The sequence below is a fragment of the Maniola hyperantus genome, chromosome 1 (assembly GCF_902806685.2).
Source record: "Maniola hyperantus chromosome 1, iAphHyp1.2, whole genome shotgun sequence".
NCBI lineage: Eukaryota > Metazoa > Arthropoda > Insecta > Lepidoptera > Nymphalidae > Maniola > Maniola hyperantus.
The window spans coordinates 7,484,017-7,770,227 of record NC_048536.1 but is presented as its reverse complement, the minus strand read 5'-3'; the positions used below and the strand labels follow the sequence as shown (position 1 = coordinate 7,770,227).

Below are 286,211 nucleotides of genomic sequence, written 5' to 3'. Positions count from 1 at the left end.
TTAGGTATCTAACTGTGTAAAAATATAAATTGTTTATATAGTTATTACATTATTATTGTATCAAATTCCAGGTTTTGCACTCGTCTCCCAAGAATGGCCGAAATTAATGAGTTAACGAAAAAACGGAGCAGTTATAAAGGTCGGATTACAATTTTTTCTGGTTATTTGAAGTCATTGGAGAATAGCACCGTGTCACCATCTGCAAAGGATATCAGTGAGTTGGAATTACGCATAAACAAGTTAGATTTATTGTACTCTCAATACGATGAAACTCAAACTCGGTTAGAGTGTATCTCGGATAATGTTGACCTGCAGTTGGCAGAACGTGAAGAGTTTGAATGTAGATATTACAAGGCCTTAAGCCACGGACAGGAGATGCTAGCAAATTATAAAAAGTCACAAGTGCCACTTCCTAGCGATGATGGTTCACGCTGTAGTAGACTGAACCCTGTCAAGTTGCCTACCATCCAACTTCCTAAGTTTAGTGGTGCATATAACAATTGGCTGGAGTTTAGAGATACTTTTACCAGTCTAATTCATAATAATGACGACATAGATGACGTCAATAAATTCCATTATTTAAGAACATCATTGGAGGGGTCTGCCGCTGTGGTAATATCATCCATCGAGTTTTCGTCTAGCAACTATAATGTAGCATGGAAACTCATGTGTGATCGGTTTGATAATAAACGTTTGTTAATACAAAACCATGTTGCTGCTTTATTTAATATCGAACCGGTCACACGGGAATCTGCTTCTAATTTGAAGCACATTCTCGACCAATTTAATAAAAATCTCCGTGCTTTAGAGATCTTAGGTGAACCGATTAAGGAATGGAGCACCCTTCTCATTTACATTATCACTCATAAGTTGGACAGTACAACTTATCGTGAATGGGAGGAGCATAAAGGCCGCTTAGACAGCAAAAAACGCATAGAGCTACAGGACTTCCTAGATTTCGTTAGGATGCGTACTAATATACTTGATACAATAGAATTTTCGCGTCAGACACCCCAAAACAACTCAAATAATAAACAGTCAAAACTAAAGGCTATGGTGACCACACAAACTAATAATAATTTAAGTTCAAAGGACTTTTGTCCCAAATGCAGCGCCGTGCATAAATTAAGTACTTGCCCTCAATTTTTAGCGTTGAGTAATGAAGAGCGCCTGCAGTTATTACCTACCTTTAAGGTATGTTTTAATTGTTTTTCTAAATCCCATTTTTCAAATAATTGTAAAAAAAATGGGTGTAAAATTTGTAAAAGAAAACACTCAGTTTTAGTCCATGTTACAGATAAGCAGAAGCCGGTTGTGCATAGCGAGAGCCCTGAAAGTGTCAGCGCGACTCCCTCCACCACAAATCCAAATAACTTAGCGTTATCAGCGAGCGTGTCGTCCGCGAGTCTTGAAGTAAACAGTCGCCGCGGGGACGTTATATTATCGACTGCGCTAGTTAAGTTATATGATTCAAACAATCGCGAACATATCGGACGCGCTGTTTTGGATTCTGGTAGCACTTCCAGCCTACTGTCAGAAAAAATGTTTCGTCAGTTAAATCTGCCTTATAATCATATCGATCAATCTGTACTGGGTATTAATAATTCGTCTACGCATATTGATAAAATATGTCGCTTGCGTTTGAAGTCATTAAATGATACATTTATGACTAATTTAAATTGTTTTGTTTTGCCGTCGTTAACAGATAACGTGCCGTGTCGTTCACTCGACATTTCAAACCTTAATATACCTACTGACGTTTGTTTAGCGGATCCTCATTTTCACACACCGGCGTCAGTGGATTTAATATTAGGTGCTGATATTTTTTGGGACATTGTAGGATCGCAAAGAATTAATTTAGGTAATAATAAGCCTACCCTTTGCGAGACTAGGTTAGGGTGGATAATTTCTGGCCCGATGAATAACAGATTTTCCACATCACATCTGCCTAACCATATACAATGTAATTACGTTAACACTTACCCTACCACTGATATACTAAATCAAGATATTCAGAGTCAACTCGCACGTTTTTGGAATTTAGAAGAAGTAAATATTTCCAGTTCATCTAGTTATTCACCGGAACAGAAATTATGTGAGGAGCATTTTATTGAAAATACTACTCGCTTAGAGGACGGTCGTTTTTGCGTGAGAATCCCATTAAAGGAAAATCCTAGTGTTTTAGGCGATTCTTTACATCGAGCCAAACAGTGTTTCTTGTCTTTAGAACGCAGGCTTCTTAAACAACCAAAACTCTATGAAATGTACCGCGAGTTTATGTCCGAATATGAGTCTTTAGGTCACATGTCAGAATGTGAACTTAATTCGGATAGTAATGCACATTTTATCCCACATCACGGCGTGTTGCGTGAGAACAGTGTGACTACTAAATTAAGGGCCGTGTTCAATGCAAGTTCCTCTACCACTAGCACTAATATTAGTCTAAACAGTATTCAGATGGTAGGTCCGACAGTGCAGGACGATTTGTTGTCCATTCTTCTGAGGTTTAGGCAACACAAGTACGTTATTTTAGCCGACGTGGAGAAAATGTATCGGCAGATACTTGTGCATCCTGATGATAGGTATTTACAGCGTATAATATGGCGTGACAACCCTAATCAACCACTTAAGGCATTTGAATTAAATACCGTAACGTATGGTACAGCAAGTGCACCTTTCCTTGCTACCAGATGCCTTAAGCAGCTAGGACTTGAATGTAAGGACAATCAGATCGCTGAAATCATCCTTCACGATTTTTACGTTGACGATCTGTTGAGTGGCGGGGATGATTTAAACGTAGTGCGTAACATTCGTAGTGAAGTAACGGCTACCCTCGCCTCTGCTCGCTTGCCACTGAGAAAGTGGAAGTCTAATGAGCCTCAGTTAGTTTCAGAGTCCACTGAGTCCACGCATGATTTAAATGTAGGGGGTAACGAGCCAAGCAAAACTTTAGGTTTAGGATGGCAACCTGAATCTGATGAGTTGCATTTTCCGATCGGTACTTCGATCACAGTAAAGGGAAGCTCAAAACGTGATGTGCTTTCTGTAATTTCACAGATATTCGATCCATTAGGTCTGGTCTCTCCGGTCGTTATTAAATTAAAAATTATATTGCAAAGCTTATGGTTACAAAACTTGTCGTGGGATGACCCATTGACGCCGGAGATTCAAGAAGCTTGGTGGGAAGTAATTAAAAATCTGCATGTTTTGGCAAATCTACAAGTACCACGTCGCGTATTAATAGATTTGTTCGTGCGAGTAGAGATTCATGCATTTTCCGATGCGTCGGAAAGGGCTTACGGGGCGTGTCTCTACGTCCGTAGCATTGATAGTAGTGGCAGAATCTTAGTGCGGTTATTACTTGCTAAGAGTAGGGTGGCACCCATTAAGGCCACAACTATCCCTAGGCTTGAGCTTTGTGGAGCTCAGGTTGCAGCGAAGCTGTATGAAAAAGTTACTAGCTCACTTAGAGTTAATGCAGCGTGTACTGTTTTTTGGACCGACTCCACTATTGTATTAGGTTGGCTTAAGATGTTGCCGAGTAAGCTACATACATTTGTTCGCAATCGCGTCGGCGATATTTTAGAAAAGACCGGTGATTGCGCATGGCGACACGTTCCTACTAAGCAAAACCCAGCGGATTATGTGTCACGTGGAGTCAGTGTTGACACTATTCAGTCTCTCGATATGTGGTGGTCAGGACCAAGTTTTTTGAAGGAACCTAGCAGTAATTGGCCTTCTACGTCAGTACATTCCGATTCGCTACCTGAAACGCGTACTGAGTTGTCGTGTTTAGTTAAAACGGAAAATTCAACTGAATTTATTAATTTTGACCGTTTTTCAAATTTTAACAGGCTTAGACGTGCAATTGCGTATGTGCTACGTTTTGTTGAAGCATGTAAAGGACGACGTGCTACAACCAATTTTCTCACTGAAACTGAATTAAATAATTCATTAAACGTCATTATTCGCACGTCTCAGAAAGAATCCTTTGCCGAGTATGATATTTTATTGCATAAGAAAAACTTGCCTGCGAAGAGTGCTTTATTAAAATTTAACGTGTTTCTAGATGAGAATAATTTAATGCGGGTTGGCGGTCGTATCAGCAACTCAGAATTTTCGTATGATAAAAAACATCCTTTAATTTTACAGTCCACTCATCGATTCACTCAACTATTATTTAAATACGAACATACGAAACTCATGCACGCTGGGCCACAATTATTGTTGGCTTCGATCAGAGAAGTTTACTGGCCAATCGGTGGCCGTAATTTGGCAAAGGCTACTTATCGTCGTTGCATTCGATGCACACGAATGAAAGGAAGTGTTGTCGCTCCTATTATGGGTGATTTGCCGCGGCGGCGACTTACTCCAGGTGGTTCCCCCTTTGAAACCGTTGGCGTTGACTATGCAGGTCCTATATCTTCCGCAAGTCGTCAAGGACGTGGTTGTCGTATTGTGAAAGTGTACATCGCCATTTTTATATGTTTCACTACCAAGGCTATTCATTTGGAATTGGTAGGTGACTTGACAAGTAATAGCTACATTCTAGCTCTACGTAGACTTGTGGCTCGTCGCGGAAAACCACGCCATCTATATTCTGACAACGGAACTTCATTTATTGGGGCGTACAATGATCTAACCAAGTTTTTGCAACAAAATTCTGACTCACTGTCCAGTGAGCTTTCAAATGAAGGAATTAATTTTCACTTTATTCCGGCGTATTCTCCTCATTTCGGCGGTGTTTGGGAGGCGGGGGTAAAATCCACCAAATTTCATTTATTGCGAGTGCTAGGCAACAGTCATTTAACTTACGAAGAATTGTATACGACTTTAACACAAATTGAGGCAATTTTAAATTCGCGACCACTTACTCCTTTATCTTCGCATCCAGACGACTTGACCCCACTGACCCCTGGCCATTTTTTAATTGGGCGTCCGCTCACAGCTATTCCGACTGAAGATTACCAAGGACGCAAAGCGGACACACATGTGACCAGATACAAAAGAGTTGAGCAACTCCGGCAGCATTTCTGGGCGCGATGGAGCAAGGAGTATGTTTCTGAACTCCAGAAACGTACTAAATGGCAGACACCATACCATACATTGGAACTCAACTCGTTGGTCCTTCTAAAGGAGGATAATCTACCTCCCTTAAAGTGGAAACTGGGAAGAATTGTGGCTCTTTTTCCTGGCCCCGATCAAGTTGCACGAGTGGCTGACGTAAAAACTGCAAGCGGAACTGTGAGAAGATCGTTTTCCCGCATTTGCCCGTTACCAATTTGTGAAGTCAATCAAGGTGGTTGAAGGTGCAGCCTTCAACGCCCGGGGGCATGTTCAAGACATTCGCCTGCAATAATAGTGCGAGCAATAGCGCAAGAACTTTATTGGCTATTTTTCTACAACAGGACATTTCTCTTCATATTATTGTTGGTTTGGTGACGTGTCCCGGAATTGTCTCCAGTTTTTAATTAATTAAATAGGTGTTTAAGTTCAGTTCCTGTATTTTACTGACCTCTAACAACCATTAAATACACTATCTCTGTACCAAATTTCGTTAAAATTGGTTGAATGGATGGGCCGTGAAAAGCTAGCATACAGACAGACTGACAGACCTACGCCAGACCGACAGACAAACAGACACACTTTCTTAGTATGGATTAGTATGGGTTACTTATTTAGAATTCTGAGTTTTATACTTACGATTAAATCTAACTCTATCATCAAGTCTTGTCGCATTCTTATCGTATACTAGAAAAATAAGCACATGGATGGCAGGTCGAGTGCGGCGGTGTTTACGCTACAAACAGTTGCCCCGCAGCCCTCGCTCGCCGTCCGCCAAACAATCCCGTCAATCATCCACCGGTAACTTATTAGAAACGATTTTTATGTTCATATAAAAACTTCGTTTCTATTTTTTTTTTTGAAATACTAGCTTACTCCCACGACCTCATCAGTGTAGCAAACCCCCATTTTACCCCTTAAGGGGTTGAATTTTAATAACATAATATAGCTATCTGCATAATAGCTATCTGCATGCCAAATTTCAGCCCGATCCGTCCAGTAGTTTGAGCTGTGCGTTGATAGATCAGTCAAACAGTCAGCCAGTCATTCAGTCAGTCAGTCAGTCATTCAGTCAGCTTTTCCGTTTATATATAGGGTTGCGTTTGACGACTAATAAAAACGCTAATAAAAAGAAATGATGAGATCTAGGTTGGAATTCACTTGCCTATTTATTCTTTCCTTGAATGTTTTTAAGTTATACTTGGCAAAAAACATGGATGCCGGAAGGGTATCCCATACTTTAGCGTTTCATATCAAAAACTTTGAGCGAAAATGTTTGTGTAAATCTAAAAAATGTAATCCTAGATACAAAAACATGGTAATTTCTAAACACTCCACACTCAATCATTACCAAACATAGATCAATGAGATGACCTAAAGTTCAGTCCATTGATATTTAAATGTACCTAAAATTACAAATCCATATTCATTCATCCATATCCACAATTCCATAATATCCACACTAATATTATAAATGCGAAAATGTGCCTGTCTGTCTGTCTGCTACCTTTTCACGGCCCAACAGTTTAACCGATTTTGATTAAATTAGCTACCGAGCTAACTTACATCCCGGGGAAGGACAATAGACTACTTTTTATCCTGGAAAATCAAAGAACTTCTACGGGGTTTTTAAAAAACCTAAATCCACGCGGCCGAAGTCGCGGGCATCATCTAGTAATTCTATAAATGTAAAAGTGTGTCTGTCTGTTACCTTTTCACGGCCTATCGCTTTAACCAATTTAGACGATATTCGCTACAGATATAGCTTGCATACCGGGGACGGACATCGGCTCTTTACTACTATGAAATGTCAGACTTTTATCTGATTCAAATACCTTTAAGATACCATTGAGACAATACGATGACGTAAATAACAATTCAAAATATAAGCTGTGGCAGAAATGTATACGTTCCCGCAATATTTGTAAGCAATATGTGGAAGTATGCAAACGAGCTCAGCACAAAGAGACGACATACCAACACATTTACTCATATCGCAATGCCACGCCATCTCACAAATATTTTATAGGCTTTGCTATATTATTATTTACATTGCCTTCTTTTAGCCGTAGTAGTTTGTAAAGGGATACAGATAACACCGTTAATACCTAGCTCTAGGGGTGACTGTCTATTAGAGATGTAAGAATCAACCATTTCTGTGTACTCGTAGCATACTCGTAGTAGAATAATATCCTCCGGAACAAAATTTTGATTCATAGAGATTCTATGTAGTAGGTAAAAGTATAAGACCACCATATAACTTTGATCTGTTACAGCGCATTATAGCAAATTAAGCTTTTGGTTCCTTGTAGTTACAGCGTTTTTCCAACGCTTACAGTGGGCCTAGCCTGGACGATCTGGATATAACTGGACAAATACAGAATATTAAACTCACCAATCATAAATAGGATCACTGCATTTCATAGCTTAGCTCATTAAACGCTTTTCCGTCACAGTTAAAATGATTTAAGCTATGAAAATGTAGAAATCTTATACCTAAGTCGATTTCATACACCTCCCTTTCTTTACACTCTTGCACATTCATGATATAAAAGCACGAGTTAAGTTTAAGAAAGCCAGGCACATATTATGTATTTTCTATAATAGAGTAAGCAAAACTTGCAATTCATTTTGCGCTCTTCGCGGATAATCGTAAGGAGACCTAAGTCTCAGGAGAAATTCGTAAGAGTACCTACACAGTTATTTTAGCACACTGCATTTCAAGTGTCTGGTTTCTAAAACGTTATTTGAAATGATATTCATAATGTCATTTTTATCGATTCCAAACCGATATTAAAAATAAATAAGTCATAATAAATATATTTAGTAATATAGGTAACGACCTTCGATCTTCTACAAATAAACATACTTATAGAGCTATGCGAGACCAATAATAATAATTATACTATGATACTTATACTGGTGTTGGTTTTAGTTTATCGGAGTTTATTTGCCTTAAGGATTTCAATTCATTTACCTAAAAGACAATGAGAGGAATAATTTATCCATGAATATTAATGAAGTGGGATTCGCACTCATCGCTTTGCCGGTGCTTTTATTGCGTATTAATATAATGGCTCCTGAATACCGGGATTGCTATAAGCCTTCATAATATACTGCATTTCGTTAATAGAAAGTGAAACAACGACTAAAAGCTGGGGAAAATAAATAGCTAGGCAGCGTAAATTGTTGCCCAAATGACCACAGGAGAGACTGACTACAGCATTGCGTCTATGGGGTATCTTAGCTCCTATGATATCTCAAGGCTCTGTTTTTTTGAGCGAAACTTTTAAACATACTTATGTAACGAGAACTTTAATGACAGCAGCGCGTATTAGTGCGGTGTCCCAACTTCCTCGACATCTCAAGGGTTACTTTGTCCAAGCAAATCGATGACGACTTACTTAAATAGCAAAAATTAAAATGAATAAACATGCGGGGCAACTTACTGGGCATAGTATCTGCCGCTGCCCTGGCCCGTGGTGCCATGAGTGGCCAAGACAGATAACAGCTTCCCCTCTCTCGGATGGCCCACACGGCTTTTTATTAACAAAGTATTTTTGTCGTATGAGTTAAAAATATTAAATTATCAGGTTCAAAAATTTATTGCAAATTAAACTAGTATCATAAATTTACAATAGAAAACATTTGGCTGAGTTAAAGTTTTAACTACAGTTATTTCAGAATGAACTCGGTAATACATATAGAAAGTTTGCACGCCAAACGTGTTTCCATAAACCGCAAAGCAAAACGTAATGCAGCGAAATATATTAAATTCAAAGCATAATTATTGTAGAGTTAAGTTTACACTCCTAGCGTGTTACCACTAACAGTTTACATTACATTTAACATCATTAAATTATTTTTAAACGCAACTCGCTATGACCGTGGCCGTAAACCTAGCTTTAAATCTTACCATGAAATAAAGAAATGTACTTGTTGATGTATCTTTATTTCGATTATTGTGGACACATTGCATGCTAATTTTTTAGACTTATTTATAGTTTTATTTAACACAACTATGTTTGAGACTGAGGAGGAGGAGCGGGGACCCTGAGACACAGGTTTATTAAACTTACTTCAGGCTTCCCGACACTAAATTGTAAACCGACATTGTTGTCATAAATAAATTTTCATTTTCATTTCATTTCATTTCAATATCAGTAAAACAATTTTCAGAATCGGTTAAGTAGTTTCGGGGATTACCTTCTACATCCAAACTTAGAAACTTTAACTCGTTCTCTTTTTCTCATAGCAAAATCATAACAGGTAATTCATCTCTTATCTCTTTTAAAGAAATTAGGGCCAGCACATAATTTGGCCACAGTATAAAGGTGATTGGCACTGAATTTTTTCACTTTTTACTCAAGTCCATTTTACTGTGACGTTTTTATGTGACGACACGACGCTCAAATTCTATCAACGTTGGTGTGATTTAAAATCTCATACCAAGCACACAATCCTCAATCTTTTTCGTAATTTAAAAACGGCCCTTAGCCCTTAACTACACGTCAACGATGAGCTTCCCTTTCTGGATCATTTACTTTTATAACGGACTTGCGATTTTTAAAGCTTTAAAGACATTGCTTGATTGATAACCGTAAAATGGAAACCATAAATTTTTTTTAAACATCATAATTAGATATCAAATGATGCTTTTGAAAATACTCGATTTCAATATTTTTAATAATTGAAGTCTTGTTATTTTCAGGTGATTCTCTCCTAGTCCTAGGTCTAAGATTCGATTCCTGACACGCACCTTTAACATTTTGGAGTGGTGTGCTTAAAGCAATTAAGTCTCACTTGCTTTAACAGTAAATGAAAAAAACATTGTGAGGAAACCTGCATGCCGGAGAGTTCTGCATAATGTTCTCAAAGGTGTGTGAAGTCTGCCAACCCGCACTTGGCCAAGCGTGTTAGACTATGGCCCTTCTCATTCTGTGAGCAAACCGGTGCTCAGTATTGAGCCGCGGCGATGGGTTGATGATGATGATGATGATTGGATACAATACATTCACCGATAGGTATATTACCTTATCTAATACCTTGAATACCGGAAAAGTCATGGGTCGAAGACGAAGAACTAAAATGAGAACTTTCAAAGTTATTTTGCATAGAGTTCACTGAAATTGTGCGGATCCTTGTAACATCTGGTTTACCTGCGAAGAGGATTTTATTCAACCACGTTCCTACCCCTCGTACTAAAACAGCAGGGATAGAATATTTCCATACTATTAGCCTTTACACATCAATAAAGTTAATGGAAAGCTACATTACCTTTATACAAGTAGGTATTAGATGAATTTACTGAATGTTTACTGCTATAGTCTTCTAAGAAATACTCGCTTATGTTGCTTGCCTACCTAAGTGTATTGATTCTATCAATGCTGTAGTAGATATAAAACTATACAGCATCATCAAAATCGTAAATTGTTCCTAATAGAAAAAGCGCTGATAGCTTAGTGGTTAAGACGTCCGCCTCCTATCCCGGGCACGCACCTCAACTTATCGGAGTTATGCGCGTTTTAAGTAATTAAATATCATTTCGCTTTAACGGTGAAAGAAAACATCTTGAGGAAACCTGCATGCCTGAGAGTTCTCTATAGTCTATAATGTTCTAAATAGTGTATGAACTCTGCCAATGAGCGTCTGGCAAGCGTGGCAGCCGAAATCCTTTCTATTCTGAGAGAAAACCCGTCCGCAGTAGTGGGCCGGCAATGAGTTGATGATGATAATGATAATGTGAAAAATCTTAAGACCTTTTTACGCAATAAATGTTCTCACTTTATGTAAATTTATACTAATGTTAAAACTTTAAGCAATGAAATTGATTTATTCCGCCCAAATTAGTCTTTTAGACTTTTAGAAAATACTACGAGGTAACTTCCCCCCGATTATGCGATGGCAGCCCAAAAATAACTAAAAGCTCATTATGTAGCAGGTGTTTCCTCAATGGGCAATAAAAACAATTTTTATTGGTTTCCCTTTACTGTTCTTATTGTAATCTTCTCACGGTAAAATAAGTTAATGGGCCTAACAATTTTATGCAGCAACGAGAGATGGTGAAAAATTCATTTATTTTTTGTATAAGTATAATTTTATGAATAAAAAATGGTTCAATTGATTAACTCAATATACATTTTATTGAGTATAAAACACATTCGTGTATATATATTTATTCGTGTAAATGTTATTATATCTACTCGTATAAGAAGAAAAGCAGCCTCGTATACGAAAAAGGATTTATGTGTAGAAATGTGAACGCAGTTGAAACCTGTATGGTATTCACGGGTAAGTGCTTTTGAGAAAATATTTTTCTACTACACGAGAAGGTAACGACATTTGGATTATCGGGGTATGAGGCAGGGGGACGCGGACGCCCCACACACCCGCACAGCGTCCGCGCTCGCCCGCATCGGGTTAGCGCGGGAGCTATTTTGTGAGCCCCCACCCCGATTGCCATGTCGCGTACTATATATGGCACATCGATGATATGTCAGTCACTCATTTTCTCATTTAGAGTTATAGTCAATAAAGTCATTATCGTGTCGTTGTCGTCGACATGCAAATTGAAAATATTTACAAAGTCGAGCGCAGCTCTGTTTCCACGGCATACACTTCAACCCTCGCTCACTACTCGTATGAAAGAATATCTAATATTCTCTCATAAGCATTACCATCAGATAGCTTACCATTACATAATGGAACAATGGTTACCATATACTTAAGTAATGCTAACATTATCAAACTTAATATTATAAAGGCGAAAGTTTGTATGTGTGTTTGTGTGTGTATGTTTGTTACTCTTTCACGCAAAAACTACAAGACAGATTTGGCAGAAATTTGGAATGGAGCTAGCTTAATACTCGTAATAACACAGGCCACTTTTTATCCCGGAAGATAAAAGATTTTCCGCGGATTTTTTTAAAACCCAATGTCCACGCGGACAAAATCACATGCATCATGTAGTCTATACTGACTAAGTCATAAAGCCCTTATGGATGTTATGTACTCACTAAAACATATTGCATAAGATCGTCAATCTTAAAGGAATTATCGGATTTTACGTTTACGAGCTTATTCGCAAACGTACCTACCTATGTTCGAAAGGTGGCGGAAACTAGAATATTTCATAAAAGAGATCGCGTTGTTGACATACGATCTGGCTTATCGTATTCAATCTGGCATTGAATAAAACGAAAAGTGCAAGGTAAGTATTTTGGGGCGCCTCGTTTGATAGAATAATAAAAGAAGTTTTATTGCCACTTCCTACCCTAATAAATCTTCAGTATCCACATGAATTACGGATCTCTGATAGGCCCGTATCATGTCTGCACAATTTGTGTATTATAGAGATGACATTTTTAATAGTTTAGTACTTTTTAAGCTTTTTGAGGTTCCTTACCCGGAGCGTGCCAACGTTCTTAATCCCGCTCCTCCGTCTTCGCTGTCCGTCTGTCGGTCACCGGGCTGTAATCTCATGAGCGTAAGGTATTTCTATTGCATAATAAAATACCAAGACGGCGAATTTCAATATGGCCGCCATGCAAAATGTTAGCAACCACATATCCAGGGCTACCGTTGTATCACGACACATCCAGACCTATAATTTGATTAATGAATATTTATAATTGGCAAGAAAGGACTCACATTTAATTATTAACTATTTAGATCATTATGTATAACAATTACTACCTATATCGTACGCCTACTATAAGTACAATTCCGAAAAGAACTGGTGATAAGCTAACTGATTCTTTTCGATATTAAATCTTGTGATTCGATCTCCATCATTTGTGAAGTCTTAGCTACGTCATAATAGCTATCAGCATGGCAAACAGCCCGATACGACCAGTAGTTTGAGCTGTGCGTTAATAGATCACTCAGTCAGTCAGTCAGTCAGCTTTTCCTTATATATATTTAGTTAGATAAAGGTAAATCATGACTCACTCACTGACTGATTCATCAACGCCCATCAAAAACCCTTGACCTTAAAAGCTAAAAAAAATTAAAGAGTGAACCTTTATAGTGTGAACTAGGAATAAGGCCGAATTTATTGAAATTCCCACGGGAATGAAGCTGCGTGGTTTCGCTAGTTTACATCACCTTGTATTTCGTGTCGATTATGTGTAGCATCAGTACCCGTAGTACAAGATTTTACGTCTCACCAAACGAAACCAAATTAGAGAGTCGAAATATTTTCGCGTTACAGTAAAATGGACCTAAACAGCCTTGAATTGAAGTCAAATATTCAATGCCACTGATTTTAATTTCACAATGTTTCCGCTTGGAGCGCTGGCTGTAGAAGTGTAGACAAACTTGAGCTTTAAAACAAGGCAGTTAAGATCCAGTTTACTGTAACGCGGAAGTATTTCGACTCTCGAATTTGGTTTGGTTTGGTGAGACGTAAAATCTTGTTCTACGGGTACTGACGCAATTGGTATTCGTAGGCGGCTTCGTAGGTTCGTAGGCCTGGAATTCTACGAACATAATATCTTTAAAGCATAATCATACGTTTTATGAAATTTAAACTCTATTTATTAAATTCAAATAATTCAGTATAAATTTACTTTATCCCCTTTATAGAATTCAATTCATTTATCTAAAAGACAATACCTAAATGAAGTAATTAATCTACACTAATCTACACTAATATTATAAAGAGGAAAACTTTGTTTGTTTGTTTGTTTGTTTGTTTGTTTGTTTGTACTGAATAGGCTCAAAAACTACTGGACCGATTTTAAAAATTCTTTCACCATTCGAAAGCTACATTATCCACGAGTAACATAGGCTATATTTTATTTGGAAAAAAATAGGGTTCCGTAAGATATTTGGGTTTTTCGGACACAAGGTGTAAAAAATCAACCAGAAAAGTTACTTATTTTGCGTACGCTGCCTAAACTATAAAAGATAGAACCATAAAATGTTCTAATTAATTGTAGATCTTATAAATATCTACAAAAAAGTCCGCGACACACTATACCCATCTATGTCGAGTGAGGCACAGCAACCATTTTTTTATTTAAAAATCTTGAATTTTTTTTGGACTACATTTAAACGCGTTTATTTTACTCATGCTATTAATCCTTATCAAAATAAATGATTTCATCACTAAGAACAGTTTATGGAGATAATATTTGGTCTTTGAATGATTAAAATTGGACGTTTGGTTTTGAAGTTATGGCGAAATTAAAATATTACGATTTCTGCTGCACGGCCCGTTGTCTACACTAATATTATAAAGAGGAAAACTTTGTTTGTTTGTTTGTTTGTACTGAATAGGCTCAAAAACTACTGGACCGATTTTATATTATATAAAGAGGTAATGTCGTTAAGTTTGTTTGTAGGGGGTAATCTTTAGAACTACTGAACCGATTTTAAAAATTCTTTCACCAGTAGAAAGCTACATTATTCCTGAGTGACATAGGCTATACGGGATCTTTAAAAACCTAAATCTACGCGGGCGAAGCCGCGGGGATCAGCTAGTCAATGAATATTTATGAACTGTGATTCGTATAATCTTCTCGCTTAAGCTTATTGCTATTTTAAGAAGCTTCTAGTTTATACCCGCAATTCCATCAGCTTCAAAAATTATTTATTTGGATGATGACAATCTCTATTTGCATTTTATATATTTTGTCTATTGTTATTGAATATTACACTACGGAACGGATTAATATTCATCATCATCATCATCATGATCAATACATCACCGGCCCACAGCTGGGCTCAGGTTTCCTCTCGGAGTTAGCAGTGTATAAGCCATAGTCCACCATGCTGGTGGATGTGCCACGGGGGCGGAAGTGGGGATTGGTATACTTCACATGCCTTTGAGAACATTAAAGAACTCTCAGGGATGCAGGATTCTAAAACGCCTATACCTAGCTCATACCTAGCTCCGAAAAGTTAGAGATAAGTGTCCGGGATCGAACCTCTGACCTACTGAATGTGAGGCGGACGTCTTAGCCACTAGGCTATCACGGCTCTAGATATAACGGCTAATAATTAGTATTGAGATGGAGAAAAACATTGACACACAGGCTTCGGTGGGAAATCGAAAGAACGACTAGTACCTACTTAAACCTCATTGGTCTGTAAGTATTCTGTTTTACTGGACACCTGTTAAATGATGTGGAATACGGAGTTTTATGTATTTAGTGAATTCAGGCCCAATTCAAATAGGCAGGCAGCCATTTTTGCTTGGTATCGTACAACACTTAATAGGGAACACTGCGAATACGTGATAAACGTATTAAAACGAAAAGTGCAGTGCAAGTATTTCAGCGGAGCCTCGTTGATGGAACAATAAAATAAGTTTTATTGCCTCTCTCTGCCCTAATAAATCGGCTATCGATTCATATATCTCCATTACTTTTTTTACATGTAATCTCAGTATTTACAATCTTCACTCAGAAATACTATGTACGTACCAACTGTATATTACACGATTGGTACCTATTACCTATTAAACCCAAGTCCATACATACCTGTAGGTATTTGAAAGTAGATAATAGGTATTTTACTCACAAATGCTTCGGGCATATAATTAAGCTCTTATTACTTATTGATAATTTATTACTATATATAAATTAATGTGTGTCTATCTGCTCATTACCTATGCTTTCGTATATGGTTCATTCGATTAAGTTATTATGTACAGTTATTGTAGGGACTTGCAGGAAGTTGTCTTACATAGTGGCACTATATGGTCAAAGTACAACAGGTGCCGTCGAGTGGCACTGCAAAGCAATGCTAGTGCACACCTACTACTAATAAATGCGAAAGTGTATTTGATGAAATTTGGTAGAGAGAGTTTACGTCCTGGGGCATAGACATAAACTACATATTTTATATCCTGGAAAATCAATAAACTCCCACGAGATTTAAAAAAAAACCTTAATCCACGCAGACGAAGTTGCGGGAATCACCCAGTATGAAATAAAAACTGACTGATTCCTTTTCGTACCCATACATAATAAAATAGATACACATGTAATGTATATAACGTTCTGTAAATACAATTATTTACGAGCACTCATCCGCTTTTTCAGCATGGAATCCGATTTGCATACCTAATCTTATTTAGAGTTTTTTTTTGTATTTCACAATGTTTTCAACGTAACTTTATGTTAAAATTATATACTTACTTATAAAGCGGGGCCCTGATAAATAGAAATGTTTATTTGTAGGTAGACACGAGTACTTTTCTAAACAAAACGTCAATAATTGCAAACATCGATATACTTAGTTCGTAGAGCTTTGAATTTGAATGGCCATGATAGGGACTCTAATAATGTACATGTATTTTTAGTTCTGAGAGTTCAGTCATTCAGTATTTGCTAGTTTTATATATATTAGAATAGCTGATGCCCGCGACTTCGTCCGCATGCATTTAAGTTTTAAAAAATCCCGTGGGAACTCTTTCATTTTCAGGGATAAAAAGTAGCCTATGTCACTCTCCAAATCACGTCAATCCGTTACTCCGTGGCGATGTGATTGAAGGACAAATCAATAAACCAACATACAAACACGCTTTGGCATTTATAATAAGAGTAGTGAATAATGAGGGTAGTGATGTTATAGTATCAGAACGATAGTAGTCTTATATCTCTTTTACTTGGGAGTGTGGTATAATCCTGGCGAAGCTGACATTTGGCTCGACGCCAATCTATGTACGGCTTTCCCCGTTTTGTTGTAACGTGATAACTGTACAAATAAAGTATTAAGTCGAGATTGTTTTGGACAGGCTCTATATATTAGGTATAAAACTAAATCTATTTTGACTAAACGAAACCATCGAAACACACAAAGTCTGACACATGGACAAAGAATTGCAAAAGCCGCAAGAAAACGTTATCATACTGGTTTAGCTCAGTGTGATTTTGATACTGGTGTGATTTTGATCAATAAAAAATTGAGAATGTCTTCAAATCTTGAGATGATCGCACAACTGTAGAATAAATCTGCAAAAGCCGACTCTTGCTGCTTACGTCATTCCAGTTACGAAAAATCTGTCTGTCGGCTCTCGCGCTTTTTAATGCTTTGGCAGGTCTTGCGGCATTTGGTGTAATATGTAATCAGCTTTAAGAGCCTTTCGTTCCGTATCATTTACTTTCATTAAGGACCTACGACCCTCAAGGCAATGTATTGTGAAAATACATTCGTAAAATATGAAAATGGGATGGGCCGGGATGAAGGGCATCATTAATGACGCAAAGAGAGCCAATTTGTCATGAAACTTTTGTCATAAAAAGTATTTAAATAAATAATATTAAGTCATAATTAAGCAGTTATATCCGAAATGTACCAACTGATTTTGAGATTTTATCGAAGGAAATTATAGTAAAGAACAGTTATTAACTTTCGTCTAAAATCGTTGACTTCCTGAAATCTGAATTTTATCGTAAGTTTGTGACAAATCAGATTCTTTTTTAGTTGCAAACTATATCTAATGTAGTCTATGTGAAAACCTTGCGAGTTAAAATGTTGTCTAAATATAAACATTAATTATGTGTATTTAACATAGAAAAATATCTTTTAACTATATTATTACTGCATTTGGCCGAAAATTAGCCATAGCTAATAAGCAAGATAACAGCGCGTTAATTTGATCTAGATTACTTAAGTGAGTTATGTTAGTAATCAGTAATACCTATTCATGTTATGTTCCTCACAATACGTATTGAGAAGCATAGCTTCACGGTCATTCGAAGACTGCTTTTCTGGTCAATGCAGTTAAAAGTGCGAATGAAAGGGCCCCTATTCTAACGTCCTTTTTTGTTTGTCATGTGATTACGAAGGTCGGAAACAACCCACCTTGTTTCACAACCGCCAAATAAACTTTACTGACGAACAAAGACATTTTGGCAATGAATACGCTGGAAATCTGCTAAATGTCAAAATCGGCTAAAGTTTATTTGGCGAAGAATAGGTGCCTAATACAGAATACCTAATAGTACCTGATAGTAAATCCATCAAACTAACAAACTCAAAAAGGCAGAATCTGTCGTGACTCGTGAATAAGCAGTGCCTAATTAAAGATCACAATTTCATACACACGCCATCATATACCAACCTGCCTTTATCTAATTACTCGGCTTCCTTCCTAAAGGTGCTCTAGAGAATAATGAACACCAAATTAAAATCCAGCAAAGTTCCGCAGCTTAAAGCGAATATACCTACTTTTACTAAATTCTTCATACCTAACGCTAAGCGGAGAGTAAATTTAATATAATTCATAAGAGGTCTCTTAAATAACACTTTTCTTTTTCTAATTTTTCTGCGCTTTTGTACAAAGAAATAAAAATGTATCGTTGCTAAATTTACTCAAGGACCTTCCGCCTCGGTTGTTTTTCTATCTCTTTGATAGTACAATATAATATACACGTTTTTATAAAAGAATATTCTTTATTTTATTATTATTTTTATACTTTTTTAATTAAAAATCCATACATCATACATATTTTATCCATGCGAAAGTGTGTCTATCTATCTGTAAGATTTTCTCAGCCTATCTGTTTAACCGATTTTGACGGATGCAGATATAACTATGCAAGTTATATCTGCATCCGTCAAAATCCCAGGTATGAACATAAGCTGTATAAGAAGTAAAAATTACAAAAATATTCCAAAATTCCATCAGGCCAAGTACATCAGTGTCACAATAGGGCTACTTCTAATAGTTTTTGTTCTGAGTGAAATAGAGATAACGATGATACCTTACTGTTAGAGCGAGATAGCTAAATGCATTTAAGCTCTTGTTAGAACGTGACAAAATGATTATGTTTTGTCCTTATCACCGTGGCCACATTTTTTTGTTTGCCAAAATGTATTTGTACGTGAGTATTTGGCAAACAACGTGAAGTGTAGTAGGAATGAAATTTCACAAGTAAGAAAATCTGCTTGAGCAAAAGGGACTGAGGGGGCCACGCTAGTAGCAAATCTGGACATATCTGTGGATGATACCTATTTATAAAAGATACAATTTTGGGGAATACGAAGATTGGAGAAGAGCCACATGTTTGGGAAGTGAGAAGATCCCATCTACTGAAGCTAGGGCGGGAATTGAATTAGCAACAAATGTGCCGTACAAAGTCAGCCGACGCATATAGATTCAACCACTTTCAATGAAAACCTCTTTGATGTGAAATGCTTAAAAAGAAACTGAATCCACAATAAAATTACAAACAATGTTCTCTATTTGCTACTTGATTGAAGACAATTTTCACAGCAATTTAGCTTTGTTTGAACAAGGCTCTGAGATAGTTGAAAGAATTAATATAATATATTTTATTCGCTTCTTCTTTTTGGCTTTGGCTTATTTAATGTTACAATTATACATTTAAACCTTTCTCGTGATGATGAAACCCTTTTGCTAAAATCGAACCTGTTACTAATAGTGAACATGGGGAATAAGAATAGTTTTGGGGTAAAAACTATCCGATATCATACGAACTATTAACCAAAGATAAGTATGCCAAGTCGCGTTCAGATCCGATCAGTACTCAATGTTTCCATATCTGAAACTTTTAATATTTTCAACGGGAATCATGTACAGACAGACAGGCAAAAAATTATATTAATAATTTTATTGGAGAAAGCATTTTTATCCGATTAAAATTTCAAAATATATGTAATCTACAGGAGTTGTCTAGTCTACTGTTTTATTATAATTAGGTAGTATATTTTTATTAACCTAAAAGGAACTTACAATAGCTTTGTAAGTTTGCAGTATTTGTTTTCATTAGCGGGACGGTCATATCCGGTTTCTGGTATCACGTCGGTTAAGTTTTGGTTTGGAACCCTTACAAACGTTACCATCAGAAATATCGCAACGAAGCACAAAGTTGTATTCAATGAAATAAATCTTATCTCATCATCAGAGTGATCCAGTTTCTGTTTTTCGTTTAAAACTTGATGAAACCATTAAAACAGACACAAACTTTACAAAGTAGTGCAGCAATAACTAAGTAGCACTTAGCGTTTGTCCGGGCCGCCCTATTTTTGTTTAAATAGCAGAGTGCGGTGATAGCTACACAAGAGAAGCATTTAATGAAACTACTCTCATTGCAAATGTAGAACAGAAAATTATTAATTAAGATGGTTTTTCGAACCGATTTGGATAGTTCTTGGTTGGTTGATTACCTTCTCCGATATACTTATCACAAAACACCTTAGTTTTATAGTTTAATTTCGGAAAGAAAACTTATTTAGGTGTGTTGGGCGATTATGGGACAGTTATAAACTTAAAGGTCCCCTCTCACTATCCCAAAAACAAATTACAGTTTAACTTTGTTTTAATTCTACTATGATTCTATGACAATTATATTTTTTTACTAGCATGACTAACCGCACCTTATCTTATTAACCAATTATTTACCAATAATTTTCGTACCGTCCTTTAAAATTATCAATCATGTAAGTTTCATTATAAGAAGTTTGAGTCCTAGAAACATATGTTGATAAAATTCATTTTGCAGGTTACCATTACTTTTATAAAACTCATTTAAATAAATATTGTGTTCGGCATATCATACTGCATGTACACATAATGATTGTTCAGACTGTAGCAGTGAGTGGCTCGAGCTCGATATGACATGAAATATAGTCCCTCTTGAATAACAAATGAGCCGATAAAAACTTGCGGAAAAGCTATATAAGTCAATATCGAAACAACTGGATATCGTTACTTGTAAGTAATTTATTCTCGTTGCAACGTGATAACACTGATAACTCGCGCTCGTTACTCTGTTTTTCAGGCAATTTTTCTGTCTTTTTTAATTACGGTTTTTTTGGAAAAAAAATTAAAAGTACAAAAATTTGAAATGGGTGTAAAGGTCGCAATATATATAATAGCTTACTTGATTAACTTACGACAAAACTAATGTAAACACTCTTATATAATAAGTACATTTACCCTAATAAATTTGTTGTCAATAATTAATTATGTAAGCTACTTACGTGAGTAAGATTTACAAGTGTAACCGCGGCGTAGTAATCTGCAAATAACCACAAAAACATCAATTATATTTATTCGTATACTTATATTGGTTATTTTGGTATGTATTTTAATGTATACATACCTACTTACTCTATACGCCTATACCTATTACAAAAAATCACTATGTTAGCGGCTGTATGGAATCTCTCACAGGGATATAAGATAAGCTGTCCTTTGTGCATACTTTTTACAACTTTTGTGATTATAAAATTGTTAGTAAATACATAAATAATAAAATGTACTCCGCGGGCCTATATAACTAGGAGAGTCCGCAACTTTTAGTCCGCCACTTCGGCTTTGCAACCCGTTGAATTATGTCAGTTACTCTGATTCTCCTATGGATCTACACATTTCTGATTTAATCATGTAGAGAAACTCCAAGCATAGCTCTCTCCAACGCCCGCTGAATGACTCTGAGCACTCTTATGAGGCCCATTGTCAGCGACCAGGTCTCGGATCCATAAAATTATCACTTGTAACACGCACTGTTCAAAGAGTCTTCAAGGACTCAGAAATTTCAACAAGAAGACATCTAAGCTTCCTGAACGCTGCCCAACCGAGTTTAATTCGGTGGGTAAACTCTTTCTCGAAATCGGACCTACCGAGGACTTTGGAGGACACAACGAGGATATTGGATCTGAATCTTATTATTACATTTTCCAAATTGATATCTATCTAAACGAATTTACTAAATTATTCTCTACGTCGAGATAATACAAGTAAATAGGTACCGGAGTGTAGAGTGTAGAGTCGCGGAGTCCGGGGGAGGGAGACAATCAGGTTGATGGCTCATTCGCCGCTGCAACGAGCCGAGCAGAGAATTGAATTGGAAGCAAATGTGCCATACAAATATATCCCTCGAATCTTCCTCGGTTCTCCCTTGTCAAATCTCAATGTTCTAGTGCTTTACGTAAACTAGGTAGATCAAACTGAATTTTTGAGAGATAAAATAAAAGGTATTATGGTAATCTCTGATCGTTTTTCCATTTACTTTAACTTAAGGGCTTGGCATAATCTTTTTGGCGTGGCGCCATACTGTGGCACGGATTTTGCATACTTTATCGTTATAACTGTACAAATAAATATCTTTTAAGCGCACTTTAATTCATACAAGCGTTTAGTGTAAAAAGTATTTTTTAGTTTAATGCTGGTTGTTCTCGTGTACTGCGCTGCGTAGGTACATTTTTTTTTGTTTAACAAGTCACAAGATCTAACTTAGGTACCAACAATAAAGACAATACTTATTTGATTATTCAACTTAGACTATACTTAGTTATCAACAATACAGACAGTGTTTGGCTCTCGTTTGGCTATTCAACTTAGACTATAATAGTTATCAACAATACAGACAGTGTTCGGTTGTTCAACTTAGACTAAGTATAATAGTTAGAGTATAAATATGCAATTAAAACATTATACCTAATATACAAAGTTTACAATAGAGATGCTGCATTATTAAGTTGTTCAAGTTTTCATGCAGGTAAAGGTATGCAACCGCATATTATTTTACTCGTAGTTTACGAAATTATTTGCCTAACTCGCAAGTTCATTAAAGCAGTTTAAGTGCTGCTTCATTAAACTCTGTTGAATACTAGAAGTCGTTAAGCTTTGTGTGAACATGGGGAGAGGACTACAAAGGCAACTTGGAAAGTAACTGGATATGCTTGTTTAAGGTGTTTATCGCCACTCTTTTGTATTAAAAACTTCACTGATAATATTATTATTCGGTTAATTGGCATGGTTCGTTAAGTTTATGTTTTCCAAAAATACACCCAGGTACTTTTAATTTGAATATTGTTTTTTTAACTATCAAAAACAAAAATTTACACAACAAATTGGTTTCTTGGTACTCGTAAGTGCATGAGGACTTTTCTGAGCACTGCACATTGTCATCATCTATTCTGAGTTCGTTATTTACGACGTTATAAGCCCCGAAATCGGAGTACCTAAGTAGGTATACAATACAATAGTACAAAATAAGTAAATATTTACTCTCATGATTAATGAAGCTTCAATTATACTTCGGCAGCATGAGAGATATGCAACCATGGTTATTCGATCATAAATTTACAAACCTAGGTAGCAAAGTAGTCTGACTTTGAACCAAGCTAGAAACAATTTGTTTGAAAGAATATTTTTGCGAGTGTTGAAATCGGTTCACCCATTTCCAAGTTCTAGAGCTTTTATGACGCTTTTGTGGAGATTTCATTTCATACATAGGAAGTTCGAGGTTGTGCTCAATTTTAAAGTTTCATAGTAAGCACAGTTTCAACACACGCAATCTAGAAATTTGATCATGCAAAAGCCCTGGCAAAAGTCATGAGCATCTGTAACAATATAACGACATTTCAAAGTTTATTTTAAACTCTCTACGTTGTTGAGGCTGGGGCTTATTAAATTTTTAATTAATGTTATTACGGCAAACAGTCAAACATACGTGTGCACATAAGTTTGTCAACTCGAATGGAACTTGATACATGTGCAATATCCTCTGTATAATTAGTTTATTAATTACTTCAGAGTTTCAGATTCTGATAGCAGGTAGGGAAGGTGGTTGCTGAACGCAAATGGTGCGTAATTTTATGACATACTGACTTTAATTCTGAAAATTCTGAACTTTATTAATGCGTGACTCCAATTAGTATGGAATCTAAATATATAAAAGGAAAAGGTGACTGACTGACTGACTGACTGACTGACTGACTGACTGATCTATCAACGCACAGCTCAAACTACTAAACGGATCGGGCTGAAATTTAGTATGCAAATAGCTATTATGACGGAGGCATCCCCAAAGAAAGTATTTTTGAAAATTCAACCCCTAAGGGGGGGAAATAGGGGTTTGAAATTTGTGTAGTTCACGCGGACGAAGTCGCGAGGATAAGCTAGTAAATTATAAAGTTCTTAAGCTCTAACTACACCAAGTGCGAGATGTTTTATAGACTTTTCGAGAGGTACTTAAACTAAGAAATATTATTTCAAACATTTAAATAACAGACATCCCTGAAGTGATTTCGCGATCTTTCGACTATGCAACACTATGTAAATATATTGTAATTATTTAAGTTCTTTCTTATTTCAATTATTATTCTAGATGTTTGGCCGATGTATCTACGGACAAGGGGCAAATCGATCATTTTATTCGCAGTAGATTCACAGTCTCCAGGGTGTCTACAAAGGGCGGCGACAGGGATTATTGTCGAGTTAGAATAAATCCTCATAATATAAAGCCTATTTATTATGGAGGCTACAATGCATTATTAATGGAGCCATTAAAGAAATTGGATGAAACAAGTGTTAGACAAGCACAATTTGTAGGTAAACAAAATCAGAGAGGGCACTACAGAGATACATATCTAATGTATTTATTTATAAAAAATGATGATGACTTCGCGTGGATTTAGTTTTTTTTAAATTTCGTGGAAACTCTTTGGTATTCCGTTATATAAAGTAGCTATGTCACTTTCCAGGTGGTAACTTCAACTATAAACACGCAAAAATCACGTCGATTCGTTGCTCCATTGCGACGTGCTTGAAAAACAAACCAACAAACAAACATATTTTAAGAATGGGTATGTGTACTTACAATATGAGTAGTGAATACTTGAAGTAGGGGTATGGGCACTTACAATATGAGTAGTGATTAAGAATTTTATTCGATATTACTTTCTATCTAATCATCCTTTGTAGAATCTATCATTATTAGAAATCTTTCTCTTCCAAACAAAGAATTTTGAGCCGTTTAATTTACTAAACTTCACTATTTTTTGTTTGCTTTTATTTATGTAAATTTTAAAGCGTTCCTTAATTTTATCAAGCGTTCCAGTGATAAAATTTATGTTGTAATCAGAGATATAATCTCGTTTAACATTAATTGGATGAAGCTCGGCAAGGTTTAACGATCACTTGGTACCGTTAAAATATCTATCCATTAAGAACTTGATGCCTGATCAACATCTCAAATTGAAAAGAGTATACAGATAGGTTTACATTTTATTTCTGACTAGTTCACGCCCGCGAGTTCGTCCGCGTGTCCGATTTAGGTTTTTAAAAATCCCTTGGGAACTCTTTGGTTTTCCGAGATGTAAAGTAGTCTATGTCACTCTCCAGGTCTTTGACTATACCCATGTTAAAAATCACGTCATTCTGTTGCTCCGTTCCAGTGTGATTGAAGGACAAACCAACAAACCAATAAACCAATAAACCAACAAACCAACAAACCAATAAACCAACAAACAAACACACTTTTGCATTTATAATAAGGGAGTGATACTACCCCTCTACCTACAGTGTTCCACAGACTTATTTAAATAAATCTCTTCTGTGTAACTATGTAAGTGTATACTTATACCAAAAATATTCCATCCATTCATAAGCTTACTTTCGTCCACAGCTAGAGCCACCATTATCACCACCTAAAATACCAAATTTACTGTTTTATATTATATTTTATAATATTATGTAATTTACTAGATGAGTCCCGTGACTTAGTCCGTGTGGATTTGGGTTTTTAAAAATCTCAAGGAAACTCTTCCATTTTCCGGGATAAAAAGTGGCCTAACTCTATTCCCGGGATGCAGGATACTTCTGTAGGTACTAATATTATCAAAATTTGTTAAACGTATGGGACGTAAAAACATAGCAGGCAGACAGACACACTGTCAAATTCATACAATCTTGACTCTACTTCATACTTGGTAGGTAATACAGATTGAGTGCTATGTAAACAATAATTTTGAATTTTGAACAACTCATTTTAATGTAATGGTTTATGTTTTCAAATTAAGTAATTTTTACACATAGGTAATAGGTATTATTATATTATTATTAGTAATTATTACGTTTACAAATTTTTCAATGTTTCAGTTAATAAAATTGATTTCCTAGACTGCGTTTAAAGTGAGCAGATTTAATAAAGTCTATCGTCGTGGCCTCGAATTTAAGTAAAATAAATTTCAGAGGAGATAACAAAATTATAAAATACTGGTTTTAGATTGACCGGCACTGAGGCGTAACCCATTAAGAGCAGGGGATGACTGTTAGGAGACTTTCTCTTTTTGCTCGAGGTGTTTGTTTATATTAAGATGAACAAAAGGGAAAATCTGAAAGAAAATTGTGACGCCCGCGCTCGTGATAAAACATTGCATAGCAGCCACTTTTCAACGAAGTTAGATATCTAATTAAGTATATTCATCCCTTTCGCTATTTTATATTTACACCTAGCTATTGCCCGCAACATCATGATCTTCAGGAATTTATAACTAACTAGCTGCCCTGGCGAACTTCGTTCCGCCTAACAGTCGATTCAAATTTTTTAAATTTTTCTCTCCGTAAGAACCATCCTCGTACTTAAGGAATATTATAAAAAAAGAATTAGCGAAATCGGTTCAGCTGTTCTCGAGATTTGCGATGACCAACACATTTAATGATTCATTTTTATATTATAGAGAAGACTAGCTGATGCCCACGACTTTATTTAAATTCTGTGGGAATTCTAATTTTCTGGGATACAAAGTAGCTTTAGCTTATGTCTTTTTCTGGGATGTAAACTATCTCTGTACCACATTTCATCAAAAACGGTTTAACACTTATGCGGGTGTTGAATTTTACGTCTTGTCGAGTAGTTTCCATCACTCGTTTTGTGTATTTCAGGCTTTAAGTCGCGCCCAATCGATTTTTTTATATCGTCGTAAATGAGGCTTTCAGGATTATGGATTTATGAGGTTTACCCGACGCGGATTGATTTGAAGTATTGTTTCGAAACAATTGAGTCCCGGTTTGTATTCCCGTGGCGTATACAACCGCTAGCGTTTTATCTCCCTCGTTATAACGCGTAAAAAAAGATTCCTCAAGTGCCATTTTAACTTTTTGTGTCAAATTTCATGTCAAAAGTACGATTTTAATCCTTATTTTAAAGCTGAACCGCTGAGGTGAACCGTACTTTTGACATGACATTTGATCCATAGAGTTAAAATGGCGCGTGAGGAGTCATTGTTCACCTTCACCTTAATGTTGTGTTCACTTGTTATCGATTTACATATCTATCAGTGTGTGTCATAGTGAGTAAATCATGTGGTAAATGTAAGTAGAATATGTATATTGCAAGTGTTCCGTATTAAATAAATGAAAAATCAAATTAAATTATTCTTTCTCGATTTGAAAACAGGGCCGGCTTTCTCAATTTCTCTACTCCAAAAGACTTACTCTATTTTCGACATTGACATTTTCAATATATTCCCTAAAATTGAGGAGATTTTATTCAAGTGCCAAAAGAGCCTTGTCGTACTATATAATAATTAGTGTCCTCTTATGTCGATAGCCTTCTGATTTATTATGAAATTGATGGGTATTAAAAATGACGATATCGCACCGCGGTATGTAGTGTAGTGTCTTTGTGTTCAGCTCGTTTACACATTTCCTCATATTGCTTACAAATATTACTGGAACGTGAACACTGAACATTTCTCTGGCACAGCTTGTTTATTGTTTTATTCTGAAGAGAGCATGCTTGTAATATAAACTAATTTTTTTCAACTCAACAGTTACAACTAAATTAAATGTGAAAAAAACTTACGTAAAATATGTACCTATTTTGTGAAAATAAGCGAAAAATTTCACATTCGAGATTACACTTAACACTCATATTTCCCTATGAATACTTTATTATTTTATGATAATTTATTATTTCTCGTATTCCAATCTCAAATTGTGTGCCACCACAATATTAAATGTAGGTGGGGATTATCCCGTGAAGGTCGTCCCTCGAAAGCTGCCAAGCCCTTTCCCACATTTTATATACTTTTCAGGCAGACGAATGGAACTTTTTTGTTGGTTCAGTGGAATTTTTTCCCACGTCATTGGGAGGGCGCAACGTTCCATCAAATAATTGTACAATATAGTTTGTTTCACGCTTGAACCTTGTGTTTATTTATTTATTTATTTTAAATAGTAATTGTAATACCTAGCTGTAAATTATTAACTTTTCATATTCTATGTTTGGGAAGGCACTGGCCCCTAAGACACGGGATTTCCTAGTTTAGGGGTCAGGATTCCGGGGAGATGAACTGCACTGAGTTTTTTAGATAAATAAATTATTAAATTAAATTAAATATAAAAATTTGTCCTTACAAAATATAATTATTATGATTTTGTTAAAAGAAAATATTTATTTATTTTGCAACTAAAATAATATAAAATTACTTTTCTTCACAAAACGTCAAAAGACTGAAATTGCGTTTACAAAACGTAATCAAAAGAGAGAATAAATTCGAAAGTGACTATTTTCTTTAGCGGCTCCTTGCGACTCATTTGACGTACTCGTACGCCTGTACGTAAGTGATTTTCCAACGCAGCGCTTTATGGTGCAAGTTTCTAACACCTTTGGACCCCAACGTCTATCGTGGTTTCAAACTATGTGTCATTTATAATGCATGCTTCTGTGCAACTACTAAAATACAGGGTGTAACCAGAACGCTAGCAAAAACAGGTGATAGTACTGATGATTACTGTCATGATACCACAAAAACCCGAAAAATATTTAAAAAATCCTATTTTAAACTTTTACAAAATGTAAAAGTTCACGATATATTGCAAATAAAACATATTATGACTGACGCTAGAGGTAAACGAACGTTGCGTAAGTAGGCCATTCGGAGGCAATGCCATGTCGTAGGCGGGGATTAACCCGCGTTTTACACGCTATACAGTTGTTGGTTTGAAAAATACTAAATCACTAAAACTGGTTATGGAGGCAAATGGTTATTGGTACCTATTGGATTTTGTTAAAGTAGTTTAATAAGCTAAGTTTTTGCTAGCGTTTTCTGGTTACATCATGTAGGTATATACCTACCTAAAATCTGCTGTGAACGTAATATGTTCTTCATTAAAAATAAATATCTGAGATTATTGAACACTGGAAACTTTTGTTGGTCTATTTTCAAAAATAATACATCAAACACGAATATAGGTATATTTGCTAACTTTTAGATGTGTAATAGGTAATAGCGGTCACCATTTATCAATGAAGGGGAAACGGGTGTGCGGTTGAAGATTTGTATTTTGTACTCATACGCTCCGCTATATCTTTTGACCACAATTACCAAAAGTGGTCTATGTGTGTTACTATAGTGCATAATATACTGACAATAAAATTATAAGTATTATTTTACAGTAATGATTTTTATCTACTGACATCTTCATCATCAGTTTAACCGATTTTGATGAAAGGTACAGAGCTAGCTTACATCCCGGGGACGGACATAGGCTACATTTTATCCAGTAAATTAAAGAGTTCCTACGAGATTCTTAAAGGTCCATCCATTTAACCGATTTGTATGAAATTTGGTACCGAGGTAGCTCGGAAAATAACATGGACAATTTTTATCCCGGAAAATCAAAGAGTTTCCACAGGATTTTTTAAAACCTAAATCCACGCGGACGAAGTCGCTGGCATCATCTAGTAATATTATAAAAGTGAAATTTTTTGAAAAATTTGGATGTTTGTATCTGTTTTACTCCTTCACGTCCGCGCCACGCCACAATGGCTGAACCGATTTGGGTCAAATTTAGAATAGAGATAGCTAATACCCTGAATTAATACACAGGTAACTTTATCCCAGTATTGTATTACTGTCATTGTATTACTTCGTACTTACCTTTTACAAATTAAAATATTTCTTTTTCATTAAAGATTAGAAAGAAAAGCTTTATAGAGCGAGATAATTCCAAATCTCCACATCGCCCGAGGCAGTGCCTTCGATAAGCCTAAACTCATCGTTGAATAGAATAATAAACAGACCATCCTCAAAAATCGGGAAAATATTACAAGAGCTACTGTTTTAAAGATTCCATCTGCTGTTCCGGTTTCAAACATCACTAGCTGATGCTCGCGACTTCGTCCGCGTGGATTAACATATTATAATTTTCCGGGGTAAATTGTAGGTATATCCTAGGTATGTCCGTCTCCAGAGTCCAGGATAGAAGTTATCTCTGTGTCAAACATTAAGATTGGTTCGAAAGTTCAGGACCGTGAAACGCCAACAGGTTGCAACAACGCACACTTTTCCTTTTCTGGTAGATAAAAGTATCTATGGGTAAACATCGTTCAATAAAATCGATAAATGGATGAGGACTTACTTTGGAGGTTTAGATTTTAGAGGTGAGCGTCCGGAGTTTGATGTTATGGAGTAACACCGACAGAAATCTTCATCGCCTATCCCAGAGAATCCCCTATCCCTTATTGTTGTTCGCGATTAAAGTACCTATAAATTTTCCAAATGTCATTCAAAACCATTCAATAGTTTCAACGTGATGTGCGAAGAGACAGGCAGACGGACGAAGATATTGTTTTGGCTCTATATCGATAGTTCCTCGAATTTAAACTGTCTAAATATATTTAATGTGCAACATTTGTCCAGTAGATTTCTGAATAGAACAAACGAACAGGTAAGACCCCTGATAACTTTCTTCTTATCGCATGTTGTATGTTGCATGTTGTACGACTTACGAGTCACGGCGTGCACCATGTCCGTGTGTTTTTGAGTGACAAAAACGAAATGCACGTTTGCGACATGGTGTGCGATAGTGATATTGATGATCATGCTAGTGACGCATCCATAGACGATCGATGCGCGCTGTGTGTGGTTCGTGTTTGTATGCAGGTACAGAGTGATGAACAGCCTTTAGAATGACATCTCATCTTTGTAGAGCGTTGTCTCTGTCACTCATACCCATATGACATTTTCGTGGTCCCACATCATCGCACTGTTGCTAGATCTATGTCACCTATACCCCGTTCATTAGCATCGTTCAACGCGCTTTTGGACAATAATGTTTAATGGGACCCATTTAATGATGGGTCTATAATACTGGTTCGGGAGTTACTGAAGTACACTGCGAGCATTACATGAATATGTCATTCAATGTTCTCAGCGTACATATTCAAAATCCTTTGATCTTTTATCGTTTTGTATTTTATGTCTATTTTCTTGTACCTTTATTTGTATTTAAATTTATTATTAATCATCTAGTTAGTGTAAGTGGCACTGCCGTTCTAATAAGATATAAAATATGCAGGCTCGTCAGCACCAGAAGTATGTTATTATGATCGGAATTGAAGACTAAACCACTAAAAGTAACCTTACCGAGCCTTCGTGGGCGCACTGACAATATTCTCGCACATTACGATAGACAACACAAACTACACTCGATGATAACTACAGCAACCCTCACTAACTATAAGTCATGTCACCAACGTCTACTATGAGTATAGACAACACTAACTAGGTCCCTACCTACACCGGCTCCTCCATCCCCATACCGGTCCCAGACCGACCAGCTAACATAGCACACCACAACTAGTTCAATTAACATCAACTAAAACAATCACGTTTGTCTAATACAAATTGGAACGATACAAGAAGGACTTACCGATACACAGCTAGTGAACACACACTACACAGTCACAAACACATTCACAGCACCTTTCACAACCTAGTACTATAACTTCAACGTCTTAAACCACATTAGGTCACAACAACAATTATAATAACCTACAGTACGACACACATAGTTTCTACTCAGAAGTGCCCTCGGCAATGCTCACACGAATAATGTCCCGTGACACACTGCGCATCCGCTTTTAAAATCTTACAATGACGGTGGGGCGATGACGTGATGTTCAATGAGCAAAGTGTTTACAATTAAAATGGCGGCGCGCCTGCAAATAAATAAAATAAATAAATATAAATAAATGACGCTTTGTCGGTCTCAACGACCGAGACAGTGCTCTACAAATCTGCTGTCTCCTTCCAAAGATCGATGTTTATCACTTATGGCCGCGTACTGTATGGATCCACCTTCATAATGTGCAGCTCAAACCGCTAGATCTTCAAAGTGCATATAGATTTATCTATGCGATAAGAAAGGAGTTTTAGAAATAACGCCCGAGGGAAGCTGAGTCGGGTCAGCTAGTATTTTATATCTCAGTAAGTATAAGTACAAAATATAAATAGGAGCAAGGTGGAGATCCGCTTCGTTCTGCGGTGCTTTCTCTCTAATGAAGTTAGCGTTGGATGTGGCCTCACAGCGCAGCGCCTTTACCTCGTTTGCTCAGATTTATGTTAACCTACTTAATTGCAACTACGCCATGAACATTTTTAAAGAGTAAAGTTATACAGAACCTCTTTCATTATTCATCCACCTCACATAGCGTATAGTTTATGTTACATTGTTTGATGATTTATTTTCAAACATAAAGGTACTACGCCCATTTTTCCCAGTCCACTTGGATGAATAATTGAATATATACACATTAAAGTCCGTTTGTAGGTAGATTTTTCAGCAAAATAATAGACATAACTAATAAAAAAACCGGCCAAGTGCGAGGCAGGCTCGCGCAATGAGGGTTCCGTACTAGTCGTATTTTTTCGACATTTTGCACTATAATTCAAAAACTATGATGCCTTAAAATAAAAAATAAATCTGTTTTAGAATGTACAGGTGAAGACCTTTCATATGATACCCCGCTTGATACAGTCACTCACTTCGAAAGTAGAAAATACCAATTATTAGTTCATGACCACAATTTTTTTTTTTTGTGTGATCTAGCCCTAAATTCACGGTTTTTAGATTTTTCCCCAAATGTCAGCTATAAGATCTACCTACCTGCCAAATTTCATGATTCTAGGTCAACGGGAAGTACCCTGTAGGTTTCTTGACAGACAGACGGACAGACAGACAGACAGACAGACAACAAAGTGATCCTATAAGGGTTCCGTTTTTCCTTTTGAGGTACGGAACCCTAAAACTAGCAACAGTAATCCCTGGCCTAAAGCCGAATAGTTGCTTACAGAGGCAAACAGGGTAAGAAAAATTGTGCAATATCATTGAAATGAACTTTTAAATGCTTATTACCTAATTACCTATAACATTAAAATAAAAATTACCCCGGGTCCTCGGAAAAACGATTTTTTCTAACTTTGTAACTTTTCTATATTTTCAATAGCCGTTTCAGCAGTCTATACAGATACCTATTTGGGACAAACGTAAGCTTGGTCTAGAGAAGACAAAAGGTAGGTACATAACTTAAGCTTAATTATCTGAAATTAACATTTTAAGATATAAAAGTCAACAGCGGAAAATAGAGCTAGTCTTTATTACCTACTATATGATACCCGCGACTTCGTCCGCGTGGATTTAGGTTTTTAATAATCCCGTGAGAACTATTCGATTTTCCGGGATAAAAGGTAGCCTATATGTCCTTCTCCGGGATCCAAGCTATCTCTGTACCAAATTTCATCAAAATTGATCAAACGAATGGGATTATATACCTAACAATTCAACAGTCATTTGATTTTAATTAGAAGATTAGCTAGATAGTAATATTTATTTATTATTTTTATTTATTTATTTATTTTATATCTAATTAGAACGGCAGTGCCACTTACACTAACTAGATGATTAATAATAAATTTAAATACAAATAAAGGTACAAGAAAAAAGACATAAAATACAAAACGATAAAAGATCAAAGGATTTTGAATATGTACGCTGAGAACATTGAATGACATATTCATGTAATGCTCTCAGCGTACTTTAGTAACTCCCGAACCAGTATTATAGACCCATCATTAAATGGGTCCCATTGAGCATTATTGTCCAAAAGCGCGTTGAACGATGCTAATGAACGGGGTTATAGGTGACATAGATCTAGCAACAGTGCGATGATGTGGGACCACGAAAAGTTTATTTTTTCGTGGACGAAGATTACTATTGGATTCAGGGACACAGTTGGTCATGAAGTTCTGGAGCATTAACATCTCCTCGCAAAATTTGACACATAAATATGATTTAGATATTATTCTAGATAGTGTTTATCTACGCTCGTGAGACGTTTAGCAGTCGTTTGCAAACATGGTCTAAGTAACTAACTAAACTAAACCAATTAAGTATGAAGGGCTGTGTACATTATTAGGCTTTGACAAACAATTATTTTCCCATCTTGATTATTAAACAAAGAATAAAATTCACACTCAGAATTATTGTTGTCCGAAAAGAAGAGTAGGCCTAGTATTTTAAAGATAGGTGCTAATATTATAAATACGACAGTCGCCAGCGTCTGTCTGTCCGACCGCGACTGTCTGTTAACTTTTCGGCCAATCCGCTTAACCGATTTTAACGAAATGAAATTAATTTAATTCTCCAAAAATAAAAGAGTCCCACGGGATTTTAAAAAATCTAAATCCCCAAAAACACGCTAGTCTAGTACGCTAATTAAAAAGTGATAAAAAAAACTACCTACTTACTACTAAAGATATTTTCATCTTACACATGGTTATTACTTGGCGGATTCTCAAGTTACATTAAATTACTTTTATACAGTTTTCTTATATTTTTCTCTATTATTTGGGCCCCGATTTATACATTTATCATAACACATCATAGAAGCCGATAATCATTTTATCAAAACTTTGTCCGTAGGCGGGCAACTACAACAAAAGCCAATTTATTGTTGGAACAATAACTTGATGAAAAAGTTCATTTTCACTGCCATCTAATTTATTAAAGCAGTGATCTGCAATGTCTCATGATTCACACGTGAGGGGAATGAGCACGAATAGTCCATGAAAGTAACCGTGTACAGTTTATTTGATATACAAAGCTAGGGTTGCTATACGGTCATGTTTTTTTATCTTCGGCTGGTATTGTACTTGACTAAGTACATTTTTCAACTGTACTGTGGCTAGGACATCCGCCTCCTTATCGGAAGTCGGGGTTCGATCCTGGGCACGCACCTCTAACATTTTGGAGTTATGTGCGTTTTAAGTAATTAAATATCACGTGCTATAACCGTTCAGGACAACATCGTTAGGAAATCTGCATGCCTGTAAGTTCTCCATAATGTTTTCAAAGGTGTGGTGGTACACGCGTGGTAGTCTATGGCCAAAACCCTTCTCACTCTGAGAGGAGACCCATGCTCTGTAGTGAGCTGGCAATGGGGTGTTCATGAAGTACATTTTACTACAGTGTTAAATAACATTTAATAGTAGGTACCTACTGTGTTGGGTGATGATGATGGTGAAGTAAACTGTAGATTTCTTATTAGAATACGGTACACAAAAACAAAGTATCTGAGGCGTATAGAAGTCAATAGATGAATAAGTAATTTGTACATCTGGTCTTAAATTGGTAAGCTGAAGGCGCAAGAGTTGTTGTCCCTGCGTCCAGTGCCCACGACTAATCAGAACTAATATTCCCATTTTTCCTCCAAATAAGCGTAAAGCTTGCGTAGGTATGACATTAATGGAACGAGTAGAGTTTGAACTACTGTGTAGAAGAAATAAGGGTTGTAAGAAATAGAAAACTCCTACCAATAAGTATAATATGATTAATGGGAAAAAGTCACTCAACAATTCAACGAAAAGAGAGAGGATTTCTATCCACCCCATGACCGTTGAATTACTGAGAATTGGTAACTACGAAAAATCACGTTAAGAGGTGATCAGTCCGTGCGAAGTTTCATAGCTCTACCTCTCCGAATTATTAGTAATTTAATATAAAAGTGCCAACCCTGAGTACAGAATTAAGATTAAACCATGGAGCACTAATGAATGTTCATTCCATCATTCCTCATGTTAAAATAAGGAAATGTTTGTAGTATTGATACAAAAGAATGTGATATGAACATTGTTAATAGCAGTTGAAAAAGCTGCGCTATAATATTATATTTTGATATGAAACTTTTATGGTAGTATACCACCGTCAGAATATTCTTCTCAAGCCGCTAAAGGTATCGTATAAGAAGAGATCACCCAGAAAACCTGTAGAAGGCGCAATTAATAATAAATATAATATGTACAGTCCGCGGCAAAGTTGAGAAGGCAATCGGGTAGGGAAGGCCCCACACACCCGCACAGCCCCCTCGCTAACTCGGTGCGGGCGAGCGCGGGTGTGCGGGGAGTCCCACCGCCTCATGCCCCGATTGCCATCTCAACCTGTCGCGGACTATACATTCAGTGAAATCGATCGCATCGAAGAAATGATGATGACGTCATCACTTTCGTCACTTCCGGCTCTGACTCTCTCTCAATGTATTTTGAATAATGCGATCACCTAAAAAATAACTTTCTTAAATTGTTAGTTTTTTACGTCTTCGTGCGTAAAAGGGTTCGAGGGAAGCCCAATGTTTACTTAGAACAAGCAATTCCCCAAAAATTTTCAACATCTCATTCGTTATTCATGAGCATCTATATTTCATCTCATATCGACTGAGAGTAGATCCGACCCCATAGTTCGTAACAGGCCTGAACAATAGTTCGACATGAAAAATTATTTGTTCAAATCCGTTTCGATAAATAATTAATGGCTGGCATATTTTTTATTTCTAAAATTAAAACACCTAACTTTGGGTACTATTCTACTTATCAAGAAGAGTTTATCTTTTTTGAATCTTTTAATTAGTTTGACTTGTTCGTACCTACTTTGTGTCATTCCATCGTTCGGAACTGATTTTTCTGCCAAGTAAATTGAAATTAGAAGTACTTCTAATTGTTCCATTGAGTTTTTTGCAGATACATGTGATTTAAACGATATTAAGTAGGTACCTACGCGGCGAAAAATAATGTACATGGACCTTTAGAATGATATTTCGGCTTTGTTGAGCGTTGTCTCTTTCACTCATACCTATGTGACGTTTTGTCGGTCTCAACGACAGAATCAATGCTCTACAAAACCTCTATCTCTTTCTAAAGGTCGATGTACATTATTTTCTGCCGCGTACTGCTGTGTAAGTGATTATGGTACCATTGAGCATCTTTGATGATGAAGGTGGGAGGTGAACACTGGAACTTTCTGATAGCATAATAATATTATGTCTGGATAGTTGCTTCTGGACTGATATAATTTGATTTCATGAGGAAGTTGCAATCCTTTTTTTAATGTAGGTACTAAACATTAAAAAAGCCTTGGCACTAAAAAGTTTTTACTTTCAACTTATTTAAAGATGAACTGAAAAAACTTTTCCACATAACGTTCAATATATTAGATTAGACCATGATAAGAGATTAGAATGTGAGTAGAATTACTCAAACTCCATACCTATTGATAAATTGGCCAAAAAGGACCAATCAAGTGCGAGTCGAACTCGCTGACGAGAGATTCCATACCATAATACATGAAATAACACTTTTTATTTACTATTGTGATGTAACCACAAATTCACGATCTTCAGATTTTACCTTTATTTGTGCTATTATAAGAGACACCTACCTGCCAAATTTTATGATTCAACGATTATTGATTTAAGTCAACGGGAAGTACCCTATGGGTTTCGATTCCCTTGATGGGTCTTGACAGACACACATAGAGACAGACCAGCCGACAGATAGACAGACAGACAACGAAGTAATCATATAAGGATTCCTTTTTTCTCTGGAGATACAAAACCCTAAAAATAGAAAATTTTGCAAAACATAATATTAAGCTCCATAATAAACCAAGATCAAGCACCTAATAAACTTTTATGCGAGCCGTAAAAGAAGCTCTGGCAGACCTCAGCGGGTCAGCCTAGATATAATATTGCGCTGCGTCCAAACATTTTACTAAATCACTTTCAATAAAAATAAACTTTGACTATTAAAATACCGCATGGATACTAGTGAGTTTATAAAAACCATTTTTCTATGATTATATTTTGTATATTATTATTTTTTGCGTTTGCGTTCCTTTATCGACACAATGAGTGGGTATGTAAAATTTCTGATGTTAAGTTGTTTAAATACCTACCTGTTAAACAGTCTAAAGTTTGTAACACAAATAATTTTAAGTACCTACCTACATAGTATCAAAACTTTCGGAACTAGCAGGATTCGAACCTGAGTCTCCCCTAGGTGACGCGCCCGGAGCGTTCGACCTTCAAATTGTAATCTTTAAAAAACAATTTAATTAAAAAGAAGAAAAGCCATCACGATAGCTGATATGATCCATTTAAATGAATCCTTCGTTCTTTTGGTTGTATGATGGAGCAGTTCATTTTCCCAGTGTTACGTATTCGTTACATAGTTCGATTAACAAGTTTATTGTTTACGAATGTCTCGTACCTACAATCATAATTCGCTTAGTTACTAGGAAATTTTCCTTCATTATATTTTCAACCATAATTGTATCGTAGCAAGGTTTCAAATTAGTTGAATTTGGAGTTGGTACAAATCTGAAGCCCGCCGTAATCGTATGGTAGATTTGGTTCCAATTCAATTCTGTGTTCGGCTCGTTGCAGCAGTGAATGAGCCGTGGTGTGACTGTCTCTTCCCACTGCGCCTCGCTTCCTGACGTTATCAGTCTAGTTCAGGCCTTTAATAAACTGTAGCTAATCTACGCATATTTCAAATACTTATCCTGACTGACTGATCTATCAACGCACAGCCTTAAGCAGGGTTAGAAACTTGAATTTTAAGCTAGCTTTTGAATACGATTTCACCTGGTGGTAAGTGATGATGCAGTCTAAGATCATCATCACTTACCACCCTTATCGGTTTCTACACGGCATCGATATTATGGTATATTTTACTTTCTTTTTTACGTAAAATATCATCGTCTGAAGAACTGAAGACTGAAGAAAACTAAAACATTTATAAAATAAAATAAAACCCATATTTAGCATTATGTACCTACATATATGTATATTTTGTAGCCGTTATATAACACTGATCGGTATCTTATGCCAGTAGGTAATGAGGTCATACGGCTTTATTAAAAAGTGTATCAGGCGTCAGCTTCGGTGAATATTTTATCAAACATTCTTGGAGCGTTCGAGTCGCACGACGCGTGTGGGGCGGTTATGATTGCACTAATGACGAAAACACATGAATAACGAATATTTCGCTACATAAAGGTGATCGTATACCATTAGAAGGCTCGCAACAGGCGAATAACGTATTTTTAACCCTGAAATTCGTGTGTCATCGCCATTGAAGCACTGCCATTCTTCATCGGCATTTCATCGATTGCATTGAAGAAAGTTGATGTCACAAAACGTCAAAATTAACCCTAACATGATCTCTACTCACGCCAACGCATAATATTTTATAGAGCGCCAGGTGTTATTGATGTCACTTGTATTTTAGGTAGGTACCTACTACAAGTGACTGCTGGTGTTTCCTGGCGCTTCTGCTTGTAGCAAAGTGAACAACAGTGATATTAAGTGACGAAATTTCAAAGAAGCGAAGAAGAAAACGTACCCACACCAACGCGGCTTTAGCGACATAGGCACAGACAAAACTAAAGAGAATAATAATTGGTAGGCGTCGCTCCACGACACGACGCGACAGCGGTTCTCCTTTTATCTCTCCCATTAATTTGCGTCACGTCGTATGAAGCGTGACACATGCGTGACACGTCTGGTTAATACGACAGTATCTAATGCCACCCTTATAATTTTTATTAAATTCTATCCATACTAATATTATAAATTCGAAAGTGTGTCTGTCTGTCTGTCTGTTAGCTTTTCACGGCCCAAGAGTTTAGCCGATTTTAATGAAATTTGGTACAGAGTTAGCTTTTATCCCAGGGAAGGCTACTTTTTATCACGGAAAATTAAAAAGTTCCCACGGGATTTTTGAAAAACCTATATTCACGCGAATGAAGTCGCGGGCATCATTTAGTAAGTAATATAATTGGAAAGTGAAGATGAGTAATGCAAAAATATCTTGTTTTGTATGGGAACACAAGCATCAATAACCTCCGTTTTTTAATATTTCAAAACATATAGATACCTATAAAAGAAAATTGACCTTTATGGTTTACAAAAGAGCACATATTGGTTTGTTTTGTTTTTGTATTAATCTCTATCAGAACTACTCGATGGTAATGTATGTATGTATATTCTTTATTGCACCACAAAACGATAATAATGTAATGATGGCATTTCTAATTGATACAATTAATTAATGAGAAGCGGGTGAAAGAAAATTACAAAATATTAAAATAAGAAACCTTTAAGACATTTCATAAATATACTTTTATTAATATATTAGTAGATATTCCACTAATTACAAGTTTTTCAATTCCACGTAAGTACTAAGTACCTATAATAATTACAACTATTACAACTACTGAGGTATGATTCCGATCCACGCTGCACGCAGCAGCGCTGCCGCAACAGTGCTGTCATCAGCTGTCACAGTCCTGTCGCGGCACTACTGTTCCCCATACAATCTCTATAAGCTTATATGACATTACATTCCGAGCTAGGCAGCAACGTTCCGCTACATTGTTGAAGCGACATTGCTAGCTCGGAATGTAATGTCATATAAGCTTATAGAGATTGTATGGGGACCAGTAGTGCCGTGACAGGACTGAGACAGCTGGTGACAGCACTGTTGCGGCCGGCAGCGCTGCTGCGTGCAGCGTGGTTCGAAATTATCTAGCTTTACTACGACTAAGCGGGACGTCAATTCAAGGTTTAGAGTTTCGGCTGTATGCGATCTCCTATATGCACGCAGTAAAATTGTAAAATATTAAATACGTATTTCACGGATTACAGTTTCCATTTTACGTTCTAGAGCTTAATAAATCTTGCTCATAAATGTTATATTATACCTACAAGTGAAATTATTCGCTACTTTTGGTCCGATAAAATTCTCTGTTTTCTTTGCTCTACATTTTTGTAGTAGTAGGTACTACGTACAAAAACCAAAGTGAGTAAATGACTATACAAAATATGAGATACTATAACAATCAAGTAATGCATTTTTTTGTTGCAAAAATCATACTTTCCTTCCTAGTCCTGAGCAAAATCTTTGTTTCATTTATTTTTTATACTTACAGCGAGAGACCAGCGCGTGCTAAAGCTGAACGTTTCTCTGCGTATTTTCATCAACACAGGGAGGAACGATCAGCGACTAGGAAGTTTGGGTCATGGTGGCTTTGGGAGATAACGGGTAATAAAGGTGTAAAAAATCTTAGGTCAAAGTAGGTATGCTTTTTTATATTTTCTTTGGAATAGTATTAGAAATCACGTCATGCACAAAACTTTCAGCTTTTATAAAATAACGAAAGTCTGGCACGAACTGGTTCTTAGTCCAATATGACTACGATAACTTCCCGTGTCGCGTATATTAGCTACGTGAGGAGCATAAATCTACAATAACCTGTATATTTTCTACTGTGAGTTTTTTTGACACACGTCTCATAATGGGTATTTAATCCACACGTGAGTGAGACAGGCGATTGACATAGGTAACAAAATATATTGGCTTTATTATTATTTGTGGGCCATCATGTGCTTTTTGGTGTTTTTCTGATCTGGAAACACTGAATTATATGTTTAGGTAATTGATTTGATCCACAAAATACGTACCGACTGCCGTGCTGCCAGATTTTCCTCTCAATGACTTACAGCCGTACTCAGAGTCGCTTAATCGTTACTTAAGATTGAGTTAAACGAGACAGAGCTATATCTCTCACATAAATCTGTCTCGTTCTAACTCAATCTTAAGTAACGATTAGCGACTCTGAGTGCGGCGGTAAGACATCAGCCTTCCTATTCGGGGGCTCTGAGGTTCAATCCCGGGCACGCACGAACTATTCGGAGTTAAGTGTATTTTAAGCAATTAAATATCATTTGCTGACCCAAACCCTCCAACCCAAACCATATCTGGGACGAGATCCGTTCTCAATAATGAGCCGGCGATAGGTTAAGATAAAGAAGGTGATATTCGAATTTTACATTTGAGATGATTGATCATCTAGTACTATTCTACAGAGACTATAATATAGTGTATCTACTTAAATAGTAAAACATAGAAACGTTTTGAAATTAATATAAAATCATTACAGCAAGATGGCGGACGATTCCACCTAACGAAGTTACCCCGCCTGGGTCGCAACCATACCTCTTTTGCGGGAATTCATGCTAACATAATTTATGGCAACGTTTTACAAACGTTTGCAATTTTTATTTATTATAAACCAACTTTTGCCCTCACCAACGTTGCCCTCGTGGATTTGAAAATCGTGTAGGAGCCCGGAACACTTTTTAATCTAGTATGAAAAGTAGCTTACACTATTCAATTCATAGTAAGTAGGTATACTTAGTTGTAGAAAGTCCCACCAATAGGTGCATAGCTGTTTCAAAGATTAACCTGGACAAATAGACAAACAAAAAGTTAAAATTGATCTTTGCGTTTTCGTAACCTGCATTTGCAGGTTAATATAATCATGATCAAAATAAAATGAACTTAATAAAACTTAATTATGAACTTTATTCCACGCGGGCATGATTTGAATAGTAATTAGGCAAGGCTAGTTTTATTGTAATATTTTCAATTGTAATATTTTCAATAAAATAAGATATAGTCCGTCGTGCTCTGGCCATTGCCTCCATCCCAGCTCAGCTAGAACCTTCCGGCTTGTTCAGGGATGACGGCAAGAGGCCAGATGGGATGACTATAGTACCATGGTCGATGGGGCGTGCGCTGGTGTGGGATGCGACCTGCGTCGACACGTTTGGCAGCGTCCCATTTATCGGGCACGTGCCAAAAAGCGGCTGCAGCAGCCGAGTCAGCTCAAGAGCTTAAGCGCCGTAAATACTCAGTCATTAGTAAGGACTATGTATTTGCGGCGCTTGCGTTTGAGACTCTGGGCCCATGGTCATCGGACACGAAAGCTTTTATAAACGTCGTGTCCCAAAAGCTGATCCACGCGTCTGGTGACCCAAGAGCTGGTGCTTATTTCGCTCAACGGTTGTGCCTTGCCGTTCAGCGAGGTAATAGCGCCAGTGTTTTGGGCACAATGCCCATAAATGACCATTTGGACGGCGTATATTTTTTGTAAATATAAATTTTTAGTGATAAGTTTTTCTGTATGTTTTATAGACTAGAGATAGACTTTATAACATTACCTTTAATAAATTTTGTAATTATAAAATAAGACCAGTTATTTTAAATTGCATATACCTACCTACTAACACTTGAATTTCATTAGTTTTATCTACATTTAATTTTATATGCATTTGCTTATGCTCATTGGATGAAATAGCACTTTTAAGGATATACTTAAGTACCTATACCTACTTAGTATTACAACACAAATGAATTCACCATTTTTGCTTGACCAAAATGTTGCCAGAATTACGATAATAAATAAATAATAATAAATAAGTAATAATAAATAAAATAAAATAAATAAATAAAATAAATAAATAAAATAAATAGGTAGTTATGTTTTGTATCCTTATCTTAAATGTCTTTAGTAAAAGTAATCGATTAATTTATTTCAGAGTAAATAACAGCAATTAGATCACGACAATCGACTTTTGATCGCTTATTGAATTTGAAATTGGAGGTAAATGAAAAATACCTAAAGGTAGAATTTATGAGCACATTAGGTAAGGTACATTTAAAAATTAATATGTCTAAGGGTAAGGTAGGCAACAAACTACCTTGTCATTGTGTGTGTGGAGATACATATTTCACTTGTTCGCTTAAATAACGAGAACCATTCCGTAAAATGGCATCCTGCCAAATGTCAGTTTCACCAGGATTATACCACACTCCGAGTCAAAGCGATACAATCGGCTGTCTTCTCATCCAGTTCGAATTTATGGCTAACTACATCCCTTCCTCAAACAAAATATATGTTTCCACCACTACCCAAGATATCGACAAAAACTTTACGCCAACACTCTATGCGTTTCAAATAAGATTAGAAAGATGTGATGTGTGGTACAATTTAAGAAATAAACGTTTTTCTTTCTTTCTTCTTTTGTGTCCGTCATTTCACCTGGGTTCTCGGTGTACTTCGACCAGTTCTGCCAGATATTTTCTCCACACACATGAAACTGTTGAATCAGCTACCTTCGGCGATACGCTCAATAGATTTTAACCAAGGGGTGGATCAACAAATTGTCGAAAAGCCGGCAAAGCATAGGCGGTTCCTTCAGTGCTGCAAATGACAATTAATATTCATGGACGACGTCCACCCATCACTTAACATTTAGGTGACCTACATGCTGGTTTGCTCGCTATTTTGTTAAAAAAACTTTACTCACTACTATACCTTTAGGTATTTTTGTTAACGAGTGGGAAATCTCAAAAAATATACGTTACAATAATCTCCAATAACGACTAAAATAAAAATACCCAACTCCATGGACGGAAATCGGATCATGTGGGATTTCTACCCACTTAAACCTTAACGGCAGCCACCCTCAGCACATATTTGGAGGTTCCGGAAAAGTTTAGCAACACTGTCCTCGATTAAAATATACGTACGTACAAAATATTATAACTGATTTCGTAATACGCAAAGCCTAGCCAAATAATTCAACAATACATTTTATCTACCTATTGCTTATACCGCGTAAAGCATTCAAGGCAAGCACATTGCTAAAGCTCTGCCAGTCTCTACCTACCTACTACCTAATTAGTATGGGGCAAAATTCCTAACCGATCCACACATTCTCAATATTTGCTGAACTAACCTGCACATATTAACTTTTAAAAGTTTTATTTAATTTGTATACCGATGAGCTTAAAACTGGGCGGGTATATTACCTATTAAGTATAATATTATATACCGGGTAAAACGAGATATGATTTTAACATAAAATTCAAAAATGTACACAGTTGTTGATCGCCATTTTCTTACAAAGCTGCTTCTATGTAATATTTCTTTATGGTAGAAAGGGGCGTGGTTTGTAGGTCAAGATTATTCATAAAGCAAACATGTCCGCAACCCTCAGGATAATAGTGTAGCGATAAGCATCGGCTCTAATATCTTTCCACTACATAAATGGGTGTCGTATGATCGTAAATCTTTCTACCGCAATTTACACACATTGCACACAACCACCAACATATGTAACATAGTAAAGTAAAGTAAATATCATAGTAAAAAATACGGTAGGTTTATAATATGAACTAAAGCTAAATTTGATAGTTGTAGCTGAATAGTTTATCATCATCATCATGATCAACCTATCGCCGACTCACTACAAAGCACGGGTTTCCTCTCAGAATGAGAATAGGTTTGGCCATAGTCTACCACGCTGATGACCAAGTGCGGATTGGCATACTTCACACACCTTTTTGACATTATGGAGAACTCATAGACCTATGAATACTCGGAAAACTCTCAGGTGTGCCGTTTTCCTTCACTGGTTAATTAAGCAAGTGATATTTAATTAGGCGTACTTAAAACGCACACAACTGCGAAAAGTTAGAGGTGCCTGCCCGGGATCGAACCCCTGACCTCCGATTGGGACGCGGATGTCTTAACCAATATGCTATCATAGCTTAGTTTATTACCAGTTTAAGCTCTTGGCAATATTTTCAAATTCTTTCTGAAAATCCTCTGCGAAATGTCAAATATCCTGATTTGATTGAGTTGAGCTAATATGTCAGTCAGCCAGTTTATCTTTTGTACATACGTTTTATACATAGATATGTTTTATACATATTAATGTTATACTTAGTCCAAAATCGAACGATAGCACATCCCGATTAGCCTGGGTCTAAACCCAGTAAAATTGAATTGCGGGTGGTTTGGACTAAGAATTTAGGCACTCCACAAATGAACCGAAAACTCTCCAGACAGTTTTGGGTTTGGACTAAGCGCTCTCGGCATTCCTGAGGACTGCCTAGTGCCTAGGCCAATTCGGTGTGCCGGCATTTTGGCTTTGAACATATTATGTAGGTTTTATTAGTTTAATAGATATATTAGAGGTAAACTAGCTTATGTCCACGACTTTGTCTGCGTGGACTACACAAATTTCAAACCCCTGTTTTACACCTTTAGGGATTAAATTTTCAAAAATCCTTTCTTAGCGGATGCCTATTGTCTACGTTACAATAGCTATCTGCATGCCAAATTTCAGCCCGATTCGTCCAGTAGTTTGAGCTGCGCATTGATAGATCAGTCAGCCAGTCAGTCAGCTTTCCCTTATATTATATACCTCTCTCGATATCATATCTCTCTCGACAAAACTACTCACATACCTAAGTCAAATAAATAATTATGCAGGACAAAGGAACAATAGAAAGACGGCTCCATGTTGTTCAACTGCGGTAAGCGTGGGTTATATGTTTCCCAAAATAAATTCCCAGATGTAAGTAGGCACTCGGGGGTTTCTCCCTTTAACATTTTCAACGAGTTCACGTTAATGAATTTATTACATCTTTATTATTTTTTGTCCAAAATAAATAACTAAGTAGGTAGTACCTACGTGAGTACTTACTACTTACTCCATTTTTTCTGACATCTATTATATCTACTACCATCTCAAATTAGGTCAAAAATATTTCATATAAAAAATTACGTAAGTATCAGAAGGAAGTGGAAAATCTTCCTATTTGACATAGCTTAGTATATTAGCAAATCGAAATGGCAATGGGCGGGTCATGTTGGTCGTAGTTACGTAGTACCAATATACTGCGTACCGGTAAGCTCAAGTGACGTGGGACAACCTCCAGCCCACTGGACCGAGGACCTTAAAAGGGAAGTGGAAAAATGAGGAAGGCGGAGGATCGTGTACCTATTTTGGAGCACTCTCAAAATGGCATATGTCCAGCAGTAAGCGCTTATGGGCCAATGAATAAGCCATCGAACTGTAACACCTTTGAAGGGTTAACAATTAATCTGCTTACTGCTAATACCTACTGCCGCATCAGCACAATACTTACAGGCTGGCTGCGAATATTATATTTCTACACTAAAAATATATCACACTTAAGTAGATAGGTTCCTACCTAGTACCTACTTAAGAGTACCTTTGGATATCGTGAATAGTAGGATAATGCGAATGTAGGATTTAAAACGAATGGATAAGCGCGTTCCGGGAGTTAAGAGCCGGCATAAAAACTATAAATTAGCGCAATCCCAGCTAAATACTCGCGTTGCACTCTCTGCAGAATTATTACCTACAATAACGTCGACTTAATGCGTGTTGCTTATGTATTTGAAGCTAATAAAAGAAATCATGTCATCTCAACATCTTTGGATCTTACATTTTCTTAGTTAATTGCTTTGTTCAACTTAGCTAAAAGCTACGCCTACGTAGCGTAGGTACATTCATAAAATATGAATGTAGAAAAAGGCAGCTATGAAAAATTACACTTGTCGGCCAATACATACACGCTTCGCTCTACATACAACAAAGGGTTTCATATCAGAAAATTGCACTTACGAACAAAAGAAAACACTTTGTAAAGACTGCCTTTAATAAGCCCCGGATATCACTCGGAAAAGCATGGTATTGGAGAAAAGTCAGAGATATATTGTATAGAATCCTTGGAGATTACTTTCTTATAAAGTGAATATTATGGAATACGTTAGCTAAGATTAGTAGTAGATTAGTTAGTTACTTCTATCTATGAGAATAGGCAAGATAGAAGTAAATTACCTACTGTAGGTACTTAGTATTTTTTATTAGGGTCCTACTCAAGGCTTTAAATTTCAATACAGTATAATTACAGTAGAATAGATTATGGGATTTAGTTTAAACTGCACGTACCTGTAGTACGTAACAGGTTGAGATGGCAATCGGGGTGGGTACACCCCGCACACCCGCACGCTAACTTGGTGCGGGCGAAAGCGGGTGACGTGCTACTGTGCGGGGTGTCCGCAATATACCCCAATTGCCATCTCGTGCTATCGCGGACTATAGTGGTGTTCTTAATAAAATAATACACGAATAACTATATAAATATACTAAATGGATATATAAGTAACTGTTTTTTTTTCAGTACTTTTTCTGCTTTTATTACAGCAATCTGTTTCTTTTAATTGAACTTTTCAGGCGGAGTAACTAATGGCTATTTGTTATTTATTGCGTTACGCAATTCGACCGCAGCAATGGAGCATTGGAGTAAGTAATTTAGTATAAATAAATAGATTTTTCACCTATTTTCCACAAGCCGATTTAATCCGGTAAAGAACGAGTATATAGACTGAATTAAAATTTGTCGTGCATAATTATATCTAAACCTTTCTCGGCAAAGTACCTACTTACTTATGTTCTAAAATCTAAATGATAAGTAGATACCTACTGCATAATTATGGTGAAAATCACAGAACAATAGGGGTGGCTCCGTCATCAGTGGTGAAAACCGTATTGCTACCTACTTAAAAGTTACCAACCTAGGTTAGAATTAACATATTACTTATTATAATACCTCATTCAAATTTCAGAGAGGCAAAAATGCATATTTTAAAGACAAGTGCGCGCATTTTTCGACATTTTCTGCCTTTCCAGTGTTATATCTACTAAGAACAAAATAATAAAGCCTTTATTTGTCTACTTCTTCAATCTATTGTAGTACCTATAATAGCTGCATATTATAATAAGCTTTGTACAAAGCTGAAATGCCGCAGAATGAAATTCGTTCCACATTTCGCACGTAGGCGGAAGGTATGCTCTATGAGCTTTTGTTCAATCGTAAAGCGTCATCGTTTTAACTAATCACTAGTTAAAACTGTAAATAATAAAAAAGTTTTGTTTTATTTAGGTACCTATCTTTTACTATAATAGGTTACAAACTTTTTTGGGAGCCACTACTATCAACAAAGTTATCACTAGGTACTTTCAAGCTTTTTACAGAAAAAATTAAGAAGACTTTTCATTTATTTCACTCAAATTTACAATGATTTTCACTGTAATTACAATCACAGTTTACATTATAGCAATATTAGAACCCTTAGGGCATAGCAATTCTCGGGTTAGTATTCCGGATAGCTTTTCGGATCTTTGATATGATTTCAGTGTGAATAATTAGGCAAGGCAATTGGTCAAAATATACCTTATTAATTATATTATAAGCACTTTTAATGCTATTACATCCTAATAACATTTGTAATTTTACATTTAGAAACTGTAGCAGTTTAACCTGTGAGTCGAAAGAACAAAGTTTTGCTTCAAAACTGACTTGAAAATACCAGCAGTCTTATAACACCGCAACTCAACTGTAAGTCTCACTTCCAAATACCTCGTGTTGAACTGTTGAAACTTTATTCAACTTTATAAGATCTGAAGTCACATCTACTTTGCATAAACGTTGTAACTTTTTAAATCCCACAAAATGTAACTTATTTAAATACTACAAATGAAACAGTTTATTGTAAAGTAAATAATTGCTTATTTTCCAAACTGGTGGTAGAATCCCAGACGTAGCATAAGAGACACTAGTTGTTCTACATGAAATACTTAATTTTTGTTTTTTAACCTGCCATAACCCTAGAATACGGGCTATACCCGTTCATGTTAGCTTAGGTACGTAATCGGTAGGAGTCCGACCTAACTCCTTAGCTCCTCCGTGGCCGGTGGTATCCATGATGGATTTTCGTCACGAAAAAAATGATGAAGCATACCTACGTGACCGTATCACCACTTCAGGCAGCTGGTGACTTGTTATCAACGAATATTTATTGTAAAATTAATATTGGTGTATTTCGTCATTATTTTTCAAGACAGATTCATTCAATTTGCAAATTGCAAACAATTTTTATCCTGTAAACTATACAATTACTGTTTAAAACAGAGAAAGATGCAAATCAGTGCTTGAGTGGTAACACAGAAAAATTAAAGAAATGCACTTCCGCTTTTGTTAGTCGCACTGATCCGGTGAAATATGAAAAATGAGAACTGGCGGGGAGCCAGCTGCTCGCCGTACGTACTACAGAACATTCATCTGAGAATTGTTCAGACAATAAATGAAAATAATATGTAAAACCTGCTGTATAAGCTACAAACCTATGATATTTAAGTATATAAACAACAGAAGATGTTTCTGTGGCAGTCCCATAACAAATTCTGGAACCAACTCCTCAATCCTGATGCTGCAAGGTACTGAACTCCGAAGCCGTGGGAATTCGGGAATTTCTGATGGTGAATTGATATTTTAAGTATCAGGCAACGGCTTTATGATTACACTCCAAGTCCCAACTCCTTAAACCATATAGATTCTGGAACTGTTCCTGGGGAAATGATACTATAAATGCCGAACATAGATTTTGTTATTGAATTCCAAGTCCCAACTCTTCAATCGTGATGCTGCAAGGTACTGAACTCCCAAGCCGAGTGGATTTGGAAAGTTTTACTGGTGAATTGATATTTTAGGTACCAAGCACTACTTACACTAAAAAGCTTAAAATTAAAATATAAAAAACGTACTTTCAAAACCACCACAAAGTAAAAAATAACTTTTGTTTCTACACGTGTGCCGAACCCGCTCCTTTTGGAAGTCAGTTAAATACACAAAAGTCTGGGTAAAATTACCTATTAACCTTTTAAACTCCCATTAAATGCAGAAATTTACCGTCTATAAACTGTTCTCAACTGTATTTCATCATAAAATAATATGTAGGTAGGTTAAATAGTCAATGTAAATCATAAAGTCACTGCACATTGCACAAAGACTAGAACTAGGTAGGTACTTAATTATAATAACAACTCAGGACAATTTATTTTATGCTTATTCTGGCACATAATAAAATTATTGTTTTAATCAAGTTATTTCTTTTTTGCTCTTAATTGAAGTAGTAATTGTACTTGAACAGTTCGGAGCATTTGTCTATAATCTCGTTGGACGCTAAGCATAATATTTTTTTAGAATCGTCAAGGCCCACCGCTCTGGCTTTCGGATAATGCGGAATAATCGAATCTCAAGAGGGACCTGTGTACGAAATCGTTAAGCAATGATGCGAAAAACGAGAGCCTACTTAAATGGAAAGCTGTGTTAGCGAGCTTATTAGAATAAATCTGGTTAATGTTTGTTTACTGATGTAATAGAATTCAGTTATTCATTTTACTTCGTACCGTGATGTAGGTACTAAGTATTAGGTACTCGTAGCACGTAGATAGGCTACGTAATATTTAGCGAAATAAGATATTTGAACACTTTACGTTTAAATGTATCTAGGTTGGTACATGTACTTGTGTTGGTAGATATCACCCAAAACATCAACGAATAATATTTATAGGCGCGCTAGGCACGTACATCAGAAATAGGAAGGAGAATGACCGATAATTATTATTATTAATCCTCAGCCGACATCAGAACGTATCAGAACGTAGTAATTAACTACTAGGTACTTTAATCAATGATCTTTACAATTAGTTCTCAGCACTTAAAACAACCTATTGGATGAGTCGGGATTTACTTTCTTAAAATGAACCAGGCCGCATATGTGAACTAACGATATTCTTGTGTTATCAAATTACATGGACTATCCTCAATTATTATCATGGAAACTCTCACGTATAGCACAGGGAAACTATCAACGCAAGGTAACGAGGTAAACCTAATCTAACCCTACCTAGGTCGCCTCCAACCACCCCTCACAGCGACCCCTCACCTCACTCTAACCTAATCTCAACATCATCATCATCATCATCATAGCATCATCATAGCATCATCGCATCATGTGATTAGGGCACAATTGCTATTGCAACCTCTGAATCAAATCACTAGCCATTTCTTTATCTGATCATCTAAAGACAATCTACCACTGGTTCGGAATGCTACAGCCTACCGCGAGAAGAGCCAGCAAGAAACTCGCGTGGCGACTAGCTCAATCATCAATCTCAACTTCATGAACACTCTTAAAATAATCATTGCATTGACACTCACTATCTAAACCAGATCATATTATTGACTCCTCTTTACTAACTCGCAATATCACAATAGCTCTACCTTATCCACTCTATGCGCGTCTACATACCGAATGCCATAGCATCGTGCGCTACGGCGCCTCGAACACTATTCATCCAGGTATGCAATCGCCACACTATACCTACGCGAATCCCACTCAAGGGATCGCCAGCTTGTGCCCGGTTTCCTCGAAACCACCAGAATGCAAGCTATTCGATCTAATGGGAAACTCATTGTCTGATTACCCTACCTCTTGTGTAGGGTAGTGTCTACCCTACACAAGAGTCATCAATGATTCTTAACCAAACGGGTTATACGTTTCTAAAGCGGGTACTATCAAAGTTAACTGCAAATTACTATCACACTAAACTATCACTTTAAACTAATTATTATCTCAACTGCCGGTATATCTCCAATTACACTCTAAATTACTAGCGTTTGCAGAAATAACCTTAACGGATGTCATTATAATAATCTATCCACTGAGCCAACCGTTAACTCACGAATTACTCTAATATTCACTAATATAATTAATATTCCATATTCGTCTAACAACTACGCGAACATTATTAATAGTGCTTTGCAGACAAAGTCACCGGATAGCATTAAAGAATTACTTTAAGGTTACGATTTAACACAAACATTCTACATTATCACAATCACAGAATTAAATATCACGATCATTATTATTCACGCTAAAAGCTACCTATCTCGAATTACCTAAGCTAATCTGAATTCTAATAAAAAGGCTAGAGTGAATTCTGAATCAGACAACCTACGCGTGTCTGTCAAAATCCAACTCTGCCGGCTAATCCAAGATGGCTTCTTTTCACAGAGTAAGGCTGCCTGTCCACTGGTGCGGAGCGGAGCGGAGATGTGTATTGTTGACCAATCAGAGTTTTGTCAGATAACGGAATGAAATTATCACGTTATTTATCGACAATCTGATTGGTTTGCTCAACACATCTCCGCTCCGCTCCGCACCAGTGGACAGGCAGCCTAAAGCTTCCTTCATGCAACGTTTCTTTTCACGGAATCTATGACAGTAAAACCTATTATAACATTGACACGCCTACATATTTATTAATCATTAAAATCTATCAAATTAAAATTGTTTGTAGTCTCGCTCGTTTACGTTTACAAGACCATATTACTTATCTTTAAAAAATTTAATACGCAACTTGCCTCTGAAAATGTTAGCTTGTAAAATGAAAGTTCATGAAAAAGGCAGCAGGTAGCCCTACCTACTATTTATGTCTTTAGACTTAGGATCAGGATAGTAGGTACTTACCTACACTGAAAGGTGCGAGTACCTAACCGTTATCGCCATAACATTTGCCATCTTTTCTGTCGGAAACACCCAAACAAAGTATTCGAGTGCGCCAGTATTGAATCATTCACATTTCCTCCAGTCTGCGGCCTACGCTGCCTCAGCAATAGGCTGTTTCCTTTCTCGGTTCCGGTCGTATACACTGCATGTAGTAGTTATTGACGAAAAATCGCCGTTTTGAGTAGAATCCAGAAAAAAAGTTAAACCAATCCATTGACTTTGCAAATATAACTCTAGAGAAGCAGAGATAACAACCGATTATCTGAGGAGCCTTCAAATTTTATAAACAGAAATCCCCTTCTCTTATTCAGTAGATATACAAAGAGTCTGGATGCTGCTTTTCTGTTTGTTATCTGTAAAATTAAAGGAAACACTTTATGCTCGCACTCGCACTTGTACCTATCACATAAAAAGATATTTATGTCGTTAAAATTTAGGTAGGTACTCAAAAAAAAAATTATTGCAATAATTTAGATCATTCACAGTAAAAAAATTACTGTAATTTTTGCTTGAGAATGTGATTTATGTTAAAAGGAAACTTTTTTGGTAGATAAGTAGGTCCCTACTCTATAATATTTTTTCATTTCCTTATAACTTGTTTTGAATGGTGCTTTGAAACATTATATTTTTGCTGAAATGGTCATTTTAGTACATTTTTATAGATAGTCAATAGGGGGTCACCAGATCAGGTTGCGATACTGATCCACAAAATCATGATCTGCCACTGAGTTCTCAACAATTTTAACTAGGAAGTAAGTAATTCAATGAATTAAATAGCGAAATCAATCTTTGCTACTTATTAACTGATAGAATCAATCTAATATGCCCTACATTTATTTATGCTTGCATGAAGAAATTCCTAACGTTATTTACTACATAATTCACAATTTAGTGTAATAGCTACATTACACTTTCTATTATCTAATTCAATCAAGTAAATAAATAAATAAATAATTTTTATTTTTCACACATAATTGGCACAATTTTATATAAAAAGATGATGAGAGATCTAAAACTACTAAAACCGCAAATACGAGGACGTCTGGTTCGAAGGACCAATTGTGTGACCGAATATATTTCTATCTACTTTTAATATGAAAACAAATGTCTCACAAGGTTTTATTGAGCTTGGTACCGTGCAAGTGACAGTAGGTAATGAGCGCCGGGTGACGCAGTGAGTCTGTCACTCCAACTTTGCTCCGCAAGTCGGCCCTGACGAAGCAGCACCGGAACATTTTGCAAACTTTAAATATTATATTTAATGGTTGGTTTACTTAAATTGCTTAAAAGTTTCTAAATATAGATTGGTATGCGATTTACTATACTCTGAACTATATACTGACTCTACAGGGTGTTACCAGAACGCTGGCAAAAAAGAAAACAGATGATAATACCTACTGATGATTACTGATAATATGATACCACAAAAATAAACGTGAAAAAAAATATTTTAAAAAATCTTATAATTTTGGAAAAGTTTACGATATATTGCAAATTATACATCTGAAAGAAGGCCACTCGGAGTCAATGCCGCTTCGTAGGTGTGGCATTGACCCGAGTTTTGCACGCTATACATTGCGGGTTTGAAAAATACTAAATCACTAAAACTACAAAATGAGGCGAATGGTTATTGGTATTGGATTGTGTTTAGGTAGTATAACAATAACGCTAAGTTTTTGCTAGCGTTCTGGTTACATCCTGTATACTTATGATCGAAATCAAATCTTGCGAAAAATAACTTATTATATTTATAGGTGCCTAGTCACACTTGTTATTGACAGTCAATGCTAAAACAATTCACAAAGGACTTATTAATTAGGCAGTTTGAAATTAAATTAAACAGTTTCAGTTCATTCATGACTCAACAATAGTGTCGGTCGAGGTCGAAATCCGATAAGGTGAAATATTTGTTTGTGAAAACTAAATTGGAGCGGAATTCGATAAGTAGGTACCTAGTAGTACTTACTTATAGATTTAGTTGGAAACTTTTGTGGTAGTTTAAAGAATCCACTCAAATATACGTAACTAGCTGATGCCCGCGACTTCGTCCGCGTGGATTTACGTTTTTCAATATCCCGTGGGAACTCGTTGATATTCCGGGATAAAAAGTAGCCTGTGTGTTAATCCAGGGTATAATCTATCTCCATTCCAAATTTCAGCCAAATCCGTCCCGTACTTTTTGCGTGATTGAGTAACAAACACCCAAACGTCCACACTTTCATTAGGATTAGGATAATTAGTTATTCCTTACAGCTGATGCCCATGAATTTGTCCGCGTGGATTTAGGTTATTAAAATCCCGTGGGTACCTACTTTTTGATTCTTCGGGATAAAAAGTAGCCTTCACTCTCTTCTCTAGGTCTTTAACTATATCCATGTAAAAAATCAATATAGCGTTGATTTTAAAGGGAATTTTCTCAAAAATCTTAAGTACCTACCTACCAATAAACGAATGAAAAGCCTGTTTTCTTTGAAAATTCTTAAACAAGGGACTGTTTAAGTTATAGCATAATCTTGTATAAGGTGAAATAAATAACTTAACCTTATCTTAACAAATAACTTAAACTTATCTTAACGTACGCAATGGGGGAACACAGATAAAGGCCTGGCCAGAACGGAACGGAATGGAACCACCCGCACACCCGCACAGCCCTTGTGCTAACCCGGTGCGGGCGAGTGCGAATGACGTGCAGGTGTGCGGGACACCTCCCCGCCTCATACCCCGATTGCCATCTCAACCTGTCGCGGACTATACCTACCTACAAGGAACTGTATGAACACTGCGAAGCAAGACAGCAGCAGTCTCCCAACGCACGCGTCGCTATGAGACCGCTTTCTTAAAGTTCGTTGTATCAAAACAAACACTTGTGCAAATCCTTGTAGCAGGATACTTTTTACGAGGCTGCCCAAAAATAGTAGTGTAGTGTACCTAATTTTTTCAGGGTTCATGTGAGTTTCTTTATCTTCTTCTAAATATATAAAAGGAAAAGGTGGCTGACTGACTGACTGACTGACTGATCTATCGACGCACAGCTCAAACTACTGGACGGATCGGGCTGAAATTTGTCATGCAGATAGCTATTATGACTTAGGCATCCGCTAAGTAAGGATTTTTGAAAATTCAACCACTAAGGGGGTGAAATAGAGGTTTGAAATTTGTGTAGTCCACGCGGACGAATCGCGAGCATAAGCTAGTTCTACCATATGTCATTAAAACCCTTACATTATTATCCTGAGTGGCAAAAAGAAAACATGAAATGCCTGCCTGCATGGTGCCATTTTCGAATGTGATTTTTTTTTATTTTTTATTAGTTTTTTGACAGAGCAATTGAGTTTTTAATTTGTTTTAATTACGACTTGTTTGTAGACGTTTTGTCTGTGCAAACCCTAACTCGCTGGTAGCCCACATTTAAGTGTGTGCGTTTGAGCGCAATAAGAGGAAACCAAGTGGACTGGCTCATTTCCGTGCGTGCGACCGCGACCGCACCCCTATTTCTCAGACTCAGACACTCAGTTTACGACTGTAGACCGTTTAACAGCTGTAATATAGTCAAGTAGGTAAAATGGACAAAAACTTTTCATGAAATTACTTATCCCCAACATGAAAAAAGTAGCTCAAAAAAAAATTGGGACCTCGTTGAATAGGTTTTTAAATAATATGAGGTTCTTTCACAGTTTTGCTTGCGATGAAAACAAAAGTTAAATAAACTTCAGTGCTAAAGAGGTGGGGACGTGTTTGACATCATTCACATTATATTTTGTACTTTTGTATGTCCCCAGATGAGATACTTACCTAATTTCGCGACAGGTCGCGATGGCAATCGGGGTGTGACGCAGGGGGACGCCCCACACATCCGCAGACCCGCACGTCACTGGTGTGCTGGTGTTCAGGGCGTCCGCACCCCGATTACTACCTCGACCTGTCGCGTATTATAGGAACCTACTTAATCACTAAAAATAAAACTGCGTAAGCTTCTGCGCGCACTCGGCTTTCTTTTCATTTACTTGATATTATTCAATTCTTTTAAAGAATGCGATTACGTTACTCAAACCTATCTAGGTACTTATAAATTGTAGAAGTTCGCCTCATAAAGTGAGAGCTGAGTGATAACTTGATAAGGAATTCGAATTGAACGCCTAAGATGCTAAACAGAAACTTATTACCCTTAATTATTTATGCCCTACATCTGTAGAGGGTCCTTAATCATTATGTCGACAAACTTTTCCTAAACCAGCCTAACTGAAAAGAATTCGGGAAGGTCAATCTTTAGTGAGACATAAAAAATGATTCATAGAGATGAAAGCCGCTTAGTTCATATATCGACCACAATTAAAGAGGACAAACACGGGAAAGCCCGGAGAGTTGGTAACCCTGTCCGAAGTCAAAGAGATCACTTCGTCATAAGAAAACCTCTTAAATGCGATTGAACAATGAACATCAAGGTTTTTAGCTACATATTATACTTAATTAACTACTAACATCCTGGGTAGGTACCCTTTAAAAAATGGTCCTAATATTTTTTTAAACAAAACCTAATAAACTATACACGAATAACTGTAACTAATTATTATTTAACTCAATCATAATCATTTTATTGTTCTGATAAAGTTACAGCAGATTACGGTATTTTACCCTTGTTTGAAAAGTGTCCTAAATTAATCCTAAAGTGGTTCAGCTAAAAGCAATCTAATAGATAGACGTACTGTACTGACTTTTGGCGTTGACGTTTCTGTGTAGTTAAATTTTACGTCCTCCTCGAGAATCGTGGCTCCTTTCTGATTATACACTCTTATTGATAATTTTTCCAACGTATGATAAGCACGTACCTAGATACTAGAGTCAAGTGACTTCATCTGGTTCGTCCAACGTCTCTAACTACGTCTTCCCTGTAAGCATGAGCTTTTCTCTGCTGGTTGCGTCTTCCCTGTAAGCATGAGCTTTTCTCTGCTGGTTGCCTCTTTCCTGGCTATATGACCGAAGTAATCAAGTGTTTTCGCAGACAGATGGTAGATAGCCGATATTTACCTACGCGCTCCTCTAAGTTTTCACTCTGGCGTAGCTAAGTAATATTTAACCTATAAGACGTCTAGATAAAGCTGTGATAGCCTTGTGGTTGGAACGTTCGCCTTCTAATCGGAGGTCGGAGGCACACACCTCTAACTTTTCGAAGTTATGTGTTTTAAGTAATTAAATACCACTTGCTTTAACGGTGAAGAAAAACATCGTGAGGAAACCTGCATGCCTAATGTTCTCAAAGGTGCAGTGTGAAGTCTACCAATCCGCACATGGCCAGCGTGGTAGACTACGGCCAAAACCCTTATCACTCAGAGAGGAGACCCGTGCTCTGTAGTGAGCCGGCGATGGGTTGATCATGATGATGATGATGACATCTAGATAGATATTAAGTAGGTATGCTTTCTACCTACAGCTAACGTAGCGTGGTCTAAAAATTTAAATGAATTCAAATTCAAGTCCCAAGGGAATAGATTACGAAGTTTTCTTTCATGAAAGTTAAAAAAATGGAAGGCTTTACCTACTTTGATATTTGGACTCGACATCCATTACCCGAACTTTTCGAGGAATGTTTGGCTTCACTCCGGACTTTTCTCATTTTACTCGACATTTTTTATAACTCGAATTCGTGATCCAAATACCTACGCGTCGCTCTCCAAAATGCTTATAAAAAATAGAATACCCACAACGTACGTTGCTAGGTACCTAAATATCAAATTACAAATGCGGTAGGTAATGTTTTCCTTGACCGTTTAAGCCAGCTTAGCTTTTTGGGTTTTTCAAATATTTTACTAAAATAATTTTATCGTAAGCTTGAGAAAAGACAGTTAAATTAAGAAAGCACGGACTAAAACATTTTTTTTATTCAAAAAATGCTAACATTTTAATAAATGAAATAAATATATTTTAATCGAACTTATAACGGGAAGGCATACCCGCGTGGAATGGTGCCAAGACAAGAATACTGGATGCATTTCCGTACTGAACAGCCAGGCTGATCCTTTACGTAAAAAAATGAGCCTGCCTTTATGTATCAATGTGAAGCAATTAACCACGGTCTCGTAAGAATTGTTTTAGCACTAAAGCTCCATGTCAGGATCTCCATGGCAAACGTGACAAAAATGTAACTCTTGATAAGAGAGGCATTACGCATACCTACCTACCGTTCGTTGTAGCTTATATCCTTGAAGAAAGTAACTACGTAGTACCTACTTAATTATTTTTGACTGATAGGTAGGTAAAACCTAGAAAATGAGAACGACGAGGTGGATCGATCACTAACTCAACGCCATGAGGTCAGTCATGTGCCTAGTTTTGGTGCTTGGTCTTCTTTTAAGTCCTGTGTAGGTACTGACTTATGCCTAATCCCGCAATAGGCAGGTACTTGAGGGATGAACATAACCTACTATGTATGTATGTACCAACTTGTTAAAAGCTGTTAAAAGTAATCTATTGAGGTAGGTAATCTCCGTCAACAAAGCAGAATTTTTATGGCAGCACCTACGCCAAACTAGTGCGAACAAAGGCTTTATATATTTTGGCGATAAATTTTCTGCGTACCCTTGCAGTGCGTGTAAATTGCGGTGGAAAGATTTAGCACGCTTGCGATAGGTAGGTACACTTTTTATGTAGTGGAAAGATATTTTAGGCCCATGTTGGTCGGCACTGACCGCACGCATTCCTTTACAAAAACTGGCACCTTAAAATAGAAAAGTTGCATAAACGTAATAGAACGTCACTGGCAGTAAGCGAGACCATGGCCGACCATGGCCGGTCAAGGCATCGGGCGCGAACCCAGAAGATGCAGGTTCGATTCCTGCCGGATACGCAATTTTTGATATACCTACTTTAAAATTATTTAACGTAATAGAAGTTAGCAGACTCGCCCCAGCATCCCTTAAGTGGAATTTCTGAAAATTCTGTCTTACTAGAGGTAGGCAGGTACCTACCTACCTACATGATGCAAAATCTCAAGTTTCTAGAACCAGAGGTTCGAGTCTGTTTTGATTTCAGTTACGTTGATACCACAGTCAGATTGGTCGCAAACTCCTCTAACCTAACCTCTAAGCGTCTAGTCTAACTTCTCTATTGCCTGAATTTTGAAACTACTCGTCAACCGTGAAGTATAGCACTCGTTGGGTTATCAGATGGGTGAAGCAATCGAAAAAACTGTTTCACTACCTAACAAAGGTAGCCTTGATAATATGTTTTCATAGAGCAACCATGAATCTGTCCCTATCCCCTACCCTCACTACCATTAAGTATTATAATGGTGTGGAAATCCGGAGGGTGGCGACGTTCAAGTATCTTGGCCACATCTTGACGGAGAATCTCAGTGACGATAAGGACATCGAGCGCGAGAGGAGGGCGCTTGCCGTAACATGCAACATGATCGCGCGTAGATTTTTCCGCTGCAATGAACAAGTTAAGAACACTCTTTTCAGAGCGTCCTGTCAAAACCTGTACACTTGCCAACTATGGTTTAACTACACAAGACGCTCGTATGGTGCCATCAGGGTGCAGTACAATGATGCCTACCGCATCCTGATGAAACTACCACGATTTTGTAGTGCGTCCATCATGTTCGCATCGGCAAGAATGCCCGACTTCTTCGCGATTATTCGCTCCAGAATAGCTTCCTTTTGGGAGCGACTACGGCACTCTAATAATGAGATTCTCCGGACGATGTGTGAGCACTTGAATGTCGCCATCTACCGGTATTGGTTGACGCAGCATCGCAGTGCGAATCGAAAATAATGATAGAAATACTATACAATAATACATTATTGTACTTATTTTTGTTATTCCTTTTATTGTAGATTTTAATTATTTTTATTTTATTTATAATTTTATTGACTTTTGTAATAATATGGGTACATTTTGCCTGAAATAAAGAACATTATTATTATTATTATATAAATGCGAAAGTGCGTTTGTTTATTGGTTTGTTACAAATGTCCTTCAATCACGTCGCAACGGTGCAACAGATCGACGTGATTTTTTGCATGGGTATAGTTTAAGACCTGGAGTGACATGGGCTACTTTTTATCCCGGAAAAGCAAAGAATTCCCACGGGATTTTTAAAAACTTCAATCCACGCGTACGAAATCTCGGGCATCAGCTAGTAATTAATAAAAACACCTTTCATCTGGTTATTAGATGGGTGAAGGTCGCTGTATAGCAGGTGAAAAAACATTTCTGAGTGGAGTGGATGCAGTCGTCAAAAAGGTGGTAGAAAGTGAATATGTCGCAGCCGTTGTTTGATACAGTATTTTGTGAATGTATTTTTAACCGACTTCAAAAAAAGGAGGAGGTTCTCAATTCGTCGGAATCTTTTTTTTTTTTTTTATGTATGTTCCCCGATTACTCAAAAACGCCTGGACCGATTTTGAAAATTCTTTTTTTGTTTAAAAGGGTATACTTCAAAGTTGGTCCCATTTCAATTTGGTGAAGATCTGATGAACATCTTCGAAGATAGATACTGGAACTCCTCAACGGATAAGAGTAAATTGTTCGCGATCAGTGTAATAGCTTAGTAAACAGTAGATTTTTAACCAGTCATAGCATAATTCCATGGGGCCACTAAAATTTGTGAAATAAAAAATTTTTACAAAAAAAAATAAAAACCGACTTCGTTACATAAACACTAAAAATTGAAAAATAATTTAATTTATTACCGAATATATTATGTATACAAGAGTTAATATAGTTCCATAATAATATTTTTTGGGGTCGGTGCCAATGAGGTGCCATTGTGGAGTCCCATAAAAATATGAAGCGCAGCTAAAGCTAAAATAAATTAAATTATTTTTCAATTTTTAGTGTTTATGTAACGAAGTCGGTTTTTATCACATTATAAACCAAATAATATCCTGCCTTAACGTTCACGAGTAGAATGGAGTTATGGTTTATGGAGACTAAAATGACTTCTTTAATAAAGAATTTTATATTTCCGTCACAAAACGGTTTAGCGGAGTAGGTATCTGAAACGAAGCACAATGACATCGAAGGGCGAGGTCTGCCGGCGTGTCGTCCTTTACTACCACATAAAACTTTATAGGTGCTTGCTGTTGGTTTATTATGTGTTAAATGTATTAATGCCCTAAGATGCCTATGTATTCAATTTGGTAAGTAGTAAATCATCATCACGATATTGATAGGTAAAACAGTAAATACATCATCATTATTAAAACAATTTTTATTTAACCTATTGTGTATAACAAAAATAGTACAGATAGGTATACTTGTTACATAATTACATTTTAAGAGATTTTAGGTTAATTTAGGTTTTACAATAAAACAAATTCGCAACAGTAAAACTCCAAATACTGAAAAGTTTATTTTAAGAGAACTTTAAATTTTCGACATTTTGGTTTGTTTTACAGCAAATAACTAGGTACATATTACAACAAAACAGTATCTTTATATTTAAGGTAGCCTTAACAATAATAATAATTAGTAATAGACGTTTCAGTATCTGGCCATTAAGTTTGCAAATAAAAATAACAATCAAAAAAATTCAGGCGTCAGGTTTCGGGAGGCACCCGACCGAAGCGAAGCTTCGGCGCAGTTTTCGATGAAAGCAGTTTTGACCAGACTGGACTGGTCCGGTCCAGTCTGGTTCTTCAGTGTATACGGGGATTTATTTTTCAGGTGATTGGTCTATTTACCTAACGCTAAATCGCTTGGCGGCTATAATTGAAATCTATTACCGCGCTATACAGAAAACATATTTAAATTTTGAAAAAAAAAAACGATGGCTAAGTAAGTACCAAGAACATAAAGAGCGTGAGTCGAAAGAAAATTGGTTTACCCCCTCAACTGATATCTTGTTTTAAGCTTGTAATATGAGCTTTACAACATATTTATATGTACTTATTTTTAAAACAATATGAGCTTTCTCAGACAGTTTTTGGAAAAACATGTCTGCATGGGGCTAGGCTATGGAATGAACCTTATGCGTGTTCTAAAACGCACTTGACCAGTTTTTCAAATATACAAATTACACACGTATTTTTATAATTAGGTACTTAATACTAAATGGCAAAATATCTAAGTATACGATAATCATCATTGACATATTGTTAACAGTAATATTTTCTATTAAGATAACAAGAATAATCATCTTATATCGTATATACATATGTATTAGTAATCGAGAACATAATATTATTTACAATACAATTAAAACTTACCTATGCTTATAATATTAATATTACTTACTTAATTAACAAGAAAACTAAAACCAATTACTAAATAAATTTTAAGATAAAAAGTTACAAATATACATCATATTATATTCATCATAACAATCTATTTAGAATGCATGTGTCATAGTTATTTTATGAATTACTAGCGGATGCCCGCGACTTCGTCCGCGTGGATTTACATTTTTCAAAATCCTGCGGGAACTCTTATTTTCCGGAATAAAAAGTAGCCTATGTGTTAATCCAGGGTATAATCTATCTCCATTCCAAATTTCATCCAAATCCGTTCAGCCGTTTTCGCGTGATTGAGTAACAAACATCCACCCTTTCACAATTATAATATTAGTAGGATTATAATATAAAATATCAATTTATGATGTATGAGTTGTATGACTTGCATGTTACAAAACCAAATAACGAGAAACACTGACCAGATAGGATCGTTTAGTAGTGAACTATCTAGAATCTAGATGTTAGTTTTATTATAGATACTATTTTAGTCCATCTACCAAACTGCTTGCGTCCACTGCTGGACATAGATCTTCCCAAGAGCGCGCCACCGCACACGGTCTACCGCCTTCCTTATCCACTCACTTCCCACTACCTTTTTAAGAACGTCAGTCCAGGCGGGTTGGTGGTCGGCCCACACTGCCTTTGTTAGTCTCCACTCCAACACGTCTGCGACAGACGGGCATTTTAGTTTATGCATTTCTTGGCATTTCACACAAAATTCAAGTATGAGGTGAACGTCATTTTCGAATACAAAAAAACTACGCAATTCTATATTAATGAAAAAAAAAATCTTTTAGAACTAGCATTCCGGTTTCACCGATTCGCGCGACATCGGGGGGCATACTCTGGAGCGACTTGGTGCAGCCACTGAGGCTGTATCGCTGACATACTGACGAGGTAGAGTCTATACTCTATAGAGTGAACTGTGAAGTATCTCATGTATATTTAAAGTAAAAACAATAACACTTACAGAAATACATTATCGGCAATTGACATTAAATTAAACCTTTAGTACGGGGTGAACGTTATTTTCAAATACAAGTAACACGACGCAATTCTGTATTTATGCAAAAACAATTTTCTTTTTGAAGTAGCATGCAGGTGTCACCGATTGGCGCGGCATCGACGGGCGTACTCTGGAGCGACTTGGTGCAGCCACTGCGGCTGTATCGCGGACACGGTGACGAGGTACGACCGCTTGGTGTGGAGCAATTCTGTGTATAGCACTGCCGGCGGCGCGGGTCGGGCGGAATGCAACACTCCCGATGGATGTAACATGGCGGCCACTCCGGCGCTTGTGACGTACCGCCCTCCGCCGCCCGCGCCCGTTCGAGCCCAGGCGCAGTTGGTGTAAAGTCCGCTTAGGAGACACTTTAACAACTGTAACAAATAAAATTATTTCCTTATAAATACTAACGGCTGAATACTGTCCTCCAAACGTTAGTGACTTTTTTTATCGTTATTGTAAGGACAAAAAGTTGAAAATCAAATGCTTATTAATTGACCTTAAACAGGTTGAATTGTCAATCATATGCGTAGCAGAATTATTAGAGTACTAGATGATTAAAAAACAGTGATAGCCTATTGGTTAAGGTGTCAGTCTACCAGTCGGTAGATTGGGGTTTCAGAAAGATTACCAGTCGGTAGAATGGGGTTTCAAAAAAACTACCAGTCGGTAGATTGGGGTTTCAACAAAAGTTAGTAACTTTTTTTAACTTGAGGGATTTTTCAAAAACCTAAATCCCATCTGCTCCATCGCAGCGCCCTGCGACTCGCTTGATATCGTCTGTGTCACTAGTGCCCACGCTTTCCGGTGTGAGGGCGCCATTCTAGCATTTTGGCACCGCAACGTTGTGTTTCGGTTTTTCGAATTATATATGTGTACTAGCTGATGCCCACGACCTAGTCCGCGTGGAATTACGTTTTTTAAAAATCCCGGGGGAACTCTTTGATTTTCCGGGATTAAAAGTAGCCTATGTCACTCGCAAGGTCTTTATCTATACCCATGCAAAAAATCTCGTCAATACGTTGCACCGTTGCAACGTGATTGAAAGACAAAGCAATAAACCAACAAACAAATGCACTTTCGCATTTATAATAAGGGTAGTGATTGCCACTTCAGTTTCGCAGCCCGCTAAGCTGTCAGTTACTCTGGTTCTCCTATGGATCTCTTCATATCTACATAATTTGATCACGTAGAAAAACTCTAAGCATAGCTTTCCCCATCGCCCGCTAATTATTATTAAAATTAAGTAAAACAGGACTCCGAATCATCATAGTGAAAGTATGTAAGTATAGAACGTTACCTGATCTAAAGCAGTTCCACAGCTGGTAACAGTCATATTCAGTCGTTGGCAAACGCCAAGCAACTGATTTCGTATCTCATACGCGTACGACAAGTTTTTGTGATTCAAATAGTTCTCTCGACACCATTGCTGAAAAACATTCCTCATTAAAATCGGAATAACAAGTCACTGTACTCATTTTTTTCAGACCATCCATTCATCGTCATCATCAACCCATCGCCGGCTAACTAATGAGTACGGGCCTTCTCTAAGAATGAGAAGAGTTTGGCAATAACCTACCACGCTAGACAAGTGCAGATTGGCAGCCTTCACACACATTTGAGCACATAGAGAACTCTCAGGCATGCAGATTTCCTTATGTTTCCTTCGGTAAAGCTAGTGATATTTAATTGTTTAAAACACGCCACTACGAAACCTAGGCTGTCTAATTCCACCAAGCTGGCCAAGCGGATTGCCTTCACACACATTAGAGAATATTATGAAGAACTCTCAGGCATGTCCCTCACGATGTTTTCCTTCACCGATAAAACAACGCACATAACGACGAAAGTTAAGGTTCGTACGCACCTGAGCGGCGCGGCGCGGCGCTTCAGTCCGACTGCAGAACGCTTCACCTCAGGCCGCTCGACGGTGCCTACCGCACTACAACTGCAGTACGCGGCAGCTCGCGTCACTTGCGCGTCACTTCTACACCCGTTCGCGTACGAGCAACAACGTCGCAAGATGAGCGACAGTGAAGAGGATTTGATTATTATTTCTTTGTTGTGCAGAAGAAGAACGAATTATCGAAGAGAAAAAACCGGCCAAGTGCGAGTCAGGCTCGCGCAATGAGGGTTCCGTACTACAGTCGTATGATTTCGATAATTCAAAAACTATGATGCATAAAAATAAATAAAAATCTGTTTTAGAATGTACAGGTGAAGACCTTTCATATGATACCCCACTTGGTATAGTCACTCACTTCGAAAGTTGAAAATACTAATCTAAAATATTAGTTCATGACCACAATTTAATTTTTTTTGTGTGATCTAACCCTAAATTCACGGTTTTCAGATTTTTCCCCAAATGTCAGCTATAAGATCTACCTACCTGCCAAATTTCATGATTCTAGGTCAACGGGAAGTACCTACCCTGTAGGTTTCTTGACAGACAGACGGACAGACAGACAGACAGACAGACAGACAGACAGACAGACAGACAGACAGACAGACAGACAGACAGACAGACAGACAACAAAGTGATCCTATAAGAGTTCCGTTTTTCCTTTTGAGGTACGGAACCCTAAAAAAGAAGAAGAAATGGATTGCTGACATACCAAAGTCACGCTATCAAGAAGGATATCACATTTTGTTTCCTCGCCTTCTTAATGACTCTGTACCATTTCACATTTACTTCAGAATGTCGAAGACAAAATTCTTTATGCGATTGCCTAATAGTTTTTGTGGAAATTACATTAGAAACAATAGGTATACCACACAGGTCGGTAATATAATCCTACAAGAAACCTATGTCCAGCAGTGGACATATCTATCGGTTGATGATGATGATGATGATGATAGTTTTTATGGAAATTATAAAAAAATATTTATGCATATCCATACTTATATTATTATCAACGCAAAAGTGTATTTGTCTGTCTATCTACTAGCTTTTCACGGCTCAACAGCTTAACCGAATTTGATGAAATTTGGTACAAAGTTGAATTACATCCCGGGGAAGGACAGGCTACTTTTTATCCTGGAAAATGAAAGAATTTCCACGGGATTGTTAAAGGCCCATTTATATGAAGTTTGGACCAGAGGTAGCTTGCATTCCGGGAATTGACAGAGGTAGGCAACTTTTTATCCCGGAAAATCAAAGAGTTCACACGGGATTAAAAATCTAAAAAAAATGCAACTAGATGATGCCTGCGACTTCGTCCGCGTGGATTTAGATTTTTCTATAGGTGAGCACATTTCCGGGAATTACCTACTCGTACCTATATACCTGAGATAGATTATACCCTGTAGGATAAAAGTAGCCTATGTGTGCCTACACATAGGCTAGTTTTATCCCGAAAATCAAAAAGGTTCCACGGGATTTTTAAAAAACCTATATCTACGCGAACGAAGTTGCGGGCATCAGCTAGTCCCTTAGGTTCTGTGGAAATTACATTAGAAAAAGCATTTTCGCAAAATGTCTTTGTTTTATGTGCAATAGAATATATAAAATAGGCAGGTAAACACAGGTACATATTATATCTAAATACCTATATAAAAGAAAAAGGTGACTGACTGACTGATCTATCAACGCACAGCTCAAACTACTTGACGGATCGGGCTGAAATTTGGCATGCTGGCTAGCTAACTAGCTAATATGACGTAGACAACCGCTAAAAAGGGATTTATGAAAATTCAACCCCTAAGGGGGTAAAATAGGGGTTAGAGATTTGTGTAGTCCACGCGGACGACGTCGCGGGCATAAGCTAGTATAATATAAACACAAGTACAACAATAGGTAGGCATATTTCCGAAACTATTAATTCTACCTAGATGAAGTAGGTAGGTATAATATGTACATAATATATTATAGTTATTTAATCAGGATTATTTTTACCATTGATGTTTTCTCATAACGCTCGGAGAGACATTTATACATTTAGACACTGGGAAGGGGGGAAGCCGACATCCTAGGGGTTGGGACCTTTGAGGATATACTTCTAAGAGCATGAGGAACACGTCATGTGTCAAAAATTAAACCTACGTTATTTATTTTGAGGTCTATCTTGCCGATTCTTGCCTGTACTTTAAATACCTAACAAGATGCGCGTGTATCTTATTCGAGCGACGTACGCATACTGAAGCGCCGCGCCGCGCCGCTGGGTATGTCGCACTAGCGTCACTGCACTGCGCGTCGCTTCGGTGCGCTTCAAAATATTCTCTCCAGCCGTGCCGCGCGGCAACGCGCGGTGAAGCGCCGCGCCGCGCCGCTCTAGTGCGATATGCGCCATACAAAATGATAGAAATGATATTTTGAAGCTCTGTGCCGCGACGTGAAGCTCACTGAAGCGCCGCGCCGCGCCGCTCAGATGCGTACGAACCTTTAAGGTGCGTGTCCAGGATCGAACCCCCGACCGCCCGAATAGGAAGCCGAAGTCTAATCAGTAGACTATTACTGTTCGAGATTACCGGATATCGCACGTGGATACAATAATAATAAATAATTAGATGATCGTCATCAGATTGCTACTGCGAAACAGGAGTCTATACTGAAGCAATCCTAAGAAACAAATAACGTTAAGTAATAAATAACGTTCGCACAGACTTTGCTGCATGAACCAATGTGCGAATAAAAAAATTGATTTATTTTCATTTTTAGGGTTCCGTACCTCAAAAGGAAAAACGGAACCCTTATAGGATCACTTTGTTGTCTGTCTGTCTGTCAAGAAACCTACAGGGTACGGTACTTCCTGTTGACCTAGAATCATGAAATTTCGCAGATAGGTAGGTCTTATAGCTGACATTCAGGGAAAAATCTGAAAACAGTGAAATTGTGGTTACATCATACAAAAAAAAATTTAATTGTGGTCATGAACAAATATTGCTATGTTAAACTTTTGAAGTAAGATAACTATATCAAGTGGGGTATTATATGAAAGGTCTTCACCTGTGCATTCTAAAACAGATTTCTTTTTATTTTTATGTATCATAGTTTTTGAATTATCCTGCAAAATGTCGAAAAAATACGACTGTAGTACGGGACCCTCATTGCGCGAGCCTGACTCGCACTTGGCCGGTTTTTTTTATATTTTCAACATACCTTTTTTAATGGGGCCTTACAGAACGCTTTATACACGTTCAGAAGTGTGATATGATCACCGAGAGGCGATATAAATTTTTGTTTCACTTTCAAAGCTTCTTCCCTCTTGTGTAATGGTGTGTGAAACACATTTTCACTGGACATTACCGCGACCAAACTCAGTGCCTGGAAAAGTTATATGACTGAACATTCGTATCGAGCCCACAAAGCGCTTATTTTATCTTTATTTCTACTTCTCTACATAGTATAAAATAAAGTTGCTTCCCGCTGTCTGTATGGACATGTACGCTTAGATCTTTTAAACTACGCAACGGATTTTAAAACGGTTTCCACCAATAGATAGACTGTTTCTAGCGGAAGGTTTATATGCATAGTCCACAGGATTTTTAAAAACCTAAATCTACGCGGACGAAGTATCTAATAGAATAATCATTGTTACCTCTTCTAAGCAGTCGTATTCGGGGGCACATAACAGCACTTTGGAGTATTTGGGGTCTATTGGAAAAGCGGTCATTTTCTTCCCAAGTATAGTCAGTTTCGGATTATTTTCATTATCTACGGCACCTGAAAAGTATATTATGTATCGTAAAACTGATATTATTCTTCATATTTCTATATAAAAAAAAGCAAAAATGTTTCAAACTGAGAACGTTATAGACTTTGAAACCATCCAATCGATGTGCGCCAAACCGGTTTCATTAGAAAGGCAATAATGCGATTTTTTTTGGTTCTCTTAGCGTAGTAGCACACGCCGGATATCCGCTAATTTAATATACTCGCATACAAATTAGAAATAAGACATTTTTAAAGTACATATATTGTTTCTTATTAAGATATTCTAGAAGGCTTTAGATACGAAATACTATTACTATGCAAAAATAAAATACATTTAGATCAATAGAACAAAATAAATCTGGCGTAAAGATAGAATGTAAGTAAAGCTCGCGAACTCGCTTACTTTGAAAAGGGTCTGTAACTAATGGTGTGAGATGAAATTGCCTTGAGATGGGTAAAACAACAAACTATGCACAACACCTCGTGATTCAGTTCAGTTACAATCATATAACATTATGTTCAAAGAAATAATAAACAAACATATGTACAGTTATAAATAAATTATATAAATAATAAAATAGAAGAATGGGTAAGAGAGAAAACTTTTATTCGCTCTGAATATGGCATTGTCCGAATCTTAGTTTTTCGAGTTTTCAAATTTAGCGCGAAGGCCCACACTGTAATCGTAACGGCCGCGGCGGTTACGCACTCATTCGATCCGAGTCCGTGAAAATACGTTACTTTTTGTTTTGTATGGGAGCTTATGACATATATCGTAGATAATGGCTGGTATGACGGATAGAACTCGGATGACGGAAGTGCAGTGCGTAATCGCTGTTAGATTTGCCTTTAAATTGTTTGCGCTGAAGATCACGTTTTTTATTGTCCTTTTGGGAATTTGAAATCGCCCTCCCATGCACAGAGCTCCTATCTAAAGCTTTTCAGATAAATTTTCAGTGATCTCTGATCAATCCCTATCCACTATCACTATCACTTTTTCAAAAGTCAAAATTCAAAATTCATTTATTGCATTAGGTAGGTATACATTGCTTCATCGAGCGTGCAATATTATATTATACAGTACAAAAACAAGTGGTTTAGGGTGTAAATCCATACTAATATTATAAATACGAAAGTGTGTCTCTATCTGCAATATTTCCACGGAACAACAGTTTAACCAATTTTGATGAAATTTCGTACAGAATTACTTTGCTTACATTAGCTTACATTCCGGGGAAGGACATAGGCTACTTTTAATCCCGGAAAATCAAACAGCTCCTACGGGATTTTTAGAAACCTAAATCCACGCGGATGAAGTCGCGGGCATCATCTAGTAAGTTATAAAATATGATTAAAAATTGACAATAATAATCGCCCTGAGTATCTTCTGGGCTTTTCTAACCAAATGGACACAACTATACAATTTTTAAGCTTTTAACTCAACTTCTAATCGAACTTTCAATATCTTTAACCGGTTTTAATCAAAATTATATAAAAGTGTTATATTATAAATAGAAATAGTAATTATAATATAACACAATATAAATTACCTATTTCTTTCAACAGAACTAACGCTGCTTGTATTGAATCTCTAGGTGGTGAGTCCAATAAAGGAAAGGTGCCGGGGTCCATTCCTGCGGCAATTAGCATTAACATGGTGGAAGCCAACGGACATCTGAAACAAAATATTATTATTGAAAGATACGCCGGGAGACCGGCATACCATACACGGTCGAAGACCTTCTTTATATCGAGAAAGACCCGAGTGCCCTGTTTCTCTCGCTGGTCATAATATAGTTGAATGCTCTCCCTAGCTGGAGCGTCGTCGAGTGATTGATGCTAAAGCCGAACTGCTCGGTCGGCGGACTAGCTCGGTGCGGGCGAGCTGTCGCAGCAATAGACGCCCCAACAGCTTAGCGATGTGTGGCAAGAAAGTGACGGGCCGGTAACTTCCAGAAAGGCGGCGGCCTTTTTTTAGTTTGGGGATGGTGAAGAACTTTCCCAGCTTTTGTTTCTAAGCATCGTTGATAGATAGCGCGAGCGCCGACGATAGCTTAAAATTATTTTGTAACCTTAGACTTATTGCGCCCCATACGCTGCCAGCCCGCCGCCTGCGAGCACGCGCGCACTACCTACCAGCCGCTCCGCGCGCGTCGATGTGCACCACTTACCTGACGATCTCAGGCGTGTTGTGGTGTTGCCTCGCGGCGAAGTCGGCGGCGGTGTAGAGCCGGTAAGCGGCGCCAGCGGGCGGTGCGGCCGGCGCGGCCCGCGCGCTGCCAGCCCGCCGCCTGCGAGCACGCGCGCTCTACCTACCAGCCGCTCCGCGCGCGTCGATGTGCACCACTTACCTGACGATCTCAGGCGTGTTGTGGTGTTGCCTCGCGGCGAAGTCGGCGGCGGTGTAGAGCCGGTAAGCGGCGCCAGCGGGCGGTGCGGCCGGCGCGGCCCGCGCGCTGCCAGCCCGCCGCCTGCGAGCACGCGCGCACTACCTACCAGCCGCTCCGCGCGCGTCGATGTGCACCACTCACCTGACGATCTCAGGCGTGTTGTGGTGTTGCCTCGCGGCGAAGTCGGCGGCGGTGTAGAGCCGGTAAGCGGCGCCAGCGGGCGGTGCGGCCGGCGCGCTGCCAGCCCGCCGCCTGCGAGCACGCGCGCACTACCTACCAGCCGCTCCGCGCGCGTCGATGTGCACCACTCACCTGACGATCTCAGGCGTGTTGTGGTGTTGCCTCGCGGCGAAGTCGGCGGCGGTGTAGAGCCGGTAAGCGGCGCCAGCGGGCGGTGCGGCCGGCGCGGCCCGCGCGCTGCCAGCCCGCCGCCTGCGAGCACGCGCGCACTACCTACCAGCCGCTCCGCGCGCGTCGATGTGCACCACTTACCTGACGATCTCAGGCGTGTTGTGGTGTTGCCTCGCGGCGAAGTCGGCGGCGGTGTAGAGCCGGTAAGCGGCGCCAGCGGGCGGTGCGGCCGGCGCGGCCCGCGCGCTGCCAGCCCGCCGCCTGCGAGCACGCGCGCTGTACCTACCAGCCGCTCCGCGCGCGTCGATGTGCACCACTTACCTGACGATCTCAGGCGTGTTGTGGTGTTGCCTCGCGGCGAAGTCGGCGGCGGTGTAGAGCCGGTAAGCGGCGCCAGCGGGCGGTGCGGCCGGCGCGGCCCGCGCGCTGCCAGCCCGCCGCCTGCGAGCAAGCGCGCACTACCTACCAGCCGCTCCGCGCGCGTCGATGTGCACCACTCACCTGACGATCTCAGGCGTGTTGTGGTGTTGCCTCGCGGCGAAGTCGGCGGCGGTGTAGAGCCGGTAAGCGGCGCCAGCGGGCGGTGCGGCCGGCGCGGCCCGCGCGCTGCCAGCCCGCCGCCTGCGAGCACGCGCGCACTACCTACCAGCCGCTCCGCGCGCGTCGATGTGCACCACTTACCTGACGATCTCAGGCGTGTTGTGGTGTTGCCTCGCGGCGAAGTCGGCGGCGGTGTAGAGCCGGTAAGCGGCGCCAGCGGCGGTGCGGCCGGCGCGGCCGGCGCGCTGCCAGCCCGCCGCCTGCGAGCACGCGCGGACTACCAGCCGCTCCGCGCCCGTCGATGTGCACCATGTCCTAAGACAATCATTAGAAGTTTAATTAGAATTCGGCCTAATAGGCCTTTCATTTAATATCTCACATGGCAGGTTTAAAAACAATAACAAAAAGTTGATGTCATAAAAATTTTAGGACCACAGAACTTGCCAGCAACATCTAAACTATAAGTACATCTTTGTCAACTTGTTAACACATAACTGAACTGAAACTACAGCCTACATATATTTTAACAAACGAAATTCCTATAGTAGTTTGGTAAATAACACCAATAACATTATAATATTCTCGAATTAGTTTTTGGAGTCACAACCTGTATTACAAATTACCTACTATAAATACTTACATACCTTTCTTTTACAACACCAGTATCAATGACACATTTTATCTGTGGGATAGTGACAGATGCTTCCGCTATATTAGTAGCCAACACAATCTTCCTCATTCCTGGAGGAGTCTTCTTCCAGACCTGGAGTTGTTTTGTTGCTGGCAACCCTGCATATAAGGGGCATACCCTGATTTGTGGGCCTTTAGCTTCCTGAAATTATAAAGCTGTAATACATATAATTTATATAGGATACTTATAAGAGTATAGTTATATTATGGGTAAAATAGTTGTCCATATCACTTACTTTTGCTATTTGTTTTATATTGCTCATGACTGTCTCTATTTCTTCCTGGCCAGTAAGGAATACAAGAAAATCGTGGCTAGAAATAATAGCATTGTATTATTATTTACTAAAAAATAACTTAATTCTTACATCTAAATGTGAAAGTGTGTATGTCTGTTACCTTTAACAAAAACGAATACTTAATTCAAAGAAAGAAAAATTTACATTTCTTGATATTAGTATTTTATTCATTTTATTTGGCAAAAAGTGTTCAATTATTCATTACTAGATGACGCCCGCGACTTCGTCCGCGTGGATTGAAGTTTTTTTAGGTAGCGTAGCGGAAGTGGTTATCATTACAAATATTATAAAGCTTGTTTATGATCAAGATGAAAGGAAAATCTGTGAGTAGTACTATTATAAATTATATCCTCTGCTAGGTAAACTTAAAACTTATTATTTTTTAATACTCTTTGCTTAATGATGACACAATATTATATTTTGTAAAGTTAACTTACTCAGCTGGAGTTGTTGCATGTAATTGAAATATAGTACACACAGCAGCATATTGATAATCCTCATGTTTAGCCTTTGAATGGTAGATGGTCACAGGATACGTCCGTCCTTCCAAATATATAACAGGACAATTGTTGTAATACTGTCTAAATGCATCCACATCCATTGTTGCTGACATTATGATGACCTGAAAATGATACCCTTAGTTACCAATCCACAAATAATGTTCTGAAAAGCACCATCAAGCAAGTCATTACAGGGTTCAAAGTATCACAGAATACTACCTTATAATAGTACTATATAATATACTATATAATAGTACCTTCCAGGTATGGAAGAACCATTCCCCACTCATATAATAGGTAACATATTATAGAATCCAAGTTAGGGAGCAGGAAACTAGATATTGTACTTAACCTACATATTTTTTTGTATCTTAGTAAACATCTGTTACTAAAGATTTTTTTTTAATTTACTGACTAGCGCTAGGCTGCAATCAGACCTGGTGGGTGGTGGCAAGTGATGATACAGTCTAAGATGTTGTAAATATTTTTTTAAATGAAACTATGGCACAAAATCTTTATTTAAAAAATATACCTTTAATGTGTTTATTTTCTGCTCATTCCTTTCTTTCTGTGCCAGTTTAACAATACCAAAAAGAACATCTGTATTTACTGTGCGTTCGTGTGCTTCATCTAATATTATCACAGAGTATTTCTTCAGCAACGGATCATTCATTGCTTCCCTCAATAGCATACCATCGGTCAGGTACTTAATTTTTGTCCGTGGACTTGTTACATCTTCAAATCTGACTGTATATCTGACACACAGAAATCAGAATAAGTATAGAGGTCTTGAAGAAACATAATTGGTTAACATGACTGTGCTGATGGACAGTAACCCATCATTGTACATTATTGTAAAACTAGACTTTTACTGTCTATTAGAACTGTCTGTTAGAACTTTTTGTGTCAAATTTCATAAGTACGATTTTAGCCCTTATTTTAAAGGTGACATAATAGTTGACCCATAGAGTTAAAATGGCGTGAGGAGTGAGGAGGTGAGGAGTCATTTTGTACAGACTATAGATTTCTTATTTCTGAAATTATTTTCTCAAGTGCATAGACCTATCTCAAGTGGTAATAAAAATAAGACCATGCAATTTCTAACATGCAACTTGAAAATAAGAAACTAATGACCTTTTTAGGATTTATTCATTATCTAATAGTTATCATTCATCATTAATGAGTACTTTTATACTGAAGTTGGGTTTGGCTAGTTACAAGAATCAGGTTCAATCCAGTTAAAGTAAAGTGGTAGATGCATTTGATGATTCAAAAGTAGGTACTTGTACAAGTTTAATTGAATAAAAAATATTTTTAATTTATTTGAAACACAAATAAATGAATACCTACCCTACAATTGATCCTATCTCACTATTTGTCTCTGCTGCCACACGTAAAGCCAGGGTGATTGCTGCAACTCTACGAGGCTGTGTCACCGCTATACAGCCCTTACCCTCTATTCTATGTTCATGTATTATCTGTGGAATTTGTGTTGTTTTGCCGCTTCCTGTTTCACCAAGCAATATCATTGTGTTGAGTTTCCTTATCTCCTCTACGAGTCTGTAAGATATCCAAACTAATATAAATAAATGCAACAGTATCTCTCCATTTGTTACCACCACCGCTGAACCTATTTCAATAAATTTGGAATGCTTGCATTCTGGGAAAGGACATAGGATACTTTTATCCCGAAAAATCAAAGAGTTCCCACAAGATTTTAAAAAACCTAAATCTGCCCAGATAAAGTCGCGCCGGGCAACAGTTAAAAGATCGGCTAGCGATACGACGGTCAGCTCAATAAAAATAAGGTAGCCTTCCGTCGGTCGGTCGGCTAGACACTTCCATGAAACAAACGGACAACTGAACCGGACTACGGGTAAAACATCCCTTACAATATACTTGCTAGTCCGTTAAAAAGGTAACAGAGCTACCTATTAAGGAAAACAAAACGAATATGTATACAGAGATTACCTGGCTCTAACTTGATAGACAGGCAATGTTTTTCTTGCTTCTTGCAAATTTTCAGTCTCGGTAACATCGCTCGACAAAATATTATTAGATTTATTGTAAGTGTCTTGACTGACACCATTAAAATGAGAATTCGGCACAGCTTCTGTATTATTTTTCACGTTATTTTCTATGCTTAGTTTTAATCTTTTAACTTTCAAATCATACGAGCTTTTCTGCTCTTTTTCCCTGCCGAATGCAGTGTACTTAGAATCCATTTTGTTATCTATAGAACATTTTAATTCAAATTATTAGGTAGGTATTAAAAATAAAAATGAAAATCACATTTCATTTTAAAAAGATATTATAAATAAAGTTCTAACCTCAAAATCTTGATTTTTTTTTAGCAATTCTTTTCCCGTTTCCGCTCTGGGTTCTAGGTCTGAACAGAAAGCGTTACTTTTTTTTTAATTTGTTTTACGGCTCTAGTCACCGACCAAAAATAAAAGGCTCTAATAACACCGTTCATAGATTATCTACTATATGATACCGTTGCTCAGAATAAATATACCACAGAAATATACCTAGGCATGGAGCAATCATACCAATATTGACAAAATATCATAACCATAACCACTGTCAAATAAATCTTTCATTCATTCTTCATTCCTTGGATTCATTCAATCAAATCAAAAAGATCAAAACTCAAATGTCAAATCAATGTGATTGTCAAAATTATAATATTTTTTATTCTCATCTGTGATTCTCATTGTGATTGTCATCATGTCATAGAAAAACAGCGAAAAGTGGAATGCTCTTGGAATAAAAGTCGTGCATAGATTAATGAAGTCGTGTCTCGCACAGAGTACATTATGTGTCTCGTGTAATATGAATTAAATACAGTAAAGTATTATACCTAGACCTAATATCTTGAGCCCCAAAACGTTAAAAGTCCCAAACAATAAATTGGTATCTAGTCAAAATATGAATTTACCTGCAATGATTTTACCTAGAGTATATTTGAAAAATATAAAAAGAAGTTTCCATTCATCTCAAAAGTACTATGTTAAGCATCGCAACCCTTTCGTTAGAACATGGGAGACATTATTTAAAGATGTTAAAGCTGGTCTCAATATGGACACTAATCCAGTTTATCCCGAACATGCAGATGTTGTTATCGTTGGTGGAGGTTTTATAGGGGCTTCAGCAGCCTACTGGCTCAAAACTAGAGCGGGTAAAGGATTATCTGTAATTGTTTTAGAAAAAGATCCCATGGTAAGTCTAACCAATTTAGTAGGTACCTACTTTTATTTATTTTGTAGTTATACCAAACAAGTTATACCACACAATAGCAGTAGGTACCACCTAGTTTCGAAACTCGATTATTATTTACTAGCTGATGCCCAGACCAAGCTTATGAGGATTTAGATTACTTTAAATTATTGTGGACTCTGTTTTCCCAGTGTAAAAAATATCCTAAATATCTTGTCTGCCTTTAGAGGATTCCTCTGAGTCTCTACAAAACTTCATCAAGATGGGGTCAATGGTTTAGCCATATGAAGCTAACAGACAGATATACACACTTTTGCATTTATAATATTAGTAAAGATGGTAATTTAAGAATAGTATAAGTTGCTTTGTTTAGTCAAACAATATTTATGTCAAGTCTGCTCCTGAACAGATTTAATGACCATGTGTGTATACAACCTTGGGCAATTTTTTACATAGTCGTTAGCCAGACTAGTTTTTTAAGATTTATTTCGCGTTTTTTTTGTGTTATCATACCAGTAATCATCTGTAGTATCACCTGTCTTGCCTTTTGAGTAATAATTTTATTACGATTTTGTTTATAATAAAGAAACAATACTGTATTTAGAGAAAATTTGAGATACAATTGATAACTTCATTTAAAAAGTTACTACTCACAGTTATTTACAAAATTCTTTAACTTTGTTTTACATTTTTCTTTCAGTATACAAATAATCACAAGATGTTATCACATGGTGTGCTGACGCAACATTTTTCATTAGCTGAAAACATATATCTCTCACAATTCAGTGCAGAATTCTTTCGCAACATAAAAGAACATTTAGGTGATAATGTCGATTTACAATACTGCCCAATAGGGCAATTACTGCTGGCAAGCGACAAATATGTTGAAAAGTTAGAACAAAACGTTGATGCACAGAAAGATTATGGTATAAGAAGCAAATTATTAACAATTCAGGAAATACAGGACAGATATCCATGGATTAATGCATCAGATATCAAGTTAGGTAACACATTAGTATTTTAGCTAGACTTACCTTTACTAACCTTTACTAACCAGTTCCACCCAATAATAATCCAATATTTTTAGGCTGTATCGGCACTGAATCAGAAGGTGTTTTCAATGCTACAGAACTCCTTAGAGGCTACATACAGAAATCTCAAGAACTCGGTGCAAATTTTATTAAGTCTGAAGTGATTGGGTTTGAAATGGAAGTACAAAGGGATGTATTAATGGAGGGTATAGAACCGGGTTCATTTCAAAAGATAAACAGATTACTTTACAAAACTGATGATGATGAGATACACAGTTTGAAGTTTGCCGCCTGCGTCATAGCTGCAGGATCAGAGGCGACCAATATTGCTAAGTTAGCAAAAATTGGTACATCAAAAGGCTTACTGAAAGAACACTTGCCAATTGAAAAAAGGTGAAGCATACTCTATTATCTTATCTTTATTAGTTATAGTATTAGTATATTTACAGTATCATCACCACTAGCTGGAAAGTGGAGTAAAATTATATTAGACTGTTTTCAAACAGTGGATTTTTAAAGAAAATCTAATACTGTGCTTTAAATTTACAGAGAATACAACATATATTCTGTAGAAAATGCAAAAAGTGAAATGGCAGTTGGATTGGATTCTCCATTTGTAATGGATACAAGTGGTTTATGGTTGAGAAGGAATGGTCTACAGAACAACCTAGTGTGTGGACAAATACCTTCTATCAAGCAAGACAGTGGCTATTCTGATACTGAAGTTTTTCAAGCATCCTTATTGAATAGATATCCTCATTTGAAAGACTCTGAGGTACGAAAAGCAAACAAAAATAATAGTAATTTCTTTTACCAAGATTCGCATTGGTGTTCTGGCAGCCAGTACATTCAATTCTTCAAATAGTGCTCATAATATCCCAATCTCAATCCTATAAGAGTGGTAATTGAAATGAAATGTATTTGTAGGAAAGACTGAATAGCCTTTCCGTTAGAAGTCAGGACTACAACATTGGATTAACCAAGCCTTCGTGGGCGCACTAACATTATTCTCGCACACTACGAGATATATCACAGCCTACCCTCAATATAACTATAGCAACCCTCACTGAAACCACATAAGGTTACTACAACAATAATAATAGAATCCACAGTACGACACACATAGTGTCCACTGAGAAATGCCCTCGGCAAGAGCCACACGAATAATGTTTCGTGACACACTGCGCATCCGCTTTTATATCCTCACAATGACGGTGGGGCGATTACGTAATGTTAAATGAGCAATCTTTTTAGAATTATTAAAGACGGTGCTACCGACATATTTATTTTATGTCAGGACAAGTGTCAAGACTAACAGTGCTTTGGAACACAAATTCAACTAATAAAGCCAGCACAACCCGATTTTGATGAAATTTGGCATTTTTGGAATATCATTCTCCTTTGTGTAAGAGGAAGTTAATGATAATAAAAACAAAAAAAGAAACAAAACTCAGCAGTTCCTCTTTATAAATATTATGTAGATATGCAATACAGAAGTAATGTAACTATTATAGTACCTTGCAGGCTGCTAAATGCAAGGCTGATTTTCTTTCCTGAAGTCGGTCACCTCACACCTGAGTATCCACTGTACGAGGAAAAGGACTTAAGCTTATTGATTCCTTTTTCCACAAAGACTGTCAATGTAGATATTAATAATAATATAAATGTATTTTTGTGTCTTTTAGATAAAAGTAGTTTCAACCGAGGTAACAGACTGCAACACCTATGATGACACTGGGATTATTGGCCCACATCCGTACCACAGCAATTTAATTTTCGCAACAGGATTTGGTAGACAAGGTAACTGGAATATTGTCAACTATTCTTTATATATAAAATTCAAAGTCCTGACTGACTGACTGACTGACATACATATATATCAACGTACAGCCTAAACTGCTGGTCCTAAAGACATGAAATTTGGAGGGTATATTCTTTGTAAAGAGTAGATAACCACTAAGAAGGAAACGACTATGAGAAAATCCCTTCCTAAAGAGATGAAATGGGGGTTGGAAGGTTATATTATGAAAAAGTCCTATGTTTTTGAAGTTAGGGACGTGAAAATTGATATTTAGATTATTAGCTTTAAATAATAATCTATAGTATATATAAAATTCAAAGTCCTGACTGACTGACTGACATAATATATATCAATGCACAGCCTAAACCGCTGGTCCTAAAAACATGAAATTTAGAGAGTCTATTCTTTGTAAAGAGTAGGTATCTACTAAGAAAGGATTTTTCAAAATTCCACCCCTAAGTGGGTTAAATGGGGGATGGATGTTTGTATGAAAGTCCGTCATTTTTAAAGGTATTTGCATGAAAATTGGTATTTGAGTTCTCGGTCACAAATGAAGAAATACGTGTTTCAGGATTTTTCGGAAATTTCCCCATAAGCGTGGTGAAAAAGGGGATGAAAGTTTGTATGGGAAAGTTTTAATTATTTAATTTGAAATTTTTCTATCCCGGCCATTAGAAATTAATATTTTTTTATAATAATAATTATTATTAGCAACAAAAATTCTGGACAGATCAATACTTATAATAAAACTGTAACAGGTCAAATTCTGTACATTGAAGATATTTTGAAAACTTTTTTTCGTGGGCACTCTATAATCGATACTGAACCCAACCCTGACCTGTCTGTCTGTCTGTATCACGACCGCGCATCACGCTGAAACTACTGAATGGATTCCAATGAAACTTGGTACGATTTGAGGTCATACTATGAGGAAGAATATAGGATACTTTTTATCCCGAAATTCAGCATGGTTCCCGTAGGAGAGGGGATGAAAGTTAAAATGTATACTGAGTTGTAATTCATTAACGCGTAGTCCGATTTCATTAATTCTTATTATTTAATTACGTAAATATTTCAAGGTCATCGGTTTTTAACCGACTGTCAAAAAGGAGGTGGTTCTTTTTTCTACATCGATTTTTTCGAGGTTTCTGGACTGATTTGCAATATTTTTTTTAAAAGCAACAAAAAAAGTTTTCGTGGTGGTCACATAAAAAATTCTGGATTCAACTCCTTAATCCTGATGCTGCAGGGTTACTGCCCGCCTGAGTTATCAAGATTCAGGAAGTGTTCATAGTGAATTCATATTGTAGGTACCAAACAACGACTTTATTCTCAGACTTCAAGTCCCAACTCCTCAACCCTGATGATGTAGGGTACAGCACTTCTAAACTATAATGTTTCAGTAACTGCGGATGATGCAAAATTAATTTAGGTACCATAGCATATATACATAGGCTACATCATTGAACTTCGGATCCTAACTCCTCAATCCTGATGCTGCAAAGTACTAAAGTCCTAAATCGTGGGGATTTTAGAATTTCTGATAGTGAATTGATATTTTAGGTATCAAGCAACGGCTTCACGATGACACTCCCAGTCCGAAATACTCCACCCGAGCGAAGCCGGGGCGGGTTAGCTAGTCAATAATAAAATTAATGTATACGTTTGAAAATGCTGTGTTACATCAAGCTTAAGTTATGATAGTAATCAATTTTTTCAGGTGTTCAACATAGTCCTGGGATAGGGAGAGCTGTTGCGGAACTAGTCATAGACTGTCAATACAATGGTATTGATTTTACTAGATATGGATTTGATAGAATATTAATAAATGAACCATTAATTGAAACAAATGTATATTAATATAATATGATGAAAGTTTAATTAAAATTAAGTTCTGTTATTAAAAAAATTCACAACAGAGTATTTTATTGGAGTCTTAACATAAATGAGCAAGTAGTGTTATTGAAATCTACTGAAGGAAAACACTTGAGAGACTGCTCAGGAGATGGTAGCCAATGGGCAGCCAATTTCACCTAGTAAATAATTATGCTAAAATAATTGTTTACATCCAGAACTCCTGGTAAAACAGATTAAATAGTGAAATTAGCAACTATTTGTTAAGTTTTGAGAGCAACTCTGCTACCTTTGAAACTGACAGTAGGATCATGAACATCTAAAACTATATACATGTCTCCTAAGCACACATCATTGTCACAAAAGGGAACTAATTGATACTTTGTTACCGTCTATAATACCTACTTATTAATTACATGCATGACTACCAGCTGGAGTATTTTTTTTTCAAATTCATTTGAATTGGGCTGGAGGAGCTGCAAATAATGCACCACCTTGCTTTGAGGCAGCCCTGATGGAGCAAGCCTAACAGCTTTTGGATGTTTGCCTGAAAAATAATTCAAATACTTACTTAATATTTAATAACAAAAGTGAAAATTATTATGGCTTTACTCAATTCAATTTTTTTCATTCATCAGTTTTGGGTTTAAATTCCTCTTTAGGATAGAACAAAACTTAGATTCTAACAATTGAACTTATAGTCATACATTTAATTTTTTTTTTTTTGTATGTTATTACGTAATTAATTATCACTACTAATATTATAAAACCAAAAGTGTCTGTCCAAATGTTGTAGATTTTGATGGGTACGGAGATAGCTTGCATCTCAGGGACAGTTATAGGTTTTTTTTTGTCATGGAAAATCAAAGAGTTTCCACAGATTAAAAAACTTAAATCTGATTTAAGTTAAATAATTATTAATTAAAACAATTTGTCGATTGATTAATAAATTACCTTATGCTCATTGTACAAAGAATGTACAGAAAAATAAAGGAACAATCAGTGTAATCATCACCAGGCAAATTCCTGTGGCTCAGCCCTTGAATCCAAGATATAGGATAAAATGGTAATCTAGCCACAACCCTGCCGTCAAATCTGAAACAATGACAAAATTCATATTAACAATATTATAAATAAGAAAATGACTGATGATCTGTCTGTTTCTTATATTTCACACCGCCACTAAACCAATTTTGACAAAATTTGTCAAGGCGGTAGCTTGGAAAAAGACAACACTTTATCTTGTGGCTAATCAAAGACTTCTCACAGGATAATTAAAAAGCCTAAATCCATGTAGATGACATCATTTATTTGTTACGATACTATACATCCTGGAGACAGACAGGCTAATTTGTATGCCACAAAATCAATGAAATCAATGTACATTAAGTAACAGTTATCATCTAATATAAATTCTGGTACTTACATGCTGTTAACATGCTAAGCAATGCTGTAAATGCAAACCAATTGCAAACATTGATTTCATTTTACTAATGAGAGATCCCTGTTGTTATTTTAAGTCTTTCCTCCCTCCGCGTTCAATCTTTTTCTTGTGCTGTTTATCTAAAGAGTCACCATGTGCTTCTTTGCGTTTTTCCACTGTAATGTAAAAACCAATTAAAGATTAAATAAGAAAACCTAAAAAAAGTTTTGGCAGGTTTTAGTAATATTTTTAAGCATTGAACTTAAGTATTTAAGTTTTGAGCCTTTATAGCTCAACAATCAGGAAGCGGAATGAAATCTGAAAGGTTGGTTCAAACTCAAACTGTTTCACTTAGTAGTCATAAGTATTTGACATATACCTACTCCTAGCACAAGCTTAACGTTTAAAGAGGGGAATGGGGGCAATAGCAGTAATGTTAAAACACGGTCTTCAAGTATACCTGTCTCATGGAGTCAACAGACAACTAGAAGATCGTTAGCAACATGTTTGGCCAGCAGATCTTGTCTAACATACTACATTTGGAGCAATGCAACCAGCGTGCTATGCACATTCCTCACACAATTGGAGTGGTTTGGATGATATTTTTTAATATTATGTAACTTTTGGCTATTTAAGTTTTCTGAATTAATTGTATTTATTAAATGATTGTAATAAACAATAAAGTGTTTCATAATATATTGTTTTTAATATAAATAATCTAAATACCTAACGGAAAGCTGACTGACTGGCTGATCTATCACGCACAGCTCAAATTGTGATGAATGACAGCTATTATGACATAGACAGCTGCTAAGAAAGGAATTTTTTGAAAATTCAACCCCTAAGGGGGTAAAATAGGGGTTTGAAGTTTGTGCAGTCCACGCGGACGAAGTCACGAGAATAACCTAGTTAAAAAATAATGTAATTGTAGTTTCGATACATACGTTTCTTACTCTGTCGCTCTACTTCGACTTTCAATTTCTGATACTTCTCCGTTCTGTAAACTAATATCCAAGTGAGACCTGAAAACAAAAATTAAAATTTTAAAGGCAATTTTCATTCTTCACGTTCAGCTCTTCACATCACATGACAAAGGTGCGAGATACCTGATGCTAAACGAAGTTAGCAAGAGGCCAACTACGCCTGTTATCCATAATTTAATGTTATATATTTAATAAATATAGATAATCTTTTTTCTTTACCAACTTCTCCAAGAAAAGCAGTACATACTGAAATAAATACTATCAGTAAAGAATCACCCCACATATTAAAAAACGTTAAGTTATGAGTAGGTATGTAGACACTAACACTATTGTCATCTGATGGCACTGCACTTTATGATATTACTAGGGTCTGTAAGTTAAAAGTTTATTCGTACTTATTCAGGTAAACGTTTCTTCGTCAAATTGTATGATTTTAGGATTTTATTTTTTGCAGATTTTTGTAACCATAGTCCTTACTCCTTGTTTCTGAGTATTTTACGCAAGATCATCCTACTCTATGCGCAAGATCACAGATCAATAACTCACAACATGTTGGCGACATTTGTCCTCATGAACGATTATCATTCATTCAATATCCGGTTCCAGTTATCTGATCATTCATGTCTCATTCTTTTTTTCAGATTGTGCTGCCAGAACGTAAATTCTACCAAAAAAATGGGGATATAATTTTCTCTATAATATTTTTGAATATTATAACTTAAAGCCTAGGTCTTATTAATTTTTTTGTGTATCATGCCTGCGTTGCCAACAATACTGGCTTCATTTCTATTACATTTTATAACAATATTTTAGCCCACTAGGGGACGGACGACTCAGATAAGTCGCAGGGAGCCGCCTGACCGTGGCGTGTAAAAGTCCGTACAAGAGACCTAGGTCCAGCTGTGGACGTCTATTGTTGATGATGATGATGATGACAATATTTTTAGTACTATTAGAATAACAAATTTATATCCAGGAGTTATATTTTATAGTGATTGTTGTTGTGAGTAAATGTATATATATGCAGTGAAAACCTGATAGTAATAAATCATCTAAATGAGTACCCATAAATGTGAAAGTATGTTATTGGGTTGTTGGTTTATCCTTCAATCACGTCGCAATAAAACAACGGATGACGTGATTTTTGCATGGGTATAGTTAAAAACGGAGACTATGTCTTAATCCAATCTCAGAGCTCCAAGACAAATTAGTAAGTAGGTAAATCATTAAAATATAATTATAAATCACTAAAAATGTTTCTACCTTATGGCAGTTAACTAGACTATTTGAAACCATCCAACCGCCAACCCCAAACCGGTTTCACTAGAAAGGCAATAATGCGAAGATGGTTTTAGAGATTAGTTTTTTAGCGTAGTTACTAGCACACGCCAGATATCCACTAGTACCTATTATAATCAAGCGTGCTCCTAGTTTAGAAAATGTAAACTGAAGCGTCTTCTATGTATTTCAACCAAGTATACTGGCAATATTTTTTTCAATAATACCAACATACAGATCATGAAACACCTCCCCCTCCAATCGAATTCCATATCATTTTGCTGTCTTTTTATTTTCCATTCAGCCTTCTCGCTCGCTCGTCGTCTTGTCGTGTGATCGTGCTCGTTGGATCAGCAACTTGCTCTCGGCGGACAAAGGTCTCCCTCTGACCTTAATCCGATCCTTTGTAGTGCATTATTATTATACAAAAATATTTCATTATTTGAAGAAACAATTAATTTTAATCTTATGGATAGGGTGTATAGGTATTGAAAATAAATTAGTCTAATTGAAAGGTTATCGTAGTATTAAAATAACATTGAACATGTTAGTGACGACGACACGTTAGAGGAAATAGTGTATAATAGCCAAAAATGAACTTGAAATATAATACGTGTATGATTTGTGTAAAAGAACTGATTTTATATCGATTTATTGTCTTGGAAGTATGAGCCGCCATTTTGTAATGCTACAAGCTAGGCGTGGCACATGATTGTGCAACACGTCATCCGCACCTTTGTTGAAATTTAACACGCAATATCTAAAGCATGGTAAGTTTTTCATAGCATTTTAATATTATAATATAAATATATAAAAAACTTCGTTTTAGCTTAGGTACGTCTCATTCGGACACTGGTTCTCATAGCAACCTCTGCTAAAGCAAATAATGACCAGAAATATCTCTCATGGATCCGAACTTTATATCGACAAGATAAATATTTAAATAATTGTTTCCTAGACCATACGCTGAAGTTCACACTTCGAAAATGTTACGAAGATCTTAATCTGCATGACAAATAGACTAGGTATTTAGGAAATTCTGGAATGGTACATGATGCATTCTAGCCATTTATGTTAGCAGATGAATGCTTTTAAATACCTACTGTATTTATTATTTCCATACTAGATACAGGTCATAGCCTAAAATAGATTGAAAGCAGCTTCCATGCTATATCTTGCGGAACGAGGTCGCTATCGCAATGGGATTGCGTCATCGCGCAGATTTATAATGTATATCAACACCGTTCAATGCTTTTATCATACTGTTTCCAGTCCATATTGATGTTCGAATCTAGTTAATAACTGAACTATGAAACACATTCACCATCGGTAGATTTTAAATAGGAATGCAAGGTGACTTTTTGGCGTGGACTTTGGACTCATTAAGTCGAGCGTCCATGAACTCCATGATGCGCAACCGTGGGGCCGGCGGGGCGTGACGTATCGTGAAAACCGGCTTTCTCTTTTGTGTTTCATATTGTGTAGTATTGCAGACCATCCCTAGAGCTGATTATAACCAAGCGTTTGCGATTGCAGTATTTTTGTGTTTGCATTTATCCAAGATTGAATCTCAATAGATTCTCAACAATAAGTAGGCATACCTTTATTTCTTAAATGTCTTGCAAAATCAATAAAAAATTCTGTAAAATTAGTTACTAAATAATTGTATTTCCATTCTAGTCTAGTGTTTGTCCTTGACAATCGACATAGTGTTACAACAGTATAGTGTTATTTTTTAATGACCTTTCAAACTTAGTGATGCAATTAAGTACTGGTTTCAGAAGTAAGAATTTCCAGGTTCGATTCCTGGTTAAATTAAATTAGGATATTTGTCTCTAAATTATAGCTTATTATTGGCAGTGTTAGACATTTAAGTGTTACAATATAATTGTTCTTTGTTACAGCCACGCATTGATCCAATCCAGTTGTTGAACTGCCTCAGTGTGCTTATGTCGCCAAATGGTGGCATCAAAAGCAGGGACGAAGTGCATAGACTAGCTGGGTAAGATAGTAAATAATTTGTACTAACTTATAGGAACTATTTAGTATATTTTTATGTACCTGTGATTAGTTTATTTATTATTATATCCTGGTTTCCATAACTGCCTCATTACTGCTATCCTTTGGCTGAAAAGCGACCAACCTCAAAAAATTGATTTTTAAATATCATTGAAAACATGTGATTTTTAAAACATGATGTTTCAAAAAAGCTGTGCTATGTAAGACTAAAATGAATCCTTGGCCCTATGAAGCATACATTTCAGAAGCATCAGTTATTCTAAATTCTTGTTTTTGGGGATAACTCAAAAATTATGTTTTAGTTGGCTGCTTTTTAGCAAAAGGACTGCTGATTAGTTGTTTAACATTCATTTCTTTTTGTTTCCAGCTTAATGACCAAGTATTCCAAGAAGCTAGTATCTAAGTGTATATACATACAAATACTTAAGTGTACAGAAACTGATTTGTTAGGATTATTCATGGGGTCTGGTGGCTGGAGATTAGTACACATGTGGCTAACGGAGAGCATAGTTGCTCAGAACTGGCCACTTGTCCGAGAACTATTAGAGTTATTACTATTATGTCCTGTTGATATTGAACGACTTAAAACTAATAACTGTCCTAAACTTGTCAAGGAGCTGTCTAAGGATGGAAATCATTTTGGTAAGTTGTACTTAGTATTTATGGATCAAAATTTCTACTAGAAAGAGTAATTTATGTATGTAGTTAAAAATACTGAATTATTTTATATTATACTAGATGATGCCTGCAACTTTGTCCAGTAAAATCCTGTGGGAACAGCTGTAAAAACCTAGCAGACAGACAGACACATAGACACACTTTTGCATTTATAATATTAGTACTGATTGATCATTGCATCTCTAGATCTAGGAATTCTATGGTTGAATTTTTAAATGTGTCTATCAATAGGGATGTGTCTACCAATATTATAATTGCTAAAGGATGTTGGTTTGTCTTTGAATCACGCCACAATGGAGCAAAAGAACGAGGTTATTTTTTGCACGTATATAGTTAATGTCCTGAATATCATAGGCTACTTTTTATCCCAGGAAATCAATCTGTTACCACAATCACCTAGTAAGATATAAATTAAACATTTTTAATTTTTATATCTTCAGTCTGTCTTTTATATCAAAACTAGCGACACGCCCTGCCATCGCACGGATAGCTTATTACAATTTTCATAAGGTTTATAGTTTTTTTATAAAATAAAATATAGCCTATGTCACTTAGGAATAATGTAGCCTTTCTACTGGTGAAAGAATTTTCAAAATCGGTTCAGTACTTTCAGTGATTACTTCCGAAAAACAAACTACAAACTTTACCTCTTTATAATCATAGATAAGTCCACAAGATAGAATGCATTCAATCAAATATCAGGGATATTTATCTAACTGAAATATAATGTTAATATTTCTATTTTAGTAATCAGAGCCCTGGCTTCGAAACTTGTTGAACAATGGCTTAAAACAGTCAAAGGAGAACAAGTAGTGACACTACAAATATCAGATATACCACAAATAATATCTGAGGCCCAAGTGGAATTAAAACCAGAGGTTATCAGTATAGATACTTTAGACAATGAGGTGGAAAAGAAATCTGTAGATTTAGACAACTCTGTCATTGTTGAAAATGGTATCAAAGAAGAAAAATCTGAAATTGACTCCATTAATTCAGGAGAAGTTAGTACTGAACCTGCGGAAACGGAGGAAATCATAATTGAACCTGACATTGTGCCTGTATTGAAGATTTCTATGAAAAATGGTAAACAGGTGGTATCACAAGTTGAAGAAGACGATAATAAGGTGCTAGAGGATACACCTGAGAAAGATAAAAGCAAAGAAAAGCATAGGAGTAAGAGTAAAGATAGGTCACATGACAAAAACAGGAGCAGTAGCTCTTCAAGATCATCCAGTTCCTCCAAGCATTCTAGCAAATCATCAAGTGATAAACACAAAAGTAGCAGTAAAGATAGCTCTAGTAAACATAGTAGTAGTAAGGATAAATCAAGAGACAAGGACCGCCATTCATCTCATAGTTCCAAATCCAAAAGCGGCAGCAGCAGCACTAGTAGTAGTAAAAAGAGTTCTAGTAATAGTAGTAGTAGTAAGTCTAAAGATGAAAAGTCTAAAGATGAAAAAAGTGAAAAGGTGGTATCTGATAAAGATAAGGTTAAAGAAAAAGATGCAGATAAAGAAAGGAAATTATCTGTAGATAAAATGGAAGAAAAAAATTCTAGTCCCTCAATACAGAAACTAGGTAAAATACCAAAATTGAGTGATGTCAAAAAAGAAAAACCTTCAATATCTATTGAAGTACGGAAACCTGATGAACCAAAACCTAAAACTGTCAAAACATTTCATTCTAAATTTAGGAATCATGGTCTGGCAGAAGAAATTAAACCACCACCGTCGAGGGCGGCATTGTTAAACAAGAAGCCTCCTCCTCCTGCATTGCCTCCGACAGTCTCAATTCCCAAGAGGCCATCCCCTGTTCACAATGAACCGCCACCAGAGAAAAAGCCCAAGACAGTAGAAATTACTGAAAAACCTGGGGCTATAAAATTAATTCCACCTAAACCTAAACGTAAGTATCATTTTAAATACCTGTTTTCAAATATTTTACTAATATTTCTTATTTTTTCAGGAAACCTTGGTGACCACAAATTCCGGTTACTAGTTATTAAAAGTGTAGTGAAATTTATAGTTAGCACTGTCGTGTGTGGTAAGTCTAAAATGCATAACTTGACGGGTTTCATAATACTTGTTTTGAAGTTACCTGTAAAGAATTTGTTTCCAATAAAGGTTAAAAATTTTATAAAAATCTTTCGTTGAAAATTTACCTGAATCTGTTCAAAGACATCTTAATGAGGTGGCCGGGCCAGCAGTTCAGTAAAGCACACGAAGATCCATTGCAGACCGTTGGGGGACGACGCCGCATCTGTCACACCCGGCAGAGTGCCTATGGAGAAACGAAGTAATCTTACTAGACAAATTTAAAGGAAACTTTGTTGACTATAACTAGCAAAGTAATTGCTGTGTATACAGTAACAATTAAATGAATGTTAATGTGCCCTTCAAAATAGGTTCTACAAATAATAAATTCGTTCCTACTAGAATAATATTATGAAAGATACAATATTACAAAAAGTTTAGGATCTGTCTTTTTGCAAAGTACACTATTGTGGAAATAGCTAATTAAATCTATTGTACCTATCATGGTTATTATACTTATGCAATTGGCTGGAAATCTAAGTAACTCGTTTCTTTATTAGGTATTTATGAATGAATCTTAACAGCCGCCAGAGGAATATTTAAGGAAGTTTTAAGATTCTATAAAGATTACATAATTCACTCTACAAACTTGAAAAAAAAGGTTCAATAAAGGTTTCTTTTGTAAATAGAAGACAGTATAGTAATATAATGCAAGCATGGATGATCATTGATCATAATAGCCTGATCACCACTACCTTGCACGTGAATGTAGCTAAAATTAATTGCTGCAAACTACAACATATTGTTGGTCAAATTAACGAATAATGGAATAATATAAAGAGAGATTGTTATCGATTGTTAAATAAACTAATTTAATAAAAGTAGGCCCTATTCCCATTTTCAAATAAGTACCTACCTAGTATAAAAAATGCATGCCTATAATCCTCAATAGCAAGTGGTTTGAGGCAGAGCAAAATCCAAGTCTTCAAATTCCACTCTATACCTATGTATATTATGGTAGGTGGAGTAACTAGCTCAAGCATTTCATTTATGGGAAAGGAGGAATGTTGGACAATCGAAGGGGCAGGTCAAGTCGCATGGAAAGTTTGTTTATATTGAGAAACTATATACCTATAATAGAACATCGATAAACTTCGACAATAATGAATAAACACATTAGTCGCTATACAGAAGTTACCTACCGGCTTATAGATTCAAACCTATTTGTAAATAATACAAGTGGGTTCCTTGCTTGAGAAAAAACATGGAATCAAAAAATTAGGATAAGTTCAGTTGTCAATTAATTATGTTTCTATTCCATTTTATTGAATTGCTATTGTTCCTACGACAGCTTCGAGAAAACTCAGTATTTTAGAAATGGTGTTACGTATGTTAATTTTAAAAAGCCGTGAGAGCAAGTACCTAAGCTAGATTGATGAAAATCAAAAGAAATCTTTATTCTAAAGAACCTATTATTACAAGATTTACTGAAGAAAAAACGACCTGAGAAGCACGTCGTAATCTGGCAAGTTAACGCTATGGCGGGAATCTAGAAAGTTTCTAGGCGCACAGACCTGAAATAATAGAGAGCCAGCGCGTGTCAGGCCTTCGTATTTTATAAAAGCTGTAAGTTTCTCTGCGTATTATCCCCAACACTGGTAAGGAACATTTGTTTGGACCATGGTGGCTTTGGGAAATAACAGGTAATAATGTTGTAAAAAATCTTACGTCAAAGTAGGTATAAAGTCTAATTTTTATATTTTTTTCCAAAGAAAAAAATTAGACCATACTTTGACGTAATTTTTTTTTTACACCTTCATTGGGGCTAATTCCTTTGCACTCAATCTCTAAACTAAACTAAAATGGCACGTCTAAATCTATTGCTATCCCTTTCATAATGTTCCTTGCGGAAAAGGATGGCACTAGATTTAGACCTGTTAATTTAGTTTAGTTTAGAGATTGTGTACAAGAGAATCGGCCCCATTCCTGTTTTAAAGGCACCATGATCCAAACAAACGTTCCTCCCTGTGTTAGGAACAATACGCACAGCAACTTTTATAACATAACGTACACGCTGGCTCTTAGTCCATAAAGCCTGAAACAGATTTTTAAAAAATGACTGGCTGGCAATACCTACTTAGTTTTTTTGTATCCACCTGCCCGTCATGGTAATCAGTTAGTCTTTTTTTAAAATTAGGATTCCGTACCAAAAAGTTTAATAAAAAGCGGCCAAGCGCGAGTCAGACTTGCGCACCGAGGGTTCCGTATTAGTCGTATTTTTTAGACATTTTGCATACGATAATTCAAAAACTGATGAAAAAATATAAAAAAAATCTGTTTTAGAATGTACAGGTAAAGACCTTTCATATGATACCCGACTTGATTAGTTATCTTCGAAAATTGACAATCCTAATTATTAGATCATGACCACAATTTTATTTTTTGTGTGATGTAACCACAAATTCACGGTTTTCAGATTTTTCCCCGAAAGTCAGCTATAAGACCAACCTACCTACCTGCCAAGTTTCATGATTCTAGGTCAACGGGAAGTACCTACCCTGTATGTTTCTTGACAGACAGACAACAAAGAGATCCTATAAGGGTTCCGTTTTTCCTTTTGAGGTACGGAACCCTAAAAAAAGGAACCCATGGAAGTCTCCGTCTTTTTACCCGACTGCGGCGAAGCCCAAAAAGAGGGTTGTGTGTTTGGTGTACGTATGTCCGCTCCTAACTACTCAACGGCTCAGCTGACTGAGTGATTCGTCTTGATGGCGCGAGTGACAATTGGGGTACATTAAATGGGGATTTTATTGTGCGGGTTGAATAAGGATGCATACAAACCGCAGTCGGGAGTTTTTTTATTTATCTCGATTATATTTTTTGGGTTCGTAAAATATGTACATGAACTCTGCGGGCAGCAGATGTGTGAGGCTCTGTAGCCGCAACACCTGCCGCCCCTAATGCAGTCTTCAAATTCAACAAGTTTTAGATACAAACCATGTTAACATATTTTAGTCCTTATGCAAATTGTGTAATTTGCACTGAGCAGTGCAAAATTACTAAACAGGAATTGATTTATCCCATTTTTCATAATTGAACAATTCAGTGTGAAAGTTACGAGATTAGACACGGTAGATAGGTACCTACTACCTACGCATTAAGTACACAATTTCAAGATTACTAAACCAATTTTGATAATTCTTTTGTAGGTGTACTTATATAATATTTAACAGGGAGATCCTTGATTCCAGTTTTTATGTAGGTACCTAACTTACCTACAATTTCTACCGTAACTTAGATTTTTCACAGAGTCAAATAATAATAACTAAATATAAGAGACTATGCATCTAAAATTGCTTTCATACAGTCCGTATTCTATTTTAGATTAGAAGCACTATCAATACCCAAGTAGGCATATTTTCAGCTGTAAAGCTTTTTTCACTAAGCACTTCAAAAAAGGATCTCAATTCCACGCTCACCTAAGAGGCACACCCGCACCTACTATATCTACTCTGTAATTGCGTCAATTCGGAATCGATCATTTCTCCTATGTACGAGTAGTTGTGTTGGCCACAAGTGGTGTTGAAAATCTGATATGCATATTTGAAGATGCCTGAATGACGGAGCTCTTCAATGGACAACAGAAAACAGTGCCATACTTAATTAACTTCGAATGGAATTACTAATTTTTTCCAAATATACCTACTTACCTACCTGATCGCGATTTCGTTCGCGTGAACTTAGGTTTTAAAAAGCTCGTGGGAACCTTTGATTTTCCGGGATGAAAAGTAGCCTATGTCTATCTTCAGGTATTATGAATACTTACTATCCATGTAAAAAAAAAACATACAGTCTAATTGAGAACCTCCTCCTTTTTTTTAAGTCTGTTAAAATTACGTCTCTCCGTAGCGGCGTTGCGTGCACACTTTCGCATCCATACTAATTTTATAAATGCGAAAGTGTGTCTGTCTGTTTGCTAGCTTTTCAGGGCCCAACGGTTTGACCGATTTGGATGGAATTTGGTACAGAGTTAGCTTACATCTCGGGGAAGGACATAGACTTTTTATCCCGGAAAATCAAAAAGTTCCCATGGGATTCTTAAAAACTTAAATCGTCGTGGGCATCATCTAGTTTATAATAATGGTAAATAAATAATAGATAGGTAGTAGGTACATGTAGGTCTCTATAGTCAATTCAATCAATATTTATATTTAATCCGATTAGTTTTCCGCAATTGTTAAAGTAGTCCATTTCATCAAGTTTTATTCTTATCTATCTATTATAGAAAATATATATCTTGTAACCCGAGATCCCACGGAACATTTTGGGAAGGTGCTTGATAAAAGCTGAAAGTTGTTAGGTGACAAACTGAAACTTCCGGCGATTCCATTAAAGTTTAAATTTAAATTAACTGCCACATAGCTATTTATTTAAAAAACTGAATCTCGACTAACGTAACGTACCATGGCCCAGGCTGGCAAGTTTTCCATACATAGGCAGAAGAAACAGGATAGTGTAGGGTTTTATCAAGCGCTTTCTCAAGGATTTCCCGCGGACTCTTGTATAAAAACAACCTAATGTCCGGGGTCACACTTTAAAAATTTCACGATTGTGACTTCGGACCCTTTACCGCCGCGACGCTCATGCGAGTACCTGCCATTCTAGATAATAACTGGTAAAGTGCGTGTCAGAATACGGTAGGGTTCCGTAGTCACGCTTATAAAACCATCTTATTGTAAAACCAAAATACTAAAATAAAATACACCTATTTTTGTGCAATTGTTTTATTGAACACTGCGTCGATCATTAGAGCTAGTAGTGAAAGTACTGTTTCTAAGCAAATTTCGACTTTATAGCTCTATCTATTAGTTTCTGAATAAAATGACATTGACATACGAACGGACAGATGGACTGGGTACAACTAAAGGCTTCCTTGTTTTTACTACAGAACCCTAAAAAGAGGTCCCTAACAATGGGTGGTTTTTGTGTAATCGAAACAACAGAACAGTGTAGCGCCCCTAGCGGAATAGTTTTAATGTAGATACTTACAAGTTCCGTTATTCCGTTGAAGAAAAACTATTTTGTTACCTAGGTGTATTTAAAATCTATGATTTATCGTTAATAAAATATTACGCTATTTATTAATACTATAGCGATAAAAACGCAACGCTTGAGTATGAAATAATTGAAAAAAATGATTTTGTCTATATTATTATTATATTATGAGTTGGTGCCCGCGATTACATCTGCGTTTAGCGAGTAGGTAGTCCATGAACTATGATACTTTTTCCGGTATATAGTGCAGCTTATGTCCGTTCCGGGGATGTAATTTATCTTCAAGATCGGTTCAGCGGCGATCGAGTACCTACAAGGGTGGATACAGACACGTTAGGATTTCTAATTTCTGTGTGGATCCACCAAACTTCCCACAGTTTTATCATTTTAACTGAACCGATTTTAATAAAACTTTGACTAAACTTGTGAATGGAAGTTTTGGTGATGGAATTTTAGAATTGAATGGAATAGGTACCTATCTCGAAATCGGGGAAGTCAAACAGATAATGTTTTACGTTTCCAATTAGTATTTTAATTTGTTTTTGCTAGTCAAAATTAGATACCTACCTTATCAAACTGATCGCACTGCGTCCGATGTGAAGTTCAATTATATACCTAGGTACCTAATTAGTGAATTTCGTTCAATTATGTTCACGAACCTACAGTAATATTTTTATATTGGTTTTTTATTTACATAGATTTTTTAAATGCCTAGGCTAGGATATCTACGGACCTACATTATCAGATTTACTTTGTTCACAAAGTTTATGAAATACATACTTGAGTACATTTGACTATCTACAACTTGTAAATGATAAAAGTGGAGTAATAACTTGTCACATGACACATCACTCATCTAAGTTTATTCGACGTAAACCACGACTATGCGGATCATAGTTTCATCAAAATTGGTTTAGTTCAGGACAACGACAAAGAATAACTTAAAAATAGTTGGGTTCCATATACTTAGATAGGTCTGAAAAAAAAAAGGTACTTATTTGACTTAAAATTTACAAATAGGTTTCTATAGTACTTAAGTTTTTATAATTTTTAACTTAACTTAAATCAGGTAACACATTTATAAATCACTTGCCTCTATAGAAGTCCTGATGAAAGTCTAGATCTTTTCTGCCTTTCAACTGTTACTTTACAATAGCCAACCTACATACTTTAATACGAAGAAGTAGTTAATGGTCACAAATGAAGAGTTTGCGTAGTCAAGACATTGATTTCCGCCAATTTGCACATGGCACATCATATTCATTTTGTCTACCATCAAAATCCTTTTTTAGCAACGTCTGATTCGTCGAAAAACTTTATTTTTAATCATCCTTACAATATGATCTATACAAAATAAACCCGTCATAAATGCATTTTAGACCATCTTATAATATGTAAATTATTTTTTGTACAAATCGTGAGTGTATGACTTGATCTGACTGGTGTTTTTCTTTGTTACAGCTATGGTTCTGCAAGAGAGTGATATGTTCATGGATGCATTAAATAAATCGGCCACAAATAAAAAAGAACCCAAGAAAAGAAAACGACGGATAAGTGGATCCAAAGATACGCCGAACGAAGGTTCTCCACCACACACCCCAACAAGTCCAAACAGTGAAAGTAAATCAGTACCTCCAAGATTTTATCAAGACACACTTGACGAAGAAGATAATAAAGACAAGAGTCCTGATAATAACGATAAGAAATCTACAGACACTAAAGAAAATGCGGACACAGATGTTTCTGAGGAAAAGAAGGTCGAAGAAAATATGGACACCTCGGAGCCGCATACGTTAACGGTTAACGGCCTTAAGGGAGTGCTTTGTTATCACAAACGGAAAGGTCCCAAGAAAAGCATTAAATGGAAGCCAGATACAGAACTGGAAGAAATTCAATACTTTGAACTTGATGAAACTGAAAGGGTTAACGTAACAAAGACGTTTACTGACATGAAGCATCTAGAACGAATTCACGAAAGGGAAGCTTTCGAAAAAGCTAGGAATCTCATTAATGATGACGTAATGGAAGAACGGACTAACTGGAAGCCGTTAATACCAGTCGATGCTGAAGGCCAAGTTCACATAGAATATGGTAAAAACAGCAAAGAAAAAGATATACAAGCCATTCGACAAAAGGGCACACTGCAGCCTCTTTACTTCCATAAAGCAATGATACCAGACTCGCCCCATGAACCAGATCCTGAGACTCATACATACTCCGAACCCATAGTTATACCCTTAGAGGATGCCACTGGAAATCAAGACAATATCAGTGATTTTAGAAATATGCCATGGCCAGAACCAAAAGGTAATGCACCTCCCGCAAACAGCAGCAGTATGAACGTCCCGACGATGTTCCCCGCAGGCATGTCGCAATTCCCAAATAACTTCCCTCCTGCACAATTTCCTGGTGTGCCAGGTTTTCCACCAGGGCAACCGATGATGCCTGGAGATTGGCCGAATGGAGTTCCTACTATGATGCCTAATGGTATGCCAGGTCCTATGCCGGCACCAGGTATGGCTCCAGGCTCTATGGGTCCTAGCCCCATGGTGCCAGGTCAAATGTTGCCGGGCCCAATACCTCCAGGAAATATGCCCCCAGGAATGATGGTCCCACCTGAAAATATGATGATGGGTCCGGAAATGTTTGTGGGACCCAATATGTTCCCTGTTCCACCAGATGGGTTTAACATGCCACAAAACATGTTTCCTCCCGTCGACTTTAATATGGTCGGGCCTCCCGGTCCAGACGGTTTCGCCGGTCCTGGAAACTTCAGAGGTGCTATGCGGGGACGTGGCGCTGGCAGTTGGAGAGGCAAGCAATCTGGCAGTTGGGAGGGACCGCCGAGAGGCCGGGGAGGGCGCGGTGGAGGCGGTCGTAAAACCGTTTGTATATACTTTCAAAGGAAGGGCTCATGTCGACAAGGTGACAATTGTACTTTTTTACATCCTGGTATCAACTGTCCATATTAAAGTTTAAGATGTTATTAATATTTATATAGCTTCTATAGTATACCTAAATGTAAATACAAAGAGACTATTATAATAACTGGGTGTCATATGAATATTGTAATATAATATACCTGGTTCCAAAAGACTGCTTAATGTAAATAGTTATTTTTTGTATATACTGTAAAGATTGATAAGACTTTAAAAGTAGTTCAACTAAAATAAAAAAGTTTTTTATTACTTGTTTCTTTTTTAATGGGTGAATATTGAGAGCTATATACTTTAGAGCTAGCGCACCACGGTCAATTTTCGTACGTTTTTCCCCGCAAAATCTGTGAACTATAGAACTATATGGAAGCGCGCGCACTGCGGAATTAATTCCGCACCGGATTTTGATACTTACGGAATACGGATTAGATAGATACACGGAACGCACCGCAACTCACCGTACCGTGGTGCGCGCTAGCTCTGTGATTGAGAATAATTTATGGAACGCTCCAAACTAAAGACGTAGTTACTTAGTTTATTCATGGTTTTTATTTTTAGGGTTTCATGCCTCAAAAGGATACTGCCAACGGGATCCTATTATACCTATTATACTAAGCTTCTGCTCCGCTATGCATCCGTCGCATCCATCTGTTTGTCAGCGGGCTGTATCTCTTGAACCGTAATATTAGCCGTTCATCGTAACTTGACGCGTGGGAATATATTGGCACCATTGCTTTGTTTGCTTTATTCCTTAAAAATTAGGGCTTATTATTGTGTGATTTGCAATGGTGCCAACATATTCTCACGCGTCAAGTTACGATGAACGAACAATAGGTACCTTGAGTTGAAATTTTCACAGATTGTGTATTTCTATTGCTGCTGTAATAACAAATAATTAGAAATTCAAAATAGCCGCCAAGTAAATTTTAAAAAAATATATTAAGTATTTAAAATTAACTAATCTTGTACGGATTTTTTTTTATTTGTTGTTAATACACATTCTGTAAAAATTTCAACTCTACCTATTACGGTTCAAGAGATACAGCCCGCTGATAGACAGAGGAGGCTTAGTAATAGGATCCCGTTGGCACCTTTCTTGTACGGAACCCTAAAACCAGTTAAATTTATGAAGTAGGTACATTTTAACCTGTTCTGAATTCTTCATAGTTTAAAAGAAAATTTTATGACTAATTTTGAAATCTATAAAGTCGCTCGTTTACTTTGGAGACAATTTACATCAAATAAAACCCTATTGGAGTAACCTAGAGCCTAGAGTCTCAATAGCTCAACGGTTAAGGAACGGACTGAATTCCGAAAGGTCGGTGCGGTCCGGTTAACATGGCTAATATGAAAACAATCATTAAAAAATTCATATCTCCTAAACTACTCGCTGAACATACGTCATAAGGTGACTTGAATCTCAGAACAAGGACTGTTAGAAGTAGCCCTATTGCCCTATTGTGACACTTACTGTTAGGCGAGATAGCTAAATACATTTAAGCTCTTGTTAGAACGTGACAAAATGATTATGCTTTGTCCTTATCACCGTAGACACTTTTTTGTTTGTCAAAATGTATTTGTACGTGAGTATTTGACAAACAACGTGAAGTGTAGAAGGAATGACATTTCACAAGTAAGAAAATCTGCTTGAGCGAGAGGGAGCGAGGGGGCCACGCTAGTTGCAAATCTGTAAGTGAACCCATAAAGTGAACCATAATGATTGGTTGATAAAGGTGTTGATAAGAGATTACGGAGATATATATATTTTTTTTAAAAATTTATTTTACGGCCCTGGATAACAGTCCTTTAAGGCCTGTACGGAGATACCACCTTAATCTACGCGGAGATTACTTCTCTATGGAGATAATTTTTTTGGCGTGGCTTTATGGCTCTGGGGCTCTAGCCATGAATTCTATACATTATTGTATAAAAATCGACCGAAAGGAGTAGAATTAAGTGAGGGGCGCCACTTTTCGTTCGGGTAACACCATCTACCTGCAACCAAACAATATTGTTATTGTTGGTTGATTGCTTATAGTCGTTAGATGGATTGATGATAGTTGGACACGTCATAAACGTTCCTACACTACGACAAGGCTCGCTTGGCACTTGAATGACATTGACAGGGGGGCGCTGTTGGTGAACAAAGGCTTAGAATATATTTAAATAGAACAAAGGGGACACTTGACGGCAACGTTAGTTCCGATTTTCACCACGCGCCAAGATAGCCTTGTAAGACGTTTTCCTAAGAGTCTATGGTTTGAGTAGACTCTACACTCTCTCTGGTACCGCAAGCATTTTAGTTCCAAAATGCATATTTAATTTGAACTCCAAACGGTCGCACTATATTATTCCCATAGATTATTCCAATACCATAGAGTATTTAATTAAGTGATGGCCGTTTCGATCATTATAATAATCGATGAAGGCAATAATCGTATCTGATCCAGAATCGATTCTGGTCGGTTATATTACTCCGTTCACAAATTATTTTGAGTTTAATGACTTTATAAAGGCAAGTTTTGATCATATTCAATGTACTCTGTGGTTTTCATGAAACAGTTAATTTTTGACAACATGTCCGAAATGCCTTCTATATTGAGGGAAAATGAATAATATGACGTCTTAAACTGTTCTGGCTTTTCATAACTAGGTGAGGTTTAATAATAATTGATTACTATTTAAAATAAGCCATGTGGGATCTGGGATCTGGGAGTCCATCGCACTATATTGATCCAAAAAGACTTATGAAGGTTTTAGGCAATGAGAACTAAAAAGAGAATTTAAAAGTAACACAAGTAATCAAATTTAAAAAAATAGGAGTAAAATAAAAATTGAGAATAAGTTGAGAATTAAAAAGCTGTGTTCGTTTGCTTCTCTTTTTGCGCATGGCGCACCATAGACTTAAAACAATTATGGTGCGCACATAGAAACTTGAAGCAACTGAACACGACGTCTTATACCTAAAGCGCCGTATTCACCATCCATCTTGCTGTACGTCCCGCCAAGGTCAGGCACGATGCACGATGCAAAAAGACCGTGAATAGGCTTGCTGTACAGCAATAATTATAATTGTTTGCTAGATATGCTGGATGAATTTTGCATCCAGCGCCCCCACCACCGCCCGCGTCGTGCAGATAGACAGTGAATCAGGAGTAAAATAAATTTTAAGGTTTATGTTAATATTGTAACCAAGTTGAAAAAAAATATATTTTATTCTAGATAATTATATTATTACATCTACGTTTTTAATATCAACGAAATATGACACCAGACTTAAGAAAACTAAAATATGAAATAATAGGAAATATTTATATTCTATCTCAGTCTTTTTTATAGTGCCACTTTATCATTTCATCGAGTTTCAAAACACAACCTTTGTAAAAGTTTTCACTTCAAAAAAATATTATTGAAATTTTATAAAAAAAATATATGGAACAGTTATTATTATTGACATTATTAGGTAGTGGTATTTTTTCTCATAATCGATTATGCAAATCATTATCGATTGCTACCGATCGTTTTCATAATCGATTTCGCACATCATTATTTTTAATTCATCCCTGTATATTATTATACTCTTTGTTTAATATGGCTGTTCTATGAATTAATGGCGTCCTTGTGAATTTGATTATATTGTGATTTGTTAGGTTGTAAAAGAGACTCGTGCGATATAAATTATCTTTTATTTTATTTGTCATTGCGCATTTTACTATATTATTGATTTCTTCTGCATACAAATCAGGACTTCAGTGACACAGCCCGCGTCCCACGATGCGTCGTAAGAGTGAACGCACCGCTAGTAAAAAATCAAAACCTTCTCCGGAAAAGAAGGAAAAGGTTGAAAAAGCGAAACATACTAAACGAAGTAGAAAACAATCATCATCGTCAGCCAGTGAGTCTACCGAGGAACCTCCACCTGTAGTTGAAGCCGCTGAGACTACCGAAACAAAGCCCACTGAACCTCTGAAGACAAAGGAAGATGGTTCCAAAGAGTCACCGGATCAGGTATGGCAAGTTAAATCCGCCGAGACCTCTGGAGATGTTGGTGAAATTCAAAAGCTAAAATTATGTCTCGCACGCCCGCCTTCGACACCTGAAAGGGTCGATAGATCGCCTAGGAGCAAAAGAAAGCACACTCGAGCTACTAGCTCCAGTGACACTCAGAGTGTAGAAGGCGAGGATAAGAAAAAGTCAAAGCGCCGTTCCAGACGATGTACAGAGTCAAAAGACGTCGAGAAAAACGAAGGCCAAGAGGATGAAACTGAAATTGAAGTAAAAGATGCATCAGCATTTAAACCATCAAAGACAGAACCAGATCAAAGTGTAAACCAAAGTACATCTTCAACTGATGAAACATCCGTGTCGACAACTAATGAAGAAGTTAAATGTGACACAATAGAACCCAACGAAACAGCCAATGTTGAGGAAAACACAAAAGAAGAAAAGACCACTGACACTGAGGTTTCAAAAGACACTGAAGCTTTAATAAATACTGAGGCTTCGAAAGACAATGACGCTGCAAAAGACACTGACACTGCAAAAAACACTGACACTGCAAAAGACACTAACACTGCAAAAGACACTGACACTGTAAAAGACACTGAAGTTCAAGATAAGACTTCGAACAGTGAAGCTGTAACCACATCTCCAAAATCAGATATTGGCAAAGAGCAAAAAGATAATATATCTTCTTTACCCAGTGGAGAAAGTCCACATAGGAAAAGGAGTCTTTCAGCTGAAAAATCTGAGATTTTAGAATTGCATGCTGAGGAGAGTCGTTGTGAATCTTCTGAAGTGAGTTTTAATGAATCTCAGGATGCAAAATCAAAAACGTCATTGGACCAGGATAAAGATGTAAGCAATTTTGTTCCAAGTGAGGTAAGTATTAATAAAAGTACAACTGAAATTTCAGGGCAACCAGCGTCTAATAGTGAGGACAAAATTACCTCCAGCAAAACTGAGGTAGAGAACAATAAAAATATAAAAAAAGGGTCATCATCACCACCAGGCTCCATGCAGGATGATGCTTTGGAAGTCTCGATAACAGCAAGTGGATCTAAAAGTAAAGAAGAAAATTCACAAACTACACCAGATATTCCCAATGGGGAAGTAACACCTCTGGTCATTAACAGAAAAAGAAGATGGGGCTCACGTCCTAGTAAATTGTCAACACAAAAATCAATAACAATTTCTACTGACGTTCTAAAAGAAATAATACCTGATGTCAAGCCTGTAGAATTTGAAGAAGTGATTGAGGAGAAAAAGCATAAAAGGATAGGCGTACCTGAGAAAATTGACCGACCTGTACTACCAAAAATAATAATTGACAATACAGCCAGTGTGGAAAGTTATAAGAGGGAGAAAAAAGTGGAAGACAAAGATAAAGAAAATGTTAAAATCAAGGACACAAATCTTGCATTGACACGTAAAATATCAATAGTCAGGGAACATGACAGCATAATAACAAGACCGCCCAGTCCACCAAGACATAAGCAGTCTAGTATTTTGTATATAACAAACTTAGTGAGGCCATTCACTTTGCCACAGTTGAAAAATCTACTGCAAAGAACAGGAAGAATTGTTGACAATGGGTTTTGGATTGACAGAATTAAATCCAAATGTTATGTTAAATATGAAACTGAAGAGTGAGTATAGTTTTAACTGGCTTTTCAATTTTTAGGGTTCCATAGCAAAACAAAGAATGTTATAGTTTCGTCCAGTCTATCTGTTTTGTAAGTCTATCTGTGTGTTACATCCATTTTAAAAATAATCTTTGAGAGATGTAAGGTACAGTTATACAGTTTTTAACTGGGACAGTGGGGAAATCCAAAACCAAAGGAGGTACAGGGAAACTGTCTTAGAAACCTTTAGGTCTTTTTTTGTAAAAACAATTTTGGCATAGTCAATTTTTTGGTCAAGCGTGAGTTGACCAAATGTGAATTAAAACGTTTTCAAAATGTGAATTAAAAAAAAATTGGTTTACCCCCTTGGCTGACTTGTTGAATAGCTAATTTAATACCATTGAGGTTTTTTTTGGAAAAATTACCATTTAAGAAATAATTACTCAATTTTTTGCATCTAGCGTGGCTATGGAACTCTACCTTATTCATGCTTTTTTACTTTACCTTATAGGACATGCACTTGACCGGTTTTTTACTTGGCTATCGATAGTAATATAAATATAATACTTGTTACAGTCAAGCTGTAGAAACAAGACATGCTCTACATGGAGTGACATGGCCAGTCTCAAATCCTAAGACATTACACGTCGACTTTTCAACACAGGAGGAATTTGACAAAGCTAAGGCTAATGAAGATACAAATAACGCCCAAGCTTCAACCATTCCTGGCACAGTCGAAGATTGGCTTCGGGAGCAAGATATGAAAAGAGAAAAAGGGGAATTGGTACAAAAGTTTTGTAATCTATATATTATATAAAAGGAAAAGCTGACTGACTGACTGATCTATCAACGCATAGCAACTACTGGACGGATCAGGTTGAAATTTGTCATGCAGATAGCTATTATGATGTAGACATCCGCTTAGAAAAGGTTTTTGAAAATTCAAGCACGAAGAGGGTAAAATAGAGGTTTTGAAATTTGTGAAGTCCGTGCGGACGAAGTCGCGAGCATTAGCTAATCTATACATATATGTATAAAGAAGGAATAGCTGCTGACTGACTGACTGACTGATCTATCAATCCACAACTAAAACTACTGGACAGATCTAGCTGAAATTTGACATGCAGATAGCTATTATGATGTAGACATCCTCTAAGAAAGGATTTTTGTAAATTTAACCCCTAAGAGGGTAAAATAGAGGTTTGAAATTAGTGTAGTCCACACGGACGAAGACGCGAGCGCGAGCTAGTTAACTAATTAAATGTGGTCATTTACCCTATCATAAAGCTAACCTAAGATCATTTTGTAACAGATGAATAATTAAGTACTTATTCAATCATTCATTTTTTGAAGAAAATTGTATTTGGTTATTATTATAGGAAAAACCATGGGAGCGAAAAGCTGCAATGCGAGAGTGGGATGTTGGTAAAAATGACAAACCAAAGGAATTAAGCCGCCCAGATAAGAACCATAAAGTTGAGAGACCCCCTGAGAAGAGGAGACATCGAACCATTGAACGGAGCCCTGAGCCAGGTGAGAGGTTCACTTCAATAATTTATTTAGATAGAAAATCATTTTTTAAGGCAAGATGATAGTACATCATTTGATAAAAATATCTTGCATATTATTACAAAAATTTCATTCCATAAAAACCTCAGATTATATAAATTATATTATATAACTATGAAAACATTGGTGGCAGTTTTAAATATTTTGTACTTGACTACATATTGCTTTGATTGCATAAAATCAAGGTTAGATGTGTTTTAGGTGCTTGCAGCTTGACTACCATAGTCCATACACAGTTTGTATAGAATTTGTCATGTATGCTTTTAAACTGCAAATGTTTCGTGTCATTTTAATTTATAAGACGAGTGAATTGGCAAATAGATATTATAATTTTTTATAATAATGCAAATAAAAACTTAATATATAAAAGGAAAAGGTGACTGAATGACTGATCGATCTATCAAAGCACAGTTCAAACTACTGGACGGATCGGGCTGAAATTTGGCATGCACATAGTTATTATGACGTAGGCATCCGCTAAGAAAGGATTTTTGAAAATTCAACCCCTAAGGGGATGAAATAGGGGTTTGAGATTTGTGTAGTCCACGCGGACGAAGTCGCGAGCATAAGCTAGTTATATATAAAATAAAAATAATAGGCTTTTAATTTGTGTTCTAGCACGGAAGTTTAAGAAGAAGGAGGAAGAAGCGCCTGCTAAGCTGTTGGATGACTTATTCAGGAAGACAAAAGCAACTCCTTGCATATATTGGCTACCGCTGTCAGCCGAAACTGTAAGACATCTTTTTTAGTGAGTTTAGTGCTTTACCCATTGTTCCATCCTTAAGATAGTTAAGTGATTATGCAGACTAAGGCGCAAGGCACACCGGCAGAGCTACTGAGGTTCAACATCCTCACTTGATAATAACTCCAGCTATGCTTTATCTACTTTGGTATAATGACGGTGACGTCGTTATGCCAATCATTATCATCATCATGATCATCAGCCGATAGACGTCCACTGCTGGACATAGGTCTCTTGTAGGGACTTTCACACGCCACGGTTTTGCGCTGCCTTAATCCACCGGCTCCCTGCGACTTGTCTGATGTCGTCCGTCCACCTAATGGGAGGTCTTCCAACGCTGCGCCATCCAGTGCGAGGTTGCCATTCCAGCACCTTGGGACCCCAACGTCTTATCGGTTTTCCGAACTATGTGCCCTGCCCATTGCAACTTCAGGTTCGCAACCTGTTGAGCTATGTCGGTTACTCTAGTTCTCCTACGGATCTCCTCATTTTTGGTTTGATAACATAGTTATGCCGAAGTAAATTTAAATCAAAGCTCATGTGTGCCTTGTGTATTATTTTCGATATACCAATATCGACAGTATTTTAGTGTTGAGTTTAGGTATAGTGTGCACAAAATAAGTAGTCCAATCTGAACACGAGGCCATAATTTTTTAATTCAGATACAAGTTAGCCCTTGACTACAATCGCACCTGGCGGTAAGTTATATTGTAGTCAAGGTAAGTGGCACATTGTACAACAGCAGATTTGAGTTGGGTTTGTGTATTTAATTTTTAGCCTAACCTGCACAAGCTGCCATGTTGCAATTTCAGATTAAACTAATTGTTTTGACATCAATAATTACTAGCTACTAGCTAGCTGTTTCTCATTGGAAACAGCTATTACCTACAGTACCTAGCTAGTTTACAATTAGTAACTTGCTAGTATCTAGTAGACTTAGGCTGTAGAGCCTATGCCCTAAACCTAGCGCTCACTAGGTTGCGGTCGCCTGTAGTGATTTTGGTGATGTTGATTATTATTTAACACTATCATAGCAAAAGATCGCAGCACTCCAACTGAGCCAAATTGTTAGCTTGCTAGGAGAGCTCAAGTTTGATCCAGTCATCTATAATAAGTCATTCATTAACACCATCAGTCAATTCTGTAGATTATTATGTGTGATGAATGGTCAATCCAGAAGCAATGAGTCACTAAAAGTAACACCAGGACCTATTTTAAAATAGATCCTTTAGGTTTTTCTTGTATGGCTGTTTAGATATTTTTAAAAAAAAATTCAAATACAAGTTAGCCCTTGACTGCAATATCACCTGGTGGTAAGTGATGATGCTGTCTAAGATGGAAGCGGGCTAACTTGGAACGTTTTATGATAACATTAAAAGTTAAAACCCATTATAGTTTATACAAAATGACTTCTCACGCGACATTCGAACTCTATGGGTCAACTGTCATGCCAAAACTACGGTTCACCTTTAAAATAAGGACTAAAATCGTACTTTTGACATGACATTTGACACATAAAGTTAATAAATTTTTTACTGTGCTGTTTCATTTTAGTATGTATTTTATTAACAGATCTTCGGGCTATATTCTTTTGTACATATTATTACTCTTTGATTCCAGATCGCCGTCAAAGAGGAGCAACGACGGCAGCACATGGCCGAGCACGAGCGTCGACTGCAAGAACTGCGACGTACTCACCGCAGACATTAGCATGGTCCGTCATACCGCCTACCGCCATACGACACATCCTCGCTTTCACGTGCATACACACATGCATTCACATTCACTCTCACTCACACACACACACACACACACACACACACACACACACACACACACACACACACACACACACACACACACACACACACACATACACACGAGCATTGCACTCATACAGTATGAACTACATTAACTATACTCCCATATTATACATCATAAACCTACTTATCATTTAATATTAACGCTTTGTCGCGATGTCGACATTTTTTTCCAGATATAGCTCACTGTCTTCAGTGACAGTTTAAGTACGAAATTTTAGGTGTTGCTTAGTAGAATAACATTAATTGTACGTAATACTGTAAGTTATATTAGATTTAGTGAAGACCTCTACAAATACGAAGACATAAATGATATGATGAAGCAGCAGAACAAATGAAATTTATATTATGCGAAATGTTATAGAAAGGGCAACATTGGAGGAAAACCTATCATTTAATTGGTCGATGGAGTATCGCTGTCGCTTGGCCGTTCGTGGCAGACATGTTGGATCTCCGCTCTGGAATGCGCGTCGTTCCCTGATTCGTCTCAATTATTTAGAGAATCAGCGTTGGATTGGGAGACTGACTTTTGTTCAGCAGCTGGGTAATATGATATCGGAATATTACGAGGACATTGACGAACACCATTTTTCCAAGTCATGTTCCAACATTGAAAGAATACATCAGTCTACAGCAAAGGCAGCAACTGACCAATACATGGTCCCACATGTCAAGAAATGATATGTGTCTTGATTCAAGACTCAAGAAAGATCTAATAGTGGATATTTTGAACTCGTCGTGGGCAATTATCAAATATAAAGTGTACAAAATACAAGAAAATCGTGTGAAATAACTATACCATTGAAATTTTAAATACCACTTTTTTAAACTTGAAAATTTGTCTCAAGTTGAATTGTAAAAAAATGATTTAAAAATTGTATGAGAGTATATCGTCTTCAGTAATATAATACAAATACTTTAATGTCAAATAAACGTTTCTTCTTTGATGTACTTACTCGTTTTATTGAAATATGTATGTAGATGAGATTATGTATTTATTAGAGACTAGAATATGCCCGGCTTGTATTGCTCACCTACATTGATGGTACAGTACGCGGCAGAAAATAATGTACATCGGCCTTTAGTATGACATTTCGGCTTCGTAGAGCGTTGTCTACCTATAGGTAGGAGGCCGTAGGAGACAGAATCAACGCTCTACGAACAACGCTCTGTCGTTGAGACCGACAAAACGTCATACGACGTTTTGTCGGTCTCAACGACAGACAATGCTCTACAAATCCGCTATCTCCTAGAGGTCGATGTACATTATTTTCTGCCATGACATACTTAGTACAGCAAGTATCGAAGAGGACTATGAAAAGTTTCATCTAGTCGGATGACTGAAACTAGAACGTATAGATACGAACAGACAGGCAGACACATACTACTACTACTACATACTACTACCATACCACTACCATACCATGCTAATATTAGAAAATTGGAATCTACTAATACCTGCTTACTAATTAGTAGTAACTTTTTACTACTTGTAAAAGTTATCTAATCAGTGCTGACCTAATAATATGGCATATTAAGAATTCATACAATTATATTATCATAAGATAATCTAGCATATCTCGGATAAGACAAGCTTTGATAAAAGATACATTAATAAGACAGTTGTGTTGGCGGGTCGATACCGTCAACCAATCCAAATACTTAGTGATAGGTATTAAAAAATCTCATGGTGAGTATTATTTTCTCTAGCCTAAAACAGTTCTTTTTTATTTGTTTTTAAGTAGGTTCCTGTATATTCATTTATTACAGCTACAAGAAATAATTTATTATCATTTTTATCTCTTATTCAATATCATTGACGATGATCGCAAAATAAGTAGTCTAATCTGAAGTTGCATCACTTGCAATTTGCAACATGGAGCTATTTGCGCAGGTTATAGATTGAGGATTAAAAACATAAGGCTGGCTGATACGTTTTTGTACAATACGTAGTCATTCGACGCGTGTTCAGGTTGGGCGACTTATTTTGCGCGCAAAAATAGTGCGCGTAGTGAATTCTACATATATTACAATAGAACATTATTATATTCTATTATTATATTAGAATATTATTATAATCACACTAATATTATAAAGGCGAAATTTGTATGTGAGCGTGTGTGTGTATGTTTGTTACTCTTTCACGCAAAAACTACTGATCGGATTTGGCTGAAATTTGGAATGGAGATGGATGTAAAGATCCGTGGTTCCCGTAGGATTTTTCAAACATACCTATATCCACTTGAACGATCATCTCTGTATGTAGGTAAATCAAATTTTTAGCAATTATAAGGTAACCGTTGGACAAACAAATAAAAACACACACATGGCTACACAAAACGGGTAAAACTTAATATTTTTCTTCAAAGTCGAGAACGTGGTTGGTATGGGCAGCGCTGGTCAGTGCGGTGGCGGCGCGGAACCCCTTCACGCTAGAGGACTTTGTGGCAGGAAGGTTCGCACAGCGCGGTTTTAATGGCACCTGGATCTCTGGTAATAAAACCTCTCAGTGGTGAGCGCTGTGGTCTTAAAGTGGGAGGTCGCAAGTAGTTTCCGGCAGGGCCTGGTATGCCGACAAACGATTTAGCGTAGCGATGTTACGTAGAAACCGATAAGGCCTGGTCAACGTTAGCCCGCTTCGATTTATGCATCGTCACTTACCTCAGTCAAGAGCTTTTTGAAAAAGAGCGTCTGCAATCTAAGTAGCAAAAGTTTTAAAGATGGCTAAAAATGAAGTTTTGATTTTAACGACATTGGCACAGTAGGTACGCATGATGTGCCTGCGCAGTCTTATCACTACCCATATTACTCGTATAAATGCGAAAGTATGTTTGTTGGGTTGTCCTTTAATCACGTCGCAACGGAGCAAGTGAGCAATGGATCGCCGTGATTTTTCCATATGAAGGTACCTACCTACTTATAGTTGAAGACATAGATAGTGGCTGCTTTTTATTCTAGAAAATCAAAGAGTGCCCACGAGATGCTAGTACCTCATAAGAAGAAGGGGCCTCCTTATAGGGTTTGATTCTTGCGTGGATTTTCCTGAGTGGGATAATTTCGAAAATACCTCAGATCTGTTGGTCTATAATATGGTACCGCCCACAACAACCTACCGGTAAAGCCATATTTCTAAGTTCTAAGCAATCCCTAAGATCTATAGAGCGCAGCTATCAAATATGCTCACAAGTTAAAACGATTTAGCATCGTCACTTTTTAGGGACCATGAAGTTAGGTCGCAGCGCAGTCCAGTGCTAACTTGGTAATCGTCAATAGGGGTCCGTTGTTTTGCCTTTCTTTGGGTACGGAACTCTAAAAATTGTTGCTCCTCTGTACTTTACATACTTACCTACCTATTTGATTTTATTTCAGACAGCGAATTCTCATATACGAAAGCTGGAGAACCTGGCATTTATGTCTTCGATGTTCCCACATTTGAGAGTAAAGAGCTTGTCACGGGTGAACTAATGGTACGTTACGTAAAATAATACCATTTTTTTAAACGTATATCTAATGACATCGGAACCACCTCGTAAGTATGTAGGTAGGTATAAGGTAAGTACCTACTCACTATCATCAACTAACACTCTATCACAAAAATCACTAGGATGATGTTTCTTAACAGTTTTTCGAAAAATGCTTTTTTTTTAATTTATAGACTAGCGCTTGGCTGCAATCAGACCAGCAAGTGTTGATGCAGCCTAAGATGGAGCGCGCTTGCCTAGAAGATGCCTATTCAGTCTTGACTTGAAGATACCCATATTATAATTGGAGGGGAAAACTGATGCTGAAAGGGTGTTCCAAATTAACTATGAAATCAAACAAAATTATCACGACTAAAACAATTGCTAGACCAAAACTAAATTGTTTCTAATTTTTTCTCTTTTTGATTTAGATACGACAAGACAGGTTTTTAGCATGATTACGGAACTCTACCTTATACCTTATGCGTGATCTGAATTCCGATACGCATTTGACCTGTTATTTAAATAATTTTTTGTAATTAAGTAGATACTTAGATAGGGACTTTTGCGTAATAATACTTATTAGGCTTATAATATTATGCATTATGCACTTTCCTAAGTACCTACATTAAAAATATGACGTTTTCGAATTTTCAGCAACAACTGAACACAAGCAATCCGATACTTTCCGAAGATAGAAAATTCATTTTAGCTCCTAGTGAAGTTAAGTCGGTAAGTTGTAATGTGTACTAACCTTTCAAAATCAATTCTATTCTATTTTCCACAAAAATATGCTTATCATTTTGTTACCTACATAGCGAAACCAATAATTAATCAATGGTTACCTACTTATATGCCTACTCCTTAAAACGCTTGGGTATTTTAACACATACAATTGAATAAAAACCTATTTTTATTCGAGTAGGATAAATGAAATAAAGTAGATGTGCAAATGGTGCATACTGCATAGGTACTTACCTAGTTAAGATACCTAATATAAGATTATTATAAAGTAGGCGGCAGGAATCAGTTTATTACCTACCAGTGTCCAGTCATCTAATGACTATTAGTTACCCAGGTATATCATCATCATCTCTACCAGTCGCTCGCCGCCCCACTTCTAGCTTTTAACATCGCGCTTCACAAAAATATCTATAGAGGAAGGACAAACAAGACTGGTTGGGGTGCTCAGATTTCGTTCCGGGCAACCTAATTTTATACATTGGCTATTATGATATTGATGATGATTTATTTCAGAACTTTGCCTATTGCTACTGTCGGTAACGGCACTGCAACCAGCACCACTATGTTTATCAAGTCTTACGGCAACGCAGCCTAAGTGATAGGGTACCCTTAACGGCACCACATACACTTCCTATTGTTGTTTCTTCAGGTGTAGGTTTTAGTTTTGATGATAAGTAAGTAGGTTATCATTATCATCAACAACACCCCATCGCCGGCTCTACTGAGCGCAAATCTCTTCTCAGAATGCGGAGGGTTAGGCCATATACCTATACCTACTCTATAGTGTCCCACGCTGGAAAAGTGCGGATTGGGAGACTTCACACAGCTTTGGGAACATTATGGGGAACTCTCAGCCATGCCGGTTTTCTCACGATGTTTTCCTTCACCGTTAAAGCAAGTGATACTTTTGTAGTAGGTAGGCAGTTACCCAAAATGAGTCAGTTGAAATTTATTAGGTGTAGGTACATAACAACTGAAATAGAAATATTTTTATTCAATTAAACTTTCTGACCGTTGGTTCGGAATGTCTTTCCTACCGAGAAGCCGAACTACCTACCTATTTAAGATAATTTTGGTTATCTTATAACATTTATAAAATAGATACTAAACCGCTTGATAAGATTTTTCATAATTATCAACATTATTAAATGCCGCTTGTCTTTATCTCTGATTAAATGTTTTTTGTTGATTGTAGGTGTACCGTTACTCTACCACGGCTAAGTTTGCCTTATACGACATTGATAATAGGTGAGTACCTATACAAATATTTTATCATCATCATCGTCAGCCTGTGAATATCAACTGCTAAACTTATGCCTTCCCTAATGAGCGCCACCACGCCCGATCCTCCCTCAGCCTTCCTCATCCAGCCACTTCCCATAGTTACATGTTTGTTTGTACAATACAAACATACAAACATTTAGTAGACTCAGGTTTCATCACGATCGACCCATAGCCAGCTCACTACAGTAGAGGTGTCCTCTCATCTACCCCCACGAAACGTTTTTGATCAACGTTTCGGACAAGATACGAACCGCTAAGGTGTGGAATGCCCTTCCGGTATCCGTGTTTTCTGCAACTTATACCTACCCAACTTAAATACCTACCTTCAAAGCAAGAGTGAATAAAATAGGCATCTTTTAGACAAGCGCGCTCCAACCTAGCGCAAGTTTATCTTGGAATAAAAAACCGGCCAAGTGCGAGTCAGGCTCGCGCAATGAGGGTTCCGCACTACAGTCGTATTTTTTCGACATTTTGCAGGATAATTCAAAAACTATGATACATAAAATAAATAAAAATCTGTTTTAGAATGCACAGGTGAAGACCTTTCATATTATGATACCCCAATTGACATACTTTTTTTTAATTACATAACCACTAATTCACGGTTTTCGGATTAATTCCTTTACCTACTTGTTCTATAAGACCTACCTACCTACCAAATTTCATGTTTCTAGGTCAACGGGAAGTAGGTACCCTATAGGTTTTCTTGACAGACCGGACACACGGACAGACCGACAGACAACGAAGTGATCCTATTCCGTATTCTCCTTTTGAGGTACGGAACCCTAAAATCTAAAGCAATTTTTCAGGAGTACGAGATACATCGCCGATCACCAGCGGTTGCAGCTTTGCATATTCGGTAACAATGACTCTTTGGCCTACGTGTTGGACAATGATTTGTACTACTTGCCTGCGAATAATGTCACGCCAGTACGGCTCACTACGGATGGCGAGCCGGGGGTAATTTATAATGGACATACGGATTGGGTCTACGAAGGTAAGTAGGAACATTCTTTGAGCCCTTATTAAAATATCGATATACGTGTATCTATTTTTGATTATTTAGATTTTATAGGCTTTTCTAACACATTTCATTCCAATAGGTATCTAATCTGTAATTCCATGTTGTAATCTATTACAACATGGGGTTATTCAAGGGGCGCACCAACAGATCCCTAAAAGGCCGGCAACGCATCGGCGGTTCCTCTGGTGCTGCAAATGTTCATGGGCGGCGGTAATCACTTAACATCAGGTGACCCGCCTGCTCGTTTGCTCGGTATCTTTATGAAAAAAAAAGTATGCTCAGATACTATACGGAAAGATATTATAAATCAGAAAGGGTTTCTGTCAACCTGTTTGTTACTTTTTACTGCTTAACATCTGAAACTAAACATAATCATAATGATCATAGGTATCTTTGTGTCAAACATCATCCACCATTCCGCATTCAGGTATGTACCGCATGTTGTACCTAGTTAGATATGTAGGTCTCTTTTATTCCTGAAAAATGTTTAGTTGAAACTTGAAAGGTAAAACGATATTTTAATAATTTGAAGTCAATATGAAAGAAATGGACACTTAGTTGTTGTACCTACTGTGCTTAACTACCGACTTAGGTAACTTTTGTATTTGGGACTCCCTAATATTAAGTATATGTAACCCAGACATACCCCGCAACCGCAATGAAGTCGAAAGGTTTAATTTTTTTATAATGTTTAATTTAGAAATTAGGAATATTGGCGTTTGTAATAGCATTTTGGCCTCTCCATTATCGCGAGAGGCCAGAATGCTATATAAACTATTTAATTTAACTTTAAAACGAAGATAATTATTATACATACCTATTGTGATTTGTTACAAGGGTGACATGTTCTGATTGAACAAACCCTTTAATAAAGAAAAAAAAAAAAAAAAAACCCAGACATAATAGGTTTGATTTGATTAGGCCTAAGTATAATTTTTTTATTGTTATTGCAGAGGATGTTATGTACTCTGGCCAAGCCACCTGGTTCTCCAAGGATGGCAGATATCTGGCCTTTGCTAGTTTCGACGATACGTTAGTGGAAACCTACTCCTATTATTACTTTGAAGACAAATCGGATCCCGAGGATCTGTATCCTGAACTTGTTGCACTTAAGTATCCTAAGGTAATTCATTATTTTAGCAAAATAAGTAGTTCGTACCTACTAACTACTATTTTGCTAGCGAAGCGATTCAAAGTGGTTCTTGGCCTCCGACACTTCTCAGTCGTTTTGTTCTTTACAAAGCGATCATCGTCACTTAAGTGTTGTGGCACGCTTATACCTCTCCACTCTCCACTCCTCCCTAACGACTCGAACAGTCGGGTAAGTGAACAGCCACAGCAGTATTCAGTTGATCTGTGCAATTTATGGTTGATCTGCTACATGTTTTTGTGCACTCTACTCTCCTTTGAATCATTAGCCATTCAACCGAAATTTCGTCGCATCTTGATATTATGTGTCCAAAGAAAGTGATAATAAGTGATAATGTATCTACATTGTGTAGATTGAAGGATAGACGCTGCTCAATTCCGAGTTCTTCGAGGGTGGATTGGTCCGGAATCCAACACTAAAGCTGCCAAACATATGCCTGCCTTGGAGCCCTCGAATGGCGTGAAGTGGCTTCCACTTCATTCTTCCAGGTTAACTCGCTCGTCGGTCGACTTGTGAGGATCCTGTTCAATCAAAACGTGCAGTAAAAAATATTTCAGGTCGGACGTACCAACCCAACTGTGAAACTGCGCGTAGTGGAAGTCTGGAATCTGCAAAGTAATCCAAATTTCATAACTCTCGAGGCACCTCCCGAAGTGACCTCCGATCACATACTGGGCGGTGTGACCTGGCTCACTGACACGGAGATAGCTGCTCACTGGCTGAACAGGCGTCAAAACTACACTGTGCTCAAGATATGTGACGTCATCAGTGGAAAGTGCGAGGTTGGTATGTTATTATAATCGACGTTAAATCTCATTTAAACCTGGCAAAGGTTTGACTATTTATTAGTAAGTATAATCAATACTAAGATAATTATTTGCTAGTCCTACCAAATTTTTTATCGTTGTATGATAGAGTAACGTATCTATTTTATCTCCTCTTCATATTACAAATATCAGAAAAGTGTTTCTCTGTCTATAGAGAAAGTATAACGTTAATATTAAAAATAAACCAAACGGATTTTTGTCTGTAAAAATAACCCCAAGTTAGCCTAGTGTTTGTAAACTAGTCGAAGAAAATGAATATAAGTTTAGGCACTTCCAGGTTTAACCGTACTTTTTTCTAGGACGAACACCGTCAACAACCCAATGGTTGGGTACCAATCGCGTTGCCACGCTTCAGCACCAAAGGAAACTTCTTTATATCTACGCGTTGGTCTTTAGAGCAAGCTGATGGAAAAATTTGGCAGCATTTGTACAAGAGCACAAGGGTCAATGGACAGATCGTGTCCACCTCAATCACTCCTGGAGCATTCACTGTTAACAATATTGTTGGGATGGATGAAAATAATTCACAATAGTAAGTAATGTCAACATTGCATGGAATTCCATTTGTATCTTTAGCATAATATACCAACGCGGTAGCGAAAAGAACGCCTTTATGCCTACGGCGTAAGGTTGAACGGCGTATTGCATCATTGCCATTATCAGCCTGTGAACTGCAACACAGGCCTTTTCCATGGAGCCACACCACACCCAGTCCTTGGATGTTGTAGGTACCAAACAACGACTTCATGCTTGGAATCCAATTCTAAACTCCTCAACCCTGATGATGTAGGGTACAGCACTCCTAAACTATAGTGATTCAGAAATTGCGGATGATGCAATATTATTTTTGGTGCCAAGCATAGACTACACCATTGAACTTCGGATCCCTACTCCTCAATCTTGATGTTGCAAGGTACTGAACTCCTAAGCCGTGGGAGTTCGTGAATTTCTGATGGTGAATTGATATTTTAGGTATCAAGCAACGGCTTATGATTGCACTCCAAGTCCGAACTCCTCAGACCTGATGATGCATGGTACAGCACTCCTAAACTAATAGAGATTCAGGAATTACTGTTCCTGGTGAAATTCATGCCGATTCATGGTGGTGTTCATGCCGAGCATAGACTTTGTTATCTTCTTCCTACCTACTTCCGACCGAATAAAATTTATTTTATTATGCTCGACTTCATACATAGGTAATAAATAGGTACGTGTAGACACAAAAGTTATTTTTTACTTTGTAGTGGTTTTGGAAGTTGGTTTTTTTGATATTTTTATTAGGTATTAACAATAGGCTATTTGACTAACTTATTATGTAATCCAGAATAATTTAAAACGATTTCCAATAAGTAGTCAAACAGCCTACTGCAACCGATTGATACTTGTGTGTTGTTACAACTGTTGTACCCCTCAAGTTAAAGAGTTATTTTAGCAGATAATTTGGAACTTTCCAGTTATTTCACTCGCACGGTAACAAGAGCACCTTGGCGATCCCAGGTGCACACGGTGGGCGCCCGGGCGCACTGCATCAGTTGTGAAATGACGATGCCGGACGGCGGGCCCTGCTCGTGGGCGACAGCCTCCGCCAGCCGCGGCGGCTCCTACCTGGCCGTCACTTGCTCTTCGCCTGAAGAGCCCTCCGCTACGTTTATTGTCAACCCATTGAAATTGGATCCTGACCAGGTATATCTACGTTACAAAGATAGTAAACTCCAGATAAGCAAAGATATAAAACTCCAGCTCTATATGGCGTTAATTAAACACAGGGGATTGCCATCGCGATGGCTCCGCGCCATTATGAAGTAGGTATACCTGTGATGTTTAACTATCTTGTCTTACCTATACGTGGAGTTGAATCATACAAATTTTTGAATTAAACTTGCTTATGTCCTTGTAATCATTTTGAAGGATTTTTTTAGATGCGTTCGTTGATTTTGGGATGGGTAATACTTCTAATACTATAGATGGCAAACGGGGAGGGAACGCCGCGCACATCCGCACAGCCCCCGCGCTAACCCGATGGGAGCGAGTGGGTGAGGTGTGGGTTTGCGGGGCGTCCCCCCCGTCTCATACCCTGATCGTAATCTCAACCTGTAGCGGACTATACAATTAATTTGAAATTTCAAAAAAAAAACTATTAGATATTATTTCATAGTTTGAGTTTCCACTTCTAATAAATCAATGCTCCACTTCTGTCGGAAATCCGCAGTCCCCATTGACGCCAATAATTTTATTCATTAACTTGTTGTAGCCCAATGCTATTTATACGTGGGAAACGAATGCAATCGTCCGTGATCGTCTTCAAGGCAAGGACAGGCCGCGTAGCTTCATCACCACAGTTCCTTTGGAAGACGGGACGCCAGCGCCCGTGAGGTTGATCCTACCGCCAGGGATCAATCAAAACGACACGATGAAGAAATACCCCCTCGTTTTCTTCGTATACTCCGGGCCAAACACCAATACAGTTTATGATACCTTCACTGTTGGTAAGAAGTGTTGATGATTATTCGCCTGTTTCATACATTATTATTATTTTTATATTATATCCGACCACGAATGGTTAAGAGTTAATCATCATCGGTTCATACTTCGTTTCAAACTATCCAATATTGTGGATGTTACGGCACCAAGAAAATTGAGACACATTATGTCTGGTAGGTATGTTTTATTTTGAGTGATTCGCGTGGTTTTTTTTTTTTAAATCCTGTGGTTGGTTTTCCTCTTTAGTTTTTCGGGATAAAAAGCCTATGTTACTCTCCTGGTTTTTTTTATCTATACCCACGCAAAAAATAACGTCCATCCGTTGCTTGCGTGATTGAAAGACAAACCAACAAACAAACACACTTTAGCATTTATGATATGGGTAGTGATTTTTTATTGTGCATACACCATGTACTGGTCCTAGTTTTGAATTTTATTTTGTTTACAGGATACCACTCGTATCTCACTACTAGTCGCGACACGATCTACATGATGGCGGACCGACGCGGAGCGGGCCTTAACGGACAAGAAATGTTGTATTCTCTGAACAATGCACTTGGCACGGTCGAAGTTTTCGATCACTTCGTGGTTTTAAGGTAATCTCAGCGGCCCTTCGACGGCACTCGTGTAACTCTTCTCTCTTATGTGTGCGAGAAACAGATAAAGTTTACGCGATAGAAAGAGCGGTGTCTATTAAATTTTTAACGTTTACGTTTTCTCGGCTCGATACCGCTATCTCTTTCCAAATGTCTATCTCTACATAGTATAAAATAAAGTCGCTTCTCGCGTCTGTATGTATGTATGTAATGTATGAACGCGTAGATCTTTAAACTACGCAACGGATTTTAATGCGGTTGTCACCAATAGATAGAGTGATTCATGAGGAAGGTTTATAGCTATAGTTTAATTCTCAAAAAATTAGAGATCCCCAGAGAAATTGAAGTAATGTGCATTAGGTCGGAAATAAATCCTCTCATTTGAGAGTTACCGAGGCAATGACACCACATTAGTATCTACGTTGCACCCATGCGAAGCCAGGGGCAGGTCGCTAGTGTATAATATTTCCTGCCAGGTACTGTATTATTATTTTTTAATAGAATTCACATTAAAGCGAACATAAAATAGTTTCTTATGGGTTAGAAATGCAACGGGCTGACATGTTGCGTAGGTGTACTTTAGAATGCTTTCAAATCGCATTCCAATTTCCAAATACCGCGAGACAGGTGTCCCCTCTTTAAAATGAATGCGATGTTATATTATTATAGGTTATAAGTCATGCAAGGGTGTAGGTACGTACGTCCGCATTTTATATCTACTTTAGTACCTACAGTACGCAACAGGTTGAGATGGCAATCGGGGTGGGGACGCCTCGCACACCCGCCCAGCCCCCACGCTAGCCTGGTGCAGGATAGCGCAAGTGACGTACGAGTGTGGGGGAGTCCCCCCGTTTCATACCCCGATTGTCATCTCGACCTGTCGCGAACTAGTAGGTACTACTTAGTTGTTCAATTCACCCCCCCCCAGGAAAGGCAAAGGTCGGAGACCATACAACCTGGTAAGTCGTAGGTGATTTTGCTTGTGTACATGTGCGTAAAATATAAAGGCATAGCATTATTCAGTCGTTTCTTTTAATAAAATAGTTTTTTCTTTAATTTAATTTTTGCAGATTCATCCACAGAGTTTCATCTGAATGTCTTTTATTTATATACGAGCTGAAGCCCGCGACTTCGTTCGCGTGAAATTAGGTTTTTAAAAATCCCGTGAGAACTCTTTGATTTTCCGGGATAAAAAGTAGCCTATGTCCCTTTTCCAGGCCTTAACTATACCCATGCAAAAAATCACATCGATCCGTTGCTCCGTTGCGACGTGATTGAAGGACAAATCAACAAACAAACACACTTTCACATTTATAATAGGGGTAGATTTAGATTTTTTTTAAAGAGTATTAGCCATGTTAAATGACTAATATTCCCCTTTCCCCTCCAACTAAGCGTAAAGCATTAGAATTAACTAGAATTTTAAGAATAGATTTTTTCCCTTTTTCTTTGTCTCCATCACACAAATAACAACGAACACGATCACGAATTCCATTTTGCAGAGAAGTCCTGCGGCGGTACGCGTATATCGATCGATCACGTGTCGGAATCTTTGGCCACAGTTATGGTGGTTACGCCACCTTGCTAACGCTCGCCCACGATGACAATAACATGTTCAAATGCGGAGTTTCCGGGGCGCCTGTTACATCCTGGCTGTATTACAGTAAGTTGTCTACACTCTCTTAGCTTAGCTTTGGTCAAAAACTTAACCTTTGCGATTTCCACTAACTAATAAGTAGGTATAATAAGCTGCTATAGCTGTTCGGCTTAATCCCTAAAGAGATACTTACCTAGCTATTGAGACTTCTTATATTTGGACAGGAATCCGAAAGCTTATGTCCGTCTTGGGGATGCAAGTTATATCTGTACCAAATTTCGTCATAATCGGTTAAGCAGATGGACCATGAAAAACCGGCCAAGAGCGAGTCAGGCTCGCATAATGAGGGTTCCGTACTCCAGTCGTATTTTTCGACATTGTGCAGTATAACTCAAAAACTATGATGAATAAAAATAAATAAAAATCTGTTTTAGAATGCACAGGTGAAGCCCTTTCATATGATACCCCACTTGATATAGTTATCTTACTTCGAAAATTGAAAATACTAATTATTAGTTTATGACCACAATTTAATTTTTTTTGTGTGATGTAACCACAAATTCACGGTTTTCAGATTTTCCCCCTAATACCAGCTATAAGACCCACCTACCTACCAAATTTCATAATTCTAGGTCAACGGGAAGTACCCTCTAGGATTCTTGACAGACAGACGGACAGACAGACAGACAGACAGACAGACAGACAACAAAGTGATCCTATAAGGGTTCCGTTTTTCCTTTTGAGGTACGGAACCCTAAAAAGTAACAAACAGATAGGATATACAAGTTATCCTAATCGACACTGCCATCAGAAAATGCGAGGAACATGAATCAGGCTGTTATTAATTTTTCCAGACACAATGTATACAGAGCGTTATATGGGCCTGCCAACTGCGGAGGACAACTTGGCGGGCTACCAAGCGGGTGACGTCACGCTGCTGGCCGAGAAGCTGAGAGGCAAGGACTTGTACCTCATGCACGGCAACGCGGACGACAACGTGCACTACCAGAACGCGGCCAAGCTTATGAAGAGGCTCGCAGAACTTAATATACCATTCCAACAGATGGTGAGAATTGTGGACTTTCGTCAGTCATTAAATAACGTATAATCCATTTTTTCTTGCGCGGGGGCAGTGCGAGTGTGCACTGTGCGGGGCGTTCCATCCCCAATTGCCATCTCGACCTGTCGCGTACTATATTTTCCTAACGATGCTCCTTAGAACTTTCCGTCCTATCTGAACCTCTGCTTCTACTTTCAATTTTTAAGGCAATTATGGAAAATAAATAGAACAATCGTTTTTGTTTATCACCCTTTAGTTATGCATCAATTATCCACCATTGTTACCTCCTCATGTGCAAACATGCGTGCCATTTCTTAAGTGTAGGTAAAACACAAATTATAATAAACCAGATGATGCCCGCGACTTCGTCCGCCTGTATTCAGGTTTGAAAAAAAATTAAAAAAGTCCTAAGTTAAAAAAATTAAAAAATTTTACCTCTATACCAAATTACTTCAAAATCGGTTAAACTGTTGGGCCGTGAAAAGCTAGCAGACAGACACACTTTCGTATTTATAATATTAGTATGGATTATGAATGCGTGCCACTGCATTCTTTCCGGGTTTGGGCGAGTCTGCTCCAAGTTTTTCTCGCAAGCTTGGTGATGTCATGAGATGGTGGTCTAAAGAGAGGAAATAGAAGAAACATATTATTTATAAATTTGACTGAAGAACAGTTATAGAAAAGTTGAATAGTTGCAGCAACACGACTTTCTACATTTCAGGAACCATTGATAAGATTCTTATAAACATATACATACCTAGTCTGTTTTGTTTCCAGTCGTATCCTGATGAAGCGCACAGTTTAGCTGGAGTCGGTATGCACAGATATCGAACAATGAATCGTTATTGGGAGAAGTGCATTCAACTGCCCGCTGAAATCACAGCCGATATTGCGGTTGAAGCTTAAAATAATAATTTAATTTCTGTTATACCATGTACCAGTAACAAAATATAAAGGTTGTCTCAATAAAAACTTCAAGAAATTCCGAATCGTCATACTAAAACTTTCTTTCATTTTGTAAGTACCTATCACTATTATTAATATTACCTACTATGAAAATAATTTGAAAACAAGCATTGACCAAGCGTCATATTAATACGTACCTACCTACCTAGTACCTACCTATTATTGTCTTGTGTGTGATCATTGTTTGTGTACATTGTGCCGACAAAAATTTTTACAAAAAAAATAAAAACCGACTTCGTTACATAAACACTAAAAATTTAAAAATAATTTAATTTATTACCGAATATATTATGTATACAAGAGTTAATATAGTTCCATAATAATACTTTTTGGTGCCGGTGCCAATTAGCTTTAGCTGCGCGAATCGTCTGGACTTCATATTTTTATGGGACTCCACAATGGCACCTCATTGGCACCGACCCCAAAAAATATTATTATGGAACTATATTAACTCTTGTATACATAATATATTCGATAATAAATTAAATTATTTTTAAATTTTTAGTGTTTATGTAACGAAGTCGGTTTTTATTTTTTTTGTAAAAATTTTTTATTTCACAATTTTTAGTGGCCCCATGGAATTATGCTATGACGGGTAAAAAATCTACTGTTTACTAAGTTATTACACTGATCGCGAGCAATTTACTCTTATCGGTTGAGGAGTTCCAGTATCTATCTTCGAAGATGTTCATCAGATGTTCACCAAATTGAAATGGGACCAACTTTGAAGTATACCCTTTCAAACAAAAAAAGAATTTTCAAAATCGGTCCAGGCGTTTTTGAGTAATCGGGGAACATACAAAAAAAAAAAAAAAAAAAAAAGATTCCGACGAATTGAGAACCTCCTCCTTTTTTTGAAGTCGGTTAAAAACGAATTCTCGTCATATTTTTCTCGTTATAGTTAGGTACAGTAGATATTTATTATGACATTAGTACTAATATTTGTTATAATATTTTGTCTTTTTAAATTATTAAATTCGTTGTTCCTGTTAAATCTAAATGTGTTAATTATTATTATTTGTTCGTATCATAGTGCATTTGCTTACCTTTTCAGTTTATTTTTCTAATATTTTTATGGCGCAGGTAACTAACTAGGTATATAAGTAAAATATGTTTATAGATCTATGTTTTGATAAGAAATAAATTACTTTTGATACCTACATACACATTTAATTTATTTATTACAAATACCTTTCAGGTTTCACCTTAGCCTTTACCCGCTTAGTAACGATATGGTACAGTACAGCCACAGTATAAAGAGAGACACATTGCAGTAGTCCCACGCCTTTGTACTCGTGGTAAATGACGACCACGACGATCCACGGGCCACTGACGCCGCCGTTTCATAACTTACTCTGCGGTACAGCCGAGTATAGTACCTAGCTGCCTAGCATCACATTTGCGCTTGCGACGATGACGTGCAACGGCAGAGCGCTAATTCTACGCGCGCTCCTGAATACAAACATCTACGTGCTTTCGTACATTCCTATTACCTACCATTTGTAGTAGCTACGTTGCACACGTTGGCATTCCTTGTCGCAAGGGACATGTAGGTAAACGCGGCGGCGCGTCGCGATATGTAGTCTATACCTACCTCTGTCAGATTTATGATAGCGGAAGGTTGGCGCCCGACAAAAGTGAAAGGAAATGACCGAGTAATTCTATACGATCACTATTATACAATAGACACGTGCTAGATCAGTGTATTTTGGGTAACTAGGTTGGTTAAGGAAGTTAACTGAATTTGTAACTTTATATATCCATACTTCCATAGTAATATTATAAATGCGAAAGTGTGTCTGTCTGTCTGTCTATCCGTCTTTCTGTCTGTCTGTCTGTCTGCTAGCCTTTCACGGCCCATTCGTTCAACCGATTTTGACGAAATTTGGTACCTACAGCGATAGATTGCATCCCGGGGAAGGACATAGGCTACTTTTTATCCCGAAAAATCAAAGAGTTCCCACGGGATTTTTAAAAACCTAAATCCACGCGGACGAAGTCGCGAGCATCATGTAGTAATAAATAATATAATATTATCAATGCTAGAAGTTCTTACTCATACATAGTAAAGTATTTTCATCTCACAAAAGGACGTTCATTTCACGCCGCCCGCGCCGCGCGCCGGCCATGCAGCTAGTAGCTACCTATCGGCTAGAGAAACGTCAATATACAGGGTAGAACAAGAACGCTGGCAAAAATGAAGACAGGGGATAGTGCTGATGATTACTGATAAGATAGGTACCAATAGGCCACTCGGGGACAGTGCTGCGTCGTGGGGCATTGACTTCGGCAATTGAGTTTGGCAATTCTCAATCTCTAAAACTACAATATAAGACAAAATGGTTATTGCCATGTGATTGTGTTAAGGTAGTAGGTATACTTAATTTTTATTTTTATTTCAGTTCAAACAATATACACTTACAGACTAATCAAAAACATGTACATTTAAGTAGGTATCCACATAATAATAACGCTAAGTTTTTTGCAAGCATTATGTATTTTAATTCCTGTTTCCCTGTATTTTAATTCAATTATATTTTCAATAGGTGTTTTTAAATACCTAATATAAACTGTTAGATAAGTATATAACATAGGTAGGCACATAATTAATGTTTGACTCAATTAAAATTGCCACATAATGCCCATTATCTCTAAGTACCTACATATACCTACCTACAGTTTGTTACTCTGCAACAACTGACTAAATTAGGTAAGTAGTCGGTAGGTACGAGTATATGACGTTTTGTCGTCGGTCTCAACGACAGAGACAATGCTCTACAAATCTGTTATCTCCTTCTAAAGGTCGATGTAAGTACATTACTTTCGGCCGCGTACAGTGTACCACAATAATACATGTCCTTAATCCATCGCGTACAGAAAGAGAGAGAGCCCACGAGGGCCAGAGTTTCGTTATTTTATAAAAGCTGAAACTTTCTCTGTGTATTGTCCCCAACACAGGGAGGAACGATCAGTGACTATATGAAGTTTGGATCGTGGTGGCTTTGGGAGATAACAGGTAACAAAGGTGTGAAAACCAAACTTCATAGTCACAGATCGTTTATCTGCGTACCTATGATTGTCCCCAAAACAGTGAGTGTTGCGGACAATAATACGCCGATAAACTTTCCAGGTCTTTAACCCACGTCATATAACCTACCTACCCATGCGAAAATCACGCCGATCCGTTTCTCCGTTGTGGCGTGATTGAAGGACAAACCAACAAACCGTTAAACCAAAACGCACTTTCGCATTTATGATATGGGTAGTGAAGTAGTGATTTTGAAAAAAACAAAAGGCCTAGTGCGAATCAGACTCGCGCACCGAGGGTTCCGTACTACAGAAGAAGTTAAAAAAAACCGGTAAATATCACTTGCTAACGAACCGCAAAACTAACTTTGTTCGTAGAGTTTATTGTTAATATCAAATAAACTATGACAGTTAGAGCATTGATTTAATTTTTAACCGACTTCAAAAAAAGGAGGAGGTTCTCAATTCGTCGGAATCTTTTTTTTTTATTTTTTTTATTTTTTTTATTTTTTATGTATGTTCCCCGATTACTCGAAAACGCCTAGACCGATTTTGAAAATTCTTTTTTTGTTTGAAAGGGTATACTTCAAAGTTGGTCCCATTTCAATTTGGTGAAGATCTGATGAACATCTTCGAAGATAGATACTGGAACTCCTCAACGGATAAGAGTTAATTGCTCGCGATCAGTGTAATAGCTTATTTAGTAAACAGTAGACTTTTAACCAGTCATAGCATAATTCCATGGGGCCACTAAAAATTGTGAAATAAAAAATTTTTACAAAAAAAATAAAAACCGACTTCGTTACACAAACACTAAAAATTGAAAAATAATTCAATTTATTACCGAATATATTATGTATACAAGAGTTAATATTATAGTTCCATAATAATATTTTTTGGGGTCGGTGCCAATGAGGTGCCATGGTGGAGTCCCATAAAAATATGAAGTCTAGACGATTCGCGCAGCTAAAGCTAATTGGCACCGGCACCAAAAAGTATTATTATGGAACTATAATATTAACTCTTGTATACATAATATATTCGGTAATAAATTAAATTATTTTTCAATTTTTAGTGTTTGTGTAACGAAGTCGGTTTTTATTTTTTTTGTAAAAAAATTTTTTCTTGTAAAATAAGTACTTACATAAACTTCTACCGACCATAACTATTTGAGATTTTTCTATTGGTAAACTTCGGAGATAAGTAGGTACGGTAACCTCTTGGCTCTTATCATCGAAAATAATGTTCTGATTTAGGCAATACCTTCATTATCATTAAAAGAATAGGTACTCTAAACTCTACCACACTCGACTAACAAAATTCGAAAGGCACTCTTGTGTAACCGGTAGGTATTCACATAACTGCAGCATGGTGTTAATCGCACTCGCCACTATTACATCAGAAACCTACTTCGCACTCAAAGGCATGACGCACGTGGCGCACTATTGTGACTGGAATAAAGCCTCAATATTTTGATTGAGGAGCTAAAAATAACAAGATAGGTACATAATCATTCTATAGGTGATGCCCGTTACAACAGCTGTGACCCTAGCTGTGACCAATGCGGCCTCAATTTCAAGTTCCTAATTATACTTACATATTTACAAATAGGTAGGTACAATAATAATATAATGGTAGATTACGTGTACCTAAGAAACGTACGTCATGAATATATTATTAATCGAGACTGGGTGTCATGGGATGTTAAGATTTGACATACAGGTATAGATATTTTATTAGTAGGAAAGCAAGGTCCGTAGCTACTAATTAAAGCCTGTGAAGTAAGCCTGTGCTGACACTGAGCCGGTCTAAATCTCTGTCATCTGAATAAGATGAACCGCTGTAAAGCAATCATATAATATGGTATGGGCATTTTGTAACTATCAGAGAGAAGTCATCGAAATAAACTTAAAATTTTAATTTTAATTTAAAACATCTTTGTTGCTTAATACTATGACAAAGAATAAAAATACAGGATATGCTTAAAAACAAAGGGCGACCTTATCACTACCAGTGATCTCTTCCAGGTTAAGAACTTATGGAACTGTAAGACGGGGAGTCGCTATGCAACTATAAATACATAAACATACACACATAAACTTAGTTTGTCAATTTTGAAAAAAAAATCAAAGTTAAATTAACTACGAAAAATTGTAGGCAATAGAACTTGCTGCTTAAGCAGCTTCATTGTGGGATTTGAAGATGCGTCACAATTCGCAATGTCGGCAGATGTACAGGTTCGTCCGTTAAATTGAAAGGAAAATGTACTACGGAATTCGAACCCCATACTCCAATAATCATAAACAATAATATTAAGCTCCGTTACCCCGGAAAAGGGCACGATTCAAAATAAAGTGCAATGAACCGCCAATATCTGGTTTGGTTACGCACTAAAAGCCTTGTTATATCCTTCCATAGCTTTGCATATCATAATCACAAATGTGTTAAAATCAGTATGTCTGTACGTCATTATAGCGGCACATATTTGTATCATTTGTTTTGTAATCATGACCTCAGTGTGATAAACCGCAGAAAATTACTGACTTAAATGATTCAACAGACTTGATAATTATAAATAAGTAGGCACGTTTAAAATTAATAGAATATTATGTGTTGGGTACCTACTTACATTTTGAAAAAGTATAGAGTTAGTGTTCACGTACCTATAGGTAGGTACCTACCTACTTAACGTAAATTTTAAAACAAAAGCTAGGTATAAGTAGGCGATCTAAGCAAAGCACACCAATATAATGAATGTTGCAATAAACGTTAGGTCCTACTGTGGAGTAATATTCAACAAAATATGGTGTCCTCGTTTTGCTTCAATTATGCCGCCTTGTTTTTGGTCAAGAGTCAATTATTCTAAAGAATTATTCCTATCTACTTAGTTGTACCTAAATAACTTCAATGCCACTCTTGAATTTTATAACTGCACAGTTTTGAATAAAATAAGAAAATATGTCGTTTAAACAGAGTGAACTACTGTGGTTTAAATTGATTCAAATGAAATTAGAACGCTTATTTTTTGGTCAAGTGCGAGTCGGACTCGCACACGAAGGGTTCCGTACCATCGTACACGATATACCCTAACACTTTTATGTAGAACACTGACGGACTTGTGCTACAACCGACAAAGCCGTGCCGCCAAGCGATTTAGCGTTCCGGTACGATGCCGTGTAGAAACCAAAGGAGCATGGGTTTATTAAAAAAATTGCCATACCCCTTCCAGGTTAGTCCGCTTCGATCTTAGACTGCATCGTCACTTACCACCAGGTGAGATTGCAGTCTTGGGCTAACTTGTATCTGAATAAAAAAAACAAGACCTCAATCAATGGGAAGTACTCTTTTTTCATAGACACGACAGACAGATGGACAGGCAGGCAGATAGACAGACAAACAGCAAAGTGATTCTACAAATTTTTAGGGTTCTGTACCTACCTCAAAAAAAAATCTACGACTCACTAAAAGAACTACGATGGAATCGAGTTTTTTTGGCTCTCTTGAAAAAACTGTAAGTAAATGAGAACTTTTTTTAAAATAGTTAATTAAAACAAAACTAGGCAAAAAGAGATATTAAAAATTGTGCTTGTAATATCAGCGACAATTTTTTCATACCTGAACAAGGATCTTAGCCAATCTCGGCCAGCATTAGTTCAACGTTCACAGAAATTTTCAGAACCAGAATCACTTTAATAGGTATACCTACTTTAATATTAGCTAGATAAATATACCAAGTAGAGCAGTTTAGAGCATAGTATTAGAGACGTCACTCTCGGATTGGAGTTCGATCCCGTGCACGCACCTCTAACTTTTTGGAGCTGTGTGCGTTGCGTTTGCGTTTAAGCAATTAAATATCACTTGCTTTAACGGTGAAGGAATATATCCAGGCCAAGTGCGGATTAGCAGATGGCTAGATGGTTAGACTATGGCCAAACCCGTGTCATTCTGAGAGGAGACCGGTGCTCGGTAGTAAGCCGGTTGATCATGATGATTATCATCATAATAAATGATCATGATGAAAGCATAATCTTCCATAATATAAAAATGAATCACTGAATGTGTTGCTCATCGCAAATCTCGAGAACAGCTAAACCGATTTCGCTAATTCTTTTTTTATAATATTCCTTGAAGTACGAGGATGGTTCTTACGAAGAGAAAAATTAAAAAAAATTGAATCGAATGTTAGGCGGAACGAAGTTTGCCAGGGCAGCTAGTTCTAATGTATAAAATATTACGTCATACGTGTCCAAGAGGCACCTATTAATTTGCTTCAGTTATTAATGAAACAAAGAAACTGTTTCGCATTTTACTTTTCCGAGCAGACACAGTCTTCGCTTCGCTACGCTCTAATTGAATTCAATAAATGGAACGTAACATCCAATGTCACACCGTCAGAGCCGAGAGCCCATGCTATGTGCGCCAAGTGTCGAGTTGTTGACTTGTTGACGTAACATGGCTCCGGGTAAGAACCGCTCAAGCGAGCTGTACAACACGAGAACTCGGAAAAATCCTTTTTAACTTTTCCGTGTAATTCCACATAATATCGTAAACATTGTAAACACAAGAGACAGTATTAAGAAAGCTTTTGTGCGTCAAACAAATAAAATTCTTAATTTATTTAAGGAAGTAAGTAGGGTAGGTATATCGGGTGCAATGTTATGTTTCTGGGTTTTCTGAATCGATTCTAGTAAAACATATTTACTTTAAGTTCTAAGGTCTAACACTGAAAATCTTTTAAACAGGTGTCAGGCAATGCAAGACGTGATTTCTAATACTATTCTGACGCGCTGGCTCTTAGTCCATTACCTGTACCTATATAGTAGGTACTATCATGATATTGGTGAACTTGGGTGTTCCTTTTTTGAATCGTTTCATAATTCATTTAGTCACGTTACGGTTATGGTTTATAATAATAACCGTAACTCACGTAGAAAATAATATTATAATATGTAACGTAACATAGTACTTATCTACGTATAGGTAGGTACCTAGTTCGCTTTGTTAAAATTTATGCGTATATTACGGCTCACGGCAGTGCCGCGGTGGGCAGATAACGCTGACCTAAACTGATGATAACTATAATAAATTACTGGATTTTTTCCGTAGATAAGTAGGTAAAGTATATATTGTTTTTTATATAATATATTGTTTTTATTATTTATTAAATAATTGTTAACTGCATTTAATCAAACAGGTACCTATACAATAATAATTAACAATTCTATATAGGAAATAGGAATATATATATTATATGTATTATTATATATTATTTTAAGTATTAAAAATAAAAAAATTGATTCTCTATCCAAGAAATAATTACTAAGTTATGACGTTATCGGTCTTGGTTATAATATAGCCAACCTATAATATATCAATATATATTACTTATTTATTTATTTATTTATTAAGTTTCGCTACACCAACAGCAGGTTCACATTCTCAATGCACTTAAAAAATAAAAAATACAGTCTTGTTCAGTGTGACATGCCACTTGAAGGTATACACATCTATTGTAGGACAACTACATATATAAAAGAGCGACCGCTCACATTTTGTACATATTTTTAAAAAAGTATAGCTCCGAACGTGTAATGGAAATGACTTAGGTAATCTACTTATAAATAAATGACTTAATGTACTAATTTTATGAGCAAAACAAAAAAAATGTATGACAACAACAACTAAAAACCTAAAACCCTAAAACTAACACAGAACAAAAACTGGTCGATTAATATCTCAAAGCAGAAACAGAAACAGCAGCCGCAATTTTTAAAAGCATTTGAACCCCGCCGAAAAATGTCAACTTCTTGAACACTGGCAAGCTCGTTGTAGACACGGTTAAGATTTAGCATCAAAATATTTAGAAAAGTGAGTTTAAATCAAACGATTAAAGATCAGATTGTCGCAATATGCGCGCGCGCAGTGAGCGTCGGTGCGGTGAGCAGCGAGCTCGTGCGTGTGGCTCTATTGAGGTTGTCAAGTGTGTGATGTGATCTTATTGGACCACTTATTGTTGACGAGTGGTTATTAAATTATCATCTCGTCCTGTGACTCGTACATTCATTCACGTAAAATGGTATGTACCTAGGTACACTTACTTTTTTAGATTTGCCTTTTGAGAGTAGAATTATGAATTCGCACTATTTTGGAACTGTCTTACTGATAAAATGTAACTGTTTTAAGGTAGGTATATTTTTGCATTAAAATTGTGGTTGTAGTTTATATACTTACCTACATATTCGATTGAAAATAATATTAAATGTTATGGTCTATCAAACAGGGTTCATAAATAGATCAATAGGTACCTACTTCAAATTATTAAACATTTAATCGTAGGTACCTACTACAGGAAAAACTCTTGATTGTTTCTAGTTAGATCAATTATTAAAAAACAAATTATTAGGATACTAGCTCATGCCCGCAACTTCGTCCGCGTGGAATTAGATCTAAAAAATCCCGTGGGAACTCTTTCATTTTCCGGGATGTCTATGTCACTCTCCGTCTTTATCTATACCCATGCAAAAAATCACGTCAATCCGTTGCGACGTGATTGAAGGACAAACCAACAAACAAACACACTTTCGCATTTATAATAAGGGTACTGATTTACCTTTGGGATTTATATATATAGATAATAGGTATTATTTTGTAAAGACGTTTTGCACCGAAGCAAACAAATTTTCAATTTGTGATTAACATTTGGTTCCCACCGAGATAAGGATAATTTTACACTTAATTACCTTAATACACAATACAAATTACAATTTATTGTTCTGTAGAAAACAAAAAAAATCTTTTAACTAACTCCCTCATAACTCTTGAATAAATTACGAAAATGTACTTACTGCAATATTATAAACTATTTATTTTAATCTTAATCAAATGTAGGTAGGTACTTACATAATAAATGGAAAAATCGATCAAGTGCGAATCAGACTCGCACACGAAGGATTCCGTACTACTAGAAATAACACTTTTTAATTTTTGTGGCGGCCATTTCGAAATTTTTATTATTTGTTGTTATATGGCAATAGAAATACGCATTCTATGAAAATTTCAACTCTACCTATTACGGTTCACGAGATACAGCCCTTTGACAGAGAGACGGTTAGACGGACGGACGGACAGCGCAGTTTTAAATAGGGTCCCGTTGGCACCTTTCGGGTACGAAACCCTATAAGTAGGTACTTACTTACTTATTCATTCAATAAATTTTGCTAATCTTCAAGATTCAGTATCTTTTTCATAATTATTCCTAATCCATTTTTTTTAATTTGATGACAAATTAGGCAAATCTTTTTTATTGATCCTATACCTACTGCTACCCCTTTTTGATTCGGTGGTGATCCTCTGAATTGTAAAACCTCTTCAAGAATCTGCAGAATTTGTAGAAACTGCATGGTTGAGTCACAGACGTACTCACGCCTCGCCTCGCTGCAGTATTAAACCACTTTTTTTATTCATTATAGGTATACGCTTGACCACAATCACACCTGATGGAAAGTGATGATGTGGCCTAAGATTTGACGCGTTTATCTAGAAGATGCCTATTCACTCTTGTTTTAAAGATACCCGGGTTGTAATTGGTAGGAAACACACATCGTGGCAGAGTATTCTAAACCTTAGCCATACGTATGAGGAATAATGACGCAAAACGTATCGTGCGTGTAGATGGAATGTCGACGACATAAGGATTAGAATGAAATAAACTATTGACTGTCCGCGTGTCACAGGTTTTACTACACTTGTGTACTAGCTCGTACAAAAAATGAGTTACAAACCTGATACTTTGGTATTTGATTTAGAACGTTGACCCAAAACAGAATATTGAATTAAAACTCAATTTAATAATTTTTCAGGAAAAAGGAGCCGGTTTTTTTTCATACCCTAGCAATTAGCATGTGAGGTATCATTGTCTAGAGATTATAGTAGTAGACTACGATAGTATTTTTTTCACACCACTCGCTCTAAAATGCCTTATTACAGACCTGTTAGGGAAGGGTAAAGTACGCCATAACTTAGCCGGGTTGTAATGCTGTACCTACCGAAATGCATTATGCCTTAAGGGATGTAATCTTGTACTGAAATCCATTACGTCTTAAGGAATGTAACATAATTATTATTTATAGTATGCTGATTTTCTTGCAATATTCTCCACGTGTCAGTTTTTCATTAATTCAATCGATTTAGGTACCTAACATACTTATATGATAACAATTAGAGGTAGGTTCTAATGTTATTTTATTTGTATCTTACTTATAAATAGTATTTAAGTATAAGTAGGTAAGTATATCTATAGAACCTGTTATCTGCTGCAACGAAACGATTTTGATTCATTCAAAATTAACGTGTAGTTATGCCTAGAACGAAGTGGTAAACTCATCAAAAACCTTCCCTTAGGTTCAGCCAGGTAACTAAGACATAGCAAAGTAGGTGTCTTAAATTACACTGCTAAAATAAAATTTAAAACTGTCAAACTGCGTCTGTCCTTTTCATATTACATTAGTAAGAAGAGGATGCGAAATGCGAATACCTACTCTAAAATTAGGTTGTGCTCAGAATCAGTACCAATGTAGTATTATTTTCAGTTAATGATAATATTATGCATAGATAGCTATAACTCATTATAGTTTTATAGATCAGCTAAAGGAAGTTATTCAATCTTGATAAAATGCCACCGATCCTAGCAATTTTAAATGGTAAGTATTAAAAGGACACATTCCAATTTAATTATTTTACTTAGATAACTAACTATAAAATTAGGTAGGTACCTATTGCCGGATTATCTAATGAACATATACCATATACTTTTTTACAGATACGGTTAATTACACTGATTGTCACTCTAACATGGGGTGTCACGGACACCATATCGTCACCTCAACTTGTGAAAAAGACCTTTTCGCTTGAAGAAATAGTGCCTCTACAGCCCCATTTTTACCCTGAAATGTTGGCTGTTCAGTGGACATCAGGTAAAATACATCGGTTTAAGAAGAGGATACAAAATAGCATAGATTGGATACCCTGCAATCCGTCATACACAAAAAAAAATGCGATTCCCATTTCAAAAATCACATACAATCTAAATCATGTAATTCGTGTATTTTGAATATTTTACACGTAACATCAGACCATTCCTTAACTTATAAATTCTCGCAATATCGCAAGTTTTAGTTCCAGTGAAAAATATTATCCAATATTTTTATTAAGTTGATACACACCGTTTCATCCTAAGAATAGAGTTACGTAATGTGTTTACGCTATACAGGAACATGCCGTTCAATTTCGATTATTCTGTCGGTACTCGTTGCGGCGGTTGAGCTTCGATGTTGATAGATGCCTCAGCTCCAACGAGACGTTCTACTAAAACGTCTTTCTTTTCATATAAAAGTAGAGTCAACTAGAAAATAAGAAAAAATTGGCAGTCAGTGTCCCCACTGACTGCCAATTTTTTCTTATTTTTTCCCGAAAGAAGTGAAACTATGATTATTTTTTTTGAATTTTCAAATCAATTATAGTACTTAACTAACTACTTATCAAAAATTAAAATTTCATGATTTTTAAATTTAAACCACACCTAACATTAGTTTTAACATTTATCCGCACTTCGAGCACCTACTAGTTATAAGTTATACCTTGAAGTTTTAACCCAACCCAAAGTCGCCCAACGCGCCTAAAGAAGTTTTCTATTCAAAAACTTATGAAAACTTGACTTATTTCCTTTTTATTTGATGTAGGTAATTCAAAGGTAATTCCCATAGTTATTCCTATTCGCCATTTGTTGGACAACAAAAATGAAATTGGATTGGGATGGTATTTAACTTGATTTAATCTGTCATAGATACGGAGTACATAGTGGCAGAGCCTGGTTCTATAAATAAGTATGATGCTGTTACCAATAACTACACCACGATTTTAGACCAATCTGAACTGGTAAGTGGTTTGAATTTATTTTGTTCTGTATGAAACAAGTGTTAATATAATTAAAATCCCTACTAAATAGCTATAGCGGATAATATTTATACGTGATATTATATTTAGCATGAATTTTAGTCTGACTTACTCTTTACATTTTTTATAAAATTATCATTGGTCTTAATTTTGGATTTTCAACAATTTTTATATGGCTGTTGTATTTTTCACGTTTTTATTTGCAGTTCAATTTGAGCCGATTTGCTGTGTCATCGTTTTTGAATGATCATCATTTGATATTGACAACAAATAGAAGAAAGGTAAGGAACTTGTTAAGAAACTAAGCATAATTTGTTAGCTACTAGCTTTTGCCCGCGACTTCGTCTGCCGTAGGTAGATACATTATGTAATTTATAGCTCGATGATGTTATGTTTCTGATGATGTAAGAATTACTAAAATCTTTGCAGTAGTTTCAGGGTTTATTAATTCTATTCCTTTTTGTTGAATTGTCTGTTTGTTAATATATCTATTGGCAAACAGACCATTTTTTTCTTTATAATATTATTAGTAGCTATTGATTTGACGGTCCCGTCCACGTTGGTAACCAATGTTTCGTAACCAGCTACGAAATAAGATTTATACTTACTTCGTCTTTTCGTAACTTGATTGAAATTACGTCGTTTCGTATTAACCAGTTAAAAAAAACAAATCTTATATTCCGTTACAAACCCGGACAAAATATTCTTGGTTAGGGGTCTAGGTATCTAACCTTACTACCTAACTTTCAGCGATTATAATATTACGAAGGTCTGGCACGCGCTGGCTCTCTCTCTCTCTAAAACATGGTTACCAACGAGGACGGAACCGATTTGTCTAATATCATAGTTAGCCAAGGAGAATAATATAATCACTGCTAGCAATCATTAGCTAGTGTCACACGGTGGTGATTCAAGTTACAAAGTATAATGGTCTCGTACGTATTTTTTCTCAAAATATCTTTCAGCACTTTCAGCTCTCAATAGTTAGGTACTTATTTGTATATTATTTTGCCTTACCAAAGTTTTACGTACCTACCTACTACGTAACAAGTGAATTCATAGTCTATGGCTTGTATTTGTTGAGATATTCGCTTCGGTAGTCAAGTGTGCAAAGCAAAGTGTGCGAATACCGCATACAAATTATACCAGTAATAATACGTCAGCGCCATTAATTTCACTTTATAAGAATGTTTGTTTAATTGTTTTTAATGTTAATTTTGTTTACTTAATTAGTGTCATTATTAAATAACTACCTTGGTTGCAATCTAGTCCAAAATATTGATTGTACATACTTATTACCTATATAATATTGACTTCAAACAATTAGGTACCTACAATCTACATGTAAGATTTTTGCAAAATAGTTTAGCTATTACCTTATCTAAGAACATTTTCTTATAGTCAGTACATTAATTCTTAAACGTACAATATACATAATATTTGTACGTCCACAGAAGGTACGTCTGTCTATCTATGCATGAATGGGGACAATTGGACTGGTGATCTTTAACGACAGGCAATTCGAGGTCAAAGAACTTAATACTGCATGTACAAGTGACTACCTATGGGTAGTTGTATTCGAAACTACTTTGATTGCAAAGTAAATGGCTTGTAATGTTTAATTGAACATTACACGAACATTATTTGTTACTTGTCTGTATGAAGGTCTTCAGGTTCGTGGTAGTTTACGTAAGAATCTGGCATTTTAACTATAGAACTTACTAGATAAATACAAAAATATTGTATACCTACCTTTTACATTATATTGAAATCCTTTTCAGGTTTACCGATATTCTACAATTGCCGAGTACTCTGTGTACAACCTCGACGACAAGTAAGATGTTTTATCATATATGTAGGTACTTCTACCAACTTAAACCATATTATACCTATACTTAGGTAAGCCTCAATAGCTTAACGGTCAGGAAGCAGATTAAAACCTAAAAGACTGTTTAACCTAAACCTTTGGTCTTTTTTGTTGATACTCCTAGCATTACATTAAATTGGATATGAGAATTGTCATTAAAGTATGTAGGTACATATAGTTAATAGTGCAATATTATAAACAGTAGGTACGCGGCCGAAGTAATGTACATCGAGCTTTAAAAGGAGATAGCAGATTTGTAGAGCACTGTCACTGTCGTTGAGACCGACAAAACGTCATATAGGTATGAGTGACAGAGACAACGCTCTACAAAGCCGAAATGTCATTCTAGGCCGATGTTCATCACTTTCGGCCGCGTACTGTACCTACCTACATAAGTTTGTGTCTCATTTTTCTTAGTGGTAACATCCACAATATTGGATAGTTTGGAACCAATGATGACTCTTAACCATTCGTGGTCGGATATAATATAAAAATAATAATAATGTATGAAACAGGCGACATACGTCACTTTCGGCCGCGGGCTGTACAAATGTACCTACCATAATGATTATTGACTTTAGCTTGAAATTTTATCATGCTCTATCTAATGCTCGGTATGCGTTGCAAATGCAATGTCTAATTTTTTTTAAATTAACTATTCGAACGACTTGCGCTACCGATTATTTGAAACTTTTATGCAATTGCCAACAACAAATGTATTAAGTTTCAACTTAATCGGTAAACGTTGCGCGAACGCGTAGAATACGGACAATCAAACATTATTTTTTATACCTAGGTATGTGGTAACTAAGTAAAGATGAGAATATTGATTTTATTAATTTAGTAGAAAACTCACACAAATTTCTATTGTCAGATCCATTGTTAGTATCGGCCAAGGGCCGCTACAGGTGGTCGTATCGAGCAATGCCGATTCACTGGCCTATGTGCAGAACAATAATGTATATTACGTTCCTAATGTCGCTACTCCCGATGTGGTAACTGCCCTTACCGATGACGGAGTAAACGGACAAATTTACCATGGCGTTACTGATTGGATATATGAAGGTAATTAGTTATTTTACCTTGAAGTTTTAGTTATTTTACCATAATATGTTCAGTAAAATACTAAAAGAATGTTGTCTTTCTACTTAATGTTAACTATAGTCCGCGACAGGTCGAGTTGGCTATCGGGGTATGTCACCCGCGCACGCCCGCACGGGGTTAGCGCGGGGGCTGTGCGAGTGTGCGTGGCGTTTCCTCCCCAATTGCTATCTCAACCTGTCTCGTACTATAATATTTCATAAAGATAAAAATAATTTCTTAAATTTCAGAGGAAATTTTTAATGCTGCTGAAGCAATGTGGTTCTCACCTAACGGAACCTCCTTAGCTGTGGCTTCCTTCAATGATACTCAAGTGGAGTCTGCCGTGTACCCCTACTACGGGGAGCCTTCCGAATTTGACAACCAGTATCCTCTGATGGTCCAATTTAAATATCCCAAGGTTAGTTACTCACATTATCTTAATACTAAAAATTAAATTCCAAACCTATTGTACCCTTCGGGGTTTTGAGGTTCGTCGACGTTTTTGATAAAATTGATCTAAAAGGTTTTTTATTTGTCAGGCAGGTCGCACTAACCCTGAAGTACAACTACGAGTATTCAAATTAAACGAGTCTGATATTGAAGCGATGATTATACCAGCTCCAGTTGACATCATTGGATTGGATCACATCTTAGGCAGAGTGAACTGGGTGACTGATAAGAACCTGATTGTGTTGTGGCTTAACAGACGACAAAGCATTAGCGTGCTGACTAATTGTGACTTGAAATTGGATAAATGCGTTATTTTGAAACAAACAACTGAGCCCAGTGGCTGGATCGATATTCAACAGCCATTTTTTGATGCATCTGGAACTCAAATGCTAGAAGTACAACCGCTATCTTATAATGATCAAAGGTTTATGCACGTCGGACGTCTTGACTTTAATACTTTGCTCACGGAAGACTTGAGCCCCGGAAATTCAACTGTTACGCAAATATTGGGGTGGAATCAAGAAACTGATACCGTTTATTATACTATTTCGCCTGGTACTGAACCTTGGAAGAGAGAAATGTGGGCTACCTCTCAAGGAATTGCTAAATGTATTTCGTGTAACAAACCTCACTGTAGACATGCCGATGGAACGTTTTCACCTGGCGGTAGTTACGCTATTATAACATGTAGTGAAACTAATATCCCTCCAATTTCTTATTTCTATACAAGTCAGGTACGTGAAGGAGTGAAATAATAGAATAAGTAGTGTATATTTATAATATACCTACTGTTCAGTTAATTTATTCAGGTAATTTATGAATAACTTGTTACAGAATGATTCTTTCAAACTGCTGACTGAAAACTCGGGACTGGTTGATCTCTTGGGTCGCTATAAAATTCCTATGGTTCTTTTCAATAAGATGACTTTAGAGGAGGAAACAATGGCACATATTAAATTACTTTTGCCGAGTGAAATGGAACCGGGGAAAAAGTATCCAATGATTGTAAGATTGTATTCTGGACCCGGCACCTGTAGAGTCAAGGAGGTTTACGATATGGGTAATTGTGTTTCTGAATTGATAATATCAATATTGACTAGTTCTCAAACCGCTGTAGATACATACAGGCTGAATTACTACTTAGTTTTTTTCTCTATGCACGCCGTATAGAAACAGCCCGAGGTTGAGAAGACAATTCAAATGCAAGCAAAAAAAGTTTATTTAGAAATTTCGAACGGAATTTATTTTAAAACTTTCGGGCTGTAAACAAGCACAACTTATAGCTTTATAGAAGAAAACTTTATTTTCAGAATACTACAACATGTACTTAAGTAGCAATCGAAGTTTCATAGTAGCGTCAATCGATGTGAGAGGCTCAGGCGCGATGGGAGTAGAGGCAATGCACGCGCTGAACAACGCTCTAGGGACCGTTGAAATTACTGATACTTTGGCTGCTATAAGGTAAACTAAACTTGCTTGGGATATATTCGTTACTAGCTGATGCCTGCGACTTCGTTCACGTGGATTTAGGTTTTTAAAAATCCCGTGGGAACTGTTTGATTTTCCGGGATAAAAAGTAGCCTATGTCACTTTCCAGGTCTTTAACTAGGTATACCCATGCAAAAAATCACGTCGATCCGTTGCTCCGTTGCGACGTGATTGAAGAACAAACCAGTAAATCGATAAACAAACACAGTTTCGCATTTGTAATATTATATCGTAGAGCGGAGCGAGACCTATAATTAATCTATGATTATATCATACCATATTAGTAGATTATTAACCAAGGGGATAAAGCAGTGTCTTCTGTCGCGGGTGACGATTTAAATCGCGAGTGTAGCGAGGGATTTAAGTTCACCCAAGACTAAGACAGCTTTATCACCGAGGTAAATACTCTACTTTTCGTACCATTTGCGAAAAAATTAACACAATAATAATATGAGATAAGCATTTATTAAACGTATTTTTAGAACATTAACTTATTTATAAAAATAAATTAAAATAAACTTAACGTTTTTGTATTTGAAGAAAACAAAAACGCGGCAAATTCCTAGACTAATATTTTTTTGTCGGAAAAGCAAAGGCATCAATCTCATACGACCTTGTCGGTTTTCGTAATTTTATTTAATAATCATAACTGCATAATAAATGCGTATTCCTTTTTCAAAAAGATGTATAATGCTTTATATACAAACTCAATGGTGTAAGCCTTCGTGGTTTTTGCTGTGTCTAAATTGGATTTGTTAAACATTCTTTATGTTGGTAATTTAAAAAAAAAACAGATGTAGTCTGTCTGTCTGGTGGGAGGCCACGGCCGTGGCTAGTTACCACCCTACCGGCAAAGCCGTGCCGCCAAGCAATTTAGCATTCCGGTGTGATGCCGTGTAGAAACCAAAGGTGTATGGGTTTAATAAAAATTGCCATACTCCTTCCACGTTAGCCCGCTCCCACCTTAGACTGCATCGTCACTTACCATTAGGTGAGATTGCAGTCAAGGGCTATCTTGTATCTGAATAAATAAATAAAAAAGAAATAAAAAGTTCAGTATAAATTTCGGTACCTAAGTATTCCAAATTTAAATCACATTCTCTCCCTAGGGGATGAATGAAATTCAGTACAATTTTCTTTCCCTGTTTTTAACAGATTAAAAATGACTATTGTTATGTACGCTTTTTGTGGCATTGAATGTCACTTTTTTGAGCAAGTGGTACAAAAAATATATTATATCCACATGATTCGGAAATTTTGGGTTTTTTTTGTTTTAAAACCTATTTAGTTGGCTCCCTAATAAAATGCAATCCTTTTTAAACCATCCATATTCACACTTTTTATTTATATATATAAAAGGAAAAGGTGAGTGACTGACTGACTGACTGACAGATCTATCAACGCAAAGCTTGAACTAAGGACGGATCGGGCTGAAATTTGGCATGCAGTTTGCTATTATGACGTAGAAATCCGCTAAGAAAGGATTTTTGAAAATTCTACCCCTAAGAGGGGGTTGAAATTTTTGTAGTCCAGGCGGACGAAGTCGCGGGAATAAGCTAGCATTACAATTCGCTTTCAACATTTTTTCAAGACGTCTCATCGCAACATACGAATTCATTGACCCCAAACGAATTGGTGTATGGGGTTGGAGTTACGGCGGTTACGTTTCCACCATGCTGCTCATCAAGGACGAAGAGAAAATACTGGCTTGTGGCGCCGCTATAGCCCCCGTTACATCCTGGCTGTATTATGGTAAGCGATAATCTAAAAATGGATCTTTTATTAAGCTCTTACTATGATTATTTACATACACCTTATAACACCCCAAATATCCATTTTAAAATTACGCCTTTCTGAAATGGCTCAATCTATACTGACGGGATTTTTGTTAGACAGATAGTAATGCATGAAGTGGACTAGGCTATCATTTGTCCTTTTATCTTTATCCCGGGGAAACCAAAGACTCCCTTTTTAGGGATCCATACCCGAAGAGTGCCAACTCCTATTACTTAGTTTATTAATACGAACAAAAAACATCTGGATTAACGGGAGGTGGAAGAAAACCAGGCATCCAGGTGGTTTTCAGATGGCATCCAATTTGTTTCTATGTAAGGTGCGGTCAGAAAATAGGGAAGGTAGTAGCCAGTTCAATAACTCTTTCGAACATATTCTTAAGAATGATATGGATTGATTGTAGTGTCGATAGAACACACAAATCAATTTATGGTTTCCTAAGGGATTTTTAAAAACCCACGGCCACAGCCTCGCGAACAATGTCAATTGAGGGAATTTATTCTATTGTACTAAAGTAATGTCAGACCATTGGCGTTACACAAAGAATTACAAGGTTTGCAAATCCTTTGTTTCATTTCGGTTAGTTGTCGAATTGCTTTGATTGTATCTACGTTTCATGTACCTAGGTATCTAATCGACATCGTATTCTTGAGAAATTGTATAAAGTAGGATGCACATTCGCAGATGCAATAACTAATAATAGGGAGCTGACTAAAATAACCGCTCAAGTGCGAGTCAGACTCGCATACAAAGGGTTCCGTGTACAAGAATTAGCACTTTTTAATTTTTATTGTGATGAACCACAAATTCATCAGCAGAAGATCAAACAATGGAACATATAATGCATTAGACATTTTTTTTTGTGACGACCTCCCTGGCGTAATGGTAAGCACTGTGGTCTTATCAGTGGGAGGCCCCGGGTTTGATTCCTGGGAGGGGTTTGGAATTTTGTAATTTCAAAATTTCTGGTCCGGTCTGGTGGCTTCGGCCGTGGCTAGTTACCACCCTACTGGCAAAGCCGTGCCGCCAAGCGATTTAGCCGTGTAGAAACCAAAGGGGCATATTTTTATTAAACCCATATGGGTTTAATAAAAACTGCCATACCCTTTCCAGGTTAGCCCGCTTCCATCTTAGACTTCATCATCACTTACCACCCGGTGAGATTGAAGTTAAGGGCTAACTTGTATCTGAATTAAAAAATATATAGATATTGACTTAAAATAATATAACACGCTTATAAAAAAACCAATTAATATACTATCAAATATAATTCAATTTTAGATACAATGTACACTGAGCGGTATATGGATACGCCTCAGAACAACCCAGAAGGCTACAACAAGTCGGACCTGATCGTAGCAGCAGAGAAGTTGCGGGGTCGTCAGTTCCTGCTCGTGCACGGCACCGGCGATGACAATGTGCACTTCCAGCACAGCATGCAGTTGGCGAAGAAGTTGCAGAGAGCTGATATTGCTTTCGAACAAATGGTATGAAAGCTGTTATCAGTAAGCTTAGAAACAATTTAAGAGTGAAAAGTTTCTGTAAAATTAGGGAAATAACGAAAAAAATTGCACTCGCTTCGCTAGATCACTTATGTTTACTTATTTATTGATTGATATTATTACATCTCTGGGAGGCTTCAGTTAAATCCACGAACAATAAGTATACTTAACACAGAATGGTGGCCTTATTAACACTGTAATTCATAGTGGACTAAGAGCCAGCGCGTGTCAGACCTTAGTTATTTTATAAAACCTGAAAGTTTCTCTGTGTATTGTTCTCAACACAGGGAGGAATACGCAGATAAACTATCATGCTTTTAACGAAGGTCTGGCACGCGCTGACTCTCTTTCTATAGTCAAGATAAGCTTACTTTAGGGGACTATTCAGACTACATTTGTCGTTTGAATGATCCCCTAAAGAAGCCCCTATATTGACTGTGAATTCCAGTGTTAGTAATGCCACAGAATATATAATAGTACTAACGTAATAATGCCATCTCGAATCGCTAGGTTGTGAATAATTTTAGCAATGTTTTTAAAGGAGTCAGTTCGCGCACGCGTCGCGGTTAAGACTGTCTTAACCGCGACGCGTGCGCGAATTGACTGCCTTTGAAAAAGGACCCCGGATGGGTTCGAAACTAGTCGGGCTAACGTCGACTAAACACGTGAGTAAAGCCGTGTGAGATATTATATATAATGGAAATCACTCACGAATGTTTAAACGTTAAAATGTTTTTAAAGTAATTTTTAGTAATGCTATTCAAATACCTAGCTAGAATCCATTAGTTAATAGTGGGGTATATTTTTTTGTTACAGAGCTACACTGATGAAACCCACTCGTTAAGAGGTGTGAGTCGACACTTTTATCACACACTAGACCGCTTTTGGACGGAGTGCTTTCATTCATAACCGAAAGTATTATTTACCGATTGGTAAAATAAATTGTAAAGACTGTGATTAATGCTATTGTGATTTAATAATATGAGGTTCTTCATGTTACTGAAGATGCAACACTACGCGCAGCAAAAAATTCTCCAACACAGCTGCTAGCACCTGTTTACGTATCTACGAGTAGGTATGTACCTACAGGAATATGTTGCCTAGTGGGAGGCTTCGGCCGTGGCTAGTTACCACTTTACCGGCAAAGCCGTACCTTTGCATGCAGCTGTCACGCGTTTTTTCTATCGAATCCTTGTATTTTAATAATTGTGATATTTATGAGAATTTTAAGTGTATATGCTGTGCTATTTTAAAATGTTACCTGTTAGGTATATTCCTACAAAATCAAATCAGTACAGTAATAATTTCATATTATGTAGACCTACATTAGATACATGTATATGTTATACTTATGTATACGACAGTTTCTAAACAGAATATCACGCCAAAATCATGTCTTCGAAAAGTGAAACAAAATAAAAAAATCTTAAGAATATAATGTAATATTATTTCTTTTTTTTATTTTCGCAATGAAATCAATAAAAATAAAACCTCGACATTTGTGTTGTGTTCATTTGTAACTTGTAAGTAATTTTATTTAAATTATAATAAAACCTTCTAAGTACATAATTTAGAACCGAGTTGCTTTGCTTTTCATCCTTCGCCTTCTTTGATCCCGTTGTTAATCCCTTCTAAGTAAGGCATATCTACAATGTACATCATGATGGGGTTATTCAAGGGGCGGACCAACAAATTCCTAAAAGGCCGGCAACGCATCGGCGGTTCCTCTGGTGCTGCAAATGTTCATGGGCGGCGGTAATCACTTAACATCAGGTGACCCGAAAAAAAAACGTACGGAAAACCGTGGTGCGCGCTAGCTCTTAGAGAGCAAATAAGTATACGAAGGGGGGTGCCATGTTTATGCAGAAGAAAAATATTTCTGGATTGTGACTTGATTGTGACATTGATGTTGATAAATTATTGTCTCCGTTTGAAAGAAAACACTTTATACTTTCTTTGCACAGCACATTATTTATGAAAATTTTAAGTGGATATAATATTGTTAACATCACAAAGTTATGGCCGAGGATACTAACAAGATGGTAAGGAACTTTGTGTTAAACCTACGAGTTAATAGGCAACTTTGGAAAATATTTGGAAACGAATTAAATCCTAACTTCCACCTTCTACGTGCACCTTCCCTGCTAGCAGTAATTCTAGCTCAATAATTCTTACAAAATGTAATCAAAATCCTAATTATGTATATCAATTACTTTTAGTTGTATTGTTAATGGTTTAGTATAAATTTTGAATCACCTCCTATTTTCCTACTCGTAGTCTTGGGTGATTTTTTATCCCTAGATACTAGCTTTGCGATTGCGCTAATTAGGGTTCCGTACCTCAAAAGGAAAAACGGAACCCTTATAGGATCACTTTGCTGTCTGTCTGTCAAGAAACCTATAGGGTACTTCCCGTTGACCTAGATTCATGAAATTTGGCAGAAAGGCAGGTCTCATAGCAAACATAAGGGGGAAAATCAAAAACCGTGAATTTGTGGTTACATCACAAGAAAAACATTAAAATGTGTTTATGAACAAAGATTGCTATTTTCAACTTTCAGAGTAAAATTACTATACCAAGTGGGACACCTATCATATGAAAGGGATTTACTTTTACATTCTAAATCAGATTTTATTTATTTTTAGGCATAATAATTTTTGATTTATCGTGCAAAATGTTGATAAAATACGATTGTAGTAGGTGCGGAACAAACAGTGCGCGAGTCTGACTCGCACTTAGCCGATTTTTTTAAAATCAGATATCTACGATTTTATTCTATAGGAAATCCGACAAAACTTCTGCGCTGTTCGATTGCGGTCCTGATCTGCAAGACCGCGGATTATGTGCCGTGGACCCTTGCGATCCTGAAAAATGTTACGCAGAGCCTCGCGTGGTGATCATTGGCGCTGGGATGGCTGGCCTCTCTGCTGCCGCAAGACTCGGGCAGCGTGGTATCACCAATCTCGTCGTTTTAGAGGCCTATGAAAGGTTTTATGATATAAACTTTGTTTAAGAATAGTTTTATTGGCTAACATTTTTATTAAAATGTAAAATAATTATTTCAGTATTAGTTCGTTTAATTCATAGTTACTGAAATTTTGTATAGAGGCTCCCTTGAATACTTATTAGGAAAAGGGTCGGATACCCACGGAATAGAGAATAAATTACCTTTTATTTATTCGCCGAGCGAAGCCGTGGGCAATCACAAGTAATATAAAAATACAGAGGCGCCTTAGCTTTTTTTTACGGTGATAACTATAATAATCTCAATATATAAGAGGAAAAGGTGACTGACTGACTGACTCATCTATAAACGCACAGCTCAAGCTACTGGACGGATCGGGATGAAATTTGGCATGCAGATAGCTTTTATGACGTAGGCATCCGCTAAGAAAGGATTTTAAAAATTCAACCCCTAAGGGGATGAAATAGGGGTTTGAAATTTATGTGGTCCACGCAGACGAAGTCGCGGGCGTAAGCTAGTAATTAATATGTCTGTATCGCATGTCTTGCTACTTATAATAAAATCTAGACGTCTTATCTTAAATTATCAGTAAGCGCTTATAAACATAATTGTTTAATATAATAAGTTTTGTATTTTATTTTAGACCTGGAGGCCGTATACACTCCTGTTGGATAGGTGATGTGGTAGCTGAGCTCGGTGCCGGTGTAGATGATCCAGATTACTGCTCCCCGCACCCAGTCTATACAATGTCTGCTAAAGAAAGGCCGCCGCGACCGGGCTTACCAGGAGTGGAACATTCAAGAGGGTTATTCGAAAGAGTTGTAACTGGAAAAATGTCATTTCCATCGACTATTACAGCTTACTATAAATTTCGTCAAATTGAGGAAGAAGCTTCCAAAATATTTTGCCTCGGTGGAAGTAAACAGCATGGATCTTTAATAAATTTTATGAGTTTAAGAATTCAACAAGAGTTACACGAATATCCAGAAGATCAACAACACGATGCCGCGCGAATAATGTTTGGGCTGGCTCATATGCTAAGTGCGCGATGTGGAGATGATACCGCTATGTTGTATGGTGACCATTCAGGCTGTTATATGAATATGCCAGGTGGAGACGTGCGTGTTCCACTGGGCTTAGTCGCCAGTCTTGCGCCTTTGTTACGACAGATACCTGAAGGAGCGATTCGCTATTGCAAGCCTGTCAATTGTGTATATTGGGGTACCTGTCAAAAATCAGGATGTCGAGCGACAGTTTGCACTACTGATGGAGAGGAGTTTCCTGCTGATTATGTTATCAGCACAGTTTCTATGGGAGTTCTAGCGACGAATTCTTCGAAAATGTTTTGTCCCGCATTACCCAGTTCAAAAATTGATGCAATCAGATGTCTCCGGTTTGGTTATGTCAATAAAATTTACATGGAGTACTGTCAACCATTTTGGTTGTGGAATAAAGGTGATATAAATTTTAAATATACCAGTGACAGTTTAATGAGCCGTACAGATTGGACGCGTGGCATAAGGTCAATACGAGCGGTACCTAACAGTAAGCATGTGATTAGCGCAATGGTTGTTGGTAAAGAGGCTTGGATAATGGAAGGTCTTTGTGATAAAGATGTAGCTGAAAGTGTGACGGATCTTTTAAGAGCATCTTCAGGCAATTCGTATATACCTTATCCAGTATCCTTAATACGATCACATTGGGTATCCGATCCTTACTTTCGTGGCGCTTACTCCTATGATTGTAACTGTACTGATGGTGATACTCAGAGAGCTTTAGCTTGTCCATTGCCAGGACCAGGTGATTCAATACCTCCTATTCTTCTTTTCGCTGGGGAGGCAACAGTTCCAGGTTACTTTGCTACTTTGGAAGGTGCCAAAATCAGTGGAGTGAGAGAAGCAGAACGAGTTATACAATTAACTTTACGATTTAAAGGGCCTCCCCTTCCAGCTACACAGTCGGTGAAACCAAAAAACAATGTGAAATATTGTGAAAATTAAGCATAGATTATTGTGATACGTGAAAAATAAGTCTGATCTTATTGCCCTTCTATGAAATGTTCCTGTACCTAAACTATTGTGAGACGAGTAACTTATGTCGCGTAAGCTTTCACACAGATTCTAATGATTAATTTTCATTCAAGTCCTTTTAAAAAGTAGGTAAATATTTACAATAATTATTAATTGTAATTTTTTTGATGACACCACGATTAAATACTTTTACAGTAATTTAGTTAATTTCACAGTAATTTAATTTTAAATATCTAAATTTTATATATTTTCTTTAAAATAAACTTAAATCTAAATTAAAAGTAGGTACTTAAAAATATTAAAATAAAACATACAAACTTAAAATTAAACGTCGTCAAAAAGTCCGCCCCTGGTTGCCCCTGGGCCAAAGGTGCCCATTAAGCTGGCACTATTGCCACGCTGAATGGCGATGGACAACCTTTGGACCAGGGAGGCCCCAGAGCGCGGATCGCAACCTCTTTCCCTTCAATTTTAAATTAGAAAATAAATGTTACCTAAATCTGCATTTTCCGACGATTTTTTTTATTAGTCCTGAAAGGGCGAAAAGATAGCACTCGATTTTTAGAGACTTCGAATATAAGCGAGAACTGGTATAACTCTGCCCCTAGCTTAATTAAACGGGGGTAAACCGGACGAATGGGGACAGGGGAAGGCGAAAAAATCCTTTGCCAGCTACAATTTTTCACGTAAGCGGCGGTTGCAACGTATCATTAGTTTCAATCTTTTGCTGTACAATGGTCTAACTCTAAATCAAAAAGTATGCGAGTACAATCACTAGTTTAGAATGCCTTGAGCCTACGATGGAACCGACCAGGGGTGTTACGGATATTCGCAAACGCGGACATTCGCATTAATTTAAACATCCTCATCCGCATCCGCGAATGTTGACTTCTAATAATCCGCATCCGAGGATGTCAAAACAAACGCATCCGCAACAAACCTGTTATTGACCTATCTATGGGGACTACGTTTGGCGTTAGAGGTTGTGTGTAGGTATATTTGTTTTGTGCGTTTTATTGTTACAATTTTCCTAGAAAATTACTAGACTGATTTTAATACAGTTTTTAGAAATGTTTTATGCTAATAATATTAATGCGAAAGACGTGTGTCTGTCTATCTTTTTGTTCGTTACTTCACCACGGCACATCCGTTTAACCAACTTGGACGATATCGTTTCAGAGAACTTTGTATCCTGAAAACGGACATAGGCTAAGTGCCTACTTTTTATTCCGAAAAATTAGAATTTCCACTGTAATTTTTAAAATCTACATCCACGCGGCTGAAGTCGCGGATAAGCTATAAATTAGATCACGTGGACGAAATCACGGGCAACAGCTAGTTTAATATATTATATTTTGTAACGCGTGAAATTTAACTCCTCACGCGCCATTTTAACTTTTTGTGTCAAATTTCACGTCAAAAGTAGGATTTTTTGTCCCTGAGTTTTGTCCTTCTTTTAAAAGTGAACCCTTAACCTTATTCATCCAAGTGAACCGTACTTTTGACATGACAGTTGACCCCTAGAGTTGAAATGGCGCGTGAGGAGTCATTTTGTACGGACTAAGTAGGTATATAGCTTTTTTAGTACTTAAATAATAAAAGTTTTGTTTGACATTAAACTTATTCTGATTAATACCTATAATAAGAATTATTACTCCGTATATCCTTGGATTAAAGTATGTAAATAAATCTAAATCAATCACGTCATGGGCAAATTGGTTAGTTTATAAAACCGAAACCACGAAACCGTAGTGATTATATACTCTTTGTCGAAACCGGAAGATTATTTAAGACAGTCAGAGATATAAGCAGTAATTATATGAATTATATACTCTTTGATAAGGAATGTCAAAGTAAGTGACATGAGGACTTAGCATCGTGGCAATGTGGTTGTGGCGAGAGGCGCGCGCTTCGTCTCAGACCACGTTTCTGCAGATGGCGAGCTGCGGGAGCACGCAAGAAATCGTCGAGAATCGAGATGCGTGACGCAGCGCGCAGGAGCGGCCCCCCGCGCGGTGCGTGCTATCCCCGCTGCCACAAGTTTCCTGGCAAAAAATATCGATATTCGCGTTGTGCGTAAGGCTGCAGCGGTGGCAGGTGGCTGCGGCCAGGCAGCACGGTGGTGTGCAGCGTGTGCTGTGCGTGGTGCTGGTGCAGGCGTGCGTGGCGCGCGGCGCGGCGGCGCGGCCCGGGCGGCAGTCGCTCGCAGCAGGCGGCCGGCACGGTCGCTCTCGCACACTCGCGCCTGTGCACCGCGGATACGCTCGCGAACCGACCCCAGGTACGACCACATGCGCGCCGATGCGCTCCCATTGTGCTCCCTCACCATCGCATCGGCCCGCTAACACACATGCACTTTTCATTCATCACATCGTACATTTCCACGCAATGCCACTAGAATATCAGTCAGGACCTGTAGTCGCATGTGCGTTCAAACAAGGACCCCTGTTCTATTCCAAGGTGAGCTAAGGCTTTCTTTTTCTCGAATACGGGTAAGGTAAAACATGCTTGTATTTGCTAAATCATTACATTTGCTAAGCATAATATTTTACGTTTAGGATTTAGGAACGATAGTTGCGATTCATTAAGAAGCTTTTAAGAAGTATCGTCTACAGATAAGAGATCGTCTTATTATAAACAAAAAGATGTTCAAGGAATTATCGTTCAGATAATTAAGGAATGTGTAGTAAGTAGGTAGGTTGGTATGTCCTAGAAGTTGTCACTAGAGAGAAAAGAGAAGTACCACTGGCTTTCTGCCAAATGCCGATTTTGCGCATCCACATCAAGTAAATATTTTATGGAAAATTGGGAAAATATTGTTAAGACATACCTACTTACATTTAGATCGGCTTCACATTGTGTTATTGCTTAAAAATAAATTAAGTTTGATTTTAACCGCCATTGTAAGTCTTATATTCAAATGATAAAAGTATTATTATGAGTAGCCTCAGTTAACTTAGCCTCTAATCTATTACGTTATGTCACTTTGCCTGTGATCGTTCTTATCTCTTCTCTTTTGTTGAATCGACGACGTTACACGAACCCACAATGCGGCCCTTGAGGCTGGAAGCGCAAGAATATGTGTAGTATTTCTCTCGTTGAAAGCGGTGATCGATATTTTGGCAGCATCATTACACGCCCATGTCTTTACGCATTTATTTCACTCATCACCACGTGGTGTTTAGTATAAATATTTTAGTGAACAACAATAATGATGTTGCTCAACATTTATAACTATGCTTCATTGAAAACGCTTTGGCTTTGTGATAAAAAAGTAGCTAAAAGCTCCGTGAGTGTGGTAGTCTGAAGCCTCTTTGCGGTGTTCTCATATTACTGGCGTACGTATAATGTAAATTCATTGTAAATTATTGGAATACGGGTAAGTTTGGAACATTAAATAAGTATGTGCAGACTCAGATATGTGTCTACTAATACTGTAGCATCAGTACCCTTATTATAAATGCGAAAGTGTGTTTGTTTGTTGGTTTGTCCTTCAATCACGTCGCAACGGTGCAACGGATTGACGTGATTTTTGCATGGGTAGAGATAAAGACCTGGAGAGTGACATTAGGCTACTTTTTATCCCGGAGAAGCAAAGAGTTCTCACGGGATTTTTAAAAACCTAGTTCCACGCGTACGAAGTCGCGGTCATCAGCTAGTAAATAAATATTCTGAGTCGTGATCTAAGAATAAAAAATCCGTACCTACGGTTATTAAGATATTATGTTTCGTTTAGCTCAACTGTACTAGCCCATACCTACATTGTAAAATCTATTATTCTATTGTAATGTTGTGTCTAGTTCTAATGTTTGGCGATTCAGTGCGGAAATGCAGCTACACTTGGTACCATTCCAAGTATTAAAAATCTACGCAAGATTATATTTTGCTTTCGGTGACCTTTTCAGGGGTGCTGCAGTTAGGTTATGATTTCGGATCCCAATTCGAAGGATTTCTAATTTTTCGGAGCCATGTGTGTTTTAACTTTTAACGGACATGCCTGAGATTTCAGTCTGTCCGTCTATCTATCCGTCTTTGTATCACAGCCATTTAAAAAAACTAATAGAGCTGTAAAGTTGAAATGTAGTATAGTTATAGAAGCCTGTTACCGCTACACAGGCGTACCTATTTAAATTTTGAAAAATAAAATCTGGTAAGTATCTGAAGAACATGGAAAAGGAGAGTCGAAAACAAAATTTTGGTTTAGGTACCCCCTCGAGTGGTAGGTAGGCACCTCATTGTATAGTCATTTTTAAATCATTGTGTGGTTTACGAGTTGGACTAAGAGCTAGTGCGTGCCAGATCTTTGTTGCCCTTTTTGACACCCTTAAAGTTTAAAAGTTTAAGGGTGTCTGGCAGGGTGTTGCCACAACACTAACTGTCATGGCGTGATTGCTTATACTAAATGCGAATTAAAAAAAAAATAGACTATTATTTGACGTAAGATTTGTTACGCCTGTATTACCTGTTATCTCCCAAAGCTACCATGATCCAAACCTACATCCTATAACAAACGTTCCTCCCAGTGTTAGGGACCATACGCAGAAAAACTTGAAGCTTGTATAAAATAACGAAGGTCTGGCACGCGCTGGCTTTCTCTCTATAAGGGCTGACAGAGAAGACAGTGTCGACAAATTCGGTTAAAGTCATTGGGATACAAATGGCCAAACCATACTTTTTTTACCAAGATGTAGGATTTGTAGAATCAGGGCTTATAAGTAGAATTATTTGTTATTTATTGTTATAAAAATGATACAGTCAAGAGCACTTAAGAGCTATATACTTTGGACTTGGGACAGGTCCCATGGGCAGCACAAATCGAAGCTCAGCTAGGGGCTTGGCTTCTACTAGATATCTCATAACTTTTTACAAAGAAGGTATTATAAACTTGTGAGTCTTGGCAACTAAATTTACACGAAATGTTTTTGGTGGGATTTCATTTCTTTTTAGCAGATATCCTAGATTTTTTTGATTTAGCTCTAAGTATTTCTTTTACATCAGCTATTCCCTTTTTCATGGCGCTTTTTGTTGGTTTGGTACATGACGTGATGAGCGGTAAATCAGGGCGGTACTTAGTTTTTAGCCCATTGTATTCAACTATAGCTAACTGTTGTGCTTTGATACTATTAAATGTCCTAGCCCTCATTCCAGTGAAACTATTTCACAAGCCACATTGAATACCGGTACCCTTCCTCTACCAAGATTCCTAAGTACCTATAATTTTTGTGGTCTGCTATATTATACTTATAAATGGCATCTTACTTTGATAATAATTGATAATTCAAATTACTACACAAAGGTCGGGAATCGGTGGATTTTTTTACATCTTCCTTTAAGTATAGACTGTCAGCTATGCTTCCCCTAATACGAGGGGTTAGAGGTAAAAATTTCCTATTTCTTAATTTTCCTATTGTTTATATGCAATTCCTAGCCAACATACCAAATTTCAATCTTCTAGGACTTCACGAAAAAATTTTGATTAGAGATTTTGAATTATGATGATCATTAGTAGTGAGTCACGAAATCGACGTATTTCAGGTACTGATCTGAATCTAAAATCTAATCTGAAACCATAAAAGCTAGATTATTGATACTTAGTATTTTTAATATGACACGTTTTCCTGACAATTTCTTTCTGAGGCTTGAACTGTTCGAAAATACGACGAAACCACACGAAACGCTTCCAGAAAAGGTACGCGGTGTCCTGTTCTTTAGTTTGGCTCGTCTTGGCGGGGGCACTGCCGTGCCCTCTGATCAATTTTGCATTTTATTATTGTAAACGTCCGCGTCATCGTAACTCATGTTATAAAGGACGACATTTTTATGCATTTTGTTTTGTAAGTTTTTTTTTCAATAAAACGACCTGCCGGTGCCACGCTGAGCCTGGCATCAGAAGCTTAGTAGTCCCCATAAACCGTTACTCAACCAGTAATTATGTGTTTTATTAACTTTTCAACTAATATAAATATTTCATATTTTTGTCACATTTTACATTAGCGTGATTTCCGCTTTCCTTTATTCAAATTTTCTGTTAAATTTTTATTCCTATATTTGATGAAAATGGGAGTTGTACACGAAACAAAATATTAAGTATAGATACCTATACCTATTACCCAATCCAAATCAACAAAAAATTGCATTGTACATCGTGTGCGGCGGAAATTATTATGTCGAAGCAATCGTTACTAGGTACGTCTCGTGGAAAATGACTCGAATTTGGGATGAAAATATCCATGCGGAGATGAAAATACTCTTGAGAGAAGTAACCCTAGTGTGCTTCTAAGCGCTTTCCATATAAATGTAGGTCCCATTTGAATATTAATCAATCAAACTTAATACAATTTTGTAGACACGTTTTAGAAATAAATATGTCTGTTACCGTAAAAATGTGCAGTTTAAAAGTTATACTGGCTCAAAGATTTGTGTGTAAACTTTGTATGGAAATCGCTGGGGAGCGCGCTATGTATGTTTGTATGTATATACTTTATTGCACCACAAAACACAAATAACAGATGGTTAATTCTCCAAAAATGTTTAGTAGTTTGGACGCAGCTAGTAGTTAGCCGAGTCTGATTAATTTTTAGGAAAATAAGTACATTCACTACATGCACACTGTGTAAACAAGTGTAGGTAGCTTCTCTATTTATATTTTGCAGTATCTTATCTATGTCATTGAAAAAAGTACAATTATATGAACTCAGACTTTAATCCATATCCATACTAATATTATAAATTCTAAAGTGTGTCTGTCTGCTAACCTTTCACGGCCCATCCGTTCAACCGATTTTGACGAAATTTGGTATAGCGATAGCTTGCATCCCGGGGAAAGACATAGGCTAGGTACTTTTTATTCCGGAAAATCAAATATTTCCCGCGGGATTTTCAAAAACCTAAATCCACGCGGACGAAGTCCAGGGCATCAGCTAGTAAAACTATAACTTTGAATGCTTGTATACATGCAAATATTTGTGCAAACAGTTGCTATTCTAAACCAGAGAATCCACGAACTATTGCCTGAACCCATTCGGGAACTAAGTTATCTTGGCTCTGCCGTGTCAAAGAGCGAAGAAAAAGACATAACACCGGCTTCAAGGAACAAGTCATAATAACATTTCAGAAGTTCCGAGCCGGGAAAACTAATATGAACTGCAAATTGACATTTCAGCTGGAATGGATGCTGACGTTTGGGACAACTTGTGAGCTATCGCCAAGAGATGCAATTTTCCTTTTCCGCTTGGATAATTGCTTTCAAGGCTTTTTGATTATTTAAATAACTCTTCTTAGGTAGGGGCCTACTGTGACGTTGGCGGTGAGTTTTCTTTCCGAATTTTATAAAAACTTGTGAATTGCATTTATTTGAATGGACTCTCCATACTTAATATTATAAATGCGAAAGTGTGTCTGTCTGTCTGTCTGCTAGCCTTTCACGGCCCATCCGTTCAACCGATTTTGACGAAATTTGGTACAGCGATAGCTTGCATCCCGGGAAAGGACATAGGCTACTTTTTATCCCGGAAAATCAAAGAGTTCCCGCGGGATTTTCAAAAACCTAAATCCACGCGGACGAAGTCCCGGGCATCAGCTAGTAAAACTATAACTTTGAATGCTTGTATACATGCAAATATTTGTGCAAACAGTTGCTGGTAGAGGTTATAAAAAAGTACCTATGTATATAATAAATAATAATTATACTTGCCTACCATACTTTAAATTTATAATAACTATCCCTTACTTGCCTTATGCAAGCTTATGCAAAAACCGCTTTTGCATACTTGCCTTATGCATAAGCGGTTTTTTTAGATCGGAAAGAGATTTCTATAATGGGAAAGGTATTTATTAAAAGTGTTTATTAGGTGTTTCCACTTTACATCATAATTGATCCTTGGTTCCATCCTGTATCAACCTGTGGCACTTTCCATTTCTTTGATTGAAATGATTTTTTTCAGTCACTTACCTATTCTATGCTGTTCATGACAATAGATGATTATGGTACCATTGATCGTTTTTAGGTTTCCGTACTTCAAAAGGAAAAACAGAACCCTTATAGGATCACTTTGTTGTCTGTCTGTCTGTCTGTCTATAGTCAAGAAACCTATAGGGTACTTTCCGTTGACCTAGAATTATGAAATTTGACAGGTAGGTAGGTCTTATAGCAGACATAAGGGGAAAAATCTGAAAACCGTGAATTTGTCACATCACAAAAAAAAACTAAAATGTGTTTTCAACAAATAAATAGTATTTTTAACTTTTAAAGTAAGATAACTATACCAAGTGGGGTATCATATGAAAGGGCTTTACCTATACGTACTAAAATAGATTTTTATTTATTTTTATGCATAATAGTTTTTGATTTATCGTGCAAAACATCGAAAAAATACGACTGCAGTACGGAACCCTCGGTGCGCAAGTCTGACTCGCACTTGGCGGGTTATCATGATGGAGGTGTGAGATGGCCATAGAAACTAGTCGGGCATAGGTACTCCGATAAAAAACGTGTGTTTTAGCCGCCTTTTTAGCTAGAACTCTAAAGAGTAGGTATGATTATAAATTATACTTAATATAATAACATGGTATAATTTGGACTAATTTGCTTACTTTTCCTATTAGGTATAATGATATTATGGTATGACACCGGCCTTAAATTTCTAGTAGGTACTTACTCGTACTCTTCTGAAAGCTTTTGCTGTAGATGCTATTAATGTTATAGAAGATTTATAATAAGGCTAGGCTTTTAAAATTTTAAAAGCTATTTGCACTCAACAAACCATCATTAAACAAGCCTCAAATTATTTAAAGATCATTGCTCACCAACACAACATGCCCGCATGAAATTTCTACTTTATCATCTGTCATGTTAATTTTGCGTTCCATTTATTCGTATTATAACGTACTGTAACGTGCTGTGGCACATGTTGGGTACATTTTCAATGTGAATGCCAATGTAGTGCTAGCGTTACTAAAATAAAATGCAACATTTTATAGTAATTATGTTGCATATTTCTTCGATGCAGCGTTTTCCCGGTTTTAATAGAATCGATTTAATTTTAATTTTACCTACTAAGGCACAGAATATACATATAATAGTTCATGCACGCACATAGTTAATGCTTCATTATTTATTGGATAGGATTATCACAATTATATTAATCTTGATAATTTCGAACCCATCTTTTTAACTACAATTTGAGTGGGTTGATTATTATTTATTACAAGAAGTTTTCTGAAAACAATTCAGCTACTTCTTAATGAAACATTTTTGCACAGAAATTCAGTATATTTCCATTATAATAAACGTGAATTGAACATGTCATGTAGACAGAGCCTTACTCAATAATGTAGGATGTAGTAATGCAAATCGGGGCCGTGTAATGGTGAATTTCAAAATATACCTATTTCGGACGAAATTGCCATCATCACGTCCGCATCTTTAAGGGGCGAGTTCGGCTTTAATATGGAGAATCCTTATTGATTTCCGATATTTTCTGGAGCGAAATAAATAAAATCAAGGTGCAGGTTATCAGACGCTAAAATTAGATTTCAGAACTACGGCTGCTACCTAGAATCTTTACGAACTTCTTTATGCACTTTTTATGCACCTATAAGTGAAACAAGTCCAAAGTGACTTCTAGAAGGTAATCCCTAGTACCCATATTTGCGAAAGTATGACTGTTTGTTGGTTTGTCTTTCAATCATGTCGCAACGGAGCAACAGATCGACGGGATTCCTTGCACGGGTTTAGAGAGTGACATTTATGCTACTTTTTATCCCGGAAAATTAAAGAGTTCCCACGGGATTTAAAAAAAACTTAAATCCATCTATGAAAACATTCAGACTGTAAAGCGCCTACTAATTTTGAACTTATTTTACATACATACGATATGAAGCAATAAAAACTACAGAAAAACACGACAAAAATGTGCAGTTGAGCGGAAAAACTATTTTTAAATTTGTTGATGTAAATATTGTGTCACAACGCACAGAGTGTATTTTTAACATAAGATCGTTTGTTTCAGATACTGGACGCTTGAAACTAGCAAACGTGCACTACACTAATACATCTTTAAATAAATAAACCATTGATACTTAGTGTGACAAAAGTGATTTCAAATCGTTCATAATTCTCGTTAAGTGCCTCCATGCCCTTTGTTATTATAATAGTAAAAAGTTTTTAGACACTAGTGCTTATGTAGTTTTTTAGTGTCATTACAAAAAGTATAACTGTCATTGTTTGGACAAGATACAGTGTTTTTCTTTTCCGGGGAGCTGATACATCATCAACGATGTTATAAAGGTAAGTGGAAGCCATGTTGTGCTCAATCTTTGAAATGATTAGATAATCTATATATATATAAAAGGAAAAGGTGACTGACTGGCTGACTGATCTATCAACGCACTGCTCAAACTACTGGACGGATCGCGCTGAAATTCGGCATGCAGATAGCTATTGTGACGTAGGCATCCGCTAAGAAAGGATTTTTCAAAATTCAACCCCTAAAGGGGTAAAATAGGGGTTTGAAGTTTGTATGAAAGTCTATCAGTTTTGAAGTTAGAATCGCGAAAGTTTGTAATTTACACTTATCTATCTTATCTAATATTAATACCCTAAGGGTATAAAATAGGGGTTTAAAATTTGTGTAGTCCACGCGGACGAATTCGCGGGCATAAGCTAGTTACTTATATTAGAAACAGCTATAACATTTTTATGAACTCTTAAAAATCTCGGCTCCGCTGTGCTGTAGATGCTAAATAAACACAGCTTGATCAGCCTAATGTATTTTCACACTTATTTACTCGTTATTTAGCTAATGTATATCTACTACTAAGAATTTTCGATTCATTGCGTATTTTATAATGATGTTCTCTTAATAATATCCAGAGAAGACAAAAATCAAGTGCTATTTGTATAATAACTTTAATTTCTTATTCATTATATGTATATTATGAATTAAAAAAAAAGTTTTGAAAAGAAAATACTAATATTTTATCGATAAGTAGGTATAGAACAACATCGGGTAATTTTTTGAACTCTTTGATGTTGAGCTTTATTACGGCATGATAGTCGAATTTGCATTATTTCCTTTGTTTCTATTATACTTTTCCAAAACACTGATTAGAGCAGGGTGACGGAGATGAACCGTAGTACAGGGCATAGTCGAGTTTGGACTTTTTTTTAATGAGTAGATACGTTTTATTCAGATTCACAAGACTCAGAAAAGGAAGATATTATATTTTTTTAAACAAAGCGTTTGATATTTATATTAGGTATAGGTACCTAAATACCCTCCTTTTTTGTATAAATTAAAATATTTCAATTATGGCGCACTTATTGAGATTCTATGTTCAACGCTCCGCGAAAATCTACATATTATCTCAAGTGACAGTCTGGGTTATGTTTAAGCCGTCCACCTCCCTCCTCCGATGACACTCCGTACTTTTCAATTCAATTTGAGACGAACCTTTTATCTAAAATGGGTTGAACTAAAGGATTGTTGTAAAAATATACCAACTCGTTGAACATATGCTACGTTACATAAATGCACGAAATGAAACCATTACTATTTCACACACTTTTGGTTGACACACGTTTGAATTAACATCTCTATCCCTTTATAAAAATATGCAGAAATTTTGTCTTCAAAATGACTTAAGACGGCTGCTTGCAGTTTTCGTCGCCTGAATATTTTTAACCTTCAAGTCCTACTTCGAACTTCATCATCATGATCAACCCATCGCCGGCTCTCAACAGGGCACGGGTCTCCTCTCAGAGTAAGAAGGGTTTTGCCATAGACCACGCTGGCCAAGTGGCATTGGCAGACTTCACACATCTTTGAGAACATTATGGCAAATTCTCAGGCATGCAGGTTTCCTCACGATGTTTTCCTTCAATGTTAAAGCAAGTGATATTCAATTACTTAAAACGCACATAACTCCGAAAAGTTAGTGCGTGCCTGGAATCGAACCCCGATTTCCGATTAGGAGGCGAACCTCCTAACCACTAGATTATAATGTTTTCTACAGTCTACTGCTAAGCACTAGGTTATCGCACTTCAAACTTAGGAAAAGAAATTAATCAGACGAGGCCCTGTCCGGGTACAGGGGATGATCGGTATTAATAAAGCCACACTCATGAACCGCAGTCTTTGAAATACCGACAATATGTTATCGTGGAGCAGGAGAAGTCCTTTACAAAACATGCCCCTACATTTTTCTTTTATCATGTTTCTTCAGCAATTATCTAATAGCTTCACGTTGATGCGCGTTAATTTATTAATTACAGAGAAGATGTACAATACAATGCGGCATAATATGGCACAATCTGTCGCACATAACTACATATATCAGGCTGATCGTTATGAGGCCACCAAGTAACTGTGAGAATAAAAAATAACAATACCTACATAACAACTACATATACATAGCAATAATAACAAATACATAACAATAACTAATAAAAGTCAGCATCTATCCGGTGATAGAGACTAGAGTAAAACTCAGATCTAATTTACCCAAAATACTTATTTTTGAAAACGCTAAGCTTCGCAATGTTATCTGAATGTAATAAAGCAAATGCAATAATGTCGTTAATTTTCCCATTAATAGTAGTTAGCGATATAATTTCAGTTTGCAGTCGCAGTTCCCCAATTAGTAAGCAAGATTTACGAGCGCTACTTGGTCGCTGCAAATATTATTTTCACGGATCGTTTAGCGCTCTCTGCAGAGGGGTGTTATTAAATTTCAGACTGTGACCACACGCTAGCGGCCGCGTATATGTTGATTATGCCGCTTCAGCATAACCAAAACTAATTCTAAGCATACATATAGCTAACATGAGAAGCTGGTGATCAAAATGGTGTAATTACACTTCTGGTCAAAAACTTTTTTCCTTAATTTTGACGTTTTTGATTCACTGAATACAAATCTGAACTCATTTCCAAGCAAAATGACCTAAAACTGTAGGACACTATAATTGAGTCCCAAATTCATGATTTTGATCACTGAATACAAACTTGAATTCATTTCCAAGCAAAATGGGTTGAAATTGAGTCAAAAGTTCGTGATTTCGACCAAAACGGTACAATTACAATAAAGTTTCAAAAGCCTTCATTCAGGTTTTTGCTCCTCCTGTAAAATATTATTTCACACAGTTATACCGTTTTGTTCGCCAGCTTCTCATATTGTATACTGAAACTTAAAGCTATTTGTAGAAATAAAATGATTTTTATTCAAATAAAACTTTGACAAGTGCTTTTGAATCGTCATCTGAATCTATACCACCACGCACCGTTTTGTTCGCCAGCTTCTCATATTGTATACTGAATCTTAAAGCTATTTGTAGAAATAAAATGATTTTTATTCAAATAAAACTTTGACAAGTGCTTTTGAATCGTCCTCTGCGAATCTATACCACCACGCACTTGTTCGGAATACCTTTCCTAAAGTTATTATTTTTAGTAGTTATTCAGATGATCGTCTTTAAAATATTTTAATTTGCAATATACCATTTCACTTGTCTATTTGATTGCAGCACATAATTCGCTGAACAAAGACCAGCGCACTGCGTCAGAAGTCAGTTCGTTCCCTTTAACAAAATGAAAGCATATTTTCCTAATTTGATTTGAGCAATGACCACACATGATACAAGTGTCCATTTCAGTGGATTTGAGCGTAAGTAGACGGTGAAAATAAAAGTTTTGTTCTTGATTTGAGCATGAATCTTAACCGAGTAGGTATACCTACTGTGGTAATGCATAGGCTAGGTATAGTAAACTCATATGCATCGAGTCACAATCGATATATTTTCTTCCTTTATCTTTAATATTGTACTTCAAAATACATTTTGTATTGGAATAGTTTGTAGCCAATAAATTATGACAAAAGATCGATTTCATTCTTGGATTGGTATATATGACCAACTTTTAGATCTTTTTAGATATTATGAGAATAAATTGTGAAAATCAATGATGGTTTCTTTCAAGTTACTTTTGGTTTATAGTGTTTCATAAGATGCTGATATGCATGATAGCGCGTAACATATGTTAATACCGACAAAATTAATATAATTAACGTTCTTGAAGGCCACGGCAAATGTCGCGACAGTTGGAAAGAAGCCAGCGTATTAATAGAGTACTTTAATCCGCTATGAGATACGACAGACATACAATTGAGGAAACGTAATAGAGGAAAAAAATTTATGTACAAGTTATAACAAATTATGCAAATAAAAATACATATTGTCTATATTTGAACTGAGAATCTGGCTGACATATACCTAAACGAATTATTCAAACGCTGTCAAAAACTTGAGATTTTGCATGTGATTTCCTCCAACTAGACCTTCCTTAGAAAAGATTTTCTCACGAGAGTTTAAAAAATTTAAATCTAGGACTAAGTTGCAGGAAAAAAGCTTTAGACTATTAAAATTCTTTCGTGAGAAGGTTTATGTAAAACTAACATAATATTTGCTCCGGCTTCGGATGATTTATAATTATTATTACAATAATAATATAGTAGTTTTCTCCGAGATACATTTTGTCTTTTGGTTGGAATAAAATAAAATCCGTTCATTCCGTGCTTTGAGATTTTACTTTATAGGTTTAGTTATCACGTAAAATATTTAAGTAGGTAGATACTTACCAAGAGCGGTTCGAACAGTCGCAGCGATCTACGCGTATCAGAAATCATTTGATGCGTCGGTTTCCTGAACAAATTGAATGCGAATTCCCTAGATTGTATAAAATAAATCCCATTTTACCATTTTAACATATTAAGCGAAAATACGCGTGCAAAAAGGGCACTCTATATAATTAAGTAAACTGCAGTTTTATTAACTTTTTACTTTATGCACATATTTGCTTTTTTGAGTGTGCTAATGGATTTGTGAATTTCTAGGTTTGGAAAAGTAGTATAGGGACTTAGATACCACTATTGAGTTAGGGATGATTTATGCCAGCACGTGGCGGGTGCAGGCCGTGCCACGTACGACACGCGGACGTGGCACGGCCGAATCATCCTTTAGACTTCTATGAATTTGTTGAAGTTCTAACTTTGTAAAAATGTAGTAGTAGTTATTGCAAACACCAGTCTCGGTTTTTATCTAGTGCTTTGGTCTAAAAGTGTGGTGTAAAATATTCACTGTTCATTAAGTCGAAATAAAATAAAAATAAATAAGTTATCTGCTTATAAAGTAATAAATAATAATTAGTGGCCAATTAACTCGGCATCAAACAAGGGTTGGTTCCAATACCTATCCGATAATGTCGTAACAGTCGTAGAGCAAGGTATGACGTCCGTGTCGACAATTTAATCGCTCGTAATGACAGCCATTCGACCAGAGATACCAATATCGAACGTTGATTTCAGGAAAATCACCTGGATCCGAGATAACCAATTTGGTGACATTACCTACTGTGATATTGTTCGTTGCGTATGAAGTACTTTGATTGCATTGCGAGATCAATTTAATTAAAGATTTATTTTTGTTATTACACGACTAGCCGAAACAAGAGCGTAATGTTTTCAGAGTTCAAATGTTTAAGTAAACTGTGTAATATGTACCTACCTATGTGAGTTTCTTTGTTCCACCGTAACATCTACGAGTAAATGCCTGAACAGATTTGGGTGTTATAGGGACCGTTAGAATCCAAGAATCCTTACACCAACCCTAGTGACACTGGTTATTAATTTTTTTATCAAAAAAAAAAATTTGGCAGATCAGTCGTATTTTTTAACTTTTTAATGTATTACTTGTTTGCACGTTTGCTATTATTCTACTTAATATGTAGATTCTGGTATTTAATCATTCGCTTCTATTGATGAGGCCTACTTTTGTACTCTATACTTATTTATTCTTGTTAATTTTCTTCATGTCTGTACTGTGCTTTATAGCACTTATGTAGATACATAATATGCTTTGTATTGTAATAAAAATAAAGTGCATACTAAATATAAATAGTAATCCCGTAATTTCATCTTCTCTTATAAGCCATCTAGTTACCATGCAGCGTCCAGCTTCGTAGCTATTACATATTATTATACTAGGACTATGATAATATATTCGTAGCATACTTTTGTAGATATTTTGCATATTTATCCGAGTAATTGGATTAAAACATAATAAAACTAATTTGGCCAAACAAACGCGCTCGGAATGGAACTTAAATGAGACTTTATTACGTAAAAGGGTAAATAAAGGTTTTCACAGAGGTTATTTTCGTAAAGGGCGTGATTCAGACTTCAATCAAAAGCCGGAAATAAAACATAATGATTTTTATTATGGCTATTACTTTTCACAAAAAAGTTATCGTTTACAGTTGCGTGATAAAAATTTGTAGTTTGCAAATTACCAAGGTGGTTTTCGTAAGTGGGTAAGTACTTTGTTATCAACATATACAGTACTTACATATCCACTTTATGGTGACGGTATGACAGACGACATGCATAAGGTATTATGTACATTTCTCAAATGAGCGCAGAAATATTTGTAAACGTTCCAAAACATTTTAAACGAAATGTTAAGAATGTAATTTTAATGTAGAGACACAATTTCAACGTAATAAAGACGGTTCTTCTGAGAAATCTCAACTTAAATTCGATGTAATAAAGGTGGTTCTTTCTTAGACATCGCAAGTTATGTAAACAATGACTGATGAGGCAAACCAGCGAAATTTTTTAAACGTCAAAATACTCGCTTGTAATTAGTGGATATTATCATAACAACGTATTGAAAGTATCAGAATTTAAGATTTTTCTTTTCCACAATTTCCCTTAGTGTACCAACCAAGCGTGAGCGTGTATAATGCTGCCTGTACAGAAGACATGTTTTCATAGACAACACTAAAATGGCATATGTATATAAAATTGTATTTGTCTGCAATGCACATTTCCTATGGTAAATAGCATGTAAAAAAATAAAGGAGCACAGTATCGATGCAATGTTGAAAGAGAATTTCTCAAGCATGTCATTTCGATTTGGCTATGCTCAAAAGAAACTGTGCAAGTCGATGTATTTGAAGCAAGAGTGGCCAATATCGAATTTATCTTGTTAAGTTATCCTGGATATTAAGTATTAATTAATTTACGTTATTTGCTTGAGGGTACCTACTAAATATTGTTTGGCATATGTTATGAAGATGTGTGTTAAGATTAGGTACTGTACCTACCTACCAGCAATAATGGTAAGAACTACATATTACAATACGATACATAAAGACTTAAAGTAGGTATAGCACGGCATATAGCACTTTCATAGGTATGTAGGTATATTGTTTTTTTGCACGGTGTAAAAATAAACTATTCACGGATACCTGAGCCTACTTGGATAACTAGTCGAGCACGAGCTAAAAAATAATATACGATACTGTATTATTTACTGTAGGTACGATTTTATTATTGCATTATTTTTACATGATGTAAAAATAAGTTACTTAAACCATAGATGAATGTTACTTAAAGTCCGGGGTTAAGTCACGCAGTGCTATAGCACCATCGATGTATTAGCACTATTTATAAATTATTTTATTAAATACTAGCTTATTCCCGCGACTTCATCCGCGTGAACTACACAAATTTCAACCCCCTATTTTACCCACCTAGGGATTGAATTTTCAAAAATTATTTTTTAGGATGTCTACGTCATAATAGCTATCTGCATGCCCAGTCCGATCCGTTCAGTTTGAGCTGTGCGTTGATAGATCAGTCAGGTTTTTTCTGTCCTTGCTGTTTCTTTTAAGTCGTTTTTATATTAATACTGATTTAATTCTTTGACGATAGCATTTGTTACAATTTTCTACCTGGTCATTTTTTGTTGTGTAATTTTTTCTTGATTTTATAATTTTTCCTGTAATTTTTATGCACCAATGGATAGCTAACGATATTTTTAAAATAGTCCGCAGGATAAGTGCCATAGTAGTTTTTACAGAAAATTTGCAAGTTATTCAAATAATTAAATTTAAAAATCGAAAACTTGTACAGTTTTTGGGTTATAGGTTATAAACATTCTCTTTGTGCACTATTGTCTATGATTTTATCGATTTGTTTTCTTTGCCCTTAGTTCCTTAGTTTACCATCCGGGGCCGTTAGCCAGTTCCCGTCAAGGCAATGGCGCGTGATGGGCTCATTATTTCTAATGACTCGATACCAATCACCCTAACCCGATAATCAAGGCGTGAATTCTCGATATTTTGACCTTAAAATATTAAAGACCATGTTTAGTTCCTCTTTCTTTGTACTTTGTTACACTCAATATTTCTGTTACGAACTGCTAATATTTGGAACTCCCTTCCGCCGTCAGTGTTTTCTGCCGCGTATAACTTTATTTTAAATTTTTATTCTAAACTAGCTACCCTGGCGAACTTCGTTCCGCCTAAGTCGATTCAAATTTTTAAAAAAAATTCTTTCCGTAAGAACCATCCTCGTACGAAATGAAAAAAGAAATTTTATTTATGTTATTCGTTATGAAAAAAGAATTAGCGAAATCGGTTCAGCTGTTCTCGAGATTTGCGATGACCAACACATTTAGTGATTCATTTTTATATTATAGATTTTTTGGGATCTTTTAATCTCTATGTAACTAGGAGAGATCCATAATACAGTAATTAAATTTCGATCTATCTTAAGTTAGTACGTATTAAGTGAATAGGCTTCTATAGGCAACAGCGCTCTAACTTGGATCTCATCATTGCTTACCTTTAATTATCGTCAAGCGCAAGCCTTAACCTGCAATTAAAAAAACCGGCCAAGTACGAATCAGACTCGCGCACCAAGGGGTCCCGTACTGCAGTCGTATTTTTCGACATTTCCCACGATAAATCAAAAACTATAATGCATAAAAATAAATAAAAATCTGATTTAGAATGTACAGCCCTTTCATATGATACCCCACTTGGTATAGTTATCTTACTTTGAAAGTTGAAATTACTAATTATTTGTTCATGAACACTTAATTTTTTTTGTGATCTAACCACAAATTGACGGTTTTCGGATTTTTCCCCTTATGTGTGCTATAAAACCTACTTACCTATGATAGGTCAACAGAAAGTAGGTATATATAGGTTTTTTGACAGACAGACAACAAAGTGATCCTATAAGGGTTCTATTTTTCCTTTTGAGATACGGAACCCTAAAACAAGTAATTTTCAATGCTAAGGTCGCGATTTTTGACAACTCCTTCATAATGTTACGTCTTGTTGATCTATTCGTGGTAATATGCAGAACTAAATGTATGGGTAGGTATGCAAAGTGTGGAGCTGATTTGATCAGCCTAACTAATATGACCGGTCCACGTCTTAAACACCGTTGCTGGAATGCACGGACATGACAGATCAATGTGAGCGTAAGCGTGAATTCACGCGGCACCAGAGCACGCGGCAGATCGCCCATGAGATGGCTGATGGACAGATCAAATAAAGGACACAATGGAATCACACGAGTGTGCAAGAAAGGGAGGAGTGGAGACGAATGATGACCATGACCAGTCTGCCAACACTGTAGCACCTGAGAAAAAGAAGAGAAGACCACAGAATTCAGAATAGTTTTAGAAGTGATAAAGGAGCGTGAGATTAGATGTGTCGTAACCCTGCAGTGCACATTAATCTAAAAACAGAAGTACCAACGAGCATTAACGTTTGGATATTATGTTCTTTAGAATTGTTTTGTATGAATTGCTCAGAACCGGCAATATGCCGCTTTTCCGTATCAAAAACAGCCCAAACCATTTCTATTAGCTTGTTTCTGTAGCAGCTACTTTATTTCCTTTACCTATTGATAAAAAATTTAAGATAATAATAACTGAGACAACAGAAATCGGACGAAAGTTAATAAGCTATAAGGTTAATGCGTACTTAAAAGGGAAGTTCATTATGAAAGGGGCTCGGATTTTACTGAGTCGCGATATCGGCTGATTATACCCACTCGTAGGTAGATGAAATCCCTGCTTATAAGATAAAAATGCTCGCCAAAAATCAGACCGCTGAGAACACGAAGTACAGTATCTTATTCTAGAAAAAAGCAGTGATAGCCTAATAGTTAAAACATCGGCCTTCTAGTCAAGGAGTCAAGGGCGGGTTACGTGCAACTTAAGCAATCAAAATCACCTGCTTTAACTTTTTGAGAGTTCTTTATGTTGTTCTCAAAGGTGTGTGAAATCTGCCAATCCGCACTTGGCCAACGTGGTAGACTATGGCTAAGCCCTTCTCATTCTGAGAAGAAGCCTATAGGTGCTCAATAGGGCTTGAAGCTTGCGATGGGTTGATGATGATGATCATCCTAATTCTGGTGGAAAAGGGTTTAGCCAGCTTAGTCAGTCGGTTTCAGACACGTTCTCGCTTTGTGTGGTGCGCGACAGGTTGAGATGGCAATCGGGGAGGGAACGCCTCGCACACCCGCATAGCCCCCGCGCTAACTAATATAGGTATCCTTGTGCATCCTGACTCAGGATTTGACGAAACCAGTTTTAAGGTGCCTAGCTCAGGATTCCTGAGCTAGGCACCTTAAAACTGGTTTCGTAAAAGTAATTCCCGAATTGACCCGAGAATATTGAAAAATAAGCTCGTTTTGGTCTAGTACAAAAATGTTACAACAATAAAAAAATACACATTTAATTGAGAACCTACACCTTTTTTGAAATCGGTTAAAAATTAAGCAATTTTAATTTTTTTACGTTAGGATGTGTAGAATAAGCGTACCTAAACTAAAATAAGCAAAATATTCGTAGGCTCCTCACGAAAAAATATTTCAGATGAATAACAAAATCCTAGGTCGTTCACACGGGGAAAGTTTTCCTATAAACAAAAGGGATGCCAAAAGTTACAGTCGTATCCGTCTTAAAGAAAATAAATATAAAACGTTATTCTAAAGTGTTTCTGATACCCATAGAATTGAGTTCATAAAAACAAAGTTTCATTTGGTAGAGCGTTTAATCAATGTTGTTTTTGGCGAACATTTTGCGTGAAGGGAAGCAGTGACGCACGCGCGGGTTGGGCGGGGGCGCGGTTGTGACGTCACACACACATCGTCTGATGAATCTCTACTACAGCTTCATTCGGGTTTATTCATATTGACTGAAGAGAAGTAATAACCCATAGATGTAGTAAATAATAATTCTCCCATCGGAATTTCGATGACATACAATGACCAAATGACTAATAAGATGAGCGATTGTCAAAATAATATGTCAACTGTGGATGCGATTATTATAATTTTTGCAAAGCATTTGATATGTTTTATGTATGTTTCGCTATTTTTTTTAAAGATATTTAAAGTCAATCAGATTTTGATTAAGGAATTACAGGAATTACTGAACTGAACTGAAATGAACTGATTATGTGATACCCAGTTTATTTATGATGGGTACTGTCTGGGACTTGTCGTAGCACCGGCGCTACACAGTCTACCATACAGCACAGATCTTGTGGTTCAAAGACTACGATCACCAAAAAATCTGTCTCTTTTAGACAAAAGAGTATGCATATTATTTCAAGTACCTAGTTATAATATGTATTATTATCTTAAACACGATGTTACAATCTTCGATGTACTGTCAATATAATTATTATTATGTAGATAACAGAGTCGAGAAGTAGGTAGCATTAGCGAGCATGGAAACTACTGCAGTTTTGAAAATACATTATAAAGGGTAGTTTAGAATTTAGATCAGTGCCCGTGCACTGTGATAAATAAATCAGGTTTTATCTGGGTTTTATTGCAAGAGCAAGTATCTAAGAGCTTTAGGAGTAGCCATTTTTTCATAAATACTAAAAACAGTGTAGCTCTTTGTTCACCTATAGTGAAATAAAACAATGTCTGGTTAGCCATGAAAATGTTTTATATAATGGGGAAACATCGTGGTCGGATTACATCACAGTCACCCCATTTCTACGTAAAAATAGGTTTCACTATGACGCCCGCACCTTCGTAACTTTATATCTATTCCTAAGTACTTACAAATAAATTGAAAGTGTTTGTCGGTACTAGACGTACCTACTAAACTAAGGTACTAAACGTACTTATAATAGTTGTTTCTAAAAGTGTCCAAAAACCCATTTCGAAAAATTTTGGCTGTATTTTCTGAGTGACTCAGTTACTTTTTTAGTCGTTTTTGTTTATCTGTGCCTATTCGGGTACAGCTCCATGATGCCGCTTACGATAACATGTCATATTGCTTATTATACGTTTTTAAAAAGCTTTTCTGTTGAAAATGTCGTTTACAGTTACGTTGAAAATTTCCAGTTCTGATAAAAGATGCTTTTACAATATTTTAATTATTAATAAACCTAGAGACTTGAAACTTTGTGACAATACCCGGCTTGTGTATTGATGGCGGTTGCGATAAAATACGGTTTTTCTTTGTCGCTTATAATAAAGTGGCGGTCATGGTTCGTAATGTAAGCGGCAGGTTAAAGCTTTTCATGTTGGACACGATCTAAAAGTTCAGTGTTGTGCTGTATATTTTGCGTTAAACTAGATCATACAGCTCTGTTTAGCTAGAACCCTGATCCAGGTGGGGCGGGTGACACTTTACAAGTGAGTCTCAGTTTATTTTACAAGTAGAGTGTATAGTGTAAATTCTACTTAACGGTATCGGCGCTTATTCACTGCAGTTTACAGCGATATGTTCGAACTGATCTCTGCTATCTATCGAGTTATAAGGCCGCTAGAAAGTCGCAACACACGACGTCCCATTAGTTTAAGTGCATGACATGAAATACGATAGAATACACTTTGTAGCGGAAAAACTTTTTTCAACTTCTTTTCTGTTAAGTACTTTGGGATATTCTTTAATACATGTTGTTGTTTGTTTAGATTCACCAAAGTAATTTACTTACTACAAATATTATTCTACACAAAGAAATCTAACCATAATATACTAAGGCTATATTTTACTGTAAATAAACGAGGATAGAAAAGAGTAGGTAAATTAATTAATTAGTTAGGTTAGAGGTAAAGCTATTCAATATTTTACCCATACTTAGTAACAAATTTATAATTAAAAATAAAAACCGACTTCGTTACACTAACACTAAAAATTGAAAAATAATTTAATTTATTACCGAATATATTATGTATACAAGAGTTAATATACTTTTTTGTGCCGGTGCCAATTAGCTTTAGCTGCGCGAATCGTCTAGACTTCATATTTTTATGGGACTCCACAATGGCACCTCATTGGCACCGACCCCAAAAAATATTATTATGGAACTATATTAACTCTTGTATACATAATATATTCGGTAATAAATTAAATTATTTTTCAATTTTTAGTGTTTGTGTAACGAAGTCGGTTTTTATTTTTTTTGTAAAAAAATTTTATTTCACAATTTTTAGTGGCCCCATGGAATTATGCTATGACTGGTTAAAAATCTACTGTTTACTAAGCTATTACACTGATCGCGAGCAATTTACTCTTATCCGTTAAGGAGTTCCAGTATCTATCTTCGAAGATGTTCATCAGATCTTCACCAAATTGAAATGGGACCAACTTTGAAGTATACCCTTTCAAACAAAAAAAGAATTTTCAAAATCGGTCCAGGCGTTTTCGAGTAATCGGGGAACATACCGACGAATTGAGAACCTCCTCCTTTTTTTGAAGTCGTTTAATAAGAAGTAACCGAATTAATTATAATAGTAATAAAAACGATTTAATCATATTTAAGTATTTTTGGAAAATGTGATATTTTTTAATAAAAACTTTTGCATTTCAATGAAATCAATTAGTTTCAGTGCTTATAGCGGTCGTTTTATGTAATACCTGGTAACCTGCCAATATTCCAGAGTAGATTAATTTCACACAAATCAACCATCGTTGAAATGGAAAAATGCAAACCTGCCTATACATACACAAAAAGTATCTCAATATTATGAATACATAAAAGATTTTCTGATAGTTTTAATTAATGTTTGAGTGTGTCAACTACCAACTTTAGTTGCCAAAATAAAGAATTTGTTAGTAGCTATTACTTAAGTACTATAAAAGTAAGTAGTAAAGCTCATCATATAAGAAGGTGGCAAACAAAGCGGCGTAATTACACTTCTGATCTACTTTTGCTCTGTTTTACTTTTGTTTATTCTGGAGTTTTTGGACCACTGAATATAGTCTGAACTCATTTTTAAGCGAAACAGCCTAAAACTGTGCTGAAATTGAGTCCAAAGACCGTGATTTCGATCACTGAATACTTGAACTCATTTGCAAGCAAAACGGCTAAAAATACGGCAAAAAAATCGTGTTTTGGATCAAAAACGGTATGATTACAGTAGAGTTTTGGAAGCTTTCATTCAGGTTTTTGCTCCTCCTGTAAAATTTTACTTCGTGCAATTATACACCGATTTATGCGCCAGCTTCTTAAGTCACTTATATTATGCTTTGCGCGAGCCTTAAACGTAAACGTTATTCAAATGTTCACGTGTTAAAAAAAACCGGCTAAGTGCGGAAGAAGTAAAACGATAACTTTTGTTAACGAACCGCAAAACTAACTTTGTTTGTCGAGGTTTATTGAAAAACTATGCTACTTAGTTAGAGCGTTGGTTTTATTTTTCCTGTAAAATATAGGTACCTTTATTGACTAACCCAACCCTAGAAAAGATTGAAACATCATACTTACCTAACAGAGAGAGAGCCAGCACGTGCCAGACCTTCGTGATTTTATAAAAGCTGGAAGTTCCTTTACGTATTGTCCCCAATACTGGGAGGAACGTTTATTTGGATGTTTGTTTGTATCATGGTGGTTTCGGGAGATAACAGGTAATAAAGGCTTTAAAAATCTTACGTCAATGTATATAGTCTAATTTTTTTAAATTTTCTTCGGAATAGTATTAGAAATCACGTCATGCATTGCCAGACACATTCAGTGACTCAGTGTCGTGGCAACACCCTGCCAGACACCCTTAAACTTAAAATTAAAACTTTACGAATCAACGGTCTGGCACGCGCTGGCTCTTATAATACATTTACACTTACCGAGTTTATTTTTAGCCGCAACCATTTCCAGTGTTTCATTAACAGTGATTTGTTTACCCAATTAAAACTTTGTAAAGCAAACAGCGGCCTACAAAGTCCAAGTGGGGTTGCAACTTTCTTTTTTTCATGCTAATAAAAAGATTAAACACAGCTATTACCTACTTCACTGTTCCACTCAATTTGTTCAGCTTGGACTTATTACACGTATTGTTTAAGCCTCTTTATCTGTGCAAGTATAACTTAAGAAGTTGGCCTCATATTCCGGGGATAGGGGGTAAGATTCCTGGAACGTAGGTACCTCTAACTTTTCGGAGTTATGCGAATAGGAATGTTATACGAATAGGAAAATATCATGAAACCTGCATGCCTGTGAGTTCTCTATAATGTTTTCAAAGTTGTGTGAAGTTTGCCAATGCGCACTTGGCCATCATAGTTATAGTCTTTTGCTCATAACCTACATTACACGTTAATCACAATTCAAATTAAAAAAAAAATAACATGCCTGTTACAATCTTGGTGATTTCCTTTCAAAATAGTGTCAAACTAAAATAGTGTTTCACAATATTGTGAAAGGAAACCCGTGCTCAGTAGTGAGCATGCCACGGATTGATGATGATGATGATGATGACGATTTGTACTATAAATAGCTGTCTAATTAAACTTATATTAATAACTAGCTGACACTCCCCGGCTTCGTTCGCTCCGTTGCTGAAAATCTTTTTTAATTGGGTCTACATAAATACAAATGACTGTGCAAAGTCTTAAGTTACTAGACCCAGCGGCTTAAGCAGTAGGTACTACATATACGTTGATTTAATATTATCTATATTATCACAGTGTAGATGATAATATAATGTTAGTTTTAGTGTAGATTCTACACTAAAATATCATAAAGGAGTCAAGTTTGCAAGTTTGGATGAAGGACAGGAGATAATCTCCGAAACTACTCATCCGATATCAAAAATTATTTCATTGATTGATTCGTGGAAGAAGACGTGGACAAAATCTAGTAGGTAAGTAAGTAAACCAGCAAAAAGGCGAAAACTTTGCGCAGTAGTAACTTTCAGTTAATTAAGAAAAAATATAGAATTCTGTGTCTTGATGCAAATTTTCAGATGACATAATTCGCCGGAACATTTTAAAGTTGCAAAGAATATTTCACAGTTAATTAAGAAGCCCTACATTTTCAGTGGAGCGAATCGGACATCTGACGGACGGCGGCGTAGCGACTTCGTTAAGTCTGGAGTAGGTACTTTTGTAACTCCCGGCTATGTAATAATTGCGTATGATATATAATTAAAGAAGCTTATATCTTAAAATTTTCAATTAAAATTAAAATACTCGAGATTTTCACTACGCAGGTTTTCTTCATAATGTAGACCTTCATTAAAGAAAGGATTACCACTACCGAAAGTGTGTTTGTTTGTTTGTTGAAACCAAGGAGAAACCTCCTTCAATCACGTCGTAACAGAGCAACGAATCGGCGTAATTTTTTGCATGGGTATACCTAGTTTAAGACCTAGAGAGTGACATAGGCTAAAATTTTTCCCGGAAAGAGTTCCCACGGGTTTTTTAAAAACCTAAATCCACACGGATGAGGTCGCGGTTATCAACTAGTTATTATATGAAAATGCGAAGTCATTTTCGTATTTAAATCGATGATCATCATGACAAATTATAGCGGCGATGTTTGAGATTAATCACCCGATCCGGGAACACCTGTGCCTTGGCACAGGCCGTTCAGAATTAATATTAGCGGTATCGTAATCGACAAACGACAGTGCCTAATTAATTGTTCTGAGTGGTGACTTTAATGAATTGCGGATACATTTATTAAGTAGCTGTGTTAGTTTGAGCACACGTGGTCCTATGAGCGGATGAAAGACGGAGAAGTTTATCAAAAAAAAGTTTAGAACTTATATAATACTAGCTCATGTCCGCGACTTCGTCCGCGTGGACTACTTCAATTTCGAACTCCTATTTTACCCATTTAGAAGTTGAATTTTCAAAAATCCTTTCTTAGCGGATGTCTACTTCATAATAGCTATCTGCATATCAAATTTTAGCCCGATCCGTCCAGTAGTTTGAGATTGATTGCTTGCGTTGCGTTGTGCGTTGTGTGCGTTGATAGATCAGTTAGTCTGTCAGTCACCTTTTCGTTTTATATATTTAGATAAGTTCGTTTGCGTTTTTCAGAAGATCGTGAACGTTCTTAATTAATATGTTGTATGAAACCATGTATTGTAAAGTTAATTTTTTTTACAGATTTAGTTTTTTTAATACGTGGGCATGATTTTATTTCAACCCGGGACTTGTGCACAGACGTGGACGGGATATGGTTCAAGGAGTTTTAATGACATAGTTTGTAGTGATTCATGCTTGACCGTGGTCAATAAGTACCGAGTTCGTGCGCCATCCTGGTTGTATTGGCAATAGCAGGACCGTGGCACTACACGGGTTAAAATAAATCAGACAACTACGTTAAAGAAAGTTACGTAAGTATATAAAGACGTTTTGACTTTCGAAATTAATGATGAAACCTTCCATAATGCGTCTTTTCTCTTCATAAACGCTATCTTCCCGAGTCACGTGTGGTAATTTTAATTAAGTACATTTGCTAGGACGAGCGAGTCGGGCGTCAGAAGAGGTTATAAATGTTGGTCGTAAAGGTAACAAATGTGAACGGGAGGCAGTCCGCCTCGACTTGGCCTCGCCGGTTCCGTACCTCTAGGACAGGTGATATCCACCTGCGCGCCTCGCTCCTTCCTCTCGGTATATGATTCTCGAGACACGAGTTTTAATATATTCCTTCCCCTTTCCTCCAAAACGTCGGTGTAAATGTCCCAACAGATTTACGAGTCACCGCACCCTGTCAAATTTATTAAAACGTAAATTGTGTTTAGAATAGAATAAATTTTTATTTTACAAGTTCTTTTGAATCGTCGAATAGTTTAATTTACCACTGTAATATGTGAACTGTGTAATTTATAATTTAATTAGTAGCTTAACTAATTACAATAATCGGATGGAGTCTTTTTATGTTCTACCAGCTTATGCTCGCGACTCGCGACTTCGCGACGCGTCAATAAAATGATAAATAAAACATAAATTTCAAACCCCTATTTTACCCCCTTAAAATAGGGGAGATGAGATGTGCGTTAATGATAGATTAGTCAGTCAGTCAGCTTTTCCTTTTACATATACAGTGAGATGGAGGACTGCGCCCGCTCATTCAGTAACCATTTGAAATAATTCATTGGGTCGTTTGCAAATTAACACTGCAATGTTTTTTTAAACTTTTTGACTCGTATTCAATACATATAAACTAGGATTTTGTGAATAGTATATACAGTTAGTGAGGGTTTGAATCTTTTCCAAGTCTCTGTTGGGGGGCCGAGAGAAGGCTTAGGAGTTTCGTATTTTCGTATTTGGGTCAGCCCAATTCAGCGAGCTCCTGAAATTCTAGAAAATTGAGCGTAAATCCGATTTATTCGGATTTTTCCTAAAATTTCTCTAAGCATGATACGATACTAGCCATCCCTTATAGTTACCTATACTGCAACTACTGACAGTTTTGCTACTGTTCGTGTAGGTACTTACAGACCATATCGGTTCTTTGAACTATGACTTCCGCTTCAGCTTCGAATTTATTGATGCAAAATGAAAAAATAAATCCACTATGTTACCTACAGGTAAAACAAGTCACTTGATATCTATCGTACCAATAAAACAAACTTTGGATATTAATATAATGAAAGTTTCTGGTTATTACATCCGTGTATTACAGAATGTATGCGCGGTTATGATATCCTACAACTTAGGCACTAAATTCCCAAGTTTAGGGGAGGTAAACTTTTGCAATACGGTGCGAATCCGTAATTCAAACAGTGTATATTTCTTAACTGTATAGTTTACATCAGAAATATAATGTAGGTATTAGATTTTTAGATGATAATGTCAACCCATCGCCATCTCACTACAGAACATGGGTCTCCTTTCAGTATGAGAGGGGTTTGGCTATAGTCCACCACGCTGGCCAAGTGCGGATTGGCAGACTTCACACACCTTTGAGAACATCACGGAGAACTCTCAGACATGCACGTTGCGATGTTTTTCTTCGCCGTGATATTTAATTTCCAAAAACGCACATAACTACGAAAAGTTAGAGGTGCATGCTCGGAATAAAACCCCCGACCTTCCGAATAGGAGGCGGACGTCGTAACCACTAGGTTATCACGGTCATCTCTATATTATTATTTACTAAATGATGCCCGCGACTTCGTCTGTGTGTATTATGGATTTTTGAAATCCCGCGGGAATGCTTTAATTATCCGAAACAAAAAGTAAGTAGACTATGTTCTACCCCGGGATACAAGCAAATTTTCTGCCAAATTTCCTCAACATCGGTTAAATGTGGCTTGAACAACTAACAAACTGACAGACAGACAGACTTGTAGACGATTTTCTTAATCAATATTAGTATGGATTAGGATTGATATAATATCACATAATGTTTTTTGATGACGAACACGACAAAATGATTCGTTCAAAACTCAGAATCATGACGAAAATACTGTTGTTTACCTAAATCATTGTAAAGATAAATGGTCTGAGTATTATGAAAGAAATCTTTGAAATCTTATAAATTGTAGTAGTAAGATTAAATATTGTTTTTCTTACCACTAAAGTTTCTATGCTAAATCGGATGTTCATTGTAATGTACGAATCAAATATTGACCGAGTTAATTGGGTCCCGATCCGCATTAATCACCCGCGATTGTGTGGCCTAGTCAATACTCCTTTCGTGATCCTCTCTAATCGTAAGAATCGTATTACAAATAGATGGAATCCGAACCTAACTATCGGCGTATTTACCAACTTTCTCGTTTGATTTGTTCAGTAAACCGTTGATTTTATTGTATCTATCTACAAAGTTTTAACCAATCAAGGAAGCTCTTTCGCTTATACCATTTTGTAGAATATTCCGGTTTTTGCTTAAAATTCTTAAACTGTCTACAAATTACAAGTTTACGGTTTGTTAACGAATCTCCATCGACTATGTATTTTAAAAAAAATATTTTTAAAATCAAATCATGAATACCTAATTACAAAAATAAGCTCCTATTGCATTGCGTGTTTCATTAGGTAATTAATATAGAATACTCGAGTGGAACTGCGGCTAAGATTGCATCTAAATAGCTTTACAAGTTGGTGTCGAGATAAACACGCCAGCTTTAAAGAACCCCCCGGCCCCCCATGATCCCATGCTGATTTTTGTTGGTTATAATTGTTATTTCTTTCTTTAGTTATGTAAGTGGTAAGCATTTATCTTTATGATGATTGAATAGCATTGTGTCATTTGTAATCCTAGTTTTATTGAGAAGTAGCTTTTGCCCGCTACTTCGTCAGCGTGATAAGTATAATATTCTATTAAAGTGTCAAAAGATTTTTGAAATCGAATGAGTAGTTTCGGAGATTACCTCCTACATCAATGTACAACTTTAATAATCCTCTTTATAATGTTGGTATACCTAGCGAAATAGATAGGGGTGCAAGTGTAGAAGGTAAAATAATGCATTATTTATTGACAAAATAACATGCATAACTACTTAGTTTCTTTGAACTTCGACTTTATATTCTAAACTGATAGATATTTCTTTGTAAAAGTTTTATATAAATTTTAACTTAACATTGGCGCCGATTCTGCTGTTTTTCTCTTAACTAAATTTAGAGTATCTGCATCTTTTTCTTTTTAATATTGCTAAAAAAGGACAGAATATGACTTTTACAATTAGAGACTCTAAATCTTAGCGCACACTACAAATTTAAACAGTAGGCACCGTGACTGGCAGCTAAAGTCACGAGGTTTGATAGCTTTAAATTAAATTTTAAACTGTCAAACTGTGTCTGTCCTTTTCATATTACATTAGTAAGAAGAGGATGTGAAATGTGAATACTCTAAAATTTAGGTGTGCTCAGAATCAGTACCAATATCTACTTTTTGTACTATGAGATAGCCAGATAGGCTTGCTTATAATTATTTAGTACTCCTGTATAATCAAGTTCATTTTGCTTGTGTGTATAATTTTCCTCCACTATTTTTATTGAGCACCATAAACAGTTTATTCGCATACATAAATTTGTACCCCACTGTAATTTTCAAGGAACATTGAAGGTCTAATAATGTTCAACCTTGGCACGTATTACCATCAAGTTAATGCAACATATTACGGCTTGAAATTTATAATGGACTCAAATGGCGGTCGACCTTTGCTTTTAAACAAAATGTCACTGATAAGCCCCTATCGTACCGATCGTACCATAATGTATTTGCGGCACGGTCAATTTATAAATCTTTTTTGAAATATTAGAATATTTTCACTGCTTATCGAATTACCTAATGTAGGTAAATATCTCATCCTGCTCCTGCTGACAACTGTAAGCACGTATTTTCCTTCTACGAAGAATTGGCATTAATTTCATTTTATAACTGTGTGCCTGCTTTTTTTGGGTATGTGTGTGCTTTTTTTTTTGTTCATCAACATTCATTCATCACTCATCAGTCTATACAGATATATCCGCCTGCAATTATATCATTACAAACTTTTGAAAGCTTGAATTTACCGATCCCTGATCCTCTATCTCTGTTTTAATATCCAACAGAATACTCGCTCATGCTTTATACCTATGTATATATGGGTTTAACATTACATATTCTATACCAAAACAGATAGATATATCTAAATCTAAATGCGTTTTACACACAAAACCTTCTTTATGAAATGTTCTAAATGATAAGTATTGAAAATCGAAGAATATTATGTACTATTATGTTAAAAAGAAATTTGCGCAGGATGCCCTGACGTCATTCGGTTAACGTTAATATTATTATATTCAAATTCGATGAATAAAACCACAACAATGCTAACCACAAGATTAAAAAGCTTTTATCACGGGACATTACTTTTTTAATCGTACATTTAATAACGTATGTTATGCTGTTAACGCTACATCAAAAGTGAAAGGCTTTAGAGTAAACATTAATGCAATAAACGTTTTTAGAGATAAACAGTCATAAAACAGATATTCGAAAAACATTGTATTACATTGTTGTACGGATATTTTAGTAAATTAAATGTAACTACTTACCTAGTGGTGCGATAAGAACTCGCGTCATAAGTTCGTACAAACCATAATAATGTAGCATTGTTTTGTTTTCAAATACTAAGGTATAAACAAAATAATGCTGGAGGTGCGTAATTTTGAAATTTTTGATTATTTTTTAGATATTTAAACTTTTACCATGGAATGTTGATACAATTTCAAGGTCACACCACACCATACTGTCAAGCCGATTGTACATGTATAAATCAACATGTTTTTTCAGTATGTACTTAGGTACTAAAACTGCAAACTAATGACGTAATCCGCATATCTTTGTAAAAATCAGATTTCAAAGTCCGTACGAAATATTCGCCGCGTGCGGCTTGGCTGTAATGTTCAACCAAACCAACGTAATCTTACTACCCGAGCATAGCCTCTACAAGATCAGGCACGCGAGGTTATAGTGAAAAACACGCAGGTGTGTATACGTAGGTACTCATACCTGCGTCGCACTAGTAAATTAAACAAAAAGATTTTAAAACATACGAATATGGTTTGCATCATTAGATCTGTTGTTTATTAAGTGAATATTATAGCCAGTTTAACTCGGGATGATGTAAAGATTCTAACGATACCCCATCCATCCAAATCTGTGAGTAGGTATCTAAGTATATTTTATGTAAACTTTATGATTTCTTGGTAGCCAAGAACCTATACATATTGAAATGTTTTTACAACAAATTCACAGTTAAACGAAAATTCCAATTAGATAAATCTTGTCTGAGTCTGTGAATTTCTCTAATAAAGTTTTGCTATTATTTTACTAATAAAAGCCTGTCAAGTGCGAGTCGGACTCGCACAGGAAGGGTTCCAAACCATTGCATTGTACATGATTCACAGATACTTTTTAATTTTGCATGGCAGCCATGTTTAAATTCGCCATCTTGGTTTTCAATTGTTTGTTATTATAGCAGCAATAGAAATACAAATCATCATCGTCATCATTGTCAACCGATAGACGTCCACTGCTGAGCATAGGTCTTTTGTGACGACTGACGGCTACTTCCGACTTACTCAGCGATACGCCACGGTCTTGCGCCACCTGAATCCAACGGCTCCCTGCGACTCGTTTGATGTTGTCTGCCCACGTAGTGGAGGGATTTCCAACACTGCACTTCCCAGTGTGAGGTCGCCATTCTAGCACCTTGGAACCCCAAAGTGCATCGGTTCTGCGAACAGCTATGTGTCCAGGCAGGACACATAGCTAACGTTCGAACGTTGCCACTTCAGCTTCGCAACCCCTTAAGCTACGTCGGTTATTCTGGTTTTTCTATCACGTAGAGAAACTTCAAGCATAGCTTTTCCATTGCCCGCTGAGTGACTCTGAGCTTGCTTATGAGGCTTATACTTAGTGACTATCCTATATTAACCTTGTAATAGAAATACTCACTATCTGAAAATTTTAGCTCCCTTTAACGGTTCATGAGATACTGTACGGTACGGTACCGCTTACAGTTGGATAGCGGAGGCTTTAGGGTTCCTTTGCACCTTTTGTGTACGGAATTCTAAAAAATTAAAACATTGCGTGTCACACTTTTTCCGGACAGTACTCATAGCAATTGAGTCTACTTGACTCTTAAAATTCTCAAACGTAATCGCGCCATAATTTCGTACTCATTACAATTAACATTAAGCCCATGAACGACATTGTCAGTAATTAAACGACTAGAAATCACGCTACAAATATTCAAGAAAATTCTGTGTATTTCCTAAAAAATATTTTATCAGCTTTTACCGGCGATTTCGTACTGCGTAGATTTAGGCTCTCGCGCAATTTCGGGTTAATAGAAGAAGTAAATCCATGCACTGAATTACGTCGACCCGTTGCTCCTACAGTCGCTCCGTTACTGGTGGAAGAAAGGCAAACCGACAAACTTTCGTATTTATAATATTGGTATGGATTACCCAGGTAAGTCAAAACAAAAGGTAGTAAGTAGAAATAGGTACCTATACACTACACATAGGAAAATATAATCAGTTCTGCTTGTTGATTGCCACTTTCTAACAAACGATTTTTCCAACCGACGACGTTCGTACTCAATAACTATATCGTAGGTAGCTGCATCGAATCAAATAAATAAACAAGCATTGTAAGCACCAATGTTAAAATAAAACTGAAATAATACTGCTTTAAATAAAATATCGACTCTTATTGAAAACCTTTATGAATGCATCCAAGGGTGTTATTAAAAGTTTGTTTGTAAAGTGAAATTAACGCGGCGAGAAATTTACTCAATTCCACCAATTTCATGCATGAAGAACCTACAATTAATATAAGAGGTAGTGGTAGGGGAGCCCAAGACGGGATTTTGGGATCTACTCGAGCGCGTCAGACTAGGTTTTGCAGCCACATCTGATCAATTCAACACGTTCTCCTTAGAAAAGGCCTATTGTCACATCTGACCCTCACGATAACCCTATCTGAATTTCAAAAGTTTCCTTTTGTTGTCCCCGAAGCGAACTATTATTGGTCTGGAATTCCCTCTGGCAAGCTTTGGCGGCCGTGTAGCTTTAGTAGAACGTGTGCTATTTGAGGTTTTATCGTCAAGCAAGACCTATTGACGTTAAGCAAGTCAATTTGGCAGTAGGGTAAGGTTGCCATCGTTGGACCGACGCTTTGATTGGACCATCGATGTTTCTCGGACTTGGAAGGACCTGTGCGTGAAAGAAAGAGATAAAACACATTCTCTAGAACTCTTTTGCTTACTCTACAACCGCCAGTGTACCAGCAACGTCCATTTGGAAGTGACGTTTTTTTGTGTGTAAGAGAGTGCAGTAAATTTTTTCATGTGGTGGTTTGACGTAGCAAGTAAGTACTTTATTCTTTAACGTGTCTCAATTTTACTACAGCTAGTGGGTTTCATATGAAACTGGCTTGCTTTTGGTACACGATTAGTAAGTTTTAGGATAAGGTATAAGTGGTGAATGACATTTTGCTAATGAAGTACCCAGTTGCTATCATTGGACCAGTCTTAGTTGCCATCATTGAACTGGTCCAATGATGGATCTGTACGGAAAACAAATTTTATTTTTTATTTTTAGGATGGCTGAAAATGATGAAAATGAGCCCAGTAAAAGCAAAAAGCTAAAGCTATACTATACCTGTAACAAAACAAGTATGGCGCTTGCTCTTGAAGCACATAAGTCCAAAAAAAATTGGTCTCAATGGGGCAGCTAGATCTTACGGAGTTCTGAAAGCCACTCTTCTGCTTTTGTTATTTACGTGAAAAATTAAGCTTTGTAATGTCGCAATATTGTGATCTTTTTGAAAAAAAATTTTTTTTCGAGTTTCCATTATTGGACCAGTTGTATAAGTAGCCTGTGTTCCAATCGTGGAATCTTTGGGGGTCCAATCAAGGTGCTGGTGGTCCAATCAAAGCAACTTTTTACCTGAGCTTTATTCGAGGTTTTCTCTACTATAAGTTGTTTTTATGACATTTGAATAGTTTCATGTTACAGTTAATCATATTTGCTAACTAATGACAAAATTTAATAGTTCTACAATAAAATATTTCCAAGTTATCGAAATGTAAAAAAATGTGGTCCAATAGTGGCAACCTTACCCTATTTCTTGTTCGCACACTTCAACAGTGGAGGTCGTACCTATCTTTATTGCAGTGCGTTCAATCGGTAGGAAGATTTAATTTTTCTTTTGGTACCACGTTGAGTCGATCATCAATCAATCGATTGCATTCAAGTGAGCCACCTGATAACCGAAATTCAAAAACACGTACCTATTACTAATCTTTTTTTTTGAGTATTCCTACTATTTCTATACACTCGTCTATGAATAGGCCTCTATCGTCATATCCGACCCTCACAATTACCCTATCTGAATTGCAAAGTTTCCTTTTGTTGTCCCCGGAGCGCCCTATTATTGGCCTGGAGTTTTCCATGGCTAGTTTAGTGGCCTTGTGAAGGTTGTAGTGGAAAATTGCGAATTGAAATAACGCTTTTTGCCTACAGGACGACTTTTAGCTACTTAAGTAACAGTGTTTAAGAAACATCTTTACGGCAACGTTTGGGACCTAAAGGTTCGTACGCACCTGAGCGGCGCGGCGCGGCGCTTCAGTGAGCTTCACGTCGCGGCACAGAGCTTCAAAATATCATTTCTATCATTTTGTATGGCGCATATCGCACTAGAGCGGCGCGGCGCGGCGCTTCACCGCGCGTTGCCGCGCGGCACGGCTGGAGAGAATATTTTGAAGCGCACCGAAGCGACGCGCAGTGCAGTGACGCTAGTGCGACATACCCAGCGGCGCGGCGCGGCGCTTCAGTATGCGTACGTCGCTCGAATAAGATACACGCGCATCTTGTTAGGTATTTAAAGTACAGGCAAGAATCGGCAAGATAGACCTCAAAATAAATAACGTAGGTTTAATTTTTGACACATGACGTGTTCCTCATGCTCTTAGAAGTATATCCTCAAAGGTCCCAACCCCTAGGATGTCGGCTTCCCCCCTTCCCAGTGTCTAAATGTATAAATGTCTCTCCGAGCGTTATGAGAAAACATCAATGGTAAAAATAATCCTGATTAAATAACTATAATATATTATGTACATATTATACCTACCTACTTCATCTAGGTAGAATTAATAGTTTCGGAAATATGCCTACCTATTGTACTTGTGTTTATATTATACTAGCTTATGCCCGCGACGTCGTCCGCGTGGACTACACAAATCTCGAACCCCTATTTTACCCCCTTAGGGGTTGAATTTTCATTAATCCCTTTTTAGCGGATGTCTACGTCATATTAGCTAGTTAGCTAGCCAGCATGCCAAATTTCAGCCCGATCCGTCAAGTAGTTTGAGCTGTGCGTTGATAGATCAGTCAGTCAGTCACCTTTTTCTTTTATATAGGTATTTAGATATAATATGTACCTGTGTTTACCTGCCTATTTTATATATTCTATTGCACATAAAAGAAAGACATTTTGCGAAAATGCTTTTTCTAATGTAATTTCCACAGAACCTAAGGGACTAGCTGATGCCCGCAACTTCGTTCGCGTAGATGTAGGTTTTTTAAAAATCCCGTGGAAACTTTTTGATTTTCGGGATAAAACTAGCCTATGTGTAGGTACACATAGGCTACTTTTATCCTACAGGGTATAATCTATCTCAGGTATATAGGTACTAGTAGGTAATTCCCGGAAATGTGCTCACCTATAGAAAAATCTAAATCCACGCGGACGAAGTCGCAGGCATCATCTAGTTGCATTTTTTTTTAGATTTTTAATCCCGTGTGAACTCTTTGATTTTCCGGGATAAAAAGTTGCCTACCTCTGTCAATTCCCGGAATGCAAGCTACCTCTGGTCCAAACTTCATATAAATGGGCCTTTAACAATCCTGTGGAAATTCTTTCATTTTCCAGGATAAAAAGTAGCCTGTCCTTCCCCGGGATGTAATTCAACTTTGTACCAAATTTCATCAAATTCGGTTAAGCTGTTGAGCCGTGAAAAGCTAGTAGATAGACAGACAAATACACTTTCGCGTTGATAATAATATAAGTATGGATATGCATAAATATTTTTTTATAATTTCCATAAAAACTATCATCATCATCATCATCATCATCAACCGATAGATATGTCCACTGCTGGACATAGGTTTCTTGTAGGATTATATTACCGACCTGTGTGGTATACCTATTGTTTCTAATGTAATTTCCACAAAAACTATTAGGCAATAGCATAAAGAATTTTGTCTTCGACATTCTGAAGTAAATGTGAAATGGTACAGAGTCATTAAGAAGGCGAGGAAACAAAATGTGATATCCTTCTTGATATCGTGACTTTGGTATGTCAGCAATCCATTTCTTCTTCTTTTTTAGGGTTCCGTACCTCAAAAGGAAAAACGGAACTCTTATAGGATCACTTTGTTGTCTGTCTGTATGTCTGTCTGTCTGTCTGTCTGTCTGTCTGTCTGTCTGTCTGTCTGTCTGTCTGTCTGTCTGTCTGTCTGTCTGTCTGTCTGTCTGTCTGTCTGTCTGTCTGTCTGTCTGTCTGTCTGTCTGTCTGTCTGTCTGTCTGTCTGTCTGTCTGTCTGTCTGTCTGTCTGTCTGTCTGTCTGTCTGTCTGTCTGTCTGTCTGTCTGTCTGTCTGTCTGTCTGTCTGTCTGTCTGTCTGTCTGTCTGTCTGTCTGTCTGTCTGTCTGTCTGTCTGTCTGTCTGTCTGTCTGTCTGTCTGTCTGTCTGTCTGTCTGTCTGTCTGTCTGTCTGTCTGTCTGTCTGTCTGTCTGTCTGTCTGTCTGTCTGTCTGTCTGTCTGTCTGTCTGTCTGTCTGTCTGTCTGTCTGTCTGTCTGTCTGTCTGTCTGTCTGTCTGTCTGTCTTTCTGTCTGTCTGTCTGTCCGTCTGTCTGTCAAGAAACCTACAGGGTACTTCCCGTTGACCTAGAATCATGAAATTTGGCAGGTAGGTAGATCTTATAGCTGACATTTGGGGAAAAATCTGAAAACCGTGAATTTAGGGTTAGATCACACAAAAAAAATTAAATTGTGGTCATGAACTAATAATTAGTATTTTCAACTTTCGAAGTGAGTGACTATACCAAGTGGGGTATCATATGAAAGGTCTTCACCTGTACATTTTGAAACAGATTTTTATTTATTTTTATGCATCATAGTTTTTGAATTATCGAAATCATACGACTGTAGTACGGAACCCTCATTGCGCGAGCCTGACTCGCACTTGGCCGGTTTTTTCTCTTCGATAATTCGTTCTTCTTATGCACAACAAAGAAATAATAATCAAATCCTCTTCACTGTCGCTCATCTTGCGACGTTGTTGCTCGTACGCGAACGGGTGTAAAAGTGACGCGCAAGTGACGCGAGCTGCCGCGTACTGAAGTTGTAGTGCGGTAGGCACCGTCGAGCGGCCTGAGGTGACGCGTTCTGCAGTCGGACTGAAGCGCCGCGCCGCGCCGCTCAGGTGCGTACGAACCTTAAATGAAAAAAATTGAGGTCAATGAACTAAGAAACGAACGTGGCACTCATTGGCTGGGCAGCGCGTATGCGTCATAGGAGTGAGCAAGACAGCGAAAAACTTCACTCCTGTCGAATGTGGCAGACACTTCACAAAATTGTTTGTTTATTCCGAACTTACGTATGATTTAAATAAACAGCTTTGTGATATGGTGGCTAGGTACCTATAAGAGAACGAACATTAGTTCATAACATCAAACCAAAGGGCGCTGATCAATTCCTTTTCTTTCGCCACATTTTGAGAGTGTACAGCAGAAAGCTGGTTTCAAAATGTGCTAGCTCATGACATAAATGACCTGGAATAACACGAGATGCACTTGTAATGTGTAAGACCACCAGATTAGTAAGGATGGCTCATGGCCTCTACGATGTAAGATATACGTAACTATATGAATTACGAGTACGTTGCCATTAGGTAGGTACAATATTATCTTATTCTGTGGTAGGGACTATGACTGAAAATAGAAGCTCTTTCATTTTGAAGTCATTAAAAAACCACAGACCGCGCTCTGTCGCAATATGTTAACCTCAACAAAAAAAATAAAAACCGACTTCGTTACACAAACACTAAAAATTGAAAAATAATTTAATTTATTACCGATTATATTATGTATACAAGAGTTAATATAGTTCCATAATAATACTTTTTGGTGCCGGTGCCAATTAGCTTTAGCTGCGCGAATCGTCTAGACTTCATATTTTTATGGGACTCCACGATGGCACCTCATTGGCACCGACCCCAAAAAATATTATTATGGAACTATATTAACTCTTGTATACATAATATAATCGGTAATAAATTAAATTATTTTTCAATTTTTAGTGTTTGTGTAACGAAGCCGGTTTTTATTTTTTTTGTAAAAATTTTTTATTTCACAATTTTTAGTGGCCCCATGGAATTATGCTATGACTGGTTAAAAATCTACTGTTTACTAAGCTATTACACTGATCGCGAGCAATTTACTCTTATCCGTTGAGGAGTTCCAGTATCTATCTTCGAAGATGTTCATCAGATCTTCACCAAATTGAAATGGGACCAACTTTGAAGTATACCCTTTCAAACAAAAAAAGAATTTTCAAAATCGGTCTAGGCGTTTTCGAGTAATCGGGGAACATACATAAAAAAAAAAAAAAAAAAAAAAGATTCCGACGAATTGAGAACCTCCTCCTTTTTTTGAAGTCGGTTAAAAATGTATTTTATCCTTTTGTTTTAGCTATGATCACTGCTCAACTTTTATCATCACTGTTATTTATTCTATGGAATAACATTTTACTACTTGGGTTCCGTACCTCAAAAGGAAAAACGGAACCCTTATAGGATCACTTTGTTGTCTGTCCGTCTGTCTGTCTGTCTGTCTGTCAAGAAACCTACAGGGTACTTCCCGTTAACCTAGAATCATGAAATTTGGCAGGTAGGTAGATCTTATAGCTGACATTTGGGGAAAAATCTGAAAACCGTGAATATAGGCTTACATCACACAAAAAAATTAAATTGTGGTCATTAACTAATAATTAGTATTTTCAATTTTCTAAGTAAGATAACTATATCAAATGGGGTATCATATGAAAGGTCTTCACCTGTACAGTCTAAAACAGATTTTTATTTATTTTTATGTATCATAAGTTTTTGAACTATCCTGCAAAATGTCGAAAAAATACGACTGTAGTACGGAACCCTCATTGCGCGAGCCTGACTCGCACTTGGCCGGTTTTTTAAGTAGACTAGTCTGATCTGGGCGCCAGCTCCTTTCTTGTGTGCAATAGAAATACGAGCAAACAGTAGTACAGTGAAAGAACTCTGAACTCGAAACCACTTGTTCAGGGATATACGGCTATCCTTTTATCCTTATGGAAATAGATACTTATCTCGGTCTCAGTCTAAGCATAATCCTTAGTAGTATATTCATAAATTGTTTGAATTAAATGAAAGCTATCTAGCGTCTTAGAGAGCTTTAATGTAAAGTTAGAACTAAGTTCTACAGTGACTAGTCGCTGGCTGAATACATTATATATTTGTGAATTCCAGTAAGATGGCAAGGTCCCGCTAAGAGCATACGAAAGTACCGTTAGACAGCAAAAGTCCATTAGGTTTTATAGCTTTCACTCGGGAGGACGAATGGTCCCGCCGAAACGCCAAAATTAATTAAATTCCGCCTCCTATTTACACCGGGTCACGATTGTAGGAGAAAAATTTAATTTTACAGACGAATCAGTTCTTTTGACGACTGAATCCAAAGTTAAATGGTATTTTTAGGGTTCCGTACCTCAAAAGGAAAAAAGGAACCCTTACACTTCGTTGTCTGTCGGTCAAGAAACCTATAGGGCACTTTCCGTTGACCTAGAATCATGAAATTTGGTAGGTAGGTAGGTCTTATAGCACAAGTAAAATAATAAATCCGAAGAAAGTGAATTTGTGGTTACATCACAAAAAAAATGTTTTAGGTATGAACAAATAATTAGTATTTTCAATTTTCAAAGTAAGATCACTATACCAAGCGGGGTATCATAATATGATTGTAAGGGCTGTAATTCTACAACAGATTTTTATGTATTTTATGCATAAATAAAATAGTTTGTAATTAATAGTGAACGACTGTTAGTACGGAACCCTCGGTGCGCGAGTCTGATTTGCACTTTGCCCGTTTTTATTTAATAACGTAATCTATTCTACCACAGCGTCCGGTCCCCGAACACAGCTTCAATAAGTCCTTTTTTATCAAATAAGGATATTAGGTCTAGCAATTTTCTAGTAAATCAAATTTCAGGCCTAGTCAGGATATCAGCCACGCATTAAAAATAATTTATTAGTAGATATTACTAATAAGTAGGTAGTATATTAAATCAAACTAGGTAGATAATATTATTATAAGGTTCATTTTCTTCAAGCCGGTCGCACTGGTTTAAGCTTTAACCAACAACATTATCCCGCTGCTAATTAGCGGATTGCATGTATCTTGGAATTTCTCTGAAGATTTTCTTATCCTATTTTCTTCTACAGAAGAAAAGGTATTGAATCACCTGAACTCTAATGCTAAAGTAAATTTGAGTGTTTTTCTGCCACACATTGTCAGATACTTTAGTTTCAAATAATACCTGAACTGGAAATAAAACCTGACAGCAACTTAGTGCAATGTCAAATCGTCGTTTAACGTAATTCTATTATTTTAGGCTTTTTATATCTAGATATGTAAAAGAAAAGCTGACTGATTGATCTATCAACGCACAGCTTAAACTACTGGACGGATTTGGCATGCAGATAGCCTATTAAGTAATATAACGTAGACATCCGCTCAGCAAGGATTTTGAAAATTCAACCCTTAAAGGGATACCTACAATAGGGGTTTGAAATATGTATATTCCACGCGGATAAAGTTGCGGGAATAAGCTAGGTTCATTATAATATCAATTTGATTGATACTCAACCAGCTATTATTAAGGCTAAAGGTATACGCTAATACAGCGGCGTGAAATAGTGTTTCTTATAATAACTAAAACTTGTAACATCAATTATTTATTATGTACCTACAGCTACGAGTTTCAATTATTTTTTATCTATTACTTAATTACTGAGCCTTTTGATTTAATTTTTGAAATGCATGGCAGAAAGTCAAACTAACAGCCGTACTCAGAGTCGCTAATGGATACTTAAGATTGAGTTAACGAGACAGATTTATGTGAGAGATATAGCTCTGTCTCGTTTTAACTAAACTTAAGTAACGATTAAGCGACTCTGAGTACGGCTGTTAGTATGTGATTGCCTGTACGATTTGTTTGTACTGAACACGTCACACCGCAAGTGATGCAACGCGAAGTGACAATCACGCGCGCCCGCATGAGTGCAGCTCCCATGCTCGCTATCATACAGTTCCATGTACTTTTACGAGTTGTTTTAAAGGTATAAGTCGTCGCCGAATCCTTTATAGTGATGAGGCATTTGATAACATTATGTCAACACGAAAACCATTTGACCCAATGTGTCAATTTTAATGCCCGGTACGCTCGGTGGAGCGCTTCGAATCGGCACAAAAATAACTGTAATTTTGTTAGGCACACCTTTTCCAGCCAACTTGTATATATATATTGCCCATTTCAGTCATAATTTAATGAACTTAACTCACCGCAATCTTTTGTTTTTTTTATATTGTGTGAGTAATTGATGGCCTAAATTATGAAAAATAAAACTTTTGAAAAAGCGAGAATTCTAAACGGTTTCAATGAATAATGGGTCGTGAATGCTTCATTTTGCACAAAGGCCACTCTTATAATGAAGAGGCATGGAGCGTAATCCTCCACTGTCACACAAAAGAGTTGATGTGTGAATGGATGAAGTCTTGCTTTGCTATTCATTTAGGCTCTTTTCATAGAGAGCGGTATAATTTTTTTCAAAATTTTTGTTTTATATAGTTACTGTAATATTTCTAAGCTCGGTCGGAGAGCAAGGGTGTATTTCCACTAAAGTCAAGATAAGAATAGGGGAAACAAGACGTGCAGCAATACCAAGAATAGAAACATGAAGTTAATAAAGTTATTACGTCACCTGTTAATACTAATATTATTGTAGTTACTATGGTAAATATTTATAGAAATTGGTACCTATATGCCTAAAAAAATATCTTTATTAGTCCCCGCTTATATAAACGCAGCATTAAAACCTTGCCACATATAGGCAGTCCCAAAATTTTAAGAAAAAACCTCTTCTCAAAATAAATGGTCAAAGATCCACCGTGACGTATACCTACTGTACAGTGTACACCTGTCCTTAAATTCACAAAAACAAATGGATTTCTTTCCAATTTCATCCTAGCCTACCCATACAGTTATACTACTCCACTAGGGGTTATAGCAATTAGGTACGAGGATTTTGCAAAAAATAGAGACACTTGGGTCTCTGACATTTTACGATATTCAATTTTATACCTATCTAAAACAAAATAAACTAGGGACCCGAGTTCATCGCAAGTATTAGATGAAAATGTTTCCGGACTCCGACTAAATTGGGTTGCGCACCGCGGCGACTAGATATAAATTATAACTTTAGGTAAAACAATTTCGATAAACTATTGAAGGATGAACTATTTAGTGGGTACTGGGTAGAAATCACCGAGTAGAAACGTAACCTAACTATTTCCCAGGATATCGGGTAGTTATCTTTAGAACATTCCCCCCCGTAAACAAAAAAAGGTATTATCTACCGAATGATGAACTATTTAGTGGGTACCTACTGATATAAAAATAATCTTCTTCTTCTTAATTTGTTTAGTAAAAATAATATCAATAACCATGTCACAACTGTAGACGTCTACTGCTGAACATAATATAGTCCGCGCGACAGGTTGCAATGCCAATCGGGGTATGAGACGGAGAACGCCGGGCACACCCGCACGTCCTCCGCGCTCGACCGTACTGGGTTAGCGCGGGGGCGGGGGCGTTCCCCGTCTCATACCCCGATTGCCATTGTAACCGCTCGCGTACCTACTATAGGTCTATACATAGCGTTTTCCACATTTCTTGTCCTATTTGGGTCCAGTGGCTCCATACGTGTACTTTCTAACCAGCGAGTCTAGTAGGGGGTCGCTATTTCAGCAATTTGGAATCTCTACCATAGTATTGATTAGGTACCTAAATCCAAAGATGATGTGGTAACTCCCAAATTTCTTTTTTTGTTGTTTTTGTTTTCTTCTTTTTGTATTTTTTTCTTCGGACTGATTTTTTTAGCACTAAGACTCCATGACCACAGGGTCTCCACGGCAAACGGAACAAAAATAGATTAGTTTTTTTAGTTTTTGCCATGTAGGTACATAATGTGTTTTTGAAAACATAAAGATGAGAAATCATTACCAAATGCAAGTTTCGTGAATTAGCCAGTATGAAACAATAATTAATTACCTCGAGCTACTATACTGGCGGTTCTGCATTTGTTGTCATATCCAGTAGTAATAAATCGATGATTAAGCCTGAAAACCCCTACAGCCGCATCGCATATAGCGTAAATCCCGTAAAGGCCGCTGCAGGCAACAGATTGATTGGTGAATACATTCGCAAACATACCTACTCGTCGGTAAATAACCTTCCTACGCTGAGAATGGCAACATTAGCGCGTAACAATTCTATTTTAGGCCTATTCTATTCTCCCATTTATTTTGTTGTCCGTGTTTTCATTGTTCCTCAAAATTCAATTAAGCTAGGCGAACAATGTTCATACTGGGCTGTAAAATGTTTGCTATAGCTAAAACAACGTTTACGCATAATTTTTAGGCGAAACTATCTGTATTTTATATTTTTCATCTATTTATCAATTCATCTCAAATATGTCTCTTCTGTACGTTACAATTATTACTATCTATCATATTGTAGACTGTAAATTTTATAAATATTATAACCAAAAGAAAATATAGATACAGAATAATTTATATCTATCAACATCCATGCAGTGTGTTTATTTTGCCTTTCAGTTAAAATAAAAGACATTGCAGGACAGTCTATGTAACTCGATACCTTTGAAATCAGATACGAACGTACTTTACGAGGGTTGAAAGTAATTGGTGTGAAACACCATTAAAAAGCTTCGTAATTAATCTAGGCAGATGGCACCTTAATGAGAACTGACACGCAAAATTGTAAGTAGCGTTTCAAAAAATAACATTTCATGGAATTTTACAAATTAAAAAACGTCATTTGAATACTTGCTATGGGACTACTATTATGAAAGGGCCTTTATTTATAAAAATACTTACACAGAATTGAAAATTATACTAAAATAATGAGAAGCTGGCGTACATAACGAAGTAATTACAAGAAATAAAATTTTACAGGAGGAGCCATAGATGAAAAATAATGAAAGCGTTAGAAGCTTTACCTACTATAATTAGTTTTGATCTAAATTACCAACTTTGGACTTAGTATTAGCGCAGTTTTAGGCTGTTTTGTTTGGAAATTAATTCAGTATTTAGTGATTGAAATCATGAACTTTAGCCTCAATTTCATTAGAAAGGCAACTATGCGAAGACGGCGAAGACCAATAAAAATGCATTTGGCAATTTTTTTGGCGTAGTAGCACACGCCGGGTATCCGCTAGTACATAAATAATAAATTTAGAACTGATACAAGTAAAATTACTATGAGGCAATAACTTAAAGTTTGCTCGTTGAAATATTAGGTTCGATCGAAGGAAATAGGCCTCTAGGGATAGATCTTGTTGGATTTCCGGTTTAAAGTTAGTCTTTACGATTCATTGGTTGGTTCGCTATCAAAGGCTATTGGAACTCTAAAACAATAGTTCAGAACTGGTGTGCACGAAGTACGATCGGGCAATGGGCATGCTTTATATTTATAATACCACAGATATAAAATTGTCTTAAATAAAAAAAAATACTATCCAGCCATTGTAATGACAGCTAGGTACCTAAAAGATTTTCAAAGTACAGAAAAGATATGATATCCCTATGTTACTTGAAAGGGTTTACAAAGGATAATTCTATTAGAACGTACATGTCTGCCCTCCTAAACAAAATAATATGCTTAAAGCCTATTCTAATAAGCTTGAAGTACGAGAATGTTTGCACTTTGTATTTATGTATGATTTTGTTGTGTGTAATTGTAAATTTGTTTTGGTGCATTGACACAATTGGCCAAATGAGAACAAATGCAATATCCATGATGCACAAATGATGTTATATTGCCTCTTTTATCACTCACAAAGTTTGTACGGTGATGGTGGATGCAGTAGGTGTGTAATTTAAATGAAACTAGATGATGCCCGCGACTTCGTCCGCGTGGATTTAGCTTTTTAAAAATCCTGTGGGAACTCTTCAATTTTCCAGGATAAAAAGATGCCTATGTCCTTCCCCGAGATGTAAGCTATCTCTGTACCAAATTTCGTCAATATCGGCTGAACGGTTGAGCCGTGAAAAGCTAGACAGACAGACAGACAGACACACTTTCGCATTTAGAATATTAGTATGGATGGATGAGAAGCACCGCGACGTAGCGTCGTTCCCCGCCTGTAATGTGGACTACTTACAATTAGAATTGCTAAAACATCTCACTGGGACGTGCCCTCCCCGATAATCAACTTGCTCGTTTTATGTTGGTTGCTGCTATCATTGCAAACTGAAAAAGAAGAACTGTAAAACACAGTAAAGTATAATGTTTTTGTATATTTTAATGAAAGAACATAGGTACTTGCTTGCATTTTAAAAGCTATTTTAACGTCTTTGTCTTAACCAACGGCTCACAGATGGATAATGGACATAGATCTCCTAAAGAAATTTTTAAAATCGACAATCTTGTGTCGCATAATATTATATCTTGCGGGTTCTATTACTCGCTTGATCGCTTGATCTTGTCCACATAGGGTAGGTAGGGTAGGGTAGGGTAGGGTTTACCAACGCTGTAGTTTTTGGTACGAGATCGCCATTACAGAACCTTACTTTTACATAGGAAATTCAAGTGCCTTATATTAACATAGAAAGTAGAAATCTTTAATTCTAAGAAATCACTTTATGATGATATATAATAATAATAATATTAATATTATTATTATTATATACTAATAATAATATTAATATATAATAATAATAATATTAATATAATAATAATATTAATATTATTATTATTATATACCTACGCTTGATTTAAGGATATTTGTAGTCTACGCCGCTACGCCATGGTCTACGCAGATTACGTAGCATTTGCGGGTTTATCAATATTACATCGCTACACTCCATTCATCATGATACGTCTGAGAATGATCGATTAGGCACCGAGCCTCTTGGCCGCTACATTTGCGATCATTCTGTTCTATATTTTGTAAATTGATATAATTTTGTAATAATACACTAATAATCGAATCGAATCAAATCAAAATTTGTTTATTTTATTTAGGACAATTAATTATTAGTGTCTCTTATGCTACGTCTATGACTCTACCACCAGTTCGAAATACAGGTCTTACTGAGAATAGCTGGCAAGAAACTCAGCAATTGCTTTTTTAAATCATAAAGAATAGAATAGAATGGAATGTTTTTTTATTCATGTAAACTTTTTACAAGTATTTATGAATAGTCAGGTAGTTTTAATTTACCACTGGTTCGGAATGTCACAAAATAAACGGTTACAGCATAGAACAATACACTACACCGTCTTGTGGGCAACTGAAAGCTCAGGCGGTTGCTTCCACGCACTTTTGTCACTATAAACTTATGTATGAAAAACCTGTGTTGATATTTGAACGAGAGTTTTTGCAGCGTCCGTACTAATCCTGTGAAGGAGAACAGTTTGTGGGAATACGTTACAATCATGACCATATTCTACCATGAACCCAATGTTGTCACAAACATGAATTAATTAGCAGCAGAAGCGCGGGTTACGTACTTACAGCGTATGAATAACTGTATATAAAAGCTTCTACGCAACAATTCTGAGGTCAGATAAAGTCGGAAGCGCAATGACGAATGAATAACAGTGTTACAATACGTAAAAAAAGGTATGTGACTAATTCTGTTGTACATAATCTCTAAACTAAAATCACAGATCTATATGGATTGCTATCCCTTTTACAATATTTCGCTAATATAGCGCTAGATTTAGACCGATTAATTTAGTTAAGTATTTTTAAAATAGAGATAGCGAACAAACAAACAAGCGGGTCACCTGATGTTAAGTGATTACCGCCGCCGATGAACATTTGCACCACCAGAGGAACTGCCGATGCGTTGCCGGCCTTTCAGGAATTTCTTGGTCCGCCCCTTGAATAACCCCATGTTGTATTCTAGTGGGAACACCGACAGGGGTTGATTCTACAGTTTGCATGTGCGTGGAAAGAAGGATCTGGCACAACGGATGGTCGAAGTGCACCAGACACCCAGGTGGTGAGGGTGAAATTATGAGGGTGGGGTGTACAACAAAATTGGCCACAATAAATCCTAAACTACAAAGTCCTCCAGATGGACATGCTTTGGCCCTATTATGGTCTCGAAGCAATTTATTTTCCATTGATTATGCACAGGAAAACTTGAGCTCCAATGAAGTCTACAAATGGAAGTACTAAAATTTACATTCGCTGGTGACTAATTACATTTTCTACGTTCTTATTCGATTTCAGTTCACATTGATGAGGCAATAAAGCACATAGAGAGAAGTTAACTGCCGAGCACGGCCCGTCCCACTCTACCTAATGTTTTTTGCAATTCTAATTGAAATTGGTCTAAAGTAGTTCACATTGCTATCGCGGACTTTGCAATGTATCTACTATTCTAGCTGCTATAAATACGGACCGTCCATTCGCGTCCAGCACGCGAGCTTTGTGGGTAATAAAACTTCTAGTACGATTAACGGTAGAAAACTTAACAGGTTTAACAATATAAATTACTTTAAAGGGTTGTGAAGCTCCTCTATTTAAAAGGTTTTGTAACAAATTGCCTCACCTGAATTATCGTGAAATTCTAGTCTTATTCCGTTTACATTGTCCACGGAACTAATTTAAAAGTAGATGAAGCCCACGACTTCATCTGCGTTAATTTATTTATTTAAGTTTTTTTAAATCCAGTGATATAAAAAAACGGTTAAGCTACCTCTGTATCAAATAGATAATACGCACGATTTCATCCACGGGAATTTAGGTTATTTAAAAAATCCCAAAGTTTCCGGGATAAAAATTAGCCTATGTTCATCCCCGGGATTGAAGCTCGTCAAAATTGGTTAAACTGATGAGCCGTGAAAAGCTAGCAGACAGGCAGACAGACACACGCATTTATAATATTAGTATGGATCAAGGCTATGCAACTTAAAATAAAGTTAAAAATTTGTAACAGACGAAACTCAATGTAAAGCAGGCTATCGCTAAGGCCATTTCCGGGGTAGGTACCCGTCAGAACACGCGAGGTGAATTTCACGATGGGCGTTGATTTACTTGCATTGATAAGCCCTGCTTACTATGCTTAAAAGTAGCTTAGATTTAGCAATTCCCTTTAGAATTTTCAGTTTGATAAGACACGGTTAACAACCAGCATACGCAACTTTGATAAATGTATCTTTTTTTAGTCTTACTGTCGGACCCACCCAGCTTCGCTTGAGTGGAATTTTTGAAAATCGGTGATAGGATGGAATTTCCAAAAATCCTGATAAATTTACTTTTCATTTTTGACTTAAAGCCCAAATACTAACTTTCATGGGTGTAGGTAACATTTAAAAATGATGGACTTTTAGGTATATAAACTTTCATCGCCTCATCGCCTATTTAGTCCCCTTATATGTGAATCGTAACACATTTCTTCATTTTTAGCCGGCACAGTCTCAATACCAATTTTCTTCGATATAACTTGATAAAAGACAAGCTTTCATATAAACTTTCAGCCCATTTTTAACCCCTAGGGGTGGAATTTCTAAAAGTCCTTTCTTATTGAGTTCGTAATTTATAAAAGGAATATACTGTTAAAACTTCAAGTTTCTAATTCTAGCTGTTTAGGCTGTGTGTTGATAGATCAATCAGTTAGTCAGTCGTGATAAGTTTTTATATGTGTGAAAATGGTATAAAAGATAGATAGATGAGAATTTAACAAATCATCTGTGATGTTTTGGAAACTAAGTACTAAGTGGAACAATTGAACAAAGATTTAACTAAATGACTTGTGGATATAATATAATTAATATACTGCAGTAAAGCAAGCAGAGATACACGAGTAGGTACAAGAGGACCGATAAGATAAACTTTAATTGACCGAAGTAAAGTGACAAGTTAAAACTTTTACAGAACAATGTAGCTGTACAGTACCTAAAGTTTTCGAATGAGAACAGCAATTCCACAACGCAAATGTAACCCACATTAAGAACAATGCAAATCTTGAGCAGTGAGTCTAATTGTTGTCTTGACTAAACAAAATGTTAAAGGTCATGAACAAACTGCTTGATTAAAATATTGTAAATTTGATTAACCAGCTGTTTGTGTTAATTAAACAATAGCATAAGGCAAAATGAAGAGTGGATTAAGATTAAGATACCAACGTTGAAGCAGTGAATAATAATTTCAAACAACAAATTTTATGAGGATCGATTTCTTTGGAGCAGCTTTTTGTTGGCAGAATTAAGTGATCTCAGGTTTCAGGATTCTTGACTGGTTCAATTTGAGAACTTTCTTATTTAATTTTCTAAAGACGTAGCTTTCGGCCGTAGCTAGCATCTAACTTATTCGTAAAGCCGGGCCAAATGATTTAGCCTTCCGATAGAAACCGACTAAATAAAAGTTAATTGTCAATACCGTTATAAGCTATATAGTTCTTGCATTTCACGAGGGCGAGTGGCTCATGTTTGTGTGTAAGTCGTATCGGTATTAATAAGTACAGTAAATGTGTGCGTTTGCGAGCGCTTGCTCGCGACTGATTGGTCCGACATGCACGCACACTTACACAATGTCCGTGTATGCGACGTAACCACAAGTAAAGTTCACTCGCCTTCGTGAATTGCAAGAACTGTAACACTCTCGAATTCTATCTACTTGGATGAATTTATATTTTATCCGTCCGTCTCTTTGTCCGTCTACCGTTAGAGCTCTGTATCCCAGGAAATAATAAACACACTTTCCATCAAGCGCGATCGGAGTGAAGCGCTAACTTGTCATTAAATAAAAACCGATAAAAATTATTTCGATTATAACAATAATAATTGCACCAAATTTCTGCTATAAAAGCGCGTCATAAAATGCTGATCGATGGGCGGTGTGTGATTGATAAATGACGCGCCGTGTCAGACGCCGACTCTGAATGTGTAAATCACCGCCATGTTGTTGCTCTGAAATATTACTGTGCAGTTATGTGCAGTCAAATATATTCCGATACAAATAATCTATAACTCATTCTACTTAATATTACAATTGTATACGATAGTGCGTCTTTCTTCGGTCTGTATATTTGCTACATTTTCACAGCCCATCCTTGTAATCGATTTTGACGAAATTTGGAACAGAGGCAGCATGCATCCGAGGGACCGACACAGACTATTTTTTATCCCAGAAAATCGAGCAGTTCTCACGCCATTAAAAAAACCGGCCAAGTGCGAGTCAGCCTCGCGCACCGAGGTTTCTTGCAACCCGGGGAAGGACATACGCTACTTTTTATCCCGGAAAATTTAAGAGTTCCCACAGGATTTTTTAAAAACCTAAATCCACGCGTACAAAGTCGCGGGCATCAGCTAGTTATGAATAAAAATACTTAAATAAAAATCTGTTTTAAAATGTACAGATAAACCCCTTTCATATGATACCCCACTTGGTATATTAATCTTATTTTGAAAATTGAAACTACTAATTAGGTTTATTTAAGTTAAAATTACAAAATTGTTTTTGGTAAATGAATATTTTTTCATTTTATTTCATTTCCATTTGTTTATGAACACATTTTAATTATTGTTTGTGATGTAACCACAAAACGTTTTTCGAATATTTACGGACCTTACGGACATTTCATGATTCTAGGTCAACGGGAAGTATCCTATAGGTTTCATGACAGACAAACAACGAAGTGATTCTATAAGGGTACCTTTTTTCCTTTTGAGGTGCGGAACCCTAAAAAACCTAAATTCATGCATAAAACCCAAATCAATGTGGGCGAAGTCGTGAATAAGTTATTTGAATAGTACAGAGAGAGCTTGTGTACTGAAAACAGACATAAGCTACTTTTTATCTCGGGCTTTTTAAAAAACATAAATCCATACGGATAAAGTCGCGGGTATCATCTATAGTTATTAATGAAATATGGAAATAGTTTCTTGAATCAGTTTTCCGAAATAGCTTAATAAAACTATTTAGGACCAAGAGGTTTAGGACAAGGAAATTTTCGTCTCCATATTTCAGAAGAATCTATTTTCCAAGTAGAGAGAGAGCCAGCACGGGCCAGATCTTCGTTATTTTATAAAAGCTGAAAGTTTGTCTGCGTAGTGTCCCCAACACTGGGATGAACGTTTCTTTGGATGTTTGTTTAGATCATGGGTGCTTCGGGAGATAACAGGTAATAAGGGAGGAAAAATTTACGCCAAAGTATAAAGTCTAATTACTTTTTTTTCTTCAAAATAGTAAACCACGTCATGCATTGCTAGTAATTTAATATAATGCCAAACACCATTAAAGCTTAAAAGTTTAAGGGTGTCTGGTAGGGGATTGCCACAACACTAAGTGTCTGGCAATGCATGACTTGATTTCTAATACTATTCTGAAGAAAATGAAAAAAATAGACTAGATACTTTGACGTAAGATTTTTTACCTGTAATCTCCCAAACAACCACCCGTGATCCAAACAAACATTCCTCTCTATGTTGGGGACAATACGCAAATAAACTTTGAGCTTGTATAAAATAACGATGCTCTGGTACGCGCTGGCTCTTAGTCCAAAGGGACAGTACCAAAAATTTTAACAATTTGACGTCGGTTAGAGAGTCGCTGGTGGTCGCAGTTTTACATTCCGCGACGACACTCAAAGTTAGATAAGTTTGTGTGTGTAGATTATATTATTATAGATGCAAGCTTGCCAAACGCCAACACAACGCGTAGATGATTAGGTAGGTACAGTGAACTAAGAAACGCAGAATATTGAGCTTAGGACTCTAAACTGTCAGCTGTGAGATTGACACCTTTTTCGCATCTTCTGATAAGACATGTACATAAGTAAGTATATACTTCTAGTCAATCTATGCAAATTTGTACTTTTGTATTCAATCGTTTTGTTTTACATAAATAGCTTTGGCTTTCCTAGCTAGATTTTGAGATCTGTGTTAAGAAGAACCAACCTTCTCCGTCGCACTCATTGAAGTCGAAGCAATCTACCATGGTTATTTAAGTAGGTAGATACCTACAACTGTGCAGAAGCAAATCTTTACTGCCGCTTCTATTTTGATAGTGCTCTTATCTGAATTAATTAAAATTACTATAAGAATGTGTAAGAATGTGTGTGTGTGTGTGTTACATTAAGTGTGTGTCTCAATTATACTATGAAGCTTTACACCAAGTTAAATATGCTACGAGTGAATAATAAAGTTATACAAAATTTCCAAGTTGGATACTCGTGTAGTCACACCAATACATGAACTTGCCTTCAAGTGATGATTGATCTGCGCTCCAACTCTATGATTGATATATCATCGCGTCCGTTGCCGATTCCGAGATTATGTAAGTATAAATCACGACTCCGTTATATCTACCGGTTTTATTGGTATATGATATATTATTACGAGTTTATATTGGTTATTCGATTATTGATGAATAATAATAAGTTTTCACAAACTCATTATTTTTAGCTTTCCATCGAGATCTAAAACTTTTTACCTATTACACTTATCTTTTATCTTTTTAGTAGCTATCATTACTCTTGCATCTTGTAAAATCAGCAATTTTAAATCGCGCAACCTTTGTCCTAAGTATAATATATTTATAGTTAGGTATTGATAGAGATCAGAGAATCGATTTGAACAAATTGCAGGCACGCGAATGTATTAAGTAGGTATCAATCAAGGGATGATAGACTGTGAACGCTTCCACACAATCGCTCGCTGAAAAAAAACATATTGAGTTTCAGTTCTAAGCATACTTAGGGAATTCCCCATAGGGAACCCCAAAATTTATTGTTTTTTTTTTCTATTTTTGTGTGAAAATCATAATGCGGTTTACAGAATACATCTATTTACCAAGTTTTAACAGTATATAGCTCTTATAGTTTCGGAAAAAAGTGGCTGTGACATACGGACGGACAGACAGACAGACAGACAGACATGACGAATCTATAATGGTTCTATTTTTTGCCATTTGGCTACGGAACCCTAAAAAGGCAGAAATACGAGTAAAATGACGGCGTTATTAAAGTGACAATCGAGCAGAGAATAGCGACAAGCTGGGAGCGCGAAAATATGTCGACACGACTGTAATTAGAAGTTAGCGATTCATTGCGACACGTTTAATCGAAATAATGGCTGTTAGGGACCGCTTTTTCCGTTTTTAGTGTTCCGTATCTCCAGAGAAAAAAGGAACCCTTATAGGATCACTTGGTTGTCTATCTGTCTGTCTGTCTATGACCTGTCAAGAATCAAAACCTATAGCGTTCTTCTCGTTGACCTAGAATCATGAAATTTGGTACATAGCAATGTCTTATTATTTAATTTTATTTATTTATTTAAGAAAAATATTTACATAGTGTACAATAATTCAGATGTTGTCATAACCATAATAAAATATAGATACTTACTAGTTTTAATTGACTCTAGATTTGCTTATATTATTATTTTATTTAAGTATTTTTCATTTCGAAAAGGATGATGACTTTATATATTGCGATAGGTAAATAAAATACGTGGTTCAATCAAATGTTTTTACGTTATTAGTTTATATAAGAAGGACAATATTATGATATTGTTCCATAATAAGTATTATATTTTATTAGTATCGAGAACGTTGCCAGAAGACAAATACGCATAATAATTTAGGATTTTTCATCGGTACATAACTATGGAGGAAGTTTATCAATATATTACAGCGCAGCCCACCATTATTCAGCACACGTCTAAGATGATCGATCACACGACGAGCCTTTGGCGCTCCGGCTGCGGACATACCAGGGGTACCTTCCAGAATATTGTTACATTGTTTGATATCTGAAAAATTTCGTTAGAAAATATATTTTTGTGATTACATACATGGCCATAGCCAGAAGATAGTTTGATATATAATAAATATAATAATAAGTTGTTGTTTCGCTACCGAATTTGAAATGCGTCGGTGTACCTAGGTACCTACTAGCAGCGTATGTAGGAATTTAATATTAATAATACAGCGAACAGCAATATCCCGATTTAAAATGTCTTTGTGCTCTTAATACAAATAGTACGTGAGGCCGGCTATCGCGAAGGCCGCTTCCGAAGTACGGGCCCACCGGAGCACGCGAAGTGGACTTCACAATGGGCGTTAATTTTGTGCGATGATAAACCCCGCTTATTGTGCTAAAACGTTGCAAATTAGCATTTCCATTACTGTTACAAAACGCTGTACTAAGATAACTACAGATAATATAACACGTTACTTAGCCATTTTGCATAATAGTGGCTCAAGTAATTTTCTTCTTCAAAGTTCAAACATTAAGTTGATACTCTTCCCATGGTGCGTCGGTGTAGCCTGGTCCGCGTCCGTCCACAAAATCACGCACCGTGGGAAGCCGGTATAAGATTGAAAGACAAATCATATTTCATTTTTACTAGAATATTATTGAGTCAAAAATATCCGACTTAACCAAATATTTATTATTGTTGTACTACTACTATTGATGATTACCTACAATAAGAATTTAATACTATTTCGCTAAAGTTATTGTAAATTAATTGATCGAATCCAAAATAGCTATCTCAATAACCGAAAACATGAGAGGCTTACTAGGAACTAGAAATTAGGAATCTACAAGCCAATAAAGCCCACTGACCATAAACCACTACCACTCTGATTCAGGAGTTAATGAGCGCTAAATTAGAACTACTGGACCGTGAAATGCATGTGGTGGCAAAAATAAATAATTAGATACATCCAATTATTAGATACAAGTAGATAGACAATCATTTGGTAATTTGTAGGTACTCGTATTTAATTGATACCTACTATAAGTAGTAATCTAATCGCGTCCTTTTAAAATCTAGAAGGTATATCTATGTGTAATGCATAAATTTTAAGTTCTCACTCGCCATTTTAACTTTATATTATTGTCATGTCAAAAGTACGATTTTAGTCCTTATTGTAAAGGTAAACCGTAATTTTCGTAATTTTGACTGGGCAGTGAGTTCTCATTTTGTACGGACTATACAAGGTGTAACCAGAACGCTAGCAAAAACGAAGACAGGTGATAGAACTGATACTGAATTCCTGTAATTTTTAAAAGTTCACAAATATATTGCAAGAATACCTAATACAGCTGACTGTTGCTAGAGCTAAAGTTTTGCACGCTATATATTGCGGGTTTGAAAAATACTAAATCACTAAAACTACAAGATAAGGCAAATATTTACTGTCATTGGATTGTGTTTAGGTAATATAATAATAACCCTAAGTTCTTCCTAGCGTTCTGGTTATAATATTTTTGTATGGTAAGAATATTTTTTTTAGAAGTTATAATTTTTGTAATATTAAAGTCACATCCTAAACTTAAACTTTCACAAGGAAACAATAAATCGCTTTATGAGAAGAAAAAGTTTTTACGCAACTTAAATAATATTTAGGTGAAACATTCAAAATTAAATAGTTTATTGGTACCATTGGTATGCCACAATATTATTAGCGCAACAAATGGCGTACGAGGAGAGAATGATAAGAAATAGGGAGCGGAGAAATAATATTATGTCGACATGACTGTAATAATAATTAAAAGACGGAGAGTCGACGTGACATTGCCGTAACGAATATGACATAACATTATCTGCTCGAAGTTGTCTTTGCCGCTTTTAAAATATGTTGCATCATTACAAATTCTGAATATTATGTTAGTGTAGACTTTAGTACCTACTTATAAAGAAAAACAAACCAAAGTAAAATATGACGCAGACATCCGATTTTTACTTGTCATCGACCGACTTGACTTTAGACAGCGAGCTTTAAGTAAAACAGTTTTAGCCTACTAAATAGATAGCTGGGATAGGTAGGTATATTTGGTAATAGTCATAGATATTTACTTAGCAATAAAACGGCTGTGATAGATAAACAAGCACCAAGATGATTCCTTAGGTATTTATATTTTATTTTTGAAGCAAAAACTTTAGGCGCGTTGGTCGATTTTGGGGTGGAAATTTTTTAAAGTCGCGTCACCAACATACTTATATTAATACCTATGCTCCGAGTGCCGGTAAATGTAAATACTAAACTAATGTTAATGGTTTTAATTTATAAATTTTTATTTTATTTTATTTTAATACTAAAATTAATTTGAAAATCCATAAAACTGTTATTTCGTAGTTTTAAGTTTTCACTTCTGCTGGTAGTCTCCACTGACTGCAAAAAAATTTACTTCTGAATAGGTAGCAAATAGTAAAAACTAGCCTTAAAGGTATTTTTGAATTAGCTACATAATATAACTGTTACATAAACAGTTTGGCTTGAAATACTCGTACAGATCGCGCGGCGAGAGTTTGGCTTTGACCTTCGGGTGGAGGGGATTACTGCGCATGGGTACTGTCACGCACACAATACTTTTCCTTTTTTATGTACCAGGTTGGATATTTGAGTGGGTCAAAATTCATGTACAGTGGTAATAATGCTAGAAAATAATACGAAATAGATAAACTTCTTCATTTATTAAAACTATTGATAGTTATTTTACTTATATAAAATGTTTATTTCCTTTTAAAGTTTACAGAGACAGCGATGAAAATTCTAAATAATTGTTTTTTAATAAAATTATTTATTCCAAGATACATGTAAAATTGGTACATACAAACAAAAGAAAACTTAAAATAATTATTAAATACAAAAGTTAACATTAAAAAAAAGTCTTAGCAGCAGTGCTATTCAGATTCTTATATAATAAACAATTAACGAAAATAGCAATTCACTTGTGAACGTGATTGTACAAACAGAGGCAGGGAACGACTGGAGCAGTGGAGCGCCAATCAGAGCACCGCGTGCGCCTACACACCCGCCCCGCACCCCACTAATTGCCCGTTGATACCCAATTTCTGATTTCTGCGCAATAACGGTCAAAGCCAAACTCTCGCCGCGCGTACTGTATAGTTATGAAAGTCTATTTTGCAGTAGGTACACGATAGCGCTTTAGACTTTGAGAAACTCCTAACTTTTCATCGCTCGCCTGTTTGAACAATAGCAAGAATACTTACACCTGTTAGGCGCATTGTATGAATGGTTGAATCACGATAGTTTTTATAGTCCCAACTTTGTTCTCGCATTCCAGGGTTGAAGGAATTTCGCCTGAAATTCAGTGCAGAAATTCATGCTATAAAAGCTTGCGTATGTTTTGGGACCCATCGTAAAAGTATGCTTAATGCGTAGCGGTACAATAACACAAATAACAACAAATAATTAGTATTTTCAACTTTCAAATATAAGATTAGTAGGTATACCAAGTGGGGTTTCATATGAAAAGGTTTTATCTGTACCTACATTCTAAAACAGACTTTTATTTATTTTTATGCATTATATTTTGATTTATCCTGCAAAATGTCGAAAAAATACGACTGTAGTACGGAACCTGTGCGCGAGTCTGACTCGCACTTGGCCCGTGTTTTACATTCCCAAAGAGCACACTGGGTGTAGCCTTTCTTCCTTTTTCATTTTTTCTTTCACTAAACCAAACAATTGTCTATCCGGCTAGCACTAATGAACATTGGAAATACAAGGGCATTTCCATGTAAGCGGCTCATTCAACTTTGCGTCTAATGCAAGCGTCATAGAAATCAACCTAGCGATGAAATGGTTTTAATGGATGCTTTTAATAGTAGCGCATTCGAAGACCAAGCTGAAAGAAAAGGTTATCGGAAAATGCGAATGTGGTCAGAATTTCAGAAAAATTTACTATACCTGAGTGTATATACGTAATTTTTTCTGTTCTAATCAGTAGCCTTATTATCAGTACCCTTATTATAAATGCGAGTGTGTTTGTTTGTTGGTTTTTTGGTTTGTTGGTTTGTTGGTTTGCTGGTTTGTCCTTCAATCACGTGGTAACGGTGCAACGGATTTGACAACGGTTGCAAAATTTTGACGGTGCAAAAGACAATGTTTTTTTTTATTTTCACAACTCTAACTTTTTTCCTTCTAATAATTTTCGAAATATATTTCGAATATGCGCTACAAATACTGCAGAATTTCTCAAATACTTTTTCAACTTATGTAGCTCTTACAAGACTCTAAGTAGGTACTCGTAAATAAATTGGGTAAAAGAGTAGGTTTTCAACAGAGATGAACTGCTATAAAGTTGTTTAGTATTTTAGCATTGAGTTTTATTGCTTTAGGTCATAAGCATCAACTTTAACAAAAATTTGGTTGTAAACCCACGGACCAACTTTATGACTATACTCAAATAGACTTTTCGTCAAAGGTAGTTAAAATCTGAGTTACTTGGATAGGTATTTAAAACTAATATAACTTATTCGTTATATAATATTGCTTAGTTCCTATTATGCTGTTCTAGTTCCTTATTATAAACAAGTTTACTTTTTCAATGAATGCTCTATCGATTTTAATAAACAAACGGTAACTATTACAGCAGTTGATGGAGTGTATTATGTATTATTTTATGTTTCCAGCTCGTTAAAATAATTTTATTGCGAAAACATACCCGAGGGACCATACCGTGGCAGATAAAGTTTATGACAGTGTTTAAATAGCCTAATGAAATAACCTCCTCACTCACCGCACAGTGTTTATGCTCGATAAAATAACTAATATTAGTTTTTTTATGTAGTTTTTGAAACGAAGCTTATTTTTTGTATATTTTTATAGACTACGCTAATCAAACAGATTGAAATTAACAAGTTGCACCAGATATATTTATTATGTTATTATTAAATGGTGTAAAATGCGTTTTCGCTGATGAGTAAGATAGAAGATACAAAACGTACGAGACTAGGGGAGGCAGTGCTCTATAAATAGGTACGTATTATAACGTCCCCACTTCTTTTTAACAGACTTCAAAAAAAGGAGGACGTTCTCAATTCAACTATATGTTTTTTTGTATGTTTGTTACGCGATTACTCCGTTAATTATGAAACTGATTTTGATAATTCGTTTTTCGTTTTGTAGGACATACTTTAGAGATGGTCCTGGTCCCATTTGAATTTGGTAAGGATTTGATGAATATCTTCGGAGATGGAGAACGGAACTCTTCAATGGATTAGAGTAAATTGCTCGCGATCTGTGTAACAGCTTTGTAAACAGTAGGTTTTTAACCAGGCATATCATATATCTATTAGTACAATTGTGCCACTAAAAATTGTGAAACAAAAAATTTCAAAAAAAAACTGACGACGACATTTCATTTATCACAATTTAGTAAGTCCTACTTATGGTACAATTACACCTAACGAGTACAGTGGCGAGTCAGTGTCCTCGGCCGAGTACTCGGATTTCGCCACAATTTCTCAGCCCCAGCACTGTCTCGGCCGAGTGACATTTTACTCTCTCGCTTCACTACTCGGTAGGTGTAATCGTACCATTAGTTTCGATTGGTACGAAGTAACAGAGAACAGTAACACGCTAACTTTTCTGAAATCAGAAAAGTTAGCCCGTCAAGTAATTAATTACCACTCATGACTTACGAGTATGCTGTACTGGATGTCACTCATTTACCACAACGAGACAGCGTGAAGCGATTAAAATATTTTCAATGCATTATATTTTATTTCCATTTTATGCATTTAAAGTGGTTTAACCAGCGAGCGATAAGTAAAGCGACATTTATATTCGCTCATAATCATAAATACCGGTAGGTATGCGGTAATATGTCTACCTATTCTATAAGTACGAATAGGTAGACATACGATACCATGTTGGCAGAGTCAAAATTATTAGTTTAAACTTTAAAATATCGTGATCATTCTATAAATTATTATGCCATCACGAGCTGACAACAATAAAGTTCTACAGTCTATTAGGTACCTAAAAACGTGATTCAAAGAAAGCCGATGAAGAAAGCGGTGCCCATAAGATAGACGGATCAAACACACACTACAGGTAGTAGGTACATGTGTGTATGAGAAAGGCAACTTCAAAAAGGAGTGACCATGCAACCCTAAAAACTACGGGAATTAGAATCATTGGAATATTACGGTATACGACAGCCTATATTATGTAGATGATTTTTACTGAATTTTAAATTATTCCAACATGCGAACTTGTGGAATGCCGCAATGTCGCATTATGTTGCTCTGGCGTAAATGAAGCTTTGTTAGCTTTATTAGTATTCTGTACGATATTTTTGTAATATGTTGCTCAAGAACAATTAACAAGAGATGCAATGCAAATATTATGATACAGAAAGTATTTTCTTGTGTTTAGTTATACAAAATAGTTTGCTATTTTGTTAGCGAAATTTTATTGCTTGAGGGCAAAATTCTCGTTATATTATTTCAGCCGCCACAAGAGGAGGGATTTTTGTTAGATATTTATTAAATCATAGCTTATTTGCTCTATTATGTTATCTGATCTAACAACGCACAGCTCAAACTACTGGACGGATCGGGCTGAAAGGCATGCAGATAGCTATAAATATGACATAGACATCCGCTAAGAAGGATTTTTGAAAATTCAATCCCTAAGGGAGTGAAATAGGGGTTTGAAATTTGTGTAGTCCACGTAGACGAAGTCAAGGGGATAGTTTTAAATATAAATCATAATAAATATACGCTGAGTTGCATGATACGTGTGCTGAACACGTGTAACATTTTTGATTACGAGTAACATTTTTACATACTATGATGACATTAAATTACTTAAATGAATAAATTACTTGAATGAATCATGAATCTGAGATAGTTCACCCTTTGCAAAATGTTTTATAATGCGTTCTAAATTATAATTCTACAAAAAAAATAAAAAAATTGGTAGTATTGGTACCTATATTGGCAATATTACTTTACAAAAGAAACTATGGCTGCACCTATGATACGGATCAATTTTATCTCTCTGGTTACTGCCATAAAAGTCAAAAGTCAAAAGTCAAATGATTTATTCAAAATAGGTAATAAATTACTCTTATTGATTGTCTGGTATAGTGTTAGATTTGTAAGATAATATAGTGGTGATAATTATAACGCAAACTTAAAACTAAAGCTACGAGGGTTCCAAACGCGCCCAGGTCTGAGAAGAGCCCACAACAAACTCAGCTCAACTCAACAAACATAGCAATCTCAATGTCAATTGTAAAGTTTTACTTATCGAGTATTACCAGACTGATATTAAAATGTCCCTGCAATAATAAATTAAAGTGGAATTACAAAATAACAGAGCATCTTATCGACATCTGAAGATAACAAAAGGCAAAGAAATCAATTCCAACAGCGACGCATGTAGTTGGCAATATTTCAAATTCTCTGTGAGACTATATTTCCTTTTCTCCGTCTGCCCCTTACGTAATCGAGACCACACAGTACCCGCATTTGTCAGCTTGACGGCCCTGGAAATTGGATACAAAAAGCTTAAAATGTGTTTTCCTTTGTTCAGCTAGTGGAAAGTCAAATCTGAAAATATATAAAGCATCATCCAAACCAGCGCGACCAAATTGACTACGAAGCGAAAACGTTAGCCGCGTGTCAGTCACCTTCCACGATATTTACTGGTGTCATGCTCACCTACGCGACTACAACGCGATTCGACCGCGTCTGCAGAGTGAGACGCACGCGTCTAGTGATCTAGTGATCAGCAGCAATGCACTAACAAATCAAATTCGCGATTTGCTTATTAGTCGCGTAACTATGCACGTATAGATTCGCGTCGTGGACGCACCCGCATCCCGCGTTCATGACGCGCAGGTGTGGCCGTAGTTTTAAATTTGGTTTGTTCCATGCTGACGTATTTCCGCTTGGCACTTGATTTCGCTATTTGATCGGAAGTGATGGTGCAATCTAGTATGCATTCAAGTAAGCCACACTGTATCCATTCTGCAGCCGGGCTGCTTTGTAAAGTTATACTTATCAATCACTAGTTCGTGCCCGCGACTTGGTCCACGTGGATATAATGTTTTATAAAAATCCCGTCAAACGAGTAACAAACATCCAAATTTACTGGTAGTAACTGGTAGTAAGTAACCCTCTGCGCTAGTCCATCACGCTGGAGGGCGCCCCACGCTACGCATACCTACTATAGGTCGACCAGAATCTCATGAAATGAAATTCCGAAGTTAGCAACACTGTTCTCTGTGAATATCCTAAGTACATAGAGTACAGTGTTGCAAATTTTGGAATTTCATTTCCAAATTTTTCATGCATGAGATTCTATTTCTATTTCTACCTACTTGGTTTGCAGTGTTTGCACTTAAGTGATCCAACGGCCAACGCTCTTACGACAAACATGGCCTGCCCACTGCCATTTCAGATTGCTGAGAGCTGGGGCTATGATTGTTAGGTTTTGCTCATTCCTGATCTTTATCCTTCAGGGAAACAATTAACATAGTCCTGTCCACATATTATCACTGAGCGACTTTGAGAAAGGCTACTTTTAGTTTACCTTTTCAACTAACAAGAAAAATTAAAGCTAGCCCCATTCTTATCTCTAAAGAAACTCGTTATCGTCAAAGCAAGTTCAATAGTACAACTCTTATCGCCTAGATTTATAGCCTTTATCGCTCTTCCTTTACAGTCATTGTTTAAGCAAAGTGATCTAGCTTAATCAATTACTTAGGCTTTTTACATAATCCACGCTTATAGTATTAATTAAAGGGACCATTTATCCATACTATCCGTACCTACTATTCATAATTAATATTATAAATGTGAAAGTGTGTCTGTCTGCGTCTGCTGCTAGCTTTTTACGGCCGTTTTAATAGATTTTGTTCAGCGATAACAGAGATAGCTTGCATCTCGGGCACAGAGGTGAAAAACGGAATTTTCTCCTCTGTGTCTCGGGAATGAAACTAGGCTACTTTTTTGGGGTTTCGTACCTCAAAAAGAAAAAAGAAACTCTTATAGCATCACTTCGTTTTCTGTCTGTCTGTCTGCCTGTCCGTCGTGTCTATTAAAAATCCTATAGGGAACTTCCCGTTGACCTAAAATCATGAAATTAGGCTGGTAGGTAGGTCTTATAACACACGTAAGTGGAAAATATTTGCACTAGAGCACATTCTTTCTTAGAGTTTCCAGTTTCATCGTAAATTCTTACAAAATATAACACCGAGTAATTAGCGCCTTGCTACCATCTCTTAAGGTTATGCACACAACAATGGTCCGTGCTCGGTAATAAAATTTGCTTAACAGGGTACAGAGTGGCATTCAGTGCACGTTCGCGCATTGACGGAGCAGAAATTGCTAACTAATTAAATTACGGGCCGTTGCAGCCTCAGTAGACAAGAAATTCATTTCTGAGGCCTTGCCTGCACCCGTACCTATACTTTTGACGTTCGATAATACTTACTAGATATTATATTTCATTCTATGCCAAGTTTTTATTATTTTATTATTTTATTATGAAACGCTAGATCAGGGGTCGGGAAGTGGCAGACCGTGCAGGAGGTAGAAAATTAAACGTCTGTCATTCCTATCGAAATGGATCTGCGTTTATTATAATATACTCAATACAATATTCTTATTCCCAATACAATTATTTCATATAGAAACATTGTAATACGATAACAGTATCTCATGCAGAAGTTATAAAAACACTAGCTTGGCTACATACTAGCTGTCAATCTACTCGTAATTATCTTTTATGACGTTCTTATGTAACTTACGTGTAAGTTTTTTTAATGATCACGTAAAAAATATACGCGAGTATCAAACTATACGCGAGTATCAAACTATACATAACTACGTCAGGACCGGAAAAATCATTTATGGATTTTTTTATGGACCTTCAAATGGTCCATAAAAAAATTATGGAAAACTTGTTAATGTATTCGGACTTGCATAAGTACCTAGCCACATTTAGGTAATCCCTGCGTTAGGTGATATCGCTCACGAGCTCGTTGTGTACTAAACCAAGAATTTCTATAATTTTAACGAAATGCAATAATTTATACATGTTTTAATTAGTCATGTCGCTAGCTGTTCTTGTTCGTTACATACTGTTGAGTTTATTTGGCAACGTTTCCATAAAATTGGTGACATCTAGTATTTTTCACTAAACAATTCTGTTCGTTATATTTGATTCTCCTGGGATTGAATAGTTTGGTAGAGTTATACGTGTAACTGTAGATATATGCGGGGTAGTTAGTAGTTTTGGACTCAATTTTTTAATCGTTTGTCAAAATGAAAACTTTTATAAAATGGCAAAGGTTGGCTAAAATAAAAGGTATAGTTTTTATAGCAGCAAACGAAAATGAAAACATTGTTACAGCGGTCGTAAGTTTTTGAAAATCATGCAATGACTGACTGACATGTTTCCAACGCAGTTTCTCTTAAAAATTGTATTATAAGGAACTGTATGAAGATACTTACATCTTATTGTATAAAAAGAGAAGTCCTGACATATAAAAAGAAGAAGATACTGACTCATCAACGCCCTGCTCAAGGTGTTGGACCTAGGAAGCTGAATTTTGCATAGAAGAATCGCCGGCTTACTATACGGAGTACGGGTCTACTCTCAAAATCAAAAGGGTATGGCCATAGTCTATCACCTGGACAAATGCGGATAAGGAGATTTCACACACTTTAAGAACATACCTACTATGAAAAACTCTCAGGGATGCAGGTTTCCTCACGATGTTTTCATTCACCGTGAAAGCAAGTGATTTTTCATTGCTTAAAAGTCTTAAAACTTAAAACGCATGTAACTCCAAAAACTTATCACTGCTTTTTAGTCATATACAGCTCCATAAATTACAAATCATACTCGTTTTCTTCGTCACTCGTAGGGCGCAGTTGCGTCCAAGCCTAAAACCCTGCCGATTCCGCTAACAGATCTAATGTACAGATTTGGGTGCCATTTTGGATCGTCAAATGCTATTCTGCAAATTACGCTTTTAACTGAAACCATTCGTCCTTAATAGATATTCGGGCACTCCTAAGGGATGAGGAGTCTGTCATTCCCAATTCCCATCAAAACCAGAGTTTAAAAAAAAACAGGTATGTTTATTTCATTAAATTTAAAAAAAATATTGCTATGGGAATACATTTATTTTTCTGTTACAAAATATCAGATTTTGATTTAACAGAATAGATAGGTAACTATTACAAGTTGTATGAAAGCAAATTCAGAGTGCTGAAGCTTGAGTTACAAAGATAAACAAGTTGGTGGTTTCGGTAAGCTGTTGTAAAGGCGGGAAAGCTTGTGGTTGCTAAATAGAAGGCAACATCCGGCTAAGACCGACATACAGGCAAAATCACTGTTATTCACAATCTAGCTTAAATGCTTAAACTTTAAGCAAGTTGTAACTTTTAAATACCCACATACTGGATGTGACGCGGTTTAGTAAAATATTTGGGACAGGTGTTTTTTTTGCAGCACACTTTTGCCTGCAAGGCTGACCTATAAGTTATAATTTTATCACCCAATAAAACCTCAAAATTAAATAATTATAACACGAAGTAATTTACACTAGGATAGTTATGGCGTGTAGCCATTTGAATGAATAGTTAATTAGGGGTTTTCTTCAATTTTCAAGTTAAGTAGGTATTTGAATATTATGAAAATGTGTGCGCGTTCGTTCATTTGTTACCTACCTAGGAATGCGTTCGCGCATTGTTCATTAATTGAATTGAAATTTTGTACAGTTATAACTTTTACGTGAAGGTTCCATAATGCCATCACATATAACAGGTAGGTGGTGCGCGAATCGCATTGCAATATATGCTGGGCATCTGTTATGTTAGTAGCATTATATAATTGAAAGACATACGAGTAGGTATTTACGGGAAAAATGGTGTTCTACTTAGTCCGTTTTTTTGCGAACGGTATAGGTATGAGTGTAAGCCGTAGTTTAATAGTTAAAGCCCGAGGGACTTATGGTGTGTTGACACCACTGAATATCTACCGAAAATACACAATACGAAACATCTGTTGCTGTCCAAGTACGATTTATAATTAAGACAGAATCATCGTTTCATTATGTCGTAGGTACTAGCTGATGCTCGCGACTTCGTCCGCGTGCATTTATGTCATTGAAATCCCGTGAGAATTCTTTGATTTATCGGGATGTCACTCTCCAGGTTTTTGACTACTTAGGTATATCCTTGCAAAAAACCACGTTGATCCGGTGGCTCCGTTGCGGCATTATGAAGGACTCACCAACAAACAAACACACTTTCGCATTTAAGTATAATATACATAGGTAGTGCTTTAATTTTGTTAAGTAACAGGGATCATTACGTAAAATTATCTACTGATCAAATGCCTTTTACAATTTAAGAGAGGAACAATAAAAACTAGATGGGTGATTCGAATAAGCATTCGTTTAACTTTAATTAAAATTGTTTTTATTGCACTTGCTAGATTAGCCTCAGAAGTATAGAGACAATAGAGTCAGGAATCAACCTACTGAGAGTCTAAACCTTAGTTCGTTATCAATAAGCTAGGGCGTGGTTGAAGGTAGAAAACAAAATAAAAGATTGTATAAGGAAATAAACTGTTTTATTCAGGGAAAAATCCCTCCATATCAAAGTTTATCTTTACCATTACTTATTGCTTTATCATTAAATAATTTATTATTTCCTTTAAGAAAAATCTACCGCCAGTTCGAAAAAGCATATCTACCGAGAGAAAGAACTGGCAAGAAAAAACTCGGCGGTGTCTATCCACAATTATTGAAAAATAGATACAACTATGGTATTACCATAACATATCCAACCCACATCGGGTATAAGCATAAACTATTACAAAGGAATACCAGTTGAATAACAAATTACACATTAAACAACATACATAGTATAACAATAGAAATATAAAATCAACAATATTCGTACCTGTAGGTATGTCACAGCTTCTTATTAAAAATAGGAAAATTAATGATGTCTACCGTCAAAGCAGAGCCATTTATAGCCCTTTGGCTACCCTTTCCATAAATATAATGATACCATATAAAACTCAAATTCAATAGAGTCGACAATAGAGATTAAACTTTAGTTTTAAATTTATACACTTCAAAATTCCACATTATACTCTATTTAAATCTACAATTACTTTACTTCTAAAATATAATAAAATCAATTTCACCATGTAAGACCTTTGGATTAGCTGCTATATATTATCTGTTACGTCTGTAGTATTTTGTCTATCATTTTGACGTGCCTCTGTTTACAAATAAAATGTCAATGGTTTAGAATTAATTCTTAAGCAAAATCTAAAGAGTTTAGTAGCAATTTCAAGAAATAAATAGCAACTCTAACCATTTATCTTATACACTCGTGGATACAGTGTATGTACCCACTCTATTCATTGAGTAGGTAACAAGGTATGTTGAATCGAAAAGAAAATATTTGTGGAGTTGTACTTGTAAGCAACTTCGCTTTTTGCGCAACAACTTGATAAGACTTCGATGTTCTGTTTCGCATTGAGCGAAACTATTGTTGCGGATTTGTGGCATTCCATTACCTACTTTAATTAAACTAAGTTAGTAATAGGTAATAAGTTGTAGAGTTAAAGAAGAAAGTAAGCACCAACTTGAGAACGGATAAAATCCATATTTACTAACTTTATAAATGCGAAAGTGTATGTCTGTCTGCTTTAGTCCGCAACAGTTTGAGATAGAAATCGGGGTATGCGGCGGGGGACGCCCCGCACACCCGCACTTCACCCACGCTCGCCCGCATTGGGTTAGCGCGGGGACTATGCTCGGCGTTCCCTCCCCGATTGCCATCTCGACCTGTCGCGTACCTACGTTTTCACGGACATAGGCAATTTTTTTAATTGAGAGATAGCTTGCATCCTAGAGACGGGCATAGGCTACTTTTTGTCCTGGAAATTCAATAGTGACCACGGGATTTTTAAAAATTTAAATCAACGCGGCCGAAACCGAGGGAGTCATTTAGTACTAAATAATAATTAATTGGTTTTCATAGACATACAAACTTTGTGATCGCGCTACTACTCTATTATATATTATGTGCTTCTACCTACTACATATCCATGGAATACGCTAAGATACTCGCTGTAGTGGATGATAAATCAATAAATCAATTAGTATTTTGTTTGCTAAGGATTAATAAGGGCTTATCTTTGCTGGAATTTGTTTTAAGCCGATTAATTTGGAGCGCGCCCGCCGAGTGGAGAAACATCACGCCCGAGAGGATCGAACCGAATCTATAGGCCGATCTTAACAAATGGCTTTATTGGATGCCTTGACTTATTGCCCGTTGCCTCGCTGCACATTGTTTTGTAGATCGATTGGCTTTTGACTTGATTAATTATTATGTTATTGTTTTGTCCAAATGCTTATACTGTACTATCTGAAATGAATTTGAATTTTATCATTTTTAATTGACTGAAAAAAGGAGAGGCTCCCCATATCAGATGATCTTTTCATTCATTGTTTCCGATACAAGTTAGACCTTGACTGCAAATTGCGAACTCACCTGTTGGTAAGTAATGATGCAGTTTAAGATGGAAGCGGGCTTGTTTCATTAAAACCATATCTACCCCTGATCTATTATTTCTACGCGGCATCGTATCGGACCTTATAAATCGCTTGGCGGCACTGCTTTTGGGAAGCGGTAAATAGCTACGGCCACCAGACTATCAAACATAATTTAGAAATTATACATTCCTAACTTTCTCCTGTTAAGAATTGAACCCGGGACCTTTTCACTTATAAGCACTCCCACTCCTCCTCCCACTGCAAGAGGGAGGTCGTCCAAGGAGGATATCATCAAAAATGTTTGTACATTTTTGCGACAATGGTTTATACCAGCTACTAGCTGAGCCGGCCCTGTTGCGCTCGGGTAGAATTTCTGAAAATATTTCTTAGAATTAGTAGGGTTCGTGGGGTTGTTACCTTTTATATCAACTTTGCTCAATGGAGGTTCGAAGAAGAATTTCGCGTCCGTTGGTCCCGGATACCTACTTTCACTAACATCTAATAGTAATCGTTAATCTAATACTAAACCTTGAAATCAAAATCGTATTCTTAGTTAACTAGAGTCGTTTGCGGAAGGATATGGAAACCCACCACATAATTTCAATATTCCAGAGAAAACCTCTACTATTATGTAATTAATGGCTAGTGTATATATATATTTTTTTTAATAGATATGGCGAGCAAACGAGCAGGCGGGTCACCTGATGTTAAGTGATTACCGCCGCCCATAAACATTTGCAGCACCAGAGGAGCCGCCTACACATTGCGTATATAAATAAAAAAACTTGAATAATAAAGTTAATAACTTTTTGTTGATTAGAGATTTGTGTTCCCCAAGAGAAGAAGTTCAATCAATCGAGGATATCGCCTTTTTATCAAGTGACTTCATTAAACACTTAGTTATTCCCCTCACGATAATCTACATTTCTTTCATAAATCACAAGGCTTGAACACTTGATTAATTATAATTAAATACAATGAACTGAGGCATTAAAAAATGAAATTCACGATGACTTTGTACTCCTCGACTTCAACTCAGTTACATTAATTAGTTAATTCGGCTTTTCACGCCGATGGAAATCTGGTAATTATCATAATATTTTTATTTAAAACTTTATTGTATAAAACTTCAATTAAGTTAGACTTAGACAAATTAGACTTCACGACAAAGATATAGTGTGAGATACTGTTTTTGTCCATACTATCTTTTTCTCGAAGCCTAATTTTGTCATTGACATTGACTATTCATATTGAAATTTGCACAATAATAGAGTTTTATAATTGTATTCAATACAACAACATAGTTCAAATTCAAACACGATATCAATGCAATGCAATAGGGAAAAGGATTTTTATTGGCAAAGTTGTTGATTTCCTAGTGAACTAACAAACCAACTGAACTAAACAGAGAACAGAGAGCGTTACGCGGGTGAACGGGTTCTAAAATACTCTATGCAAACTTCGTTTCGATTATTTCGCTATTCCGATTTCAGAAAATTAAAATTCATAAACATTTCAATCCAAATGTTTAAGCTTTTGATAGTACTAACCTATATTTTTGTTCAATAGGGATGCGAGGGATGTGTCCAACTAGTCAAATCAGTAACTTTTTATTACCCGACTACGGCACAGCCAAAAGGAAGTGTTATCAAACGTCAAAACACTCGGTTGTCGCTTAGTATGCGAGCTTCTGTGAAATATGTACTGGAATGTGACGTCACAATCACTTGATGTGCTTTATTAATTTAATCCATAATTTAAAATGGTTATTACACTTAAAAATAACAAATGACATGGATTTTACATCACTGAGAAATAAATAAATTTATTTTTGACATAGGCAACAACCCTATTCGGCATTTATTTCAATACCAATAGCGGCATACTGGATACATTAATTTACCCAGAAGAGAGAGTTAAGGTACGGACAGACGTGCTCATTAAGGTACGGACAGACGTGCTCATTACTAGCACGAAAGCATGCTTTTATTGAGCAAGTGCTCATTAGTAGCACGTGTGTCATGTAATGAGCATGCTTATTTCGAGCATGCTCAAAAATCAACCGACGTTTGATTTTCGAGCATGCTACCTGAGGCGCGGGTAGAAGGGGGCGTGCTCCGAGCGCGTCTGAACAGGGTTTGCTTATTAGCATGTACTCAGTACAACATACAACATATAACTCTACAGTTTATTTAAGCATGCTTATTGCTGGCAAATGTGAACAGTTGCATGAGCATGCTAACATTAAGCTAGCATAAAAGCACGCATTTTTTGAGCACGTCTGTCCGTACCTATAAGCGTGTCAACCTTTCTTTTGCTGGGACAAAAGATCTCTTTGAAATTGCTTCAAATGATTATAAAAATTGGTCAGATTTTAGTTAGGTTAGATTGGTTTATAATAACTATCGCTTTATTAAGAGGAACAATACATAGTAAGTATACCATACTAACAATTAACAAATACCTATATATTGGCAAAGCATACAATTTTAATATTGTCATATGTACCCCCAATATATTCAACAAAATTAGATATCCGCCTATTAACTAATTGCGTCGACATAATTTTACTTAGCACTTAACTCAATGAATAGTTTCCCAACCTCCATCGTAAAAAAAACATTTATGTTAGCTGCTAAAGGCCGTTTAAACAAAGTGCCTGCCTGCGTTATAGATATTTTTCCCTTCTCCTGACTCATCATTAGCTAAGTGAGGTTAACATCAGTCACGCCCTCTCGACCTCTAGCATTTCCTTCGGAGATGGATTAATCTTGCGAAAACACTTAAGATTTATTTGATACTTCCCATTTTCTTTACAGAATGTGTTACGGATATAATAGGTGTACATTGATCTTCCGTGTACTTCGCTGACAAGAGTCTATTCATCATCATTGATAAAATTGATATTTTTGTGGAAACGCCATGTACGGAAACAAAGTAATTATTAAATACCTACCCTTTCCTAATATATGTAAGCGAAAGTTTGTATGTGTGTGTGTCGTGTGTGTTTAGGTATATAAACCGGTCACAATTCATATTACTAAGAAGATAATAAAATATATATTTAATCGGTTTATATCTTATTGTTTCAGGTACGTATTCCGACTCTTCGATAAAAAGAAATTCGTAAAGCACCTAATGTAAGTAGGTACTTACCGGTCTATTTCACTTCTTTCAATTTCTTCTTCATCTTCATCAACTCATTGCTGGCTCACTAATGGGCACAGGACTCGTTTCAGAATGGACATAGTCTACCACACTGACCAAGTGTGGATTGGAAGCCTTCACACACGTTTGAGAATATTATGGAGAACTCTCGGGCATGCAGGTTTTCTCACGATGTTTTCCTTTACCGTTAAAGCAAGTGCTAGTAAAAGTAACATAACTTTGAAAAGTAAGAGGTGCGTACCCGGGATCGAACCCTGGACCCCCATATAGAAGGCCGACGCCTTAACCACTAGTCTATAAACAGCTTATTACTAATTTGGAACTACATAATATTATTATGCCGTTATTTGTGTGAAAACTGCAAAAACAAGAAGAAAATCTGTGGCTTCGTGCATTCGTAAACCCCTCCTGACCTCAAAGCTTTAGCGAAAATCCGCACACCCAATTATTCTCCGCAATGTAGTGGCTATAGGTATCACCTAGCTGTTATAAATGTACCTATGTGGTTACATAACTGTCATGTTTTGTTTTAGGTACCCACATCACTGGGTACAGATGTTTTATTAAGCCTTTCTTCTTTTATGTTCCCGATATTTAACAGAAAACAGCGTCTACTCGTTATTAAGTTTTGTTATTTTAGTTACCGTTTCGAAAGAATCGTTTGCTCTGAAAAAAATGAATAAGTAGGTACTTATTTTCTTACTTGTATAATAAAACATTCCTATTATTATCAAGAGTAGAAGAAAAGCGGTTCCATTTCACGAACAACTATAATACCAAACAATACAATACAATACAACAAGTACCTACTGTACAGGCAATGAATAAAAAATATGTTTAAAATGAAAATGCAAGAGTTGTTAACAAACTTGAATAGCGGTCGCGAGTCGAACATTGTTATAAGATTTAGTTCGCGGTTTAACCCACGCAGAGTTTAACTTATTTTAAAGTAAGTACCTACCTACCTACGTTAGACAAGGCTAAGTGCTTATCTCGTTATAGGTGTTTATCATTTTCGATTGTAGTGTACTGTGTGTCGATCGAGCACCAGAAATATAATGATAGGCTCATCTTGGACATTATTTAGACACTAGTGATATGAGAATATACAAAAATCCACCCTTAATCCTTGTCAACATTATAAAGGGAACCTTTGTGCTGAGTTTCACCTTTCTAGGTCCAACAGCTTGAGCGTGTTAGTCAGTGAGTAAGTCTGGATACATTTAGATTATTATCTAAAATAGTTCACGTACCTATCCTAGATCCGCATTAGGTTCCAGTAACTCTATATCTTTCGCCTTATTCTCAGCTGATAATAGACCTCTTTTTATTCGTACTTTTTTCTTCTAAATAGTAAGACTCCTAAAGATCTAACTTGACAAACTTTGAATACGTGGAGATAGTTGGTTTTTATCTCATAATAAATTGTGTTCGAGGTTGATTTAGCGGGATAGGGTAAGGAGCGAATGGTGGCTATTTTTATCCCTCGCCTTGAGGTTCAGGTTCACGCTCGTCCGAGATGTTACACACAGCAGACACGCCCGGCACCTTGTTTGTTTTATGAGAGAAAATGTGTAGAAAAATTCTACTTTCCGGAAATGTGTAATGGTAGCGACAAGCGTGATGTGATAGCGATAATGTGTCATATTCGCAATAATTTTCGATGGGCTTACACTTTTTACATTTACCAAAAATGCGCACAGTTGTAGTAAGAATATCAAAAATTACTAAGCATTAAATGGGCTCTTCTCAGACCAGGGTGCGTTTGGAAACCTTGTAGCTTCAGGTTTAATTTTAGGAAACGCCTAACAAAGCCCTCGCCCATATAGCTCGCTTAAGTGACTTTGAATTTGTGGATCAGGCCGCTTGTTAATTTAGTGTCCACGTTTCAGTTAAAAGTGAAAAAATAGGCAAGTTGAAATTGGCTGGGTATTTCCAATGATAGCTAGTTGGTTCCTCATCGACAATTAGCTACGGTAAGCGCGTTTCCACCGCTTTCATCCTATCTTCTTATCCCATTACAATTTCCTGTACGTAGTCCAGACGATTGGATGCCCCGGCAGTTAGAGCCATCAGTTATCAGATTTTCTAGTTCCGTATTCTATAATTATTATTATTTTATTATTATTTATTTATTATTTAATTAGAACGGCCATAAAGCCAATTACACTAATTAAAATACGAGTACAAACTAACATAAACATACTTATAAAAATTAACAACTTAAAATTATAAATTTTAAAAAGTAAAATTATAAATTTTCACAAAAGTGCAAGATCTGACCCATGAGGATAATGGATTCTTACGATTATTATTATCGTTACGGTAATCTTAATAAATTGGGTAAATACTAAATAATGTTTGGTAAATCTAGCTTGCAGTACAAGATTAGTTATTATCCGTTAATTAAATATTATTTTTCTTTATATTAACTGTTAGTATTTGAAAATCTATTATCTTAATTTGACCTTATTTAACAGATAAAACCATCTGAATTAGTTATTGTTCAGCTCAATTGAAACGATAAACGGAAGCGACGGATATCTAAGAACAAAGTCAGTCCATCCTCAATTGTGCGAAATTCGACAAATCTATTTTATAATTATTACAGCTATGTGTATATCCTACCTACTTATCCCATGATTATCTAAAATACCAATGTATGTTTTTGTATTTTTTAATCTTTTATTAACAGGATTTTATATTTATGTATGTCTGCCTTATTTTACCCCATCTTATCCTACAATTCTATCTATATGTATATATGATTTTAACTAATCCTACATTCCTAACCTGTCATACAAATTTCACAACAATGTTACTTAGGTATACTCTGAAACAATTTGAACAGATTGTTAGTTTTGTATTTATTTATTTTTAATATCGTTTCGACAAAATATATCTACTAAATTCCTTATTTTTAACATTTCTTTATGAAATATAGTCTTTGAAGTTGTTTTAAACATATCGACCTTAAAAGGAAAGCGCGCTACATCATTTAATTCTGTTAGCACTAAACAACATACTAGTCGTGTGTTGTTTGTGGTTTAAAGCTTGATTTAAATGACGTAAGTGCTAGCACTGTTCCAACAACGAGAGTCATAAAGGAAACCTTAGTTAATATCGTGGAACTAGCAATCAGCTTAGCTCATTACCTACTAAGTTAATATAAGAAGAGCTTTAAAAATTAGACGCTAAAAGCTTTCATTGTTAGGACGACATCTTTGCATTGTATGATGATTTTACAACTATTTAATTTCACCGACAACCTAATAAGGGAACATCCAAATAATAGTAGGCCAATAATTTTATTACATTTTGGTTTGGTATATTTTTGTTCCTCCTGGAATTACTTACTGTGGATAAAATAAATATGTTTGCGGCGGAATACGGAAACATCATGGTCGAATACGTACTGAAAAAATATAAGAAGGCTGTGACTGTTTTTTTGGCATTTGTATTTTGCAGTATGGATAAAATTGACAGAAAACAGAACTTATTTACAACGTCCATAAACAAGGCCAGTTAATTACTAAAAGCACTATTTCGTTGAAGTATACCTACTTACCTACTTGCTTAAATAATACAGACCTCATGATAACGGATGGTTCTAAGAGTAAGTTGCTTAAATATTCTACTTCATAGTTCAGTGCGATCGATATGACAATTTGGACTATAATAAACCAATTTGGAATAAGTTAAGAAGTCGAGTCACATTCGGCAAATTCACAATTTCGCCCTCATCAATAATTCAGCCATATTTACTGGACGCCTTGCGCTCTCCGATTGTTGTGACGTAACTCAGCATTTGGCCTGTTCCTGCACTGCATGCTTTTTTTCTGAGCGCTTTGACCCGGCACTCTATCACTTTTTTGTTTCATGAATTTAGTTGCCTCCGAACTTGGCACTCGTACAATTCTCTACAGTAACGCGAAACGTGAATTGAAAATATATCGTTCATCGGGAAGGTTTACAAAGAAAATAGTTCGTCCTAAGTTTTCTGAATATAAATTAGTCTACCTTATTTTTTTTGACCACCTAACCATGAAGGCCTTTATTTGCGTAATCTAATCAGATAGTAAGAAAAACCACTTTGTTTGTAACTTAGTTTATTAAAGAACGAGTATAAATTTCACTGCTAACCCATAAACATACCAATAAGTACAATGTATACAGCTACGATCTTTGAATCTGAGTATGATCTTCTCAATGTTAGTAGGCGCAAAGCGCATACTCACTCATCACGTATATGTAAGCATAATCATCAAGTAGCGTAGTATCAGCTAAGATATTAATGATTAAAGCTACCTGCTTTAAATCCACTGAATAAATAGCAATGCGGTTCCCTTTTTTTGCATAAAAAAGTAATTAAAATTGTATAAACAAAACAAAAAATGCCCCACTGTAAAGCTAGCTGCTGATCTCCCCCAGTCTGGTGTTTTATGTAATCCAAAGTTATTTCAGTCTAAAAGTCACTCTCTCGGATCTTAAAGAATAAATAACTAAAGAGAACGAAAAACCTGAAACCTCGGACTTCAGAGCGCTTAGTTTCATTTAAATAGTGATGCTTTATTTCACAGGCGGGCGAGCATCCTAGAAAAAAGTGGAATTGATACTGTTACGTCTTTACCTACAATAAATAACAAGTTAATTGTTCTGTTTTAAGACTTTTAAATATTTTTAACTATTTGTCTGAATTCACTACTAAGATTCGATGCCATCGGGGTAAAAAACCTCCCCACTAGGAGGATAAACGATATCAAACGAGTCGTAGGGAGCCGCTGGAAAAGGTGTTACGAGGTGTTAAGATTTTTTTGATGGGATGTATAGTAATGCACACCCTATCAGATATAATAAAATATGACAGGGTCCGCATTGGAAATTGATAACTTTAAAAGCACGCACATGGTTAGCTATAGTAGATCGAGGCGCTGTGGCTGCTTCCTTCTCAGGTATAATATTTGTGAATCTTGCTGGTTTTATCAGAGACGAACAACGAAGTTAAGAAAAAGATTTTGACTGCAGGTCAAGCTGTTTGTTCTATTTTTATTAGGAAATCGGCAATAAATTCAATCGTGCGGTTTATTTCTCCAACACGCCCGGGGTCCAGGTTTACGCCCGGTCGAGATATTGGGCACAGCTGGCAAACGATGGAAGCTGGTTTGATGTTCAACCTACAAATAAAATTCTTGAAAAACAAAGTGTATTTGCTTTTAGAAAGGAAAGAAAAATCACTGTAGTAAACCTAAGGCACATCTTCATTTTTGTGAGTTATAAGTTATATTTACTAATTTAAAAAACAAACGGGCTGAATTGTGAACCACTTCCTTTTTGGAAGTCGGCTAATAATTAACTATTGTTCCTATTGCTTGTTCTCTCTCTCTCTCTTTCCAGTCCTTCCCTCTTGACTGAAGATCGTGATCTCTAGCGAGTCAACCTTGTGTAATAAAATATGATGTCCATTGTCCTTACATCGAGTCCTATTTTTAGCCGTTTGTAGGTACAGCATTCCTGCAGCAGTGCCTTGAGTTGGTCTCCCCACCGGATACACCTCCTGTTAAGTTTTAAAATATCTGGTTCCTCGGATGATGGAAACAGTTAATGCAAATCAATAGTAGGTAAAATCAATCGAAATCGAAATACCTCCAGAACAGCACTAAATGAAAATATTGGTAAACCAAAAATGCAAAATGCAGATTCCCTGCATTGATACAAAGCCACAACGACTGTTTTCATGGCACCCCGGTACCCCGGTACAAGCATTACGGTGTACCGGACACGTTTTAACAATACCTACTAGTGGTATGTCCAGTCACCCCCTCTCTTTGAAACGTTTGTTTTCAGTGTAATGATGGACTGATGTTAAATAGATACATGTTACCGCTACCTAGACTTCAGATTTTGACAAAAAAGTCTTTTGGGATCCTGAACATGAAAAATAAGACTGGAATAATATGTTTGACATAAGTAGGTACTCCCTCAAGTGGGGCCTCTGTGAATAGCTAATTCAAAATCATTATGAGGTTTCTAATTAATCTCCTCAGTCTATCTTCTCCTAAAAGATGAAAACAATATTATACAAGCAATGATACTCGAAAGTAAACATAAAAACCTTCATAAAATCCTTTTCATTGAAGCCTTTTGTTGCATGTGAGCCAGAAATGAAAAGCGAGTTAATAAACACTCTGAGTCGGGATTAGCTGAATGAACCGATCTGCATGTCATGTCACGCTGCGAGAACCCGACAACATTTTCATGACATACCTACTTCCAGTAGCCGGCAGAAAATATTGTACATCGATCTTTGGAAAGAGGTTTCGGCTTCGTAGAGCCTTGTGTCTGTCACTCATACCCTTGTGACGTTTTATCGGTCTCAACGACAGAGACAAAGCTCTACTAATCTGCTATCTCTTTCAAAAGGTCGATGTACAATATTTCCTGCCGGGTACCTACTATAATATGAGACATCAAAGCCGTTGCAGTTTGCTTGTTTTGATTTGGGACTTGTATTAACTTTATAGAAGATCTGGATAAATAATATAATTTTCGCAAAAAAGGAGACTATTGCATTCTTCGGCTCTTGGAGAGTATCGATCCAAAAATCATGTCAATTCGCTGCTTTGTTACTGCATGAACATAAAAGAATAACAAACTAGCAGACACATTTTTAAATTTATAAAATCTCTAAATGGTGCCCGCGACTTTTTTGCGTGGATAACTACAGATTTTTTTAAAAATTTCGCGGAAACTTTTTGATATTCTGGTACACTTTGTGTTAAATTCAGGTTATAAGCCTTAGCTTATAAGGAAAGATTGGAGACAGTAAGCTGTAGTATCTTTTCAGCCAAATCGGTGCAGGCATTGTAGCGTAAAGGAGTAACAAACATCCAAACATCCAAATTTTAAGATTTATGAATAATTTTTAATAGATTTAACCAGTGGATCCAGAAACTTGAAATTTTGCATGTGGATTTCGTCTTTAACATATAAAATCTACGCGGATAAAGCTATAGGTACTTACTGCTTTTGTATATTATCCATCGGCCAATCCCTTGCGTTCAATATTTTTTTAAGAAGTGAAAATGAGAAAGAAACTTCCGCTTCCGCTTATTAGCCAAAATAAAAAATCCCTCTTGAAAATATTTTATATCCTACTATGTTATTCGCCCGCAGAGAACGCTTTTATTTCATGCTGCCCGTATAACTTATTTCTGCCAACCGCTGCATTGCACGTTTTTTATTCCACATGGTTTGACACTGAACTCTATCACTATTTTGTTTCATAAATTTAGCTGCCTCCAAATTTTGCAACCGTAAAACTTGGAGCTTGCAACTGTTCTGCAGTAGGTGAAACATTAATTGTATTATTCGAGTGAATAGATATTATATTCTAGCCAAACCATCAGTTTCACATAATTTTCTAGGTATATAAGTCAATATCAAGTCAAGCCGAGTTTCTTGTTAGGAAAGGCATTCCGAACCAGTGGTAGATGCATCCGACGATTCGAAAGCGCTTGTGAAAGTTTACTTGAATAAAAACGATTTATTATTATTATATTATTATAATATGTTGAGATTAGATAGGTACTTTGCCTTACAACGAAAACTTGGGATCTCAACTTCCCGTATGAGTAGATGTTTTATGTTCTAAAAAATCTAGAAAATCTTCAGATCACATTTGAATTATGAGATTAAAGGAAACTGTTAGACTTACGACTGTTCCGCAGTACGTATGATTGTTTGAAATAAGTTTAGACATTAGGGCTCTTTTTATGAATATGCCATGTCTAAATGTCTAATAATGACCTAGATATGTAATGAAATCAAAGTTATGTCCTCCTTCAAAAGGAAACTTATTTCTTAAGTAAGTACTACCTTCGTGTGCGAGTCGGACTCGCATACGAAGGGTTCCGTACCATCGTATAAGACATAACACTATGTATTTTTTATTTATTTTTATTTGCATGGCGGCCATTTTGAAATTCGCCATCTTTGTTTTTTTATTATATATTGTTGTTATAACGGACGGACAGCGGAGGCTTAGTAATAGGGACTCGTTGGCATCCTTCGGGTACGGAACCCTAATAAATTCAGCGAAATATAATGTTTTATATTTCGCTGCCGATTACTTAGTAATCGGATTATGGTGAATTAAACCACAACACAAATGACACAAACGATAACCGCAGAAGTCGCTACGCACGAATAAATCCAGGACTAGGATGACAAGCAATGTATTCTCGCCTAAAATACAAAATTCCATAATAATGTGCACAATTTTGGCATTCAGCACGATGTGGAATTGCGGACATCTATCCGTCCGTCGGTCCGTCCGTCCGTCCGTCCGTCGGTTCGTCCGTCCGTCTGTCAAGAAACCTACAGGGTACTTCCCGTTGACCTAGAAAAATCTGAAAACCGTGAATTTAGGGTTAGATCACACAAAAAAAACCTGTACATTCTAAAACAGATTTTTATTTATTTTTATGCAACATAGTTTTTGAATTATCGTGCAAAATGTCGAAAAAATACGACTGTAGTACGGAACCCTCATTGCGCGAGCCTGACTCGCACTTGGTCGTTTTTTTCATAGTTTTAGGTTTTCACTTCAGTAAGCAGTCTCTATTGATTGCCAATTTTTTAAAATTATATATTTAGATATGTCTATAACTCTATAGGTTTGTATTTTAGTTCCATTAATTATATTTAGTTATACGTTCATATCAAGTTGATAACTTAGTCAAAGGCTGTTGTAAAGTGACCACATCATGTCTTGCCCGCTAACAAAGAACGCTTTGACTTTACTTTGTTCGTACATAAGCCCCACTGCTTTAACATCACACAATCTAAAGGCTTAGCTCAAGGCAGCGTCGGATCACCGCGGCTCATCACAAGCGATGCTCATCAAGGCAGGGAAATACGCTTCAGTAACAACTAAGATGGCACCGCAGCGCAACATTGATCCCCCCACACAATAGAATGTCAACACAACATACCTACTAATTGAAAAGCTAGAAGCATGCTTAGACCAAGTAGCTATCTAAAGGATCACAAAAGATGTACCTAAGCCGTGGAATCGTTAAGCTGATCTAGCGCAAAAAATGAGCTAACCCTTTTATCTCAAATTAAAGAGGAAAAAGCAGAATCTGGATACAATATCCTAATTATTTAAAAAGAAAAAGTGACTGACTGACTGACTCTGATCTATCATCGCACAGCTCAAACTTTGTCTATATACTTATCATCTTCGAAACATCGAACTTCGAATAGATTTGAACATGACCCATCGATTAACGTAACCTTACAAGGTATTTTAGGTCATTTTTTATCCTGAGAAAACAGCCTGAAAGTAATTTTCGAAAAGCTTAACCCACGAGAAAAAAGTCGCGGATAAAAGCTAGTACCTAGTACTTAAAGAAGATAGAGATATAGAACGATAAGACAGAGATACGAAAACCAAAGTTGGCATATATTTGCGTAGGTACTTGGTTTTCTCTCCTTAAGTGAAAGTCATTTGAATAAAGCAAACTTATTGAATACAGTATGCAAATGAGAGAGAACCGATAAATACAGATTTAAATAAGCTCTGCAGCATCCACTGCCGAGATGAAGCAAGTGGAATTTATTCATAAGGTTCACTTAAATGGTTTTATCGCTGACTCGTAAATGTATCTTGTTACGTTTGGTTATAATAATATTATGTATTTGGATTATTCTAAACCGGATAAGAATAATTTTAGGGAATTAAATACAATCCACTGAATTTAGTCTGCCTTGAAGAAATATAAAATACTAGATGATTCCTGCTACTTCATCCGCGTGGATTTAGGTTTTTCGTGGGAACTCTTTTTCCAGGATAAAAAGAAGCGTATGTCCTTCACCGGGATGGAAGCTAATTCTGTACCAAATTTCACCAAAATCGGTTAAACTGTTGGGCCGTGAAAAGCTAGCAGACAGAAGACAGATAAACAGACATACACTTTTGCATTTTTAAAATTAGTGTGGGTTGCCGTGGATGTGGATATTAGTGTGGACTGACCAGACGTAGCTTCGCTCAAGTGAAATTTTTCAATCTTGAACTCTTCAATCTTGATCCTGATACTGCCCGCCTAAGTTATCAAGATTAAGGAAATGTTCATAGTGAATTCATGTTGAAGGTACCAAGCAACGACTTTATGCTTGGATTCCAAGTCCCAACTCCTCAACCCTGATGCTATAGGGTACAGCACTCCTAAACTATAGTGATTTAGGAACTGCGGACGATGCATTATTATTTTTGGTGTCAAGCATAAACTACACCATTGTTTTTACTTTGTAGTGGTTTTAGAAGTCGATTTTTTTAAGAATTTTTTCACATTACAATTCGGTAGTAGCTTATAACTTCACGATGTAGAGAGGAAAGAGAATTACCTACTTCACAATAACAATGGAACTTACGATAGAAATTGTAGTAAACTAGCTTATGCTCGCGACTTCGTCCGCGTGGACTACACAAATTTCAAACCCCTATTTCATCCCTTTGATTTTCAAAAATCCTTTCTAAGCGGATGCCTACATCATAATAGCTATTTGCATGCCAAATTTCAGCCCGATCCGTCCAGTAGTTTGAGCTGTGCGTTGATAGATCAGTCAGTCAGTCAGTCAGTCAGTCAGTCAGTCAGTCACCTTTTCCTTTTATATATTTAGATTAGGCAAAGTATAAGTTAAGTGTTCAAGTTTTAATGCGCTCATCTCCATTAGCGGTTCTTTTGAAGCAATAATAGTGCAAGCAACTAGTAGTTGCATGCAGCGGTGTTGTGTACGAGTCTTGTATTACTTATGCAGCCCGTACTAAACACGATCTCGCTGAGGCAAATGAAGCATATTTTAGCGAAGCTTCTTAATAATACGAGAGGTAGCATTGCTCGAGAAAATGTTATTCTAGACGGATAGTGACAATAGTTAGTTTAGGTTTTTTTCTCATTCCCCTAATCAGTAATCTGAATGTCAGCTGCACCAGTAGCGGGAGACGTTTGTAGTTAGAGAGCTGCTGCCCTCCTATTCTGAAGCCGTTAACAACAAAAAACCAACCAACTTAGCAAACTTTTTTAGGAACACCAGTTTTTCATAGCGCAAGTGATTTCATACCGCACCAAACCTAGTCTTTCTGGTTCTTCACACGAGTATCATCTATAAGTACTAAATGATACCCGTGACTTCTTCTGCGTATATTTAGGTTTCTTAAAGATCCCGTGAGAGCTCTTTTATTTTCCGTGATAAAAGTAGCCCATGCGCATCTCCACTGCCTGCATCCCGGAGACGTACCAGGCCATAGGTACCAATATCTCTTTACCAAACTTCAAAATCGGTTAAGCGGGAGGATTGTGATAAAGTACCTAACAGGCAGAGAGAGAGAGAGAGAGAGAGATAGGCAGAAGGATACACTTGACATTTATAAAATTATAGTAATAAAATAACCGTCAGCCACACAGCCTGTGAAAAATGTGAGTAGAGAAATAAACGTTAAAACTGCTCAACTGAAAAGAAAATCGAGTGGAATATTGATAGCTTTTAGAGGATATATACCTTATCCAATACGGATTTCATACAGTCTCCATGTTGTCTAAGGTAGTGAGCAGGTGATGCTCGCATTCAAGTTTTACTTATAGATTTAGTCGCGATGGCTGAATCTTTAAATTCATAAAACACTCTTAAACTAAGTACAAAGCTTTCTGTGTAAAACTTAAATTTTGGAAAACCTCTTATTCGTTAATTCATTCATTATGATACATTTGTAGGGCAACAGGAAACACGAGGACAGTCTACATAATATGTCTTTATGCCTTCTTTATGCAGTAAATAACTTCATTTACTTGACATAATTATTTTTTGGCGTATATGTAACCGAAAATCTTCGTTTGCAAAAAGCATGCATAATTGCATGGTAAAAATTATTTCTACAGTCTCTCTATTTAAGCCGTTAATACCACGTATCACCTTCGTTCGGTCGGAAAAGTGTACTTCGGCAAACATATGAAATTGTGTCCCCTTAAATCATTTAAGCTTTCTAAAAACGGTATTGCGGCTGTAATCCTTCGATATGACCCCAGTTTAATGGCTAGAGAGTTTTATAACCCACTTTTATAGCCCAATTGCTTACATTACAACTACAAAGTAATCTATAGTAGCCTAGATAATAATATAATAGGTGCTCTGTTTCGTCTTTGTAAGTTTATTTTTCTGATACGATACGCTCCTCTAAATTGACCCAATTTTTTACAAATCCACTATTTTTTAAACGATTTTGACGAAATTTGGTACAGAGATCGCTTGCAGCCCGTGGACGAACATAGCTTACTGTATACTTGTTGACCGGGAAAATCATAAAGTTCCAACGGGATTTTTAAATTTGGACGAAATGTGATACAGAGATATCTTGCATCCCGGGGAAGTAGGTACATGGGCTACTTTTTATCTCGGAAAATCCAAGAATTCTCACGAGTATTTTAAAAAACCTAAACGCACGCGGGCGAAGCCGCGAGCATCATCTAGTTCTTAATACCTTTGACTTTTGAATCTTTATTTTAAAGTTATTAAGAGTGGCCTTGGCAACTACTCTTAATTTGATGACCAAGTCACTGATTAAAATATTGTACTTTTAATACATAGTTTTACTAACGAGATAGATTGTGTGGACACCTTTAATTTTTCCAAAGTCACTGCTGCGATGCAAATTTAAGCTGACAATTTAATCCTTCTAAACATCCCCTAAACTACACTCAGGAGATTAGATTTAAGACTCAAAGTACACAGAAAGCTTTTCACTGAGACAAAGCCACCCCCGGCCGACGAACTTTGCAGAATGATGCAAGATATCTTATAACAAATGACAATACAGGCTTCAGAGTAAACGTGTATTTGTAAACTCCCTCGTTTTTCTTTTATCGACGTTTTGTCAATACTCGTAGCTACATTTTAAAGAATCTATTTACTATTTGTTTTCATATACTTATTCTCTTTTTAAGAGTTTCGTGGTCTAGAATATAGAATATATAAAAACGGATCATTTAGATATAAGTGAAGCCAAGGCGCAGCATCTTTTTAACCGACTTCATATTTTTGATAACAAGTCCAATTAAGAGAAGTAAAACCCTATCGCGTTCTTCACCGCTTTCCATAAAAACGTAGTCTGGTTCTTATTTGAATAACTGCTTTGTTTTAGAATTTTAATAAAATGTTGTGCAACTCTGATTTGTTCGTACCTCAGTGTGTAAACACTTCAGCAAAACTTTGCAACCACAGAGTGGAATCTCACCTTGTTAGTTTAAAATTAGCTATGTTTGATATAACTAGTAAGTATATCGCAACTAGAAAGTAACTGTTAGGTACTGTTAATATTATCTTGGAATTGTGTATTTTAAATACGTAGCTATATTTCGTCCATAGCTATAGTTCATTTCAGATATATTTTTTATGAAACTTACGATACAAAAAAGTTCCTAAGTAGGTACTAAGTAACTTGAGGAAATAAACAAATGAACTCTCTCAAAGATTGTAAGTGATGTTAACTTCACTTATCTCTTGCAGTTTTTGTAATTGCAAAAAGTCACTGGCCAAAATACCAGCCGAGTACGAGTCAGACTCGCACACCGAGGACAGGTAGGCTGCATACTACAGTCGTATTTTTACGACATTTTGCACGATAAATCAAAAACTAAAAAAAACAAAAGCGTAAAAATAAATAAAAATCTGTTTCGAATGTACACTGTACAGAGCACTTGCATATGATACTCCACTTGGTATATTAATCTTACATTGAAAGTTATTGTTCATGAACATATTATTTTAATATTTTTTATGGTGTACCTAACAACAAATTTACAGTTTTGAGATTTTGCCCCTTACGTCTGTTATAAGACCTACCTACCTGCAGCCTCATGATTCTAGGTCAATGGGAAGTATGCTGTAGGTTTCTTGACAGACACGACAGACAGACAGACAACGTAGTTATCCTATAAGCTTTGCTGATGAATAGTTGACATCCCCGTCCTTCAACTAGTGGATGTTTTGTATGTTTTAATTATTGAATTTTGCAAAACCTTAAAAATCAATATATCGATCAATAACAGCACCGGCTGCATATTTGAGACTGACAAGAGAACATTATAAGGATGATACCCGTGGAAACTCTGATTTTCTAACATAAAAAGTAGGCTCTAGTCTATACATATATCCGAAATCCAAGATGAAGCTATCTCTGTATCAATTCAATAATGCCCGGAATTTCATACACGTGGATTTAAGTTTTATAATCCCGTGGGGACTCTTTCATTTTCCGATATCAAATGTCTTTTCCTGGGATGCAAGCTATCTTTGTACCAAATTTTATCAAAATCGGTTAAACGGATGGACCGTGAAAACCGAGCAGATAGACAGACATACTTTCGCATTTATAATAAGTACATATTAGCATGGATTAGGATTAAGTTTTGTAAACCAACGCTCAATCAATAACGTCACTGGCTGCATATATTTTTGGGATTGATAAGAGGAATATGACGGTTGAAAGTTTTCAGGCAGATCAGTGACGTCGTCGTTTAATGTGAAATTCCGACCGATTCTCCATTAAAAAGGGACGCGAGGCTCGTTTAAGAACATAGTTTCTGCCTTCAAACGATCCCATCTTGCTGCGGGTGATGGGAATTTCATTTTAATTCCGCTCGTTCAGCGCTGACGGCTATGGAATCATTAAAACCCCTTTTACGGATTCGGAATAATATTTGTGTTTTATCTGTTATATTTTATGACTATTTTATGTTCTGATAGGCCGGTGCTTTACTATAATCTCATCGGATGAAACTTTATTGTATTATTTGACGGAGTGTGCTTTGTCTCATTCTAATTCACTCTTTTCCTTTTTATTAACCGACTTCCAAAAAGGCATTTCGGCCCGTTTTTTCTTCACTCCAATGGTAATCTACTCTAATATTAGAAAGAGGTAAAGTTTGAAAGTTTATTCTCATTCTAAGAATAGACCCGAGCTCAGCAGTGAGCCGACGATAGGTCGATCATGATGATGATGATGATTTAGCTGTGTGCAAATGTAGAAATGATCTGATTTTATTTGAATTTAGGCTTTTTATTTTAGTAGGTTCACTAAACTGCTCATAAGCCGTGGCGTGATAAACAAATGAACTGTGAAGTTTCCAGACACGTCCAACGACAAGATTAGTTATAATACGCCCCTCGTGGACCCAACATCTGCAATGCAGCTTCGTCCAACGCAAAGGCCCTCCGAGGTTTCAGAACGAGCAATAAAATTTGAAATATAGCAATCCGACATAAGAATATTTTTTATATTTCTATCGACCATCCTTTCGCTTTGAATTTTGCGTTCCTGTATGTTGCACTCAATAATTAATCTTAGTCCATCAAACTTTCATTCCCAACACAAAACTTTACCCATTCCACATACTTTCCAACGAAGGTTTGCAACTACTTAAAATTAAACTATGTACTAAAATAAATCTCATCTGCAAGTGAAATTACTCCAGGTGGTTTCAATTTTGAGAGAGGCATTGTCATTTCAATATTTAACTCGTTAAATTTTTAACACGCCTCAGATGTGAATCTCGGTGAATTATTGCAAAAGTGCCGCCGTTTTTTGGGCTAGATAAAACCATTAAGGCTTCCCCGCAACGCCGTTCGCCGGTCGGGACAATTAACACCTCGGTCTGTTCGGCTTCAAAAATGGGAATTGTGTCAGCGTTATTCCTGCCAAATCTGCACAATTTTTGTCTTGTCGCCATTCAGCCTACGGGCATCGTGCCCAAATTGTAACGCATACAAGTTGTTCCCTCGAAGACACAATTATACTTTTGTTCACTGCTTAATATTGCGTATACTTATTGAGTTGGAATGACGCAGTGACGATTGTATCTAAATATTCTCGCAATAAAAACGCTGTCCATCTAAAAGTCGTATCTGAGAGAAGTTAGAGTAAGTTCGAAGTTCCACTGAGTCGTAAAGTTGGGGTAGAGAAAACATCTAAACTAATGAAAGCTTGCGCTGTCGTTGGCGTCCATCCAATACCTCTTTCCTTTGACGTTGCGCATTCAGTTTATTACTAACAAATATTTATTAAGAAAAATTCTTTAAGCCATATCCTCGTATTTGCATTAGTCAAATGATCTGCAATCAGTTAAATTCTTTGTCTTTTTGGCTATGAAGAGAAAATTGGAGTCCATTTATTACTGCAGTCTTACAAAAAAGTATCCAATCCAATCCATCAGCCTGTTTGCGTCCACTGCTGGACATAGGCCTTTCCAAGAGCACGCCACTAAACACGGTCCTCAGCCTTCCTCATCCACCCGCTCCCCACCACCTTACCGTAATCGGGAATAGCAGGGCTGCCGGGAACTGGGGGACTTTGTCTGTTGGCGCTGCTCATTAGAAGTAATGCCCATACTGACCACGCTGGGCAGGCGGGTTGGTCAGCGCAGGTCTGTAGGCCATTTCGCACCAGTGACGCTGCTGCCCGTCGGTCTGTGTTATTTAAAGCCAAGCCATTTGGAATGGTTATCCCGCCATTCTTCGGTCGTCATATCCTCGTTCGCTGATTCGCAGGGGGCACCGCGTGCAGGTGAGGTTGACATTTGGGGTGTTAAGATGTTAGTGCACCCCTTTACCCCCCACAAAAAAGTATACTTAGTAGCAAATTGGGCGCAAGTTTTCACTCTCTTTGGTAACAAGTAGGTAGCCGTTTTCCAAAAAAACATGTTTTGGTCGACAAATCAACATAACGGTTCAATATTTCCAAAATAAAACTCCAGTAATCCATATCACTTTTTGCGATAAAACGGACAGTTTTAAATGGTCTATTTTCATTTTCTTTCATGTAGAGCACAGGTTGCACTCGGCTATGCATCGATGGATTCTATTCAGTAGATTGGTTGGGATACATTTTTCATATCTATTGAAAGAGGTGCGGTGGAAATGTTTTAATACTGAAAACGTTTTACAGAAAATTTATGTGATTCCAGGACCGTATACTTACTCGTTATACTTAACATTTATATAAAAGAAGATAATATTATACATACGATAATATTAAGTGTTTATTCAGACGGGCTACATTTGGACTGCCAGCTGACTGCAAAACTATAGTTTGGCTTGCAATTCAGGTCTTTAGCGTTATAAAATGGTGTTTATTTTGAGAAATCTTTATGGCCATTGCCTAAAGGATGGTTTTTATTATGGATTCTACTTTTCAATTCAATTCATGTGTTTAATTAAATTTTAATTAATCACCATGACATGTACTATCTAGGTATAATTATTTTTAATGAGAGTATAAATACACCATTTAAAAAAATTCTACTGGAAAATAAACTTGTCCAGCAAAATTACTCTTCCTTCGTTCAAGTCTGTTACGCATTTAATGCCTACTTTTTCATACACCCGCGGCGCTGGGATTCGCTTTTAATTGAGATTTGTTGAGAGAGCGACTCGGTTCATAATTAAAAGTAGATAGCTACTGTTCTTAACAAATATTTATGTACCTACTGATGAAATAGACTTCCTGCTTAACTGTTATTTCAAAATAACATTAAACTGTAAACATATAATAGAAAATATCTTTATCTAAGTATTTCTATTCAATTCAAATAAACTTTTACTTGAGTACATTTGAATAGTCAAGTGAATCTGCCACTGCACTGATTCGATTCAATAATATCAAAGAAATTATTTTTATTCAGTGTTACATCTAAGCCCGCAATTAAACCTGTAAGTTTTACTCACATGATTCACTTACGACAAACTTACTAAGGTAGACACTCTTATGAATACATTTACCTTAGTAAATTTGCTGTCAATTAATGTCGTCAGCTACTTACGTGAGTAAAACTTAGAGGTGTACCTAATCGCGGCCTAAGATTCTAAATTCCATTAAGTATACAATTTCTGAAATCTAACAAAGCATTACAACAATAGATTTTTTTTAAAGCGTGCTTTCTTTTTTACTCCATGAAATCTATCTTGCACAATTATTAACACTCCCTTCTTCCCAAATAACTTGCATAAAACAATTATTGTTTCCACGACACCGAATTATGTAGTTTCGTTGAGAGAGCGGCTCTCCTTAATAATTAATTAATTGACCGTATCTACTCTTCTCAGTAATTTGTGTAGACGTAATTGATGCTCTTCTTGATTGTTCGGAAAGTAATTAGGTACCTAGATGGTAATTAGATACTTACTTATTTTGTTCACCGCAATGAGAACTATAGCGTTTCAATTTTCAGTGTTTTACAAAATATACTTACTTAAATGAAAATGTCTCTTCGGAAGATATATTTATTTATTAAGTACAAAATGTATGTTTATGAAATATCTAAATACATGGTGACTTACAACGAAATGGTGACTGATTGACTGACTGATCTATCAACGCACAGCTCAAAGTACTGAATGGATCAAGCTGAAATTTGGCTTGCAGATAGCTATTATGACGTAGGCATCCGCTATGAAAGGATTTTTGAAAATTCAACCCCTAAGGGGGTGCAATAGGGGTTTGTGTAGTCCACGCGGACGAAGTCGCGAGCATAAGTTACTAGTTTATATAGTAATGTAAATATGTGTTTTGTTGCAGTGATGGCGGTGGTGTCGCTAGAGCGGTCTAGTGGCGCGGTGCGGGCGCGCGGCGGCGGCGCTCCGGGCGTGCGGGCGTGCGGTTGCGCGGGCGCGTAGGGCGGCGCGGTGGCGGGTGCGCGCGCGGCGGGTGCGGCGGCGCATGCACGCCACCGGCCACACGGACCGCTCGGGCGGCGGCGGCGGCGGCGGCTCCTGGCGCCTCCCGCCCGACGAGACGCTGCAGGTCGCCGACCCCAAGTCTGCCAAGGAAGACGTGAGTGACATTGCTCTTACGAAGCGCTCCTACCAATGCACCAGTTAGTTATAACTACCTCATCATCATTATCATCATCATCATCATCATCAACCCTTCACCGGCCCACTACTGAGCATGTGGGCCTTCTTTCAGAATGACAAGGGTTTACGTCAGAGTCCGCCATGCTGGCCAAATGCGGATTGGCAGGCTTCACACACCTTTGAGAACATTATTGAGTACTGTCACTTGTCAGGCATGCCGGTTTCCTCACATTTTTTCCTTCTCCGTTAAACCAAGGGATATTTACCCGAACCCCAAAAAGTTAGAGGTTCGTACCCGGGTTTGTGTCCCGAATAGGAGGCCAAAGTCTTAACCTTTAGGCTATCACAACTTTTTAATAGTACTCGTAGGCAAATTAGTCTACTACCGTTAACCTACTACCATTGTAGATTGTTCTGTTGTACCTTTTTAGCCTTACATAATACTTATACTACCTATATTATTTGCATGAATATTTTTTTCAAGTAGTCCAAGCTGAGAAATTTTGATGAGTTTTTATCGCAGAACTACTAGTAGGTACTACTATTGCTAAACTAACTCATGCCCGCGACTTCGTCCGCGAGGATTTATGCTTCCGAAATTCCCGTAGGATCTCTTTTATTTTCCGGGATAAAAGTTATAGCCCTTGTAACGTCCACGTGTTCAACTATACCCATGCAAAAAATCACGCCAATCCATTGCTTCGTTGCGACGTGATTGAAAGACAAACCAACAAACCAAAAAACCAAGAAACACTTTCGCATTTATAATAAGGGTAGTGATTATTATCACTTGTTGTAGTTTAGCCACAAATTCGACGAATTATCAATTTTTATTGCAAAATTACTCATATTTTTATTTTAAAATACTTTTTGACACGGAGCTGATGTTAATCAGTGGTTGCACCCTTGAGTTAGTTTAAAAGTTATGAATTCCTAAAAAGACCCAGATATAAATCGAACCTTATCCCATAAACCCATAAACCACTGCTCTTCAGTCAAGTAAATAAAATATTTAATATGTTGCAGGATCTCTACCCGGGAGATGGGCACAACTGGAGGAGCATCATATTTTCGCTGATGGTCATCAGTTTTGTGATAGCTGGCATAGTTACAGCCATTTATTTACTAGGGTGAGTAAGTTGAGCACATCGACAATAAGGAATGTAATCGTATACTTATAGAAATAAAGAATTTTAATTAGAATGGTGTCACAAAATATTAACCTTATGTACTAAGCTATCCTGGTGTCTCATAAATGTTCAAAAAATAGAAACGATAGGATTGTACTATATAAGCAATTTATATCGGTTGCACTTTTGGGAGCTTATACTCTCTGAGACCAATCCTTATCCCAACTCTTGGGAGTCAATTTTGACAATGGCCCCTGGATCTAAGAAGTAAACAGTTCACTATACCTATATTGTGTCTGTTTGCTGGTTTTTTCAAATACTTAAATTCTGTAGTAGTATTGCATTGATATAATTCCTTTTAGAAAAACAGGTCTTGCTATGGGGGATATTGAGTACTAATTCATTAATCCAAGAATTCTTCACGTTCTCAAAAATTTTTAGATCTCCTACTACTACATAATAATGTACTACATATTTAATAGGTGTTTTGTATGCACCTATACAAAGACGAGCGTGGTCTTAATGATTCATTTATCTTACGGATTTGCAGTATTTTACTTTTATACCTAAGAAAAATCCAATCACTGCCTATCTCAACGTTTTCCAGCAAGTCACGACTCACGATTCCTTTTAAAACTGGTAAGTAACGGGTAAAAGTAATACAAGTTTCTAAAAACAAACTTTTACACAGCTAGCTGTACCTACCCACTCGGCGATAACAAATCCTTGAACGCTTCGGACTTACTGAACTCTGAAGCGCATGACAAATAAATACGTTGAGACTATACATTCTATTAAAAACTTTTTACTATTTCCTTCGATCAAGTGATTTCCATAAACTTATTTTGTAAGATTACTTTTTTGCATAGCTAATAGTCTAATAGGACTATTGACAACGGGAAATTAAACGAACAAGTCTCAACTTCGGAAAACATAAACCTGGATTTGGTATTAATATATGAGAACTGTAAACTTTATATTATTGTTCTAAACAAATTCATATTGATTCATGTGCTGCAAAAATAAGTCAAGGGTTTTTCGTGAATATATTTTTTATTTTTTTATTTTTTATGTATGTCCGCTTTTTTGTCCTCCGACATGATGATCGGAGACCTTTTATAGCTGACATGGCTTACTTTCTATTTTTTTTTTTTTTTGCCTTGCTCTGTTGGACGAGAATGAACAGCTACGTTTTTTTTTTCAGCTTGTCATTCATTATTATAATAATTATGTTACATGCTATTTTTTTTTTCTTATGTATAATATTACATTATATAATATAAATATACATATTTTCTTACTTTATTAATTTTTATACTCCCTATTTATATGTTCCTACAGTTTCTTATTTGCTAATTACATTTTATATTCTTCTTTTAATACTCTTTTAGATATTTATAATCTAACCGTGAATATATTAATAATGGTCACTTTTACACGAGGTGGGTCTAGGTGTGGTACGAGCTCGCTTCGCTTGCGTTTTTTTCATTTTATTGTTATGTTATTTAATGTGCGTTAATGTGAGTTTGTCACGTACAGAAGGTTTTTACTAGATGATTCCACATAATGCATTAATCTGTGTTTACCATTGATTGTTGTTTGTTGACTCTCACTTTTCCCTACCATAAATATGTTTTTTTTTAAACTTAATTATGTGTTTAGCCCACATTAGCTTCGTGACTCGTTGAGGCTTGCGCTATGTCTGGTGATATTGTATTTCACCGATAAACCGATGGTAGAGCCACAGATCTAGCATTCAAAGAGACACTAGCTGTTGTTCTGCATGTGAAATCAATAAATTTTGATTTTGATTTTCTTAAAGCGTTTTCTAAATAGTGACCTATTCAGTACCCACGTGAGACCACAATGCTTATAACTTTTATTAGAACTATTATGTAACTAACTAGGTCGCAATTCATCATCCATAATATTATGGCACAGCTGCACTGCGAATATGAATAAGTTAAGTCACCGAATAAAGTGATTTCTGTACCCTGTCCATATGTTTCTGGTTCCACGACATAATATTTTACATGTTTTTAGGTGCCGTCTGCCACATCCGACATTTCGTTTCGGTTATCGGTATTAACAATTGAACAAATGTGATCGTACTGGCATGCCAGCTTGCATGTGGAAACTACAAAGCTTAGATAAGGCATTGCTTATACCAGAAGTGGCAACTGTCGTGGACACGTCTCCGATTGTATCAGACTAGATTAATTTCTGTGTAGCTGGGCAAGAAAGTCACACCTTGAAGCCCGTATCCACAGACACATAGGCATACTTCATAAGTAAATCTGTATTTTAGCAGTGATGTTAATCATTCATAGGGGACGTTACGTGAAATAACAATGGTAAAAGTCTTGGGCTGGCCAGTACTCCTATATAAACAGCCACAAACCTAACCTGACCTCCAAGTTGTTTTGTTAATGCAGCTTTTTACGAAACGAATATTTTAGCAACACACCCTAGTTTGGTAGTTTTCCTGTCTTACAATTTTATATGTAAATATGGTGAGAAAATATATTTCGAAACATTTCTCCTATGCATTTACAATTTCACATGCAACTCGGGTTGGATTTGGAATTCGTGCACCAAGCAACAAGAACCTACCTACTGAATTCTTATTTGCTTATATATTTCTAGTTTGCTTTTTGCTGAAACGAAAAGCAATAAGGACGTCTGTACGTCATAGGATTGATTTTCGTTTTTTACAAAAAAAAACCAGGATATGATTCCTTCCTTATTATGCGGTATTAAAAGTTTCTATTACGAGTTATGTATTAAGTAGACCATATTCGTCCCTATTGTGAGGCAACAATACAAACTAATTTGTTTTAATTTTAGAAAAAACAAAAGTTTGTTAAAATTAAAATTTGTTTGTTTTAATTTTAGATTTTAGTTTTTATTGTTGAAGTCATGACAAAATCCAGCATCGTAACTTGTAACTAAGTTAACTAAGGAGCCTGAGCTACCTACAGCTTTGTTAATTCTTTGATCTTAAATTTTAGGATGGTTTAAAAACTAGATTATTATCTTTTATACTAAAATGATGTAGATACTTATTTAGTAAATATGTAAGCTATTTATTCTATTTTATAAAGTTAAAGATATAGTATGGGTCAAATTGTTTTGCCGTATTTTGCTACTTCCTCTCGCCAAAGGCTTTCTGTAAGAGATTGTCTTTAGCGATAAGATATCTGCAAGCTTTGTGCAACGTTACAATGTTACAGCATTTTTAATTTTTCACTACGTAACACTGATTAGGCAAAATCCGAATTTTTATACCCTACGACTCAGGCTTCATAATACAATTATTAATTACAGATATGTGGACGAGTTGCTCTACTGGTCGGGTCGTCGCATGCGCCTGGACGAGTTCTTGCGCGGCGATCTGACCGGCGAGCGATTGCCGACCACGTGGGTCAGCTCGCACCAGCTCGTGTACCAGGCGGACGACGGCGGGCTGCTGGCTCTCGACACCTTCAACAACACCCTCACTGTACTCGTCACCAACCACACTCTAGTGAGTATCTTACCAAATACTACCAAGCTATTATCACGTTAACAGAATGCGCTTGGACAAGTTCCTGCACGGTGATCTGACTAGCGAGCGACTATAGACCACATGGGTCAGCTCGCACCAGCTCGTGTTCCAAGCGGACAAGGGCGGGCTGCTGGCTCTCGACACCTTCAACAAAATCCTCACTGTACTCGTCACTAACCACACCCTAGTGAATATCTTATCAAATACTACTTACTAAGCTGTAACGTAACCATGGTGATACGATGCGCCTAGATGAGTCCTGTACGGTAATCCTATAACGAGTGAGATTCCTATTCACTCTTGCTTTATACACTTCAGTTATAAGTACACGTGGCTTAAAACACGGACACCTTTCAATTTCAAAACATTGATACGGCGACGTATAAGTCGGTAAACTCCATAAACCCAGTTCAATAGAGGCTATTGGTATATTTCGGCTATATAAACGCGTTTCTATCTATTACGTCATCACATTAGGCAAGAGTTTTCTGTGGTAAGATCATAGTCAAGCGCTGACATATCAAAATATAAAAAAATATTATTAGGTTTCGTACCTATGTCTTCGCGAAAAAAAACACCTAATAATAATAATAATAATAATAATATAGCCTTTATTTACTGAAAAAATATTACATGCAATTACATTTTATAAAAACAAAACTTATACATAATACTTATTTACATTTATATTTATATATCATTACTATTATTTATGTCATCACTATTTTTTAATTATTAATTTTCTTACTGTATATATTTTCATTTTTTAATATGTACACAATACTATTCTGTATATCACTACTAATTTTCATATTTTATTCGGTATATACATTCTTCTTCCACTTTTATTTTTCAGTACGCCCCATTTGGACGAAGGCCTCCTCCACTCGTTTCCACATTTCTCTATCTTGGGTCAATCGTTGCCATGTTGCTCCCATAATTTTCACAAAATCATCATTCCACCTAACTCTTTGTCTCCCTCTTGATCTTTTTCCGTCTCTAGGATACCATTCTGTTACTGTTTTTGCCCATCTGTCTTGGTTTTGTCTGCAAACATGTCCGGCCCATTTCCATTTTAGTTTTCTAATTTGTACTTGTATATCTACTATGTTAGTTCTATTTCTTAATGTTTCGTTTGCTATTCTATCTTTTCTTCTTACATGTAGCATACTACGTTCCATTGCACGCTGGCAGATTGCTAATTTTTGTTCCAATTTTTGTGTCAGGGCCCAGGTTTGGCTACCATAGGTTAGTATAGGCAGTACGCAGCTATCAAATACTTGTTGTTTGTTTTTCATCGGCATTTCTTTTGATTTCATTACTTCTTTTAACATCCAATATCTGTTCCACGCATTTGCTGTTCGTCGTTCTACTTTCTTTTTCATCGAATCTTTCATTGAGACAATTTCTCCGAGATAAACGTATTCATCGACATATTCTATTTCTATATTGTTTGCTTTAATGCATTCCTGTATTCCGTTTGTCATCGCCTTTGTCTTTTGTATATTCATGTCAAGGCCAACCTTATTGCTCTCATACAACAATTCATTTAGCATTTTCTCTAATGTGGCAGGGTTCTCAGAGAATATTACTAGGTCATCCGCGAATCTCAAATTATTTAGGTATTTTCCATCTATTTTTATTCCTTGTTCATTCCAGTTTAATTTTCGAAACACGCTCTCTAGTACTGCATTAAATATTTTAGGCGATAATGGATCTCCCTGTTTTACTCCTTTTGACAGTTTAAACCATTCTCCATTGCTTTCTAGTTTAATTTTTGCTGTACTATTTTCATATATATTTCTAATAATATTAATATATTTTGTATGTATTCCTTGCTCAAAAAGTGCCTTCCATATTTCATTGTGTTCTAAACTGTCAAAAGCTTTTGAGTAGTCAATAAATATGATGTAAATTGTTTTATTATATTCATTATATTTCTCAATTATTTGGTTTAGTGTATGTATGTGATCAATAGTTGAAAATCCACTTCGAAAGCCTGCTTGCTCTGGAGGCTGATTCTCATCTAAGTTGCTTTCAATTCTTTTGAGAATTATTTTAGAAAATATTTTGTATATATTTGAAGTTAAGCTAATAGGACGATAATTATTAATGTCACTAGGGTCACCTTTTTTATGTAATAGCTTTATCACAGATCGAGTCCATTGCGTGGGTACAATTTCCCTTTGTAATATTGCGTTGAACATTGTACACATGACTTCGGTAATTACAGGTTCAGCTGTTTTAAGAAGCTCATTTGTAAAACCGTCTTCGCCTGGAGATTTATTATTTTTCTGTGTAGACAAAGCCTTAGACACTTCTTCATGCAATATCCATGGTATCGATTCTTCTACTCTATTCAAGTTTATGTCTTTGGCAGGGCTTTGGTTAGATTTATATAAATTTTCGTAAAATTTTGTCGCTATTGATATAATCACTTCTCTATTGCCAACTTGCTTCTTTTCATTATTTTGGATTTTGGGTATCCATTGTATTTTTTTATCTAATTCTCTATATGCTTTTTTAATAGCACCGGTTGATTCTATATATTTTTGGATAAGTTTTGTTCTCTTTCTCTTTGATTTTGTCTGAGGTGTCTATTAATTTTCTTACTTATTTCATTAATATCTTTCCTGTTCTTCTTTCTATTTTTTAATAAATTTTTCCGTTGTTTGATTAAGTCCATAATAACTTTTGGTATTTCCTTTTCTTTAGTTGGTGTCTGAGTTATATATTTTTGTATTGATTTAAGTTTTTCTTCAAAATTATCATAGATTTCCTTTAACTCTATTTGACTGTCTATTGTTTTATGTAAGCCACTTTCCTTTTTCCATTGTTGTAATTCTCTGTTGATTAGTATACATTCATGTTTTCCATATATTACAGTGTTATTGGAATACTTTCGTCTAGTTTTTCTTTGGTGTTTTAAAATGTGAGCCCTTATTAGTCTATGATCAGAATAGAAGTTAAAGCTATTAAGTACTTTAAAGTTTTTCACTAATTTTTTATTACTGCTCAAGAAAAAGTCTATTTCGTTCGTTGTTTTGCCGTCCGGCGAAATCCAAGTCCATTTCTTGTGTAGTTTTCTATTATAAAATGTATTTATTATAGCCAAGTTATTACTTCTTGCAAACTGTATCATTTTTTCTCCATTGTCATTACACACCCCATGACTAAATGGACCTATTATCTTATCATCTTTCTTTAAAACTCCAATTTGGGCATTAAAATCACCCATAACGAAAATATTTTTCTCTGTATTATTGTCTATAGTCTCTTGCAGCTTTGTATAGAAATCTTCTTTTTTCTGTTTGTCTGTATCTTCAGTTGGTGCATGTATTTGGATTATTGTTGTTGCTCCCAACGTCGGAAGATCTATTTTCATTGCAGCTATTCGTTCTGATATACCTTTAAATTCTTTAATATTTTTCTTGAGATATTTTTTATCCAAGAATCCAATTCCATAGTGGCCTTTTGTTTCACCGATATGGAAAAATATGTAATCCTCTCTTTCCTCTATCCTTTCCCCCATTCTGCGAACTTCACATAAACCGAAGATATCCCACTTCACTTTTTGCAGTGCTTGTTCCAATTCCAATAATCGTTCATCTCTTCCCAATGTTCTTACATTCATACTCAATATATGGAGCTCTCTATCTTTTTTTGTATTAATTTCATTATTATTATTTTTAACTGAGTTTTTACTCTTTGATGTGTCCGTTCTGCTGATCAAGTTATTTTTTTTGTCATGTATTATATTCTTTTCCATATTTGTATTTTCAAATGTAATACCTATAGTGACTGGAGGGTTTTGGTCTAGTTCTCCCACGGTGACCAACCGGGTTGGGAGACTGTGCTGGAGGGGCCGTGATAGTTGCTATTCTACTAATTTAGGTACTAAAAAATTGTTCATCGAGCTTTGCCCGTTATTCTCTGTATTAATTTTTTGTTTATTTTTCTTCGCCATGTTTCCTTGTACATACGGTTTGCTCATTTGGCTTGGAGGGGTAGACTCTAATTCTCTCTTTCTAGAATTTGGAATGTTTTTACTTTCCTCATTTTTCCGAGTTTTATTTGGTTCATGTATTACTAGCTTATCCTGGCGTGGATACGCAATCTTTCCTTCATTTTGTGCTCGTTGCAATTGGTCTTGAAGCTGTTTTCTTTTTTCCAATATTTGTTGTGGATAGTCTTCTTTCAAATAAATCGTTTTGTTTTTAAGTTGCTTTTTATTTTTGAGAATAGAAATCTTTTTGCCATAAGTCGTAAAAGTGGCTACTATAGGTCTTATTTTATTTTCAACTTTTTTCCCCATCCTTTTCGTTATTTTAATTTCATTTCTGTTGCAATCCACTTTTATTTCCGTTTTTACTATATTTATTACTTTATTTTCTAATTCCTTATAGGATTTTTCTCCTTCTTCAACTCCAAAAAATATTATGTTTCTGCATCTGATCTGTTTTTCTATTGCAAGAATCCTCTCATTTTGCTCGATATTGTTCTTCTTTAATAATTCAATCTGCGATTGAATGCCTTCAAATTTTTTATCTATATTTTCATTAATACTATCTGTGATTCGCTCTTCCACTATTCTGAGCGACTCCTCCGAATCTTTTTTGATGTCGCATCTAAGCTCGCGTAGCAGTTGCTCGACGTTTGACATGTTGAACTTGTATGTAGCCACAATAGCGATAGGATAAGAGAATAATTTCTGGTAAGTATTTGCCCTCAATTAGTAGTAATTCTAATAGTATTATGTACAATGTGACTTTCTGTTTCCAATTAGTAAAATTATTATTTACAAATAGTACTATTATTATTTATAGTATTACAATTAAACCATACATCCAATTGATAGATCCTTAAAGCAAAAATAAAAATTACAGAAATTCATAAATAGTTATTCGCAGTCTATGTTAAGTAACATGGGTGTCAGTAGGTACATATTGTTTAAACAACTTTTAATTCCTAGTCCTAGTGATAATACTTATGTAATCTATTCTTTAAACCATACATCTAATTCATAGGTCCATTCATTTAAAAATTTAATATTCATAAATAGTACAAGTTATATTTTGTAGGCTCTGAACCTATTCCTCTGTTATGCTAGGAAGGTATCTAAGTCCTTTGAAAACAAATAATGTTCATTAACAAATAATATCATATAACATGGGTGTTGGTATGTATAATGTAACTAAAACATTGATTATTTATTTAAGTAATCTTTAACTCCTAGTCCTAATAATAAAATTTATAAAAGTATTAATTATGTACCCAATCTATTAGATTAAACCTTACATGTAAGTCAAAATTTAATAAGTATTCGAAAAATCATAAATTAAGTTATTAATTAAGTTATAAATTAGTATTATTTAAGTTATAAATTAAGTATTAGTTAAGTTATAAATTGAGTTAGTTAATTAGTTAATGTTATATTTTGTAGTCAATTATCTGAAATTCTTCGCTTTAATGCCAAGCAAGTTCATTTAATCGAATAGTAATCATTACAGATAATTTCATACATGGATATTAGTATGTACACTTTATTTTAGTAGGCCGAACTAAGTCCAATAAAAGTTCAATGAAATACAAGCCTATGTCTCTTCTGTCTTAATCCAAGCAGTAATCTCTAGCCGATAATAAGCAAAATCATAGCAACATTAAGCAGGTATACTTTAATACATCAAGCATTAGAATCTGCATAGGTTATAATAACTAGTATCTAGGTACTAATACAATAGCCGTGCTGTTTGCTATACACTGTGCACCACAGCAATTATATTCTAAGTTGTGATACAAGTAAGTAGTAGTTAGTTATTTCGTAGTTCTATATTAGTTAGTTAGTTAGTTAGTTAGTTTATTAGTTAGTTCGTAGGCACATAAAAGTTTGTCATGAAACACTGGTATCTATTGTTCATACACTCACTTATGCACAGCCTATTATTTATGTCCTGCTAGTTAGTTCATTGGCACACAAAGCTTAATGTTATGACAGACAGTTAGGTATATATTGCTCACACACTTACTTATGTACTTACAGGCTATTGTGATAGTTATTATTATGTTAAAGTAACCTTATGCTGTTAATGTTTGTCCAGATTGTATTTGCAGTTATGAAGTCTAGTAGGCAGCGTTTAATTATTCTTACTCATCTCCTTTCTAAATATCCAATTAGGCACAAAATAGCATCATGATATCTTCCCTATAAGTTTATTATCTTTAGTATTTTTTACAAAGTTAGTTTCATTCGTAGTATAGGGCGATTTAACACACTAATTTAACTCGTTTAGTAGGTTATTTTCACTGTTTAAACTTTGTGTTAGTTAGGTAGGTGCCCATGTCAGGTATTTTATGTCTTCCTTATTTCACACTCGAGAATGATTAAAAACACATTAATTTTGCTTCGTCGACCTGGAATCTTCGAAAGAATAATCCTACAAGGCGGATAATCGTCTTTTCCTCTTCAAATTCGCAGTATTTTGTCAAGAATTTTGTGTAACGGTCACCGCTTGTATTTCAAACTTTTCGATAAAACTTGTGAATCTTTCGGCTGAATAACACTTTCACTTGTGAATTGGCTGTTATTGTACACATTAAACTACGTTTTAGTCCATAGTTTTAACTTTTTGTATTTAATAAACCAACAAAATATACGGAGAAAAAAAAACACCTAATACTTTTCAAATATAATTTCTTCTACAAATAATAATATTTTAACTTAAATTTAATTGTTCTTCCATGTTCCTTCCAAATAAAGTTAAAAATATTACCTAACATGATAAAGGCGTCCGCTGAAATCATCCCGTAAATTTGTTTCTAAACTAAGTCCGGCCAAAGTTCCGGAGTTTTGGAACAAAGCAAATTCAATTTACCACATGAATTACCTGTTAGAGTGGAAATGCCGTTTAACCGGCAGCAGCGCCATGTTACCGCCGTGTTGCGGATATTACACGTGCTTGTAAGTTTCGAAGTGGTTTACCTACCCAAGAAGGCAACGTTAGGTACTGTATAGCTATCAGCATCATCTCAACCCATCGCCAACCTAGTACTGAGCACGAGTCATCTCTCAGAATGAAAAGGGTATAGAGTGGCAGATTTCTCACACTTTTGCGAACATTATGGAGAAAGAGGCATGCAGGTTGCCGCACGATGTTTTACTTCACCGTTAAAGCAAGTGGTGTTTAATTACTTAAAACACGAGATCAAAACCCGAACCACTCAAAAAGAGTCCAATATAAAAAATATCTTAACCACTAGGGTACCCTATACTAGTTACGAAATTTTGTGTTTTAGATTTTTATTTTTACTTATAAGCTACTTATGGATATCAGTTAAAATAATACTAAGTATAGGTACGATCAATCGATTGTAAAAATCATTGGAACTATAAGTATAACCTGTTATTTCGTTGCGTGAAAAGCATAGATGTATTATTATTATTATTACCGTAAACTCTATGGGAAAACGTCTCTATGCAATTTACAAAATATAGAAACTCTATGGCATGATTACTTTTCCCTAGTCCAGTCAAATTATTAAAAAAAATTAACGCCAATAACCTATTGAAACTTCCTGTGTTAAATAATATTACGCCTTAGTGCCTTAGTTATTCACGTATATGCCTTAGTCAATAGGTATATCCTAGTCATTCTACTAGAAATGAATGGCGAACAAAATGCTTTTCACTATCACTAGGTTTACAGAAAAAGTTACAAAATTTCAATATCGCGGACGAAGTTTAAATTGTTATGCAGCGTAAGTCTTGCAAAAGCGCCTCTCGAAATTATCCCGTAAATTTTCCTTGAAACTAAGTCACGTCAAAGTTCTGGACTTTGAAACAATGCAAATTCAATTTCCCACCTGAATAGCCTCTAGGGCGGGGCGTACCGGCAGCGGTTACCACATGTTGCAGTATTACGCGGTTATGTGTATATTGCCGGCATGTTGTTTTTGAAGTAAAAACTTCAGACGCGTTGGGCGATTTTGGGATGGCTAACTTCAAGGTCGCGTCACCGACAAGTTAGTGCTCGATAGATATAATTAAAGCCTGAACATTAGTTCAGGCTTTAATTATATCTATCACATTAGTGAATGGTTTTCATTTATAAATTAAGAAATTTCAACATTTTGATACTACAATTTTTATTTGAAAATCCGAAGAAAAAACAGTTATTTCATTATTTCATTTCTCACTCTGAGAGGAGACCCGTGCTCTGTAGTGAGCCGGCTATGGGTTGATCATGATGATGATGATGATGAAGTTTATTTCTGTCTGACTAACGTTTTTCTAAAATCGTCAATAATACGACATATATCCACACTAGGTATAGTTTTGTTTTAAAATTCCTGTTTCCTAATTTCATGAGGGAAATTTTATTAGGAATTGGGAGGCAGTTTTTTTTTAGACTCGACTTCAAGGTAGCCCTTGATTGAGATCCCGTAAGTGACGATGCATTATTGGAAGTACGTTAACCTAGTGAAACGACAGCAAAATCGATTTCTACAGGATTTCATACCGAAATGCTACTTGGCGGTAGGATCTTTCTCGCTTGATCATTACAAAAACAGCTATCCGGTGAGAAATTGGGCGGTTTTCATTATAATACTAGCACCCCCGCCGAACTTCGTACCGCCTAACAGTCGATTCTTTTTCAGATTTTTTTTTAAATTTTCTTTCCATAAGAACCATCCTCGTACTTCAAGGAATATTATAAAAAAAAAATTAGCGCAATCGGTTCAGCTGTTCTCGAGATTTGCGATCAGCAACACATTCAGCGATTCATTTTTATATATAGAGATTATGTACTTAGTTAGGTACCTTCTTATTACAAATTATTTATTTATATTTTTTTGTTTTTTAGAGGCAGCTCAATGTGCGCGGTTACCAGTGCTCGCCGAATCTACGCTTTGTGCTGTTCCAACACAATATCAAGGAGGTAATAATTTGCCATCTCAACCTGTCGCGTACTATACATATTTTTTTATTTTTCGTTGGTGACATAAAACATATCTTTCCCATCTCTTATTTAAAGTAGATCGAAATTAAATCCAGGACTATTTTTAAAATTTAATGTTTTTTTAACAAAAAATATTTTCTACTCTTCTTCAAACAATCTTAGAAGCTTTTGCAGGAGTGTTACTTGAACTTACTCTAAGACTCGTATGAGTACTTTCCAGTCCGTCCCATAAACCGGCTTGAGGCTCTTTTGGTAGTGCTACGGTGCGTATGAGAGTGCAAATCGGGTGCTACGGTTCGTACTACGAGTACAAATCGTAGCACCAGAGAGGTCTTTAATTCGATTTCTTTTTAGGATTTTATAGCTTTCAATAAAATATAATTTGTGGCCTTCATACGTATTTTTACACGACTACGGCAAAGCCAATAGGAAGGGTTATTATTTTGACAGTCTATGTATGTAGGTTTGTATTTATGTGTGTTCCACTGTAGCGGCTAAGCTACTGGGCCGATTTTGATGAATGAGGTGTCAATTGATTCGTTGCTTTAGTCCGGGTGACAGAGACCAATTTTATACGAAGAAAATTGATCTGACGGATGTGACTTCCAAAAGTGGGGGTCTCCAAAAATTTTTTTGTTATTGTATCGAATGGGATGTAAAATGAAAGAGGAAAAATACTGACTGTTCATAAAATATATAAATGTATATATAAAAACAGCCATTAAAATATTCCAAGCGACAGAAACCCAATTTTACTATATTTCAGCGTTTATTAAGAGGATCGTAGTCGGGTTTTAGTTTTGAACTTTATGTTTCGGTTTTAATAATATATTTTACTTATAAACCTTAAATAAAAGTTTTAAGTTTTTGTCAATAAAATATTTCCGCTTTTACAGGTTTATCGACGGACTTTTACAGCGCACTACACAGTTTATGACGTTACAAATGAGTAAGTTTCTATTTGATACACTTTCTCTTCAAGATTTTTTATTTTTCTTCATGAAATATAGACAAGATCATCATTAACAGCTTAGTTAAGAAAAAATTGTAATTCTTATTTTTAACCTAAGTAGGTAATATTTATAGTTGGCTTTTATATATTTCAGAAGTATCTATATCTTTACCTATTATATTATCAGCACGTTATTAGTTTTACCACATTTCAATTTTGGGTTTATAATTGGCCCCGATTCTCTAGTCTCTCTCTAAACTAAATTTAGAGTATCTGCATCCTTTTCTTTTTACTAATGCTAAAAAAGGAACGGAACACGACTTTCACATTTAAAGACAATTTTAGTGCACAATACAAATTTAAACAGTAGGTTCACGAGTGCGTGCTAAAATCACGGGTTTTACCATCTAAAAATTAAATTTAGAAATGTCAAACTGCTAATTCTGTCCTTTTCATATTACAATAGTAAGAAGAGGGTGCGAATACTCTAAAATTAGGTTGTGCTTAGAATCGATGCCAATTGTCATGTTTCCAGCTTCTAACCTAACTCATAATATATTTATCTAAACGACGAGGATTTGATTAGATCACATTGTAAATAAAGTTTACTTAAGTATAACTAAGCTTTAAAAAGTAAAACGGTTCTAGATATTATAGTAACTACTTACATACCACAGAAAAGAAGGCAAACATAATGCTTTGAATAGGGTTACCACTTATTATATTGCTAATGTAATTTTATCTTACTAAGAATTTCATCAAACTATATTTTTTTTGCACTACAGAACACTGGTTCCTAATTTCCTTGACTGCCATATTACGGATAGGTAACTTCTTTAAAATATTTTGGCATATATACAAATTCATTATTTATTTAGTTATGAATAATGGACTTAGGTATATTCAGTATTTTCGCAATACCAATCAGGTAAGTATATCTATTAGGTATGTTTCCAATATATATATATAGTTACTTAACATTAAATCAAATAATAGGTACATATAAATAATAACAAACTATAGACAGACAATAAAAGTGTGTGTTAATAAGTGTAAGAAACATTATTAAGGAACAAAAAGGCTATAATAAATAATAAATAAAAAATGTTTCCAAAGAAAATTCTCAGGAACATCACAGTCCTTACAATTAATCAATGCTATAAAAGTTAGTCTATACTTAGGCAGAAAACCTACAGAATAAGTACAGAAGAACTAACTAACATAAAATCGATAACCCAGTGATAAAACCAGAGCAAAATCTTAACAAATAACTTATACGACAACCCTACATCTCAGTGAAGGGCTCTTTTGTTCGAAGCGACCGGAAGGCAGTTCCGCTCCATTAACGAATGAAAATTGTAATCGTTAAGAATAACTCGCTATCATTAAAACTTAACCGGAGTTTTTTTACGATCCCACTTTTGTTGCAATTGTTTAAATTAAATCAGAGCGCGGGACTTTAAAGGTTTATACAGAAAATAATTCAATTAGATTAGCATTTTTGATTGTTCAGTAAGTAGGTAGGTTCAAAAGTTGGCTTCGTTTTTATAACATTACAGCTAAAATAATCATCTGTTCAATTTAATGGTAAGTTCTGCATCAATCAGAGTAATCAATAACTAATGGAGTAGATTCATCTTTGTATTTTTTTATTTACATACTTATTTATTTATTTATTATAATGTATTAACACGTAAGATAACAATTTATATCTCGCCAAACTGTACGTCAATTTGTTGGCGAGTTTGCGCTCAAAACAGATTAATTATTATTACTTGTCTGGAGATTTAATTCTAATAATTACTCTACTCCATAGGTCATTACTGCATATCTATCCGTCAATCAGTGCACTGACTGGGGCACTACTGGCTGCAAAACTTAAATTTTCTTTTATTCCGGATAATCAGAGTTTTAGATTTTTCCTAAATCCCGTGGGAACTCTTTGATTCCTAAAATCTAATTCCACGCGGACGAAGTCGCGGGCATCAGCTAGTACTCAATACACGCAGTGCACTTTGCAGTATTGGGAAATGCGTTAGCCGTGTCGTCTGCGATCCATTACTTAGCGGATTTTAAGTCCTAGAAAATTCGTTTGGTGTGAGTGTGTGAGATTTAGATAAAAACGTTAAAACAGTGGCCTTTAATAGTGATGATTAATAAAAGTTAATGACGACTAATAAAAGTTATCATCTATCATTTATTTGAAAATGTAGGTAGTTGTAAATTTTGTCAGGTAAGGCCCATATAAAGTTATTAAAATCAAGCAAAGCATCTGCTGTATTATTTTAAAGTAAGAATCCTAATCATCTAAACAAGCTTCTATAATAATTAGAAGCTAACAACCTAGTGTTTACTTTTATCTCAATGTATAAAATAAATAGCAAAATAGGGTAGGTTATAAATACAGAAGTAAAACCAACCAAGTCGAATAATAATTAATCGTTTATTGAAAGATCTTTAGTACTTTGATATTTATAGACCTATCTGTATTTTGTTGTATTTTCAGCATAGGTCTATTTATATTAAAATGAATCTACCACCCGTTTCCAAAGGTGTTTGGTTGTGTAGAAGAAAGGGCAAACAAACTACACAACACACATCTTTTAAAAGCATTACAACATTACATTATATTTAAAACATATTTGGTACATGGTTATAACAAGTAAACATTAAAAGGCAAGTGATTACATACATTACAATTTACAATAAAATATAAGAATACTTAACTTAGCAACTCTGTCGCCTTTGTTTACTCTGAAGTCACATCACTTCACTAGACTAAGGTTGTAGTTAACACGAGAAGGAGTTATAATACGAGACTTTAACTAACACCGAATCAATTTCACTTAGAGACTGTGGCTCCTCTGTCGAGGTAGCTACTTTTATATCTTCCCATCGCAAAACAGGCGGACGTCGACCATCCCATGATCTTTTTTTAATAATTATTTATGTTGGTACAATGGTAGGTACCATTGTACCAACATTGAGATTGTTGACATTATTATTAATTGACTTAAATAATATTATTTGCAACATGTATTGACGGTTTACCTATTATTGTTTTACTACATTAATTAATGACAATATTATTGACGATTTACATTACAATAAGATACTATTAAATCATAACCTTTTGAGTTGGGTAACATTGACGTTGTATCCTGTCGCGGCATAACTATTATGTTCAAAATATTACTACAAATATTTATTTTAGACTCCAAGTTTATGATTAGGTAAATTTTAGCATAATAATCATGGCTATATTTTTAATCGTGATATGACAAGTGCGATTAGTGATAACTTAGACAAGAGGATCCACGTATTCGTGTCCACAGAATCAGCTCTACTTAGTTTGGAGTCGCAACGCACGGTTTGCATTGAGTGCGTGAGTATTGAGACTGCTCAAATGGAAACGAAGCTTCGTTTCCATTTGAGCAGCCTCAATACGAGACTGCTGAAATGGATTCGTATCCCTTAATAATATTCATTGATATCGTTTAATAGCTGATCGTTCAATTTGTTGCTGTTTAACGACCAAAATTAATCAATCCATCCGTAATCTGTCTATAAGTTAGGTACTTAGCAACATTGTTTTTTGACAAAAACCATACAATTTTTGACAAATAACAACGTTGCTAGCAAAATTATCGAGAGATTACAGATAGGATGATTATAAACTTCGATCATAAATCAAATGGTGTGAATAAATGCATGTACCTACCCGTTTTCTCAGCCACCACATCCCGCTGTTCGGCGAAGGTCAGAGCAGCTGGGAGTGGCAGTACGCGGCGTGGCTTGGCACCAAGGGCGCGCTCATCCTGGTCGCAGACAACGAGGTGCTGGCCAGGCCTGCGCCCCCCGCGCGCCGAGCGCCACTCTTGCGGCTCACTACCGACGCCAGCCCGGGACGCGTGTACAATGGCGTATCCGATTGGTTGTACCAAGGTAATATTGAATTCCCTATCTTCATCATCATTATTTACCTTTTTTTATTTAATGTTACAACAAAACTTAAAGCTACTATTTAATTACTGTACCTACACATCGTTCCCGCGCGGAATAGTGCCCAGAATACTGGCTGCATTTCCGCGCTGGACAGCCAAGCTGATCTGACAGGCAGAACGAATTTAACTATTATGTCATCGTCGATGGATGTCCACAGCAGGACATAAGTAGATATCTAAGGGATACTACGATTTTGTGCCACTTGTGTTCAGATCTGTCCACCTAGTGGGTGGTCTGCCATGACTGCGCTTATCTGTAGGTATCTTGATATGTAAAACAGTAAAATCATATTTCTTTTTCAAATGATTGCAGAGGAGGTGACAAAAACCTCATCAGCGACCTGGGGTTCAAAAGACGGCTCATTCGTGATGTACGTGCAGTACGACGATAGCAAGGTGTCGGAGCTGATGTTCCCCCACATATCCAACGGCATCGGCGGCGCTGGTGCTACCAGATCGGGCTTCCTGCTTCCTACACTTAACAGTAGTCTGCCATCAGTCTTCCCTGATCACGTTTCTGTTAGGTATCCTACGGTAAATATACTCTGACTTTTAAGAATCTGTCTAAGCGTCCTTGTCGCCACGCGATGCGTGTTAAATCAAATCGTAAGTAGTATTTTGCTGACCAGGAACACACTACCAGCACCCAACGCGATGCAACGCTGCCACACACCAGTCAATCTACGCTACCAGATCTGATTGATCCAAGCGATGCATTGTACATTTTGTACAAGTCACATGTAATATGTTTCTGGCATAGTAATGGCGTAGGAAGTACTTATGTTTCTGGACAATAAGTACTTGATGCCATGTGTCATTAAAAAATTAGTGGTTTGGCATACATTAAGGGTGTGGTGTCGCCACGTCGCGTCGCGTTAGGTCGCCTGATGCAAATGAGTTTCTTCCATTCGTTTAAGTGCAAATCTGCATTATATGATGTGTTACCTATAGTACATTTACAAAATAATACTTATAATATGATATATAAAATGATGAGTACCTACGTACTAAAATTAAAGATCAGCTGTTATTTAAAGCCTATGAATAAAGCTCTTTTGAATTAAGTATTTTGACTTTCCCCTTTCTCATTTCAGCCTGGCAGTTCTATACCACAAGCGAAGTTATCCATTGTGGCGGTCCAGAATGTAACATCGCCTCCAAGGTGGGAAGTCAAGCCTCCTAGTACGTTAGATGGAATGTAGGTTATAAATTAATTCTACAGTTTCTAGTCAATTAGTCATCTTTGTAGCAACCTCACTAGTCATACATTATCGCTTGTTTCAGGGAATATTATCTCATATCAGCCCAATGGGTGGGCAAAGAAAACTCTCACATAGGAGTAGTTTGGATGAATCGGGCGCAGAATCTCACTGTGTACAGTAGCTGTTATGCACCAAATTGGACCTGTACGGAGGTAATTTTGTATTGATAGTGAGATAGTGATATGGGTATATCTTAAGCCGCGTCGATACCAGTAAAATTTTTCGTTGCGTTAATAAACTGGCGCTAGCCGTCTTTTATGGTAAAACAAAAATTGGGTCGGAAATTTTAAAATCTGGATTAGTTCTTCTTTCATTGGTAATCTGGTTGGTTCTGAATTCTTTGGTACTTTAATACACATCGCTACACCTTTATTTTACCTAAGTACTTCAAGAATAATAGATATAGGTATTCTATTCAACCTCAGGGGAAACCTGGCAGGGCATGTCTGAGAGTTCTCCATAATATTCTCAAAGGTGTGTTAAGACTGCCAATCCGATTATGTCCAAATCCTTCTTATTCTGAGAGGAGACCCGTGCTCAGTAGCACCCCGGCGATGGGTTGACCTTGACAAATGATGATAGTTAGTTTTTAAGTATAGGTACTTAGTCGAATATTTTAATTTCTAGACCCATTCAGAAAAAGCTACTGAAGAGCCCTGGTTGGAAGTCCATGAACAGCCCGTCTATTCGGAAGATGGCAGCGCCTTCCTACTTTTAGCGGCAGTACAAGAGGGTGGCGGCCAGTATTATACACATATTAAACATGTCGATGTGTTGCGACAACGTATGGCTGTCTTATCTCATGGGAAAGTGGAAGTCGCCAAAATCCTGGCGTGGGACCAGGAAAATCACTTAGTATATTATTTAGGTAAGCCAGATTCAAAAATATTTATTTCAAGGAAATATACCTACTTACACAGAAAATGTAAGGCGTAAATAAACTACAGTACTTAAAATTTTACAATAGCAGTCATGTATTTCGATTGATCTTGATTGTAGAAGTGCACACTAGTTGTAGTCAGACGTGGCACTCTTGCGTGGTAGCGCTCGAGTAATGGCCGATCGTAACGCCAGAGTATATGTTGTAAGGTATATGTCACAGTAGTTTATTTGCACCTTTATTCACAATTAACATACAATGTTATACACTTGTCAAATGCCCTAAGTATTGGTTAGCAGTCCTAGAACTTCTAATATGCTAGAGGAACTGTAAAGATCTCCAGAGAATTCTGGGCATAGCATATAGATATTATCACTGAGTCGGTTTAAGGCTACAAAATGTTCTGACAAACATGGTACTTAGTAGGGCTGTCGATTTATATATATCTTTTTCTTTCTTTATTAAAGGTGTTGACGTCGAAAAGTTTTACCCTCATAATTTTGGACCTGCTAATATAACCACGGAGGCTAATCAAATTAAGTATTATGATAATAATTGATTGCTGCCGAGTGGTGTTTTATTGATATCGTCTACTAACCAAACATCAATCTAAAACAAAACCAATTCAAGCCAAACATCATCAATTTTGTTATTTGAACAACACTCATTTGTCTTCGTTTAATATGAACAAAATGTCCAATTGTCCATATACCTATCAATATGTATTCATGGCATCTTTGAATCCAATTTAGTGTGTAAATAGAGCTTGTAAAGGGTTTTAGAGTGTAGTATTTTTGTACCCTAGATATATATTTAAGCGCAGTAAATTGCAACACATCAAACATTCCATCTTATCACAGGCTCTCCTTAGGGAGCTGTAACTATAACCATCGCATGTTTGGTAGGTACTGTTACCAAAAATCAGACGTGTAGGTACTTTACGTTGTTTGCAAGTTTGCCGCGATCGGAACGATCGATTGTCAGTTTTTTCCCAAATCTAAAAGCGAAGGTAGTGGCCGCTCGCCGCCGCGGTTACTATGAGCATAGTTGTCGACATCGCGTCTTCACTAGAAACTCGTTACTGTACCTGCAACGACGGTTACGGCTCGCATATGAGTGCCTTTAGGCTTTAGAGCGGTTATAGAAATATAGCTACGGGTACTCTACGCATTCGTACCTAGTTACAAACTCGTTTCTGGATAAAAGTCGTTGTGTGCGTTGCCAATAAAGATTTTTCGTGAATTTAAAAAATCTACCTAGGTACTTACTTAATATCTCATTTTACTTATAGGTAGTGCTGAAAGACCAGGACAAAGACAAGTTTATGTGGTCCGGGATCCAAACTACGGTGGGGGGAGTAACTCCGTGAGAGCGCGCGCCGAACGCGAAGAGCCGCGGTGTCTAACCTGCGAGCTCGCACTTTGGCCCGCGCGTTTGCACTACGCGAATTGCACTTTCTGGAGCGCCACTTTTTCTCCTGCCAGGCTGAAGCTTGGGATAACCCATTATGTTCTGGAATGTGGGGGCCCTGGGCCTCCGCTCGCCGGACTTCATGACGCTAGAACACATAAGTTAGAAAGAATATTATACGATACGAGGCCTTATAGGTGAGGAATAATTTATATGAATAATAGCTGATGCCCGCGACTTCGTCCGCCTGGAATTAGGTTTTTTAAAAATCCCGTGGAACTCTTTGATTTTCCGGGATAAAAATAAGCCTATGTCACTCTCCAGGTCTTTATCTATACCCATGCAAAAAATCACGTCAATCCGTTGCACCGTTGCGACGTGATTGAAGGACTAACCAACAAACCACCAAACCAAAAAACAAACACACTTTCGCATTTATAATAACTGATTGTAACCCGTCGCGACCCCAACTTACGTCACGCCACGCGTGCTGAATCAATTGTAATGATTTCTTTAGACATGAAAATATAAACCACAATCACAGACTCTAATGTATAGTCCGCGACTGGTTGAGATGGCAATCGGGGTATGAGGTGGTTGGAGCTCCGCACACCCGCACGTCACCAGCGCTCGCCCGCACCGGGTTAGCGCGGGGGCTGTGCGGGTGGGCGGGGCTCCAATCACCTGATACCCTGATTGCCATCTCAACCTGTCTGGAACTATACCTATAATCTGACGTGGCGTTGATGTGACGTTTTAAAAATGTGTTTCCGCCACAAAATCTTGATAATTGTGTTGGAATATTTCGGTATAAGTGTATAACCACACTTATATCTTTGCAGATCAGTACGATTACGTGAGTTAGCATTGCCTAGTCGTAGATCATTTGATGTGAAGCTGAGTAGCGGGTCGAAAGCTCGCGTTCAGCTTTTCCTGCCACCCTCATGGCGAGAGGAACTTCGCGATGCTGCCTTTCCAGTCCTCGTTCAAGTGTAAGTCACTTTACTATCATTTTATTTGTACCTACTTAAATAAACCTTTAAAAAATTCATTTCCCAATGACATACTTACTTACTTAAGTAATGTAATCTTTTTACAATGTCGACGATTTCGTCCGCGTGGATTTAGGTTTTTGTAAATCCCAAGGGAACTTGACAGTTTTCATTTATAATAAGTAGCATATACCTATTCGTATGTGGGATAGAAGTATATCTGTACCAAATAGATGATGCTGCTCGCGACTTCGTCCACGTGGACTTAGGTGGTTAAATCCCGTGAGATCTGTATGGCAAGACATATTTTCCAAGACATATATAAAGTATAGGTATAGTATATACATCCCGTTATGCAAGCTATTTCTGTACCAATCAATCAATCAATCAATCAATCAGCCTGTTTGCGTCCACTGCTGGACATAGTCCTTCCCAAGTGCGCGCCTCCACACGCGGTCTCCACTCCAGAACACGTCTGCCCCAGCGGCCATCGGTTCTACGGCGAACGTGGCCTGCCCACTGCCACTTCAGCTGGCTAATTCGTTGAGCTATGTCAGTCACTTTGGTTCTCCGGTGGATTTCCTCGTTACGAATTTGTGTATCAAATTTGACAAAATCGGTTAACCGGATTTGCCATGAAACGCCAGATAGACAGACAGTACTTTCCCCATTTATAATATTAGTATGGATATAGATTATTGTGTCATTGTTTCATAGGGATGGACGACCCGGCAGTCAGCAAGTAACTGACGAGTTTCTCCTAGACTGGGGAACGTACATGTCCTCACGTAACGACGTAGTTTACGTAAAATTAGACGTAGCAGGCGCGAGAGGTCTCCCGCGCGCGCTGCTACGCGGTCGCCTCGGCGGAGTCGAGGTGGCTGACCAATTGGCTGTTATTAGGTAGGTACGGATTTTCACGGCCAAATTCTGAAACCTTTTACCGTTATTAAATAGGCTTGCACTTAAAGCAATCATGCTTGGTAAAAAATAACGAGGTCTAGGTTCAACCGCGCTTACTACTCGTGTTAAAGGTATTTTGGTTATACGTGGCACTAAACACGGGCACGTGAAGGGCATTCCATCTCTCAGCGGTTGGTATCACAAAACGTTTCCTACGAGTAGATAGGATGTCTGAGGCCAAAGTCACCACCAAGACTTGGCTAATGCTGCCTGCTGTCACAGTATGCTGCGACTGCAAGCAGTACCTACTGAAAGCCGTCCTTTGAATTTATTTTGGCCATAGGCCTTTATTCATTACTACTTTAATGCAATAGATACCCTTATTTTACTTCTAGAAGAATATATTTTATTCAACCTTGTTTATCTTTTCCAGATATTTATTAGACACATTCAAATTTTTGGACGTGACACGGGTCGCAGTATGGGGCTGGGGTTATGGTGGCTACGTGACGGCAATGCTGCTAGGATCGCAGCAGGACACGTTGAAGTGTGGTATCGCCGTGTCGCCGATAACAGACTGGTTGTATTATAGTGAGTCCTTCTCATATAACCTGAAAGCTTTAGCGTAACAGCACTAGCTATCTGCTATTTCATTTCAAACTGCTGACATATCCCGGCTTGCATGACTTGGCTTCCAAGAAAGGTATCTAGTTCTTCTGAAAGCACACAACACAACACAAGCGTTAGCGTAAGCGTTAAGCTCAATTTTGAAACCTCTCGTCCTGGGAAAATAATATTTTTTCCGAGACGAGGGTTGAATTGAAACCCCTCACCTATTCATTGCAATAGCTACGAGATATAGCTGCTTGTGCCATAGCAATCCGCCACCTTTCCAGGGTTGTAACCCAGGGTGTACTTATGTACTTAGTGTAATTTGTACTCATGTGTTCAGATGTAGCGTTCACGGAGCGTATTCTCGGCCAGCCGTCGGTGAACTACAAGGGCTATGTGGAGGCGGACGCGTCGCAGCGCGCTCACCACGTGCCACGGCACGCGTTGTACCTCATACACGGCATGGCCGACATGAGTGCACCATACCCGCATGCTCTTCAACTGGCCCGAGCGCTTACCGACGCTGGCGTGCTTTTTCGTTATCAGGTAGACTATACCAATCACTTCTTCTAACGTCCTGAGTAGTTCCTCCTAGTGCCAAGACGACAGTACGCGACATGTCGAGATGGCAATTGGGGTAGGCGGGGGGACGCCCCGCAACCCGCATGTCACGGGTCACCCGCGCTTGCCCTCGCAGGGTTAGCGCGGGGGCTGGGCGGGTGTGCGGGCTGTTCCCTCCCCGATTGCTATCTCGACCTGTCGCGTACTATACATGCCTGTTTATTTTAGTCTCTGCTGGTAAAAATGCTGGAATTTTCTGTTTCTGGGGTTTTGAATGAACTCGCGGAGCCGATTGACTGACCGTTCGTTCTCTATTCGTCCATTGCTACCTATGGCCCGCTGCCGCTTGTTTATTGGTGTGTTATTTTAAAAGTGGCCACACTGTTAATTCCTGACCTGATAAATGAAAAGTACTGCTGATCTGTGTTGTAGCACTATTAGAAATACCTATGGTAGGACATAATTTTATTATATAGTAGTAGTATAGTTCGATCCCGGGCACACACCTCTAACTTTTCGGAGTTATGTGCGTTTTTAATTAATTAAATATCATTTGCTTTAACGGTGAAGGAAAACCACCCTTCTCACTCTGAGAGGAGACCCGCGCTCTGTAGTGAGCCGGTGAAAGAAAGAAGAAAGAAAAGACGTTTATTTATACAATTGTGCCACACATCACAACTTAAAGCTAAGAACTGGTTATGCCAGCTATATAGTATAGCTGGCGGCGATGGGTTGATCATGATGATGATGAGTAGTATAGTGGTATAGATAGGTACATTTATTATTTAATGCTGCTAAAACCATGATCGTTCCAGAGTTGGACGAAAATTCAAATTACGCGTTTATGATAATAATCTCCTTTGCAGGCTTACGCTGACGAAGGGCACGACTTAAAGGGCGTTATTGAACACGTATACCGATCTATGGAAGATTATCTCCGAGAGTGCCTGTCTCTTGACCCTGAAGACACCAAGCTGCCTCCGCCAGATAGATAAAATTATATGTTTAGCAAAAAGTGTCGCATAAAACATTCTATCATTTTTAGAATACGTAATAGATTTGTTATTACAATAATTATTGTGTAAATATGTAAATGAAATAGTGATTTAAAATTATGGTGTTCTTCAGATTAAGTTTAGTTTAAATACGCCTTCCGTTGAAGATGCTAGATAGACTAAATAAAATGACGTCGTATGTAGTTTTTTAAGTATAAGACAGTTGTATTGTAAATAAATATAAGTAGATAATTACCTAAAGGATATCTGTACATTGAATGACAAATTGTTTCTTATTTATAGATTTATGTTACAAGTATTTGTTTGCTTTATAAATCCGGATTTTATATATGTATGTTCACGAGACTGCATGAACTGTACAGAATCTTTGGGTTGATAAGAACATGTCCCGTACGCGGCCGAAAGTAATGTACATCGACCTTTAGGAGATAGCAGATTTGTAGAGCGCTGGCCGTGTCGTTGAGACCGACAAAACGTCGTATAGGTATGAGTGACAGAGAGAACGCTCTTCAAAGTCGAAATGTCATTTTAAAGGCTGATGTACAATACTTTCGGTCGCATACTTTACCTATCTACTGAACTCATGCTAGGTTACAAAGGGTTGTACGTTTTGCTATCTGCTAGTATACAATATAATATATTTAGTACCTAAATATTAATCATCTTATGATTATTATAAAGAAAAAGAGTTCACTTCATTAAAAAGTTGCTTATCAAAATGTTAAAACTTACCTAATAAATAGATACTTTGTAGGTTATAGATACAGAAAAAAATCTGACTAAGTAATTTTTTAATCGAAATCGTTCTTAGTACTTATACCTATGTCTATGAAATGCAGCTTGTGCAACCTTCGCCTTTATGACGTCTTTACTAAATTTCACTTAAGACTATATTATAGATTATTACTTACTAAAATAAATCAGCATATTCGCTATTCTATGTTAAATTTCTCATCCGATGGCACAGCACACTCACTCATTTCATTTTTATTTTTATCCATCATATCCACGGCAAACTTATCTTCTTTATATACTTACTTACCCATTCCATGGTTTCAAATAGGTACCGTGTATATTCCTACATCATTATTATAAGCACAACCTACTCAGAAAAAAAATTAACATAGAATGAAGAAGAACTTATACAGTTATGTAAGAATAAAAAATACAGAATATTTACTAAAATTCATCAATGTTCGATACCTGCAGCGATACCGATCAGTTAAGTAGGTACACAAAACTTTAACTATAAATTAGAATTGTTAAGACTAATATAATGAAGCATTTTGAAGAGGATGCCGGCCTATAATAAATCCTGAAAAACACACATAATATTTTAATTTAGATAACGGGTACATACCAGGCCACGATCAATCAATCGCAATCGGCAATTGATTTGAAATTTCAACAAATAAAAACATCACATTAATCGTGGTATGTACCTACCCGTTATCTACATTAAAATATGTCGTTAAACCACGAAATAAGCTTAAAATCATTAACATATTATATAATATTACCTACCTACCTATGACATAATAACATAATGTGATCGTAATATTCATAGCAATACGAGCTTTACTTCCTAGGCTTTACTGTACAGCTGTAGTTCTTTCTACTTCCACCCTTGTAAATCCAGTGTAATCGTTACATTAAGAGTCCCCGCAGACTACAAACTTTTTATCGGCCGATAGTTTGGTCGGTTTCTTAATCAGTATGAAGATGTAATCGTTATAATTTGCGCACATACATACATCTTCATACTGATTAAGAAACCGACTAAACTATCGGCCGATAAAAAGTTTGTGGTCTGTGGGGACTCTAATACTACAATTCGTTTAAAATAAAATCGTTACAATTAAAGCTTCGGTCAGACTGATGCGAATTACGCGCGCGATGAGGGAGGCTAAGTAGGTATTTACGTGGATTGCGGAACGAACTAGTATGACGCCCACCAACTCAAATTGGTGTGGGTAGTCGCATAAATATTCGTGTCCCGCAACTCGCACAAAATTCGCCTTAGTTTGACCCAAATAATCTTTTGTAATATAAAAAAATGAAGAGCTTATCGTTTAGGGAATCTATTAGGCCTTTTACAAGATGCAGTTTTCTTTGAACATAAATAACAGATGTTTTATACCGCTTAATCACTGTTAAAGAACCTCTCACAAAATATGTATTAAATAACTAAATTAACTTAACATTAGTTATATAGCTGTGTAATCGAAATTTTCATATTGTAATTTTTAGAAATGAAGTGACCTTGTTCATCCCCTGCTCCTCAGCTGCTTTTGCTCCATTGATTCATCTTCGATCTGTCTTATTGATTTATTTTTTAATGCTCTTCAATCGCGAATTTGGACGTGAAAGCTTGTATAAACTTCGTGAAGGGCACGAAATTTTGCGCCAACGTGCACCAGCTTTTGCGTCGAGTGAAGAGCGGGCTTATAATATTTGTAATTGTTACATCAATGCCATTAATATACATAAACATCTCAATATTACTATCAGAACAAAATTTATAACGAATTTTAGAAGCTAAGTGTGAATGTGAGTAGGTAAACCTTAAATCGCTCACTATACACAAAATTAATTTTATTACTAACAAAATGGATGTAATATCTGAAATACAGATGATTATTATTATTATTAAAATAATATTAATTATTGCTAAGAGGTTAAGAGCTATTTACCTACTATAGTCTATACAGAATAACCTTTCACGTGCTATTTAACTCTATGGGTCAGCTGTCATGTCAAAAGCACGGTTCCCCTTTAAAATAAGGACTAAAATCGTACTTTTGACTTGACAATGAGGAATTTCCAGCCAACGTTTGTTAAATTTTTTATAGATGGCGCTGAAAACTACCACCACTAAAATAGAAAAATAATACCTATATCTATATGATGATGCTTTAATGTTTAGGGCGTGTCAATCAATGACATAGATGAAGAGCTAGCGTGCAATGTAGTTTCTTACTTTCTAGTTTTCTCCTTACGTTTCTTCCCACAAAATCTGTAAACTATCATAGAAGTAATTAATTAATTTTACATCGGGGAAGAAACGTAAGGATTGACACGGCAGAGATCATATTATAGACATAGGTATTATTTTACGTCTTTAATGGTGGTAGTATTCAGCGCCATCTATGGAAATTTTATTGAACGTTGCCTGGAAACTTCCTCATTGACACATAAAGTTAAAATGGCGCGTGACAAATTTTGTAGGCATAATATCGAAAACGATCGATAATGTCAGTGATTAACATCGCGAAAAAATATAGTATGCAAAACATGGGGCATTACACTCGGTATATCCAGCGATGTATAACGCGTAAAATTTTACTCCTCACGCGCCATTTTAACATTTTGTGTCCATGTCAAAAGTACTATTTTAGCTTGGATTTTAGTCCTTATTTTTAACTGGACTTTTGACATTACAGTTGACCCAAAGAGTTAAATGGCGCGTGAGGATTCATTTTTTATGGACTATACTTAGGTACTTCGAAATCGGGGTCAATAAATAAACATTTAGCAAACACCATCTTATTTTGACGTTAAAAAGGATAGACCAAACGGCACTAAACTAGTCCGCATAAAGTCGACTGCCACTTTTCACCGTCTAAAGTCAAAAATCGGTTTTTGGCATAAAGCGGTCGTCCACGTTAACTCTAAAAGCTGAGACATATCTAAGTAAGTATATCACGGACCACTGAACAACAAGTTAAACCAAAACAATAAATCCATCTAAGTAGTACCTACTTACCACAAATTATTCATTTTTATAGTAGGTAATGTAAACCCAGAATTTTTAAAGTCTTGAAGGTACAGGTACCCGTAAGTAACTTTAACGCTAAAGGCCTCAACATAACTGTGTAATTAAATAATAATCGTAACCATAGTACATAAGCATGTACAGTAGATTAAAGGAGCTAGAAATCGCCTTCTCGTTATAGGCAATTAAAAGACGGTGTGAATGTGTGTTTCATTATCTACTAACCGCTGTGAGATATAAAATATGTTATACAGGGTTACAGGAAAAGAGGACACGATCCCGTTAGGGGGTTATAGTACAGGACATTAGCTATCAAAGGACCCCTAAAATGCTTATGCGAAAGTGTATCGTTTTCGAGTTATTCATTTTTTTATTTTTTTTAGGTAAAGGGGTGTTTGCCACTTTAAAAATTAGTAAAAAAAAGAAACAATTTATTTCATCAGATTTTTTTTATTTCTTGCTAGTGCATATCCTTGTTAATAATAAACAGTTATAAAACAAGAAAAATCTTCAAGCATTTTAAAATTACAGCCCAAAAACTGTAAAAGTTTTCGATTTTTAAATTTAATACTTTGAATAACTTGCAAATTTTCTGTAAAAATTACTATGCCACTTATTCTGCGGAATATTTTAAAAACATCTACGTTTCGTTGGCTATCCAATGGTACAAAAAGATTACAAAAAAACCATAAAATCAAGAAAAAATTACACAACAAAGAGACCAGATAGAAAATTTTAACAAATGCTATTGCCAAAGAATTAAATCAGAATCAATGTAAAAACGAGTTTAATGCAAAATCGTTAAAGATTATTTTTCAAAGGGGTCAAAAGGTAAAATAAAATCAGTCAAGTGCGAGTTGGGCTCGCACACGAAGGGTTCCGTACCATCGTACAAGAAATAACACTTTTTAATTTTTTTTAATTTTCATGGCGGCTATTTTGTAATTTTTAGTATTTGTTATAGCGGAAAAAGAAACACACATTCCGTGAAAATGTCATGTTCGTCCGACCGTCCGTCCGTCTGTCCGGCCGTCCGTTTGTCTGTCAGTGGACTGTATCTCGTGAACCCTAATAGGTAGAGACTTGAAATTTGTACAGAATGTGTATTTTTATTGCCGCTATAACAACTAATACTAAAAATTACAAAATGGCCGCCATAAAAATTAAAAAAAATTAAAAAGTGTTATTTCTTGTACGATGGTACGGAACCCTTCGTGTGCGAGCCCGACTCGCACTTGACTGATTTTATATTACCTTTTGACCTCATTGAAAAATGATCTTTAACCATTTTGCATTAAACTCGTTTTTACATTGATTCTGATTTAATTCTTTGGCAATAGCATTTGTTAGAATTTTCTACCTGGTCTCTTTGTTGTGTAATTTTTTCTTGATTTTATGATTTTTTTTTGTAATCTTTTTATACCAATGGGTAGCCAACAAAACGTAGATGTTTTTAAAATAATCCGCAGGATAAGTGCCATAGTAATTTTCACAGAAAATTTGCAAGTTATTCAAAGTATTAAATTTAAAAATGGAAAACTTTTACAGTTTTTGGGCTGTACTTTTAAAATGCTTGAAGATTTTTCTTGTTTTATAACCGTTTATTATTAACAAGGATATGCACTAGCAAGAAATAAAAAAAATCTGATGAAATACATTGTTTCTTTTTTTTACTAATTTTTAAAGTGGCAAACACCCCTTTACCTAAAAAAAAATAAAAAATGAATAACTCGAAAACGATACACTTTTGCATAAGCACTTTAGGGGTCGTTTGATAGCTAATGTCCTGTACTATAACCCCTTAACGGGATCGTGTCCTATTTTCCTGTAATCCTGTATAGAAACATGATTCAAAATGACAGGACCTATTTCCTCAAAGCTTTCCGCTGTGTTTTTTAAGATTTGGCTCGAAACAAGCACATGCAACAACTGTGTACTTACTTATACAATATTGCATGCATGAATGTATTTACATAGGCGACCCATGGGTTTTTCTATACTGACATCACAAAGTCAGTTAAAACTTGTACCTAATCATCAATAAAATTTTATACCATATAACATAGCGGAAATCCTTACGAACTGTTCCACGAGAAATAGGAAATAAGCATTTTTACTTGAACAAGGTGGTTACATTATGTAATTATGATACCTACTTGAATAATTTAAAATAGTATTGTTGACCATTAGAAAATTTATTCAGTTTTACGGAAAGAGATGATATAACAAACTGGATAGTATGTGTATGAACGATGTAGATATTGTTCACTTCACTTAGGATAAAGACATGCCGAAGATATCTCACTGGGATTATGGGATACCTCGTGGTCACGGTTTATCTCGCTACCTCGATGTCGCTTCCATGTAAACGAAATATGTTAGGTATGCTAAGCTATCTTGCTCAGCTTCCAAGACGCCCGCAAACTAATTTTGTGCCGCGATTGTCAGGATAGCAATCGCTCTCTAATAAGATAATTTTTCGATAAACCTCTACGCGTCGTGACCCCAGTCTCCGCGTCAGTTTAATTTGAGAGGGCACCTCAACTATTCGTTAAAACATTTCAATAATATTATCTGCTTTTCTGATTGATCCTTTCGCGATGCATCGCAGTGAGGTACGTACCTATGTGCGTATGTAGGTATTTGCATATATACCTACCTACATTTATTTTATTTGGAGGTGACAATATCGAGGTAGCGAACTGAATGGCTACTACGAAGTGTTGCAGTGAGACATCTCCGGCTTGTCCTTACCATATACTGTCGTAAGTAGTTAATTCGTTGTTGTTGTACCTATTTTAGAAATAATCGTCAGCCGATATTTGTTAAGTGTTATCGGATACCTGCATAGACGCATATCGTACATTCCATGTTTGTGAAGACTGCCAATTTGGTCTTAATTTTACAATTATTAAAATACCTACGATATGTCGATGACGTTAATTTCAATCGCCGTTGGTCTTAAGGATGCTGTGATTCTTCTATTGCAATTTTTTTTCGATATTATATTGGAAATATTGTATAAAAATTATATCTGCATCTGATATACGTAGGGCCTAGTCAAATCGAATTCGTTGTAATTATTAAATTATTATAATTATTCTAAGATTAAAAGTTAATTTAGTACTTTTGAAATTCTTCCATAATTAAAATATAAACTAAATTGCTTTGCCCTATAATTGTATAACAAACCTAGACAATATATTACGGGCTATATTTACATCACGAACATATTAAATTTTATAATAATTATAAAACGAGAGAGTTTGGAAACCAGGTGCTTTAAATTTTACATCATGTTATATTCATTTCTTTAGCGGAAGGTCTATAGTTATACAACATAATAATACCTAGTTATTATACACTATTATTGGCATGCCAAACAATATCCGTACCTACTGAGTAAAAAATAGCTAGTACCTATACGGATAAATCGATTCGCAAATTGTGCATCGTCATTTAACAGGCTGCACTTTGAGGTCAGGTCAAAAGTTTAACACTACGCATTGATTCCATGAAAAAGAAAGGAAGTCAAATAAACTGATGAGGTTTTCATTAAATAACACCAATCTATTATGTGTAGATAATTTGTATTTAATAATTATAATGACAGGTTGTTAATGGTAAATATCAACACTAAGATCGATCTACAAACTCGGATTATTTGCACGCCGCTTCTCTCTATGGTCACTCTTTCTTTCGTAATTAAAGCCCTTTAGTCTTCCAGTGTAGCGAAAGCTTCCGAAACTAAGTATATATAATACTCTTGGGGCAAGAATATAGGGAACTATGTGATGACTATGTCAATTATTTCCTTATCTCAACTCTGGTGGGCTATGTAAATTGTTTATTTGATAATGTTACCTAATGTTTCTCTGATAAATTAGTTTAGATTTCTGTCTAGTTTCCTCAGATTCAATGGATGTGGTATAATTAATGTCGATGTTGACACGTCGTTTTAGTATCCTTCTGCCCAAACTGAATTGTACTCAACACATTGATGTTTTATTTAGATGTTATTTTGTAAAACAAATCCATCCATTTGTAATGAAACAAAGGAACTATGAAATAAATCAGTGTGCCGAGTGCAGTTAAGTTTCAGAGCAGTGTAGTGTCCGCCTTCGTAACTATAGAGTGTCGCGGATTGCGCATTAGCAATTAGATCGATGGCAAGCGCGATATTGAACACAATAATATATATAAAAAATATACAGTAGGTACCTACATGATATTTAACAATTTTTTAACCAACTTATTATTATTATGATCAAAAAGTTTTACCCGTAAAACCCAGTTATTATACATACATCTTTATAAATCTAATAATATTATCCCTACGTAAGTTATTGAGTTAGTAATACAGTAAGCTGACGTTAGAAGATTTCTATGTTTTGTTTCGGTATCACTGTTATCTACAAGTCTAGTGCTAATTTACGTTTGTTGAAAAATACAGGGCAGCTATAAAATTATTGTATTCAGTAACGCGCCGGTTGATGGCCCTAGAGAAAATTATATTCTACGTTGTTGTTAATCAGTGTTATAAATCTTATCGTCTCGTTTAAGAGTTACAGTGTTGTATAGATCAGTATGTTTATTTGTAAATTCTGAGATTATTCTGTTATTAATGTAAATTTCTTTGAATAAATAAAATTTTCATAATCGTTCATAGGAAAGTTTTATTTTACTACTTTTACTCCACGGTGTTTGTTAAGATGTTGAAATTTTTGTTGCCTTATTATTTATCAGGGAGCCCGTCTCGAATACTGCTCGAACCAGCATCTCTACGGTTTCTACTCCATATTTCTGCACTTCGAAAATATCTTTCTAATTGTTCGTTTCGTAAAGTGATGTCGGAAAAGCTAGAAAATATATCACTAGTGGTATTACTAAAAGCACCATCAGAGCTACAATTGGTTTGTGAAACGTTACGTATAAGCTCGTAGTGTGAAAAGTTCATGGAAATTAGAGATGCATTTTCAAGATCACTCATATTATTCCCGCTGGGACTAAGGTGAGACTGGGTAAGACTGTCTATGAATATGTCATCTCTTCTACTCCTACTTGGACTCGCATGAGATGTGCTTGTTTTATATTCACCATTCACAAATTTACTTTTCTTCAATCTGCCTAACACCATGTCCAAGGATCTGACTGCTTGGTTCACATTAAACGATTTATGTTTTGCAGGCTCACATGCGACTTTCTTAGCTTGCCCACTGGATTGGGATTTCGCTTTATTGAGACATTTCTTATCATTTGATGTTTCGTTGATGTTATGCTCCATGGCATGAGACTAGGTAATTTTGTTTAGTTATATTCTAAAGGGAAATTCAAATCACAATCATTTATAATAAGTACTTTACTATTTTGAAATCAATGTAATGTAATGGTAATAATAAATCTACATGTCAATAATGTCAACTTGCTACCTAATTGTTTGACGAAAAGTTTTGTTTCATTTTTCAATTTTCACTTTTCATCATCGACATAGGAATACACCATAGTTGTACGAAGTAGTACTTAGAAATTCTTTGCTTTTCATGTTTTAAAACTCAAAGTATTTGAGCGCCATCTGTTTTCGGGCAGATATACTTCTTTCTTAACCATTCGGTTGCCTTCTACGGTATTTTAGATTCATGTGAGGACGCTAGAGGGCGTTGGGTGCAACCCATATTATCTACACTAGATGTCGAGAGTAGTCATAAATTGTCTCGAATCATTAATTAATTTGATTTTAATAATCTCTTTCCAGGTCAAAATTGATCATAGGTAGTCAAGTTGATCAAGTTTTAGGTAAATAGGTAACAATAATAATTCTTTGTTAGTTTTTATTTAGCCCAAATGATCACCCTGTATGAGCTTCGAGGGTAGGTAAGAGTCGCATAGCGCGGCGGCTGTAGATGCCACTGCTTCTATCTCAGCCTTCACACCACTCGTCAACATAACTTCTAGGTCACTTTTTACCCGGACACCTAAAAACGGGGATTTTAGTAAGTTAGTTAAGTAATGGGTCCTACCTATAATATTTTGTCTAATATATCTATCACGATCACAAAAACGACCAAGAAAATAATTTAGATGAAAGATAAGTACCAACTATCTACCTTTCGCTTTCCAAAAAATTTGTATGAAATTTTTAGTTTTGGTGTACGTTTTTGAACTTTGTTTTCAGAGGTTATTATTACTTATATAGCTCTTAAATTGATCTTCATGATGGAGTTATCGTGAAGATCAATATAAGAATTAATAATCCAAAAACATTAAGACACAAAAACATTAAGAATTTGAGACATAATTTAGGTTTAGTGTTTTTAGGGTTCCGTACCTCAAAAGGAAAACTTGTTGACACTTTGTTCTCTGTCTGGCTTCTGTCTGTCTGTATTTCTGTCTCTCTGTCAAGAAACCTACAGGGTAGGTAGGTACTTCCCGTTGCCCTAGAATCATGAAATTTGGCAGGTAGGTAGGTCTTATAGCAGACATCAGGGAAAAAATCTGAAAACCGTGAATGTGTGGTAAGTGGTTACATTACACAAAAAAAATGAAATTGTGGTCATCAACTAATAATTAGTGTTTTCAATTTTCAAAGTAATATAATATATCAAGTGGGATATCATATGAAAGGACTTCACTTGTACATTCTAAAACAGATTTTTATTTATTTTTATGCCTCATCGTTTTTGATTTATCGTGCGAAATGTCGAAGAAATACTGTAGTACGGAACCCTCGGTGCGCGAGCCTGACTCGCACTTGGACGGTTTTTTAATGCTTTTGTTACAACAGATATGTTTCCATGAGTTCTTTACCTATAGGTGTATTCAAGTAGGGCCGTTTAATCAAAGCTGCGAGTTTGCGTTTGTCCAGCTGTGTGAGGGGTAGCTGAGCCGCCTTAGGGGCAAGTATCATGACGTCGTAATGCCGAGCACCGAGCAACAACAAGCTGCTGCATGCCAACGAATCCGACAAATGAGACTGTGCCTGAAATATTTGAAATCTTTTCAGATCCTGGAGATCATCGTGAGCCATGGTCGTTGACACGGTTTTGACCAAGTAATTATTTCTTTATATACAAGTAGGTATAAATAAGCCTCATTGCAAAAAAACTGGTGGTTTTGATTTATTGTTTAATTGACAATAATTTACTAACTGGATAAAAAGGACCTGGACTCGATATCAAGAAACGAGTTCTCTTCAGAAGAGGCAAGGAGTTGGGAAAAATGATCCACGAGAAGACTAGCCGGCAACATACGTAGTCGGTGGCCAGCTATGGTCCTAGTTACTTCATGAGCACCAGAATGGATACAAGTGAACTGGATGGTAGCGTATACTTTATCTGATGAAGCTCTGATTTCGCTAGTAGGTATGTGGCGAGGATGCTAGTAGACCAAGGGAATGCTATGCAAATAAGTAATATACCTTCTGCGTTCAACAAATCACTTCTTATGGTAGGGACTAAGTAAGTAGTACCTATACAGTTTATTTGTATGGGTGCCCGTTTTTTGCAAAGGAGTGTAACAACAACATTCCACTAAATTACATACAATTACAACATATAAAGCACCTAAGGAAAATGTGGAAATATAATAAAATCAATATTGCAAAAAAAAAGAAATCAGGTGGATTCACATTAGACGACGAAAAAATTCGTACGTTGATATTAAATTATTTCAACCGAACACCATCCTTAAATCTAGTGTTGGTAAGTCTAATCTAGAAAAGCTATTTAAAATGTGGCAACCAATTAGTGAATACAGAAGAACCAGTAATAATTATCAAAGAAGAGAGGTGATGAGACACTCACCAAAGAACCGTATTTATATGTCAAGAAGATTTCGTATCCATGTGGATCAGCGTCCACTAGCGCCAATGCTTTTAGTCGTAGTTCGTTTACCAATCGGCAAAGCAACTGACGTGTGCATACATCGGGATAGCCTTTACCCTAAAATTTACCAATAGGTACCTCTTATAATACTTAGACAAGTAGGTATATTCTTTATGCAGACTACAAAAATATCTACTGTAGTAAAATTTATTTTTAATACCGTTAAAATGATAACTGGTCCCAATCGAATCAGCGCTCCTTCATCTAGCAACTTTTGAAAGATAGCATCTTTTTCCACAACTAATATGTATTTAGCAGTTGATTTAAACTCTTTGATTCCTTTAATGTCTTGTGGTATTAAAGTACCTTTAACAATTTTAAGAAGAGAGATATTTGTATCTTTCTGCTTGCAATAGGAACTTACTGTGTATTATAAATCACCTAATGCTATAATAGATTTTCATACTTAGTTATTATAAGTTATAACGAACCTCCCGACATCATACAATCAACAATAGTTCCATCACGTTGGTATATCTTCAGAGGGCCTGCGATTAGTCCTTTCGCAGTAGCAACTATACCCAAATCCCAAGGTGGTATGTCTAATAAACAACATACATCTCTTACTCCGACATCAAGCCTTGATTGGTTACCAAATCTGGACACGTTCTGATAGAATAGTTCCCTGTGAAATTAAGAATTATTAATATAAACCAAAATTACCAAAGAAAAAAATCTGTCTACAAACTTTACCTTCTAGTGACGGTCAAATTTTTCAAGAGTAATTCATGAACTTTAGTTAAGACGAAAACAATCGTATTGAAACGAGATTTATCTTCTGAATTCATGTAATACAAAGTTGTAGTCTTAGCATCCTGCAAGGCTTTTAATGTGACACTAAAATAAATAAATAAATAAATAAATAAAACGTTTATTTTTCAATCAACTAGTTACACACATACATGGGTTTGATCTTGAACAATTAGTGCTTAATATTAAGAATGTTACAAGATCAAGAACTGGCTATCCTAGCTAGATTTTTAGATCTGTGTTAAGGATAGCTAGTGGAAAGAAAGAGGTAAAAGAGGAGTAAAAGAAAACGGTATGTCTTTAACTCATTCATCTCTACTTGAAGTACTTACCTGCACCTTTTCTTAAGAAAATTGAACTTCTGATTCGGAATATTGCATGTTTTACCTTTAATAATTTAAACATACAGCATTCAAATATCATTAAAAGAAAAATGAATACTAAATAAAATAATATATTATTTACCGATCTAAATCATAGATACAATTGCTCCACAACCTTTGGTTTCTTATAATTAGTTTGGGTGAATCATCTCTTTCAGCACTATTGTTAATATTGCCCAATATATCTTCAATTTTCTTGATGATAGCATTTCTTGATTGCTTTGCGTGTTTTGACAATAGGTCATCTGGTTTCCCTGGAACTATATTAATGAAAAACAATTAAGTAATCACCCATTTTTTTAGTATAATCTGGTTGTATAACGTACCAACATTTTAAATCAGAAACAATATTGTACCTGGAACTTCAGGAGATTGCTTCAGAAGTTGTTGCACTTCGGTAAAAAGCAATTTTCTCTCGGGCAATATTAACTGTGATCCTGCCACTTCTTCTCTACTGTAGAGCCTATTTATCGCTGCTACTAGCATCGGATCTTGTTTGAAAGAAAATATTGAAGACGACGCTAAGTCTATTCTCAGCCTCAATGCGTCTTTGTTCATTAGCTCCATTCTGAAAAAACACGATGTCTCAAACCTTTCAAAACAACTATAGATAATTGACAAACAAATCCGATAAAGCACCATTAAAATAAACCACCAGCAAAAGTAGTAATGATCCCTACCTACCTAGTGGCGAGATATTTATCGACCGCAAACAATAACAGCCACACAAAACGGAGCTCGTAAAAGGGCCAGGAGACAATAGGGCAGCTCCTCGACAGTTTTTACGGCGAAGTCGAGCGAAGATGCGAACCAGACAAATTCATCGTCGGTGGCACATCCGACTCGCGCGCACTGAAAAAATGACACAATAGATATAATCGAGAGATAGTAGAGGCAGGCGTCTCGAAGAGCAGATGACACGGCGTGACGACCGCACAAAGGGCGTGAAATGACGTCATAATAGCCTCGAATTATCGCCCCCTCTTGTCTCAGGCAAATATTTAACAGCAGCTCCGTTTTTGTCATCCTTCTTTGGTCGAAGATCATAAATAACAGGGTTACGGCAGACAAATGACGAGGACCGTTACCGCAGCGCTTTGTTACTCATGACATATTGCAACGAGGCGATGTTTATGTCTTATTATGGACCGAGGTTTGAGTTATCGTTTTGGTTCATAGTTTCTTGGTAAAACGAAAATTGTGCATGTTTAGCTTTTTGATTAAGTGATACAATCACAATCTTTTAATTTTGACGATACCTACCTATTAAATAAATTTTACAGATTTTGTGTATTTAACTATTTGAGTGCACGGAAATACCCTTACCAATTCGAGCAAACCAACAACACTGGCATAACCATAGAGCATCATTTTCTCGAAGCAATGTATCTTCGTTGTAAGTAAATATAGAAGCAAGGAAATTACGAGGAGTAGGTATCTACGTCTTGCTGATGCGAGAATTGGCAATATTATTTTATATTTTACTGTTTTTCGTGGTATTTTATTATTACAGTTCCGTACCTCAGAAAGAATAAACGAATCCTTATACGATCACTTTGTTGTCTGTCTGTCCGCCTGTCCGTCTATCGTGTCTGTCAAGAAAATCTATCCCGTTGACCTAGAATTGTGATATTTGGCAGGTAGATACCTACGTCTTATAGCAGAAATAAAAAGTCTAGATACCTATTAAGCCTTTAAATTGTAGGGTACCTATACCTATCTACTGATTTTATAGGAGTACATATATCCAAATATGTAATATACCTGTTGAGTTATGATTTTAATTGCATAATCAAACCCTCGAAAGTGTGAGAAAGTAACCCTTACAAAGGACTTCCCATTGACGGCCGGCACCCTGAGGCGCATCGATAGCATCAGCGGGAGACAGCCCGCACAAATACCATACAAATTGCTCGATAGCTCCTTCGTATTGATTGTTGCAATTATTCGGCGAACCCTTTCACGAGTTCGCGACCGCGGGGAAGTGAGAACGAACTTATCTCTTCGCTCGATCTCGAAGCAACTACCAAACTCTTTGACATCGGTGTGAGTCAACAATATCCTGACTCGGTGTTGTGAGGTCGCCGCGGGACGGCTCCCAGCTGTATGCTATTATTTTTGTCACGATCTACGATTAAAATCTAACTACGATCTCCTTAGTTAACAATTTACCTACAGTCTACACGCAATTTTAAGAAAAATATGTTTTAGAAGTATTTTATACTTACTTAATTTGAAGACTTTATGCTGGTATATTCAGGCGTAAGTATTGGCGGAATTTATTATGAATGTTTTAGCGTATAAGTAGCAAGCTTCCCACAAAATTGCTCCTATGAAGTGGTCATCTAAGCGGAAGCAAATTCAACAATTATAAAAATAGGAATAAAACATTCGTCACATTGTATGAACTGCGAGAGTGCGTCGCGAACCGCAGGGCGTCGGTCGACAATGGACCACCATCGCGCTATCTCGATGGACGATACGTTACCGCCCAATTGACTGCTCAAACGTTATTTTAATACTTTGTTATCGAATTCAGATTAGGGTACTATTTAATTTGGATATTTCTAATATAGTAATATCGGTCGCATAAAAATAAGCTTTTCGTGTGACTAAGTAGAGCGTTTTGCTTGCCCTGGGGGCAAATAGAGTGTAGGTAGGTACTTAGTTTACATCGTTAGCTGAATTATCTGATATGCAAAGGTAAGCACTAGGTAGGATACCCAAAGAATAATTCCAGATAAGCAAGCTCATACTAATGTTTTAAAAAGTGAAGACCTTGAAGTGAAGACAAATAATTCGTATTGTGTGTGCGTATAGGTAAAACGAGACATGGATACCTAATGGGCATACTTCAAAATATAGGCGACCCGTTACCATGTCTACCTCTGGTCTGACCATAAAAGACGTTGAAATGCTTCCTGAAAATTTTGGTATCTACTAAAATTTTGACTAGCGCTTACTAATTTTTAGCGCAATACGGCAACTAGGAATAGGTAGGTGTACAATTTAATTTTTTACCTTCAGCTGAACAACTGTACCAGGTGTACCTATCTAAAAAATTGCATTTATTAACTCACTCAATTATTTTATAGATATAAAAATTGCATTGGTCAAAATGGCCGTCAACTATTCGTGAAAACCAATCTGATCGTAGCATTATTACTTTCGGAGTTCGGACCCACATTCCCACACGCAAGCTCGGGGAATTCGCAACAGTTTCTCACATTGAGTGGCTACTTACGGCTTTATGCAGCACAATGCAACAATCGTAATAAGTCTACGAACGTCTACAGCTCACTACTCGAGTGGTTTTCCAGTGCTGGGGGCATATAGTTTCGCTCTTTCATTTGGGATCATTGTTTCTTGTGTAAGCGATCGGTATAAGGTCCCCAAAATACAATACGCAAATATCGATGAATGCATTTATAAATTAATTGTACAAAAAACCGATTAAATTGTTTAAAATAATAAGTGTAAACTTATACCACTTTGGAAAATAGCATATTTGTGAGTAGGTAAGTAGGATTGATAATACATAGATACCTACCTACCTATGTAGGTAAGTATGTATTTTTAGTAGCTATAAGAATTTAGTAGATAGAGTTTAGGTAGGTAGGTAGGTATATCTAAGCAATCTTCCCTGATATCTGTACCTACCTAAGTACCTACCTCCCAAAAGATTCAGTGCAAGTTATTTTACTTAAACTAAACTGAAAATCAGTACCCATATTAATCATATTATAAACTAGCTGATGCCCGCGACTTCGTCCGCGTGGATGTAGGTTTTCAAAAGCCCATGGGAACTCTTTTATTTTCCGGGATAAAAGAAGGCAGGTCATGCCTGTCGTAGAGGTGATGGCCGTTGGAGCCGGAAAGTCCTTGAGTGGAGACCGCGTAGGTAGGCAAGCATAGTGTGGGACGCCCTCCAGCACGATGGACCGACGATATAAAGAGGCTGGCGGGAAGTGGCTGGATGAGGAAGGCTGAAGACCGGGTGTGGTGGCGCTCTTTAGGGAAGGCAGTCCAACAGTGGACGTCCGCAGGCTGATGATGATGTAAAAAATCACGTCGATCCGTTGCATCCCTCACACGTCCCTATCCGTCTTCTCCACTCTTGTCTCGCTGGCGAATAAGTTTGGAATAGAATAGGATTTCGATGAAGTGCGTGGATTTTTGTGAACGGAGTTCAATCATGTAGTCGTGGTTTGGTGCAATAGTAAATGGTACAATATTAATTCACCATCAACAGTTCCTAAAACCCCATAGATTAGGAGTGCAGTACCCTGCAGCATCAGTATTGAAGAGTTGGAACTTGAAGTTCAATAGGACCTACTTATGCGACATGGAATCAACCCACACGATGATAGTTTTGAGAAAAAGCCGTTTAAGTGAAAATTTTGTGTACGTTTGATATGTTTGTTATTTTGAATAAAGTTTATTCACAATATTGTAGGAAATAGTTTATACTATCTATACAAATATAATATTGATGAAAAATATTAACAGTTTTAATAATAATATAAAAAAGAATTCATGGTTCCTTGTAGAAAATTACCTGGGTGTGGGTTGGTTCCTTGTTACATTGCCATAATTTTATAGTAAAAATTAAAAAAAACGCATAGTATCTATTAATTATTGTTGAAATGAAATAAAAATCATGAATGAGTTGTCATTTGTGCCCGTGACTACGTCCGCGTGGACTGCACTAATCTCAAACCCCTATTTTAAATTTCAAAAACCTT

At 36.5% G+C, this 286,211-nt stretch overlaps 10 protein-coding genes, 1 long non-coding RNA gene and 1 pseudogene across 14 annotated transcripts; 7 read left to right on the top strand and 5 right to left on the bottom strand.

Moving 5' to 3' along the window:
• Positions 1–63,991: 63,991 nt before the first annotated feature.
• Positions 63,992–77,583, bottom strand: ath (ATP-dependent RNA helicase DHX33). The gene is made up of 13 exons (XM_034984784.2): positions 77,024–77,583; positions 76,665–76,926; positions 76,044–76,253; positions 75,226–75,448; positions 74,631–74,815; positions 74,134–74,209; positions 73,852–74,039; positions 73,349–73,522; positions 71,477–71,601; positions 69,811–69,935; positions 69,372–69,536; positions 65,574–65,702; positions 63,992–64,647 (listed from the first exon to the last, which is right to left on the bottom strand). The coding sequence occupies exons 2-13, from the start codon at positions 76,916–76,918 to the stop codon at positions 64,372–64,374; spliced, it is 2,130 nt and encodes a 709-aa protein (XP_034840675.1). The 5' UTR covers positions 76,919–76,926; positions 77,024–77,583; the 3' UTR covers positions 63,992–64,371.
• Positions 77,403–84,715, top strand: l(2)37Bb (lethal (2) 37Bb). Its single transcript, XM_034984746.2, has 6 exons — positions 77,403–77,915; positions 78,613–78,916; positions 79,000–79,336; positions 79,493–79,718; positions 80,629–80,743; positions 82,465–84,715. Exons 1-6 carry the CDS (start codon positions 77,625–77,627, stop codon positions 82,602–82,604), a joined length of 1,413 nt encoding a protein of 470 aa, XP_034840637.1. The 5' UTR covers positions 77,403–77,624; the 3' UTR covers positions 82,605–84,715.
• LOC117996665 (calcium load-activated calcium channel) lies at positions 82,599–85,524 on the bottom strand. The gene is given in 6 exon segments (XM_069509364.1): positions 82,599–83,145; positions 83,553–83,693; positions 84,021–84,063; positions 84,066–84,197; positions 84,966–85,045; positions 85,229–85,524. Coding segments are annotated over 6 exon segments (549 nt in total). The 5' UTR covers positions 85,288–85,524; the 3' UTR covers positions 82,599–83,051.
• Positions 85,525–86,593: 1,069 nt separating this feature from the next.
• On the top strand, positions 86,594–99,258 carry PNUTS (Phosphatase 1 nuclear targeting subunit). The gene is made up of 5 exons (XM_034984703.2): positions 86,594–87,052; positions 88,187–88,284; positions 88,669–88,943; positions 89,727–90,887; positions 97,532–99,258. The coding sequence occupies exons 1-5, from the start codon at positions 87,050–87,052 to the stop codon at positions 99,040–99,042; spliced, it is 3,048 nt and encodes a 1,015-aa protein (XP_034840594.1). The 5' UTR covers positions 86,594–87,049; the 3' UTR covers positions 99,043–99,258.
• A 3,324-nt stretch (positions 99,259–102,582) lies between these two features.
• LOC138404696 (enolase-phosphatase E1-like) lies at positions 102,583–104,007 on the top strand. The gene is made up of 2 exons (XM_069509320.1): positions 102,583–103,803; positions 103,922–104,007. The coding sequence occupies exons 1-2, from the start codon at positions 102,781–102,783 to the stop codon at positions 103,973–103,975; spliced, it is 1,077 nt and encodes a 358-aa protein (XP_069365421.1). The 5' UTR covers positions 102,583–102,780; the 3' UTR covers positions 103,976–104,007.
• Positions 104,008–104,022: 15 nt separating this feature from the next.
• Acn (apoptotic chromatin condensation inducer acinus) lies at positions 104,023–106,508 on the top strand. Its single transcript, XM_069499517.1, has 4 exons — positions 104,023–104,654; positions 105,207–105,414; positions 106,010–106,163; positions 106,501–106,508. The coding sequence occupies exons 1-4, from the start codon at positions 104,023–104,025 to the stop codon at positions 106,506–106,508; spliced, it is 1,002 nt and encodes a 333-aa protein (XP_069355618.1).
• On the top strand, positions 106,021–146,609 carry LOC117996259 (uncharacterized; annotated as a pseudogene).
• On the bottom strand, positions 123,420–125,295 carry LOC138404708 (uncharacterized). The gene is made up of 3 exons (XR_011238531.1): positions 125,143–125,295; positions 123,743–123,886; positions 123,420–123,604 (listed from the first exon to the last, which is right to left on the bottom strand). It is a non-coding gene; the product is annotated as an uncharacterized lncRNA (long non-coding RNA).
• A 321-nt stretch (positions 146,610–146,930) lies between the features above and the next one.
• On the top strand, positions 146,931–150,316 carry LOC117996623 (peroxisomal N(1)-acetyl-spermine/spermidine oxidase-like). Its single transcript, XM_034984738.2, has 3 exons — positions 146,931–147,155; positions 147,895–148,101; positions 148,722–150,316. Exons 1-3 carry the CDS (start codon positions 147,088–147,090, stop codon positions 150,076–150,078), a joined length of 1,632 nt encoding a protein of 543 aa, XP_034840629.1. The 5' UTR covers positions 146,931–147,087; the 3' UTR covers positions 150,079–150,316.
• A 1,777-nt stretch (positions 150,317–152,093) lies between these two features.
• On the top strand, positions 152,094–277,117 carry LOC117996249 (inactive dipeptidyl peptidase 10). 4 transcript variants are annotated; one of them, XM_034984294.2, is made up of 19 exons: positions 152,094–152,389; positions 160,119–160,396; positions 242,175–242,429; positions 243,479–243,582; positions 246,910–247,108; positions 255,991–256,065; positions 256,983–257,035; positions 260,772–260,983; positions 261,356–261,576; positions 262,137–262,240; positions 262,327–262,456; positions 262,932–263,172; positions 263,652–263,720; positions 264,476–264,791; positions 265,437–265,586; positions 266,304–266,489; positions 266,923–267,080; positions 267,442–267,647; positions 268,529–277,117. In XM_034984294.2, exons 3-19 carry the CDS (start codon positions 242,316–242,318, stop codon positions 268,655–268,657), a joined length of 2,667 nt encoding a protein of 888 aa, XP_034840185.1. In that variant the 5' UTR covers positions 152,094–152,389; positions 160,119–160,396; positions 242,175–242,315; the 3' UTR covers positions 268,658–277,117. The 4 variants fall into 4 exon arrangements, with proteins under 4 accessions (XP_034840185.1, XP_069365216.1, XP_069365262.1 ...); XM_069509115.1 differs by having other exon boundaries at positions 263,652–263,724; positions 264,480–264,791; XM_069509078.1 differs by lacking the exon at positions 152,094–152,389 and adding an exon at positions 152,426–152,568.
• A 71-nt stretch (positions 277,118–277,188) lies between these two features.
• Positions 277,189–277,824, bottom strand: LOC138404698 (uncharacterized). The gene has a single exon (XM_069509343.1). It carries the CDS (start codon positions 277,735–277,737, stop codon positions 277,189–277,191), a length of 549 nt encoding a protein of 182 aa, XP_069365444.1. The 5' UTR covers positions 277,738–277,824.
• Positions 277,825–278,056: 232 nt separating this feature from the next.
• On the bottom strand, positions 278,057–282,369 carry mei-W68 (meiotic W68). Its single transcript, XM_069509299.1, has 9 exons — positions 282,151–282,369; positions 281,823–282,034; positions 281,549–281,726; positions 281,027–281,170; positions 280,765–280,958; positions 280,494–280,639; positions 280,253–280,390; positions 279,258–279,429; positions 278,057–278,425 (listed from the first exon to the last, which is right to left on the bottom strand). The coding sequence occupies exons 2-9, from the start codon at positions 282,031–282,033 to the stop codon at positions 278,286–278,288; spliced, it is 1,323 nt and encodes a 440-aa protein (XP_069365400.1). The 5' UTR covers position 282,034; positions 282,151–282,369; the 3' UTR covers positions 278,057–278,285.
• Between the last annotated feature and the right edge of the window lie 3,842 nt (positions 282,370–286,211).

Excerpts from the sequence above, each read along its gene's own strand:
- ath (XM_034984784.2), bottom strand. The coding sequence starts at position 76,918 with ATGGATTCTAAGTACACTGCATTCGGCAGGGAAAAAGAGCAGAAAAGC. Across the intron at positions 74,210-74,630 it reads CATGCAACAACTCCAGCTGA|CCACGATTTTCTTGTATTCC; the intron begins GTAAGTTAACTT and ends TATTATTTCTAG. Across the intron at positions 64,648-65,573 it reads GTGGAACTGCTTTAGATCAG|TTGTTAAAGTGTCTCCTAAG; the intron begins GTAACGTTCTAT and ends TATTTGTTACAG.
- PNUTS (XM_034984703.2), top strand. Across the intron at positions 88,285-88,668 it reads GAAGTGCATAGACTAGCTGG|CTTAATGACCAAGTATTCCA; the intron begins GTAAGATAGTAA and ends TTTTGTTTCCAG. Across the intron at positions 88,944-89,726 it reads TAAGGATGGAAATCATTTTG|TAATCAGAGCCCTGGCTTCG; the intron begins GTAAGTTGTACT and ends TTTCTATTTTAG.
- LOC138404696 (XM_069509320.1), top strand. The coding sequence starts at position 102,781 with ATGCGTCGTAAGAGTGAACGCACCGCTAGTAAAAAATCAAAACCTTCT. Across the intron at positions 103,804-103,921 it reads GTCGTTGTGAATCTTCTGAA|GGCAACCAGCGTCTAATAGT; the intron begins GTGAGTTTTAAT and ends CTGAAATTTCAG.
- Acn (XM_069499517.1), top strand. The coding sequence starts at position 104,023 with ATGCAGGATGATGCTTTGGAAGTCTCGATAACAGCAAGTGGATCTAAA. Across the intron at positions 104,655-105,206 it reads GTTAAATATGAAACTGAAGA|TCAAGCTGTAGAAACAAGAC; the intron begins GTGAGTATAGTT and ends TACTTGTTACAG. Across the intron at positions 105,415-106,009 it reads AAAGAGAAAAAGGGGAATTG|GAAAAACCATGGGAGCGAAA; the intron begins GTACAAAAGTTT and ends TTATTATTATAG.
- LOC117996623 (XM_034984738.2), top strand. The coding sequence starts at position 147,088 with ATGAAAATTTTAAGTGGATATAATATTGTTAACATCACAAAGTTATGG. Across the intron at positions 147,156-147,894 it reads CCGAGGATACTAACAAGATG|GAAATCCGACAAAACTTCTG; the intron begins GTAAGGAACTTT and ends TTTATTCTATAG. Across the intron at positions 148,102-148,721 it reads GTTTTAGAGGCCTATGAAAG|ACCTGGAGGCCGTATACACT; the intron begins GTTTTATGATAT and ends ATTTTATTTTAG.
- LOC117996249 (XM_034984294.2), top strand. The coding sequence starts at position 242,316 with ATGCACGCCACCGGCCACACGGACCGCTCGGGCGGCGGCGGCGGCGGC. Across the intron at positions 257,036-260,771 it reads GTTTATGACGTTACAAATGA|CCACCACATCCCGCTGTTCG; the intron begins GTAAGTTTCTAT and ends CCGTTTTCTCAG. Across the intron at positions 263,173-263,651 it reads TCACTTAGTATATTATTTAG|GTGTTGACGTCGAAAAGTTT; the intron begins GTAAGCCAGATT and ends TCTTTATTAAAG.
- LOC138404698 (XM_069509343.1), bottom strand. The coding sequence starts at position 277,737 with ATGGAGCATAACATCAACGAAACATCAAATGATAAGAAATGTCTCAAT.
- mei-W68 (XM_069509299.1), bottom strand. The coding sequence starts at position 282,033 with ATGGAGCTAATGAACAAAGACGCATTGAGGCTGAGAATAGACTTAGCG. Across the intron at positions 280,959-281,026 it reads AATTTGACCGTCACTAGAAG|GGAACTATTCTATCAGAACG; the intron begins GTAAAGTTTGTA and ends TTAATTTCACAG. Across the intron at positions 280,640-280,764 it reads TGATTGTATGATGTCGGGAG|GTACTTTAATACCACAAGAC; the intron begins GTTCGTTATAAC and ends AAATTGTTAAAG.